The sequence below is a fragment of the Poecile atricapillus genome, chromosome 25 (genome assembly GCF_030490865.1).
Source record: "Poecile atricapillus isolate bPoeAtr1 chromosome 25, bPoeAtr1.hap1, whole genome shotgun sequence".
NCBI classification, from domain to species: domain Eukaryota; kingdom Metazoa; phylum Chordata; class Aves; order Passeriformes; family Paridae; genus Poecile; species Poecile atricapillus.
The window spans coordinates 6,794,720-7,036,295 of record NC_081273.1 but is presented as its reverse complement, the minus strand read 5'-3'; the positions used below and the strand labels follow the sequence as shown (position 1 = coordinate 7,036,295).

Genomic DNA, 241,576 nt, shown 5'->3' with positions numbered 1-241,576 from the left:
CCATTCTGCTCAGGCTGACACCCCGCGTGTCCTGCTCTCGAGCTTCACTGGGCCGGGGAGGTCCCACACCTGATCCCCTCTTTGCCGCATCGGAAGCCCACGCGGAAGCCTAGACTTCGATGATCCTTGTGGGTCACTTCCATTTCAGGATGTTTTGTAATTTCTACGCACAAGGCACAAGGACTGGGTCTAGCCCTTGAGATGAGCAGCATGCTATTTATCTTTACCAACAAGTTTTCCAGGCATTAAGTACCCTCCTGCCCTGAACAAGAGACTCCACAGACGGAAGCCGCACAGTGCACACGCATGCCAGGCTGTGGAGACAGCCTGCCCGCTCCTGGACGATGCCACCAGCATCCTAACCAGGACGTGTCACCTTCCTGCCTGCAGCGCACCAACCGCTCAAGAGTAGGGCTGGAGGGAGGGACCACTTGGCAGCATCCCCAGGTAACGTAGGGACAAGCAACCCAGCTCCACTGACGGGAGGCAGCGACCTCAGTTGAAAATTAACACAAGACGCGCCCTTCTGCTCACACCCGCAGCCCCCAAACCGGGGCGAAGGCGCCGGCCTGCCCCGGGAGCGGAGGCGGGAACGGCGGCGGTGGGGGACGGGGGTGCGGGACGGGGGTGCGGGACGGGGGTGCGGGCCGGGGGTGCGGGACGGGGGTGCGGGACGGGGGTGCGGGCCGGGGGTGCGGGTGTCAGCCCCCAAAACCGGGGGCGCGCGGCAGCGCCCCCTGCCGGGACGTGGGGAGATCTCCCGGTGGGGCGGGGCAGCGATCACCGGCACCGGCAGCAACGGGGCTCTGTTCCCCATGGGCAGGCGGGAGGGACTGGCGGCGAAACCCTGGACACCCCCATTCCCCACGGGCAGCAGAGGGGCATGCGGCGGAGCCCTCCCGTTCCCCACGGGCAGACGGTGCTGCAGCGAGGCCCAGCGAAGCGCGCCGAAGGAGGGAGGGAACGAGGGAGGGAGAAGCGCCGGCTGGTTCCAACCCCAACTGGAGGGACACGACATTAATTTTGCAGGCGCCTCTTTGGCAGCTGGCGCAGGGTGGCTTCACCCGTTTGCAGAAGTGCCTGTGGAAAACACCCGAGGCAGAAGCAGGCGGAAGGGGCGGGTTGCGCATGTTCTGGGTTGTAGCTCGGGGGGCGGCAATCTGCACGAGTGGGCAGGCACTAGGAATCCCTTTGCATCGAACATAGTTTGCTTACACTAACCACCCAAGGGAGATATAACCTCCACAGGGGTGCTGAGGCCATACATCTCCCTGCCCCTCTGATGAACTCCCAAGTGCCTCATCAGCAAGCAGTGACATATTTTCACACTTCCATCCCTCCCAGTAGCAGCACTGGGCTCATGTCCCTGCAGGCAGCATGCACAGGCACAGTGGGTTAAAAAAGGTGCCCACCCACCACTCTTTGGCATGACAGCCCAGTGCCAGAGGCAGACAGGCAGCTCCTTCCCTCCAGCCAGATGTGGTGCATAGGGGACACATGGAACCGCCTGTCTTCTGGGTCCTCTGGCTACCACTCTCTTCCCGTTCATTCCCTGCAACTTTCTGGGCTTTCTACATCACAGCCCTTCACATCTCTCCCAGCCTGTGCACATGAAAGTGGCAAAGTAAGACTGGGAAAGGTCAGCAAGAGGACCAGCCACTGCTGGTTCATCAGAGCCTGCTGGTTTCAGAGTTTCTACCTTTAACTAAGATCTGCCAGGCTAGCTACCCTCCCTGCACTTGATGATTACTCCCAGTCTCCCCTTTCCTCCTCTGTAATTATGCCCATGCTAGGAGAGACAAAATAGGGGAGGAGATAGTGAAGCAGATTTCTTAAAGCTCCTCAAAGCCTCTCTCTGCCAAAGCCACCACCACCATGGCAGCAGCTCATCCCAGGAGCTGCCTGGTACAGCAGCACCTTTGCAAGCCTCAGCCAAGATGCCCAGACTTGGCTGTTACCTGTTCCTCCCTTGCATGGGGTTTTCCTGCCTTTGGACCACAAAACTTACATACAACATACAAAACAGAAATGTCTCCCAAACTAGTTAGGGACCAAGAGGGAACCATCCATGACAGTGCCTCCACCCTTCCTTGAGAAGAATTGGGACTGACTACCCAAAAGCTCCTGACACATCCTACACCTCTGTGGGATGCAGAGAATACAGGGCTACAGGATCCCAAGGACTGGCCTTGTCATCTCATGTTTTGCCAACAAGGATGTGTGGAGTAGACAGAAACTGGTCCTAAGCTATGTCCAAGGCTCTGGGACTTGTTCATTCCCACTGACTCTCCAGAAAACCAGCCCTAAGCTCAGACCTTCACAAGACTGCTGTGGGCAAGGTCCTCATTATACTTATGAATATGATTAATTAGGTGCAAGTAACTGTGCTGGAATTAATTGAGACTCACATTTAGCTAGGGCTACCTCTTTGCAAAGCATTTCCCCAGTGGATCACTCCAGCAGATCCCCAGCAGAGGCCCCAGCAGAGATAGAAGAGTCCAGACAAATTGTGCTGAAGGAAACGAGTCTGGGGCTGTGAAATGCCTGTTTGGGAGCAGCTCTCTGTTTTGCTGATCCATGTAGCTATGGAGCAGGGAGCTGGTGGCAGTCTAGCATTAAATCCACAGACCTGACACAGAGACATCCTATATTCTCCCACAGAAAGGCAGTGGTCCAGCAAGAAGATGGAAGAGGCTACATTGCTACTGCTGAGGTAGACGCAGCCTAAAAACATATCTTCATCTCTTTCCATGCTGCTCTCAGTCCTGTCCATCCCTATGCAGACTCCTGGCCAGTGTCCTTTTCCTCTGCTCAGACACTAGTACAGTTTCTATCCCATAGTCTCAAAAGTCCCTGATGTGCCTCCCTTGTGATCTCCCTTGGACTGCATTGCAAGGTCCAATCCAACTTCTGTTTTGGTGGTACTACAAAGCCATTTCTCAGGGAAAAGGGGAAAAAAGCCAGCCTAGGAGACGCCCCAGGTCTGCACCCGACCCTGCAGTTAGCTGGGGAAGAATGGGTTACCTCATTTCGTGCTCACTGGAGTTTCAGCAGCAGGCCACTGCAAGGAGCCTGCACTACCTTTGCTACCTCTGCAGCTGCCTAGGCAGCTTGTGCCATTGTCTAGATGGACCTGGACAGAATCAGAAGTGCCCAGTTTGGTCTCTCCTTTTAAACAGGATTACCTTTCCTTATTAACTATCACATCTTCAGCAGACGACGACTGTTTGCCCACTGCAGTTGCAAGAAACTTGGAAGCTCAAAGACAGCACATGAAACAATGCAGCCAAGCCAGAGTCTCCTTTTCAGCATCCTTACGCTAGAGCTGAGCACTGGCCCCCTCCATATGCTGTGATTTTCCTTTGCTGCAGTCCTAAAGGCAAAGCACAGCCAGCGCTGAGGTACTGAGGGAGAATTTAATCAAACTGAGACATCCTCTTTTCAGATGAAAATACGCTGCTGCAGCTACAGCATGGCTGACAGACCATCATCTAGCAAAGAAAAACTCCTGACATGGATCCAGGATCACAATGACACCGAGACTCAGCATCCTCGATGCCTTGATGTTGCTCTGATGCCTGATTCATTCCCAATGCCTGTATGGGTGCAGGCAGGATGCAGCTCTTCAAGCCTTCTTCCCTTCTGTTACTCCTCTACATCCTGAATGCCAGCCTTATCCTTGCAACACCTTAGATGCTCACTGCAACCCTAGGGAAATCATCTCAGGTCCACATAGTCCTGATGTTGCTGGAATCCTGGCATGGAGTATGAGCTTCACTCCTACCACAGCTGACTAGCCTCAGATGGCCTTTGCTATCTGCTCTAGTTTATTTGGACTGCTCTACGTGGGGCTCGGCGTGGCTGTCCCTGGTCTTGGGACACTGCTGCTGTCCAGGGCAGGCCCTGCAAAGCAGCAAACCGAGAAAAGGCTGATGTTTACTGGCACCGGAGGTGCGAGGGAATCTAGGAGAGCCGGAGCCCACCGGGCAGTCTGCGGGGTCGGGCACCGCACCCGCTGCCGGCGCCTGCAGAGGGGGCGCGAAGGGTTAAAGCGTTTGGCGAGGCCACCAGCGCGATGAAAGCAGCCATCGGGGGAGCCAGCGCCTCCCACCGCCCCCGGGGTCGGACGGGCGGGTGGCGGCGGCGGCGGGGACTCTTATCCTGATACGGCGCCTTCCGCCGAGCGCGGCTCTGGAAATCCTGAGCGGCGGGACTGGCTCCGCGGCCGCGGCACTCGGCGGCACAAAGCACGCAGAGCCCTCGCTCAGCAACCAGGCGGGAGGCGGCGGGAGGCCGGGGGCAGCCGGGGTCTCGGCAGGGATGCGGGGCTTTCCGCTGCCGGCGGGACCTCCCATCCGAGGGCATCCCGGCCGGCCACAGAGGCAGAAGCAGCCTCCACACGGGCAGCGCGGGACCCCGCGCCTGCTGGAACAGGCCGGCGGCTCCCGGAGCTCCGCGGCCGCTGACTGGGGCTCTGCGCCGCCCCGGTCCCTGCCTGGCACGGCGGGACCCCCGGCACACACCGCGCTCACGTGCGCAGGCAAACGCACTCCGCAGACGGGCAAATCATCACGCAGATGTGTCCAGGATGGGTGTTGGCAACCGTGCCGGGGCAGACACACGTTCTGCAGGCACGCACGAGCATGTGCAACCACAAACAGCAGGAACAGAGCACGGCACATGGGCGCCAGCCCTACAAGCAGTCTGTGGTGTGCAGGGAATAATGAGATAGTCAAGGAAGGTGCAAGAACTACTTTTGCTGTCACTGCTACTACGGTCTTACAATAAAGCTGAACTAGAAACAGAGCAATCCCTCCCTTTGATTTATTTACTCAGTGCTTTTATCTCCAGAGGATTCCTGGAAGCCTGGTCACCACAAACGTGCAAGCCTGTGCCAACGAGTTGCAGAACAGAGATCAGGAGAGTTTTCAGAAAGGTCACAGGCCTGTCACAAATCCAATTTTATGTAATGTCTCTATTAGTATTCGGGGTCACTTGAAATCACCGCTCTGTAAACTGGGTCATAACAGGAAAAGTTAGCAGACTGCTGCCTTGTGCCATCTGCCAGCATGACAAGGACTTGTTTTGATGGTAGCTCTGGACTACCACTTGAGAGCCCAATTGTTCCCACATACAGTCTGTGTTCCAAAGACAGTCATGTGCATCTTGTTGTGTGCAATGCCTCAACCACACAAATCTCTAGCTTGGGGAAGAACCTCTCCCACAACATCTCAGGGGCGGACCTGTTTTTCAGGGAAACAGGGTGTATTCCCTGGCACAAAGGCCTAACACAGCCCCATTCACCTGCATCAACACTTAGCTGCCAGGCTAGGCCCATAAGCCCTGCTTGTTCCAGCAAGGATGACCATCTGAGTGAAGCCACAGGCTCTACCTGTGTGTTTCCTAGGTTTTCACCTGGTCCTGTTTCATCTGTACCTCTGTCTCCCAAAACATGCCTACATTTACACAGGTCTGATGGTACTCCCAGGCCAAAAGTGCTGAGCACCTTGTCCAAACGCTACAGGGACTATACAGAATTTGGGACAAGAAAAAGGTCCTTCTTGTCAATACCACCCCACCCTTGAGCAGCTACTTATTACTTGCATTTCTGTTCAGTGTCCTCTTGTACTCCAGCTATGTCCACCTTCTCTGACAACCTGCCATTTGCATGCAGCCCTGCAGACTGAGAGGAACTCTCAAACCCCTGCCTGCCCTTGCCACAGTGCCCAGCACGGTGAGCTCGGTCCTGAAGACTGGCTGCCTCTCCCCAAGCTCCTCCTGTCCAGTGTTAGGGTCATTGAACATTCGCGCGAGTACCTGCGGCCCTTACACAGAAGGGCGGCTGCTCCAACCTTGGGAGCATTGGTGCATCCCTCGCTGCGTGTGCACAGGGATGGAGAGGGCACGGGGGGGGATACAGGGAGGGCTCCCCGCCAAGGAAGGAGGCTGCTCTGGGCGCACCGCCCGCTTTCCGCCGCCGCCGGCCCGGGGGTCCCTCCCGGGGACACGCGGCCGGGGCCCAGTGGCGCCGCCTGGCGGGCCCGGGAGGCACCGCCGCTGCCGCGGGCTCCCCCGGCGGGCGGGGCAGGGCGGACACGACCCGGCCCTTCCGCGGGTCTCTGCGGGGCGGCTCTCGCCGCAGCCAGCCTGTCCCTCTACTCCTGATGCCGAGAGGCAGCACTAGAGCTGGGACACTAGAAAAAACGTTGCTTTCTTTTATTTTCCCCACTTCAGCCTCTGATGATATAAAGGAGATGCAGCCATCTCGGAGGCTGTGCATGACAGAAGAGCAGCGTGTGAACAGCAGAAGGGGGTGTTTCAATTAACATCAAAAGGAGAAACCATTGCACTGGCGACAAATGCCAAATGGGGCTTTAACACCCAGGTCTAGAAGCAAGGAAATGGATTTCCACAGGATGCAATATTATCTTTGTCTCTGCGCTAGAATACGAGGAGCTAAACAAACCCTCCAATCCCCGCTAGCAGCAGCAGCACACAGCTGGCCCTTCAATCACAGAATCAGCTGGGTTGGAAAAGACCTGAGATCACTGAGTCCAACCTAGGACCAAACACCACCATGTCAACTTGACCATGGCACTAAGTGCCATGTCCTTTCTTTTCTTAAACACCTTCAGGGGTGCTGACTCCACCACCCCCCTAGGCAGTCCATTCACCCTTTGAAGTCTAATCATCCTTTCTCTGAAGAAATTCTTCCTAACGTCCAATCTAAACCTCCCCTCGTGCAGCTTAAGACTACATCACTTAGACCGCTAGATGTTTCTTTCCTGCGTAGATGATCCTTCTTGAATACCTGTGTAACAGGTACCTTAACACACTTTACAACTGCCCTCTCTGAGTCATGGACACTAAGAGCCAAGTGATGTCTTTGGTGGGAAGCAATGCCAGAACTGCAAGAGGGCTGTGTGTCTGGCTACAGGTAGCAAGATCACCATCCACCCATTTGCATCACTGCTGCCTGGTTGGATTTTGGGGGACTTGAACCAGGATGCCTGATTGTTCCTTCCACATAAGACCACAGATGGTAATACACTTCAGTAGTAGACCCCTGATCATACTGCTGGCTAAATCATGCTCAAGACTTTGAGATGAACTAAGCCCTTCTGTATGCAGTCCTGTGTTGTACTGTTCAGTCCATTTCCTTTCTGCTCTTTGCATGTACTCCACACTTTCAGAGACTCTCAGACAGGACCCACTCTACACATTGCGCAACTCATACAAAATCTCAAACCTCACTCTCCTTTTGAATGGAGGAAGTTGTATTGAGTGCCTACAAAGCATCTATTACATAGTTTGTACCAAATGCAGTACGGTCTCCCATTAGATGTCTTTTCTGGTTCCAGTTGGATATTGTGCCTCTTTAGAAACCTGGGCTCCAGTTAATAATGACCATTTGGTTACTTCTCACATTTTGGAGCTGGTGCAACATTCTGACAGGATCTTAGGTACTGGGATGTCCTGGGGACTGGTAGGGCTGCCCTGCTATCCTCCACCAGCTCAAGCCAAGCTGCAGTTTTCCCTGCTGGGATATTGCATCCAGGTAAAGAATGGTAGGCATGTGCAGGAGCTGCTGGCACCACCTGTGGCTCATTGTACCACTGGCCTTGCAGAAAAAAAGTGGGTGGGCCTTTACCCCTGGGTCCAGCCTTTACCCCTAGGAGCCTTCTCTTCTCAGTGTACCTCCTGGGAGCTGGAGATGCTGACCTGGGGTCTGTTCTCCTTTGTCTCTTACAGCACAATGCAAATCCACATTTGCATCATGCTGCTGAAGCATCCTCTCCCCGTCATGAAATATTCATGCACACCTCCAAAAGGGTCCAGCACAGCAAATCCGTGTGTCCCTCTGCAGACAGGCAATCTGTGCTGCGGAGTATGGCCATGGGCTTTGCTGTGAGGTCAAGCCAGATCCAGACAGCTGATCCCCGTCTTTGAGGAAATAAAACAGAGGTGAAAAGAAGTAGCAAAACCCCAGGAGGTACTTTTGCGATTTAACCCTTTCCAGGCTGAAAAGCACTGGCAGGTAGTTTGCAGCAAGCAGCCTAAGCAGTGCAGGAGAGATGGGTCTAGAGAGTACCCCAAATGCTGAAGTCCTTTCTCAGGCTGGAAAAATTGTTCCCGAGCCATCAGAGATTGGCTTTGTCACACATGGTGGAAGCTTCTAGCAGCTTCTCATAGAAGCCACCCCTGTGGTTCCCCTCCCAAAAAAACAGGCTGTGTTAAACCGACACACTGAAAGGTTTCCTGCGGGAAAGCTGGTGCAGTGACTGCTGTGTGGTTGAGAGGCAGGCAGGAGATGCTGCTGTAGGCTCTCGACTGTCACCTTCTTGCTGTCTTTTTTTTTGTTCAGAAAATTTGTGCTTTGGGCCTCACAGATTAAGAGCATGCACAGAACGCTGCAAACAATTACAATGACATATTTTAATGAATTGTCATTTGTTCACTTCTTTGCTCCTTAAGTAATTGTGCCCTGGTGTTTTCCAGTGAAGCACATTTACTTAAATTGAACAAGAGGTTGCATTTGAAGGAGAAAAGGACAGTGGCAGAGGGGAGGAGCAAGATTTCAGCAAGGGAACCTGTGGAGGACTACCGCTCTGGAATATAATCAAAACTGCTACGGTTTTCTTGGATATGAATTGGAGTGGGAGGTGTTTGTTACTGCCAGTGCAGATTTCTTCATACCCAGTTCTTCCACACAAGGTTGAATCGTTAAGCGTTGACAGTGCATCTGTTAAGATTGGCTCTAGACACCAAATGTTCTTGAAAATAAAAGAAGCATGTGCTTGCCCTTCGTCTTCCTAGCCATTTAGTTCAGTTCCCAGTTCCATGGAGAAAAGCCACACGGAGCAGCCCACATGCACACAGATGGCCTAAGACTGGCCACGTAAAGGACTCTTCCATGTGAAAGGCGCAGCAGGCTGAGGAACAAGAAGTTCCCTGAGGATGATATCAGTCTTTCTTCTATTGACAATATAAGGCTTCAAGTTAAAGCCACAGAAGATCTCCAAGAAGAGCTCTTCCCAATATTTAATTTTCCTCTCCCAGTTTGTGTTTTCTTTTTACAACTGCATTTCTGTCCTACCGCCCATGGCAGCTACCTTGCGCTTAGAGCACACAGCCTGCTTCCTCAGAAAGATCCTGCACCCAGCAGAGAGCACCAGGATCACCACAGATTACAAGCACTAGGAGAGGACTTCCCACTATAGACAGGAGTACAATCTTCCTCCAAGGTCACAAACTCTGTTAGTCAAAGGAAGGAAAAAGAAACAGAAAGGCCAAGGCAGCCTTCCCACTTGACTCCCTTTAATTAGTAACCATCTGGTTTTGAGAAGAGCTGTCAGCCAATGTAGAGCATTTGGCAAGCTTCCTCAGCGGCTGCTGTCCTAACGTCAATTCTTCTTGGAAATGCTTTAAGCCCCAAGATGCCAAGAGGAAATGAAAAACAAAAGAGAGGGCACAAGAGTGAAAAGGAAGAACAAGGATGCAGTGTAGCCCAGCAGACAGAGTGAGACATTCCCCAGTTTTACTTCTAGATCAGGGAGCAAACTACAAACACTGCTGGCCATCCGATAGCTGGGAAACATTCCACCCAGCCAGCCACCTGGAAGGAACTGCAATACTTCAAGCACCATTCTCAAACAAACAATTACAAAACCCTCAACATTTTCCAGGAGTCTCACTGCTCAACTCAGTGTTCTGTCCAAACTCCAACTTTAACAGCGACCTTCTATCTTCCAGATTTCCTTGCCTCAGTTTAATTTCTTTGTCCCAGCTACTGTGCAATGGCACTGTGTATTTACATGTGCTGCTCCAGCAGGGCGTTCATCCACTAGCAGAGGCATGGGCAATTTTACAAATCAAATTCATCATGCTTAGCACTTTCTCAAATTTTGCCCTGATTCTCCCTGATGCCATGCTCTGCTCGAATAGAGGGGTGCTGCTGCTCTCGACCAAGAAACCCATGGGTGCAAAGGGAGCGCTCCACCTAACTTTGGATGGCATCAGTGTTGTGCACAAGTCCTCAGGCATAATCTGACAGCACGAGGTCTTTTGGTCTTTGCAGGGAAATATCCACACTGGTAGCAAAGCTAGGCGGCAGGAGCTGGGCTGCAGCATTCTTGTGAGTGCTGACTCCTTCATTAAGATGCTTTTAGATTACTCCTTCCTGACTCTAGGACATCATGTATGAGTTAGAGGCTTGCATACTTGTTCCTCCTGACCCTTGTGAGTCCCCAGCACATTGCAAATTACATTTTGAACAGTTCCCTTAAATTCTGTGTGCAGACAACCTTCTTCTCACTTCTGCAGAAAAGCAGAATTATTCTCTTCTCTCTTAAATAGCATCATACACACACAGACCACTACCTTCTTTCCTCACAGATGCATCCAAATTCTGCAGCATCCTCTTGTAAGCAGGTGCATCACGCTCACCTACACTCACAGCCCCTCTACTCATTCCCACCCCACCTCCCATACAGTGCCTGGGTTTCCCACAAGGCATGTGTAGTAGTCAGCCCCTTTCCACAGACTGTGGTAATGGGGTTCCGGGACAGTTGAAGGAGCAGAGGATCTCCCTGTTAAATACATTAGTGCCAAGCCACAGAGAGGAAACTTATTTCCATATGCATTTCTGCAGACCTTTTCCATGTGGCGAGTCAAAGACTCAAACATGGGAGGTCCTCCTGCCATACCTGCCCTGTCAGAGAAACAGAGCTGTAATTTCATAGGTTTCTGACCAGTAAGAGAAAAGCAAGCATAAAATTCCATATTAAAGCATGCAAAACCATCAGGCATCTGCACCTGATTAGCCATCTCACATGCTTCCAGAAGGGCAGATGAGTAGGTTTCAGCTGCCCTGATCTGCACGGAGCAGTGGGATATCCTCACTTGCTGTCCCAGGAGCTGCACTAGATTTGTTCTTGGCTAGAATGCCCACTGCTGATGGGGCAGCAGGAGTTCAAGAACGCTCTCACATCCACTTCTTGTCTGAGTGAGTGCCTAGGCAGGCCAGAGAGAAACACACATGGGTGATCAGACCTGGACTACCTGTTCTTGACACTGCCAGTTTACACCAAGAAACCAAATGTGTTGTGGATACTATTCCTCTTTTTCCCAGCCTTGGGAAGTTTCCTTGACACTTTGTGCTCTATTCAAAGCCTCTGCACAAACTTCCCTCTTGCATGCCTCTCCTCCAAAGCCTGTCTTCCTTGTTGATTAGCATTATGCAGAGTGCCCAACTGCCAATGTGACTTCAGGAAGAAATCTATCTATTTCTCCCCTTCAGCTCTTAATTAACATGTGAACTCTAATTACATTTCCCATTGCCATGACAAAATATGTCTCTATCCTCCACTTGCCCCTCCCTAAGATCATTATAAGAGCTCTTAATAATAATCACCATCATCTGTCTACTCTGAGAGCAAAGCACGGAGGCACCTGCTCCACCTTCCCAGGTTACCCTACCCACCTAGCCCTGGGTCACTCAGTCCTTGCAGAGCCACATGCTCTGGTCCTGTGCCAGTAGGGAGGGGTAGAAGCAGTGCTAACATGTTGGCACGACACATTGCCAGGGCTGGATAGCGCCTGAAGGCTTTGGCTGCAGTGAAAGACATTACAATTCAAAGATGGACACAGAAAACAAGTCAGTTTAGGGGGGTATGAGGGATTCCCTTGTTTTCAAAAGTAAGAATGGACCACCCTCCTGCTGAAGCTATATCCTCCCTGTCCATACAAAGCACAGCAAATGCTGCTAGGGAGCTTTGCAGTAACTCTCAGCTGGCTCATAGATCTAGGCAGTAAAAAAACAGGAAAACTTTCTAATAGACCTCCCAACTCTCATTGATTCAGCCACTAGAAAAGCAATCACCTTAGTAAATCACAAAGCATCCATTTTCTGGCAGAAAGTGAAAACTGAGGAGGAATCCCTATCCATCTTGATGGGAGCAGGCAAGAAGTGGATACAATGCACCCAAGAATGGACCTGGTGCAGTCAGGTTTTCAATAAACTTAGGCATTTGTCTGAAGGTAACTCAAACCACTACCACTCTTCTCACAAATATGGGAACCTCACTCAGATGCAGTCTGTCACAGTGGGGAGACTGAGTCCTACACTACATCAGCTTGTGTTTGCAAACTCAAAATCAGAACCAGCTCTCAGACTGGCTAATTTATCTGAATGTGCAAAATTCACCAGGCTGCTGGTGGCTTTGTCCACTTACAGAGATCTGGAAAATGATATTTTCTGTAGTTGTTACTTCACCACTCAGGCTTTCAGTGCTTCTTGATGAGACAATCTCTGTCCCTCCCAGAAGCAAACCGTAAGGTAATATGGAACTGAATACCAAGCTATGCAATGTTTGCAGACAGAAGACAGAGAGCTGCCCACCTCTTCCATTGCTGAGTTCTGAAGAAGTAGCAATACCTCACAGAGCAGACATGACATCCAGCTCTGGGGACAGACAGTAAGGACAGCACTGAGGTGACCGCAACACAAAAAGAATACATGAACAACTGTAAGTATGGCCCAGATACAGTCCACAAGGTAAAGACTACACAATCCAAATGTACAGCTAAGTACATCATGCATAACTTGAACAGAAAGAAGAGCTCCCTGCAGAGCTCTGTGCAAGGCCTTGGAAGCTCCAAGCATGCCATGAGTACAGACAGTGTGTCCACTCTTGCAGAAAACCTTATTCCTCCTCATAAGTGTGGCAGAAGGGAGACAATGTCCCTTTAAATGTGACTAAAGTGTTGTCAATGGATCTGCCATGGCAGAGGAGTTAATCCCCGCCCCCCCCCCAAGCCCCTCTCAGCCACTGTGATGGGATAATTAGATGCGAGGGCTCACCACAGATGATGCTCCAGTTGCTTAGCAACTAATGGTTTCCATAGAAACAGCAAAGCACAGCCTTCAGAGCAGCAAGTGAGCAGTGCAGCAGGGCAGGGAAAGATGCCTTAAACTCCTGCACTGATCCTTTCCTCTAGAATCATTCAGAGGCCTAGAGGTATTAGGGGAATGAGAAGGGGGTGCCTTAAAGATACAATATCCCCGTTTCAAGCAGAAGTGTTAAGAGAATGGTTTTTATCAGACTAAACCTTCACTGATATGATCCTCCTAATCTCAGTGACTCTCAGCTAGCATGATGAATAGGGTTGAATCACAGAGAATGGTTTTACACAGAGGTTTAAGCCCTGAGATGTGGGTCATCCTGTTGTAAGAAGCTGAGTATGATTCCAGCATCAATTCTTGCACCTGGGGTCTGAGAGGGAAACACACGAAAACACACACATAAATATATTTGCACTTTTAACACTGTCACAAAAGCATCCAGCCTGGCACTGAACCAGCAGGGAAAGGGGTTTTACTCTTGATTTTGCAGCTTCACAATACATATGAAAGTGACTATAAAGCCTGGAGAGCTTCCCCAGAATAACAGAGGTCAGATTAATTAACCTTTACTCAAGACTCTCATCTGGTACTTCCTTCAACATGACCAATTCCTATTGCTTTATTATCCTCCTGCTCCTTTCACTGAGTCAGCATACCATGGTTTCTGAACATCGCAGCCAAGTCCTGCAGCACCTGCACTAAATACCATGCATGTGCTGTGCAGCTGCACTGCTGCAAGGCGAGACCCTATCATCTTGTAAGCTGAGCAGAGACAAGCTCTGTTTGTATTTTGCTAAGAGAGCTCTGGGACACCGAGATGGGGGTGTAGATTCAGTACTACGTAGTCTGCACCAGGCCAGGGATGGGCTGCATCACTGCCTGCTTGCAAATGACAGCCATATGTGTTAAAGATTTGCAAACCTCTCCAGTCCTGATGGCACAGAAGGAAGTAAAGAAACTCATTGCAAAAACAAGCCCTGCTTTCTTCTCCTCTCCATCTAGCCTCACACTTGTGACACAATCCCTTTCAAAGAGGGCAAGTGGCCTGTGCCTTGTGCACTGGCTGAGGCACCCAAACTCACTGCTTTTCTCCTCCTTGCTTGGCAGGAGACTGACAGTATGCACTCCACTCTGCCATGTGCCATCTCTTCTTGGCAAAGAAATGGAGAACGGGGTGGACCCCTCTGTCCCCAGGGCAGTAGCTGTGGCAGAAGGTGGCATGTACTGCTGGCAATGGGCAGCCAGCCTGGACTCTGGAACCCCTGCATGCATTTGTCAAAGCCACTGAATCCCAGACGCTGTGTCTCCTTCCCCCTGTCACTGCAGTGTTACCTCACCCTACCCACAAACCTGGGGATGCCGGTTGCAACACCCAGGAGGGTGGAACATCCCATTGGCCAATTTAGGCACAAGCCAGGTCTCCTTCCTGGAGTCCTGTCCTGACCCACTCAGCACTTCAGGAAGGTACCAGAGAAGAGACACTAAAAAACTTGTGGGCCATGTCAGACTCTGTCCCCAGTGGCTTTCAAAGTAGGAAATCAAAGGGAAATGATGTGCTTTGTTCCACAGGGGAGCGGCAGGAAAGGTGAGCAGAAACGAGCCTGGCGGAACCGGTCGCTTCAGTCGTCTGCTAGCTCACCTTTGAAGTGATTTTTAAAATCACGGAGGAGGGGCAGATACGAGTTCAGCTCTTTTACTGCAACTTCACAGAATTTGAAGACATGGAGGGTAAGAGGCCACCTTTCCCCCACCAGAAAAATAGTGTATCCATTCAGAGAGAAGAGAATACAGCTAATAAAATAGGCTGCAATGCTCATCAAGTAGATCTGCAGTGTTCTCACATCCTGAGGGGGCTATGAACAGCTACAATGACAGCAGCATCTACCAGTGGAACCATCAAAGACATGTTAGTCATTTGCAGGAATAACTGGGCATCCTGACACAGCCCTGGGTCCTGTGCCAGTGGAGCAAGCATCTCTTACCAGTCAAAGCTTTCTCTCTGTCTCATGTTCCCCATCATTGAGCCTGCCCATACTTTCCCTGCTGCCTGTCTTTAACAGAAAGGATTGTTTCTAACTCCAGCCCACGCAAATCCTGGGAGCTCTGTTTCTATTACACAGCATCAGCTATTCACTGCAGCACAAGGAATTGAAGCAATGCCAACAGAACAGGAGTGGCCTGGTGTGATGATAACCCAGGCATCTACTGTACAACCTGTCCTAGGAAGAGGGGAAAAAGGAAGGAGGGAAAAAGGAAGAGGGGAAGAAGGACCACTTACTTAATTGGAAATTAATCTCAGTTCTGCTACAGGGGAAAAAATTGTATAAACCCCACAGTTGCTTGGCACGACCAGTGTCCTCAAGGGTCCCCACAAATCTACTGAGCTTGCTTCCAAACAAATGCCATGGCTGGGCAAAGTCCAAACAAGAGATAATACCCTTGATGCTCTCGTGTTACCACAGACAAGCAGATGTCACTTTTTACAAATTCAAGGCTTTCAGGGGCTGAGGAATGCCAGAGTCATCAAGCCAGACTCCTATAACAGCTCTGAATCAGCAGCCAAGTTATAGAGCTAGCCTATCTTCATGGGAGCTCGCACCTAACATTTTTCAAAAACAGGAGCAAATGCAGCATCTCTGGCTTGCTGAGAAGACCCCAAAGAGCACATTCACATGAAGCCATGGCTGAAGGCATATACCTACACCTGACACAAAAGTCAGACCTTGAGAAGCAATTGAGCACACTCACAGTGAAGACTCAAATCTGAAATGTTTTTTCTCATGATTTGCCAACAAGTTTTAATCTGAAGTGCCAGGAGACAGGAATCAGCAAAGAACAAGAACTGTCCTTAATCCCAACCTGCAGCCTTACAAAACTTCCCTGCAGTAACTGTGTTTACAAGTGTAGAGGAGTAGGCAAGACCTGTTTTCAGGATGGATGTTATCCCATCAATTGGTTTCTGTGCCAATAACACTAACCTGAAAAGAGCTAGCTTTGAAAAATCCAGATGTCCAACACATGCCCTAATACCACAACTAGACTATGGCATCGAGTGCAAATTGAGTCTTTTTTTAAACACATCCAAGTGCTTACAGACTCAGAGGTGACCTTAGCACTCTCTCCAACTCCCTGAAAGGTGGTTGTAGTCAGATGGGGGTCGGTCTCTTTCTCCAGGCAACAACTGACAGAACAAGAGTACACAGTCTCAAGCTGTGCCAAGGGAAATGTTAGTTGGATATTAGGAAAAAATTTTACAGAAAGGGTGATAAAGTACCAGAATGCTCTGCCCAGGGAGGTGGTGGTGTTTAAAAAAAAGACTGGATATGGCACTCGGTACCATAGTCTAGCTGAGGTGTTAGGGCTGGATTGGACTCTATGATCTTGAAGGTCTCTTCCAACCTAGTGATTCTGTGGCTTAAAATATATTTAGGCTTTAAGATGGAAATCAACATTTCTGTTTCCAGTTTTTCTAGCTTCATTGAACAGACAAGGCAGACCACAGGCTTCATTTCCCTTTTTTTACCTGTGTGTGTTATAGCAGCCCATCCAATCTCTACCAGCAAGAAGTAAACATTACCAAATGGAGGAATGCTTTCCATTACTGCAGCAGAAGCAGGAAATATTAGCAAAGTATTTTTACACCTTTTTTTTTTGTTTTGAGAATGGTCAATCAAAGTACAACTGTTCAGGGCTTCTCTTGGTGGAGCACAGTATCACATTACATCATATCTGATCTCTCCCCTTCCCCGATGTTACTTACCTCCTCCAAACACCAGTACAGCCTTCCCGGAGAATGCAGAAACCCAGGGAAAAATGGAAGAAAGAAAACTGATCATCTCCAACCTGTTTCTGCTACCAGCCCTAAAAGTTCTGCAGCTGTTTCTCACCTCCTTTATTGCTCTGTAATTAGCTTTTGCTGGAGAGCCTCCACCGAACTCTAGGGGTAGTGATTCCAAACAAGCTACAGGTGAATTCAGTTACTCCCTGCAAAATGCCAGCTCACACGGCCTCTGGTGGCCAAGCCATAGGTTCCAGTTATCCTCCTCCAGCACTGCCAGGCTGCTCTTCTCAGGGCAGCTCCTGGGAAACATCACAGAGAACTGTGTCTTCTCGTGGATAAGTGCATCATCCAAATATTCTCCTGTCTTTTATTCACACTGGTGCCTCACACATTGCCCCACGTCTTTCAAAAGCCATATCTGGCTGAAAAACAAGCAAGTCAAGAGACTTCATCTGCAAGCAAGGTCTACCTATTGCAGGACTTCTTCTACCCCCCAAAATACTCACATTGTTCTGAGATAATTAACATGACTGCATTTAGTCTAGCACTCTTGAGTTTATTTCTGAAGTACCAAAGTGGGTAGGTGAAGTGTCTGTGTGAAAGTGCACATAGATAATCATAGGCTCAGTGGGTTATCACGCCTCAGCTGATACACACACTACTGTGTGAGGGTTTGACTCTGGGAGGGAAGGGAAAAGCAACTTTGTGGTGTGACAGATCAACTGATATGTGGTAAATTATTAAACTATAATAGCCAGCTTGTTTGCAATACATCCGAAGTTAAATACCAAACTCCAGTCCGAGGAAAGGAAAAGAACTTTGATTGGAGCATGCATGGAGTTTTTGAGGAAAGCAGCCAACCAAATGGGTCCTGCTTGTACCTGAGGATCGTAACAGGGACAGTTAGTTTCTGCTACTGACTGAATTTTGTCACAAAAGGTGGAAAAATCATGTGACTGTAGTCTTTTACTCCTAGCAGAAGCAAAAATCATACTGATTGATATTTGTGGATTGCCTAACAAGAGCTAAGCAAATCTTGATACAGTAGAAACTACCACACTATTGAAGAGGCAAAATTGAGCATCCTAGATCCTCTGAGAAGGTTTTCTTTTCAAGAAAAGCTTGGTCTGGTGTAACTTATTTTTCAACATCTCATCTCAAAAAACACAAAGGGTGAGAATGGCAACTGCAAAAAGTACAGAAACATTTGGCCCCATGCTGGGCAGAGCAAACCTGCTGTGGGAAAGGCACCTTTATCTTTTCTTTCATCATATAGAAAAAAATCCCAAGTAAATCGAAGCCTAACCTTTGATGCAAGGGTCACAGAATTCACCCTTATGCTGAGATTCTCTCAACACCATGGCACTAAAATTATGGCATGATCTTTACCTACAATTGCCAAAAGCAGCCTCTTTCTGTTTGTCTCCTTGTTCAGACAAGCAACAACCCCCTGATGCACTCCTCCACTACAAACATAACCTCCATCCTCCTACAAAAATGCCTCAACATATGTAGAGTCTGAAATCTAGTTCCTGCTGGTACTAAGCCAAAGATTGGATTTTGGTTTCCATCCCCATTGCCTATCTCCCCTCTGCATGAGCAGAAGAGTGATGGCAAGTGGGTGAACAGGATGAGTATGTATTGCAAGCACCTACTCATAACACAAACCAAGCCAGTACAGTCACCAGGACACTGGGTCTAGGAGATGACACCATGTCATGTAGAGATACCTGCAACCAGCAGGGACAGGTCACCAGATCAGCCAAGAAACCCTTCTAATGAAACCAACCTAGTGAGACGAACAAGATAGGCTACACTAACCACAGAGCCGTCAACTCAGTGTCTCATTGCTCAGCAATATGATACCTGCAGCTTAACATGGATAATGACTGAGGCAGCAAGACCAGCGCCCAAGCAGTTGTTATGGCCCAAGTAAAAGTTGCAACCTTCTCTCCCTTTCTCTCTTCCTGTTTTGCATGGTGCAAGGCAGGTCTGTGTAGTTAATATGATCTCAGTCACTGTAGACACAGAATCAATTAAGTTGGGAAAGATCTCTGAGATCGAGTCCAACCTAGGACCAAAGATTACCATGTCAACTAGATCATGGCATGAAGTGCCATGCCCAGTCTTTCCTTAACAAAGGACTCCACCATCTCCCTGGGCAGCCCATGCCAGTATCTAATCACCCTTTTTCTGAATAAATTCTTCCTAATGTCCAGCCTAAACCATAACCCCTGAGCCTCCTTTTCTCCAGGCTAAATAATCCCAGCTCCCTCAGCCGCTCCTCGCAGGAAACACGCTCCAGACCCTGCACCAGCTTCGTTTCCCTTCTGCGGACACGAACCACCCATCAGAGACAGACAGCAGCCAGCCGCACACCCGCCCGCGCGGCCACGGCTCCGCCCGCGCGGCCACGGCTCCGCCCGCGCGGCCACGGCTCCGCCCGCGCGGCCACGGCTCCGCCCGCGCGGCCACGGCTCCGCCCGCGCGGCCACGGCTCCGCCCGCGCGGCCACGGCTCCGCCCGCGCGGCCACGGCTCCGCCCGCGCGGCCACGGCTCCGCCCGCGCGGCCACGGCTCCGCCCGCGCGGCCACGGCTCCGCCCGCGCGGCCACGGCTCCGCCCGCGCGGCCACGGCTCCGCCCGCGCGTTTGCGGGCGTGGCGGCGCTGGAGGCAGCGCCGGGGGCCGCGGATGCTCCGCTCGGAGGGGCTGGGTCTCGCCCCGCGCCTGCGCCCCGCGGCCCGGGCACTATGGCCGTTCACTACTGCGGGCTGTGCCGCCGCAGCGCCTTTACGGGCCGCCGGCACCTCTACAGCGTAGGGCATCGCCGGCGGCTGCAGGAAGCGCTGGCCCAGCTGCAGGAGGCGACGGCGGCGGCGCGGGCAGCGGCGGCCTTGGCCGATGGGGCTGCGGCCGTGCGGCGCTACGACCCAGCGGAGCACGACGGGCGCGTGTGGTGCCCGTGCTGCGGACGCGGCGTGCGGCGGGACGGGCGGCGCGGCGGGCTGGCGCTGCTGCAAGCTGGGCTGATGCGGCATTTGGCCGGGTGCGTAGGCAGGAACGGGCCGGGCTCTTGTGGCACTTGGCCGGGTGCGGGCGGTGCTGACGGTGTCACGGTATCCCGCAGGCCCGAGCACCGCCGGGAGACGGCGCGGTTCTGGCGGGAGAACCGGGCGGAGGCGGCGCTGCGGGAGCGGTGCCTGGTGCCGGCCGAGGAGTACGAGCGCTTCGCGCAGGCTCTAGAGCGGGCGCTGGCCGAACATCAGCGGCGGGAGGAGGAGCGCATCCTCCAGGTACCCTCGGTCACCTCCCCGCATCGACATCAGCCCGGCCGCCGCTGACCCCGCCTCGTCGCTCTCTCCCCGCAGATGGCGGCTGACATCCGGGAGGCCGAGCGCCGGCAGCGAGAGACGGTGCAAGCCGCGCTCCAGGTCGGTGAGCTGTATCCTGCCCTGGCTACACCCTGGAGGGGAGTGGGCACTGCACTACGCACCGGGTGCGCTCGGGAGGGGCTAGGGGCGGCTGGGTGGGGGGCTGCGCCCAGTACCACAAACATTGTTCATTTTTCCTGAATCACACTCAGCTTCAACCAGAGCCAGAACTTTGTGCAGGACCTTCTGTCTGCAGACCCTCCACAGGACCTGAATGGTGAGCACCACTTTCCTTAGCAGTGGCTGATGCATCCCTGCTCAAAGCATCCAGCACATGGGGAGTTTGATGCTGTCATTACCAGGACCATGCAAACCTTTTCAAACTTTTGTATGCACTACAGTAAGCACTGGCCTCTTATTTCAGGGACAGCACTTGTGCTGCAGAACAGCCTGGCCCGAGTGGAATGCAGACAGGAACTGATTTATCCTGGACGGAGTCAGGCATGGTTCTGACCTTCATTGGCCACCAGGTAGGGGTAACTGGCTAGCAAATGTGACTTTAACTGCAAGTCACCTACAGCACATGTCACAAAGCGGAACAAGGGGCGGTCTCCATCACAGAAAGAAACAGCTTTGTGGATTTGGGCAAGCAAAATTCTCCCAGTTTTGCCCTAAACTCTCCCAAATTTGCCCTAACGTAGGACACCCAGTTTCAGTTATCCAGGTTTAACTTTCACTAAGAAAACATTCTTTAATGTTTTAATGGGGAAAAAAAAGCCAAACCAAACTGTCTTTTAAAGAAGAGAAGAGCTTTCCTATGCCTTTTTCCAATAGAATTGGATTCTGGAAGGGAATGAAGACAATGCTCTTCTGTTCAGAGATACTCTTAAACATAAGATTCTCATAAGCATTTTATGTTCCTGTTAACAGGAGACAGAAGGGAAAGGAAATGTCCACACAGGTAAGTGCACCTGCATCATGACTCACTGGCCTGCTACCTCATGGCTTGCAAATGTCACAGAGATAAAGCAGTTTTGAAGCAGCTGCAGCGTAACTAGGAAATGGTCACTCTTTTGGCAATATTTGACATACTAGAGAAGAAAACACATCAGCATAGTAAAAACTGTTGATGCTGCTGCCGTGGGGAGTGTATGATTTGGGGTGTGACCTGCCATGGCCTTAGCTTAGGCCTCAGCTCATTTTTCTCAGAACATCTAGAGTTCACTTTGTCACTTGGCGCTTGGTAGCGAGCAGCAAACGGGGGAAAGAGGGGACACTTTTCTCCTGTCACAGTTTAGAATAACTTCAGTGGCTAGTTAAGTATTCCTTGTGACTTCAGGAGCAAAACCTCCGTGGCTAACAGAGGAAGAAGATGGAAGCAAACAACAAATTGGACCTTCCTACGAGGAATTTCTCAAACACAGTCAGTACACCTTTTAGTTAACTTTACAGTCACTTTACCATGCTAAAGAACCCAAAAGCAACTTGAAAAAGTTTTGCTGAACTAAGTGTTTGGGCTTTTGAGAAACCTGATCTAGGGGAAAGTGACCTCGTTCATGGTACATACAGGGGATTGCAGCAATGTGATCTTTAAATTCCCTTCCAACCCAAACCACGATACAATCCTATTTTATTTTTCAGAGGAGAAGCAGAAGCTGAAAAAGCTCCCAGTGGAACGTGTTGGTGCCAACTTTGACCATACCTCTCAGACAAGTGAGAGCTGGCTCCCTTCCTTTGGGCGTGTATGGAATCATGGCAGAAGGTGGCAGTCCCGGTGAGCTTCAGGGCAGCACAGATGGATGCCAGGGGGGAGAGTCTGTGGCTTCTGTCCATGGCTATTCATGGAGCAGACTCTGAGGTAGCAGCAAGCATGAGACCTCCTGCTGTACCAGTTATACTACACAGTGCTTAATCCAGGCAGCGTACCATTCTTGCCCTGGAGCAGCGCACACATGGCTTGCAAGGAAGTGTGCTCATGACTGTAAAGGGCTGCACACATGAAGGCATCTGCCTCATTTTGCTTGTCTCACCTTTCAGCCTCACATACTGTCCCACTGGGGCCTTTTAATGTGCCAGACCTCTGTCAGCTAGCTGGAGCTACCACTTATTGAGGTACCAAAATATTGAGGGAGCTTCCATGCTAGAACAGTAGGCACAGCACTTACTTTTTCAAGGGGAGTGTTCATTATCTCTGTCTAAAGGCTACTGCAGTCTGGCCTCTATGCTCTCTTTCAGGCATCAATTTAGAACTGAATCAGGGGAAAAGAAGAAAAAAAGGTGATCAGATGAAGATCAGACACCCAGCTCTGCTGTGGAAAGGCTGACTGTAGGTAGCTGCAGTTTTGTTGCTGACTGTCCTCTAGAGTCACATAGTGTCCATCTGAGCATCACATCTAAAGCCACACAAAGTCAGGTCCTGCCAGCAAGGACAGACTCCTGTGGATGCCGTATCTTCCCTATCAGAAAGCCTACTCTGTACAGCAAGTGATGCCAGCAGCCTATGCTGACATGAAACATCCTGCTAAAAAAAGAATTTTTGGAGAAATAAACTTTATTTTTTTAAATGCCTCTGTGTTTGTAGACCAACTGAAACTCATTTCAAATGCAGGGTCCACCCTGCAGGCAACTAATGCCAGGTGTTTGATATTTTCATTCAAATTTATATTGCTTCCCTTCATTCTAACATTCATCCATTACATTGTCTAACATCACTGACTGCTGTAGGTGATGCAGAAGTTTGTTCCCTTTCAGCAACACATTTGTAACACTAATAAAGACCAAAACTGGCTGTTACAGGACAACAGCCATGACCTCTATCAGAATCTACTGTAAATAATACATCAGTAATGAAACATACACATTCTTGAAAAAGCAAGAAAAATTATAATCAGTAATTTTATTGTATGCATCTACATATGACACATTGTTGATGAAGTCACTGGAGAACCTGTAAAACAAGAAGTCCCCAGTCAGGAAACCAGGTCAAAACAAGCTAGCACAAAGCAAACAGTTTGACAGTTCTATTCCAGCAGGAACACTTGGCCATGGTGGCCTGTGAGAGCAGGGAGGACAAGTGCCTATTTGCCCTGCAGCCCACAGAGAGTGGAACAAATGATGCTTTCCCCAACCAATGAGCACAGGGACAAAATCAGAAATCACTCTTTAATTCTGGAGAACCGATGTTTCCAGTAACATTCCCCCAGGAAGTTGCTTAGGATGTGAGCAAAATATTCTCAAGCATTTGGAAGAACAGCCCACCACAGCCATATGGAAGTTGCCCATTACACATTGCATAGCAGTCCATTAGCTCCTGACACCACGACTCAGCTCCTCAGCACCCGGCCTCACCTCCTTACGCGTCCTCCCCTGCAGCAGGTGCATCTCCACCTTTCGTGTTTCGGGTATAGATCACTTGGGCTCGGTGCTTGGACACCAGTTTGATTAATCCTATGAAAAAACAAAAATGTGTCAGTGTGCATGTACTGATGGATGCCAGGGATGCTGAGGTCCTTCCCAGAGAGGCAAGGCAATGTATAAGAGAAAATAATAGCGGGTAGCAGCTTATGCAAGTCTTTTGTTCCCATCTGGCTGCAGTTACATCACAACCCATCCTTCTGGCAACATTTTTTCCTACTACAGCAATGCCTCTATGGAGCAGAACTGCTGCTCCATACTTTGGAGCACTTGCATGAAATGCAAGCTAAAGCAGTGTCTCTCCAGAAACAATTTACACATGGAGCACTTTAGATGCTTGCAGGCAAGCAAGGAAAACCAAACAGCCAATTCAAGCAGCTTTCTGGCTTTTTTTCTATTTTTGAGTGCTCACCTTTGCTGAGCAGTTCCTGGAGGGCAGCCCGAGCCAGGGAGCCTCGAATCTTCAGCCTTTCAGAGACAACTGCAGGTGTGATGAGCTTGTAGTTGGGCACTTCTTTGCACAGTTTGTCATAAGTGGCCTTATCAAACAGGACAAGGTTGTTCAACTTGTCTCTCACTTTCCCCTTGGACCACTTCTACTTGAAAAGAGAGAAAAAAACAACACTCCCATAGCCATCTTGTAAGCAAGAACAAAAAAAGGAACTAAATGACACCCCGAGAATAGCCCCATCAAATGTTTCCGTATCACATCCCAAACTAAAGGAATGGTGAGAGGCACAAAATTGCCTTTGTAAGTGCATGTGTTGCAGATAATACCTGCGGTATAAAAATAAGAGGACTAAAGTCTTCTGTTACTCGCGTTTAACACTACTATGTAGGACCTGCTGGCAGATGAAGAGCGAGCTCCTCTAACAAGATGCCCGTCCCCGCCCTCACGCCGCTCCCGGGGCCCGGCCACGCTGCACACGCGCCAGGCCTGGGGATCCCGCCGCGCCCCGAGCCCTCAGGCCCGCCGGCTCCCACCTTCTTCTTCGCTTTGCCGCCGGACTTGTTCACCGGGTCCTTGTCCTTCTTGGCGGACTTGCCCGCGTCCTTCTTTTTCTTATCGTCTTTGGGCGGCTGCGAGAGGATGAGAAGGATGGGGGGTGAGCGGCGAGTCGCGGGGTCGCCCCGCCGGGCACCTCGCAGCAGCTCCCGCTCCGCTCAAGGGAGCCGCCGGCGTCTCTCGGGGGCTCGGCCCGGCCCGCCGCCCGCCCCCCCGGCCCAGCCCCGCTCACCATGCTGCGGCCGCGGCTGCTCCGCAAGATGTCGGCGAGAAAGGAAGAGCCTGGCGTGGGGCGGGGGCGGGCCCCGCGGGCATGGCGTCACTGCCGGGGCGGAGAGGGTGACGCTGCCGCGGCGGGCGGTGCCTCTGCCGGGGCGCTGCGCCATGGCCATTTTCAGCGTCTACGTGGTCAACAAGGCTGGCGGCCTCATCTACCAGCTGGACCACTACGCGCCCCGCTCCGACACCGAGAAGACGTTCAGCTTTCCTCTCGATCTCGTCCTGCGCCCGCACGACGAGCGCGTCGTCGTCGCCTTCGGGCAGCGGGACGGCATTCGCGGTGCGGCGGGTGGGAAGGGCCGGGTGGAAAGGGCCGGGCCGGGCGAGGCCGGGCTTACTTGACTGACTGTGAGTGACAGACTGACTGTGAGTGACAGACTGACTGTGAGTGACAGACTGACTGGTGCCGCCGCGCTGTCCCCACAGTGGGCCACGCCGTGCTCGCCATCAACGGCGCCGAGGTCAACGGTCGCTTCACGGCGGACGGGAAGGACGTGCTGGAATTCCTGGGGAACCCTGCCAACTACCCAGTGTCCATCCGCTTTGGCCGCCACCGGCTCTCCTCCAACGAGAAGCTTATGCTGGCGTCCATGTTCCACTCGTGAGTCAGGGTGGGCCGTGACGGGACGGGGGTGGCGCGGGCAGGGGTGGTGAGGGGCGCTGAGTGGCCTGTCCCCACAGGCTGTTCGCCATCGGGTCACAGCTGTCACCTGAAGTTGGGAGCTCTGGGATCGAGATGCTGGAGACCGACACCTTCAAGTTGCACTGCTTCCAGACACTGACAGGTACCATCGGGCCCTAGGCACCCAGCACCGCTCTGCTTTGTCAGGGCTGTTGCTGTGCTTGGCCTTCCTTATGCTCCTGGCATTACGGCTCCAGGGATCAAATTCATGGTTCTCGCTGACCCAAGGCAGACAGGGATAGATGCTCTTCTCCGCAAAATCTATGAGATTTACTCAGACTTCGCTCTGAAGAATCCTTTCTACTCTCTGGAGATGCCAATAAGGTAAGGAAAAGCCCACTTTTAGTAACCTGGCTGCAACCTCTCATTGCTTTCTGCCTATACAGTAGGAAATGGCAGACAGTCCTTAAGTAGCAAAACTGGCTGAGGGAAGGGGAAGGAAGCCATAGCACACTGCTGTGGAGAGAGACCTGAGCTCTCTCCAGTGCTGGCTCTGCTGGGGAGGTGGGAGGTGCACTTCCTTGACACAAACTCTGCTGTCCTACTGTATATTCAGGCCTATACAAGCTTTAATCTTAACTAAGGACCAAGTCAGACTTCAACAGCAGTCATGTTGCTGTGTCATAACTTCCTGAATCTCTCCTCAAAGGATGCAGAGCCAAAGGATGTGGAGATCCTTTGTTAGCTTTGTTAACTCACTTCCATAGGTAAAAGTCATCCTTTTTGCTTTTCTGATGGTTTCAGGTGCGAGTTGTTTGATCAGAACTTGAAGCTTGCTCTGGAAGTGGCAGAGAAAGCTGGACCCTTTGGACCTGGATCATAGAGAAAGCCTCACCTGTTGTACAGATCCATCTGAAGAGTGGGGCCTCTCTCTTCCCTGGCTGGCCTCTCACAAAGCTCCCCTCTTCACAGCAGAAACTGCATATCCCCAAAACATGCTTTAGTATCTCCCAAAATACTGGTTCATCCCCTTTGTTGTGAAATGTACCTTAAACAGATTCCTTAGCACTGTTGACATTGGGCCACAGGGCCTTATTTTGCTGTTGCAGCTGTGCTGCACTTGGGTGACAGAGAAAGCGCAGGTCTGCAGCCTTACCACAGTCAGTGTTTTTCTTTCCTGTCATAAATGTACATATGTATTCTTCCTGTATAACTCTAACTTATGGTCTTGCAGAGGGTTTCTGTACAGAAGTAATAAGTGTTTATTAACGAGGCAAATGGCTGTTTGCTTTCTGTTGGCAAGGGTATTTGTGCCAGTGGTACCTCAAGAGGATAGGTGGGTTTGGGTGGTTTTGCTTGCACCACTCTCCATAAGACAACCAGGGCCCTTGTGACACTGCTCTATTTTTATTTCACATACAGAAGATCATCATGTAATTAAGTACAAAATGTAACCCGGTTCCATTTTTTAAATTAAGGCTAGCTAACTACTCTTGCAACGAAGGTATTCAGCAAAGTACCTACATGCAGGTTCTTTACGAGTTGAACTTGCCTCTTTCAGGACCCTAAAACAGTAAATCCTTTTGGGGAAAAACAAGAATACTCAACAAACTCCTGGTTAAATACCTGAGTGTACTTACTGCAGGGTGCTGGACCTGACTGCTAAGGCTGTCAATGATGGCTCCACTAAGGCTGACTCAAAGGCAGCCCAAGCCCCTGCCTGCAGTAGTGAGAGATGCAACTCTTGACCAAAACCATCCCAGTCTTCACACCTTGTAGTGAAAAAATACAAGCCAATGCTAGAAATGTGGGCTATCATGAAACCCAGCTGCAGAAATTGTGGGTTGGTGGTGGCTGCTGTTGCAATTCCTGCTGCTGGGATAGTTCTGGCTGATTTGCAGAGCACTGTCTACGAGCTGCCTTGGCGGCAGCTGCCTCCCTTGCAAATCATTAACACTGTATGCAGACATTGCACCAGGTGGGGTCAGTTCACTTAGAAGGACCTTCTCTAAATGCTATGAATTCCCTGGAAACATGCCTATTTCTAAATGCTGTGGAAAGCCCTGCTGCAGCACGTCCCGCTGTTCCACAGCAACACACTCCTCACTCCTAGCAACTAATCTCACATACAGCTAAAGCCTTGCTGCCGTCAAAGCAGGCTGGGCTGCAGTCGTTGCCATTCCCTGGTCTGCTGCTGTCATGTGGCTGAGCACACACAGAGCTCATGCTGAAGTGACCTGGGACAGCTGTGCTTATGCAGTAGGATGGGACAGAGGCAGGCAGCAAAGGCTCGGTTCAGGGGCCCTGAGCGGTGAAACTGATTAATGTCTCTGTTAATGGCTGAGACAAACAATAATGACAAAACTACAGGTAAGTGCACCTGAAGCCAGTCATTTCAGAACACTTGTAGTGGGGAAGCTTGGGCTGCAGAGCCTGCTTGCTTCACTAACAGTGCTGTGAGGAAGAGGTACAGTAAAATCATTGCAAATGTAAACTAGGTGAATTATCACATCTTGAGGGAAAAGGTGATCAGTAGCAGGAACCTTGTGCCCTCTGGCACCTGACACTGGATGAAAAGTTGAGACATTTTTATCTAGATTGCAGCAATAGGTAAATTCACTCCTAGGCCAGTTAAACAAAAACGAGCATCATTCACGTCAGTGTGGGAACATCCTTTCCACCAAGCAGCTTATCCTCAGTCAGCCTTCCTGGAAATCCGGCCCATCTTGGTGCGGATGTTTCGGAGGAAGAAGAAAGCCACTGTGCTAACGATACAGGTGACTTCAGCTACCCAGAAGGCTGTGGCCCAGCTGTAGTGCTTGGCAATTGTACTGAAAGGCAGTCCAGCCAGGAAACCCCCAACTGTAAAGAAAAACAAACAGAAAGATAACAACACTTGTGCGCTCCCATATTATCTATCAATACCTGCTTTTGCGTATGTAACAATTCCCCAGGCTTGGTTTGAACTTAAAGCACAATGCAAAACCTGTCAGGCACAGCAAGAAAGCATCCCTGAGGCTTCCAGCTCCATTATCTCTCCCTCCTTAGGTGCCTTCCCATGATCAGTAGCTTGGCACCCAGGGACGTGCATGGGGTTTTTTTTGTTTTTTGGGGAAACGGGTTATTACTTACCATTGGCCATGAGGGCTACTATGGCATGGGAGGTGCCGCACAGGTTGGCAGGGGCACTTTCGTTGGCTATGACCCCAAACAGGGCAATCGGCCCATACGAGGAGAACCCAAACACAGCTCCCAGAGTTAGAATCCACAGCTGTCAAAGCAAGTTTAAATCAGAAACAGGATCTGTGAACCTCACCACTGTCAGTTAGCAACTGTTAACAATTTTCAGATTCAATACACAGTACCAGGGAGCTCTGACATTTTCAGGCTGACACCAGCTCCCCAGCCTGCAGCCAGAAGAGATACAGCCAGAAGCCTGTAGAGACCCCCAAATCCATAAAGACCAGCTGCATCTCCACCACTCCATCTTGCTGGCCAGTGCAAGCTCTCCTCCCTCCCACAGTTCTGCCCCCCACAGCATATAACACATCCTGTGCTGATTTCCAAGAAACAGAACATTGAAGAGAAGACGACAATGAGCCCATGAAATCATGGGAAAGAACTGTGAATCAGGTTGCTTTCATAAACAATCCTGGAGCTACCAACTGAAAGCTTTTCTCAGTTTAGATGAATGGGACTGATCAGAGCATGTTTAGTTGTGAGACACCTCTTTCTGATAACCTCTATGTTACTAAACTGAGAAACCAAAAAAAAAAAACCAAAACCCCACAAAAAACCCCAACAATCTGAACTTCAATGATAGCTTATGCTCTAAGAAACCTATCTGGGCCAAAATTATCAGTCTCTTGTTTGCACAACGAACGATAAGTAACACCTCCACATAACAACATGCTTTTAGAATTGCAAGCACCATTTCAAAAAGCCCAGAAAGAAGTAAGTGCCATCTTGTTTTACAGATGTGAAACAGAAAGGAGTTAGGAAAACACTTGCCAGAAACTAAGTAAGAATGCATCTGCCAGAGCAGAATCATTCTTTCTGACCTCACCCACAAGATCCCTTAGCTGGCTCTATTTTACCTGATGAACAGAAGTCCTTAGAGCCTTCTGTATAAAACTTAGAAGTTACATAGTTAGACTTTTTAAAGTCAGTTAGTGTACTCAAATTATTATAAGAAAACATTTCTTTTACCAAACTTACAGTAATCTCTTCTCAATGCCCTGGTTCTAAGTTCTGAGGTGCTAACCAGCCTCTCAGGAAAGGAGTAAGGCAGACCAGGGAAAGAAGAAACAGGCAGAGGGAGAAAAAATGCAAGCAGAAACCTCATGTTCTTTTAGGCCTGTAAGATCAGCTAGAGGTTGCAAGGCTAGAGTCCAGAAGTGGTCTTCCTGAAGAAGAAGAAAAAAATGAAAGGAGAGAAGAAGTTTTATTTACTTAGCAATCATAAGGGCAGATGCAAGTCACATCTTACGCAAAGCCTGGAAGGCAGGCTGCCTGCAGGAGCACCCCAAGCCAGGTTAAGCCAGTGCTTCTCTATAGTGCAAACAAACCCTTGGGAATGGGGAAAAAACCAATCATGCTCCCTGTCATCAAACCTCTCTGTTCTAGGGCTACCCTAAACCAGGACACCCCTATAAGCGATGGCCAGCTGCTGCATGTGAATTACCTTGGGAGAGTCACCTGTGACTGTGATCCGAAAGAGAAACATGGACACGCACATCCCAGCCATCATGGAAAGCAGCAGTGCATGCCGAGGATTCCCATAGTTTGACAGGCCCACCTGTGACACAAGGAAGGAAAACTGAGAGTCAGAAACTGGAGGGACTTCCTTTTATACTTGTAGTGACTAACGCCATCCACAGCCCAGTCAGAAACACGGATGGCACATCAACAGCACATCAGTTGGCACGCCTTGTTAGTGTGTATTAAGGGCTGCACACAGTCAAACTGTGCTAAACAAAAGCTCTTAGTAATGAACAATACTTCAGTTATCAATCAGTTCCATCCTGAATCTGCCTCTAGATCCCATCACTGGATTTTAACGTGGAAGTTTTTTCTAGACAGAAGACAACTATCAGCAAACAGTTATTTAACATGAAAATCTGGAGACCACAGTAAAGCAAACAAATTAAACAGATTAAACACCTCAAATCTGACAGGCATACTGCAACTCCTAACATCAGCAGAGCTACTCCCCAGTGCCTTCTGGAGTGTTTGGCAGCTGTGCCCATGCACATGGAAGAAGTGAGTGTGGGCTGGTTTCTCTGCTGTGCTCACAGGGACAGCACCCTGCCTGAGCAGCTTAGTGAAGCAGCTCAGATTGCTGCTGTGTTCCCTGCCCAGCATGCCCGAGGGTGCACATGACTTACTTTTGCCACTGCTCTATCAGAAAGGTATCCAGCAGCAATGCTTCCCACCAGGCCCCCAATCTCCAAGGCACTCATGTAGGAACTGCCTAGAACACAGATGAAGCAAAGAATGGTCCATCAGATTTGGTCAAAACAGAAAAGCTGCTGTGGGCTCCAGACCAGTCCCACTGCTGTAAGCTCACAGAGGACTTGAGCAGCTCTGCTGGATACAACCATCTGGCTCATCCCTGTTCAGGAATGCCTGTCTGCCAGTCCCAGAAAGGCACCCTGGCACTGGGGTGCTTGGGGCATGCAGTAACTCCATCACTGAGTTATTTCAAAACCTGTGTGTATCAAAGCAGACAACTAGGAGGTAAGCAAACAAGTCCCTCAGGTGGAAGGGCCTCTACCCAGGCAAACTCTGGGCAACACCTCCCAGACTGCAGCCCCAGAGCTTAATAATGCAGTTTTGCATCTTACCCACAAGCATGGACTGTCCCCTCTCCTGGATGAGAAAAAGCTGTCCCCAATCAGTACAGCAGGTTTTCACTCCAAAAACGACCAGGTAGCCTGTTGAGAGCACCCAAAGGTATGGTGAGAGCAGCAGCTCTGTCAAGGTGCTGTTGTCGCTGGAGGAACCTGTAGGAAGGTCAGGAGGAATGTTACTGCAGCTCAAGCCACACCAACCAGCAGCCCAGCAGACAGTTCTGCAAGCAGGATCCACGCATGAGAACATCGCCACACAGGGAGGTATTCACAGCTGCTGAACGGTAGTAAATGGCTCTACCTCCCCCTTGTCTTGGTGTTTTCAGAATCTCTTCTGTCATTTTATCCCACATTCATTAAAGATTTGAAAAGAATAATCAAAACACTACTTCCAGAAATTTTCTCTATTGCGAGTAAACCCTTCACTAAGGTTGTTAGAAAAATTACCTCTAGATTCTTTGGGAGTGTTTTTAAGCTGTGCCTGTGAAAGACACTGCAAAGATCCAAACAAAGATGCTTTCAGACGCTACTTTCATTTTTGAATCAGTCTTCCAGGAACACCAACAAACTTGCTCTCCACAGAGAATGCTCTGGGGAAACAATATTCTTTTCTTATGCAAAGAGGTCAAGTCTGGCAGCACAGGCATGGAACAGAAGCTGAGTTTCCACTGGCCTTTAAAATCCTACTGAAAACCTGTGTTGCAATTCTCATCCACAGGTTCTGCTGTCAGAGAAGCACTACACTCAGTGGTCTGAATAAACATTTACTAACTAGATGTCCTAGGTTAGGACAGAAACACTGAGCAGAGTCCATCGTGAGCCAGGGGTCAAGAGAGCCTAAGGTGGGGTGAGGGGAGAACTGCCTGTCCAGTGCCAAAGCAGAGGAACAGAAGGTCAGATGTAAGGAAGCATTCCCTGCTGTTGTTTTTCTCTCTCCACTGCCCCATCAAAACTGCATTCACAATCTGAGCACACAAGGCTCCAAGAAAACAGGGATGCTGGTGGCAGGAAGACTTGGCATATATGGGGAGAGCTAGCCCTGAGCATCTCAGCAACACATAAGGTGTCTGCTGGCAGGCTAAAGAGCAAGGCTAACAGAGGGCTAACAGCAGGCTTTTCCCCTGCTCTGTCACAGTCTCAGGAATCCCTACACCAGTCCCTTCCCACAAGATCACAGTGGGCCTTGGTTTATACCATTTCTAACCTCAATTATCACAATAAAGCTGCTACAATCAACCCATTATCGCATGCCTGGCAAACTGTGACTTCAGAAACTGGGGATGATAGGGGTGTCGGTATGCTGAGAGGACACATCTCTGGACACATCTCTGGACACATGTACCAGAATACAGACAGAAGGCACTGCCTGTTTGCATTGAAGTCACATGCTCACCTTTCTTCCCTTTCTTGGCTCCTGGTTCAATGTTGGGCAGCCCAACATCTGACGGCTCATTTTTAATCAGGACAAGGCAAACAAAAGAGACAACCATGCAGGTGAAGCCAGAGAAGGACAAAGTCTTGCGCCAATCGTAGTTCATAGACACAAGAGCAGCCACAATGGGGCCTAAGCCTCCAGCCAAGTTCATGCTTGTAGACAGGATTGCCCACCAAGTCCCAAACTGGGAAGGCTCAAACCACTGTGCAACAAGAAAAACAGCATGAGGTGTAAAAGAGTGACAGCATACCTGAAAACCCTCCCTTGAGGCCCACGATGTGGGGTTGGGGAAATTCAGACACAGAACTCCAAAAACAGGCAGAGGGATCACCCACACCTCACTACTTTAGTCATGCAGGGAGTTCCAAATATTACTCAAGTGCCAGCCATAAGAGCTTGACAGGTGCTCACACTGTGAGCCAGCTCAGGGTTATTTCCATTTACAGACCATGAAACTGAGACGTGGGGCAGGAGAAGCAAGTTTAAGAGCACATGGTTTTTGTACTCACTTGCTAGGAACAGCGTCCTCCTGGAGAGGTCTGCTGGCTCAGAAACTTGGATGGATATGCAGAGAGTCATAGGGTAGGTAACTTTAGGACTCGCTGCTGCATTAAGTATCAGACATGATGGGCTCTGCATTACAAGGAGCACTCGGAGCCAGAACCACTTGGGTGGTTCTTGTCAGCAGGAAAATGTCTGAGATCTACATTCATGAACATCTTCAGAAAACAGCATGGCTGCTATTTCTGTTATTTGGGCCCTTCTTTTCTGTGCATTCAACTGTCCTGGGCAGCCCTCTCCTCATCAGTTAGGGGAGGCTAGGTGCTCCACAGAAGGGCAATGAAGTTGTTTATCTCTTCCCCACCCCACCAGTACATGCGGTACATTGATTCTTGGATTTTAAATCTTCTGTGAGGGATCAGCATAAAGCTAACCAATTTCCTTTCCGTCTGTCCTAGGGAGAAAACAATCTGGTCTTTTTAGGTTGTCACAAACCCCAAGTACATACAGCTTAGGGACTCATCTCATGCTGTTCCTCCATCTTATCCAGTTTTCTGCCTGAACCACCTGTGATTTGAAATTCCCAAGTTGCCCAAGCGTGCAGACAGAACCATGCTCACTGCCCCTGACTCACAGCAAACCCTGACTTGCAGCAGCAGAGACAAGAAGTCCTGTGTGTCCACGCCTAAAATACTTCATTCCAACAAAGCCTGTCTCTACGGGACAGAACTCTAGGCACATAGGGGCAAGGGCTACAACTGAATCTTTGCTAGAAGAAGCAGATCTCCATGCACTGAAACTTGTTGCACAGGCTGCAGAATGCAGAGTGTTCTAGACCTCCTTGGCTGGAAGGGACTGAGAAGTCCCTCTGGACTCTGAGCAAGGACGATCTGCATAGCCCTGGTGCCAGAACAGATCAAGAGAGCAGTGGCGAGTTCCCCCACCTTTCTCAGCACTCACCTTCCGCAGCACCTTCCCGCAGGGTGGCCAGCCCAGCCCCTGAGCCAGGCCGTTGAGGAACCAGAGCCCGGCGAAGGCCAGGACGGTGGAGCTCCAGGAGAAGACCACGTTGACCAAGCCCACCATGAGGAGGCCGGAGGAGAAGAGCCAGCGGGCGCTCATCTGGTCCGAAAGGACGCCGCTGATGAACTTGCTGATGGCGTAGGCTGCAGACTGGCTGCTGGTGATAAGACCTGCGGCGGGCAGAGCCCGGGGGTGCTTCAGCCCGCAGCACGGCCACCTCCGGGCCGACGGGGCGGAGGGGCCCGGGACCCACACTCACCCAGGTCGTCCTTCCCCAGCGGCACCTCGGCCATGACGGCGGGCATGACGAACGAGAAGGTTTTGCGGTTGAAGTAATATAGCGTGTACCCCACGAACATGGCCGCGAAGATCACAGCCCGGTACCGCCCGTAGCCGCCGGCCGCCATCGCTCCCCGCGGGCTGCAGCGCTCCGGAGCGCCCGGACGGACGGACGGACGGACACGGCCCCGCCCCGCGGAAGTTCCGCCCCGGCCCGCCCCAGCTCCCGGCACACACCGCACCGCTTTGCACCGCCTGACAAGGAAGTGTCGTTTTTATTTTTGGTTGAAGAGGCCAGAATGAAGAACAATGTCAGACGCACATTCGCAGCCGTCGGACCCCACTCGTGTGTGTGGCGGCAGCAGGGACGGTCCGTGGAGGCAGGAGGTCACGGCCAGGGACAGGAAGATCACACGATTAAGTCGGTCCAAGTGCACAAAATATCAAGGAAGGCAGTTGCCATTAGACTTTCCAGGTTTGGTTGTTTGATCCGTGTCACTGTCCTTGTGACTGACTACAGGATGTGCCAACACGGCCCATCTTTCCCCCTCCTCTGCATTCAATGTTGCCTTTTCTGAACTTTTAAAAGTATAAACAGAATCTTTTTGTCAAGTCTCACCCCATGGTTTTTAGACTCTGCTACAGAGCACAGACAGTTTTTACAAACAGCCTATGGAAAACAGACACAGCCATATCTCACAGCACAGATCATCTGCCTTCCCAATTTTGTTCCACCTTCCCACGAATCCAAATATTAATACACCTCCCACCAGCTGAAATCGCACATTTGCTCTAAGTCAGGGCCTCATATGCAAAGACAACAGCACTTCAGGTCTATATCCTTCTGTAATCATCTTCACAAGAGTTTATGTTCCAAGTTACTTCCTACACCTTAAGATGTTTCTTTACTGCTTTCTCCCCACAGGAAAGTCATTTTGGTGACTTCTGTACTGAAACAGAGACAATTCTTGGTGGGCAGTCTGCCACACATAACAGAAGAAAAACAAAAATCAATTCACTAAGTTAGTAGAGGCAAAATCTGCAGAAAGAACAAAAAAATAAATTTACATCTCTAGCCCATTGTGTTGTCAGACTCTTGTTGTGTTCCATTTACATCATGACTAACCAGGTCCATAAGAAAAACAAGAAAGTAACAAGGAAATAAATAGATGCTGGCACTCATGGGATTTCAGGGTGTTACAATTCATCATTTTTCCTGCTTTCTCCTCCAGCTTCTGCCTTCTCTTTTTTGGACCCTGTGTGATGAAGCAAACTCAGTTTCACACTGCAGTGGTTTTCACAGCATACAAAGCAGCACTGAGAGTCTCTAGCATTTGCAAAATCTGCCATAAAACTTGCAGTCCATGGTACAAAGGCTTTGGGGGCTGACGCTCAGCTCCATGGAGCTCCAGACATGAACTCTCTGCCTCTGTTAACAGTGCTGCCCTGGCAGTAGGAGCAGCACAGCAGCTCTCAAGCAGAGCCCGTCTCACAGCTGTGGGACTGGCTGCAGACTGCAGGGACAGGGGCACAAAGCAGCAGTGGTGCATAAGAATTCCACTCTGAACAACAAAAGCATAGGAACAGCAAGGAACCAAAATTTGTCTTCCTGTTTGCAGAAATGGATCAAGAATCAGGGGTTCTACCATCATACTACCTCTTACAGATAAAAATCTGCAAAGGAGACCCCAGACACCCTGCACTTGTAGCTCGCAAGTTCCAGATTGTTAGCAAAACATTTACCCACCAGAGTCTGATCCAGGCTTATCATCTATTGCTGCTTTCTCAGCTGTAGGAGGTTCCTTGGCTGGATCTATATCCTCCGGTTTGTCTATGTTTAAAGCAAAAAGAAACAAAAGTCAAGGGAGAACACACAGGAGACAAAGTGCAAAGATATTAGGTGAGTAAAAGTGAGGTTAAACCAGCCAGCTGTGGTGCCTCAGCAGGACTGTAATAATTCACTCTCACAGCAGATCACTCTACAACACTCAAGAGAAGCACCACAAAACTGCTCCATATTCCCCTCCGAGTGCCAGGCTTTATGTCCCCAGAAGCCCTGGAGATTAACTGGTTTCACAGGCAGATGACCTTTGGAGCTGTGACTATGAGCAGGAAACCTTGCTCAGACCAGAGGAACCAACAGAAATGCTGACAAACAGCACTCCAGATTTAAAAGGACCAGGGCACTTGGGACCTGAGGATCTTAGAAAGTTCAAAAAACTGTAAGTCCTAGTGCCCCAAGAGTTTTTGGGTTTTTTTTCCAAATGGCTTATCTTTCCTAGAAGTCAACAAGCCAGCAAGACAGGTACTGACTATCCTTGGAAATCTGAAAATAATTTCTACATAGATTTTCCCAGCTGTCTTTGAAAATTAAGAGCAAACTCAATCTCACAGTCAACTACTGTCCTCCCTTCTTTAGCTCCCATTCAATCAAGAGAAACACCACGTGTTACATGTGGTAATTATATAATAGGGAGTTACATACATGCTCCAAGTCTGCTACTTACCTTCTTGTTTCCCCTCCGTGGGAGGGATAGTATTCTCAGTCTCAGGGGCTGCTGTAGTATTCTTGCCTGAATCAGTTTTTGTGGCATTCTTCTCCCTTTTGGGTTTGGGTTTTGCAAACTTGGCTTTATTCAGAAGATACTGAACTTCTCTGTCCAGGGCTGCTATCTTGAACTCTATATCTTTAGAGAGCAGCACAGGTTTCTCAGTAGGGGGAAGCTTGTTCTGTTCAGCCAGTGTCTCATTTTTCCAAATCTGTGGGATGTGAGGGAAGAGGTGCTTTTGGAATGCTTCTGGGTTCTGGGAACTGCTGTATACCACAGTGTCTCAATGTCACTGCCCCTGACTATTCTGCTTTACTCAGGACAGCTCTCCTCCATGCTACATCTCCACCAACCTCTCAGTTACCCATGGGACAAAGAGAAACAAAACCCAGCGCCTGCCTTTAAAAATCGAGCGCAGTCAGATCACTGGGCTCGACCCCCACCTTGGAGACAATTCCACATGCAACACAGGAACCACAATTCCCCCGAGACACAATGGGGTCAGGCTGGGCATTAGGAAATACTGAAACACACAAATGACTTGCTGGTGGCACAAAACCAAAACATGCACATTCTACTCCATGACCTTGAATGAAAGTATAGGTCACAACCCAAACTGCCACGCCACCCTCCCCCAGCATCACTCCATCCTTCAGTACCGTTGTTTCATTGATGGCTTTTTCCAGTGTACTCAGTTCCACTTCTGTGAATATCTGGTCAGACTCCGGAATCATTCGGGCTCCCCTTGTAGATAAGAAAGCTTATTTTTGTTAAGCCAAGCAGACTGCACTTTGGCAACTCTGTGGTTACAGCTCCAGTAATATAAAAACATCACAACAACCACACTGGACCCTTCCTGCCCCCTATTTTGGGCAGAGCTCATGTGTGCCTGTTCACAGGTCCCACAGAACAGGACACCAGGGAGCAGGGTCCTGCTTGCCTTTTCTCAGAAAGGACCACTGACTTTCACATTCACTCTGGTCTCACTCTGCTGGCAGCTCCTACATGACCAGTTGCATGACATTCCTTCCCAAAAGCCTGCCCTTACCTGAGAAAGATGGTGGAGTGATTGAGCAGACTTTCTAGAGCAGCCAGGCGTTCTGGCCACTTTCTCCTTTCCTCAACACGGAAGAAAAGGTTCCTACACAGCTTTTTCAGCTCTGAAAGCTTGTCTTTCAGCTCCTGAAAATGGGGGAGAGGAGAAAGGAGAGATTTAGTTTGACCACTGTTTAACACTGCCAACTCAGGAAGTTATAACTGCATTTGTTTTTCACTCTATCAAATACACAATTTCAGTGCAGTAAAAAGAGCCACATGAATAAGCCATCAGTCAACAGGTTCCTGCTGAAGCTCTTGTAAAAACATCAATGGCTGGGACAGCTTCTTATTTTGTTCTGTGCATAATGCACTGATGAAGCAAGAAACTCTCAATAACCAGATTACAAAGCCTCTGTGGTCACTCCCATGCCAGTGACAGCTGACTGGTATCCTGACTGCACATAGCAATACCTTTGTTGCAGCTGCATAGCCCTCCTCCTCCATCCAACTGGAAGCCTCACTAAGCTTTTTGGAAATTTCTTCTCTCTGCTCCTCTGTTGAGACAAACTGATATTCCTCTTGGTAAAGCTTGTCCTACAAAAACAGAGCAAGCACTCTGGTCAAACACCACTGAACCTGGAAGCATGAAACAGCCAGAGCACTCACTTGCAACTAGGCTGGGGTGTTGCCTGCACCCTTCCAAATCTGAGCTCTGCTCCTAGCACTGCCAGGAGCACAATGGTAATAACACCAGGTGTAGATACACCCACATCCCATGATGGTAACACTGCAACAGTCATTATTTCACACACGCTTAACACTAGTTGCTTCTTCTACACAACAGTTCCTAAGAAGCTGTAGCTTCTTTACAGTCTGGGGGCAATTTTCAAAGTGTTAGACATGCTGAAGGGAAGCTTCGTTTTGTATTGAGGAAACATGGGCCTGGGAAGCCTAATAGCATTAGAAAAAGTGACTGAAAGACAAAACCTGGACTCTTCAAATCAGCTTCCCCCAGCTTAAACAATTTACTCAGATCAGCCAAAAGCTGTGCAAAACACTTCTGCTGCTTTTCTGGAATTCTCATTTCTTTATATCCCTCTCTTACCTGGGTCTCAAAGATGAATGACTCCAAGCTGTTGGCTGATTTTTCTCTTTCCTGTTTCTCTAGATCTCTGATCGTCAAGTCTTGGAGTCTAACAAGCAAAGAGAAGAGAAATGAAAGGTAGCAAGTGCCTTTGATTGAGCAGCACATCACACACACTGGCTTCTGAGGTCAGCAGTGCTCTATGAGAGCCATCACCATTCCAAAGCAATTTACCTCCTTTATCTAGAGTTCTAACTCAGCAGAGCCATTTCAACCTACTTTTTCATCGAGCTCTTCAGTTCATCTTCCTCCAGGTCAGGGACATCATTTACATCCAGCTCCATGGTGATCTCATGGACAAGCTTCTGCTTCTTGGGTGCTTTGATCTTCTCTTCCTCTGTTTTGGTAGCTGTGTTGTCACTGGAACTTTTGGACGGTTCTTCCTCTTTAGCAGTTTCTCTATTTTCTTTGGGACCCTGTAACACAAAGTATGTTCTCAAGCAAGGGAACATTTTCAGATTCTGCAACTCTTTTCAAAGGCAGGGCATTTCAGAGAAGGGAGAATTCCACTGTGGAAATGCCATTTCTTAGTTACTGAAACCAGTCCCATTCCTTTAATCTGATGCTCACCTGAGACTCTAGTTTCTCGCCTTCTTCCTTTCTCTGTGACTCTACTTTTGGAGAGGCAGTTTCTGCTTGATCTGAAGACTGCTCTCTCTCTTGTCCCTGCTCTTCACCAGCATCTACAGTATGGCTTTTCTGGTCTTGTTTGTCCCTCTGTTCTTCTTTAACTCCTTCAGCTAGGCTCTCTTCCTCTTCCTGGTCATCACAAGCAAGTAAAGTGAAAAGCAAAACAATGTTTAAAATGTGGAAATTCCACACAATGTTTCACAGAACAGGTAATTCTATGTAACTGCCACAGCAAGAGAAAAGGGCTTCCTTCCAGTAGCAGTCACCCTGGGGCTCACCTGAACTGACTCTGTCAGGTTCTCTCCGGTCTCCGGTGTAGGGCCACCACCCCCAAACAGGCTAGAGATAGTGTTTCCCAGTTCTGTTGATGGGAGACAAAAAATTCAAAACGTTACATATCCAGAGGAAGAAAGTCAGTCCTTCCCCTCACAACTGCAATGATCACCAAGGGGCTCCCTTGGTAGTGTAGGTGAGCTTCACACACTCCAGATTCATACTTCTCCAACCTCCCCTTGTGTGCACAGACAGCCACACATGCAGTCTGACTGTGTAACTTGCACACACCAAACCCAAAGAAACACAGTGCTTCTAGTTATTTCAGCATCTACAGGTAACAACAGTCAGTATGAGTATCGAAGTTCCGCATTTACTTGTCAGTGTTGACTCCTCCTCCAGCTTGTCTTCCACCAAGGTCTCAAACACTGATTCCACCTTGGAAATAGAAGCTCAGGATCAGTTTTAAGCAGGGACCAGAGAGAGGGATAGAACTGAAAAATACATCAGCTGACAACCATCCCAATGGGTTGTGCTTACCCGGTCAAGACTCAGTACACCACTCTCATCCATGTTGAAGTGTGCTTTGATGCCTTTGGATTCATAGTCCGAGTGCTTCTTGAAACTGTCCCCAACTCCCTTTAGCCTCACAGTAGTGAGATTGAGAGATCCAAAAACTCTGATGACACAGAGACAAAAGCAGAGAACTCAGAGGATAATAGTTGCATTGCCACAGAGCTGCTGGCTCGGGTGCTAGGCTTAACTCACCTCAGGTCATCCTGGCTCAGGAATGTCAGATCTCCATAGTTGACATAGAACTCAAAGTCATCTGTGTAGCGGTTGAAAGTGATTACTTTGCGCTGGGGATAGGGCGCCATGCGCTGGAACAAAATCCTCTTGTTATGCTTTAAACTCCTGGATTTATTATCCTCCTCAACTTCCCGAGTAAACTCCACCTGCATCACAAACAGAAAATAACACTCAGCAACTGCAAACTGTGGCATCTTACATCAGCAGTGTTCGGCTGCTCTGCGCCATGCAAAAGTCAGGGGGCAGGCAAATACTCCTCGACTGATATTTACATATGCCTGGCTCCTTGGATACTGCATTTCTATTGTAAAGACCTCCTTCTGCTTTCTTTATTAGATTGGCAGAAAGATCTCCAGAGCTTCTATACTCAAAGGAAGCCAAGAGGTTCCAACCTGGAATTGCTTCTCCCAGCACAGCCCCATAGCTTGCACAAGAGAAGGAAAACCAAAGGTTACCTGGATAGGAAACACAGCAGCATCCCGAACAATGAAGGGCTTCACCTTAAAGGCTTTGCTGAGAGCAGCTGCCTGGTAGACTGCACCCATAGCAGCAGCCTCATCGGCATTGATATTCTTGCCCAGCTCTTCTCTACGAAGTGAAAAGCAACAGACATGAAGTTTGCAGCCTCTACATAAACAGCAGCTTGTCAGTGGGAGACAGACTAGAAGGGGGCCTCACATACTCACTTGCCCACAGCTTTCAGCAAAACCTCCTGCACTTTGGGGACCCGTGTGGCACCGCCAACTAGAATCACCTGGTCAATTCCATCCTAGGGATTGGAAACAGTCACCTTGTCTTAAGAAAGCAATTTTGGAAAGCTAGGTCCAGGGCTTCCTTATGCTCCTTCCCCAGTCACCACGTGCTGACACGGTGCTCTAAGAACACCCGCACTACACCCTACTGTCCCCATGCAGGCCAGTGCCCAACAGATCTCAGATGAACATCAGCTGTACCAACAACGAGGCACGTGGGGTGAGGTCTGTCAAACGGTGACAACATGACCATGGCTTCAAGCCACTTGAAACATGGGGCTTGACTCAAAATTAGACAAACTATAGCTCAATGCCACAGGAGACAGTGACCCCAAGAGCCGGTTGGATCTGAACAGACAGAAATAGAGACTCAAAGAGGTAACTCAGTATCTTGCACTGAATATCAGAGCCCAAAGGTGATCAAGAGTTGCGGCACCCTGAAAAATAAGCATTTAACCTGCAGTGACTCCCTCCAAAGGACTGCCACAGGTTTGGTCCAACTGCAGCCCGCAACAGGGAGTGTGCAAAGGAGAAGCCCAAACACCTGTAATTCTGTTTCCAGACTCATTCAGTTAAAACTTCAGGAGTAAGACCAGAACCAATATCCAAGACAAAAAGGGGAAACATCATTACTTCAAACCTACAGCACAAGAGTAAAGTGTTTTAAGACAAAGAAGCCCCTCCTCCAAGTCCCTAATTTCTGGTAGATAGTGCAGGGGAAGTGTGACACACTCCTGCTTGACACTGCAGCAGGCAAACTCTCTGTAGCACCAACATCACTGTCACAATAGGAGGCATCTACCTCCTAACAGTCCTGATAAGACAACCACTGATGCCTCAATCATGATGTGGCAACAGCTCCACACACAGAAGCTTCAGGCTTGGTAATGAATTTTCTTAAACCCACCATGTTCATCTCTGCGCTACTCAGAGCCTGCTGCACGGGTCCTGGGACACGCTTGAACAAGTCAGAGCACAAATCCTCAAATTCTTGTCTTGAGACCTTGGCTTTGAAGTCTATGTCATCCAGCAGTCCCTCAATCTGTCCAGAAAAAAAACGGGCAGAATGAAATTAATTGTGGAGCATTTTCCAATCAAAGTCCTTGCCCAGTGTGCAAATAGTTCTGGCTTTTATAACACACAACAGACCTGACCACACTCATCTGAACCCTACCATTGCTAAAGTGATGAGAGCATGGAACATGGGTGTAACAGACAGCTTCTCTCAGTGAAAGTTTATTTAACATACTTGACACGAGTAACTCTTCTTCAATCCACTCAATCACCGGTGGTACCAAGCGGGCACAAGCTGAGAGGGACCACCAGGAGCGATGCTCCTCAGCAGACCTGTGCTGCAGAGGGACAGTGTTCCCTTACACCAGTCCTCAACCCACCCCACACTTAGCCCAAAAAAAAGCAGAAGCCCCCAGCAGAAGTTCAGACCTGTGCCATGTGGTCAGCATTCGCACTCAGCACAGTTTTCAGGCGGTTGGCCTCCTTCAGCAGTTTGGCCATGGCCCGAGGATTCTTCCGGACATCTTTTGAAGGGTGCTGCTCATTAAAGAGTTTTGCCAAGTAGTCCCGGAGGCGAAACTCCATCTCTAAACCTCCAAGAGTACGGTCAAACCTGAGAAAAAGAATGAACAGAGGTGTAATATCTGAAACAAAACTGAAATATAAATTTCATGTATTATTTCACAAATATGCAGAGCAGCAAGTGGTCAAAAGTAGCTGCCGTATTATCAGCTGTAATGACTGTGAAAGAACAAAGTTGTCCCCCCAAAATAACACACTATAATGAAAGAAAGAAAAACAGAAATAAGAGATTCATTACCACAGCAGCCTTTCAACAGGAAATTTCATAATATTTTAGGTAAATGCCTTATTGCCAAGAATGTCGAACAGCTGAGAAGCCAAAGGACAACTGTATCAGGTCCCAGGTATTTTCTTGAGAACAGCAATATAAATGTGTTAAAATTGCTGGGCTGGGTATGCACAGCATTCCCCTCTTTATCTGGGAATGCATTAAGTACACTGCATTTTCATTCCTCTCTAGAAGTGTATTCTTCCTTTTCCAACTGATACACTCTATAAAATTACATGAAATGGAATAGGCTCACAGGGCTTGAGGCTATCAAAGGCAAGCCTAAGTCAAACTAAGTACACTGGTTCCCTTCTAGGCTCCTGGAAGTTCTCAGTTAGCTCCTGCAAAAGACAGCAACACGAAAATTATTCCCAACTGGAGCCGTCTTGCTCCAAATGTTTCCCCTTCGGCTATCTAAATTACTGAAGCCTCACTGCAAAATTCTACATGATGAGAAGATTGTGGAACAAATGGTTTCTTTCCTGAGACCTGTGAAGTTTGTGCAACTTGCGTGGAATTCTTACCCAATGCCTTGGATCTGCAGCTGAGGTTGGGTTCCCGAGTCCTTAGTTTTCACTGTCTGATATGTAACAATAGTACAAACAGTGCTTCCTGCTCCCATGTCATAAAACATGATATTCTGAAAAGAAAAGCTGTGACAGTGAAGCAGAAACACCTGGATATACCCCACGAATAAGGAAAGAACCCTTTCAGTGTGATACAGGCCACAGCTATCCACTCCCTGGACTGACTTTATACCCTAAGGATAGGAGTCATATTTTGACCAAACACGGGCAGTGTTCAGGGTCATGTTTGACAGAAGGAGACAACAAAACTTCTAATCTATTTCACAGTTCAAAACCCAAAGTTTTGCTCTTTCTTCAGCCTCAAGAAAATCAAGTAATTCTGAGTCAATGTTCCAATACTTCAAGTAATCACTGCTGTTACTTTCTCCAGCTGATGGGCAAAGAACAAATATAGGTTTACAAAATGGGAACTCCCAGGATCTGCCCTCACTCCAGCAGCTTTCAGGCTTCACCACCCATGCACACAGGGCTTAATCTCTGTCTTGTTGATGAACAGATGAAAACAGAGGAGATTGCTTGATCAGCAGAGTCCACTGTAAGTTCTCTGGATTTTTTCTGCAGCACTTTCTTCCCTGAATGCAGGCAACCTGGCAGGACTCTCTGCATCTCCCAAATGCACTTACCTGCGCCGTGGCATTGATGTCTTTCCTCCTAAAAACTCCATAGTTCAACGCTACAGCCGTGTTGTCATTGATGAGCTGCAGCACCTTGAGGTCAGCCATGCGGGCAGCGTGCAGAACTGCTCTCCTCTCTGCTTGGTTGAAGTAGGCAGGAACTGTGATCACTGCGTCTTTGATGGACTGCTCTGAAACAGTTGCAGGGAACTCTGCATCAGTGTAGCTACATGCTAAGACTTCTTGAGACAGAGTGACAGCAGCAAACCCAGAGGAGGCAAGGTGAAGACTCACACAGGATGCAACCCTGCAGCAGCAGTCAGGGTCCCTAGGGATGAATCTCTCTGTATCCTACTGAAACCAAGCAGACTGGCATATTTCACAAAGCCACAAGTCTACTTGACCTCTCTTTCATGTGTCAGGATACTCTCAAATGCTCTGGGTAGCCTTCCATTTCAACAAATACTATCTTCATGGAGCCTAACGTTGTCACTGGATCATATTCACTCTCCAGCAAAAAGTCTTTGGACTGGCTGTAGTATCACTGAGCACATGACAAAGCCTCCTAGTGATTTATCCACTTTTCATTACTATAGTATTTCATTAGCAACACAGCATGAAACCTGCATGACAGCCTCTTCTCTGTTAGCAAGTTTCACAGCAAAGGGCTATTTTTGCTCTTTTAGTTCAGCTTCAACAGCAAGTTTCCATCCAGAACAGCTACAGCACAGCCTTCACAGAGCCACTTCCACTCTCCCCTGCAGCCACCTCCCATGTGCCTCCACTCTGATTACACACATGAGACAGAAAACATTTTTCTCCAAAGACTGCCTGTAAGACTCTTTCACTGCAGGGCTAGGTGGTAAATGGGGTGTCTGCCCCCAAGAGTAGGATTAAGATCCCAAACTTGCCCAATATTAGAAACAAATGATAACTGGATAGCTGCTAAGTCTTGCTTACAGCATACAGCTGGAGAGAACCAACATCCTGTTTCTAAAACCCCTGGGTTTCTGAACATTTTTGGTCTCTATTTGAATCCTATAGTGTACAAACACATACATATACAAACAAGAAAAAGCTAAATCCTTCCAACCTGCAAATTCCTCAGCCAGACCACGTGAATAGTTCAGGACCATCCCCAGCATCTCCTCGGGAGAATACTGTATCGTTCTACAGTGGGAAAGAAAATGATGGCATCAATAGTGAGTTGCAGAAGCCTAGCAGCTGAAATCCATCCCACAAAGAACCCAGAAGTAGCCACTTACGGGGACAACTTGAAGATAACAGTCTGTCTTGTCTCATCCTTCACCAGCTCATGCTCTGGGAATCGAGACTGGTACAGTGCCACGTGGGGATTATCGATCCGCTTACCCAGCAGATCCTGGAAGTATCGGAATGCCACCTTGGGTGTCCTTATGGACTGCAGAAAAAAAACCCACATCATCCACTTGCATTCCTTCAGTTACGCTGTTCTCAAACCAATCTCTCTCAGATTACGTGGGGAACAACTCTTGCTATGGGAGTATGAGCACACAGACATTACACAGAGCCAATAACACACCAAGGAGATGAGAAGTGCAGGACAACAATAAAACACTGTTTCAGACGTTTATCACAATGTGGAATACATGTATTCTGTGAACAGGTAATCTTACCATCCCCAGTGCACTATCACCAAAGAGACGCTCGCTCTCCTTCAAGGAAACAACCACGGGTGTTTTCCTTCGTGACTCCCTGAGACAGAAAGAGGAATAAACCAGTTGGAACAGGTGAACGTTCCGGTCTCCAGTGAAGAAGGATGTTGTTCCCATTCCAGGACTAAGGGGCTACCACAGAAGCTACCCCCTCCTTCAGTGCTTTTATTTAGACTATTTTGCTTTCCTCCACCCTCATTGTATCTATAACTGCTAAATTTCAGGGAATTGTGTGAGCAATCTCCTTGTTACCTCCAGACTCCCAGAAATCAAGGATGTACCTGATCATATGTTCTCTCTCACCTGCAGATTCTTCACTCGGTGGCTTGAGGATGGGCTGCAGCAGCAGCAGCTGAATGCAAGAGATTTGCCTGTGCTATAAGTGTGGGGTTTGAACAGCTGCAGCAAAAACAAACCTGGCTCTGTGGGGAACGACGAATCAGGGGACAGGTGGGAACTGGGTGCCCTTTTGGGTTTGCACCACAACCTGTCCTTAACCACGTGGGCTTTCGGCACTTGCTGGAAAGGTACCCAAAGCGCACCCAAACACCTTAAAGGTGAGTTAACAAACCGCCCTGGACGATGCCCCGCAGCTGCCTACCTGGGGCAAGACTGAGTCACAAGCCTGAGCGGGAGGATGGGAGCCTTCCTCTAGCAACACAGGAACAGGGATGACCGAGTCCCAGCCACCCTCACTTTCCGCCCGCTCCCGGGGCGGGTGGGGAGGCTACAGCCGCGGCAGGACACACCGGATCCCCCGGCGGGACACACCGGATCCCCCGGCGGGACACACCGGATCCCCCGGCGGGACACACCGGGTCCCCCGGCCGGACACACCGGGTCCCCCGGCCGGACACACCGGGTCCCCCGGCCCCTCGGCGGGACACACCGGATCCCCCGGCCCCGCTCCCGCGGCGCACTCGGCGCACCGGAACAGCCGCTCACTTGTTCAGGACGATCTCCATGGGCACCCCAGGCTTCACGATGGCGATCTTCATCGACTCACTGCCCACGTCCACCGACATCACCGCCACCGGCTCTGAAAACAATCCCTTGGTGAGAACCTGCTCCCGGTGTGGGCGGCCAAGACAAGGACGGCCCGGACAGGAGGCTGGGGTGGCACTTTAGCACCGGCCGCTCCTCCCCAACGGCCCCGCGCCGTCGGCGTCACGGCCCAGGCTGGGAGACCCGGGGAGCCGCCGCCTCCCCGCCCCGTCCCGCACGTACCTGCGGCGGGCAGGAAACTGAAGAGAAGCAGCCAGGGCAGCGCCCAGCTGGGCAACCGCGCCATGCTCGGCACCGCTCGGCTGGGCTCGGCACCGGCCGGCTACACTCGGCTGCACTCGGCCCGGCCCGGCGCGCGGAGCAGCCCCGCCGCGGCGGCCCCGCCGTCTGGCCCCGCCCCCGCCCGCACGCGGCAAGCGCCCATTGGCGCGGCTGGCGGCGCCGGCCCCGCGCGCCAATCCCGCAGCGCGCGCGCGTCCATTGGGCCACGTCGGGGGAAGCCGGAAGGAGTCACGACCGGGAGCCGCGGCCGCATTGGCCGAGGCCGCCGGGAGCGGGGCCGCGGGGATTGGCCCGAGCGGCGCGCGTGCCGGCCTCACACGTGAGCTCGCGCGCGCGCCTCACGGCAACTGAGCCACGTGCGATGCGCCTGCACCGTGTGCGCCCCCTGGCGGCCGAGAGGCGCCTCGCGGCCAGGCCCCCACCGAGCCACGCCTCCTTGTACGCCACGCCCCCAGAGCCCGCCCTGGCCCGGCTCGGTTCGCTCCCGGTTCTGGCTTAACTCAGGTTCGGCACGGCTCGCGTGGGCTCAGGCGGGTCCGGCACATCCCCAGCCCCTTCCCTCCTTCGCCCTCAGCCCGCCCCCCCCCATTGGCCTCTCCCCGTCCCGATGTTCCGGGCTCTTCTCGCTGGTGCCTCCTGCACCTTTCTGCGGTCCCCACAGTCTCTCGAGCACGATGCCGTGCCCTCCAGCCCGCTCCCGGTGAGCTCCTAGGGGCCCCTGCCCAGTGCCCCCTGTCCGTCCCTCCAGTGCATGGGCAGACTCCGGTGTGCCTGTGACGTGCTGCCAGTGCAGAGGCCACACAGAAGGGACAGCCTGGTTCACAAAATGCTGAAACCGGGCAGTCCATACCGCAATCCCCCATCTGGCCCCGGCCCAGGGGGGACAACGATCCGAAATTACAAAAGGTTTCCAAAGAGAGGTCTGAGCCTACCCCCGTGGGAGGTCCTGGCCGCACAGGGTCAGGGGGCTGCATGGCCTGGCCTCACGGTTTCCTTCCGTGGAACACTACAGCAGCAGCTACCAGCATCAGCTCCAAAACTAGCACCTCCCCAAGGTTCGGGCCCCAGCAGGTCTTTGGCAGCTTTTTACTTTTCAGCACTTTGACATTGTTCCAATAAAGTTTGTTTTTAAAAAATGAACATAAAAAAACCTTATTCCCTTGCCTGAACAGGCAACACTCAGTACTACCCAGCTGGGCCCAATGCAGGTCCACACAACCTTGGTGTGCACAGCCCTTGGCATGAGGCAGAGCAGGGACCATGGTCCCCTCAGGAGCTCCTCACTGCTTGGCATGCTCAGAAGTCCATCCAGGTGGTGGATCTGGGGTGCACAGCACCCCTCTCAGTTCATGAACTGGGTATAGCCCTCTGCCCCAGTGACAATGACATCCATCCAGATGCGCATGGCCTCGGCTGATGGTGCCACCATGTAGTAGAGTCGGTCATGGGTCTTCACACAGAAAGTGAGCGCAGGGTTTGGGCTCTGGAGGGGAGGATTAAATCAGCACTCTGTTCCCCTCTGAGCAGAAGTAATCCCCTCCTTTTCCCCCCACAAAGCCCAGCACTGGGGTCCTGCCCTTGGCGCCCTGAAGCTGGCACCATCAGGGGCCATGGACCATTCCAGGAGCATCCCTGGCACACACTGCCCTACTACCTCCTACCAGTGTGACAGAGGACAGTGCAGGAGAATGGGGATACCCACAGGGGCTCCCAGCAGACACCGGAGCAGTGGCAACACCCAGCTCTCACCTTTGCAGCACTGCGGAGGTGGTCATAGTAAACCTCTTCAATGGCTTGGAAGTAGATAACACCCTTCAGCTTTGTCTCATGTTTATCTGCCCAAGAGAGGGACCTGTTGTTGACTCTGAGTGATGCCATGGGTGGGGGGACGCCAGGCAGCATAGGGACTCACCCACGTAGTATGAAAGGGTGCGCTTCATGCGGTCAAAGACAAACCAGCGCTTCTTCCAAGATTTGATCTTCCCACCCATCTTGACCAGGTAGCCCTTGCACATCTTCTCTGTCAGGATTATGTGGTAGCAGGTGTCAACGTTGTGGCCTGAGGACTCGATGTGCAGCCGCAGGTTGAAATCCTCCTTACGGATGGGGAGGTACCGTGTCAGGGGACGAGCCTGGAAAAGCAACACAGCCCTGCAAAGCCCACCAATGGTGACAAGAGCCATGTCCCCCCTGCTGCAAGATGGGACATCAGTAGCAAGCTGGGTGTGCCTCACTGTCCAGGCTTGGAGAGGGGAATGGCAGCCTGTCTCACACCTGTGAGAAGTGCTTCTCCCGCAATTTGACTTCCTTCTCCACCAGCTTCTGCCGCCGCACAGTCTCATCCTGCAGACGGCGTTCCAGCTGCTCCCGGCGCCAGCGCTCATCCTCCAGCGCCTGTTGGCGCAGCTCCATTTCCCGCTCCTGCCAGCATGCACAGGCACTCAGCCCCAAAGACTGAAGACCTGCTTGCCATCCAGCCATGGTGCTGGTGCTGTCACTCACCCGGGACTCCATCAACCGCGACTTCTCCTCGTGTGCCTCCCTCAGCATCTTCTCCATCTCCTCAATCTTCCCTGTCTCCATCCCACTGGCACTGCAAAACAGCCACAGCTGCTGCCCCAGCAGGAAGGACCTTGACCCAGTAGCATCAGCAGAGCAGGCTGTCCCCCGGCCATATGAGCTGGCCCCAGGGTTACCTGGAGATGTCAGGTGAGCACACAGAGTTGTTGCCAATGGAGATGCTGGTCTCCATGCTGTCCGAGCTCTCCAGGCTGAGCGTGTCGTATGCATGGTCCAGCTCCTCAGCCCGGGGCCCGGCACCATGGGGACGGTGGTGGTGGAGGATGGAGTGGTGCACGAGCCGGGGGAAGGCAGTGGGGAAAGGCGGCTGCCCGTGCAGGGCTTCCCACTGGGACTGCGCCTCAGCAGCTGCTTTCTGCTTAAGCTCTGCGAGCCGCCGTTTCTGCTCCTCAATCACCTGCCGACCTGTGCCATGGGAAGATGACAACGTCAAGTTAAATGTGCCACAAACAGAGTCACATCATGTTGGGCAAAGGGATGGCATAGGCAGAAGACACTACAGGCACTGCTGGAGCCATGAGGGTACGGTAGGGGCAGAGGTGGGAGCTGCTGTCACAACTCTCTGGCAAGCACCACAATCTGTCTGGGCAGGAGCACGGGGGCACATGTGCCAGGCTGGCTGGAACAAGCTAGGCAAAGCATTAGCGGGTTAGGAATGCACAAGGTTGTGTCAAAGCAGATGCTGAGATGCACCTGGGGTCCTGGACTGATCATGCCCCTCTTATGTATGGCAGAAGGTGCCAGCAAACAGCCATGCTGCTGCCTCTGGGCTGCTCTAGGCAGTCCAAATCACCCCATGTCTCTACCTGGTAGATTGCCCGGCTGCAAGGGCTCTGCTGGGAGCAGCTTGGCTGGAGATGGGCATCAGGTGGAGGGGTCAGGAGGAAAGAGAAGGGGGAAAAGCAAGAGACCATGAGAGAGGCACCACATCCTGCCAGAGCACTGCTGCTATTGCCACCCTTGGCCAGGCTCCCCTCTCCATTGTCCAAGTGGCAGCAGGGATAGCATCTCCCGAAGTCCCACCTCCCCACAGAGTCAAGACACAGAGACAGAGCTCACCCTTCTGCTGCAGGGCCAGCTGGCGCTTGGTCTCAATGTCCTGCAGCGTGGCCACCAGGTTGCGGGACAGGCTGCCCGCCGGGCTTGGGGGGCCCTGGGCAGGACAGCAGGTGGTCAGCTGCAAGGATGGGGATGGGGGCTGGCACTAGACACATGTGAGCCATGGCCAGGGTGCCTGGGTCCCCCTGGCAGCCATACCTTGGGTGAGGGGCTGCGCTCCAGCACGGAGAGGTTGAGCTGTGAGGACGAAGGGGTCCCACTCTTCATCTGAGAGGTGAGGACACCAGCACCACCCTCTGTTTTTGCACGATAGACCTGAGCACAGAGACACAGATGTGAAAGAGACATGGGACAACTGCTAAAGTCCCCCTGGACAGATGGCTCCCCAGATCCTGCTCTGTGTCGGTGCCATCCTGGCAGGGATGCAGGCCAAGAGGAGGCAGAGATTGCCTATCGTAGGCCACAGGTCTACTCTGCCTTTGCCTGCTGTGGCAGCCAGGGCCCCGGCAGCACTCAGGGTACAGGGTCCATAGGAACATCCCCACATTGCCCCACTTTTGCCACAACCAGTGGCCCCAAAGCCTGAGCCTCGGCAGCAGGGAGCCAGGATTACCTGGAGAGCCTTGTGAGAGGAGTGAACTTTAGCTGGAAGTGGAGGAGGGGAAGAAGGAGGAGAGACAGAGGAAGAGGAGGTCTCAAAATCAGCCATAAGCTCCTGGTACCACTTCTCTAAATCAAGAGCCGGGAGACACACAGGGCCTCCCAACAGCTGCTGCTCCATCTGGAGAGAGAGGCTGAGTGAGAAAGGATGAAGGACAAATGCAGCAAGAGGGACAGATGCACAGAGAAGAGGTTGAAGCATCCCTGCCTGTGCCTCCACCATTCCCCCAGAATTTAATATGCCGACCCCTGGGGATCCTGTGCACTCCCCTGGCTAAGTCCCAGCAGCTGTAGGAGCCATTTGCTGTCCAAGAGAATGTGAGAACTGATCAAGCACAAAGAACCCCTGCCCTGGGGGCAGTGGAGCAGCAGGCAGGACAGCCAAGGGTGTGGGGACTGTCAAGACCCCGAGCTGCTGCTCAGTTCCATCTGCAGCTCATCCCTTCCGGTGCATCTCCATCACCTCCCAGGGAGAGTGCAAGGGGCCAAAGAGAAGGAAACAGGGCACCAACCTCTGCAGAGATGAAGGGAGAAGGGAGAGATGGAAGAGGAGGAAGAGGAAGAGCACAGCCTGAGGATGAAGGAGCCGGAGGGGTACAGCCCAGTGGGGAAGCAGCAGGGGTGTGGAGGCTGCCCAGGATACCCGAGAGTTGCTCAACGGTCACATACTGGGCAGAGAGAAGCAGATTAAACCAGGGTAAGAGCTAGGGCAAGCAGGCACAGAGGAACGAGCAGGCAGCTCCAACCCCCATAGGAAGGTGCCTTGTCCTGGGAGAAAAAGCTGTTGGTGCTGCAGCCACCCTGGTGCTGGGCACTGGGTCAGGCCTGCTCTGCATCCTTCTCACTTCAGACAAGTGACCAGGACTGCATCCAACAGACAGAGCGTCACCCCTTCCACTGCTGGACACCCACTGCTCCCAAACCCTGCCACTACATCCAGAGCAGGCAAGAAGTGCACCCCAGCAAGGAGACTGGGCAGTTTGAGCCTCTGTTCCCCAGTCAGCTGCAGCCAGAAAAGTGTCCTGACCCCAGACAGACGTGGCACACAGGGAGGCCACAGCTCCCTCCCTGCCTGGGATGCAGCGGGCAACCCAAGGGAGCAAACCCGAGCATGCTCTGGGGCAGGTACCTCATCGGCTGTGGGAGCTACAGCAAGCAAGAAAGAGCGCTGAGCGGCAGCAGGGGCAGCAGCAGAAGCTTTAGTGTCCAGGCTGGGGCCATGTGCATTACTGTAGAACCTGAAAACGTCAGACAGCCTCATGTACTCCTAGAAATCCATGGCAAGGGAGAAGGAGAAGAGTTAGACCCGTGTGCTGGCACCATGGCACTGACTGCATAGTGGGAGCAAACCTCCCTGTGCATTCATGCCCCAGCACTGCCTCCCCAGCCCTGCCCTGATGCCCATGGTGTCTCTAGGGTGCAGCACATGCACCAAGCTGGGCTGGGTATGCTGGCATCCATCTGGCTCCAGCCTTCAGTGTAGCTTTGCTGAGTGCCTCAACGGGCAGGGATGCCTCAGGCTGGCCACAAGTCCTCCCTAGTGCAGCAGCACTGGATGAGGCACCTCAAGCTGTGCTGAGCCAGCTTAAAATCCACTTCCTCGTCCTTTCTGAACCAACATGCTAAAGCTGAGGACTTGCTCTTATGGTGGGAAAGCCAGACTAGCAGGACCCTAAAGGATGATGTCAGGAGGTGCCCAGCCAGATGGCAGGCAGTGAGCAAGAGGGAAGCCTGTGCCTTACACCACTGCAGCAGGATTAAAACAGAGGGCAGCAGCAGGAACTGGGATGCCTGGTGGGCTCAGGAGAGCAACTGGACTCAAGGACAGTGTTAATGACCACAGCTGCCAGACAGCTATGTGATAAATGCTCCAGCCATGCTGCTGCGGGGCTGCCCTGCTGCCTAGGGGTGATATCAGTCCACAAAAGGGATCTTGGCCAAGGAGGGGTGAGCAAGCACATGCAGCTAGTTCCTCTAGTTAGTTACCTCTTGTGCCTTGGGGAAGGAGTAGGTGGCAGAAGCTAAGGAGGCAGCTGCTGCTGGCAGGGGACTCAGGGGCTTAGTTCCCTCCAACAGCTCATAAGGTTCTGAGATATGGAGGGTCTCCTGTTGAAGGGTAAAGATCATGTAGGCAAGGTGGGCAGAGATAGCAAGGTGGCAGTAGCAGGAGTCCCACTGCAGGCAGGCACAAGGGGACTCTGACATCTTGTGCCTCTTACCAGCAGCAGGTCAGGCAGCACCACAGCCCCTGAGGGCATCATGGTTCTGGTTCCCCACTCAAAACCACAAGTAGGGTAATAGGGCAACTCACTTCCACCTGTAAGTCCCCTGGACCAGCACCAAGACATCCCCATGCTTGCTCTCCAGCAAGGATGGGACCCTAGGCAGTCCTGTTCCATGAGCTGCTCTGTTGCATTTCCCTTCCTCCCTCCCAACCTCTGAAGCCATGGAGAGAATCTGAGCAGCTGAAAGCACCTGGTCAGAAGGTACTCAGGAACACAGGAAATGCTACAGAGCAAAGCTGGTGGAGCACAAGGCTTGCCTTCACTGGCATCAGCAGCTCAGGAGAGCAGCTCAAAGCACCACAGCCTCCTCTAGCCACTTACCTCTCGGAGAGCCGAGGACATTTTTGGGAAGCTCCTGCCACCTGTGACGAGCTGGTATCTCCTCTCCAGAGACACGAGCTTCTCCTTCTCCTGCACATGGGGTCACAGGTCAGAGGCAGCTGATAGTTACTGGCACCCCTTGGCCAGTCACTGCCCAAGCTCACCCTGCCTGCCAGAAACCTGCCAAGAGCTGGCATGATCTTGTCCCCTGCCTCGAGCACCCTCAGGAGCACACAACCATGGCATTACCTTCTGCAGGAGCTGCAGGACGCTGCTCCGCTCTCTGGCCAGGCGCTCAGCCTCCTGGGCACTCTGAAGCCGAATCTGGGCAGCCTGGGCATCCAGGGCAGCCACCCGCTCCTGGGGAGCAGGCAGCAGAGATGAGCTGGCTGCTGCTGAGCCACGGGATGCAGCCTGGCCATGCCAGACCCACGGGGCACAGCCCAGCCACAACTGCTCCTCCATCCCTACCTTCCTGCGGGCAATGTTACGGTGGCACTCAGCCCGGCTCTGCAGGAGCTGCTGGCCTCGTGCCTCACGCTCCTCTTCGAGGTGGCTCTCTCGCTCCAGCTGCTGGAACTCCAGGTCCTCAAACAGCTTGGCCTCCGTCTCTAGTGCCTCTGCCTCCTTTGAATACACAAGAGCACTGTGAGTGGATCAGTCTGCATCCTACAGGCAGGTCTCCCAGAGCAAAACCTCCTGCCATGCCTCCACATCCTACTGGTGCTGGCCAGGAACCAGAGCTGGTAGCCAAGCCTGTCCCCTGTGCCTGATGTGGGCAGACAGGCAGTTTCGCCTTCTGCTGGGCACCAGAAACACAAGAGATACTGACAGGAGTGTCTGCCATCAGAAGAAGGCAATAGAGGCACCCAGGACAGAGAAGTCACCCCCACGAAATGAGCTTGCCACAGCCAGGGGCTTCACCAGCCCTCAGAGACCAGCTGCCCCTGCTGAACCACATGTGGGCTAAAGCCATGCCCTGATAGGTAGCAAAACAGGTGTAACCACCAACACACAACACTGTGTCACCAAGCCTACAGGCCGCAAAGCACCCACAGACAAGCACCGTGCTGGACAGACTCCTGCATGTCCTTCCAGCCTTCATGCACCGACAGCACGTGGCAGCACCCCACAGGGATCTGTTTCACCCTGCTCCATGAGATGGACAGGCAGTGACACAGCACTGATGTGCCGGCTCCTGAGGGCTCCCACACACAGAGACCACTCCATGGCCCCCCTGCCCGCTATGCACCAGCCCCTCATCCAGAACGTGAGTGCCTGGCTGGAGTAGGCTGTGGCAATGTGAGTTTATCTGGGCAGGCACTAGCCATGGGCTGGGGGAAGTCAACCACTTCCAGAAAATACCAGGTAATAGGAAAAAATGCTGAGGACAAGCAGTAACATAGATCAACATCACTGTGTAAATGAACATTCTCAGGAAATAGCTGGAGGCAGCCAGATGAAGTTGCAGCAGCCCCCAGGGCTCCCCAGCCTGCCCTCCCCTGCAGGGTGGGGTCCATGCCTGTGCCTTGCCCGGTCCCGAAGAGCTCTGCCCAGCCAGTCTCATGCCCCGGGCCTGGGCGAGCGGCAAGCTTACCAGGACGATGGTGCCCGCTGCCAGCCAGCTCCAGCCTGGGTGCGATGTTCCCAGCGCAGCCCCGGCTGGCAGGGAAGAGCTGGCCTAAGCTGGAGCGGAGGGAGGTGGGCCATGGTCCGGGAGGGGTGGGGGGAGACACTGACCCTTCGCATCTGCTCCTGCAATTGCTCCCGCATTGACTCAGGGCACTTATCAAGGTGGCTCTTCGACTCATGGTAAAGCGCCTGGAGTTGCTCTAGCTCCTTCCTTTCAGCATCAACCTTTGCCCTTTCCTGAATCAGGGGAGAACAAGACAAGACAAAACAAAAAAAAAAAAAAGAGAGGGGGAAAGAAAGAAGAAAGAAAACACACTTCTCAAATGGGCGCCATGCAGAAGCTGTGAGTTAGAGAGAGGCTCAGCTGGAGACAGAGTAGCTCAGGAGATGGAGCATCATGGCAGCTACAGGGAGATCAAGAGACACAGGAGCTGGGGCCAAGCAGTGTTAGAGGGGTTACAGCCAACCCTTGACCTCTGCTTTGTGTTTCCAGAAACAAACTTGCAGGCAGCAAAAAGATCAATGCTGACAGCATGGTTCAAGTCATCCCAATCCCGCACACAGCTGCATCACAATAAACACAAACTGGTTTTGTTAACTGCTGCCAGTTAGGAACTGCAGGTCCTGAATGCAGACTGAGGGCATGGACCACCCTCATCCATTAGAAGGAGAAGGTTGCTCATGGGGCAGCTGTGAAAACAGGAGGATGTGGTCCAGCAAGAGGTACTCAGGCTATGATGAGTCAACAGCAGAGCTGACCCTTGAGCCAAGATGAGGGGCCCAGGCACAAGAGAAGTAAAATGGGGCCAGCAACATGGGACTGGCATAGGAGAACCATCTCTCACACATCTGACACTACCATATGGGGGCTTGGCATTAAGAAATGCTTGCTGCAAGGAACCTTGTGCTCCATACAGCGATGGGACATCATGAAAAGGGCTGTAAGGGGACATGCTGGCAGGGAGGCAAGGCTGCTACAGGCAAGTGCCCCAGGAGAGGAGCTGTGGATTGCCTGGGGACTCCTGGACATGCAGAGATGTCAGAGGGGATGACAGAGTTCAGAGCAGGCACTGTTAGTGCAAGTAGTGCAGATGGGTTAGGAAAGGGGCAGTTAGGTCATCAGAGAGGCTGGGAGAGGGCTTTCCCTGCACTCCTCTCCTGGCTCTGCACGAGGCTGTCCTTGGCTACAGAAGATGCCTACAAAGGGCTGGAAGACCAAAACCAGAACAAAACCCTCAAATGCTGTAGGAGCACTGCTGGCAGGCAGCAATGGCCACTCTGTGAGGCCACAGGCACCCCAACAGCCCTGGCACCTACAGTCATGGGGCTGGCCAGACCCCAAGGGACGCTGATGCCACATCACGGTGGCACAGAGCTGCTGGTGGGACCTTGGCATAGGCTGCATAGAGACAATGGCCTCAGGCAGCCAGGAACTGGATCCCAGCAGCTATCCCAACAACAAGGCCATGCCACACTGCCTGCAAGGCTGTGGGATAGCCAGCAACTAACAGCTGGGACAAACCTTCCACACATGCAGCATCAGGCAGTAACTGTACCACAGGCAACATCAGGGGGAAGGGGGCCAGGACCCCCTCCTAAAGCCACCAAGTTGAACACCTGTAGTGGTTTCCCAGCCAACTCCAGCAAGAAAACTACAGCAACAGCTGGATCACACATGAAGGTGCAGCGTAGTGATGTGACTTGCTGCAACATCCAGTTCCCTAGCAAGGGCAGGTAATGAGGAGTGGCAAGGCCTCTGCTTCAGCACTGCCCACCACAGGCAGCAGCCAACTGGAAAGCCTCACACCACAGTCTCCCTGTCAGAGCAACAGGCAGCAGCCAAAATGCTTCCTGAGCATTGGCTGTGTTCTCCTCCAACAGGGCTGTTTGACCAACCCAGACAGACAGACAGATTCCCCCACAACACAAACCACAGGGGCTATTCCCCTAAGCTTCTGCAGAGCCCAGGCTCTGGAGAACACATCCGCAGTGGAACGCAGCAGCATGAGGCATTGCAGCACTGGCTGTCAGTGTCAGGGAGGGTATGGCACAGCAAATGGGAACCTGCCACTGGGCCCACCTTGTCCCGCTCCTTGCGGATGCTGGCGTCCAGGCTGGAGAGCTTCTCCTGCACCTGCTGCGCTGCTTCCTGCTCCTGCCGCAGCCGCAGCACCTCCGATTCCCGCTCACCCTGCAGTAGCGCCCGCTCCATCTCTGCCTGAACAAGCAAAGGGATGTCAGGACTGCTGCTCTAGCTGGATCTAGCTCATACCCTTAGGATTTAGTGCTGCAAACAGCAGGGGACTCAGCAGTGTCCCCTGACCCCTCACCTCTCGTGATGTCTCCTGCAGCTGCTGCTCCAGCTCCTTGACACGGCCCTTCAGCTGGTCCAGGTGTCCGAGAACAGCGGCACGCTCCTCCTCCAGTCGCTGCGCCTCCTTGGCCCGGGGGCCTGTCAGCTTCTCATGCTGTGGAGAGGGCTGATTGGCATGGCACTGTGCAGAATAGCATGGTAACAGAATGGCACAGCTGTTCCCTTACCTCGTGGTGGGTACTCTCAGTGCTGCTGCACTCCTCCTTCAGGTTCTCCTCATCTGATCTCTCCAGGCTCTCCCTCTGCTGCAGCTCTTCAACAGCATGGCCCAGAGCCATGGCACCCCTGGGGACCCACTGGCCAGCATCCGTGTCACCAGCCAGGAGCCTGTGCACATCACCTGGCTCAGTGCCACCTGTCTTGGTGTACTCAGCACAGAGGTTCAGGATGGTCTCCAGGCGCTGCCGCTCCTGTGAGGAAGAACGGTTCCCATCCAGCATGTGCTGTGGCAAGAGCAGAATACAGGCCCGCACGCTGGGATGGGCAGGCAACATTTCAAAGCACAATGCAGCCAGCTCAACCCCACAGCAGAGCCAGGCACGCGATGTGCTGGGAGCTTGAGACAGACTAATTACAGGCGGCAGTGCCGGCTGCCGAGCGCCTCCGCTATTTCCAGGCAGTGACTCAGGCTGCCTGCGCCAGGGGTGAGTCAGGGCTGAGCAAACATGGCCCTGGCGGCTCGGCCTGCAGGACTGGCAGAGACATGGCAAACCTCATCCAAGCAGATGCCAATTCCATAAAAACTCCATCAGCCCTAAATATAGATGCAATGTCCACAGAGCCATGGCACCACCAGCAGATGCGCCCTGGCAGGGATGGACAAGATGTGGAGATGGCAAGGGCACCACCATTTGGCCAGTAGCCCTGGGGCCATGCCAGCCCCACCAGCTTCCACAGGCTACTGTGACTTGGGGGCTTTGTATTCCCAGAGAGCTGCTGAGCACCGATGGCTGCTCCTGGCCATAATCCTCCTGGATCAGCTGGCAGCCTGGCAGCTGTGGCAAATCCCCAAGAGGCAAAGGTTCAGGTTTCAAAGCAGCAAAGGATAACAGGTATTTGCAAAGAGAGTCCCACACTCAAATGTGTCCCCCCCCAGCCCCAAGGCTCACCAGGCGTTCCATCTCCTGCTCCCGAACTCGCTCCTGCCGCTGCCGCCGATGGTACTCCAGCAACTCATCCTCATTGTCACTGATCTCAGTGATGCTGTTCTTGCGCTCCCGTGACCCTGCTGGCAGCCGTGAGTCCCCTAAAGGCTTCCTGGGGGTGCGGGGGCTCTGCCGGGGCGAGGGCACAGCTGGAGAGCCCAGCCCGTACGTTGGGCTCAGGCAAGTAGTGAAACTGGGACGGCGTGTGGGGTTCTCTGCCAGCAATGGGGGTGAGGGACTCCCAGCACCTTTCGATTCCTCTGGGCCCTTGCGCCTGGTACGGGGACTGCCAGGCACTTCCCTGCCCAGCCGGGGCTGTGAGGACGGGGTGTCAGGGGCCACCCGGGGGCTGGCAGCCCGGCGTGACAAGGAGGGACTCAGGGGAGGCAGCTCCCGCATGCTCTCAGTGTTCCTCCGGGCCACCCGTGGGCTCTCAGGGGGCTGCAGCCGGGCCTCTGGGACTGCCCTGCTGCTGGGCTGGCGGCTGGGGGCCAGAGAGTCCCGTGGCTCCCGGAAGGGACTAGGGGGCCGCTCCTGCAGGGCCACCCGCGGCCGTGGCACCATCCTGGGCGTCAGCCGGGGGCTGCCCACCCGGTGGTCCCCGAGCCTCTCAGCTGGCCAGGGCTCACTAGAAGCCCCGCTAGGCAGAGTGGGTGGTTGGACAGTGTGGTTGTAGCTGGAGGAGCGAAGTGGGAGAGGGGGCGGCACAGCTGGGCCCTGCTCTTGGCTGCTGAGTGAGGGGCTGGTGTAGCTACTGCTGCTGGCTGGAGAGGAGAGGGGAGAGAAGTTCTCATAGCTTGAGCCCCCTGAGGCGGCCCCAGGGCTAGGTGGAGGGGACAGGAGGCAGCGCCCACCCCCATTCACCACAGGGGAGAGGGGGGATCGGCCACAGGCAGACGGCTTCTGAATGCTGCGGGATGCCGACTCCTCCAGCACCAGCGAGTCCATGATGTCCTGCAGGTCCTTCTCAATGGAGCTGACAAGGGAGCTGTGGCTCTGACACTCACGCTCTGACAGCTGGTGGCCACCATTCACCAGGGCCTCAGATTCTGCAGGGAAACAAAGGAGCAGGCATCAGTGTGGTGTGACTCCACTGCAGCCCTTGCCCGCGCTGGGGGCTACAGGGCAGCCTAGCATCATTCTTCCATGCAGACTTAGGGCTGGGTCACAGCCCCTGAGCTGCCTGCACCCTGCTGCCACCCTTTCCCATTCCAGCTGGGGAGCTGGGACAAGGAGGAGGCTGGAATCCCGCTAGCCCCATCACCCAGGAGACAGAAACCTGAGAAGACAGCCAAGCCACCCTCCCTGCGCCGCAGCTCCCTACTCCACTCCCTGGAGAGCAGCTGCCCGAACCACCCACCAGCACCCACCACTTGCCCCCTGCACACTCTGGCTTCCCAGCAAGAGGCCAGAGATGCAATAGCCAAAAGCTGCTGACCTGCAGCGCGTCCGGACCCACCACCACATTGCCCGCAGCCTCCCCACACCCCAGCCAGGGTGCTCCTGCCTGGGTTGCCCTGTCCTCCCTGCGCAGCACCGATGTGCCTGTCACTCAGGGGACTAGCGAATCGCAGCAGGCATGGAGTCCAGCCAGGGCAGCGTGCCACCCAGGCTGCGTCACCCCTGGCACCCAGCAGCTCCCCCACGGCAGCTGGCGCTGCCTTAGTGCCTGAGAGATGCACCGCAGCCCTGGCAGTGTGATCCCAGCCAGTCTCGCGTGGCACAGAGCAACCATGCAAGGCCCACACGGGATGCTGCGTGGTTGCGTGACGCTCCTCGGCCACAGCACCTCCCTGTGTCCCTCCTCCCGTCCCCCAGCTGCAGGCATGCTGCCTTCCCAACACACACGTGGCACGGGAAGGCAGCCAAGCTCCTCTCCCCGTGCCAGGGTGTGCTGGTTGGGGCAGGGATACGGGCTACCAGCCCAAGAGATTTGGACATTCCCAGGAACTGGGCATGGTACTGGCACCTGGCCCACTGCCCCACAGAGAGGCAGACGCAGCAAGATAAGCTCATGAGATGAAGGACAGCAGCCAGAAGAATGGCCTTCACAGTCCCAGCACATAAACACCCGCTTTCAGGAAATGGGGGGCTCCAATGGACAATGGCTCTGCCATGGCCAGGCTGGGCAGAAGTGAAAGCCATGCCTCAGTGCCCCCACAGTCAACCTCTTCGAGCTGATATTAATCATTAACAAATACCAGTGCAGCTGCCCTACCATGCTGAGCTGATGAATGGCACACCACAGCCGGGTGTGAGCCCCCATCCTGAGTGCAACACGACAGGGCTGGGAGAACACTGGGCACTGGGAAGGCTGATGGCATGGGTCAGGGACCACCTCAGCATTTGCCCTGCCCCACCTGGGACAAGGGGGAGATCACCTACTTGCTGGTAGCCCATAGAGAGCCGATGGACTTCTGCCCCCCGCTGGGATCATGCTCTTAATCCACTTGGCCTCAGCAGGATGGTTGAAGCGGAGGAAGGTGGCCTGGCCCAGGCAGATGGTACACCCTTGGGAGAGAGGAGAGAGGGTTCAGCTGCTAGCTGGCAGTATCAGTGGTGCTGGAGAGTGCAGGGAGGCAGTCGGGCATTGCTGGCTCTAAGATGTGCCCTCGGGAAGAGAGCAGGCTCCTGCTGTCAGCAGAGGCTTAGGGGGAGGCTGAAATCCAGGTCACTCTGGCAGCTGCCGGCAGCGCATCTCAGGCGCAGGCACAGCTGGGGTCCCCGCCGGGGGCTGCGGGGGAGTTGGCTGCACTCCAGGGCTTGCGTGGCTGCCAGCTGCAGACAAGACAGATCCTGTCCCTGCTTGCAAAGCGTCTCTTCTTGGCCCAAAGCAGCAGCCCTCTTGGGGCAAGACTGCTGAGCAGCCCTGAGAAGGAAGGCAGCTCAGGAAGGGGAGTGGAGCCGTGGGCGCTCGCTGTCGTTCACCTGCTGCCCCTGCTGCTGGGGAGGCATGTGCTGGCAGCGGGGAGCATCAGGCGGCTTGAAGGCGGGTTGCTGCTGACACACCCCACTTTGAAGCGCCTGCCAGGGCTCTGGGAAGAGGCTCGCTCCGTACCAACAGCCGCTGCTGAAAATCCCTCGCCGGAGGGGACGAGTTTTTTGGAGCACCCGTCAGCCCAGCTCGCAGCAAGACGAGCGAGAGACAGTACAGACTGACTGCCATCGCCGTCGCGGGGGCCTGGCTCCCCTGTCTGAGCACCAGGGCAGGACGGAGGGCTGCTCACCCATCCTGCTGCCGGGCAGAGCCGACGCCCAGTCAGTCTCCCGGAGAGACACATCATTGCCCTGTGCCTTCGCCACTGCCAGCACCAGTGGAGCCACAGGTTGCCCCAGCAAAGCGAGTCATCACCAAACTGCACCACAAACTCACAGCCACGCAGTTCATCCCGCTGCGGCGTTGCGCAGATGCTGTCCCTGCCTGCCCCTGGGGACAGGAGGACGGGCAACCCGGCTGACCCCCGCCCGCACCCCGCAGCCCACCATGGCCCTCGCTGCCCTCTGTGGGACTGGCAGGACCTGGCAGGCTCCGGGGGCCGGAGCCTCCTCCCGCGGCCACGTGGCTCCCATTGTCCCCCGCGGGGACGCCGCGGGTGGGACCCTCCTTCCCGGGAGGGACGGGGCAGGTGCGGGGGCCGCAGCGCCTGCGGGGGCATCATGGCTCTGTGGGGAAAGGGAGCGAACCCCCCCGCCCGGCGCGGACACGCGTGGTCCGCAGCCCCGCACTCACCTCGCCCTCGCCGCCGCCGCCGCCGCCCGGGCAGCGCCGCACCGCCCCCGGGAGGGGCGGGGGCCGGGCCTCACCCGCCCCGCCCGAGGGTCCTCCCCGGGAAGCGAGACACGAGCTCTGGCGGGGCGGGGATCGCGTGGGAAGGGCCTGAGGCTTTGTCCACGCTCCCTGGGAGCGGTCATGGGGGGGCCGGCCGGGTCCGAGCCCTGTGGCCACGCAGGCAGACCAGCCATGTCCCGGCAGCCGTCCGTCGGGAGGACACCCAAGGTGTTTTCCTCTATCATCTCCCTTCCCAAAGTTGGCTCATCATCTCCGCTGTTCTTCAAAGCCTCCCCGGGTCTCTCCCTTCCCACCCCACAGCAAAGCCAGCTCTCAAACTGTGCCAGGACCTGACAGGTTCCCACCGCAGAGCACAGAGGCCGGGAGTATGCCAGCTAGGATATGCAGTTACTGCATGTCTCCTCAAACACCCAAATACTCAACAGGACAACTCCACAGGCAAAGGCACCAGTGAAGCACAGCCTGTTCCTACCTTGGGTGAGGTGCATGGGCTGCTGGAGTGGCACGCCATCGATGGCACAGGCGTTGCCACAGGGGTGCAGGGTGAGCATCCCTCGCACATTCTCGATGTAGCAGTGCTGGGGCACCAGCCCGGGGCCCTGCAGGACGATGTCTGTCGCAGCCGTGCCAATGGTGGTCCTCCCTGCCAGCAGAGAGGGCGTCTCAGTGTCTCTGCCACCAGCGTACCCGTGGAGACCCCTTGGCACTCACCTTCCTCCAGGGGCAGGAGTGTGATGGCAGTGCTGAGCCGACCGCTGCCCAGGCTCACCAAATGTGGCTTCTCCGTCTGGACTTTGAGCCCCTTGCCCATGTCGATCAGGTCCAGGGGGCTGTTCTGTAGAACAGGGAGGGATGCTCACAGCTCCTGCAGCTGCAGCCCACTCCTCTGCATTGCCCACCTGGCTGAGCTGCTCCAAAATGGCCACATAGCCAGGGTCAATGCCCAGGCACAGCTACATGGCAGCAGGGCTGTCCAGCAGCATGAGAAGGAGAGGAGGGCCCTTCTGCCTGTGCTACCTATCCTGAGAAGCAGAGGCAAGCTGCCCCAGGAGCTGGAGATCCGTGGGGTTTGGGCTGCATCTAAGAGGATCTGAGCTGCCAGCCGCTTAGCTCAATGGGCTTTGCTGAGGATCCCGTAAATAGGATTGGCTGAGACTGAGGAGAGGCTGGAGGGCAGCGCCAGTGCTGGTGGTAGGGTGGGCTGCAGAGGAGGACTCCTAGCCAGATTCCCCTGTTCCCACAAAGCAGAGGTCCTGTGATCCTGTGTGCTCACCTGGATGATAGTCTGGACTCTGTGGGTTGGGCTGGTGGGGGTCCTCCCTGACGCCTCCATGGTGCCTTCTTGGAGATGTTGGACGGTACTGGACACGGGCTGCAAGAAGAAACAGAATGGCAGTACAAGTGACCGCACTGGGCACGGCCTTTATGTGTTTTTCCTGCACATCCTGGACAGCAGCCTCATAGTGCACAAGCCCAGATGAGTCTTTCGTATCCTGGCCCATGTGCCTTACAGGCCTGCGGCCGGCAGGCAGGGCCACCACCCATGGAACAGCCATGCTGCCACACATTCTCTATGTGAGTGGGAGGCAACTCGAGGAGGAACAATTTCCATCACCCAGCACTCACGCCATGTCAGGATGCTCCGGGGATCTAAATTTACCGTCTGCTGTTCCCCACGTCCCTCCCTTCCGCCCTGGACTAGCTGACTGGGGCTTAACCCTTCCCGGGCAGCGTAGATAGGAAGTGCTCCATCCCCGTTAGATGCCGGTCCTGGGGCCGCCAGGAGGAACGTTCTCGCCAGCATTTCCCACTGTCCCGCCAGCCCCCAGAGGAACCCCCGCCTCGGCCAGCACTGGGCTCAGCTGCGGGGGCGAGTGAGCGGCTATTACACACTGTGGAAAAAATGAAATGCTGGAAAGCACCAGTCGTGGGATCCAGGACTGGGATCTGGGCTTCTCCTGCAACATCAGGACTGGTCGCACCACAGCAAGGGCTCCATGGGGACCACAGCCACAACACCGATGGGGACAGCTCAGCTGGGGCAAGGGGGGTGTAGAGAAAAGGTACCCTAAGAGCAGTTCATGGGTGCTCACCAGCTGCTGAGGCAGGATCCTGGCTCTGTCTTACCTGCCGCCTGGTCCTGGTGCCGAGCGGGACCCTCCATGGCAGGGTGCCCATGTTCCCCACGCACTTCCCAGCGTCTGGAGACCCCGCAGCCCAGCCAAGCCCCTGCCCCTCACTTACACCTACATCCCGTCACAATGTGCAGGAAGAAGGAAAAGCCAGGAGGGGCCAGGCTGCTCTATAGGAAGGGAGCGGGGCCAGGGTGGGATCTTGCGCTGCTGTTAACTCACTCCTTCCCAGCACGGCTGTACTGGTGAGACCTGGTGAGAACCATGGAGGACCCCCATCCTGGCCACTTGGGGGATTGTCTCTGATTCTGCCCGAACTATCCACCCAACACTCCCCACTTCAACAAGCAGCCCTACCTGCCCATGACCTGGAGGGTGACCCTGGCATCCCACTACTTCCCAATGTCCCCAGTCCCGCAGCACTGCCCTCAAACAGAGCCCCTCACCTGTCTCATCAACACGCAGGGAACGCCTGCCGTCAGCCCCTCTCCAGCCGGCTCTAGTGCAGGAATGCGGGGCGGGAGCGTGGCCGCCCCAGCCGGCGCCCCACTGCTAGGACAGACAAGGCAGCCTTTCTTCTCCCGCCGCCGCCTGCAGAACGCGCCGCTTGTTCCCGCCGTGGGAAGCGGTGAAGGCAGAAAATGCCAAAGGGTCGGGCTCGGTTACCACCGAGCAGCCCACGGTCCTCGTGCACCCCGCGCAGGGCTGCCTACTCAGCCCTGGCTTCCTGGAAGACAAAAGCGCCTTTCTTTACCTGGCACAGCCAAAAGCCTCACCTGGGAAGATGCCCAGCTCCACCGGTGCAGGGGCCCTACTAATGCAGCTCAGGCTGCACACGGACGTGCTGCCCCACCGTGCTCCTGGGAAGCCCCTGTGTGGCACTGCCCACAGTCTGCAATCGGCCTGCATACCCCAAGCCCATACGGGCAGAGGTGCTCTGCGGGTCCACCCCTGCCTGACCTGCTGTTGCCCACCCAGACCCAATCTGGGCACAGCACATTCTGACTCACCCCACATCAGGTATGAGCAGACTCCAGAGCTGCATTCTGTGCCGCTGGCCAGGACATGGTCAGGGCATGGGCATTCAGCCCGTGCTCGTGAAGGAGCACAGACTGGCAGGCCATGCCATGCAGTATCAGGCTTGCTGGGATGAAGCAAGAGCACAGCAGAGGCGGGTGCATGGCACCCCCTCGCACGGCCTCTCATCCCCACTTGTGGCTGGCTGGATGAGTCACGGAAGGAAGCCTGAGTGGCCGAGCTAACGGGTGCACACACAGCGGAGCATCGCAGCCTCCAGCCAACTTGGCTGCCTGTTTGCTCCCCATCTGCTAATGCACTTCGGGTGTGCTCACTCCTTCCCACACCCTCTACCCTGGTAAACAACTGGCTCTTCCGCCGGGCCGCTGGGAAGGGGGAGCCTGTCTCCTGCACAAAGCCAGAGGCAAGTGAGGAGACTGCTCCTCGCTGCTGCCTCCAGGCCTGGGGCTAACAACTGTATGGGGGAGACCCAGCCAGCCCCATCCCACCCAGGCGAGGGATGGTGGGGGCTGCATTGTGGTTGCTGAGGCAACGCCATGATCCTGGCAATAACACCATCATAAATCAGCCACCAGACAGCTCCGGCGGGAGCCGAGGAATCCTGGCCACACCCGCTGATTTCATCCTCCGGCAAAATGCTCCTGCACCCCCCTGCAGCCCAGCTGTGCTCCGGCAGAGGCCCTGCCGGCATCACGCTTCGGGGGTCTCCACAGACCGATGGATGCTCAGCATGTGCTCAGGTCAGGGAGGGTGTGCAGCCACTCCTACTGCACCCAACCCAGCCCGAGGTGAGCCAGCACCAAGGGCCGGTGAGACACAACCACTGCTGCAGCTCAAGCACTGACCCCAGCACCTGCAAGTGCCCCTGGACACCACAGCACAGACACAAGGATCCAGACCCCTTACAAGACTGCACAATGGAGAGCTCCTCTTCAAAATGCTCTCATATCAAAACAACAATTTCTTACCTGCAGGCCAGAGGTTTGGCTCAACAAAGAGTATCTGCAGCTCCCGTTGATGACATCTTGGGGACCGTGACACAGGAGGGGTTTGGTAGGTCTTGAATCCAACCCCTGGCATGAACCCATCACCCAGCCCTTTGCTGGGAGAGCAGTAGGTGAATCTCCAAATCAGGAATTGATCACTCTCCTCTTTCTCGCTGCCAGCAAGGATCCCTTGCCATGGAATCCTGTAGTTCCATCTCCCTGCATGGCACCCTGCCCCTGCTGCCCCACATGTACCAACCTACAGCATCACACAGCAGCAAGTGTAACAAGGCACGGAGAAGTTACCAAAAGGTACCTGGCTGTGCTGCCTTGCTACTGCCTGTGGTGCTCAGCCTAGTGCTGGCTAGTGCTCAGAGAGGGCTGAGGGCTTGCAGCGCAGCTGGAAGAGGGGGAGAGTTAGTGGCCCCTCAGCAGAGCAGCTGGACCTTCTGGGACTGCCAGATTCCTCTGGCTGACAGCAGCTGAAGGAACTGTGGCAGGAGTCGGGCAGGAAGCTGGAGTAAACAAGGTCCAGCCATGGAGCAGAATCCAGCCAGGCCAGTACGGTTCCCAGGCTCCCCAAGACGTGTCAGAGACAGCAGTGGTGGCCATGGGCCAAGAAATAACATAGCCCTCCTGTGACTACCCATGAGCTTCAAGATTTGGGGATGGGAAAACCTTGTCTGGCTGCCTTCCAACACCGACTTGCTCTCGAGGCTACCACACAAGCAAAGCCATCACTGACCCTGACCACTGGATCCTGGAACCAGCTCCCAGCCCACCCACACACCACCAAAACATTGTGCAATAATTGGTTTTATGGCTGATCACGTTTTTCCTACTTCCCTGTCTGCAGCTCCTTCCTCACACCCCTCCTGGGGCACCCCAGCGACCAGGAAGCCCCAGCATGTCCCACACCTGGCCCCAACATGGGCCAAGGCAACTTTCTCTTGCCCCCACCACATCCCAGAGCTGCCTCTGAAGCACTAGAGAGTCCTTGCCTCACAGGATGTGGCCCCAGCCCCACAGGCTTCCCAACGGCAGTGGTTGTCTGGGGCACAAAGTGGGAGGGGGTCCTACCCCATGCCAGCGGTCCCACCCCATTCCAGAGTCTCTCACCTTCACCGCCCTGGTCCGACAGCTCTTCCCGGGCTCCTCCGCCGCTCCTCTGTCCACCACCGAGTGCCTCGGCGTGTCCCCGCCCCAGGCGGTGTCGCCACGTCCCGCCCCCGCCTGGCCGGGGCTGACCGGCTCCGGAAGGACCTCACGACCCCCAGCCAGCTCCTTTAACAGTACTTTATTTGATTAAAGACTCAGAATTCTCTGTGTACACTGGAATGTGCTCTATTCCCTAGGCCAGGATCATACAGGGTTACAAAAAGTGGGGACCTCGGCTCGGTTTAAATATCACCCTCCAATGAATGTAAGAAAAAAAAAAACCTCCTGGGATGCTTGAACTAACTTTGACTCCATTTTAAAAATCATACAGACAAGCAGCTCTGGAACAGGACTGGGTTAATGGGATTCATTGACTACTTTGCTAGTGGAGAGGGCTTACCCTCTCAGGACAGGACCAGGGTTGATTTCCTCTCAGGTGCTGCCAACAGAGGAGAGACCACAAACTTCTTTGGCAGAGGACCCCAGGGGCCCATGACAGGCTGGCTGTCTCTCACAGAGCACAGTACACGCACTTTTAGGGCCACTGCCTTTCACCTGCACTTGGGCCCTCTAGCTGCAGAGGTGAGGTGAGCGCCCAGGGGCAGGTGACACTCACCACAGGCCCCAGCCAAGCAGGTGAGATGAGTTGTGAGGGGAGCACAGGTCTCTTGAGATGAGGCAAATAATGCTAGTGAGGCTGTCGTAGGAGAAATGGCTCGGATCAGCCCCCACATTAGCTGGTAACCAGCATTTCCTTCTCCCACACCTGCCAGTGCTGAACCAATACTGGTTTGAGACATGCACACCAAGTCAACCAGGCTCCACAGCTCCTTTCACCCAGGCAGGAAAAGCCCTCAGCCTCCCCAGACACTAAAACAGCCTTGCAAAGCATATACAGCTGGTTCTAACCTAACTAAACTTCCTCCAAAGCCTGGCCTGAGAAGAGCTGCGGAAGACAGAGGACACAGTGCCCCTTTGGACGCTCTCCCTGCTGCAGCAGGAACCAGACCACCTGGAGCTGGGCCACTGCCACACACAGCAGAGTTGGAGGAACTGCAGGAACTGTGTGGGGCCAAAGGACTGAACCCCTGGGTCCCTCTTCCCCACCCCATTCCCCCGCCATGACCCACCCCCACACCTCTGAGGCCAAGGTCAGCTTGCTCAGCTTCCACCAGATGGAAGGGTCAGGACCAGAAGGTGGCCCCACACAGGAGAACCAGAGGCCAAGGAGAAATTAAAATGGCAGCACCAACAACGGAACAGCACATGATGCTTCAGGAGAGAAGAGAATGATGTCTGGTCAGCTCTGGGCTGAGCTCCGAGCATCTCGGGGGGAGGAGGGAGGGCAGCATGTCAAAGTCAGGCTCTTTGCGGAGATCTCGCTTTTCTGCCAGTTGGTAAAAATCTGCCAAAGAAATTAGTGGCCTTTCTCCCCACGAGCACGTCACTTCTCTGCAAAAAATGTCTGTGACCCAGGAACGCTGTAGATGGCAGACAGAGCCACATGTCTTAGCAGAGGGGGCTGTGGCGTTCCCAACATTCAGAATAAACGTCGGCCTCGTGTTTTTTTAATTTAAAAATTTCTTCCATTGCGCGTCACCACGTCTAGCATTACAGGATTTCGTACTTGTCCACCAGGAAGGTGGTTTCAGTGGAAAACCTTACAGGGCTGTTCCCATCTACCTGGGTCACTTTGGTAACCTGTGGAGACAACAGGCAGTGTTAGCTCAGCATTGAAGAGCACTCCCTTACTGCAGCAATGCCATGCTTCCCAACACCACGATGGCCACGGCAGCACAACCGATCTGCTGCTTTTAAACCACAACTCAGCCCTGAAACAGAGGTCTTTGCTCCCAGGAAACCTGAAAGAGGAGAGTGATTTTCTGTGGTAACTGTGTCTCCACTGAGGACCAAAGTGGCAGCCACTGGCTACACCTCAGAGGAGACAGACAGCTGTGTGCCAAGCAGTGTTTTTCCTACAAGGCCAATGGATTTTCCAACAAAGTCTGAGGGGAATTAATGATTACTCAGAGACTTCAAGACACAACTGAAACTTCAGGCAAACTCCATGAAGTGTCAGGTGCCAGTGCTGTCTGCTTCTGAAGCCAGCTGTTTCAGAGGCAGGTTAATGCCAACCCTTTAGCCATGGCCAGTGGGACAGCATGGTGCAGCTGCAGCATGGCCAGTGTTAGCCAGCCGGGAACTGAAGCAAAGGCAACATCCCACCTGTGGAGCATCAGCAGTGACCATACCTGTATGTTGCAATAGTTCTTTTTGGAGATGAAGGAGACGTGCACTGGGAAGAAGTCATTTGGCTGCCCTGCTATGCTGAACTCCAGGCTACCACTCTTGTTTTTGGCATCTATCACCGGCAGGCACCACTCAAGGAGGTTTCTCCGGCTGTCGTGGCGATATTCACCATCAATCTCCCCAATCACTGGGGCACCAACACCAGACCTAGAGCAGGCAATGACAAGTGACAATAACTTCCCTGCACAGAGCTAAGGAAACGCCTCTAACACCCGTTGGCTTGGCCAGATCCATAAAACAGGGAGTGGAAGGAGGTGATGTCACTTAGTGCTGCATGGATAAGGAGTATTACTTACGGCAAGGGGATGGTGATGATCACATCATTCAGCTCTAGGCTCTCCTCTTGCAACTCATATTCAATGTTAACATCGCAACTGTTCCCACTCTCTGATGGCCAGCAGTTAACTGAAGAAACAGAGACAGTATGTGAACCATGCAGGCCTTTCATGTGGAATAGGCTTTCACAAGATGATGCACTTCAAAACAAAGTCACCCTCAAGCTGACTTTAATAGCTCTCCATTTTCCTTGAGGTGTTACAGAAAATACACACTGCCAAGGACAAGCACTATCCAATGGATACACATAGTATCTCCAAGGTCTCACAACATGGCAGGCTCCAGGCAGCACAGCTGCTGCAAGGTGGCTACCACCAGCTCATGGACAACAACCAGCTTCTCCTGCCCAAGCCCCCAGACTTGCACTCACTTGTCAATGGAATGAAGGACTCTTCTGTAGTCTGCAACCTCCACTTCAGCACGCCCACGTCGCTGTTAATAGGGAATGACTTCTCTGGGTTCTTCAAACCAATCTGTGACTCTGTAGTGAAGAGCTTCTTGTCCACATTTGGGTGAGTCTGAAAGAGGAATATGTGCCCAGACTGTAGGTCTAAGCCCAAGGACAGAACCATAGGTAATGCAGGTTCTACTAAGACAGGCCTACACATTCCAGTGTTTGCTTTGACAAATCACACATCAGGTTTCCTCCTGGCTCAGAAGCCCATCTGGAGCACAAGTGCTTATCAACCTGGGACTCCTTCCAGGAAATGCTAATCTGATAAGAAGTATCCTCACCATTGTCTTTCTTATGTGCACCTGCACTAGAGACTCAAGTGATGCAGGCTGATATCTAAAGAACAACTAAAATCAAAGACCATCCTGAATGTTTACAGCAGGCATTTCAAGAAAAAAATCTAATGCTGTTGGGAAAAGCACCATAACACTACTGTCTCCCCTCAGCAATCTTAATGCACGTTATGTGTCAGTGGCCAAACTCCATTTAAACACACTCCTCACAACCTCAAGTGTGAGCAGCTTTTTAGAAGCAGAGGATTTTTGCAAGTCACTGTTCAAGTTACTCTAGAAAGACAGGAATCAGCAAAGGGTTTGGTCTCATCTTCCACCTGAAGCACTACCTGTGGGAAGGCTGCTGGCAGTTCACTCATGGGATGTCCTGGAAGGAAGTGGACTTGGAGATAGAAACGATGTACAGATGAGTCCCTAGTGAGGAGTGAGCCAGAGTGTGTCTAAGCAGCACCACCTCCAGGGATCAGTAAGGTCACATTAAGAGGGAGAAAGGGAAGGAGAGATCTCCCAAGAACCTTTTGAGCTGCAACTGCTGACTACCATCAAAGTGCTCCAGCAATCATCCCAGGTAGAGCAGTGACAGGACAAGCAACCTCAGAAAGAAACAGCTTCAAAGACAATAAATTCATTCCCCATTGGTGCAGGAAGTTTGTTATCCCATTTCCACTCCACAGCTGCAGCTGACATCAAACAAAAGGCACTGAGCAACACACCAGGCTGCTGCAAAGTCCAAGTGAGGTCACCTGGCACACCAAGGTGCACTGCTTGGCAGATCAGGCTCCGAGGGCAGAATGGCGACCAAGATTACATTTCTCCAGTGAACTTCAATCCCTTGAGCATGACTGGCCCTGCACTTCTGCTAATACCTGCACTGACTACTCCCATTTCCAATGCATTTGTTGAGAAGGTTTGGGTGAGAACACAGGACAGCAACATACTTGAGCAGTTCCACTATTTTGCCCCTGGAAAGCAGCAAAAACATGTTCAACAGCATGGGACTCCAAACAGTCTTTACCTGTAGCTGCACTCCCCTCTTGTCTTCATTTTCTACATGCAGGCGAATACGTGCAAACTTTTCATCAGAGATGTGCAGCATGATCATGCCATGAAGCTCCATGTTCTGCAACCCTCCATCACGGCCACAAGTCAAGGAGATTTTCTCCTCTATTTTCATGTGCACGCTAGACAGATAGAGGAAAAAGCTCAAGTCCTACACTCAGTATCACCCAGACAGCAAAGAGATCATTGCTCAGTAAAGACAGGCTGTATGTACTGAGCAGGGGCTCCCAAACAACAGCACGGCTACTACAGTGAGGGCTAATACTGCTCTGACAGTGACCTCAGGGGCAGGAGGATCCATGCATATGGGTCTGCAAGGGATGGGAGCCCAGTTAAATGGCAGTGATGCAGCATCTTGACACCCTGGTCATAAAATCGCGACTGACAGACTGCAGCCCAGCTCAGGACACTAAAAGGTTCTGAATTGCTGCATGCAAAATGAACCGTGAGCTCTGCTATACTGAGCAGCAACAAGGCTGGGAAACAGGGAAAATGGTGCAGGGGGAAAAAAGCACAGGAAAATTCCCAAGCTCAGCTCAACAATGGATGGACAGCCCATTTTAGTTAAGAGGATGCCTAACCAAATTAGCTATCTGCTTTTTTGCTGACATGCTTTCCCAGATTCTGTCCAACTTTTATAATTAAAAGGTAAGAAAACACAGGAAAAAACTGAAGAAGGGCAGGGAAGCTCGCTCCCAAGACCACACACAGGGAGAGCTGTGAGAAGACTGCTTCCAAAGCAAGGGCAGCACTCACCTCTCCATATTAATGGGAGGAGTGAGAACTTTGGCTGCTTCTGCAGAGCGCTTGCCTACAGAAGTAATGATATTTTCTCCTTCTGATTTCAGCTTGTCCACGAAGTTGTCCACTTCCTTCCCTTTAGCACCGAGTTTCAAGGCTTTACTGGGACCTGAAGGCCTAAATAAAACATGTAATAATCTCAAGGTCAGCTGACAGCAATGGGTTCCCCCTTCCTGGATTATTATCTTCAAATGCTGTAACTTGACCAACCCAACACCACAGCATTCAACTTGGCAGCCTTTTTGGGGGAGAACACATGTGAAACTGATCACCTCGTGTAAGGCACCAAGTTATAATTTAGATTTGGGTATGGTTCCATGTATTACGAGGAACTGGGACCTCTTTTTCTCACACAAAATGAAAGCCCATTGTTCATCCAAGAATTCAAAGAGACAATGGGGTGCTACTGTGGTATGTGGCACAAATGGTCCTCAATATTTACACAGCTGAGGAACTCCTGTTAGACCCTTGGGGCACATGGTTTGAGCCAACATTGACTCCAACATCTGCCACCTGCTGTACCCCCTACCTGGCTGGCGCTGGTGCCACTTTGGGCTTCTCAGTCTCAATGATGGTCTCTGTGATCATTGCTGTCACACCTCCAGACACAGCTGAGCTTCCAAAGCCCCCAAACCCTGGTGCCTTCTTGCCATGTCTCTCTGCATCCCTCCTGGCCTGCTGCAACTCCTTCGCTTTACGGCGCATCTCGGCTTTTGCTTCACGTTCCTGTGTCTGAAGGAAAAGATAAGAGGCTGATGGAGCTTTGCAAACTCAGCCCTGTCCTGCACAGGAACTAAGTGCAGCTGCCCAAAAACCCCTGGCCAAGAAAAAAATAAACAAGTCATGGGCATTTAGCCCTCAGAAAAGCTAAATAATTGCACAGCCCCACCAAACTGGAGGAAAACCTCTGTATAGCAAAGGTGGTGTTTCCCAGACAGGGCACCTTGTGTCAAGATTGCAGGTGTCCCTGCTCACCTCTCTGACTGCCCGAAACACCTTTTCCTCATGTGAGTCCATCTCTGTGAAGGTCCGAATTTGTGCCAGATTTACATTCTCGCGGTAGCCCAGGGCGACAATTTCATCAAAGGCAAAGATTAGGTCAAAGCAGTGCTCTGAGATCTCATTCTCTTCCAGAGCTCGACAATATTCAGGGATCTAGAAGGGGAGAACATTTTAAAGGAGTACCCACAAACAGTACTGTGCAAACACTTTATTCCTACCATCCCAGAGGTCACAACTGTGCCAGACCCTCCCAAGCCCAGCACACCTTTGCACTGCTCTTCGTACCATTACACTGTCAATAAACAAGATGAAGTTTTGCCACTTAATTTCTCTACACTAAAATCCTTATAGAACCTCTCAGCTTCCTCAAAACACTAACTCGAAGGACTGCATACTGGGGCCAGTGAATTTCCTGAAAATCCTTTGGTTGTGTGAAGGCACAAACCCTGCAAGATCCCTGCATAGCAGCGCTGCACTTGTAACAACCACACACTGTACAAAGAATACCTAATGCTAAATTACAGTCAGCCCTTTGGTCTCACCAGGTAAAGTATGACTAATGATTTTTTTATGTGGAGTTCAAAACTACCACCAAAAGCTCAGAGCTTTCTATCCAGTCAGGAAGGGAAACTCTGGAACACAGACCAACCAAGTGGAGGCATGCAGTGCTCCTGCACCAGTTCAGAAACAGATCTCTCACAACAGCACTGTTCTGGGCTATAGGCATGTTACTGAGGGATGAGTCCTTACCACTCTAGAGAAGAGTCGGAGTGTTTCCAGGTCTTCCAGGATGTTGCTGTTTTTGGTGGTAATCAGCACCATGTAGAGCTTCTCCATGGGCTGGTAGACGTACCGCACGCTCTCTGTCTCCACAAATGTGTGCTGCTTCCCTGTGTTCATCAGTTTTGGGAATGCTGCCAGCAGCCCCTCGATGCGGGTGCGAGTCATCTCCACAAACTGCCGGGACACGATGGCCTTCCCTGCCTTCGTGCACACGGCGGCTGCCAACAGCACCTGGAGGAGAGCAGCACATGAGCAGGGCCTCCCGCTGCGTGCTCACGGAAAACATCTCTTCCCACCACACTCCACCTGCACACCCTTCCTCTAACAAGATCCTAAGTCTTCCTCTGTGATGAGGAAAGGAACTACGTCCACATCAGAGACATCTCTGCTTTTGCTCTCTCTCTCTCTCTGTTTCACATTCTGTCCCATCATAATCCTGAGAGGTCTCCCTGCTTCTGTCAGGCAAACATCATTCCCGATTTCACACAGGCCAAGGTGTAACAACCCCTGGGAGCATCAGGGGAGACTCCAGGTCATCGACTTTTCTATCAGGCTGCCCCAGCTAACAGCTACACACAGGAACGCTGCGAAGCAGAACATCTCTCTCCAGTGCCACACGCACAGCACAGCCAGGTTAACGAAGCCCTGCTTATCACTCACAGTCCTTGGATGACGCCCGGACAGCTCGCAGGCGTTATCACAGCGACAAGGCAGCAAGGCGCTCACCAGCTGCACTTTCTCCATCTCCTAGTGTACCCAGACTTCCTCCCTGTAATTCTCTCTCAAAGACGTTAATTACCTTTATCAGGATAATTTTGTTCTGCACTTCAGATCTTCAAAAATCTGCAACTGCTATTATGGACAGAAAGTATCCAAAACCCTCGAACGTGGCAGCGCTGATCCCTGCCGCACCTCGGCCACAGTTTAGCTCTGACGGAGCCGTGTGCGGGTCTGCACTGACCCAAACACCGCCGAGACGGACAAAAGGAGCCGGAGCAGCCCTGAGACGGAGTCGCACGGGGGAGCGGGCAGGCACCACTCGCCCGGCTACACCTGAGCCCCCGAATGCTCTTCAGAGCAGGCGTAAGGCCGTGCTGAGGCGCCACCGTGCTTCCAGAGAAAAAGTCCCCGCCGCCCCCAAGGCCCCGGCCCGACCCGAGGAGGCAGCGCCGCGCTCCGTCCCACCAGGCCGCGGGCTCCAGCACCGGCCTGCGCACAGGCCGGGCGGGTGTGGCGGGCCGAAGGGCTGCCCCGAGGCCTGCCCCGAGCCCCGCGCTACCCGCAGCGGATACGTCCTTCCCTTACCATAGCAGCGGCGGCGGCGGCGGGATCCGCACTCGGGCCCTCCGCTCTCTCCGGTTCCCGGGCGGCCCCACAAGATGGCGGCGACGCGCCACGTCCGCACCCGGAAATACCGTCACGGCGGGGCGGGGCCGGCGGGGCGGGGCCGGGTGGGCGGGGCGGGGCGGGAGGTGGCACCTCCCAGCCGCCAGGGGGCGTGCGAAGCCGGGCCGCTCGGGCGGGGTCGCCATGGCGACGGGGATGGCGGCGGCGGCGCGGCGGGAAGCGGGGCGGGCGGAGGTGGGCCACAGGGGATGCGGCGGGACAGAAAGGGACACGGGGGGCGCGGGCGGAGGCCGGGCACGGGACACAGCGCGGCAGGACGCGGCGGGCGGGCGGTGGATGTGGGCGCCGGGCCGTTCCGGGCCGCGCCGCCCCTGACGTTACCTCTCGGCGCAGCCCCGCCCGGTGGAGAACCAGCCGTACGACGAGAGCCTGGAGCTGCCCGAGACCGACCCCGGAGCCCGCTCGCCTCGGGCGGGGGGCGCGGGCCGCCTGCGGAACTCCCGTCGGGCCGGGCTGTCGGCCGGAGCGGCCGAGCGCGGGAGCGGCGATCGGGGCAGCGGAGGGAAGGTACGAGCGCAGCGGGAGCGGGGAGCGGCCCGCTGGGAGTCGGTGATGTGCCGTGAGACCCGGTTCTCTCGTCCAGGAGGAGACAGCGGCACACCTCCCCGGCCCAGCCACCTTCAGCGAGGATGACGACGAGGACGATGAGGACTCGGAGGAAGATTCCTCGGAGAGCGACTCGGAGGAGGACTCGGAGGAGCAGGGGGCCCCGTTGGAGGGGTGAGCGGTGTTCCTGGCCAGCGGGGCAGGTGCCTTTCGGGCCCTGTCGGCTCCACTGGTTTCCCCTGGACCCACGAGGGTGAGCAGAGTCGTGGGCATCGGGACAGGCAGCTCCTGTCTCCTCGTCCCTGATGCTCCAGGGTGGTGGCTCCTCCGGGGGGTGAACCAGTCCCGGGCTGGTTTGCTGTGCCCCGGAGAGGTACAGCGGGAACGATCCGAAGTTTAAGCCAGTCCTGGCTGGCAGAAGTCCAGAAAAGGGAAGGGCCATCTCCAACATGTCACTCAGATCCTCATAATTCTTCTCCATAGTTTTGAACTTCAAAGCTATTGCTGACCCCCTAATTGCTGTTCTATTGCTGCCTCTGTGCAGAGAACTTAGCCCCCTTTTGACAGCCCTGTGTGGGACTGAATGATCTCAGATGTCCACCACTCAGGTGCTTTTCTTGGTGAGCAGATCCAAAGCAAAACGGGGCCAAATAATGCTTTCCTTGTGCAAGAAGTGTTTTCCAGAGAGGGTTTACTGCCTGGTGGTTCAGCTTCCCACATTTGTCTGCCCCAACTGGGGCCTGGTTTCTGTTGTACAGAACTTGCCACAAGTTAATCTTTTCCCTCTATTCTCTTCCTTTTTTTAGTGACTTCAATCCAGCAGATTTTGACTACCTGCAAGTGTCTTCTGAAATCAGAGATCTCTTTGAATACATCAAGAGGTGAATGGAAGAATCTTAGCCTCTTTTGTGTCAATTATTGCAGCACAGTTTCTAGTCACCCATGCTGTGGTGGTGTTTTTTTCCAGGTACACTCCCAAAACAATAGAGATTGAGCACAAGCTGCAGCCTTTTATTCCAGACTTTATTCCTGCTGTTGGAGACATTGATGCATTCCTAAAGGTACAGTTTCTTCAGGTTCCTCTCTCTGTTCTGCCCCACAGACTGAGACGGAACGCAGGGTCAGAGCACCTAGGCAGCCAGGCCGTACAGCCCGGGGTCTGGTCTGTCCCTGCTCTGTCAGACATGATGGCTGGAGAGCTGGAAAACTACACTGATGGTTTGGTCACCTCTCAAACAGCTCTTGGGTAACTTGGGGCAAAGCCTGGATTTCTCCTTCTCCAACACTGCTTTTCAGGCAGCACCACACTTAGAATGCACATCTGAGAGAGCCCACGGGAAGGCACTGTACAAACCTGCCCTGGACTCCAGAGAGAAAAGGGCTCTGTTCTCCTGCAGGTTCCTCGTCCCGATGGCAAGCCTGACAACCTTGGCCTGCTGGTCCTGGATGAGCCCTCAACCAAGCAGTCAGATCCCACCGTGCTTTCCCTTTGGCTGACAGAGAACTCCAAGCAGCACAACATCACGGTGAGTCAGGGAGAGGGAGGTCACTTGTTACACACTATAGTAAAACCATAGCAGAGCAGTCTTACAACTGAGAACTTGACTTTAAAAGCAGCAAAACCAGACCTTTTGCTTTAATCCATAGTTTTAAACTGCAGTGGATCTGAGCCTTGCTTCAGTCAAATCTTGATACAAACTCTGGGTTTGTTCACTTCAGGTGATGCTTTATTTCCTTTTGATTGTTCATACCCAGTTTTAGTTGGCATTTTGCCTGCAGAAATCTGTTGGTGAAGCGTAGCTGGGAAAGAGAAGGCCTGGTTCACCAGGAGTGGATGTAGCTTTCCCAAAAAGCCCCAAAACATGATGAAACACTTCCAGGTTTATATTTATGTTTTTAGCAGCAGATAAAAGTGAAGAGTTTGGAGAATGCAGAAAAGAACCCCAAAGCCATTGAGAGCTGGATTGAAAGTATTACTGAACTGCATCGCTGCAAACCTCCTGCCACAGTCCATTACTCCAGGTGAGCCCTGATGTTGGCAGTGGAAGGTTGTGTGTGATCCTGAAGCTGATGTTCTTCTCTTCCCTGGCAGGCCAATGCCTGACATCGAGACCCTGATGCAGGAATGGTCACCAGAATTTGAGGAGCTCCTGGGAAAGGTATATTGTACCAACTGGGTGACCAGTTGTTAGCTCAGTGCATGGTCTTAGAAACCATCTGCCATGAAAGCTGTGTGCCTGCTCCATCTCACAGCCCAGTCCTCTTGGGCTTGTTCCTCCTCACGACTCTGCCCTTGGCAGAAGTTGAGGAGCAGCCCAACACTGGAATTCCCAGTTGCTGTCCCAGTGGCTTCTGTATGCTCCGAGGCTCCTGTGGTCTGGGAGCAGATCTGACAGCCCTGTTTGTTCCAGGTGGGTCTTCCGACCGCAGAGATGAGCTGTGACCTTGCCGAATACATTGACATGATCTGTGGTGAGTTGGGGAGGCTGTGCTGCTGACTCAATGTGATGCTGGCCTGGCACTCTCACTGAGACAGTTTTAGCTGCAGGCTCAGCCCTGAACAGTCAGGATCATTCCCTGCTGCTTCAGTGGGAGGTGGGCTCTTGTACTGCAGGGGTCTGCAGTCTTTGGTGCGTGGAGCCCCAGGTGATGGTGGGCAGTGGGGAGCTCAGCCCTTTGCGACAATGCTCTGTGTGGGGCAGTGCAGACCAGGTGCCCTCACATGCTCTGATCTCACCCGCAGCCATTCTGGACATCCCTGTGTACAAGAGCCGGATCCACCCTCTGCATGTCCTCTTCTCCCTGTTCTTGGAGTTCAAGAACTCACAGGTATGTGGCTCCACCCAGGTGCTGCTTGTCCAGCTAACAGCACTACACAGAATGTGGTCCCTTCACATTCGGCTTTGTGGTGACAATGGGAGTGTGCAAAGGGCTGGTGGGCCCCAGAGAACACGTTCTTAGCTGTTCTTCTCCCTGGTGCCTCTGCCTGACACAGGGAGCTAGGCTGCGCTCTGGGCTGAGGTGCCATGTTGTTCAACAGGCCAGTGCAAGCCAGAATGCATCTTCTTGGGCTGACTGCTGAGCACACAACTCAGAGCCAGTGTGGCCAGCACGTTCAGATTCATGTGTGTGCTCTGAGCAGTGGGAGTCAAATCTTTGCATGAGCATGTTCTTTTCCCTGCAGCACTTCAAGCCCCTGGCTGATGGGCAGAAGGGCAGGAGCCCACCATCCAACCCACCCTCACAAGCAGCAGAGGCAGAGGTGTTGAGCTTTAATTGATGCTTCACATTAAAGCCTCATCTCCTGGATCACCATCTGCTGCTGGACACTGACATGGACCCAGAGCAGGTTGGGAGATACCACACAGCAAATCAGAAGCCCCTCTGGTCTTAGAGACATTGCTGGACTGTTCTGTGTTAGGGAGTAGGACTTGGCTCACCATATTTGTTGCAGAAGCTACATAATGGCTCAATTTTTGACTTGTTCCCAAGGAGTTCAGCATTAAACCAGCTTTTCCCTGTGTCAGACTTTCTGTGCCACAGGTGCTGCAGAGCAGAGGCTCCTCGCGCACATGCTACAAGGGCTGGAGCAACAGGAATAAATTCCACACTCAGACACAACACTCAGATCTGCTCAGGGTGTTGCAAGCTCTGACCTGGAGATCTTGAACCTCCTCTGCTCCTTATTATTGAATCCCCTTTCCTGTTGAGAACAGTCCCTTAGCTCCTGCCAGTCAGAAATAACCTGTGCGGCACCACACAGATGCTTGAATTCAGTTTATTGCTGTTGGGACGGCTCTCCCCAGCCCCTGCTCTGCTGACCTCCCACCCGTCTGCCACAGCAGCAGGGACAGGAGCAAAGAGGATCATGCAGCATGTCACAAACCTGCTAAAGCAAAGCTGGTGCTTGGCTTTACCCCAGGAGGAATGGTAGTGCTAGAGCCTGGCTATTAACAGCTTTGATGCATTTGGATTGTAACGGAATATTGATAAAGTTCACGGACTACATAAAACCATGCCTTGTCTGACAGCACAGCTCCCAAGCCCTGCATCACATACCACAGCACAGAGCTGGGGCTGGTTAGCTCCTGCTTCCCATCATGGCCTTGCTGGCACCCTCAGCTGCTCGGCTCCAGGGGCTGGTACGTACCTGGTGCCAGGCAGCCCTGGCTCACTGGCACCACACTGCAGCTCACAGCCAGATCTCATCACTGCTCATGCTGGGCACTTTGTAGATGCGCCCAGACATTGGGAGCTGGACAAAACCTGCAGGACAAAGAACTCATCGCCTGTTAGGGCAGCCACAGATCTCCATGTCTCACAACACATCTTTTGGGGTTCTTTGCCCACCTGCTCCCCTTACCAAGCTTGCTGAGGACCAGGGAGTTTTCCAGTCCCAGCAGGGCGCTCTCTTCCCCCCTAGCACCAGCTCTTCCATCCCTGGGGGAAGCTGCAGGGAAGCAAAGGGATGAGAGCCAGGACATCTGTCCCTCACCCAGGCAGGACCTGGGGCCCCACGTGTCTTGCTGCACTGGCACATCAGGGTTTTACCTTCATCCTGTGCAAGGTCACTGAGGCGCAGGTTGGGTGGCAGGGACCGTGTTTGGCGGGGCAGATGTATACCCTGGGGCTGCGGGGCCTCAGAGCTGCTGCAATGGGAGCGTTGGCTGGGTGGACTGTTCCCTTCTGCTTGCCCCGGACCTCTCACATGCTTGGGCAAGTGGCATGCCAGGCAGGCAGCACAGGAGCCCAGGCTGAGCAGGGCAGCTAGGGCCAGGGCTGCTCCAATGGCAACACCCAGGACAGGCAGCTCCACACGGGCATCCAGCAGACCTGCACGGTCAGCACAGACCCCTCAGCATCCTTCCACGGGGCCATTGCACCATGCTTATCCCTCAACAGTTACCTGTGGGCAGGAGAGAGGCAGTGGTGATGCCCACACTGTCGGCTGCACTGACGGAGAGGTTTCCAGCGGTGCAGCTGAGATGGATGTGGAGAGAGTGGTTGGCCAGCCCTGGGTAGCTTGTGGCACCCAGGAGGAGAAACTTGGAGGTGTTGGCCATCACATGCCCATCCTGGTTCACCCAGGTGACGCTGGCAGGTGGGTTGGCTTGCACCAGCACAAAGAGTAGCAGAAGGCCAGCACCCCTGACCTGCTGGTAGTGGGTGCCTTCCTGCAGGATTTCTGGCTTATCTAGGTAAAAAACAGGCAGTGAGATGGGCAGGAGGGATGGGGGAGCAACACAGCTAGGAGCAGGATTTGTCTCGCCTGGGTCCAGGAGCACTTGTCTACCTCATTTGCACAAGACTGACAAGGTGCCCTGCTATGGCTGTGATGGATGGAGGTTATGGTCCTGCCCGAGCTGGATGGGAGCCCCACACACCCTCCCCACATCCCAGTCTGGAGCAGGCCAGCACCGCAGACCTTACACTGCACATTGAGAAGGATGGAGGTGTTGTAGGTCTCACTGGAGGTCGGGTTGGTCAGGGAGCAGTTGAGCTGGTGGTCAGGTCGCTGGCCGGTGAGGGTGAGGATGCTGGCAGTGTCCGCAGTCGAGAGGTTGACTTCCTGTTTCTGACCGCTGAGGTACCAGGCCAGTGTGGCACCCGGGACTGGCCGGGGAACCCAGCAGGTGAAGGTACGACTCTCGCCCTCCTGCAGGGTGCACACTGCTCGCGGCTGCCCGGCAGTGGTGGGGTCCACTTCCTCCAGTGCTGCCAGAGAGCCCACGGCACATCAGAGGGGGGTACACAGCCAGGGGTCCTGCTCCCGGAGTCACGCACCAGAACCCACCACAGCCTCACCTGCCAAGCAGAGCGCCAGGAGGCTGAGCAGCAGGAGCAGCAGGAGGGAGAGGGCAGCCCCCGGCCAGCCCCTGGCACACCCCATGTTGTATCAGCCGTGCTCAGCGCTAGGAGAGAGGCAGCTAGAGCAGGGACATGAGGGCGTCCACCACGCTGGGCCCCAGCGTTCCAGTACACAGCAGGGTCGGAGGATGTGGCCCAGCTGCACCTTACCTCCAGCACTGCTGCCGCCGTGTCCAGCCCAGTCTGCAGTGCGGCTCTGAGCCTGGGTCCCGGCCCGCAGGGCAGCGCATGCGGCGCAGGGGCGGGCCCCAGCCCGGCTGCGAGCGCTCATCCCTCTGGCCGGGCCCCCGTCCCCGCCTTCCCCGGGCGGGATTGCTGCGCGCAGCCGCGGCGCCGCTCCGAGAGCGGCCGGGGGCTGTCCGGCCGGGACAGGCTGTGCGAGCTCCCCTGCCTCTAGGCTCCCCTCTTCAAGGAAAAGGGCCCAAACTTGCACCCACCGGGCCACCATCTCACCGGGGCTGTGCACGCTTGGGAATCACACCACAATGCCTGCAATGTCACAAGCGGAGCCCAGGTGCCGGGAACAGAGGGAGATTTATTCGGGGTGGAGAAGAGCGGGACAAACACAGCAAGCGGCTTTGGTACTTTCCAGTCCCTGGCTGTTAGCCAGGAGGAGGAACAGAAGCTCTGGCACCTGACGTGGACCTTTTCTGGTCATGTCTGCCTGGGCCAGCTCAGGAGCGCGGCTCTACCCAGCCCACTCGCTGCCCGGCCCGTCTCCTGCCCGTCTCAGTCGCTTCCAGTGCCATCGGGGTTGCGCAGCCGACCGAGCATCTCGGAGAGCATCTGGTTGCAGAGCGCAGAGTAGGGGTTGAGCAGAACGAGCTGCTGGCGGGCGAAGGCGCTGCCCAAGCGCGCTGCGCGCTCCAAGTCCCGCCGGGCATCCTCGTCCCGCGCCTGCAGGCGGTGGATGAGGCCGCGCTGCACGAAGCTCTGGCAGGCAGCGCGCCCGCGCCCGCGGCTCAGGCGTATGGCAGCGTCCAGGTCCTGCAGGGCGCCTGGCAACGAGGAGAGGCATCGGTGCGGGCTGGGGGTACCGGGAGACCACCCGGACCGCGCTGCTCACCTGCCACGTCCCCGCGGAGGCGTAGGGCTTGGGCCCGGTTATTGTAGCCCGAGGCGCGCTCGGGCAGCAGGCGAATGGCCTCGCTGAACCGCTCCAGGGCCGTGCTTATGTCTCCTGACTCAGCCGCAGAAACCCCCTGCAGCTCCAGCTCCCGGACTTGATCCAGCAGCTCCAATGGAAAAGCTTCCACTATTGCAATATAAATGGGAGACCTTGACTGGAAGGGGAGGCACCAGGACGACCCACGGGGCCCAGTCCCACTGCCTCCTACTCTCCCTGTCCAGGAAGGGAACAGACACGGGGTAGAGTGCTCATGTCCAGCCTCAAGCAGGCACTGCTCCCAGCCTGAAGAGCCTCCTTCTCTGCCCGCCTGCTTGCCCCATGGGGACCCCGCTGGCAATTCCAGCAGGAACCTGGTCCAGCATCACTCACCTTCATCCTGGACATCTTCCTCTTCCTCATCCAACCCTGGGATATCCCCAAAAGGGGTGCTGGGGTTGAAGATGGTCTGCAGGACGGCCCTGTCGTTTGCCGTGGCCATGCTGCTGCCACTGAGGCCTGTGACAAGGCTGCGGGCACAAGCAGGCTGCCACAGCCCAGTTAATGTTCACACTGCCGGCCCCACTTCACCCTGTCTCGCCCTATCGCAGCCTGGCTGTGAGGCCCCACCACCTGGCCAGTGCCCCCAGAGCAGCCAAGGTCACCCACACACACTGGAGCTAAGGGTTCCTCACTCAAAACCCCGCTCCCATGCCTTGTGAGTGTCCTGGAGAAGTGGCAGCTCCTTAGTTCTCAAGAAGAAATGGAGAGAGCCCTCTGCAGCAATAAACTTGACATGTTTATTAATTAAACTATCACTTAAATAAAAAAAAGTGCATAGAAAATAAACATGTTTAAAAACTCCTTTTTTTGTTTTTTTTTTTTACAACTATGTACACTTTTTATTTTTACATTCAGTCTTTTGCAGAGCTTTCAGCATTTTTTTTAACTATTAAAGTATTTCCTTCTTCCCTGTGGCAGGGAGTTAACACTGATGTACTTCAGACACGTTTCCTCTTTAAAAAAAACAAAAACAAAAAAACCCAAAAAAACAGAACCAAAAAACCAAACAACCAGTAGACTGGAAGAACACAAGAAAAAAAAAGTTGTTATACATGATAAGTTGTCAAGAAATGTATTTCTAGAACATAACCTTGTCTTTGCACAGCTTTTTTTTTTTTTTGCTTTTTTTTTTTTTTTTGCTTTTTTTTTTAAACAATTATTCACCTATCTGTAGTTACTAAAGAGACTGTAAGTTCAATAAAAGAAACACCACAAGTATAGTTCTCGGCTGATAGACGAAGCTACTGTACCTTGTTAAAAAGATACCAGGAAAGCACAGAGCACATTTTTCCCTATATGTAGGTGGTACCCCAACATTCATAACCAAAACGAGGAAGGAAAGGAAGAAACCAAGTTGTACAAGTACTGACTGTAACAAGAAGGGCCAGGAAAGGCAGAGCCACCCGCTCCCAGCTTCCGGCCCTGGCTGCCGGTGGGGAATGAGCAGCAAGGCTTTCCCAGAGCCGTGAGCAACTGTAACACAATCCTTATCTATAGTGTTAAAGAGAATTAAAAGCCATGAACCGATACTGAACTAGGCTTCATTACACGGTGCATTACTATATTAGTTCCTATATATACTGTATTTATAGTTATAAAAAAATTTGCAAGTGTTGAGAGTGGACCAGTGTATGGGTGAATGGCATGATTCTGCACAAACCGTCCTGCTGAAGAACTTGATATTGCTTTGAAATGAAAGAAAACCAGAAAGAAAAGATACCCAGCCCTTTGCAATGACCCGCTTCTCCTTTAAAAAAAACATGTCGGTTTGTAAAAAAAAAAAAAACACAAAACAAAAACGCCCTAAGGTTCCTTTTTTAATATTTTCAGATACCATGATCTGTGTCAGTCCTTATAAAATATACATTCATACACGGGGAGCTGGGTGCTCCTGGCCAGCCCGGGCTGAGGGTGGGTGGGCTCAGCTGCCCTGGTTGCCCCAGGCCTGCTGCCACTTGCCCCACGGGCCCGGGCTGGCCACAGCGGGTGCAGCTCCCTGGGGGTACAGACAGTTTCACTGGCCACAGCGGCTCCTGCCGAAGCAGCCGCAACGGGAATAGCAGCAAAGCGGGCAGCCCGCTGGCTCGGCTGGTCCCGGTGGGAGGAGGTTGCCTGGCACTTGGATCTTGGGGGACTCCTGAGGCACAGCGCTCCCCTCGACCCTCCTTCCCACTTCTCCCCATGTGGCGTGGCTCTGGGCAGTGCTTCCCAGTGGAACGTCCTCCTCCTCCAGGAAATCGGGAGGCAGCAGCAGCGCAGGGGGTGAGAAAGTGTAGCTGAGCTCTGGGATAAATTCAGGGGCTTTGCCATGGCGAGGGCTATGCCCCCGCCCCGTGTCAGAAACGGAAGGAAAAGGGCCAAGAGCAGCTGTGCCCGGGGCCACGGGGCCCAGATCCCCTGGGTGGGCACTCTCTGGGCTCCTCAAAGTATGTGCGTTCCCAAACTGTCAGTGCATCAAATCATCTCAGTAACAAATGCAGCGTCAATGTGACTTTGCTTTCAACAGTTACCAACAAATTATCCTCACACAGTGCAATAACAAAAGGAAATAGGCAAGTTCCAAACCTCCAAGCGCTGCTTTTCCTTCTCAGGGCAGAGGAAGAAGCCTCAAGACCAGAGAGGTGTGGATGGGGGATGCCCCTTTGAGAGACCTGGGGAGTCAGCAGGCACTCCTGGTCCCTTCCCCACCATCTGCCAGTGCCGGTTCAGAGTAGCCCTCGGATACATCAGCTCCAGGAAGAGTAGCTCCTGTAACGACTGCAACCTAACCACCATGAAAGCTTGCAAAAGCGAGGGCGCTTTCTGCTTTCCCGTCTGTGCAGAAAAACCCATCTGCCTTCGAAGGACAGACTGTGGCAGGAGGTGTGTGTCTCAGAGTGGCCACCCAGCAAAGGGGGAGGCCAATCCAGAGTCAGGTCTCATCCTGTCTTGCTCTTCCTTTTTAAACCCATGCAGGATACCAGGGCAGGCAAGGCAGTATCAAACCTTCTGCACAAGTCACACACTGTCCTCCCACAGAGCCAAACTCATACTGTGCTGGGCAGCTCTCCCTACTGCCCCTGTCCTTATGGGCAAATACAGTTTAAGGTCCAGTCAACCCTCCCGGAGACAGTTACTGAAGTCAAAAAGGCAGAACAAGAGTAGAAAACAAAACTAAAGCAACCCCCCCACTGGAGAAAGGCTCAGACTGTTTCCAGCCAGGTATTTCCTAGAACCGTCCTATGAAAATAAAAAAATCATTAAAAAGAGATTCTCTTAAATTAGGATAATACCACTGTAAAAAGCCTTGTCATAAGTGCTTTCCCCTATGAAGTGCTTCTCATAGAAAAATATACAAAATATATTTACATTTATAAAACCTTAAATACTAAACTGTAAACAGAACAGAGCAGAATCCAATGTTGTCACTGTCAGGCTTGGGTCTCTCATTTGTCTCTCTGGTTTTGCTCTGAGGCACAGACCCCATGGGGAGGAGGACTCAGACTGCTCCAACCAGGATAGTAGTGTCCCTCAACTTGGTCAGATCTGGCCTGGCTCCTCATCCACTGTGTCAATGCCTCCTGCGTTTCCTATGCGTTTCGGGATGCTGCGTGGACGAGGCCGGCTGGCGCTTGGCCTTGCCTTTGCAAAGAACTTTGGCTCCGTTTTTGCCCTTGCTGTGTCTTCTGGGGAACACAACATGACTACACCCAGACAACTGACCATGACAGGCACCTGGCTGCAGGGTCACTCTCCTGCCTGCCTCCCACAGGCCTGGGCCACTGTGGCACAGTGGAGAGAAGGTGTCCCCACAGCAGTCCTTCCTAGCTCCTGCTCTACAACAGTGTGCAGCCAAGGCCGGGACTGGCTTGCACTCCCCTTCTCTCTCTAGAGACCTCTGTCCAGCTCCTTGAGACACTGCTGGCTGGCTGTGCCAGGAGCTTGCTGGACAGAGGAGGAAGCCAGCTGCTGGAGACAGGACCCAGAGGACCACTTCCCTCCCACATGGCTGCAGAGGGAGAGTGTTGGTGAACGGGAGCCTTTGTTGGCAAAGATTTACAGTGCCCCAACTGTTGGCACAAGCCCTCTTTGCCAAAGAATGCCAGGAGTTCCCCTGCTCTCAGGCAGGGATTTCAGAGCAAGATGTCAGCCAAACTCTTCTTGTGTCTAGTTGTGGGCTGCTCTGTTCTGCTCTCCTCATGAGCAGCCGAGCCAGCCCCCCGTGCCACAGAGCAGGCAGCGCACCTACTCCCACTCACACATAGTGTTTTGCAGACGTGCAGTCCCCAGGGGCCACTGGTGAGGCACAGCCCTTCTCCCCAGGAGGCAGGCTCAAACACTGCGCTACCCAACCACTGACTCACCCCTAGGAAGGAGAGCTCTGGCCAGGAGACAGAGACAGGGACACGATCCATGACTGCTGCCCTGTGCCTAAGCCTGGGGTGACCTCCCCTCTCCTCTCCCACTCATTAGCCCCACGCTGAGAAACGAATATGGAGGCGGGGGGAAATGAGAATAGCAAAAACATAACCATGCTGAGGATCTTCTCCAGCTGCCCATGTCTCTCACAAGGGTGAGTGTGCACATGCGAGACATGAAGATGTGGACTCGGACAAACACAGCTGCCAGTCTCAGGTCCCTGAGCCCAGTCCATCTTCACTCCTGCTTCTGGCCTCTCTGTCCCATCTGAGTGGCCGGGGAGGGCCTCGCTCACTCAAAGCTTTGGTTCACCCCAGGCCCTGCAGGGCTCACTTGCATCTCATGGAAGTTCTAGTTTAAAAACTTCCTGCACTTCTTGGCACCGCAGTTACAGGGCAGTTTGTTGCTGGCGTCTTCAATGGGGAACTTATAGTCATAGGTGAGCTCTTCCCCTCGGTAGATTTTGCGCATGGCAAAGATGACGATGTGTTTCTGGCCATCGATGTTGATGACCCGGGAGTAGCAGTTGGGCTCACAGGAGTGGTTGATGAAGCGAGCCGCGTTCCCGTGCATGGTGGCATCCACCACCTCGGAGTCATCAATGCGGAACATGTAGCACCCAATGCCCTGTGCAGGGAGAAGAGGGGAGGATTAGTGCAGGCAGGGAGGTAAAACCACCCCAGCACACAGCCCAGCTCTGAGGCTAGCTCGGAGGGAGTGTCTGTAGCCTCTCTCCACTGGGCCTCACACACTCCTGCCTGAATCATTTCATTCCCACATTCACTGAGACTAATCTGAGACCTTGTTCAGATCACAGAAGGGAATGAAGTGCCTCTAAAGCTCCAGCAAGAATGAAAATAACCCAAGAAGTCAGTAAATACAATTTGAGATGTTTCCAACAGAATTTTCATATAGACCTGTCCTACCTTCACAGCCACTTTCTAGCTCTCCCAAACTCTTTAAGAACAGCCACAAAAACGCAAAACTCACCTTACTGTCGTAGTATTTCTCTCGTTTGTCAGTGAGGATGGAGCGAATGACATTGCCTGAATATTCGATCACCATCTCACCTGCATCGATGTTCCTTTTGCAGAACAGACCCCGGCCATGGATAGGAGACCTAAAATGCAACAAGAAAAGAGAATTATTTCAAACAAGACAAGCAAAGTTCAGGAACATCAGATTGCAAAGGCTGCAGAAGACAGGCTGTTTGTGACAAGGACCACAGTGGTACTGTTAAGCATTCTCTAAGGGAACACTAACAAGAACACCACCAGGTCACTCTGCCCACATCTGAGCTGTTGCCAAAGCAAAGCCAGCAAGGAGCAAGTGCTCTGTGCTGAGGATTACTTTTCAAATACATAACTTGGGCAGGGAGAAGGAAGAGGGGAAAATCCCCAGGCCTGCTTTTCCCCTCAATTTTGCAGTCTGGCTTCACAGGAGGTTTCCAGTTTCCAGCCTCCCCTCTCCTATGGGCAATGGTACGAGAGCAAAACCATACCTGTAGACACCAACTGCCTCCTTGGAGGTCTTCTTCAAGTGCCGGAAGCGCATGGGCATTGGCAGATCCATACTGGTGGCCCTCCTAGAACAAAGGGGCACTGCTAAGTGATGACCTGTATTTGAGACTCTGTGCCATGTTATCTGTGCCAGATAATCTGGGGCACTTTCCAAGATAGAGAGATTTATAGATTGTGATACTGCAGCCTACAGAGAACACAATCAAAATGAATGCAGTGTTTTAATATATATAGATGTAAAAGATCATTTCGTCCCTTTCCTCTTCAAATTCCCATCAGATTGTTTTACATTAGCAAGGAAAAGAAGCATTTGAAGGCAGACCAGGCTGGTGGTTACCTTCAGCTGTCATTTCTCTTGTTTTTGCAGAAGTCACCTCTAGTCTGGCAGTGCTTAGCAGCTTTCAATGTTTAAATACCCCTCAAAGCACACAACCCTTAATTAAGCTAAATCTGCTAATTTTAACACCCTGACACTGTTTTCCCCTTGGAACCTTTAAGCTCTGCTGCATACCGGGCTGATTTCAGCTGCACTTCTTCCTCTTCCTCATCATTTGGGTTGTATTCTGGTGGCTGTCGGTGTTTAGACGCCAAGAAATTAAACATATCAAATGCAGATTTCCTGCAATTTAAAGAGACCAAAGGGAGTTTGTTTTACTGACTTAAAATAAACATGGTGGCCACAACAGTCTGACATGTTTACTGCCTCACACCTCCCCTTCTCTGCCCTCTCTTAAAGCCCTGTGCACTGGGGTAGACACAGCAGGTTCTGAGAACCTCCAGTAACAGCCTCAGCCAGGAAAGCTTTGGTAAACCAAGGAAAGGGCCACAAAGTGGCACAGGAAAATGTGCAGAATTTGAAGATGCTGAAGAGTTGATTTTCATGTGCCAGTTGTTAACACTTCATGGAACTTCAATGCTGCAGAGATTTGTTGCTCCTGCCCTGCCACAGCATTAGTTCTGGAGCCAAAGGGCCATTAACCCCAATGCTGACAAGGCTCACACTTGCCTCAGGTGGACTTCAGCCCGAGCAGAGCCATGTGGGTTTAAAGGAGGTTCATTGGCCTCCTCTGGCTTGTGAAATCTGAACTTGTAATTGTGGCAGTGCTTCGCTCCGTACAGTTGCTCTATCAGGAACACAACAGTATCATGGATAATCCCCAACATCCTCAGACCATTCACACCTGGAACAAGAAATAGAGCACAACAAACACTAATTACGAGTGCACTTAGAGCGGGAAGATACAGGAGCTTGTCACAAAGAGCTGGGACACCACACAGCTGTCACAGCAGCACTGTATTAGCTACTGCATTCTATGTGAGAGCTTCTAATCCTTCCACTGGGAAGAAATTACCCTCCATAAAGCCAGCAGCAGGTTAACTGGAACTATTAAGACTCTAAGACCCTCATGAAAGATCTGTTTGCTCTCCCGTGCTCAGCACAGGCTGTTACCTGCAAAGGACAGCTGCTTCAGGCGGGCATTCGAACGGGCCTCTTGCACCTTGTCAGTCAGCGACTTCCAGGCATCTGCAGCACACACACAGGTGACAAATGGTGACAGGGTACCCAAGTGCTGGCATACTCATATTGAAATAAACTAATTGGAGAATATGAAGTTTCCAACTTTCCATAGGCCATAAATTAAGATTATTGGATCCAATTGCTTTCATCCTCTTAAAAATTCACATTGGCATAAGGCAGGGTGTTCAGCAATAGGTCTGGAGGGAAAGTCTGGACACCCAATACTACTCTGGGTGATCCACACAGACTGTTTCTTGACAAACTAGGGTTCAATACCATTGGTCAACTGATAAAAAAAAGTGTCAGTGATATATATATATATATTATGGGTTACAGAATCTATTATGTTGCAAAATAAAAAGCAAAATTATAGAATACAGACATTATCAGGAACTAGGATTGTTCTAGGGCTGTAAACCAAGAGATTTCGCTTTCTTTTTTTTTACATCTATAAATAAAGCAAGTAAGAGGTCCTCAGAAGTAATAATTTTACTTCTAGTAAGGACAGCTAAAACCAGCACAACCAACACTGTGCAGTTCTTACCTTCAATGCTTTCTGCGCAGATCTGAAAGCCATCATCACTAGAGATCTCAAAAACCAAACCTTTTTTCGGTTTCTTCTCACCAAGACACTCTTTCCTCTTCTGTTCTTGCTGAAGCCAAAACATAAGAGGGGAGCTGAAAGTGCTCTCTTCTTCCTCGAGAGCTTTTGAGCCTAGAAAAGATGGGAATTGGAAAGAACAATTATTTTTACACCTGGTGTTCCACAATTGAAAATAACTTACTGACTTGCCTTTTCACCAGCAAATCCAGCCAAGAAAAAAATTCTGGAGAGTGTTGCAGTAAGAGTGTGAAATCTCAAGTGCAGAAATTTTCACAAACTAAAAACAGAGACAAAACTATTTGTCCAAGACCTACAAATAGCAAACAAACCTCTCCTTCCCTTATAGCAAGGATAACACAAGCTAATAGCTCTGACCCTTTTCCTGACAGAATGACAAACATAAAAATCAAATCTTCAAATATCACTTTCCCAGTCCTGGAGAATTCTGAGACTAGGTATTTTTTAAGAAGTAACATACCTGCATTTTCTTGCTCATTTATTGAGTTCTGCGTTGATTGAGGTTCTGGGACCACAGCCAGTTGCCTTGGGAGGGAAGGAGGAGAACATGGAGAAAACCATGGAGAAAAATAGCTAACAACCTGCCTCATTTCCTCACCAACCCTGAGCAGCAGTCTTAGATACAAGGCCCTTTTTCCAGATCAAATGTTCTAACATCAATTCAGTTGGAAATGAACAAACAAAAATATTCTACTCAGTAGCATTTTTGTTTGCAGCCTCTAACAGTCTGTGGGCAGCAGCCTAATTTCACACAGCCTGTGGCCCACTTTCCGTGTCAGCCCCACTCAGGAATAAGGTGTAGGCCAACACACAATCAGACACTGCTGAATGAGCATCTCCTCAGCAGGCACTGAGCCTCTCAGAACTACACTCAGCTTAATGCAAAATGGTTCCATATTGCATCTAAATGTGATTGTACATTCCCTACTGAAAGCTCCACAGGCATTTTAACTAGGAATGCCAGACTTCCTCCATTCTCCACACAAATGCAGTTCAGCTCAAGCAAGCAGAATCATATAGAAAGGTCAGTTCATCCCTTACCCTGCAGACTGCCCATGTGGATTTTGCAATGGCTGATCAACACTGGTTGCATCCTGTGCATCTGCCTTCACAGCAGGAGTCCTGGAAGAAAAAGATTTGGGAACATTCAAAATGTCTGCCAACTTACATGTGCCATAAATGAGACTGGAAGGCAGGAATGGATCCACTGGGAGTTGCCACGATTGATTTGGCAGTTCTGCAGAACTACACAAGCAGCAACAACAGCTCCTAAGCTGCAGAGAATCAGATCATGCCTCTAGTACCATATCAATCAAAAGTTGCACTTCGCAATTTGCCTTGACTTGAACAATTTGCTGGAGAAACTAGTGCAAGCTTCTCTCATACTGTTACAAAACCTCAAGGATGAGCAAAACCAAACTCTCCTCTTACCCTGTAGCCAAGACCTGGGGTACAGCAACAGTCCCTTTTTCGGGAACGTGAGCTTCAGAAGAACCAGCCCATGCGTGAGAAGTTTTGTGCTTCTTTCCATTCCCTTTGTCTAACAGTGGCTGGATGCGTTTGACTTTTGGCTTCATTTTCGTGGCACCCAGCACAGAGCTACTTGCAGACTGCTGACCAGGTGACGGGGAGCCTCCTGGAGATGCTGAACTGGCATGCATCACTGACGAGGAAGCCTTGCTCTGTTCGAGTCCGGTATTGTTTGGAACATCGACCAGCTGTGGAAAGCTTGACAACTGTGTCGTTGCCGAAACTGTGCTAAGGTCCAGCTGGGAGGATGCAACCCCGGGTTTGTTGGCTAAAAGCTGTGTCATGTGCTGAAGCTGGTACGAGCCTTCTGGGTCAGCAGACGATGGAGCGACTGTCATGCCCATTGTCTGTGCTGAGGGTAGAACACATATGCTCGAGGCAGCTGTCATGGCTGCCGTAGACGGAGTCTGAGATGCTCCCAGTTGAGAAAACATCCCAGAACTTGGTGGTAAAGTCATGTGCTGCTCCTGAAGACCAAGGCTGTGCTGACTAGCTTTGATCAGGAGGTTGCTTATCGAACCAAGGTCCCCCAATAATCCAGGGCTTGTTAACGTTACAGAACTTTGTCCCAAAACGTGACCAGGAACTGACCCACCAGTGCTAGGGGCTGCTGTGGCCTGCATGGATACGACGTTCAGCACCGAGGAACTCGATGTTAGGCCTGATACAGGCCCTGCTGGGAGGTGACTGGCATCTGCACCAATAATGCTGGGAGATGTGCTGACTGCAGTAGTGGTCCCACCTTGCGGGAGCAAAGATGCTTGCTCAAAATACATGACCCCAGACTTTGATCTTTTGATAATATTAGGAACGGTTCTATGGGATGTTGAATTTGCAATGGTTCCCAAATCCAATGGGTGGTTAGAAATCTGGGAAGGAGCAAAATTAATTAAGGTCATGTTGGAGACCATATCAGAAGGAGCTATAGCAGAAGGGGTTCCAGAAGGAGCCAGCTTCTTGTTCTTCCGTGACTGCAGACGAGATATGGGCCGTTTCTTGCCCAGGGCAGCAGCTGGTGTAGAAGCAGCAGTACCTAGGTCTGTCCTCTGACTAGCTTCAGACACTAAGAGCTGAGGATCAGTGGGTGGCTGCACCCCGATTAGAAGACCTGGTGAAGGACTGCTGATGTTTGGTGGGAAGCCTGTCTGAGCAGGTGTGGAGAAGGGATGTATATGCTGGTGATGCGACATGGGCAGTAGACCCTTGCTCGTGGGAGGGAATAACGACTGCGATGGAGGCAAGCTCGGATTCAACCCTGTGGTCAGCGTGAGCCCGCTCCCCATGGGCCCCAACACTGAAGTGTTGGTTTCCATCACACTCTGTGCAGAACTAACAGAAGGCGTTAACTGTATCTTTTGGGTGACACCATTGGGAAGAGTTTGGAGGACGTACAGGGGCTGCATGTTTTGGTTAACTACCAGAAGTTTTTCTGCAGCTGGCTTGAGGTGGGGTGGTGTTGTCTGCACTGCAGCATTGGAGATTTGAGAGGGGCCAGGACTGTCAGTGGAGTTTGGCACATACTTCTGGCCCTGGAGGGGAACAGTAGGTGATACCGGCACCTGGATACCTGGAGTCCCGCTGTTTCTTGTTAAATCTTGGTTGCTGCCATGCCCTTGCTCGACAGGGCCACAGGCTGGGCTGGCTATATGCTCTGCATCTATGTGACCCTGGATGAAGTGATCAGGAGTCATGTGTCCTTCGGGGCTTGGGTCTACTCCTGGACTCAGGAGAGCCGCATCACCTTCCCCAGAGGCAGATTTTTCTGTGACTGTCACTCTCTTCTCCCCAGACTCTGTGGAAGGCAAGGCAAGCATTGACCTCTCTCCTGAGGAGGAAAGTGAAGACTCCGAAATGACAGCAAGCCTGTTGTGATTTTGGCTGGGCACTGTAGGGCTGCGAGTGGTCAGAACAGAGAGATCGGAAGGAAGCTCCAGTGGCAATTCAAACTGCTCTTCTGCTGATATGGAGGAAGAGACACTGCTGTCCACTGGTTCAGTGGTGGGCAGCTGCTGAGAGAACACCTCAAACAAACCCATATCCTTTCCACGGTTGCTGTCAAGACCTAAACCTTCTCCCAGGGTCAGGAGTTCAGATGATGAGGACTCCGGACTTTCTCCCAAGGCCTGCATAGACGGTGTGTTCTTCAGCACGAAGTCCATGATGTCTGAAGGGAGTATGTTCCCACAGTCATCACTGTTGTTATTGTCCGAGTCGGATTTCAGAAGTTCTGTGTTGAAAGTGTCCAGCAGGTTCTTGTCGGCAGGTGTACTTGCATGAGCCCTGCGGCCTGTTTCCAACGAGCTCAGCTGCACTTCCAGAGAGTCCTGACCCTGAGCTTTAACCCTGCTCACAGGGTGGCAGTTATCAATCTTGGGGTCAGTTTTGTGGATGGTGGCGCTCTTGGTGACTTGCACTTTCTCACCAGCTTCTTCAGCTCTATCCAGCTTTAAGTTCTCTGTCCCATTCTCTTTGCCACTCCTTTTAGTTACCTGGCTGACTTTTCTGGTTGTTGCTGTGACACTTGTATCACTTTCAGTTCCATCATCCACACCGTCTAGCTGTGAGATTTTTGGAAGATCACACTGCTGCTCCTCCTCCCTGAACAAGCTATGGGACGTGAGCCTCTCCTCCGTGTTTGAGGAAACCACCGTCCTTGTGAAATTGTAGTAGTACAAGTCGTCTTCATCTGATGTGCTCAAGTCATCTGCTCCATCCACTTGTCCTTCTGCAGACCGCTTCCCTCGCTTCTTGCCAGCTGAGTTACTGTAGAAGGGAATGTCTTCCTCTCCATAGGACCTCACACCATACAGAGGAGTCAGTCCAAAGAACATATTGGATCTGGCCCGAGCACTTCTCCTTGGATACCTCCGCTTGTATGAGCCTTCTTCTTGAGCTTTAGCGCCATCCTGAAGCATCAAGCTGTTATCCTGAATGGCCAAATTTTCATATGTGTTATTTTGAGATTCCTGTGTTGGTGCTTCATTTGGACTTCCCTGAATTGCAGGGTTCTCTTCTGGGCCTTCTGAAGCTGAGGAGGGCTCTGCCAAAGCAGCCAGGTCTGCCCCTGCAGACTGAGTTTCAGCATCACTTTCCTGTTGTGCATTTTTAGACTGGTTTTCGCTTTCCATCTTGAGAGGAGTCAAAGTGACTTTAACAGTTCGTTTCCTGGGTGCCTGTGATTCCTTAGGGGCTGCTTCAACCTGCACTGCAGACCCTCTGGATGGCCCTTGTGCAGATGGAGACTTCTCACCAGCTTTTTCAGCAGGAATATTATTACATAACCTCTGGGTAATTTGTTCAGTTGCCAAACCCTGATTGCCGAAGTCTGGTTTCAGTTCATCACTGCCTACTGCTTGACTTGTCTCTGTAAGAGATTTCAGGGAATGCTTCTCTTTAAAACTGTCTTTCATTAACTTTTTGCCTTTCTGACGTTTATCTCTGGGGGCAGCAACTACCTGCTCACTTGCTGCAGGAGATCTGTTGTTTACTCCAGCAGCCTTCAAGGTTTTTGCATCCATCTCATCAACCACAGTTGTTTTCTCTGGCTGTAAAGGTTCTATGTGCTGATCTCTGTCTTTCCTTGGGCCTCTCTGATGCAAAGGTGGAAAGGGTATTGCTTCTTTGGAAGAAAATGATCCTGAACACTCTTGAAAGGTTCCTATTTTACTCATTTCTGTGCCTGATGAACTGGTTGGCTGAGTGGACACTTTGGAATTTCCTCCAGAAACAAAAGTATGAGACGAATAATCTGGGTCCTTTGAGGTTTTCATTTTCTCTCCCTTAGAAGGTGCACCTTTGGCTATTAAATCTGAACTGCTGGAATGTTTCCCTTCTGTAGACTGAGATGCATCCAGCTGGTAAGTTTTATTTCCAGTTGCAGCCACTGTTTTCTGTGAGCCTGAACTGGCAGAGCAACTTTGAAGTGGAGCACTTGGAGGAGCTGTGCTCACTGACCCCACAAAGCGGTCAGTACTTTTGACAGTTGGTTCATGTTCTGAAGAGGCTCCCATGCTGGAAACTGAAGACACATTGTGCCTCGAGTAAGTGTTCCCAGCTCGTGTAGGGGAAATCATCCGGAGTTTTGATTGTTGCTGTGACAAAGAAGAGGTGCTGTGTCTCCGAGAACCAATGCTCTTAAGTCCTGAGGATAGCAAAGGATCTCCTACTGTCACTATTTCATGGGTCACTGGGGTAGGACTTCCTGAGAAACAAAAGCATGAAATACTGTCAGGTGATCTTAAACCTTCACAGTGAATGCACATCCAATTCCTTCACACAAAACACAAGAAATTAAAACCCAGCAAAACCTTTCAGCTAAACAACACCAACACATGGTATTGATACTTTAGATAGGTGTTAAAAACCTGATACCATCACCCAGGATTCAGCAAGTTTGTATCTCAGGGTTTGGTACCTCAACTTTAGATGTGAATTTTCACCATCAGTTTCAAAGAAAACATTAGTCAGAAATAACTGCTGAATTACAATACCAGATTTTTGAGTCTCTCTGGAAAAAATACTGAGATATTAAGTCCCTAACTGATATCACAGTGCTTTTGGCTCACAACTACTATATGGCACAAATCCTGCCTCTTCCTTGTCCCAAGGGACTGCTTGTTTTAGTTGTTCATTTCCCTGCAGGCCATCTCTACTGTGTATTGTTAGAACTTTCCTCTCCTCAACCTATTGCCATTTCACTACTTTCTCTAGAAATAGTAACTAAACACATTCTGAAAGAAGCCAAGAAAGACAGGAACTAAACCAAAAATATTTCCAAAATAAAGCTTAATCAAAATCAATAGTACTAGAAATACCTGCGGAGGGTAATGGCCTTGAGCCAGGAGACCTCTGTGCGGATGGGTAACTTGGTGCCCTGATCCTGGGACCCTTGGAGACCACTGGATAGTAACACGAACTAGAGGTCTGAGAATGCAAGGGACGATCTGGTGATGGTGGGTTTACAATTTCAGGTGTATTTCGGGTGTCTTTTGGTAGAATTTCTGTTGTCGTATAAAAGAGAAAAAACAACAGTATAAGTCATCACTGAGCCCTGAAAGCTACAACCTGATCAAGTATATACTTCTATCACATTCCACTTGGAGAATCAGGGTATTCGTTAAATAAACACAAAGTCAAAGATCTGACACGAGATAATGTCTGATTCTTTCTTATAAGAACGTTTTCAAATACTTGTAGCAATTGCTCATCTTACACATGAAATTCCACTATATATTTATAGAGTTTGAGATCCTATGCTAACAATGACAATGACTATAAATATTTTAAAAATCTTTCACAGCTTTACCCTTGGATACAAGGAAGCAATTTGGAAATACAGAAGCACAATATAACCGTTCAACATTGTATTGAACAGCCCCCTTACTACAGACTAACCAACATTTCAAACACAGTTCAAAGTTTTAGATCACTAGAAAATTCTCTGAGTTGTAGACTATAAACTATCCCTGCAGCAGTGTTTGTTTGGCTCAGGTTTTCAAAATTAGCAGTACATCCAGGAGTTTAAAGTCCTAAGGTGCTGTAACATGGAAGTCTGAATTGGATTCTTGTCCAAATTTAAGAGATTTGGTTTAGGAAATGCACTATGGCAAAACCATACAGAGAATATACTTTTACAAAGTCCTTAAAAGATTACCTGTAAGGGGAACTGGGCTATGGGCAATTGTTCGATTATCATCATGCTCTACAGTGCTGTTGATGTCAGGTTCTACGACCGGAGGTCGGCACTCCATGATCTTGCAGGTATACACACAGCGCTTCCTGGCATCTGTTGTGCTCCAGTACACCCTGGAGCACCTGGAAGATAATTCAAACAAACCAATTTACTCAACAGTTGAGTAAACCTTGGTTTTGTTTTAAATTTTCCATTTCTCAAAACTACATTGGCAAAAGCCCTCCTGGGAGAACACACTGCACACCCAGCTTAATCTGAGATTCCTCAACAGTGTAGGAAAAACTACAGTCAATTTTCCCATATGTTACTTCAGTGCTTGTTTGACATGAAATATACTGAAAGACATCAAATCTTGAAACAAGAAATGAAAGCTTATACTCACTGATAGCCAATGGGAAACAACTTATCTTCACAGTCTGAGAGGTCATTCAGAATTCCTAAGCAGTCTATTGTCATTGAACCTGAGCGGAGAGAAGGAACAGTTCTGTGAACCAGATTCCAGCACCAAAGGTGGATCAAGTTTCCAGAGACTAGATCATACCAATCATCATGTGGATGTTCTCTGGTTCCAAGCCACTAAGAAATTTTCTTCTCAAACTGATCCCTTCGAAGTCCACAAAAACTCTCCTAAGAACTTCAAACCCATTCTCAGGAACCACCTGGACCAAGAACCAACAAAACCACTTGTTAATTAAAGGAACCACCACATGTATGCTATGCAGTTTGTCCTACTTGATCCTCAGTTTGGTCTTTTGGTTTTTGAATTAGCACAGAGCACCACTTGCCAAACTTCCCCAGGCTAGTTATATTACTGACTTCTTTATAAGAGCAATGCAGTCCAGCCCTTGTTAGCAAGAAACACGTTGAACATAAACTTCTAAAAAGTGCTCATAGTTACAGGCTAACTCCACCTTAACAGAGTGAGGCAGAGAGTGAAAGAAGAATCTTACCTCTCCTTTGATCAAGTCACGATGCCTCTGGCAATAAACTTTCTTATCATCCAGAAAGACACAGTTCTTGACTCGTGAGCACATGAAATGATAGTTACTGGTACAGGAAGTGAGGCAGCAGCCTACTGTGGCACCTGACTTCTGGCAGAACTCACACCTCTGCAAGAGCAAAAAGAAAAAAAAAATTAATCTCTTCTAAAACCATTGCTGTTATCAGCTGGAGTTTTTTTTGCAGACACAAGTTCAGAGTAATGCTTGATCTCATGCTTCATTGCTGCTCCATTTCACTACAGTAACTCACACACACAAGTGAGAGACATGGAGGAGGAGGTGAAAGGAAGAAGAATCCCTCACATGGAACAACTTTTCATTTGTGGACTGGTTCTTCCAGGCCTTTCCCAGACTTTTCTGCCTGTGCTTCATATCCAATCCTCACATTTGCAAGCTTCACTTAGTCTCCACAATATTTCTGAACTGAGCAAGGATAAAATAACTTTCCAAATACCTTTAGTCAGTTCTACTATACCTAGTGTTAAAAAATACTGCAAGGAAAGGAGAGAGAAGAACAAATGCACACAAGGCATCTTTTACCTCGGCTCCCACCTTGTGATTCTAAATCAGCATTAAGTTTAACGAAATGTTCTTTGCTTGTACCCACCAGCTGCTTTCCCCGGATCACAGCCATGTGCACATTTTTCAGAGAACCATCATCATCTTCAAACACTTCTGCTGACCACAAAGCACAGTTCACATGTGTCCATTCGTTTTGGCCAATATAGAGAAGACGTCCAGCATCCTAAAAATGGAAGGAAATGGTCTTTTCAGATGTTCTAGAGAACACAACAATGCACGAAACCCATATCCACAGTGCCAAATCCACAGCACTGCTTAAGTGGGCTCCTACAGAAAGGGAAATGGGGCAGATACTCACATTAGCACTGTCATCACCGTATTTCAGGCACAATGCACACTGCCTGTTGTCTTCCACATCCGGAGGTGGGTTCAGTTCAGGACTATCCTCTCTGCTTCTGTCAGAGCCTTAGAGTTAAAAGAGAGAATAATATTTATTCTTGAAATTCAGGGTGGCAAAAAATCATCTGGAGAGACTGTCAGTAAGTGAACACAGTAGAAGACTTTTCAATAGCCAGCTTGGAAAGCAAAGCACATGGCTCTGCAAAACCTTAATTCTGGGGAAAAGAGATGGGTGCAAAAGCATTCTTGGGTCCAAGCCTGGCTCAGAAACATCACATACGTTACTGCCTCTGAATGAGTTCAGGTCACAGAGGCCTCAAAGACAGCTGCATTTTTTGGGTTTGGGATTGGCAATCCTGACATTGGCTCTCTTACCAGAGATGGGAGGTGTAGGAGGATGTAGAGGAGTTGGTGAATCTGGCTCTCCAGGCCCTTTGAGTTTTGGAGCTGGAATGATTTTCTTCATCAGAGGGGGCTGTTCAGTGCGGTTGTTCTCTTCACGCTCCTGCCACTGCGCATAATTATGGTCGAGCGATGGGGGCAGCACCGCATTCGGCAACATACCGCTGCTGAGATGAAGCAAAGAGTCAGTGTCACACATGGCTGCACCAGAGGTCCTTGTGCCCTGCCTACCAGGGTCTGCCTTCCTGACATCCACCCCCCAAGCAACAACTCCATTAATTACCTACAGCCCTAACATGTTCCCCACCAGTCACATTTTAAGGTTTGTGATATGGCTGTCCGCTTCTTCGAAGGGTAACAGATGCAGGAGGGCTACCCCAAATGGGGGTGTGAGAAGAAGGAGAAGGAAAGAAAGTGAGGACTGACAAGCCACCACACACAGTACACCTAGTTCTAATTAAGAATTCTGGTTACTCTGCTTAAAACAAGGAAGCATGTACAAAACATGGGAATGGGATTACTGTGTAACTTCTTAGGGAAAAAACCCCAGAAATTCCAACCCTGCAAACAGGCTCTTTCAATACGTTTTGCTCAGCCAGCTGGCAAACGGCAGGGTGTCGCAGCTGGATACAGAACAATTACTTACTTGCTTGTTACTTTATTTGGCTCCCAAAATCTGGACTTTTTTACACTGAACCATGGAAAAACACGCTCCATTTGCTAAAGGAAAACAACACCCCATTAGAAAAGTTAGACAACATACCAAAAAATTCTAAGACGTTCAGCTGTCTGAACGTACAGCATGTACTGTAAATGCACAACTAGTAACATTTCATTAACATTAACAACTCTGACAATGTACTATTTTATTCCTGGAAAGACCCAAGCAGGGCTAAATGTGGTGGCCCTTTGGACTCCAACATCAATAAGCAGTGGTAGGATACCAAGCAGATTTCAAAGTAACTGTAGGCCAGCTCACCCGAATAAAGAAGGACTTGACCATGCTGTTTGCTTTCTTAATCTCTGGCTGCCCACCATCAGCATTAATGGCTGCTTGAATTATCTTCACGACGTCATCACTAAAATCCAACTGTAAGAAATCCACAAAGCTTCACATTAACACAATTGTCTTTTGCACAGCTGTACCACCCACTAATTTTTTAGGGCATCAAGTGAACATTCAGATCCAGTAAGACTGAACAAGAGCATCAACTTAAAAGCAGAAAGGAATTTGGCTGTGAAGAAGCAAGCAGCCCTCTAGATTTGCAAACTGGCTGGCAGAGCTGCTACACCCACAACCATTCACTTCAGCTGATTGCTGACTGGTCTTAAATCTGCAAGACTAACTATCTCAGAAGGATTTGGTCAAAATCTGGCACCACAACATTTGCCAAGCACTTTGCAATATACAGTGTTCCTCAAGATTACGAATTCTCTAGGAAAAAAAGAGAAAAAGGCTGCTCTGTGCAAAGAGAACTGATTTGGTCAACACTAGCCTTTTCTGTAAATGACCTCTGAAGAGATCAACCCTCCACCCATGAATCCTTAGTTTCCAGGTAACTAACTGCAGCAGGGCTATTTGGCCAACCTTCAGTCAGAATTTGCATGGTCAGGACAACCTGAACATTTATCTATATAAATGTCTGACTAAGAGCAAATGGGGTCTAACCAAGTACCACTGCTGGCTACAGAGAGCCTCACAAAAGTGTCAATTACTTGTGTCCGGACCAATATTAACCAGCACCAGCCAGAACTATTTTCAGCAGCATGATAACCTGCTTCCCTCTTCCTAAAGAAAAGGCTTATGCTGCTCAGTTATGAAGACCATATGGAATAAAGCATTTCACAGTGTCTATTAACAGAGTGGAACATGACAACTTGACATACCACAGAAGTGTAACTTCCTTGATCCATTTTTCTTTTCACTCCTTCCAGATCAAGAGGCTGCTGTTCCTCCTGTTTACTGACTTCTGTTAGGACAGGAGGATCGGGACCCTCAGGAGAGCTTCTGGATGGGATACTCTCTTCTGTCTCAGGATTTAAATCAGGTGGTTTTGCTGCCTGTGAACATCAGCAACGAGACAGAGGGATGTTAACTACTGAAATGCAGCTGCTCCTGAAGATACACTCCCAAGCTCATTTACTGGTCCAAGGATTCTCGATAATGTGAAGGAAAGGAGACCCAAGCTCCAAATTTCTGTCCAAAATGTAGGAGAAACAAAGAAGAGCTCTTAACCAGCTTTCTGCTGAGACCTCTAAGGTGCACAGCAGGACAGAGCCATCAGGCATAAGGATCACACTCATTGCTCAGAACTCTTATTTCTGAGTGCATATTTCAAGACAAAGATCCTGTTCTCCTGTCAGAAGAGCACCTTCATAATGACAGAGCTAAATTCTCCCATTCCTTGAAGAACTTCACCCTATTTTTCTTTCAGCTTCACAAGCTGTATGACAGATACCCATTTCCCTGCGTCCAAAGAATCAACAAAAGAAAGAAAAACATAAATAAATCACAGTGCATGTTGTTCCAAGTGCGATGAAGACACTTCTGCAGTATGAGGCACAGCAACACCTCAACAACTCAACTGAATGCCATGTACACTTGAAGCCAGAGAAACACCAGCAGGGCACAGCTTACCTGTCGATACCGCAGTAAGTGGCTGGTAGTTCTGGAATTCAACAGGGCTGTTAAAACCTGCTTCAAGGAAATCTGCAGCTCCTTTTCCAGTGCCAGACGCCATTCTGCAGGATGCTGCTCTGTACAGTTAATGCAGGTGTATGCAACGCTCTCGGGCAAGTTGGAGAGTATCTCATACATTTCATCTGGAGACAAAAGAAGACAAGGTAACCATCTGAACTGCTTTACTGAAGGATACAGGGAAAAATCCTTGCCCTGCACTTACTGCCTACGTGACACTTTTTATTTAACAAAAAAGCCCCTTGTACCTTGTGCAGCTAATTGAGGAACACAGCCTTTGAGGAAAGCTTTCAGGATGTCATTAGTATTAGCACTGGTTTATCTGCTGCCACTCTACAGGCATTTTTCAGGTAGGTCACAAGTGAGCATGTTAAAGTAACACTCTAGTAGAAAGGTCCAAGACTTGATTGCTTTGGTCTAATCACCATCCCATGCTCTCAAGGGGATGAAGGACTTCCTTACCAGAAAGGTTTTCACATTTGGAGTGGACCCAGCGGTCACATTTCCCACACTGCATCATCTTGCTCTCATAGTCGTCATCATCATAACATTTGTCACAGAGAGGACAAAAATTTCCTGCAAACAAAAGGGGATCTTATCGGAAGTTTGGATGCCAAACACACCTTTAAAGGTTGTGTGGTTACTTACTGGTGTGCTAAGAAAGCAGCTACAAACACCCCCCCAGGTAGACTGCCAGCACAGTCGTCTCTACTGTTAACAAGGCTACAAAAAATACCTTTGGAAGACCACCAACTACTTTAGAATTCCATGGCTGGACAGACATTTTATGGGCGTGGTGAAACTAACAAAATACTACATGCAAGAGCAAAATGAAAGGACGAGGAAGACACATAGGCAAGAAATTATATGGAACATTCAAGACTTTCTATCCTAAGATTCTTCCTCAGAATGCCCTCTGAGGTTCAAAGGCATCATGTACAGCAAATAACAAAAGGAATAACTACTATAGAATATAAACTTTGCTTTTAAATTGCTTTTAAGTCAGAAGTATCTTAAAATGTCTTTTCCTCAACTGCTATTTGAAACCCTGGGCCAACAGGTGTGCAATAATTACTTTATATGGCAGAGTCTTTACATGCTGAAAGCCCCAAACTCTGACAATAAAGCAGTGGTGACTTTGGTGAGCCACTGCACAACCTGAGATCCTGGCTTTAACATTTAACTGTTATGTGCACTTTCAGGCTCGACCACAACCAGCCTGCACTGCTGCCTGGACTGTGCCAAGCTTGGGTGCCACGCTAGCCTTCTGCCCACTCACACTGGCTGATTCAAACCCAAGCAGCTAAAGAAGCTCCTGCTGTAAAGAATAACAACTTTACATACCTTTAGCAAAGAGTTTGGCACAATCATGACACAGGGAGAAGTCATGAGACCACTGTGCATCCCACCCTTTGCCCGGTGTTGTTGATCCACAGCTCTTGCAGCGAACACATTTGGTACATATCTGGAAAAATAATTAATGAAAGGAATTCATGTGCTTTCAACACATTTCATAATTTTTATTATTTCATGAGTGCAGAGATGTTACCCAACAGAACAAGGAGTTTTAAATGCTGAAACTTTCACTGAAAAGAACCAAGCTCACTTCCTTCAAGGTAAGATGGTGATAATGCAACAAGAAAAAACACGAAACCAAATCACAGTATCATTTTTTGTCCTTCATATTTATACTGAAGAAAATATCACCTTTCCCTCACATAAAACACATGCAGCTTGGCATTTCTTCTGATCTAAAATATAGAGTCCTATTTTAATATTTTTTAAACTCTGTACATTGTAGAACGAAACATGTACACAAAGTCTTAGTAAGAAATACACCACAGGCACTTGTTTAGAACAAAAGCTTTAAAGACACAAATTAGCAAACTAATCCAAATTGTCTCTCAATACCAGTACCAATGGGTTTGTTAACAAAGTAAGCACTTCTATTTTAAAGACCTTCTTCCATGTTATGGGACTACAACCAAAAAACTTACTATGATCTTATGACCTACTATAACTGAAAAAAGAGGTAGTATCTTTAAAAATTTTGCTTTCTCAGAACATCTTATCAAACAACCATCTCACTATCTATTTCCAAATGTATTGTCTTTCACAATAGGCACCCTGCCTTGAAGAGATGAGGAACTGCATCAGAGCAAATCACCTACAGAGCTCTGCTCCATGGCATTACCGTCAATTAATTACCCAAAGAAAGAAATTAATATCCCTCACCCAAACTTTCTTTTTCTTGGTGGGTTTTGTTGGGTAGTTTGGGCCCAGGCACTCCGGGTGATAGCTGTTTCGGCACTTGTTACACTCCAGCAATTGCTACAGGAATAAGGGAGAAAAGCATTGGTACTGACACCCTGCAAAGGGATACAAAATTCTGGACTTCTTTATTTTTATACTGGATCCCCCATTCAGGTTATGAGAAAGAAGCTGCAATGGAGCAACTCAAGAGGCCTCCTCCCCAGCACACAGAGTCTCTGCTCCTGGCACATGCTTGCTGGCCAGCCTCTGAAGCCAGAGGCACCCTGGGAGCAGTGGGGGTGCTGCTGGGTCTCCCAGTGGTTTTGGGGTACCTTGGTGGCCTGGTGCTGTCTCCCACAGACGTGGCAGAACTTGCAGCGACGGCAGCACCAGTTCTCCAGCTGGTCTTCCTGGGGTCGCTCACTTTCCTCCAGGCAGAACTTGTGGAAGGGCTCACAGCAGACCTGGCAATATACAAACTGCAAGGGGGGAGAGGCAGGTTTTAGCAAAGCAGAAACTGCTCCAAGTTCCCAAACCAGCCCCCTTGTGCTCTGAACTATTTTGAATTCTGCTTTACAACTGATAGAACAAGATTTTAGGAGGGAAACTCTGTATTTCAGGTAACCTAAATACCAACTGGATACCTCACAGCCACCAGGATTCTGGTACACGTTATCTAAGTGCTTTGAGCATTGATAAAGGCCTATAGGGCTCTTCAGGATCTCCCTCCCTCACTTCCTCCCTGTATTACAAGCCAACTGCACCAGAAGACACACTTGGTGCATGAAGTAGGGACATGCAAAGAGTCTCTCCCTCTGTTAGCCCACCTTGCCATTACAAAGAAGAAACTCTTTTAGTTTCTCTGTATCCTGTACAAGGATGGTCGTATGAGAAAAACAATCACCCTCAGAGCACACACACTGCAGGTTCACAGGGGACATGGGAATCATTTGTCCCCTGGGGGGCCCTGACTAAGAAGGGGATGGCTCCATGCCCCACAGGGCCTGTGGACCTCAAGTGCACTGATGTCCACATCCAGAACTTAACCCCCTTTTCCCCTGTCCGCTCATCAGAACCCAGGCCCTCCTAGAGCAATAGCATCCAGGTCAGCTGGTCTGAAGATGCTGAGAAGGCACCTATCTAAACCTGGAAATGCATTTAAGACATCTCAATCCAGCTCTTGAGGCAGCGCCAGAACCTTTCCAGTCATGTAACAGTCTGCAGCTCTTGGCAGGTACAGACACACTTGGAAAAATCAAGGCTGCCTAAAAAAATCTTTAGCACCACTGGGCAGTCTTTCTTATTTCAGGTTTAAAGAGAGCAAAGCTCCTGCTTTACATCAGATGTGAGTTCCAAAATTTAGAGACATGGGTGCTTTCAAAGTTCCTCACAACACACCTCCAAAAAAGTACCGTTGAAGTTTCCAAACTGATTTTAAATACATTGCACTTTAGCATCTTGGGACAAATTCTAGCAAGGACAGATTTACAGGTATTATTTTAATTTCTTCTGGATTAAGGTGAATATAATTTTTATTTATTTGTTTTTGTAACAATACAGTGCTGTAATTAAGTCATCAACAGCAGAACACAATGCTTTACCTCCACATGTCCACTGCTGGCACAGAGAAAACACACCACCCTGGGAGTAATAGGTACCGAGGTGACGATGCCTAACCCACCCATCTCCCAAACATTCTCCACTTCACAGTCCTCCTGAAAGTACAAAAGGACACATCACCATGCAGAACAAGGCAATACAACATCAGTACAAAATGCTCACGCCACTGCTCAGTTCTGGGCCTGTGATTAAGACGCCTCAAACTGAAATAATTTCAACATCTACCTCAGTCTACTTTACAGTGTATTCTGGGAGAGTCACAGCTCGGCGCTGTTCCTGCTGAGAGCACTCAATGGCATGCTAGAGCCTTCCTTCTAGGGAAAGCAAATCTAAGGAACAGGACAAGGCTTTTCACAATTGCACAAGTATTACTAGAAGTGAAATTTCAAAAGAATTATACTTTATTAAAGCTCCATAGTTGTATAAAACACTTATGAGATCTCACTATGATCTCCAGTATCAACATTTATAGATGGACTGAAAAATTATTAGGAAAATATTTTATTATTATTTCAACACTGTTGTTCAAAAATGTACATGATTTATCATTAAAACCCCAGATATACCCCAAACGTTGTGAATTACAAGTTACTAACATTTTCCCCAAATCTTGTTGGCTCAAGTTGTGGTAAGGTTTTAAAGTTCCATCTTAATGGAATAATTCTTCATAAACCTCAAATTCTTGCTCATCCTCACACATTGACAGTTAAGGTTTTAAAGCTTTAAGTGTCTCTTCATCCAGTACTCTAATTATAAGAAAAAAAAGGCATAACAAGCTTTTAAAAATCAACCAAGTGACTTGTCATGAGGCTCCTGTTTTGCAGCTTCCTCTGAAAGGTACCAGACACACAAACTCAGCAGTTACTGCCAGCACTTTCAGGGGACTCTAGTTCCAGTGTTTAGAGCCAGGGGACATTCAAATACTTAAAACATTTTGTCCTCTACCTTGAAATCCACCCGGATTCTGTGGACTCCATCTGTAGGTGGCTTTTGCTTGGAACTGCTGCCGTTAGTCAGAGTGCTGAGCAAGTTCAGTGTGCTGCTCTCTGGCTTGCTTAGAGGAGGGGGCTTTTCCTGGTCAAGCAAAGGAGCCTGCATTAATCCCAACTCTGGATGTTAGAACTCAACCAGCAGTTCCATCCAATATTATAAATAATTCACAGACAAACCCCCAAAACACCACAAAATTAATGAGTGTTACAAAGCTGCAGGGAAGTGACCATTCTACAAACCATTCCCTAAGAGCATTCCATATGCAATTACAGTCCTAATTCCATGTACTCTACCATTGTTCTTTCATCAAAGCATGGGCTGGCATTTGGATGCAGTGGGGCAACTCTAGGTATAAACAGTATCTATTTACTTCTCCCTCAGGTTTACATTATGTCACCCTGAAAATTAAGCCTTCTGATAATGTTCATAGTTTTAGTTACTTTCCCATGAAAGTCCTGTAAACATAAGTTGTTTATCACATTCCTTCTAAGAAATGTCTTTTGATGGACATTTCTCATGACCAGTGTGCTTGGGAAGCTGGTAACTTAATTATCCAATCCCTGGTCATTGTCGAGAATCTGGAGTCAGAGAATAAAGTCACGGGTTTTTGTTCTGACACTGAGAATGGTCGTGTGAATCATTTTGTGTCCTTTAGTGACAACATAAGACAATTTTTTTTTTCCATGATCAAGCTATTTCTGACAAAGGTAGCTGCATTTTTTATGGAAAAGCTAGCCTCCAACCCTCCAACACACAAATCTTAGATATCAAAGTAACATCTGAACTGAATCTTAGGCATAGGCCACAGTTTTTGCTACCCATATAGTGCCATGAGGGAAAACCTAACACTGTTAAGAACTGAATAAAAAAATCTGCAGAGGCTTAAGCAATATGGTTCTACTTCCTAGACAGAAGTTCCAGGTGCTTGAAATTTTACTGACTATATAAAAAACAGTATTCACCTTTTCTTTTGGTTTCTGTTTCACAGGGAAAGTTGGACGGGGAGCAATTTTTTTCTGTTTGCTTTGTTCTGTGCCTAGGAAGGGGGGGAAAAATTATGAGTATTTCAAGAAACTAACAGCCACCTGTAGAGAAGAAAAGGGAAAAATATCAGCTGGGTAATGTGCGATGAGGTTTAGACTAGAACTTTTCCACCCTCTTCTGTGGCTGCGCCTCCCCAGCTATGAGCAGTTTCTTTGAAGCAACACTAGAAGAAGAGTTTGCTCTGCTCACAATCTGGAGCATTGTGGGTGCAAAGCCACAGAAATCCCAGAGCTGCCTGGCTGGTGACTGTTCACACTGCTCTGCACTAAATACAATAGTGGACTACACTTCTGTAGTAAAAGATTACATCCTTCTGGTTTCACATTCAGAATGGGAAGTTGACAGACTTAACAATACTGCAAATACACTTCAAGACTGCCACAAAACTATATGACTCAAGAGTCCCAACCAGGATAGCCGTCTTTCACCCTGCCCTAACACACACTGTGGCTCAATAAAAAGGAAGCCAGCTCTAAGCAAAATTTCCAAAATAATCTCATGAGATTTCAACACACCATAAAGCATTCATCAGATTTAAAATGCACCAGCTTTTAGCAATATTGTTACTTAACATGACTCAAACATATCGAGGATAAATAGTCCCATTTACCTATTTCTGGCTGGGGAGTCTGCTTTTTCTTGGGCTCAGAAGTGCTAAGTTTAGGTGCTTCTTTTTTCAAAGGTCCTGAGCTTGATGGCTGAGAAGGAGGGAGTTGGACTGGCTGGGAAATCTGCTTGCCAGTCTTTCTGGTACCAGATGCAGGGACCTGTTTGGGCTCTGACACAGGAACGGAGGAATTCCCATCCTCATGCTTTTCCTCAACAGGCTTACGGGCAGGCTCATTGCTCTTCTTCCCAGAATTGTCTTCTCTTGGTACAACAGCCTGAGGAGTTTGTTTCTGTCCAGAGTCCAACTGGTTTTTTCCAGAATGGCTTTCTTTTTTCTCATTTGTCTTGGATTTCTTCTCTTTCTTTTTTGCAGCTAAGAAAAAAAAGCATAGATAAAGCAACACAAACAAAATGGTGTGACTTACAATTACTTGCTGCTCTTTTGAAACAAGGATACACACACTTTGATTCAGAACTTTGTCATTCTGTCATACGAAAGAAAAAACTGTACTCAGAAAATAAATTTGGCTTGTACTTCAATCCATGTTCTCTCACACCTTGGGCCCCTATTTGCAACAGCAAGAAGCAACACCCTCCTGCAGTAACACAGATTCAGAGCTGAGAGCAGACTTTGTGAGGAAGGAAAAGGAAGGAAACAAGCCAGTCCAGTCAGCACTAGTACAGTTCTGAGAGACACTGGCGTGTCCAATGTCTGTCAGTACTCACATCTCTCCTGCCCCTTGCACCTGCCACCAACAGTGCAGGTAGGTTGGCTGCCAGCAGAATAACCTTTATAAGCTTAGTGTAGCTAAAACAACAGCACACAGAGCAAAACCTATGAAAACTTCTCTCTTGTCCTATACTGAAGGCAAGTCTTTTAGCCTACCTTTAGCTTGCTTCTGGAGATAAGCTTTTGAAGGCATCCACTGTAGATTCTGACATTTCCTCATTCTAAAAAAAAAAAAAAGAGAATATGTCATGATATCAGAACAAAGATGCAGGCATTAAGAGGGCAGTCTGTGAACACTCAGCCTCAAAAACTGAAAATAACATTATTAATACACACGTTACTTTTGTTCAGACAAAACCAAGTACTCTTGGAGTGGGACTGGATTAGGTGACCAAGCCTTTTGCTAACTTTATTCCCAATCTGTCTTATGCTTGGCATATAATGTTTTCTGTAGACTGGGCCAGGCTTTGTTTCTGCCTCCATTCTTGTAGCAGGGCTCATGGCTCTGGCTCATGCTCATGGCTCAAAGCCTGGGCAAAGCTGCTGAGTTTCAGACTCCTTCCAGTCTGCAGAGTGTTCTCACACAGCAATTCTCATAGCAAGGCTTTATAAGTAGCTCTTATACCACAACAATCTACTGGTGCCACTTTAGCTGCTGCCTTTTCAGACAGTTTATCTAGTCTGGTAAAATAATGCAGCAATTTAAAAAAGAAAAAGGTTCAGTCTAAGTGATATGTATGAAAAATGACAGAAGAAATCATGGAAGAGTGGTATTTCCTAATGATATCCAGAGACACCTTTGACATATGAAGTGTATATAAGCTAAATAAACACCAGCTTGAAAACATAAGCTCTCCACAAATGCAATTTGGGAGAATAAGAGATAAATATTTATGTGCATATTGCCTTCCTTGCAAAATCTTGTACTGCCTAACAAAAGCCACAGAACTTACACTGAAGAATCCTCAATACTCTGCCACTTCCATCAAACTGAGGAGAATAAACTAGAAGTGAACTCCAGAGAAAGAGCTCATAACTACTGCACCTTGAACTGTGGTCCTGACTCTCAAACTGTTTACAGTCCCTTCCTTTGATCAAGCCTCAGCCCAGGTCAAGCTCAGTCCAAGCCCATGACACAGGGTAAATCTGCTATTCCTGGCCCAGAGTGTGGGTACACTTATCCCACTCAGAGCAGGGATTAGCTCAACAGCTTCTCAGACACACTTACTTGCAGCACTGCTTCTTTATATTGCGCCCACCAAATTTGGGTTTGTCTAGACAGTTAGTGCAGACACCACAGTCCTCTGGAACCTGGCAGCCCGAACACTGCCCGCAGCGCCTGGAGCGCCGGCCCTTCTTCACTGGAGGTTCTTGCTGTGCCTTGTTTCTGGTGACCGGCTTAACAGGCTTGATAGGTGGAGCAAGGGGTTCAGCCTCTTCTGAGCCAGCTATCGATGACTTATCTACCAAAAGAACATTTCTAATGTGAATTTTCTGATGTCAAAAAAGTTTCAGGAGTGTCTAATTTAGCTCATGAAGCCTAAGTTCATGTGCAGAGCCACACAAATGTATGTGATTGCATGGATGCACAAGTGTACACGTGTATATGCACACATGTCCTTGGGCAGAACACAGGTTTGGTGCAGAAGACACATATTTAACACCATTCCTAATAGCTTAAAGGATTAACCCTGTTTGAGTGTCACTGTAACAGAGAGCCCAGAGCTCTTTAACATACTTTCCCTTGTTAATCACTTGAAGTCCTCATTTTAAGCAGTCAACAGAAGCTGACTTTGTATGGACCCACGAATGAAAACTAGAAATCCTAACTCACCATCATTCCCCATGGAAGACAGTATCTTCTCCCGCTCTTCCCACGGTAAGGCACTCAGAGTGGGCATGTCATCAGGAAACACTGCTCGCTTGCGGCCCAGCGCAACAGCTGCTCTCCTGCAAACATGTTTTATTCGTGGTCCTCGGACTGACGTTTCTGATGAATCACTCTCTTGCCCCTACATTTCAGAACATGAGAGCAGATAGTATTCCTAAGAAAGTTACCAAAATGAGGCTGAGAAACACATAATAGAGATTTCTAAGCAAATTATATCTTAGCTTGCAGTTTGTAAGAATCGGGATAAAAACAGACTCGGCCTGATAAGCCTCAGTTACCCAAGAAAGGATAAATGCAAGAGAACAAGAGTTTTGACTCAACTGGAATTACAAGGTAAGTCGCCGTCCACTACTGGAAAGCCTACTTGCTCATGAAGCCGTATTATCAAGGTGCTGACATTAAAAAAAGTCAGAGTCCACTAAAATTGGAGCAGTGCTTGGTGCTGACTGATCCAGCAGAAGCCAGTAGTAGATGAGGCTGTTTGAGAACTTTGCAGCTGCTCATGTTTCAGATGAGGGGCTCGGGTTTACTAGGGCTAAACAAATGGAGCACTTTAGTGCAATTTTCCATGTTTTGGTAAGATTCTGGAATATCTTCCACTGAAAAAACTATCCCAAATAAACAGCTGTGAGAATCTGGGCTTCTGCTATATCAGGCCTGTCATACAGATGCATGGGCATCTTAATTTCAGAGACAAACAGCTGAAGGCTTCTCTACTTGAAATATGTACTAGTGATTTTGAACTAGTGATCGATGCTGTTACGAAGAGTAAAAGTTTAAATAAAAACTATTCCCTGAAAATGTGTCTCACCTCCTTTTCTGGCAGGTAAAGAGGACTGCAGAAAAGGATGGTTTTGGGGTGGGGAAGAGGGAAAAGAGGAAAGTGGTAGGAAGCAGTTCCCCAAATGAGATGCAAAATTCCAATGGATCTTCCTCCCTCCTATAAGTGAGAGATCACTGCATAAAGTTAAAAACTAGAAAGATCAAGAAACAACTTTCCTTCAGAAGCCAAGTTTACACTCCAGGTGGGCCCCCAAGAAACCTCAAGGCCAAGACAGACACTACAATTTGCTGGAACCACACTTTTCAGAGCAAGCACTACTCTAGATAATTGCTTTCCTTAGATTTATTCAGAGAAACCCAATAAGCAGCTATGCTGTACTGGTCTCCAAAGTGCATGCAGCTCCCCTCTGAGCTGACTACACAGCAGCTCCCTCTTCCCCTCAGCTTCTGCCCAGGGCTTCTTGTTTTTGGGTCGTTTGCCATCTGTTGCACTAACAGCTGCTTAGCTTGGCACATTAATTCTTCACGCTTAGTATACAAAAGCTACTCATGACTTTCAGGACAAGTTCAAAGTAAGATGCATTCTAGCAAAAAAACCCAGCTTGGAAAAAGGAATACCTGTGCTTTTGGCTGATCTGCTTGTTTGAGGGACTTGCTCTTCTCAATCTTGTACAGCTGAGCTTTTGCCTTTTTCAGAAGACTGGCTACCCTCTTGTCAGTCATTGGCAGTTTGTCTGCTTGAGCCAACATAGAACTGATGGAGGAAGCAGAATGTTTAACAGTGCTTGATGAAGGAGCAGAAAGACGCAGAGCTTTTTCCTTCTCCAAAGACGGGACAGTGGGGCTGAGTTCCAGGTCTGATTTGTCCAGCCCCCCTCTACCTTTCTTGGATGTTTTGGTTTTGACAGTTGTATCTACCAGAGCAGCAGTGGAAGCATCTGCTGTGGGATCTACTGCTGTAGACTTCTTCCGCCCTGCAGTTTTTTTGGCAGACGATGATGCTGCAGTGTCTTCGCTGACTTTTTCTTTGGGCATTTTACCTACAGGAAACAAAGCAGTGCTACTCTGTATTTCTGACCCTTTTCTCCTTTTCTCTTTCCTTGACTCCCGTTTGTTCTCCTTTTCTCTCTCTCTGTCTTTCTCTCTGCCCTTGTCCTTCTCCAGGCCTTTGTCAGCTTCTTTATCTTTGGAGAGTTCTTCTGCTGCTCTGTCCTTGTTTTTGCCTCTCTCTGTCTGGGGACTTGATGTGAACCAGGGGAAGAGAGGAGTAGGGCTACCAGATGAGAAAGGTTCTGCTGGAGCATTCGTCTGCTTCCTTGGTCTCTGGCTTCTTTCTGCTGATTCCCCAGACTGTGATAGGGAATGGGAGGGAAAAGTGAAAGTTGAATTTAAGGCACTAGTGGCAAGAGAACTAACTGAAATACTAGTTAATGAGGAAGAGACAGAAGACTGTGGGGTGAGAGTTGTCAGGTCAGAGGTACTAAGCCTTCCGCTCCTCGTCCTCATGGAGTGCGAAGGAGATCTGGGTTCTGATCGGATGGGGCTGAATGCTTTCCTCTTCCGTCTCCGAGAGGACGTGCTGGTGGCAGAGGTCCCTGTAGTGGCGCGACCAACTGAAGAGGGCAAAGTTACAGACTCGAAGATCCGGGAGTGGGCCTCACTTGGTGTGAATCGTGGCGCTCGCAGCAGAGGACTCCTCTTGTGCATATCAAACCTGGCTCCAGAGTGAAGTGAAAAGAGACGTGTGGGTGCTGTCGCACCTGGTGTTGAGAAGCCAGATGCAAAGCCAACGTCCTCTGGTGTTAGTGGCGGGGGTCTGAAGTTATCAAATATCGGTTTGCGAATAAGACCCTCTTTGGCATACTTTGCTGATGAGAAGTACTGTGGCTCTGACCTAGAATGTTTCAGGGAGGTCCACCTAAATGTTGGCTCTCGCAGAATTGACTTTCGTTTCTCTTGCATTGGCGCAGCAGAAGCAGGAAGAAAGGGTGAGGCTAACGGTATGGTTGGAGGCATAAGCCAAGGGGTATGGTCTGAGATGCTTGAAGCAGGCTGCAGCGGTGGCGGGGGAGTGAGCAAAGGGGGAGGAGGAGAGGAGGAAGACTGCTGCTGTGGCACACTTGGTAAGGCTGACAGCTTTTTTGCAGTCCTCTGGCCAAAACTTCTTTCTGTTATCGAAAACCTTCTATTTCTCCTATCACTGTTATCATTTTCAGGGGACTGAGAAACAGGCAGGGGAGTGTGAACTTCTGGAGTATTGCTTCGCTCCTCAGAAAGCATCTGCATCTCCTCAGAAGCCTGGGAGTCTGTAGATGTATCCACGCTGGGGCTGCTGGACCGTGAGGAATCTGAAGACATCTGAGAGGAATGCTGAGAAGCAGCACTGGACTTTTCACTGGAGCCACAAGATGTAGTGCTGAACCTGCTGTTTGGTGTGGATTCTAGTCTGGATATTTTAATAGGAGGATCGTAGTCTTCATCCTCAATAAACCGTTTGGGTGTTTTGATAATCCGTGAAGAGATTGCACTCACAACCGGCATGATGAACTGCCGAATATTTTTGAGCTGGGTTCTCCCCTTCCTGCCCTGCAGTTTGGCTGCTTCTTTCTCAATCTTTTTTTGTGCTCCCTTTTTAGCCCTCTGCAAGAGTTGCTTAGCAATTGCAGCATCTGTCCTTTTGGTGGAAGGTATAATCCTAACAGGTTTAATCCTGCGTGGACTCTGTCTGACAGCAGCCTTATCTTCCTTTGTGAGAGGCGGTGTGCCATCCTTTTCTTTGCGAATCCTCTGGGGCTTCTCCAGCTGTGAGTTTATGACTAAAGTTGAGGAAGTCTTTAAACGTTCAGAGGACGGTGGCCTGCCTCTCCTGCGCACAATCTGAACACTCTTCCTCCCAATCTGAAGTTTTGCTCCAGGTTTAAATTTCGATTTCAGCGGGGAGAGCTTACTAGTTCTTAATTTCTTGATTTTAGTTGCTTGCTGAAATGTAGTGGATGGTGATCTTTTTATTTTTTTCAGACTCTCTTTTTCTTCTTTGCTGCCCTTCTGAATGTCCGATGTGTCCTTCTCCTGTGACAATTTGAACTTCACACTTGGAAGTGTTGGAGGTCTTCCTCGTCTTTTTTCCCCACTCTTTGATTCTTTCTTCTTTACTTTCTCCATGGATGTGGTTTCAGACTTGCTTGAAGGGGAACACACTGATGACGAGTCTGACAGTACAGCTGAACTTCGGTCAGAACTGCTCCGGGGCCTCCCACGAGGTTTCCGTGGACTAGATTTAACTGAGAGGGAAGTAGAGAATGCAGGGAACATATTAAATTTCTCCAAGTATGGGATAACCCTAACCCAGCTCACACAAGTATTTACTCAGTATCAGTCATGCTGCCCATACATTGCCAAAACATTTCAGATAATCAACAAATAAAAATAGTTTTATCACTGCATGTAGAGAGTATCTTCCCAACACACCTCTTTTCCCACATAAAATACCACATAGATAACTTGTTTAAAAATGCAAGCTAGTCTTTTCCCAACAATTACATATGCAATTGCACAAGACCAGTACCAGCTTCACGCTGGGAGGGAGCAATAATTCTCAAAGGCACATGCCACCTTTTGAACACATTTTGGTGGGTTTTTTTTAAGCAGATCATAGCCAGTTGAAAAAAAAAACCAATCCTTTCTGAGTGCGATCCATCTGCACTGCTAAGGGAGAGGTCAAGAGAGCAAGAACAACCTACATGAGGCCGATACAAGACAATTTACTAAAAACTGGTTTTAGCTTTGAAGCACAGTTAAAACTCTGCACTGACTTGGAGCCATCAAGCACAATACTTGATTACCCATCTTGACCAATGCATTTCACTGCACCCTCACCAAGCCCAGCTATTTCAGTTCTGGGTCTTCCCTTGTACCACCACAGTTTGCTGTTGAAGCCAAGCTGAGCAGATGATTATGATGGAAGAGTAGAGTGTTCTGGTGAGAGTATTTATTGACAACACAGGCAGTAAGGAGTCTACTGAAAGATACTGAAATAGTCAAACCAGTTTCAGACCCTTACACTTTAAATAGCTGCCTCTGACATGAGGTTTCAAATAGTGGTTTCATCAGTATAATGTCTTTATTAAAAGTCTCCCTGTTCCTTTACAGATCAGTCATAGAGAATCCAGAATTAACTGCACTGAATCTAAAGGCTGGTGTGGTTTCTATGGTGGATGAGATTTGGTGGAACAAACAGGAGAGGCACAGCAAAACCATCCCAAAAGAAAACAGAAAGTCAATACCCAATCCTGTAACTTGAACTTACCTGTGGGGGACCTGGTGGGACTTCGTACTTTGACTTCTTCATCTGAACCAAAACCTAAAAACTGTTCATCCTGCAACGAGAAGAGGTTGGAAGTTTGAGGACATGGATATTAATGTTGAAATGAACTCCCCTGTGATTGAAGCACAAAAGGATTCTAGAGGATTTTCTTTCTCTAAAAAAGATACTGGCATTTGTTCTTCTAACAAAGAATTGCTAAAAAGGAAATACAATGTTTATATACACATACACAGCAACTACAGTTTATACCTATGGAACAATCAAAAAGAGTTACAGGAAAACAAAGGACAAATATATACTGAAACAAGCCCTTAATGCATAAAATCTGCTGCTCATATCAAACAACAAAGCTTTCCTCCTGTAAGCTACTATTCAAACCACCCTAAAGACACACTCCAGCAAAATAAGTGTTTGCATGTAATTCTAGTATAAATGTGGCCCAACTTCCTGCAAACTTATGTAAATCCTCTCTTTTTAATTCCCTTCAGACTTGCTCTTAAGGAGAGATGAAAACCTGACCTCTGCTGTGAAACTCTTCCCCCTGAAAGAGGCATGAGGTTAAAGGCTTGCTGTCCACATTGAGGCAGGTCAGGAGTCTGCAGGTGTCAATCCAATTCATCTGGCACCCAAATGTGTGGGTGACATCTTATTGTTTATGTCATTCCATCTTTCCTAATCCATTTTCACCTCAAGTATTTAGTTGGCCAGTCTTAACTTCCCTATGAACTTTGGAAACAGAGATGCACTTGTTGTTTTTCCTTTCAAAGCACTGTGCAATGTGGCCGCTAAGTTTTAAGAAAGGGCAGGCACTGCAAGAACAGTATCCTGCAAGTGAAAAGGGACAAAACTGTGAAAGAAGGTGAACTCCACAAAGAAGTAACACCATTTATTTGTGTTTTGCCTCTTCCTTCTTACATGGAATTCCTACTTCATCTACTTACAGGGAAGATCAGAAAGAGCATCTCGGCTAGTGACATCATAGTCTGATAGATGGAAAGGAGCAACACTTCAGACCAAAGTATTTCTCAAAACTTTCTGCCTGGTTTGTGTCTGATGAGCCCCATCTAACAGTTGAGTAAACAACTCAAACACAGTATGCTCTGACCAGGCTGACATCCAGGTTCTCAATGCAGATTGAGAACTGGCTCTGGCCAGTTAAATATAACACGTACCACTTTGGGCTGCAGTTAACTGCTGTAAGCCATCACCAGCACATACACCTGCTGGAGCAGGGGATGGCCCTGCTACTCCTCACATCCCTGCTGCCTCTCTGCTCCTCGCACTTGCAGCAGAGATAACAAGAAAACCAGAAAAAGTAATGATAAAGCAACATGAAAGAAATAAAATTATGCCAGAAGACACTGCTTCTGCCTGAGACACCTTGCATCACACAGAACCCCTGAAGGCTGTTCCCAGAAAGGGGGAAGCTACTGCTTCTGAACTTCAGTCCTGCTGCAGTGCAACCGGAGCAAGAGCAGCTGCGGGAGCGCCCAGCTGCCCGCTCCTCGGCTCAAGGACCTGCCTGCACTCCAGAGCACGTGGGCTACAGCAGGATGTAAACATCGCTGTGCAGTGCAGCACTGCCTTGGTGGGCGTGGGCACGGAAAGGGTGCCCAGCCCTGACAGAGGGAGAAGCTGTCAGCGGAAACAGATGTGGGCTGAAACCCAGAGAAGGCATAGAGAAATAAGGGGTACCTAAGAACAGTCAGGTTTAGAAATGCTAAGGGATCAGCTGCTCACCCTGTGTGATTTCCTGACTTGCACTGGCCTCCAAGCTCCAGTGGCTGCTACAGAGCTTTTCTTCATTTTGTTATTCTGGGTCCTAAAGTCATCATTATTTTATCTCTGGCTGCTAAATCAGTACTTGCCATATTTTTGACAATCACCTGTCAATCCACGATTAGAACTTGCATTATTTTCAAACTGAGCTCTGTTATCTTACTTCTCCAATGGGATACATTAATAATGGCTTTGGCCCAATACGCTGGGAATGATCATTTTTTCCACTCCTTACCAAGCAGTCACCAGAACCGTCTACAGCAAAGAGGCTCCTTCCACAAAACAATCACTTTCGCTTCATTTACAACCACAAGTAGTATGACCAATATGTCACTTGTGTGACATACATATTGTTTGCGTTCAGTGACATTCCTGAGTGTACTGGTGACCTCAGAATGGTCACTATCACTACCAGAGAAGGCAGCCCTGTGACCTATCAGAGAAGATCAAGAAAACCACTAAGTATCACTCAGCATTTGCCAGACTAAACCATTCAGTTGACCATCACATGCCAAAATGCAGCTTTGAGGCAAACTAGGCAGGAACAGCCTCCCTCCAGTTTTTCAGAAATGTCATGACATTTGGATGGAGAGTGATTAAAAACCATAAAGATTTTTAACATGACCTAATTTACCTGAAAAAGATTAATGCAATGCAAAAAAAGGCCACTCAAGACTATAAATTAAAAGGTGAGGGAGGGCTTGCCTCGTGCCAGACATGAAGACTAACCAAGCAGGCATGGGACGATCTCTCTGTGTGCAGCAGAGCTTCCACGTACATTTCCCATTCAAATATTACAGTGTCCCAACTGGGTTCAACCTCAGAGTTGTGTGCAGATGAAGAATGGCTTTTCCTGAAGTAACCCAGCTACTAAAGAACAGAGAAGTTGCAAGTAAATGTCTATCACAATGCTCTTGAGCAGTATTACTTTTCAAATAATTTCCAGTTAAAGATCTCAGAGGAAAATCCACCTTCAAAGGAGAAACTATCCTGCAGGCACTAACTGATGTTCTGATCTCTGTCTGAGCAATAGCAGTATTAAACCATACCACTATGGATGTGTTCAGTTGCATGGGGCTCTCAACAGCAATAAACCAGCAATGCAGCTGCTCCAATCAGCACCTGAAAAACTTTATTTTACAGTAGAGTCACCTGCCCAGTGCTGTACTTCCCACTCCCCATCTTGGGTTTGGCCCCAGTTAGCACCTCACTTTCTTGGAAAGGAATAAGCTATTTTTAGAAGCTCATTCAAATGCCTGCTTAGTGACTGAAGCACAACATCTACCAGACTCCTCTGCTTTCAGCAGAGTAAACACCCTTGGAGGTTGGCAGGTAGTAACCCTGAGACAAACACTGGGTGTTGGGAGCAGAGCAGAGTCCACTGGGAGTTCAGGGAGTTGTTTCCCAAACCATTACTTGTGATGCAACTTCAATAATAAACAGCTGAGCACTTGGGGTGACCATTATGCACCAACTCAGGATGAGGGGACATGAGTCCTTCCACTGTATAATTCAACAAAAGCTTTGACCAGGAGCAACACAAAGACTTTACCAGGGCTTCACCTCAGAGCAGCACTGACCTACAGAGAATGTCTTGAGATCACAGAACAGCTCCTGGCCTGGTCACCTCCACATGACAACCCCCAAATTACACCGCTGCAGCTGTACCCTCAGGCATCACTCATGGCAATACAATGGTGATTAGGGCTGCAGCTTCCAGAGTCCAGTTTTTTTTAGAATTAGAAAGAATATATTTACTCTTATTACTTATATTACATACTCTTTATGGGGCAGAGGCTCAGCGTGGGTCTGTTACAGCTGTGTTACTGGGCATACAGATCTGCTTTGCCAGAGTCCTGGTTCCAACCTGGATGAGAAATTCTGATTTATGCTTTCCAATCTGAATACAGAGGAATGCTTATTAGAACACCTGAAATACTCTCATTCTAGTCACAACAAGCCTTCAATAATATCACTTCCAAGAAAGATGGTCAGTCAAACCACTACCTAGAAATATACAGCTTGCAGATGGTGAGAGAAAAGCTCCAGAGTTGCTGTATGAATGCATTAAAAAAATCTTTGGTGGTGGTAAACTCATCTTTCATTCCTAAATGTATACTCTTAAAGAAACAGTACTAAAGTCAAACTATGCTCTGTAGCTCAGCTTGGGGGGAACAGCTAACCCCACTCTGGGAATTTTGTGGCATCCCTGAGAAGCGATGAACCACTGACTTGAGGAGTTACCCGCTTCCTCCAACACAGTGCTATGAAACCTGCAGTTCAGCACCTGGGTGCCAATACAGAAATGCATGGCAAAGCACTCTTGCAATGACATCTTAGGAAAAAAAAAACAGAAGAAAAGAAACAAAGCAACTTGCCTCCCCCAACATGAAAAACCTCCTGGGTTATCAACTCTGTGGTCAGCTTGGTTAGCCAGATCTCAGTCACTTCTATCCCTGAACTACCACTAGTGAGATATTAACTGCTTCCTAGAGTGCTCCATGAATTCCATCAAGCCACATCTGCTGCAAACAACAACAAAGACAAGCATCCCAAAGTGCAGCCCCTGAGAAGGTGGTGTTAATGAGAGCATTGCGACTCACACCCTAAAGTCTGCACAGGTGAGGGTAGGAGTGTCCCCAGGCTCACCTCTGTACATGCAAACACAGCCCCATTCCTCCAGGACTGAGGCCCACGGGAGCTGCCACTCTACAGGCAAGAAATTCCTCCAGCTCAGCCATGAGAGAAGAGCTCCACTTCATGGCATCCGATAGAAAATGCCAAAACCAGGCCAGAAAGACACAAGAAAACTGTATTTTCATGTGTGTTTTGATGCACTCTGCTACGGCCAGTGACGGGAAAGGAAAAGCACTGCTCTTTCTAGATAGAAAATAAAAAGATACGTTCACCCAGCCTACAGCTGACAACCTGCCTGGAGAAGAGGAGACAGAACTGGCCCTTCAAAAATCAGTAAAGCCCTCCTGATACAAAACACCTGGGGAATTCTCTTGCCGGTGTAAGGATGCCGCTAAGGAGCGATGCAAAACAACTGGGGGAAAAGAACGCTGCAGCTCGTAGTAACACACCCCCATCATGTCTTCCCTGTTCTGTCAATAGGTGGGTTGTTGTCGCACTCCCACTCCGGCTGCCTTAGAAAGGCTTAAAAAAAAAAAAAAAAATGAAGGGAAGAAGAAGAGGAACTCAAAAAAAGGGTAAAAAAATAAAAAAGAAAAAAAGGAGCGCCAGCGCTCCGAGTACCGGGAACGGCCCCTCGCAACGGGCCCGCTGCCCCAACCTCCGCTTGGGGCATCCACAGCGGCGAAAGGGAGGAAGAGGAGGAGGAGAAGGGGGAGGGCCGGTGCGCGACACCCACCGCCGGGCCCGCAGGAGGGGCCGGCAGCCCAGCCCTCTCGAGCCCCCGCGCCCGGGGGAGGACGCGTCACCCCGCCGAGCATCCTCGGCAGCGGGGCGCACCGGGAGGCCCCCGGCCCCATCCATCCTACCTCGCTCCCGGCGGCGGGGTGTGCGCAGCGCATCCCGCCCCGCCGCGGGCGCGGCGGGAGGCGGATAATGGAGGCGGCGGTAGGGAGGACGCACCGGCGGCAAGTCGCGTGCGCGGGGAGGGACCGCGAGGGCGGCCGGACCAGGACCGGCACCGGGTCCCGCCCGCCGACTCCCGCCACCCCCCCACAGCCCCCCCCCGCCGGGCGCGCCCTTTGTGCGGGGCGCGGGAGGTGTGTCCGGCGACGGGCGGACTGTGCGGTCAGGGGTGGGTGGGTGCGCCCGGGTGTGTTCGGGCCGCCGCCGCCGGCGAGTCGGGGATGCTGCGCCCGGGACCCCCCCGCCTGCTGCGCCCCCCCGCCCCCGCCCCGCCGCGCCTCTCACCTCTCCGCTGCCCGCCTCGGTGCCGCAGGCCGCGCGGAACCGCCGCAGGTTGATGCCGATGGTGGCCGAGACCTGGAGCGCCGCGTCGAAGCCGGGACCGGCCGCGGCCGCGGGGCCGCCGGGGCCCGGCGCTGCCCCGCCTCCGCCGCTTCCCGCCGCCCCGCCAGAGCACGGGCCGCCGCGCTCGCCCTCGCCCGCCGTCGCCGGCGCCGCCGCAGGTTCGGCGGGCCGCAGGCTGTGCACGGCCGGCACCCGTAGGCGGGACCCCCCCGGGCCCCGGCGGCCCCAGCCGCCGCTGCCGGGCCGGGCGGGGAAGCGCCACCGACCGCTGTGCGCCATCTTTACTGAGAGGCGACGAGCCAGAGAGCGGGGCCGGGCCGCACCCCGCGCCCTGCATAGCGCTTCGCCGGCCCGCGGAGGCGCTGCATAACAACGGGTGCCATGCAGGTTGTGGGGTTCCGCCATCCCGCCGCCCCGGCACATGAATAAGCCATGCTCGATCAGTGCTAGCCCGGCATAACGCTGGGCGATATGCAGGGTCCCAGGCCCGAGCCCCAGTGCAGCCCCCCGTCCTGGATAGCGCAGCCTCGGGCCGCCGCGGCCCCTCATAGCTCGCAGTACCATGCAGGCGCGGGGCTCGTCGCGAGCCGGCCCCGGAACCTGCCTGGCGTATAACGGGGCTGCAAGCAACCCGCATAACCCCGACGGCGATGCCGAGCGGGAGCACGAGCCGCCGGCGCCCAGGACCGCGCATACGGCATAGGCAGTGCTGCCGACCCCCTGCATAGCGCCGGGCCGTATGCGGGGCGCGGGGCGCGGCCCCGGGCCCGGCATGGTAGAGCCCGCAGTCCCCCCGAGGAGCTCTCGCCGCCGAGACCCTCCGGTGCGCGGCCCGGGACGAGCCGCTCCCCGAGGGGGGACCGCGACCCCGAGCTGCGGTACCGAGGGCGGGCGGCTTTGCCCTACCCTCCCGGCCCCGGCCGTGTCCTGCCTGCGGCCCCGCGCCCCGCCGGTGCCGCGTCCCGCTGGGTGCTACCCCCGGGAGGAAGGTGACGGCGACAGCACCGAGCTGGCAACCTCGCCGTGTACAGCACAGCGAGAACAGGGTTAACATCCAACAAGTGCCCAGCGTATTCTCTGAGAACAGCGCTGCAAACACACTGATAAGATGTAAATCCCTCTGCTTGCGGACATAAAATACCCATTTTTCTCCCAAGTTGACCAGCAGGGAAGGGAAGGAGGGAGGGGCGGGGGTGAGGCTGTTTATCCCCGAGAGAGGCAGGCAGACACTGTTCCGGCTTTAGAGAGGACCAACAAGCTGCTGGAGCCTTTTGGGGTCACAGGTACTGCTTCTGCCTGGGGTTCTGTGGGAGCAGGGCTGTGGGGGACTTCTCCTGAGGACTTCCAAGGAGAACTAAAATTAGTTTCTTCCTCTCTAGGGACAGGAGGATTTTTGAGCTCTCCCATGTTTTACTAGTGAAGCTTAGTCCCATCCTTCCACCAAAGCTTTTGCCAGGTGTGAGCTGTGAATGCCCACCAGAACTTGCTTTGAGAGGGGCACGTGCAGACAAGAACAAGTCAGAGAGGAGAGGCAGGTCTTGGAGCCAGATCAGACAGCCTTGCTCTCAATCAGGTTCTCTTGGGTTCAGAACCCTCCTTCCAGTCAAGCTCACACATTACATCCCATATGTAATCTCCCTCTCCTTGAGGAACACATGCTGCAGAATCTCACAACAGGCCTGGCCCATTCCCTCACTGGTCTCTCTACCTGCTGGGTGAAGGGTTTGTGATGACAGGAGCAAAAAGCTATTTTATAAAGGCTATTATTCACCACTGCTCAGCCAGACCATTTGGCTGCAGCCCTGGTCGGGTTTGCTGGGGCTGAGCAATCACTAAACCCTCCCCAGCACCGGGAGGAGGGCTATGCGAGGCAGTCATGGTGTCCTGGCCAGGCTGGTGGGAGAAGCAAGCACAGGACACAGGCTGGGCATGGGGCTGGTAGCACAGATTCAGTGGCTGCTCCTGTTGCAGACTCCCTGGCAGAAGCTGGGGAGTTTATTGAATCTCAGTTTTCCCATCTGTGGCATGGAAGTGACCTGTGACCAGTTGTGACCCAGAGCTGCTGGGGCAGGAACCCTTCTTTTTAACAAGAAAAAAGGAAAGGTTTCCATCCATACCATGAACAACCTACTGGTTACCATGTCTGGAGTGTGTGAGCTCACCTGCACTCCCTGTTAGAAGCACACAAGGCCTCTTGCTGGGATGATGTGCTGAGAACGTCAGTTCTTCTGCAGGGAAAAGAGCAAATTATGTGCCACTGGCACAGTCACCCCAGAGACGTCGCGGTCATTGAGGGGTAGGGGCCTGTAGAGTCACTGGCGTGCACAACACCCAGAAGAGCAAAGGAGCAGCCAAGATAACAGCATCAACAAGGAGCAATGCTGACTAAAACCATCTTCTAAGACAGTAAAAGCAGGCTGCTAGCTTCAGAGAACTCCTACAAATTATTTTCTGAACATGTCAGAGCACAGGTCACTCATCAGGTTTTGTAGAAAATCCTGCAAGAGCTGGCTGACAATGAGCAAGGTGGCAAGACCCTAGACAGCTCAACCTTTGGCCGGTTGACACATGCAGCAAAGCTCTGCTTACTTACACAGGCTTCCACTGCAGCAGTCAGACACCAAACCAGAAGAGCTGCCTGTAACCATGCTACATTCTTTTTGGAATAAGCCATGGAGATTGCTTTTGATAATGTAAAAAGTACTGGAATTTGGTTTTGGTTCCCACTAGCTGATGGGAATTGCATTCAGGAACAAATGGAATGTTTCCCCTTTGCAGCCTCTGATTCTGGGGCTCTCAAACCTCCCCTGGAGCCACAGCTGGGGCACAGTGAGTGTCCCAGAGCAGAGAGAATTTGGGTAACCAAAAGTGGTGTCACTAAAGCAGCTCTGGCACCCTTGGGACTGGCCCTTAGATCCCCCATGATCCCTGCCAGCATTGCCCCTAGGACAGGCTGGCACCTGTCAGAGTGGCAGACAAGGATGACAACAGCTCGATATGGGCTCCTAGTTTTATTGTCACAGACCCCATTACAGACCCAGCACCGTGGCACCGCTGGCATTGCTGAAGTGAGTGTTCACACATTGTAGCCGATGATGCCGCCCTTGCCGATGATCTCCCCAATGTAAAACCACATCAGCACCTCCGTGGCCACCAGGCCATTCCTCACTGCGTCCTGAAAGGAAAAAGCCACTGGTTAGACCCCCATTCCCACATCCATGCCGGCCACCAATTCCCAAGGCAAAAAAAACCCCAGAAGTGCAGCAGAGTGTTTGGGTGCTCGGCCACCTCTCAACACGCCCCATCACAGAGATGTTCTACAACATTAACTACACTGACAGCTGTTGTTCGTGGCTTTTGACAGCCCTTTCAAGGATAATTTCTTAGCCCACACACGGGAAACACACTAATTTCAAGGCCAACCGATGACACAGCCGATCCAGAGGGCTGGGCTCATTCAGCCACCTACGGATAGTCACTTCCCTGTGACAGAAAACGATCGGGTCAGAGGGGAACAATCACTGCCTGCTCCAGGCAGGGAATAATTAAAGCAAAGCCGTTGAAATAAAACATTTTGAACTCCGGGGGCCCTGAATTTCCTGCACTTCATACGGCGTTGACTACAGTTCCCACTGCTTCCCAGTTCCCAAGGGCAGGAGCAGAGCAGGTCCTAGCTGGCCAGGAGCTGTCCCTGGGCACCGTCGCATCCCGTCCCGACCGGTACCTTGACGGTGAGCTGTGCCAGACGGCCGCTCTGGAAGGCCCTGACCAGGCCCTTCATGCTGTCGATGGCCCGGGGAATCTCGGCGGGGGTCGGCGGGGCCAGCTCCACCTTGGCGTAGTACCAGAACGTGGCCAAGCGCGGCTTCGAGTACGTCACGGCGGCTGCGGGGAGGGGGACCGGAGCGGACGGTGATTTCCCAACGGCGGGAGCTCGCGAGGCCTCCCCGGGCCCAGCCCCGCTGTCCTCAGCCCTGTTCCCCGTCCCCTCCGCTCCCGCCGGCCTATTCTCGCTCCCCGCAGCTCAGCCCATCCCATTCCGACCCCGCTCCCTCCAGCCCGTCCCCGTTCCCTGCCCTCACCCCCGATCAGCTCCGGCCCGCGCTGCACGAGCCGCTGCACGAGCCCCTGTGCGGCCTTGGCCATCGCTGCGCGCGCTCAATGTCACCGCCGGTCACCGCAGCCGGCGTTCGCCGCGGGCAGCCCGCAGCGAGGACCCCGGGCCGCATGCGCGGGGCGGGGCGGGGCGGGGCCGGGTCCCCGGGTTCGAGACCCGCGCGGTGCCGAGACCGCGCCTGTCTGGACCAAGCCCAAAGAGGCTCCTCTACAGCTCCCGGCACTGCCAGACCTCCATCACCAGCTGTAAGATGATCTCTGCGTTTAATTTCCAACGCCCACCGTTCTCAACACTCATTGGGGAAGTAAACCCTGCTACACCCCTGGCACATACAAGTTGGCAAAACGTCCCCCTCCTGTTGATCCCCCCTCCATTCCACTCTGGGAATGGATGGAGGCATTGCTTTCACCAAGTGAAAGATGGTTACAGTTTAAACACGGAACAGAAGGAGGCTTTTGGTGTTGCTGGAAAAGAACGTGGCCAACACAAAGAGCAGGTAAATAGAGGGCCAGGGAACCACATCATGAGAAGGCTGTGTTCTTCTCCCAAGGCTGAGGCTCAAAGCTGTAGTGCAGTGGGAAGTCTTAGTATTAAAGAGAGAGTCTTGAAAGGAAAAGAGAGAACAAGGGCTGTCAGGGAAGGTCTGAGGAGAGACTCCAAAGGTGGTGACAATGCAGTAAATGTGGCCATCATTAGGGTGGCAGCTCCAGCCACTACCCCTGCATGGCTGTGATCTTGCCCCGGACTGGAGGTTTCAAGATGAGATCTTGTTTTTCAGTTCAGCGTGTCCTCCAGCTCCTCCTCCTTCTGCTTTTTCCTCTCTGCAAGCCATTGCTGGATCTTCTCTTTTAGTTCTGTGTTTGGTCTGATCTGGTCCATAGTGAGGGGACTCCGATTGAAAGGATCTGTCTGATCACTGAAAAATAAAACATCGAGGAGATTACTTGGACACTCCCGGTGCTAGAGATAAAAAAAAAAAGAGGCCAGGAAGAGTCATTGGGTATGTGAAATAGATCCCCAAAAGTATCTAAGTATGAGGGCTGTGCTGCACACCTGAGGAGGTGTCGGGCTATTGTCGATCGGTCCACGGTGACACGGGAGGAGGGCAGGATCACGGGGTCTGACATCAGAGTGCTCATGATTGGATCCAGGAATTCGTCACAGGCATCTGCATATGTCTCCTCTTCCTGCTGCTGCCGGTCTGCAAGAGACTAGGGAGCACAGGTGGCTTTGAGGATTCAGACTCTGCTATTTTAAAACCAGGGAGCATTCACAGGTCTGTGCAGGCAGGGCACCTTCCAAGCTGCCCCCACCTGGACAAAGCTCCACTCCCAGAAATCCAGCTGCACAGCAAAGATGCAGCAATACACAGAGGGAAAAGGACAAAGGGAATCAGCTCTTTTTTTGTATGTTAAATTCCCTGCAGTGCTCACCTTGATCCTCTCAGCCAGGTTACTAAAAGACACTATCATATTTCCAGGCTTGTTAATCTTCTTCAGAACCCGCACGGTCTGGGCAAAGAGCGTCGGTGAATAGGAGCGGCCATCCTTGGGGACTGTGGCACAGAAGTTTTCTTCATCCCTGCACCACAGGTTACGTGAGAGAAAGGTATAAGAATCCCCATTTGCCAAGGCTGCAAACAGTCCCCACAGCAGCCACATTCCCATAGCAAAGAAGTCAAGGCTAAAGAAAAGCTTGAGTGTGACTAAGCATTTTCCCCCCAGTATCACCAGGATGGCTCCTGCCACCAACAGGCTCACTCCCCTCATCACCTACCCAAGGTTTAGGTAGATGGTGCAGATGTCAGACACAAGCTGCTGTGGCTTGAAATCGAACTCACTGAAATCCTTCACCTTCAAAGCTCCCATTTTAGGCCCAACCAGGTGTTGCAGGAAGTAGTTGAGCATGGAGATGATGCGCTCGGCAAGGAAAGGATGCACAAACAGGGACTTGATTTCTGGAAAGGAAAACAACAGTTTGCAGATTCACAGCAATTCTATCCTGATCTGGCCACACTGAAACCAATTTCCTGCCTGTTTATTCCCTGGCAGGGCTCTTCTCTAGGTCCTGGCAGGCAAGAGGGGCCATTTTCCCTACCTGAAGTCAGGAAAGCCAGAGTGCCAATGGTTTCATTGGACATGATGTTGTGGAAACGCGCCAGCTGACCAAACATCTGCAGGCTGGACTCCTTCTCGCGGCGAGCCTCCGGGGACAGGCTGTCCCACTCACCTCGGTCCTTCTCAATCTGCTGAACTTTGATCTTGCTGAGGTACTGCAAGACAGAAAACATGGAGTGTGTGGGTGGCTGTCGACAGCAAGGAGGCCCAGAAATGCTCAAAACCAGTCAGGCAACATCCATATCATCCATCTTATCTGCTGGCCTTCCAGCAATCACTTCTCTGGCAGGTAATAGCTCCCCAGAAAAAGCCCCTTCTAGCAGCAACACCAGCTCTGAAAGGAGTGGAGATATTCAACACAGACCAGGGACATGAGGGCACCTGGAATTCCCTTGTAATCCCAAAGGAGAACTGCCTGGAGAAAAAAGGCCTTTATTAGGATAAAACACTTGAAGAAAGGCCAAGGGGATTTGAGAATCAAAGCCCACAGTGATTGTTTAAAGCCTGAGTGTGTCCAGATTAACAATAGGCAGATTTCCCAGCGCGCCTTCTTTTGGATCTGAAAAAGCCCTTTTGCTCCTCTTGGTTCTGAGCTGCCTCCCAAACTGAAAGGAAGGAAGGGTTACCCACAGACAGGGCCCCAGACCCTTCCTCCTGCCTTCACCCCTTCTCCTAGGGCATTGGCCACACCATCTTGGGATTGCTTCCTGCACAGTACCTACTGCAGAGACTCACCAGGCAGGGGCCAGGTAAGCTGGCCCTGTTCTGAAGGTTTGTATTGCATCAAGGAAATGAGAACTTGTTTATATGATGCTGATGGAACACGAGTTCAACCCTACCTGTATGGCTTCATCCAACAGGAAAATGGCATCGTTCATAAGCAGGTTAAGGAAGCGCAAGAAGAGAGGGGGATTCATTGCCTCCAGGTTCTCTGAGGCATAATCAGCCAGAGCCTAAAAGGAAAGGGAGAACAGCGAATTCTGCAGCACAGCCCCAGTGGCAGGACATGGAGCCACGTGCCCCTCCGTGTGAGCTGCACACTCACATGGCACACTCGGACATGCACCTCTCGCCTCACCTTGATGCTGTCCCTGTAGGAATCCGTGTCCCACATGTACCGCAGGATGGGATACATGGGACGGCGGTAGTTGAACTTCTGTTCAAACTGGTGTGGGTCACCTGGGCACAAGCCAAAGAACCTTTCAAATGGACAGTCCCCCACAAGTGCTACACAGGGAACACAGCACTTCCCATTCTGCGCTTACCCGTGAACTCAATATCCACAAAGACTTTGATGAGTGCTTCGGCCAGGTGGGCAGCATGTTGGTAAGAGCAAAACACTCGCTTGCGATGAAACACACTCGAGACGAGTGGGTTCTGAGCCTGATCCAAGTGAGGCATCACAGCTTCCAACACTTCAGCCAGCTTGGCTCGCAGGTGAGGATTTTTCATCCTGCAACAGAAAACAAAGCAAATCCAGGATGGCACAGCCATGGTGCAGAATGGAGCCATTCAGGAATCACTCCAGGAGCTGTGCTCATCCATGCTTGAGTGCCTGATTGCTGCAGACCTGTCTGTAAAGCCAGCCCTGGATCGGCACTCACTTGCACAGACTCCATGCCACAGAGGAATCTCAGGTAGAGGCCAGAGGGTGTGGGAATAACCAAGATGCTGCTCTCACCCCTCCCACAGCAGTTCTCCCACTCACAGCCCAATGCCTGCTTCTCAGCTGGAGCTCCCAAGCAAACCCCACCAGCCATCCTACCTGTTTTCCTACTGCTCATAGACCTGCTTCCTTTTTACCCTGCAAATCCAGGTGCTTTGCCTGCTGCATCTGCTGTCCATCACCAAGCACTGAGGTCAGAGTATACCTCTCAGTATACCTCTCCTGCACCTGTAGGGCAGAAGCCAAACCACCTGCCCCACGTGATGCTGTAGGGGACTTCCAGGAAGAACTACAGCCTCCATCTCCCAAGGACAGCAGGAACAATGAGAGCTGCCTACCACAGGAAATGTCCATCTGCTGCTGCCAGGAGCTCACTGCATTTACACACAAGTGTAAATGAATGAACAGCAGAAATGCAGAAAGCAGGGTGATATCTTATCAGGAAGATTAATAAAACTACTCAATTCTGTTCAGTGGACGTCATAGAGATGCTCCCAACAGATCAATCAATCAAAGGGATCAGGAGCTCCCTTTAACAAGTACAAAATGGCTGTAAGCTGATGAAGTTTCTGCATCATACAACCAATATTTAAGTGCCAAATCCCATTTGAACCTTGCATGAAGCCTGTGGCATCCAGGCAGGCCTTTATTCCCTTTGTGCCTCCTGCAGGCAGAATTCAGCTGTTCCAAAAAGATCAACCTGCTTGCAGCTGCACAAACCAAGCCTCAAGACAGCTCTGCAATTTCTTGGTCACTGCGGGTGTTCTGCAACAGGGCTGCACCTACCTCTCCACATCACCCATGAAAACAGTAACGAAGTGAAGGATGTGCTCCAGGGAATCAGCAGAAGTCTCCAAGATGTCATCAGCAAAACGCCGCAGGAAAATGAAGAAGTCGCCCAAATTATCGGCAAAGAACTCTGCAAACAGAGATTGTAGCTGAGCTTCTCCCCAAGCAGCTCACCTTGCCCTTTTCCAGCCTCCCATGCACTCTCCCCTCATCACCCTGATGCTGATTAAGTATTGGTAATTAACAAGCTGCATTAGAAGCTGCCGTGGAGAAGGATGCCCAGCCTGATGGCTTGAGTAACACCTGGGATTCACTTCCCCTCTGACCCCAGAAATCAGGTCACTTATGGGGTGAATCCAGCATCTGTCTGCTGATGACACTCTTACACAACCCCCAAGGGAAGAATCCTGAAGCAGGTCCCAGAAGAAAGAGTTTACACATAGAGAAAATACTAAATCAATGTAGAACTTGCCACTTCCCAATGAGTAAGACTTCTTAAAGGTCAGCAGTTTCACTACCCTAAGTATGGCCCCTCAAACAGCCCCAAATTCTCTGAGAGTGATCCTTTTCGGAGAGAATATTATGCACAATGTCAGTGGTAGCACCGTGTCCTGCCCTGGACAGGGAAGCACTTGCTCAGGCAGCTCTTCCAGTGCCCATCTATGGCAGGTGTTGGCACAGACCCCCAGCAGGACCCGTGGCTTCACCTGGCACGTAGGCCAGTGCGCTGTGCTCCACCTCCGGCAGCGGGAAGGTCAGCTCCAGTGGCTCTGTCCCACAGTTCCCCACAGCCAGCTGCACCAGCAGCACTGCCATGGACACCTGCAGGTTCAGGCAGTTCTGCAGCATTTGCGGTTCCGTCATCGCCGTCTTGGTGGAGAGATAGATGGTCATCAGGCGCTCAAACTGCTCCCTGAGGCTGTCAGCAGCGGGGCTGGAGCTCTGCTGAGCTTCTCGCCATGCCACTTGCAGGCGGTGAAGGCTTTGGTTTATCTTTACCATCTGGTCGTGCAACCTGCCCGGGAAAGGAGGCAAGGAGGAGCTGAGACAGACAACAGACAGACATCCTGCCTCACCAATGCAGAAGCTGGTGGGAGACTGTTCTGTGCTGGGAGGTTCAGATAACTTCCTGCGGGTACCCTGTCCCTGGCTCTGGCAGTGGGACACCTTGGGGAAAGCCCGGGCAGGACCTGGCAGGGTACGAGACCCTGTGAGGGACCATGGCACCTGCAGAGTGGCCTGGGGACATGGCAGGACCCTCTGCAGCACCGAGCTCCCTTGGGTCACTGAGGCCAGCGATGCAACGCGGCCTAGACGCCTGCAAAGTGACACTTCGGTTTCCCAGCAACAAGCCACTTGCATAGTGACTTTTTTGTCAAAGTCTATATTTAGAGAATAAACCAGAAGGGGACTCTGCTTGGATCAGCCATGACCTCACAGTATCTAGGCAACGATTTGCAGAGGGAAGGCGTGCAAAACAGAGCGTTTTGGTGTCCAGAGAATCCTCTCCTAGAAGCTGACAGCTACCTCACATTGCTGTTTGACATACAGCCCAGCTATCAGGGTGTTTAGGTCACTCCCAGTGGGCAGCTGCTCTGCCACCTGGATGCTCTCTAGTAGTGAAGAGAGGTGCCAGCGCTCCTCTCCTGCCCCAGTGAGAGGGGGAATGGAACCTACAGATACCCAGCACTTGGCTATTGGTGCCTGTAAATAACATGGAACCTGTAAGACTCCTTTATTAGGATAAAACACTTGCAGAAAGGCCAAGGGGATTTGAGACCCAAAACCCACAAAGATTGTTTAAAGCCTGAGTGTATCCTAATTAGTAAAAATGTGAGCAAAATTTCTTCCTGCAGTCAGACAGGCTGAAGTTCAAGCAGCAGCTCAGCTAGCTACCCTGTGTTCAGAGTATTTTAGCTGCACATGGGTGGAAAACAGCCCCAACTGAAAGCAAGTACCTGTGAAACCCCAAGTGCAGGGTGTACTGCGTGAGCACCAGGTTTTCCGTCACGAGGTTGTAACTGTTTGCAAACTGCGGCTCTTGCTCACTCAGAGCAGGGATCAAACATGTTTCTTTTTCCAAACCTGTAAGGAAAAGCATCTCTGCATCAGGTCCTACCCAGCAGTGCTGGTAAGGAGAGGGCTTGAGAGGGTCCCTCCTAAGGACACAAAAGGGCTCCTGGTGATGCTGGCAGTGTTCTATTTGTATTCAGCTCTCTTCTTGCACCTCTCTAGTCACACTTCTAATTCTCCCCTAATGCTAATGGCACCCAAGAGGGCACTACTGGGTGAAGTGGGGACCTGAGGAGGTCCCCTTTCCCATTCCCTTATGTTTAGGTGTCCAATTCCTGTATATTTAGTCCACAATGTTTAGGTGTACCTTTCATGTGTACATTCTTGCTCCTCCTCTCCTCTTCGTTCAACTCCTTCAGAGCACAGTAGGTAGGGTTGAAGGTTAGCAGCTTTGGAGATCTGGGTTTGCAGAAGGGCTGGCACAGCTTCAGGAGGGCAGCCCCCAAGTTGAGGAAGAAGGCATCTGAGGCGTACATCTGGAAGAAAATCTCCGGCATCTGGTTAGCCCAAATTTTGGTGCGGCCTGCATTCGCATGGAGGCAGTTTCCCAGCCAGGAGAGAATCCTGTGCTTTGTCTCTGGTGACAGCTGCAACAGGTTCCTCAGCATCTGGTAGATCTTCTCATGGAACTGGGCCATGAACTGTTAGAGGAAACAACACAGATGAATGAATCCTTGGGGGTTTTTCTTTTGCCTCTCTGATATTACAGCTATCAGACCCTTTCTGGCTCCAGACCATGTCCTGCTCCTCAGGACACCCCATAAATCACATATCACACACAGGTGTTACAAGCAGGTCAAATCCTGGGACTAGCAGCAAACAACAGTTAGGGATGTCCTCAAATGCACAGCGGAGACAATTTATTCTCATATGGAGTAAATCCAAAATTCTTAGCCTGTTTTTGACAGCCTGAAAGAACTCCTAAGTGGGAAAGCCCCTCTCAGGGATGACCTCTACACCCCAGTTCACTCCTGTATTTACATCCTGCATCCTCATGCTTCACTCCTGACCTACTGGAACATTCCTAGTGGTATTCCTCTGTGGAAGAAATTTACTTGCATAATGAGAGAGAATGTTGCCTGTCACTTTCTCAAATGGGGAATCAATTAGTGTTTTAATTACAGGTACTGAAAACTACTCCCCAGTGATTACTACACCAGGTAGATAATCTCCAGGTATCACCTCAAGTTATGTCTGTTCCACAAGGACCACACACCCTTTTTCCAAAAGCTGAAGAAACTTTGATAAGACACAAAGACTTGGGTTAAAACCACCCAAGGCAGCTGGGAAAACTGTTTCCATGCTCCAGCTGGAGAATTCAAAGCAGTTTTGGGATGTGCCTAGTTGCAAGGCAGGCTATTCCTGAAGCAGTGATGGAACTCGAGCCCCATATCATGTCTTGAACCCTCAGGCAATGAGAGGCCACTAACACCACAGGAAACAGAACTGCCCTGCTTCTCCCACCTGATGGATGTTGGATTCCTGCACTTTAATCTCCTGTGGGCTGGATCGGGATGGATTCAGAAAGTAGCCATGGTTCTCCACCACGCCAGGGGTCTTCAACAAGCAGGAGATATTTAAAACAGCACCAAGCAAAGTCTTCTGGTACATCTGTCCATTGCTGGGATCCTTGGGCTGGATGTAGCCTGCAAAAACCTGGGAAACACATCAGGACATGCTGACAGTTGTCCAAGATCCCAGTAAAAAACCACAACAAACTGATGGGTTTGTGACAGGCTATGACAAAGGAGGGGAGGGGTATGAGTACACACATCAGATGTTGTTACACCACACTCCTGGTTTGGCCTCTGCAGGTCAGGTCTTGTAAATGTTCCCCTGCAAAAAGCTCCTGCCTAAGCCAAGGTACCCACCTTTGCTATGTCCTTCTGCTTTGTGAAGTAGAGGAGCACATCAAGGTACGTGTACAGCAGGATCTGGCAGAGGTCCAGGTCCTTGATTCTCCCCAACAGAATGTCAAACACGGGAACCATGACCTCCCCAAATGTCCGCACCTCCTCCTCCATCGTTAAGGCTTCTATGACCTCCTCAAGGAACTTGGTCATGTCTTCAAACTCTGGCAAGAGATACAAGGCTGTTACTCAGTGCTCCAACAGCAAAACTGACCCAAACACACCCCGCTCTTTTGGCAGCGAGGGGAGCCAAAGCTTCACCCAACTCCATGATGCTCCAGGGCAGCTTTGCAGCGCTGAGGCAGCGGCACAACCCGGCCGCACTTACGTGCCCCTCTTAGTGTCTCCAGCATCAGGTCCAGCAGCTGCTCGTACACGTTCTGGTTGACGTAGATCTCCGGGGTGAGCAGGACAGTACGCGTGTTGGACACCGTCAGGTTGCGGCAGCGCACTGCGAAGGGCAGGAGATTCTCCGGGACCTTGGTTATCTGAGCAAGGAGAACAAGGCAGCGCTGGGGCCCCGGTCATTGCAACTTTAACTCGGTCACTCCAGAGCTGGGTGACAGAGCTGCCTTCCTCCTCGGCAGCCTGTGCCCACCTCTTCCCGTGCCCTGCGGAAGCAGGCATAGAGGTAGCGCAGGATCTGCCTCTCCCCGGCGTCGCGGTCGGCCGAGAGGTTCTGGGTGCTGGCAGAGGTCATGTGGATCAGATGGCTCCCGGGCTCCGGCAGCAGCAGGCGGGTGAACAGGGCCTGGGCAGCAGCAGAGATGGGCTACAGTGACACAGCCCCAGCACACAGCTGATCCTCCAGAGGAGGAAGCTCCTCACCACACAGGCCAATTGATTCCTGCTAGGAAGAGCTCTCGCTTTCCCTCATCAAGTAATGGAGTGCTGGAGTGAGAACCCTCAGCTACTTCTGGCCTAAGCAAATCCTCCAGTCCCCAGTGGAATAACAGTACCCCCAAGAGAAACCATTTCCACTGAAATCCTCAGCAGAAACGACCGATACAGCTGCAAATTTAGATGAGTGTGTGCGTGGACACTGTTGACTGAGTTCTCTGGTGTTTCTTCCCTTTCCCTCCCACACAGACATGCAGGACAGCAAACTCCTCCAGCCTCCAGCAGGAAGGGCTGGATTCCCCAAATTTTACACTTTTCTCAGCATCATATCCCAAAAATCTCATGGATGTTTCCAGCAAAACAATGAGTGGCAGCTTCATGCCATGTTTTGGAAAAGGATTTGGGATACATCATATGAACATTCTGAGAAAACAAACTCAATCTGTGGCCAAAGTCTGCAGATGGCCCCAGGCAGGCATCCCTACCTGCTCCACATTGTCCATGTCTAGCCAGTCCTGGTCATCCAGGTCTGCGGCCATTTCCTCCAGGAAGACACAGCGTGCCGGGATCCCATTCCCACTCTTCATGCTGGGGTCACCTGGGAAGGGCAGAGGGACCTGTTCCACCTCCATGGACGGGGAACCTGCAGGCAGGACCTGCCCCTAACACAGCCCCAGCTGCTGCACCTGGCACCGTCCCCTCCCGTGTCAGAGAAACCCGGCACGCAGAGCTGCCCCAGCCTGTACCGCACCCCCCACAAAACCAGGGATTTCCGGGCTCACTGTTGTCCAAGGTGATGAGGAAAATCCTCTGGATCATGTGGTTGATGTTGAGCTGCTCGCAGAGCTCTCGCTGCGAGCGGAATGAACGGCTGATCTCTGCCACCGAGTAGTCGCAGTCATCCAGGCTCTCGGAGACACTGTTGTCGGAGTCATCCTGGCTGATGGACGTCTCCTCGCCTGCAGGACAGCGCCCTCAGCGTCGCGGGGGCGAGCCCTGCCCAAGTGGACCCCTCGCCCCCTCCCCAGGGCCGACCCCTGCCCCAGGGCCGGCCTCCACCTCCCACCTGTCAGCTGCCGCAGCTGCTGCTGCTTCTGGATGGCGGCGAAGTGCTTGGCGGCAGCGACGGAGCCGAAGAGGGCGGCGAAGGGGTTGCTGGAGATGCTGTTGTTGTTCTCCTGGTCGGTCATCTCCCCTCAGGGCCGCGCCATACGGGTGAGCCAGGGCAAGGCTGCGGGAAGGGCCGCCGTCAGGGCCCGAGCCCGTTCCCCCGGGCGCGGCGGACTTGTCCCGCTCGGTGCGGGGCCTCCGGTCCCAACCCGCTCCCGTTCCGCTCCCGTTCCGCTCCCGTTCCGCTCCCGCTCCGCTCCCACCTCGGCCGCCACCGGAGCGCTCTGCGCGTCACCGCGTCGCACAACAATTGACGTCACTGCGACGCGCCGGAAGTGGAGCAAAAGAGGCGGAACTCAGGGAGCGCGGCGGGGAGCGGTGGCAGCGCCGTCTGGCGACCGGGAGGGGGAACGACACCTGCGGGGACCGGGACCGGGACAGGGATGGGACAGGGACACGGGACAGGGACACGGGACAGGGACACGGGACACGGGACAGGGACAGGGATGGGACAGGGACACGGGACAGGGACACGGGACAGGGACACGGGACACGGGACAGGGACAGGGATGGGACAGGGACACGGGACAGGGACACGGGACAGGGACAGGGACACGGGACAGGGACAGGGATGGGACAGGGACAGGGACACGGGACAGGGACAGGGATGGGACAGGGACAGGGGCAGGGATGGGACAGGGACAGGGACGGGACAGGGACACGGGACAGGGACACGGGACAGGGACAGGGATGGGACAGGGATGGGACAGGGACAGGGATGGGACAGGGATGGGACAGGGACAGGGACGGGGACAGGGACAGGGACGGGGACAGGGATGGGACAGGGGTAGGGACAGGGGCAGGGGCAGGGGCAGGGACAGGGACATGAATCCAGCCCGGCTGGGTGGGACCCAAGTGTGTCCCGTGCTGTGAAACGCGACCGTCTGTGCAATAACCAAGTTTGTGTTTGTTACTCACCACAGTGCCCCGCATTTGAATATTAATGATATGTAAATAAAGTGCTTAATAGGCAAATCACGATTTTATATCAAATCAATGCGCATCTTGACCCTTATTAACTTCACACCTACAAACACTTGTTTGCAGCTTTTTTTTTTCTTTTTTTACTACTACACCGTGTAGTGTCCAACCGTGTCCAACCTCTCGCAGCACCCTGCTGGAGGAGTCCTTGGGCACCATGTCAGGCAGGGAGGGGGGACAGTCTGGGCTGTTGGGGGCACATGGGGCTATGTCAGGGTCTGTGAGGTGGTGCAGGACCAAGCCCAAGGCACTGGGGGGCTCTGGGCTCTGCCTCTTCTTTGAGCAGACCCCCCCAAAGGTTCCTCCAGAACAAACATGGCTGATGCTTGGCTGGTTTTGTCATGAACAGCCTTTACTTGCCCACTAGTTACGCCTTGTATTCCTTGTTACAAAAGAACAGCTTAACAAAAATAATGCCCTTTGGCTGCAGCCGGGGGAACACGTGGGGCGAGGGCACGAGGGCTCAGCCCCACAAAGGCTCAGCCCCACAAAGGCTCAGCCCCACGAGGGTTCAGCCCCACGAGGGCTCAGCCCCACAAAAGGCTCAGCCCCACAAAGGCTCAGCCCCACGAGGGCTCAGCCCCACGAGGGCTCAGCCCCACAAGGGCTCAGCCCCACAAAGGGCTCAGCCCCACGAGGGCTCAGCCCCACAAAGGCTCAGCCCCACAAAGGCTCAGCCCCACGAGGGCTCAGCCCCACAAAGGGCTATGGCACTGTTGGCGTGGGGCACCCACGGGCACCAGCCGGGCCAGGGCACGGCCACATGGCGCATGCCATGGTCCCCGGAGCAGCTCAGGCAGGGAATTCTCGCTCTGGTGGCTCATCCCGGATGCCCTCAGCCACGCTGCCAGGGACACTCATCCCCACCAGCGCGTCCTCGCTGGGTCCCGGCAGCGCGCAGGGCTGCAGGAGGTGGTCCCAGTAGAGGCTGAGTGTGGAGTGTTCCTGCTGCTCCAGCTCCTTCAGCTCGTGCAGCTCCTTGGCGCTGGCTGCTGGTGTCTGCACCTCAAAGGTCATCTCAAAGCGGCTGTAGTCCACCTGGAAGGCGCCTTTCTCCAGGGACATGCAGGGCTCGAAGCGGTATCCCCAGAGGATCTCGTCCTCCGTGTAGGAGGTGCGGGCTTGGCACGTCATTCCTGCAGCAAGACAACGGCTGAGCTGTGCTGGTTCCACAAGGAACCCCCTGCTGCCTAACAAGGGGCTTCCAGCCCCGCATCACCCATGAGCCACCGGAGACAGTTTTGACCCCGAGCATCTCTTGTCACTCCACATCATGCCACTCCTGGGCCCAGCTTTGCCCAGCATCTCCAAGACCCCAGGGGAGCCACCCCCCTCCACCCTGACCCCCCCCAGACCACTTGCCTGTGGCTTCCACGATGCCCTCGAGGATGATGATGATTTCAAACTGCTCCCGGCGCAGTGACTCGGCTGACATGTCCCAGAAAGGGCTGTGATGGTTGATGACGTGGCAGATGATCTGGGGCTCCACCAGGAATAGACGGTCCTCCCCTGTGTCATAGCCCAGGTTCAGTTCTGACTGCTCCAGGGGGATGAACTCCCCCTCGGCCGTCTGACGGGATTTGATCAGCTTTGCCCGGATCTTGGCATCCACCATGTGGCTTTCCCGCAGGTCCCCCACACGAAACATCAGGCAGAGCTTCTCGTCCCGGCGGGAGATGACGCAGTTCTTGCTGAAGATGAGGGTCTGGGCACGCTTCTTGGGCCGGGAGATCTTCACGAACATGCAGCCAACCATCATGGCATCGATCATGGAACCGACGATGGACTGTGCTATCAAGAGGATGACGCCCTCGGCACAGTTGGCTGTCACCATCCGAGTGCCATAGCCAATGGTCCGCTGGCTTTCCACTGAGAGGAGCAAGGCAGAGACGAAGCCATCCACGTTCTCGATGCACGCCTCCCACTCGGGATCACCCTGGTGCCCAATGTCACCCCGCACCCAGGCGTCCAAGAAGTAGATGAAGCCAAAGACCACCCAGGTGATGATGTAGCACATCATGAAGACAAAGAGGAACCACCGGTACTTGAGGTCTACAATGGTGGTGAAGATATCTGAGAGGAACCTCTTCTTGTCCTGGATGTTGCCCAGATTCACCTGGCACTTGCCCACTTTTGTCACATAGCGCTGCCGCTGCCGCTTGCCGGCCTGGACCGTGGGGCTGTCCTCCTCCAGGAGCTTGCAGCGCCGGCTCTGCAGCCCCTCTGGGGTGGGAATGGTGGAGCTGCGGGCGGAGGTCTTGCTGCGTGACGAGTTGGGGATGTTGGCCACGCTCAGCGCGTGCAGTGGGTACAAGCGGGCGCCTGGCTCTTGCGGGGCAGGCGGTGGGCACCAGGACGGCCGGCCACGGTGGTGCTGGGTGGTCAGGCTCCCGCGGCTCGGCGGCAGGGATGGCTCACCGGGGACAAAGCCACTGTGCCGGGGCGCAGATGGGTAGTTTGGCATCGGAGTGCCTCTCTTGGCACTGGTGGCGGCGGCCTGCTTCCCGCCGTCCTCCACCAGAGCCCCGGGGGCGGCCGGGAGGTCGGGCTGCGGGGGGAGAAAGGAGCCCGTCGGTGAGAGATCGCCTCCGACAACAACCGCGAGCAGCCGGGGGCACCGTGCGCCGAGGATGCCCCAGAGCCCGGGCGCAGGCCATACCTTCTGGGGGAAGGTGCCGTAGCGGCTGGTGTCGGTGGGCGGCCGGGGCAGGTAGGCCAGCATGTGCTTGGCCGTGGGGGTCTGTGCCGGGGGGATGGAGTTGCTGCGGCCGCGGGGCTCCTCGGGGGGCAGCCAGCCGCCGGCGCCGCCGCTGCTGCGGGCGCAGGGCAGCACCATGGCGGCGCCGGGGCGGGCGCTCAGCCCCGTGCTGGGCGCTCGGTCCTGCCGTGGGGGAGACAAAGCGGGGAGTTATTTCGGACTCGGAAAGCAGCTCGGGGCTCCGGCCGCTCTCCGCAGCCCCAGGGGCCGGGGTCTGGAGGGGGGCCCCCCTTGCCCAGCAAAGCATGTCCCAGCTCCCGAGCTGTGCCGGGGTGCTTGCGGACCGGCTCCAGATGGCTAAGCCCATTAGGGGCCATAATTGCATTGCAGGGCCGGGGAAGGAGGCATTCGTCTCCGGTGGGAAGCAGCCCCGGCGGCCGGCAAGCTCCGGGGGAGCGCCTAAGGCACCGTTCCACAGTTGCTCCGGGCCGTGGCGGCAGCTGCCGGCTCTCTAAGACGCTCCGAGCAGAAATGGATGGCCCCTAGGTGCGGAGGAAGGACAGCCTGTGAAAGAGATGCAGACCCCAGAGCCGGGATCCTCGGGACAGGCTGAATCCAGCCGGTGCCCGTGGGGAGGCGTGATGGGAGCTCATGGTCCTAGAAACGCAACCCGGAGCGCAGCGACCTGCGGGGATAGGGGTAGGGATGGGGTGGGAGTATTGGCGCTCTGCCTCCGCCGAGCATTCTCTGCCACTGCAGAGCAGCGGGACCAGCGGTCCTCAGTGCGACCATGGAGGATGTCACTATCCGGACCAGCCTCCCGGCTCCCCAGACCCCTGGGCGCAGGAGACACCCACCTCATGTCCAGGCAGAGCGGCTGCCGGCCCGGCCGACGTCGTTCTGGGCTTGTGGCTCCCGCTGCGCCCCGGCCACTGCCGGGCATCTTCCCACCGGTTCTGGATGGGAATCCTCTGCCGGGCTGTGCCACCGTGGCCGGTGGGAGGGAAAGAAGGACTGGGAGCTCGGCGTCGGCCGCCAATCCTGCTCCAGCGGCAGAAGGTCACCCGTTAATCTGTCTCAATGACAGGCACAATTACCTTGAGACGATTTAATCGGAAGGAGCAGGTGCCCCAATGCCTGGGGGAAGGAGCAGGAGGGGTTTCCCAGTGGATTTCCCTGCTCATGCCCTTGAGATGATGCTCTCTGTCTGCTCTTAGGAACGGGATGGTCAGCAAGGGCTGGAAAACATCCCCTTTCTCCTGCCTGGTCTGTGCTTCCACGTTGAACGCGGTCCGTGCTCCCTCGCTCCCTCCTTGCGGGAGCCCCCTGCAAAGATCCTCCTGACACTCACCAGAGCTGGACCCCGGGGCCAGCAGGACTCAGTAATTTCCAGTCTGGCTCCCGATACAGATAAGAAAGACGGCGGATGAAGGAGAGATTAGTCGTTAATCTCCCAGGGAAGATGAATCTGCAAGCTGGACCCTGCGGAGGGAACACACGCGGGGGAGGATGGGAGCCGAGTGCCAGCACAAACTTAGGATTTTCCTGACGCTTATTTTCATCATTTTCATAGAATCCCAGGATAGTTTGGGTTGGAAAGGGCCTTAAAGATCAGTCCAGCTCCAACCCCCTGCCACAGGAGCACCTTCCACCAGACCAAGCTGATGTACATGGGTTTTCCCCAGCTTTATGTTGGCATCAGTGTGTCTCCTATCAGGACAACAGTTTTCTCGCACACAGCTTCCTCACAGAAGCACCACGAGTCGCGTCTGCTGGTGAAGTGCTGGGTGTAGGACAGGGTGATCAGTGCCCATCTGCTTCCTCTCTCGGACATCCCCATTCTCAACGCAGCTCTCAAAGGCTCTTTTGCATATTTAATTAATGACCGAATTAGGATCAAGGACCCCATCCGAGGCACCGACTCCTGAGAACAGCCTGATGCCGGCTCTCTGCTGCCCGCATCTTGTGCTGGGGTGCCAGCCGTGTCCCACCGAGGCTGGAGCTGCTGCTGCCGCCGTCAATTTCTTTTCCCTGCCAAGGCTCTCGCTGCGGGGTGACCGAGGCTCGGAGGGTTCGCGTGCTTTGGTTTAACCCTCCCGGGCACGGTGAGGCACCGGCGGGACACAGCCCGGAGTTACCGCCGGGATGCGCCCGGCTTTTCCTGCTGAGCCGGGCTCTCCTTTTAGCGTGGAAAAACCAACAACAGCTGAAAAACGACCGTGGCCACACCCCGGCGTTGGAGGAGCAGGCTTGAATTCGCCGCCCCGGGCGGCAGACGCGGCCGGCGGCCGGGCGGACGCTGCTCCACAAGCGCTGATGCCCGCGGCCGCCGCTCGGGGCGGCTGATCCGGGCCCGGAGCTCAGCGGGGCGGCGGCGGCATGGCCGGGGGCTGGTGGGCTAAGGCGCAGGGCGGGGGGATGCTGCTGACTCTCCTCGGATGGATCAGCTCCTGCGTCACCACCTTCGTGCCACTCTGGAAGAACCTCAATCTGGACCTGAACGAGCTGGAGGTCTGGAACATGGGGCTCTGGCAGGTCTGCATCACTCAGGAGGAGGGGGTGGTTGAATGCCAAGCCCACGGCTCCTTCCTGGCGCTGCCCCCCGAGCTGCGCATCTCTCGCCTCCTGATGTGCCTCTCCAACGGGCTGGGGCTGCTGGGCTGTCTCCTCGCTGCCCTGGGGCTGGAGGGCTGGAGAACCTGTGAGGACAAACCTGGGCGAAAGCGGCGGCTCCTGCTTGGCGGGGGAGTGACGCTTGGCATAGCAGGGATCACCACCCTGGTGCCAGTCTCCTGGGTCGCCTACAACACCGTCCTCGACTTCTGGGACGAGACTGTCCCCGACATCGTCCCCAGGTGGGAATTTGGGGAGGCCACCTTCCTGGGGTGGTTTGCCGGAGCCTTCCTCGCCGCTGGCGGGCTGCTCCTCGCCTGCAGCGCCCGCTCCACGAGGACCAGAGCGCCGCTGGCCTCCGCCTGCAGCCGGGTCCCCGCCGAGCCAGGTCTGGCTGGGAGCCAGCACCTGCACCCCAAAAATGCAGACTTGGTCATCTAGAGCCTCAGGGTGCTGTGCCCTTTGCACCTGGTGGCTCTTCCCCTGGCAGGGAGGGCTCCTGCTTGTTTCACAGGATGATTTGCTAATTGCTACGCAGCTCTGCAGGTTTCTCTCCTTCCTCTGCGTGTCTGCTTCACTTTTCTCTGTTAAGGAGCAGCAGATTTCCCCGCAGCACTCACCAAACAAGCGTGGGAAGGCAACAAGCAGCGGGCAGCACCTTGTCCTGATGGTGACACTGTGTTGGCATCCCTGGCGAGTGCCCTGTAGCCAAGTCTCTCGTGCCTAATGCTGCGCCCCAGTGCAGCAGCTCTTTCCTTGCACGTCTGTGTCGCTCTGATGTATTTGCAATAAATTATCATGTCCATCGGCAGTGTGTCTGTGCTCTGAACATGCAGCTGTATCTTGCAGAAGGGGGATGCAGGGTGGGAGTTGCAAGGGGCAGCACTGCTGCTGCAGCTATGGTTTGGTCTCTCCAGAAAAGATTGGAGGAAAAGAGAAGGGAAATGGAAAACAAGGGGGAAGGGAGAAAATGTGAGACAAGGCAGCACCAAGTTCTGCTCTTGCTGCAAAGGTGGGATGGCAGTGACCGCGTGCCCCGCAGGACCTTCATCTTCTCATGGCTAAGATGATAAAGCTGATAAGTGCCACAGACCTTTGTGTCAAAAGTTCCTCGACTGCATCATTTACCTGTGCACAAGAGGCAAGAAAAGGTTTTTGCAGGTCTCAACTGTTCCTTCCACATTTTCCTGATTCAGCTGTAAAAATAAAGGCTGATTACACACCTCTGTGAGCAAGAGCATGGACCATCAGGCTGGATTAGCACCCGGAGTCCTGACAGGGGCCTGCCCGCTGCCACGGCACTGGTTGAAAACGGAGTTCACCGCTGGTTTAATCCCTGCAGGCTCAAAGCTGTGGGCGCGTGACCCATCTCAAGGAAGGCCCGGCCGACAGCGGCATTCCTGGGGGAAGCAAAGTCCGCTCCCTCTAAGTCCCATTTTGAAACCTGCACTTTGCTCAGCTGGAGGAGAGGAAGGAGCGGGTGGGCAAGGAAAGGGAACAGTGATGATCCCCGGGAGTTCTGATGCTGCAGGGCTGGGGACAGAGCTGGTAGTGCTGAGAGTGGAGTAGGAGAGGCAGGTTGCTCAGTCCTTCTGACAAAGAATCAAACAAGGCAGAACCGGGGGGAGGGCAGTGTTCCTGGCCATCACCTTTCCAAGGAGCTGCACCCCCTGACAGCTGCCCTTGGGAGCAGAGAGGCTGTTTTGGCTGTAACTCCCTTGGGAAATGGGAGGACAGGACAGTGAGCAAGGGCTTCCAGCCTGGGAACAATCCTCCTGTGCAGCCCAGTACAAATACCATGACATCCCTGGCACCACTCTGAACTCCTGCCAAAGCAGCAGGCTGGCACTGCAGCACCTGGTCCCTGAGGAGGCATGGGTTGCTGCTGGGACACTGGCAGCCAGAGTGGATAATGGCAGCTCTACTTCACCATAAAGTCACTGGGAGAGTGCAAGATTCTCCCACAGGAGCAGTTTATTCTTAAGTACTGGGGAAACACCCCCTGACAGGATGGTGGGACCAGCCTAAGGCAGCTCTGCTAAGGACAACACATTTTGTACAGGAGGAAACTTCAGGCAGAACCCTAGAGTGAAATAAAGACATGGAAGGAGCTTTTTCATTCTAACATAGAACAAATGCTTTTATTGCACTGTTAGAAAACTCTGCATAGTTCCAAAAAACAGGATCCCCCTCCACTGACTCAGAACTTCTGGCTTACAACCGCTGCAGCTCAAATGCAAGCACAGGGTGACCGCAGAAGGAAACGCCAACAGGGCACTTTTTAAACAAAGTCAACACAAACACCCACCACCAACACAACGAGCTGATCTGAGCCCTCAATGTTGTCATTGACACTAATCCAGCCCTGACCCACCACCCAAAGGGAGAAGGAAGTTTGCCTTTCGGCCATGAGGAGAATATCCTTTGGGGTGATGTGATTGCCCTGAGCCAGTGAGCTCCTGCCAGGCACAAACCCACAGCCCCGTCCTGGCTCCTCACTGCCAGGATTTGCCTGTGCCTCTCTAAGGAAGGCTCCTGTGTGATTTCTGGTGCCAGCTGGAATACAAAAGGCAAAAGCCTGCTTGACTTGACCAGAACACGCAGCTGTGTGCATGACTGCCCACGCGACAGAGCGTGAGCCACTGCTCCTTGCTGCCTCCTCCTCACTCAGCCCAGGCTCCCATGAGCAGGAGTCTGGCTGGATTGGAGCCCGCAGCCTCTGGCAGAGACCATTCAGGGAGCTGTGAGAGTGCCCGACAGCCCAGCCACAGTGCACAGTGCTGAGAGAGTTGGGCTCCTGTGCCATCACGGGCCCAGGGGCTGCATCTAGAAGGCTGCCATGACAGAAGAACCTCTGGAGCCTGGTTGGGCCCCATGGTGCTGCCAGGGCCTGCGCCTTGCACTGTAACAGTGGTCCAGGTCCTTTGTGTTACTGCCTTACGTTCTGCCTCACAAGTGCAATACTGCTTTTTATCTGCTCATATTTACAAAGAACACAGCTTGGAATCCAAAGCACCCCCTCTCCTCCCCCACTCCAGCACCAGGCGGCGGAGGCCCCGGGCAGGCCGGCAGAGGCACATGGTGAGCAGCCCGGGGCTACTTCACCGCCACGGCCGAGGCCCCGTGAATGGACTCCATCACGGCCGCAAAGCGGCTGCACAGGTCGTAAGGGGAGTTGGGTCGGATCTTCGGGGGCTCTTTCAGCACAATGACCTCAGTGGAGCCGTCGAGAAGCCGGGGCAGCAGCTCACCCAGCTTCATCTGCAGCTTTGCTGTGAAGAGGGAAAGGAGGAAACAGTCAGTGCAGCATATGGCAGAGTGCTCCAGGCCCTGAGTCAAGGAGTTGTGATGCTTTCTGCAGACTCCTCTCCCTGTGTGAGAGCCACCCAGCCCCATCACCAGGGCTAAACAGAGGCTGTGGACAAAGAGGAGGCCTCGAGCCAGCTGCTGCCAGCTCGAGTCCTGCCCATCTGCCCAGGGCTATGTGGGGGAAGCTCCAATGCCACCTGGCCCCCTGAGACATGCTGCTTTCCCAGGAAAGCTATACGGTGAAGAATAACTGCATGCTTCAGGGTGATGCTCAAATATTGACTGTGCAATTGAGGGGAACAGAGCCTTCACATCCCCTCAGACAGGCCAGTTCAGCCCATGCTGAGCTGGTACCATCTGCTCCTGGTGCCCATGTGCACGGCACAGCACAGCCACTACGGGGTGAAGAAGAGCAGGCAACACCTGAGCCAGCTCATGTTACCCAGGAGGGGCAAGCACTCAGCTTCTGGTGCTTTAAAACCTTCTGCGAAAGCAAAGGCTGTCACATCCAGTCCAGGAACTGGGATAAATCTATCCATATGAATTTTTACAACTGTATTTTGAGAACAAACCTCTGTGTTCTTGCATAATTTTCTTTCATCAAGTTAACCCTCTGTTAGTGATAAAAACTCTGCAGGGACTCTCCCAGACCTTCATGCACAGGTCAAGACCAATTTGTCTGAAGGTAAATGACCTGGAGTCACAGAGGCTGACTCCAGAAGAAAATTCAGAACAAGAACAGCTGCCCAGAACCAACATTCAGCTTTACAATGACAAACTCCCCTTCAGAAGGCAGAGATGCCCCAAATCTGCTCCCCCATTCCATCTTCCATAACCCTGGCCTCTGATAACACCTGCTCTCCTCCTTCCTGAAGAGGAGCATACAACACCACCAAGCATGTCTGCATTCACCTGCCATTCCTGGGTACCTCCAGTCAGGGAGAAACCCTAACAGAAGACCCAAACCCCTCAAGGGAACTCTAAGCCTTTCCTGGGACATCAGCCATCCCATTTTAGGAATGAGGGACCCTTCTGCAGCTTGTTTTAGTGCAAAAGATTAATTTCTTCTGTAACAGGATTTAATGGGTGATTCAAATGCATTTTTCCTCCCACAATTAGAAGGGCCTTGTTGAGCTGCAGTGTAGACACCAGGAATTTAATTTAGATGGTCCTTCTTTCCCAGTTCAGATCCAGATACTACCCTGCCCATGAACAGCAGCCATTTCCTACCATCCATGTCTTCTCGTCCCAAATAGGAGCACCAGCGGTTTCTCATGATCTCAATGGCATCCAGGTCCTCTTTGGAGATCTCAAAGTTGTTCATGAGATGCATGCAGGGGATGATCAGCTCATTCAGGATGCTCACACCCTCTGACACATGAGCTTCTTCACAGCTGACAAAAAGAGAAGCTGCCACCTCATTCAGCTTCTGGGGGTGGAAGGAGAATTGGGGACAGACTTGTAAAGAACAAGCATGGACTGTGGATAGCTATCCAGTAAAGGCCCAGCTTGGGCCCTGCACTGGCAGCCATGCAGAGAATAAGGACTAACAGCACCAGGTTCTGATGGAACAGCCACTTTCAGTCATGGGAAACATACCATAGAAAACAAACTTGAAAATATACATATTCATACACATACATACAATTTTCTGTATCTGTATACAGAGAGCATACAGCTTATTTACAATTCTGGTTTGAAGATGGCAAGATACAGATCTGCCTTTGCTTAGATTCCCTGAAACCTATGTGGCATGTTCTTTAATTGAATTATGATTATTATTTGCTTTCCATATTGCTGCTGGTACTCAGCAAGGAGCAGAATCATGTCAATAGACACAACAGAAAGAGTCACACTGGTCTTGGCTACCATGGTGCCCTGGCTGCTCCCTCCCCTCCCCTCCAAAAGTGAGTGCTGAGCTCCTCAATACAAACCAGGAGACACTTCCTTCTGTACAAGGCAATCAGCGACTCGCTCACGCCTCGGTTGGTTCCCTTCAGCAGCAGTTTGGTGTTGCTTTGGTAGGCGTAGACCAGGTAGGTGAGTGACTCTTGGTATCTGGAAGAAGAGGGTCAGCTCTGCAGGCCTCAGGCTCTGCCAGGGCCCATGACTACAGCCAGTCCTTGGCTCAGTTCAGGAAACCTTTCCTGCTGGGCCTGGATGGAACAGCATCAGGCCCAAAGGAAAAAACTGTATTTCCTTGGGAAAGCACACATGAACAGATGCTCCATGTCAAGCCATTCCTGCTCCTTTTTGCCCAGAATGCCAGATAAGTGTCTGGGCAGAGCCCCTTAAAACCAAGTTCATGTGCAATGTGTTTGCTCTGTGTTCATTTTCTGTACTGCTCCAGGAACTGCACTATGAGAGCACACCCCAAGAAGGGCAGGAGGTTTTGTTTTTGAGATCCTCATACATTTCAAGCTTCAGGTGAGAAAACAGAACTGTTGACAGGCATTAGGTCAATTTGGGGGAATTCTAAGCTGCTCTTGTCATGCCTCATGTTGATTTTCCCACCTGAATTTGGTGGCTCATCACTGCAAACCACCTTGGAATTCAGTTCTGTTTCCATCCAGGAATAATTTCTGAAAGCCTGCACCATTTATGGAAAATACAGGTTCTAGAATGGTAAGGGGGAAACCAAGGCTTTAAACCTAGAGGACTCCAAAGTATGTGTTTACACAAAGCATAACATCCATTTTGAGGCAGTTTCATTTAAGTACAGGAGTCCAAGGCGAAAAATCCCAAAGTGATGGCAATCATTCCTGCAAACCCGTCTCTGGCAAACAGAATATAAAGCTCTACTTCCCAAAGGGCAATCTTAAGGGAAACTCTCAGAAACTATCAGGCAGGCAGCCAGCAGCTCAGCTTTATAATTTTTAAACTGTTAACCAGCTCAATTGTGGATTCAAGAAGAGCTATTAGCAGATCAAAAAACCACCCACTGGCCTCAAACACAGACCATTGTGGTTCAGAAAGAAAAGTTTTTGTCCAAGTGGTCTTTACTTTTAGCTACAGCTTATCTTGTCCAAACACAATTAGAGGAACTTACTTTCTATTCTGGTAGAGTTCCAACCCTGTCAGCAGGTAAATGGACACCTTGCGAAAAAGGCTGTAGTCTTCGTGCCATCTCTGTGAGGAGAAGGAGGGAAGCAGAGCATCAGTCTCACCTGGAACACTCACAGCCATAGTTTGGGGTCCCTGATTCTACCCTTTGAAGTCTTTAAATGTCTCTCATAACTGACACATAAATGAATTTAGCCATCTGCAGACACTCCTCCAAGCTCAGATTTCCATTGTATTCCTTCTCCCTCAGCACTCTCCTGCAGACACCTGCTGCCAACAGGCATGCAGTGACCACTGTGCTGGCCACACAGCTCCATGCCGTGCCCCACATTCCCCAGTTTGGACAGATCCAGCTAGGACAGCGTCAAAGATCAGAAGCAGCTCTCTGGTCCCTTACCTTGTACTCCTCCATGTCAACATCGTCAGGACCGATTTCGCTCAGCTTTGCCCGTGCCACCTTCATGATGCTGATGGACCTGCTCCATGTAAGCAGAAAGGAGAAAATCAGAACAGTGGGCCCAGCCACATCCAGGTGGGAAAAGCCTACCCTGGAATCCCAGGCAGTCACCGTTCATCATAGCTGAGGTTTTTGTCTGCAAACTGCTCAAGGAGGGTCCGTTCCACCACCTGCTGCGGAGCGTTGTTCTGCAGGAAGTAGATGAGCACGTGCTGCAAGCGGGCGTCGTTCTGGGGGGTTGGGGTCTCTTTGGAAAGCAGGTACAGCCGGGAGTACTCCTCATGGAATGCCTGCCAACAGAACACACGGACTGATGGATCCACTCACCTGCTCGTGGGAATGCCACAGCTGCCAACAGGAGCTCAGACCTGTCCTGTTCCAAGGGACTCCTATGGTGACACCAAGCCTCCTCTGCTAGTGATATTCCAGGGGTGGATGGAAGCCCATCAACACCTCAACTCTAAACCAATGGCCCCCACAGCCAGGCAAACCCCAGGCATCAAGCGTGAACTTCCAAATGTGCCAGGGTGTGCAAATGCCTTTGAGAAAGGGGGTACAGCTGCCTTAGATGGATTTCAACAAGTGCTCAGGCTGCCAAAATCCACTGGGACACACTTGTACATGCAGGAGGTGCAAGAGTATCTTGGGATTTATATTCCCATAGAGTATCAACAGGGATGATTCTTTCCATGCGGTATTTTTAGTTAAATCTACCTGCCTGTAAAATCTAACACCAGCTTCAGCATCTGGCACTGGTTATGCTTTTAAACCCCTGTGCACACAGACATTTCTTGAGGACATCTTTGACAACAGAGGTCACAGTAAGCAAGTATGTTCAAGACCAAAAAACCAAATTTTACAGTACTAAAAGAACAAGCAGAAAAAAGGAAAGTTGCTGTTTGTCTTGGGAGGAAGGTGTTCTCTTACAAGCTCTAAAAACTGTTTTGAACCCATGGATATCTTGTCACTGTAACTGAAATGCGGGGCAAAGGCCATTAAGTAGAAGAAAAACTGCACAAATCGTTCCCTTTACATTCCTGATCTGTCAATATGGCACATACTCTCTATTCTGGGAAAACAGATATCCATACTATTTGATTTAGCAAACAAATCAATACCTTAACAAGCCCTGCTTCAGACCCATCACGATCAAAGGTCTGGCGGGCTTTTGCAATAGCCAGGATGACACCTTGCATGGCTGGACTCAGCATCACCTACCATGAAAGCAGGAGAACAGACACAAACAGGAACAAGGAAAACAGTAACGGACAGGGAAAGAAGAGACGGCATAGTGAAGAATGGAAGAAAATTTCAAAAGGTAAGGTTTAAAGGAAATTGTATGAGTACAGGTGTGATAACTGGGGCTGTGAGTTACTTGCATGCTACTGACTCTATCCATCACATGCATTTTTACATGCAGGGCTTTTGTTTAGGCATTTAAAGATCTCAAGGCTGGTCACTCCAAACCCTTGAATTTTTAAATTCAACAAGTGAGAAGGTAAAGGATGCTGGCCATGTCCCCATGTCCCACTCAGTTTTCCTAATTCATGTAAAATGAATGCAGAACCTGTGGTGCAGCAGTTCCTCAAGCCAACATCACACAAGAACACATCAAACCTACTCAAGGAGTGACAACCCCAGTGTTGGTGTGAAATCCAACTTGTGAGAGAACTTCCAACACACTGCTTGAGCATGTTTGAGAATGGTTAAAATCAGACCCCCAAACAATCAGTGGGTGGGGTACGTAAATTATGCTGCTGGGATTAAGGTCTTTGACTAGGGGACAAAACAGTAACTGAAGCCAGAAAAGAGATGTGTAAATAAATTACCACAGGTAGGATCAATTTTGGTACAGTTGTGTGAGAAAGAGGACTTATGACCAACATGCAGATTGACAAACTGAGTGCTCTTACAGAGCTCCTTTTCTGATGGCATTTAAAAATGGAATTATGAAACTCTGTGGTCCCCCTTCCCCTCCACAGTGGGAAAACTAACTTTGTACAGGGCGTTGTTCCTATGACAGACACTGTCACACCCACCCTTAGGGCAGCTCAAAGCCAGCTAACTACAAAGCTACAGGTTAACAAGCAGCAGTAATTAACCCCTGCACTGGGATCTGTACCTCCTCATTATATCCATCTGCATCGGATCTAACGGGAATCTTCCCCACACTGGGGATTTCCACTTCAGAGACCTGTGAGCTAGTTTGGGCAGCAGCCTCTGCTTCCTGAGTGTCCTGGGGCTGCTCTGCCTGAACTGTGGGGGATGTTTCTCCTGGATGGGCCTTCAGCGGCTCTACCTCCTTGCGCTGTGGCCAAGAAGAAAAAGAAGAAAGAGAGTAAGAAAATCCAAAGCAGAATACAGGAAAGCCAAAGGGGACTGAGCTAAATGTGGTACAGCTACAGAACTTCACAGAAATGGGAAAAGCAAAGGTCTACTAAGAAGACTAATATGGAGACAAGAAGGGGAAACTTCTTGGGCCAAGGCTCAGCTCCTACCTCGCACAGAGCTGCCTCGACACCATTCTTCTCATAGGCATCGGCAGTGTTGGCAATGGCCTTGGCAGTCTGCTCCTTGGCAATCCTGGCATGCTCCGAGGACAGGGAGCGCACACTCTGCTCACAGAGTGATGATTGCTCTGTCAGGACAGATGTGTGGTACTAGTGAGAAAGAGCTGCAAGATTTTTTCTGTCTTTTTCTAAAATGTTTTACAGCTTGTCCATGCAGTTTTACACAGCTGCCACCTTCATCCCAGAGGTGAAGGCACTTCATGCGAGCGTGCGCGTACCCCTTTCCAGTGGGAATGGCACATGTCATCAGGGATTGCCAAGAAACGTTTCCCACTCCAGCCAACAGCATTTGTCCACTCGACATTTATGAAAAAAGAAAAAGCTGGAAATGAACTGATATTAGCCCATGATGATTAAATGAATGGGAAACAGCATTTCTGGGGACAGGCTTGGAAGGATGCACATGCAAAACCAGCAGAACAGCCTTTTGCACTGTCAGGGCAGAGCCTCCAGCACTGCCTTTGCTGCCTCATTCACACCTGTTCCTGCATTCTGACACATTTGTGCAAGGCTTCAGCACAGTGGTACTGGTGACCAGCTGGCTGTTCCTGGTTCCAACACGGTTTGCAAATTCAGAGTGAGATTACCTGGTCCTGACTCAGAGGAGAGGTCCTGCAATTCAGAAGTAGGCGAAGGCTCCATCTGAGGAATCTTGCAAGATTGCTCCTCGTCCCACTCCTCTGCCTCCTGCTCCAGGCGCCAGTTGTCCTCCTGGATGTAGTGTCTCAGTTCTGGGGACAAAGCTTCCACTTCCTTCTGGAACTGTCCAGCCTCTGGGCCCTCATCCCCATCTGGAGGAAACGCAAGGCTGGCATAAGGGAACACACTGTGGCAGGGCACCACCCTTAGGGACTAAGCACACACACAATATCATGGGCAGCCAGGAGGAAATTGGCTGAAGGATAAAAGGAGAAAGAAGCCACATTTTCTACTGGCTCTGTAATTTAAGGTGATCCAGAAGCAAAGGTGCAAAAATAAAGACAAATCTACAGACAAATCTATCTAGAGCAAACCCCCGTTTTGTTCCACTATGGGACAGCATTTACACAGAGCAATTCCAGAACCAGTGCCTGCTGATGCAGGTCAGACACATCCTGATCCAAGGGCTCCAGCTGTACAAGGAACTGCACTGAACTGCCAACACCTGGAAAGCTCACAGCTCAGCTAGAGATGACACACCTTCGTCACTGTTCAGCAGGTAAAGGTAAGGGCTGCATGGGTTCTACAGCATGAGTGTCATGCTGATATTTCTTAATGCTTTTTACATCTACTTCAGTAAACACTTTTAAAATAGCACAAAACCCAAGCAACATCAGCTTCAGACAAGCCCTAAAATTTATCAAAAGCAAATGGCAACTTTCTACAGCAGGTATTTTTATGCACCTGTTGCAAAATGCTTTAAAAAACAACAAAAAATCGCATTAAATAGGAGAAAAAAACCACTCCATGGGTTCGTTTCAGAACTGCCATAAGAAAACAAAGAACAACCTCCAGATCCTCATCAGCCACATTTAGCAATGAACAGAATGTCAGCTTTCCATTGTTTCTTTCCACTTATTACATCAAAATGAGCCATGCGTGAAATTATGGGGTCCTTGTACAGCTGTTTGCCATGTCTAGAGCCACGTGCACAGCAATTTCTCCACAAAACTATTTATACACTGGCACTGCAAACACACTAAGTTTGAGCCACTCAGATACCAAAACGTCTCAGGGAAAGGCTGCACAAAAAAAAGAGCCCATTTAGATTCAGTGTAACAGAATCATCAAAGACCAAGCAAACAAGTCAGGAAGTGTGATAAAAATGGGAGAGATAAAGTCCGAGGCATTTCACATGCCCTGAGGAAACAAATGCTGCCATAAGAACACTACAAAAAGTCAAGATGAAGAACACTAGCACTAGATGCATGTTAAATGTGGCAAAAGGGCAGTGTGAGTCTGTACACACATAATTCAGGCATGAGGTGCTGTTTCCAGTCTCACCTGGATGCTGCTCCTGGAAGTTTTCAGCCCTATCAAGGATTTAGAAATTAATCGAGCACAAAGCAGACTAATTCAATCCTGTCTGGGCTGAAGTTTTGTGCTTTGTCAGAAGACAGCTGTGCTGGGGAAGCCGAGGAACATAATGATCATGCAGGCTAAAGAGACACACCAGCACACACACATCTCATTAATGAGCAGCTGTGGCTCCGTACCTGCACCTCCACGGGACACCTGGTCACTGATGTACATCAGGCAGTAGGCACTGGCATTCCTCAAGCCTCCAAAGGACTCTCGCTCCAGCTCTTCCCACGATGACTCTGTCACTGAGATGTCATTGTATTTGAGCCATCTCCTCCGAGCCTGGTCATATATGAAGGCCCAGTAGTGCCCAGCATTTGCTTGCCCCTCATGGACCAGGACTGCATGCAAATGATAGGGAACCTGCAAAGTGACATGGACATCATTCAGATGTGCACTTAGGGACTGCTTCTGCCTCACCTTCGTACACAAACACTGGGAGTGTTTGTAGGTGTAGTATGGCACAAGAGCCAAGCAATCTGATAAATTCCTTACTATGTGAAAAATTACTTTTAAGGAAAGAAGAAAAAAGATTTTTATAAGTAAATCTTTCTTTGCTTCATCACTGGAAATTTAAATATAGAGTTAAGAGGGCAATTTAAACCAAGATCTACTAAACAAAAATGAAGATCAGCAATACTAGTTTAATATTTATGTACTGAAGCTGCATTTCCTACCTGCTGGAGGAGAGGGTCACGGTACATTTGTTCAATGGATAGGTTGATTCCAGCAATAGACTCCTTCAGATCTGCCAAGAACATCAACAATGAGAGAAATGCATAAAAATTAATGACTACTGATGAGGCTATGCTAGCTCCTTTCACTTCAAAGACTTTGAAGCCATGCAGAGACTATCAGATAAACTCAAGACCAGAGCTCTGGACAGGGACAAAATTATTTGTAGTTCAGGCTGTATCCAGCAAAGCTACAGAGGGGAAGCCAGGCGAGGCATTCAGAAGGAAAATCACTAGAAATGCATTTGGGGCCAACCTTGCACGTCCTGTTCGATCTCATTTCTCCATCGTTGCAGACATGTCTGAACCAGGTTCAGCTCTTCCTCAGAGACCACGTGAGGAGCTGGATGTTCAGACAGTTCTGCTGGTGAAACAGGAGGCTGGAGCTCCATATTGGAGTTTTGCTGTGGTGAAGAATTTGCCACAAAGAAAGCTTCATCTTCAGTCCTAGTATCAGTCCCTTCTTTTATGCTGTGGAGCAAAATCCAAGAGTAGTGGGCAGGTTTTTTCATCTTTCTCTAGTTTTTAGTTTTTGGAAAAGAATGTGAAATAAGCCAAACAAAAACTACTCCAGAGCTGGAACAGGATTTCCTTTCCAGAGTGGTATAAAATGTAGAGGGAACAAGTACATTGAAATGTACTTCTGCCTTCATAGACCAAACTAAAATATTAAAAAAATACTAAGGAAAGTTCTCATAGAACTCTCTAAGCACAGATCCACAACAAGCAATGCTCAAAATTCCTTCCATTACTACTAAGAAAGTTTACTCAGCTTAATTTAGAGTGTTAAACCAACCATGCTGGCCAGGGTTATAATAATCCAATACTGCTGTAATTTACGGGTCAATGAAGCAAAAAAATGAGTAGCCTAACCAAAAAGAACATGAAATTTAGTTCTTAACTGCTGCTTGGCCAAGGAATATAGGGATGCTTTTGGACAAGGAGAAAGAACTGACCAAGATGCAGTGTTCTATTTACACCAACAGAACCAAACAACCAGACCAGTGACCCACTACTTGCACAAGCATTTGCACATTACAGCATCGTGTTCACCAGTGCCCAGATAAATAACACAGTTTTGGAATGACACTCAGGACCATTTAGTTGGGAGGTGAAGTGTTCTCATGTGCATCCTTTTTATTTCTGTTTACTGACCTGTTTGGCTGTGAAAGCACGTCCAAAACACGAGGCTTGGCTTGGGAGTGCAGGAGTGTTGTTTGAGAGCTCTGAGCACAGGAAACAGCCACAGTTGGCTTTGTAGCAATGAACTCAAGCACATACTGCAGCATGTCAGGCAGTGGGAAACGGGCTGGGCCAGAGCCATATTCCATGTACCTATGGAAAAATGCAAGGTGTTGTATGAATGAAGAAATGAGATGGGTTTAAACCTCATGCCACAAAAGAACAAGTTCTTCTGTAATGTGCTACTGGGCTTCCTCACCTCCATTGCCAGTGCAGCTGACAGTGTCAACTCTGCTCCTTACAGAATTTATTCCTGTAACAGTATCAGTAAAATTTAGAAACCATTGAAGAGACAGGTTTGTTTTTGAAAATACACTTCCTTCTTCCAGGTTTCAGAACAAACATGTTGCTGTTTCTCCTTCCCCTAAAAGTTTCTGTGCTATTGGAAAGCTCATTTAAAAGGCAACACTCACACTCCTCCAGAGGGCATAAAAATAAAACTGAAAGCTGACTACTCACCTTTCCAGTTTCTGCTGCAGAGTCACCATTTTCTCCTTCAATCTCTTCATTTCCTCTCTTTTCATCTGAATAAGATCTTTATTGCAGTAGAGGTATCTAAACGGAAATACAGATCCCCGTTTGCCAGGTGAGATTTGTTTACTTCTAACATCCACAATCTTCTGTAAATATTTTAGAATCTTTCCTTGCTCACCCAAACAACCTTCTTAGTTTCTTTATTTATAACAAAGCAACAGCTTTAAACATACCATACAACAGGACAACTCACCTGTCCATATACATAGTCTGGGGGAACTCTAGCTTGGTGTGAATTTTCTCTGGCTGTCCTAGTGACTGATTGAACTCAAATCGGGAGAGTTCAAAGGTCAGAACTGGTGGGAGTTTTGTAAACCAGCGCTGTAACAAAAGCAGAAATGCCCCCAAAGGGACTTGTTTTAAGATGACTGCTAATGGCACATTTTAGACTGATGCTAAATGATTTCAGACTGATTTTAAATCTGCTATATGATTCAGACTGTATTTAAGCACTAAATTAGGTTTTGTTTGCAGAGTGACTAGTCAGAAAGCCAAATTTTACAAGTTAGAAATTTATGCTTCCATTTTACATTTTTACTGTGAAAAAGCCTCGTAATTGCTCTCTACATTACTTGTCATTGCCTGATGCATCCAGCATGATGGATTATTAACAAGTTCAGCACTGAATTTCACAAATTAGCAGAGGCTACACACAATCTGCACATCATCTAAGAGCCCCCAAGAGAGTTCTTTCCTAAGACAGATCATATGCAGTGATGAACTAACCAGGAGTCCTCCTGCAGCACCAGAATCCTTATTCTCTCTCAGTCTACTTGCAAACTACTTGATTTAGGGGATTCAGAGAAGACTCACAGCTAATTTCTGTAGCTTCATACGCTATTTTAGAGTTAGGCTGAAAGAAAAATTCTCAGTTGAATTTACACTTCCTCTCGCTCTTCCTGGATTCACAACAACTTCCAGAATCCACTGCCAGAAACTTCCTTCACCTATCTTAGCTTGGCACCACCCACTTCATGCTCCCGTCTGGATTCAGGATGAGCACACCAAGCTCATATTCCTTTGTGGAATTCATGTCAGATATGCTGTGACAACAAAACTCCTGCACACCAGAGCTTTCTACAGAGCAGCCCATAACCACAAAGAAGGAATGATTTCTGCTCCCATAGTCTGGGAGAAGTTTCTGTTAATTCCACTGCTGCTTTGACTTTCAGTGCACTTGCCTAGGTGCTCAAAAGACAAAATCCCCCTATTCCCTATGTCCCCTATCATGCTACCCTTTACCCACCACATCCTAGGAAGTGAAACTAAGATGCACAATTTTCCCAGTAGGACTTCTCAGAAATTAAGGCAGAGCCTTTTCCTCCTATCTGTGCAGACAAAAGAATTTAAACAGCTCCATGATCAGTCAAATTTCCCTTAATTTTGGGACAGAATTTTGAGGAACTAAAAAGCTTGGATTGAAACCAACCTGCCTGATGAGCTCCAATGTGCCTTTGTCTCCAGTGCCAGCCAACACCAGCTTCACCCACATCATGCCTGTAAAGGCACCTGAACTGCTTCAGGCAGAAACCAGGAAAACCCAGAACATTTGAGTCCAGAGTCAGAAGAGGGCTCCCCTGCTCAATACTTAGTTTCTCCTTTGCTAGTTTAAACCACAGCAACACAATTTTCAGACATTCTCATAGAACTGAAACACTCTTCCCTGCTCTGCCTACACCAGATACCCTTGCCAATGTTGTTTCCTAGCCTTTCTTCAAGCTAACTTTTGCTGCACTTACACACAGAGGATGCTGAATGCAATGGTGCTTCTTCCCCCTGCTGCAACTAAATTTTTTATGATTGGTTTTTGATTAGTGAGATTAAAAAAAGAAATAAAATCATCAGTCAGAACGTAAGAGTGAAATCAAGAAGAAAACCCCCAAACTGTACACAATATAACAGGGAGAAAGAGACAAATTCCAAATGGCATACCATGGAGTTAAGCACTGTACTTTTACCCTCCGAAAATATGGAGGCAGTAGGTCTCCCCCTACTCAGGTACAGGTAGGCTTCAACAGAAAGAGAGAGACTTGATCACACTTGATTCAGAGGCAGACGTTGACCTTTGCAATTTAAAATAAAGTTTTTGAACTGGTTACATAGGACAACACATCTTTATAAATCAGCGAAGACTTAGTGTCTAATCACACTTAGTGTCTGACCACCTAACACTAACAGACATTTAAATGAGATTCCAGGTATCCAGAAAATGTTTTGTATTCAATTCTTAGAGAACACCCACAGTTGCCATTTAAAGTTCTCAGATTACCCCTGCACTGTGTGTGCTGCACTCTTCTGCTGCAGGAAACCAAAGGCTTGACAAAAAAGGTCAAACTAACCTCCTGTCCATACTTCACTGACTGAGATGCTGCTGCCTCATCCATCTCTCCCTCCACCATGGCTCCTTCCAAGCACTCATTCAGGTTCCGGTAACCATTTACCTGAAGGGGATACTGACCAAAGGTCTCAATCTTGGAAAAACTGTTGCCTGCATGATGGAAACCATACAGAAACCATGAGCTAACTCAAGAGAACAAAAAATCCTCGTTAATTCCAAAACACTCAAAGGAGTTAAAAAGTTGAATCTACCAAAACCTTAACTCACCCTCATGGACACCCTCAGTCAGGAAAGTCCCGTAGAAGAGCTGCACCATTGGGTTTTCAGATTTGTCCCCAGGGCTCCTGTTTCACAGAGCAAAAGCACACTTTCATTTGCAGCTGGAGGCTGCAAAAAAACCCCAAGTCATTATCTAAGCCTCTGCTTGTGGGCCTACAGTCAAAAGTACATTTTTCTATCCAATCAATAAATTAAGAGGAAGCTTCTCATTAATTTCCATATTCCAAAGCACATTATAACACACTGGCAAGAGTGGAAAAAAAAGTTAAGATGACAGCTTCTGAAAGGAAGTTTCAAACTATCAGAGTTTTTCTTTTCATCAGGGCTGCTGAGCTCCCTCAAAAGCTCATTTACTCTGCAGGCCATATCAGCGCTGAGTGAAGTCCCACACTCACCAACAGTAGATGCAGACACAACATTTCAAGCTTACTAAGCCTCATCCACAGGAAACAAAGAACACTCATTTGCTCAAAATTTTCACATAAAGTCCTCTCATTTATTAAAACTCTCCTTAGGTCAAAGTCCCGAGAGCACAGAGAACTCACGTGACATTCACAGTGAGCTGGAATGCGTCCTCCAGCCAGTCCAGTAGTTTGTGCGTAAATTCACTCACATCTTGCTAGAGGAGAGACCAAAGTGGAGAGTCAATTGTGACACCCACCAGAAAGTGTTCCCCCAGCCTGCTGGTGTCACAGGCCCACTGAACACAACCTGACTGGTGCTGCTGGACCCACTCAGCTGAGCTATGTGAGACTGGAGTGCTGTGCTGATTTGGACTGATAATGAACTCTGCTCATCTCAACACTAGATCAGAGGAAATTATCGTGATCGCTCCCCAGCTACGCAGATGGCACCGGGTAGTGCCATGCTACGCTGGCTGCTTAATTAGCACGCATGTACATTCTGCTCTAATGACACAGGGACAGCTGCTTGTTGGCTGGGAAAAGGCCTCTGAAAATACCAGCACGATGAGGCAAAATGGGGTTGCCGTAGCTGTGACTGCTGGTTTGAACAGAGCAAAAGGCTTTTCAACGTGGTTTTACCTGGGGTTGCTCAGCTGATCTAAACACATCCCTCAAGAGTTCCAGTGCTGCAGAAGGGTCTACGAACTTACGCCACGTCCCCAGCATTAATGCAAACAGACACTGAAGTTCTTGCATGAATGCAATATTTCTTTTTCCCTGCATTGCAAAAAAAAGAAAAATCAAAGCCTTCCTGCAGCTCTAAAATGCATCACCTCAAAACTTAGTGCTACTGAACACCACATACACATATCATAAAAGGTACCCAACCAGCTGCACACTGGCTCAAACACCAGTTTTTCTACCATGCATGCAAACCAATGAGTAATCTGGAGCTGCCAAAGAAGTTTTATGGGAAAAAACATTTCCCCACACAGCAGTTAAAGGCTCTAGAAGACAGGGGTACAAGAAGCAGCTCTTTTTTTTGCTGTCTTGATTCTGTCTTTGAGAATTTCCTAAATTTATCTTAAAGGTAGCCAAATGATATTAAAGCTACAGGTCTCAGATGGCCCCAAATTAAATCTGGTTAGAGAAAGAGCAGAATGCTACATCACAAAAGAGGGAAACTTGACAGTGTTACTGAAACAAAACTTACAGTGTGACTATGACAACTTTCAAGCACATTCTGTGGGAGGGAGTACCCAAGGACCAGCCTCCGGAATTCTGGCAGCTGAAACAGAGACTGAAAGGAGAGGAGAGGTAAAGCTTGGTCAGCACCTGCAAGGATTGGACTCACTGCAATCTGATGCCCTGTTTTCATTCTGACTTGACAGGTTTCTTTTGCAAACTTCCCATTCCCCATGGTCTCATGTCACATATTTACAATGTGAGCAGCCCCCGTGCTGCACCAGCACAGAATCAGGATTATAGACTTCACTAGGCTGGAATAGACTTTTGAGATCAGCAGCACATTTGTACCCACCCAAGGACAAAATCTCATCCTGCCATTTCTAGGATATATATAAACTAGGAAAATCACTCTATTCTGCACAGGCAGGCTCAGAAAAGCACCCAAAAAGCCATGGTGAGAAGAACCCATTTTTAGCTTTCTTCCTTCCTCTCAGAGCTGAAGACAAATGATTAACATCTTTCTGCTGATGTGAAATGGTTAGAAGAGACAAATCTGCTCAGTTCCACTTACTATTGTCTCTTCTTCAGATCATTACTAATAATATATGCTGCCTAGCTGTTTATTTGTCCAAGCATCTATGTCAGTGTATTCCATTAACTGAAATATGATACACCATGTGTTATTGAGCCAACAATAACTGCAGTAAAATTAAATTATCAGTTCACTTTGCCAGGCAAGCTTCTATCATTTCAGCAGGCACTTGGCCATTGCTGCAGAACTCCCTGCATATAGACACACAGATCCTCTGTATCTGTAGCTATTTTTAAGCAAAGCCTATTTAACCACTCTTTGGCTCTTTCTGTACAGGCCCAGAACACAGCCCAGTCACATCACATAAACCCAGAAGTTTCTGTGTTTGGGCAGGGTCACATTCTGCATACAATGACTCCCTCACAAAACTGCTGCATGTTTACTTCTAACTGAGAAACATTCTGACTCCAAGACCCCAGCAAGTTTGATATTAGAAAAAGAGAACTTTTTTGCAGATTACCTGTATAACAGCACTAAACCAACATGTATTTCCAATATTTTTCATTCCAACAGGCCAGTCATCCGCTCTTCTCCAGTCATTCTGTTTGGGGTTCTCTCCCCAGACTTCACAGCGTTTCCTTTTGGAGCGGTTTTTGTTTTCAGCGGAATGGGCGTCCTGTGGTCTGTCACAAGAGATAAACACTGGGCTGTGAAACACCTCCCAAAGATTCACGAGAGCTACAGGGATCAAACTCCCCTCCAGCCAGTAGGTGTCCACCTGGCAGGTGATCCATGTTAGTTCTACAGTTACCAGCTTCAGAACCCATTTATGATATCTGGGAAAACCAAAGCGTGGGGCCTTACAGTTCCACTCACCTTTCCGCTGCATCCCTTTCCGCAGCCGGAGCTTTCGGTGATTCCAGTGGTCTGACAGTGTCTGTGCAGAGGTTGTCTTGGTTGTGAGGGGCAGGTACAGCACTAACATCTAGAAGTGGAGACGGCATTCTGATCAGTTTTCCAACAGAAGCAGCAAACGTTGTATATAAGAGGAAATTCTAGAAAACATCCCACTTCACAAATATGGGTCTTCAATCAATACAAGCAAAATTTTATAGCTCAGGTTTTAAACAGAAATCCCTGTTCAGATCATGCCAAGCAACCTAAGAGCCACTAAGTGAGCTGGATGAGGAGAACAGGGCAGAGCATGCAGCTGTGCCACTACCCAGATTTCCTTACAGACAAATTCAGAGCTTAAGAAAACAGTTCAGAGCTCTTGAAATAACGAGACAGGAACATCAGCTTTTTAACTGTGATGTGTCACCTCCAAACATTATTAAAACACTACTAAGTGATCAGTAGTGGCAAAATATGCACCAGAACAGAAGCTGGAGGGATGTACTACTGGCAGAAACAGGGAGGATGAGAATCTCCCCTCTGAGTTCACACAAGCACGTGAAGCCGTAGGGGTGAGCAGAGGTGAAGCTTACCCTGTGGGAGCTTGCCCACCACGCTCCCTTCCCAGGCGGATGGCTCTGCAGCAGCTGAGCTCTGCACTGGCTCTGGAGTGGGGTCCTCCGTCAGGAAGGTGACTGCTTCCATGAGATCTCCATCAGCAGCCTGGTAGAATCATCGGGGAAAGCAAAGCACCAGTGAGGAGCACAACAGCGAAGGATTTACCCTTTGCCTCTCATGCATCCTGGCTGATCCTGGATTGGTCTCACAGGCCATTCTAACAAGGCCCAGCTCACCATCAGCTGACAAACGCACCAGCAAACACCTGTGTGCTATACTGGGTGGGAGCCTGAACTTGCCTGAGGTTTTGGACAAAATCAGAGCTCCCTTTCCCCAAAACAACAGCAATATACACAAACCTTTAGAGCGGCAAGCAGGAATGCTGAATCCTGAATTCCTGTGATCTCTTTCATCTGGTTTAAGAGCACCTGGCAATCCTATGTACAAGAAATAAAGAAAGCTCGTGTGAAAAGGTGACCAGGATGGACATCAAGCTGTTTCTGCAAGGCTTGCTGAGGGCACAGCAGAGCACTGCTTCTTTCCTTCCTTTCTGCTGCCAGACTGACACACAAGCCCAGTCACACTTGCTTAATGCAAATACCAACATCAGCTTGAACATTGCACTTAGGTTTTTTCCCTGCTAACTTCACAGACTAACATTCAACACTTCATATCCTCAGGAGAATGCAGGCAGGCCTGGGAGGGCAGGCCACCCTCACTGTCAGCTGTGGGATGTGCAGCACTTGTGGTGGGAAGGGGCTTCCCCACCCCCCGAGGCAGCAGCATGTGCAGCAGGACATATAAGGCGGCCGCCTGCTCCCAGGGCACTGTCAGGAGCTATTTTCAGTGTGGTGGCACATGCCACTTGTGCATGTCACTTCTTACTGACAATAAGGTGTCAGAGCAAGGGCCCAGGCGCCTTGATTGCTCCTCCTTCCCACTCCACACCAATCACTTGAGGTCTGGTGAGACACAAGCTGCTCAAGGCCCCATGCTATGGCTCACAGCCTTTGGCCAATTCAGCCACTTAGCCTCACTGAGTGACTACTAGGAGAAGCAGCTCCCCACAAGGAGCCTCCCAGCACTGGGGGTCCCACCACCCTGTTCACAGCCGCAGTTCAGCTGATGCTGCTGCCAACAGCCCGGTCTGGGTGACAACTGAGATGCAGCTCCATAATGCTGGCATTGCATGTGGTATGGGGAGGACATTACAGCAAGAACAACTGCTGGGTCTGTGTCGTGTATCCTGATTTACAGAGGCTGCTGAGGATCCTGCAGTCAGCACAGACCAATCAATCCCTGTTCCCTGAGATCACACTGTTAATTAATCTTAACCAGCAAAGCTGCAGGCAAATGAACTCAAGATTCTACTTTCACCACTGAGAGAAAACTCAAAAAGCTTCCAGGCCACTGGAGCACAAGTTCCACCCGGTGAGTTATGAATCAACTACTTTTTTGAGGCCCCCACCCATACCAGTGATGGATGCTACTCCACACACAAACACAGCATGCACCTGTGTCAGCTGTTAAAACAAAAAACCTCCAGATTATTTTTGGTGGCAATTCTCTTGTCAAGTTATCCATGGTAGTCCCATTTAAAATACTATTGCTCAACTTTCACAAGAAAGAGCACATATGTGTGTGCAAACGCCCTCAGCTCATCCCACATTCTTTTTATCCTGAGAAAAGCCAAGATGCACTGGGACACCTGAGCACCCCCAGGAGGAGCTGCCCGATGAGGAGCCAAGGCTGAGAGGCTGGGGGCAGGCATACTCTCACAAAGGCAAACCACTTGAATCATGTTGCTAATTTTGCTGCCTTAGCGCGTGCTGTGCATGTCGGCTGACCCCACCTTACGCCGCAGGGCAGATTTTTCCAGTGGAGAAAAAAAACCCACAAACAGCCTTACTAATACACTTCATTATAATAATGAAACCCGAGGCAGGACAGGGCACGATTTTCTGGGGTTCTTCTGTTCCAGCAAAGAAAGAACTCACAAAGGCTGTTGTAAGCATTAAAGCCAATTACTGATCCTCTGTTTTAAATTGCCATTTAATATTTCAATGATTTCTGCGTGCTTTTATTCAGCCTTTGAGGAAAGGTTTGTGCTAACAGCAGAGAGCTTATTCCATACCACTTTTAAGAGGGTTATGGCTGCCTGGCAGCCCACAAAAGCCACTAGGAACCACTCTCAATTCGTTAAGATTTTGGGGAGTGCGCATGGTTTTGTTGCCATAACTAGTCTGGTTATTGCTCTCTGAGGTTGTGCACCGTGGGGCTATAAAACAAGTTCTGTAGCTGCTAATTAACACCAGTGTGATGCCTCTGCTAATACACCCTGCACTTGCAAACCCAAACTGAACCAAAGCCCTATCTGCTGGAAAAATAACAACCCAAACCCAAATCCTATTAGTATTAAATTACAGCAACAAGAGATGAGTACAAAACCAAGAGGCTGAGAGGAAGGAGGGTACTATAGATAAAATTACAAGGTCAGCCAAGAATGATGGGAACAGAAAGGTTTTGCTGTTTTCCCTGCTCTGAGGTGACTCACCACCCTTAGAAGTTTGTTTTGATGAGAAACTGTGAACAGGGAAAGGAGCAAATGCAGAGCAGGAGTTCAAGGGGGTTCCAGAAATAGCTGCACACAAGGAGGAGGAAGGCTGCAGCACAGAAAAGGCATGCAGAGCCTTGGCCTTCAGCCTCTGCACCTCAGCCATGCTTTTTATCGTGGGGATAAATGGATACGGAGAGGGCTGGAAACGCACAGGCGATGGCAGGAACAAAGCCCACGTTCCTAGCCAAGGCTTTCGCAAACCAATATCCATCACAAGAAGAAGCAGCAGGCAGCAACCTTGTCCTGCAGTAATGTGCACAAGATGCACACAGTGGGCACCGTCTGGTCACTGTCCCCACAAGACCGGGGCATGGCACCAATGCCACTTCAAACGCACAGCCAAAGGCCTGACACCCTCGTCCCATCCCACCCTGTAACTCTGACCTCTCTGAAACGCATCTCTCGGGTCCTAAGAGCACAGAGATGCTACAGAACCGTGCAGACCCCTGTGTCAATTCGGGATGGTGTGGGCTGCAGTCCCCTGAGCAGTGACACAGCCTCGCGTCCGGCTCCGGGTCCCTTCAGAGACAATGTACGCAGAATCCTGAAGTTTGGGAGCAGCGCTTTTCGTTAAGTTTCCCCAGGAGATGCTGCTCGGCGGCGGGAGCACGCGTTTCTGCTCCCGGCAGAGGAGGGGTGTCCGAGCCCGCTCCCGTGGTACCGGCGCACCGCGCGGAGCGGAGCCCGTTATTCCCAACGAAAGGCGCGCGGCCGGCCCCGCCGCCCGCCGGCCCGGGGCAGCGAGAGCGCGCACGGCACAGCGGGGAAGCGCTGCGGGCCGGCCCCGAGCGGCCGCGGGCCGCCGGCTCGGGGAGCAGCGGGGCCGCGGCCGTGCGAGGGTCGCTCCGGCGGCCGCCCCGGCCCCGCGCGGGGATCGCCGCCCGCCGCCCTCCTCGCGGCCCCGCCTTGCCGCGGTCCCGCCCCGGCACCCCCCGCCGGCCCCGCACTCTCCTCCCGCCGCCCCGGCCGGCCCCGCTCTCTCACCTCGCCGCCGCCCCGGGCCCGCAGCTCGGCCGTCATGGGGCCGCCGGCAACGGCGCCGTCCTCGCACAGCGCGCACGCGCGGCCGCTCCGGTTCCGGCCGCGCCGCCCGCCGGGGCCGTGCGCGTCCGTGTGTCCGTCCGTGTGTCCGTCCGTGTGTCCGTCTGTCCCGCCGTGTGGACGGCAGTGTTCACCCCCGACAAGCCCCCGACCATCGCCCCGGCCGCCGAGCCCGTTCTCCCCCGTCCCCACCCCGACAGCCGGGAACACCGGCCCCAGCCGGCGCTCTGCCCTGGCTGCGCCCTTCTATATTGATAAAAGTGAATTATTTTCTGTGAATTACAGCAATAATAACACCCTGTTTTGGTCCTGCGGCTGACAGCTGTCCGCCTGTGCTGGCCCGGTGCTGCCCGGCGGGAGATGCGAGCAGGACGCCAAACGGAGGATGCACGAGGGGACAGGGATGCTCCAGGGCTGGATGCGCCCCAGGGCAAAACCTCGAGGAAAAGGCTCAAAACACAGAGGGGCCGGCACCTGCGTTCGGCTCCACTCCAACCCGTGCTTTGTAGGGCCTGGGTAAATCATCAAGAAATAGGCATTTTTCAGATTTGCTGAGCCAAAGGGCTCCGTGTTCTCTGCACAGCCCGGATTGTATCTTTCTCTTAATAAAATGATACCGAAATGGAGACTGAAATGCCCCTCCCAGCGAGGGGCAGGCGGGGGCTGTGCAGGATGCAGGTGTGTCTGTGCAGACCCCACCGCCGCGGATGAGATGTGGCTCAGGCACCTGGGCAACCCGGCTCGACCTGACGAGCCAGCGAAGCTCAACTAGAAACTGGTGAAAAACTGTCCTGCATCATCAGGGATGTGTCAGTCGCAATCGCCAGCCTGGGTTTGTCCCCACCGAGCACTGGAGCTCCTGTGACACTGATGGCATTGGCATTTGCCACGGAGCTGTAGCACTGCAGGAGGAAGGGGACAGTAGGGTCAGACGGTGCCACTGCCAATCCCTGGTTGCCAATTCTTCTGCTAAAATGCCCTTTCACAGCTCGGTGGTCATCTCCCACACTTGGATTTGTCCTGGGCAGTCACAGGCTGTCCCTTACCTTTTGTATTGGAAGAGGTGTGGGGACCTCAGTGTGGGCTGTTCCGAGATTGTCTCGGTTCCCTGGTTCTCACAGGTACTCCAGATGAGAAAATCGGGAGGCAAGAGGGAGGAGGTAGCAGTGTAGATAAGGTAGAACTGAGGAAGCCAGTGTCAGCCAATTTCCCTGCTGTGCAAAGGAAAAGACAACCAGTGAAGCTTAATTGCAACAAAGTAAGAAATTCCACTCATTTTGGGAGCGTGCCAGGCTATTAATAGTGAGAGATGGGGAGGTAGTGCTGGGCACTGTGATTTTCATTCTGGGGCCCTCATGCACTGCGGAGGGAATGGTGCTCTACCCAAACTTCATTGCTCAGATAAGGGTCCTCAGGATTTTCCCACTTTAAAAAAAATATTAACCATAAAAAATCTGAATGTCCCTGTCACAAAGATAAACTCAGACCTGTGTTTTTAGCTCCAGGTTTGTCCAGGCTGTGTTTAATGTTTAGCAGCCTGATTAAGGCTGTGATAATTAACTAGGGTGTAGAACAATTTGTTTGCAGCATTAAGTGCAGTCACAGCACTGTTACATCCAAGATAATTTACTATGGGGGAGATTGTACACCATCAGACAAAGAAAGCAGCAGACATGCCCTTTCCTCCCACGTCCTGAGAGCCTTCCATACAGCCTTGACTTAGCAAAAGGAAGCAATAAGTGCTTGAAAAACATAAAAGCCCCCCAAACCTGAGTGGACTGTCTCTTGTCCCTGTCCCCTCCAGGGCTGTTTCCACACACTACAGCATGTCTGATCTCTCCAGCACTGCCACAGTCCTCCATGGATTGAATTTCAACAGAAACAAGAGGCAGAAGACTTTTCTGCAAGACTTTTTCAAGCACAAGGCTTTTACATCGAGGCGGTCATCACGTGCACAATCCCTGCTGCAAACCTGCCTTGGGGAGGGGGACTCTTCCAAGGTGGCAGCACATGGTCACAACAGCTCTGGAGCCCACTGTCTCTCACTGCCCAGTGAGCCTCTAGCACAGGTCTCCTTCAAAAATAAAAGGAAAAAGGAAAAGACAAAACAGCTGGGTCTGCTCTCAGCAAGGCAATTCTTGCCTGATCTTGGATGGTGCTCAGCCTGTGACGCATTGCTGCTGTCCCACTCAGTATCAGCCAGACCTCCATTAACAGCAATGGGCTCCAAATACCTTCCATACTTATTACTACCTGGCTTTAGTGGTAGTGAGACAATGGTAGAATACTGCAAGCACCTGAAGGGTGTCTGATGAAAGAGAGGGCTTGAAAGGAAGGTGTTCCCATCTCTTCTCTGGGGGATGTAAAAGCATAGGGCTCCTTCACTGGGGTGAGCACAGGCTTGGTACCTGGAATGGGCAATTTTTGGCTTCTCCAAGGACCATGAAGTTTGCACACATGGGACAAAGCTAGCAGCTTCCCTAAATTAAATTAAATTAACCAAGGGCATCACACTGAGCAACTGTTCACGCCACTTGGTGTGTGCTTTGGTCTTGGAGCTGCACAAGGTGAGTGCCAGAGGGGATATCCTGTGTGTCCCCCTGGCCCTCTGCAGGGACCAAAGAATGCAAGCAAGCCCAAGCATCCCAGAGGATCACTGTCCCTGGTGCAGGGTCCCATGGGAGCAGGGGCTGCTGTGATCCCGGTCGTGCCCATGCCGGCAGCCCTGCCTGTGGTGTTTATTTCATGTCTCACAGCGTTAAATCATAGCAGACATGCAATTCGGGGAGTGTGAGGCTCCGTAATGGGCGGCCTCGGGCTCGTGATGGGGCCGGGGCCATCAGGCAGCTGTGCTGCCAGGGCTCCTTGCTGATGCTTTATTGTTTTTGACGCTCCAAACGCGCTCTGAAAGGCGAGCACTGGCAGCCTGAAGGAGAGCTGTTTCCCTCTCCTGCCCACTCTATACCGGCAAGCACCACAATTGAGGCCTCCCTCCCTGTTCCCACTGTGGTCCCCAGCCTGGCTACAACACCCCCACCTGTGCAGAGCCCAGCCATGCTCCTGCCACAGCTCAACAGCCCCCAGCACGTTCCATGGCATGGGGTGGCAGCTGCTGAAGGAATATAGTGCATGATGCTGAGCACCCAGGACTTGTGATGAGGTCAGATTGGGGTGAGGAGGGAATGCAGAGCATCACTTCTGCCATCACACGTTGGGGACCTTGTGCTTGTGTCCCTGTGCTCTCCCCAGCCTCTGAGATTTCTGCTCTGGGCTAAATACCTGCTTGCCCAGCCAGGGAACCTGCTTGCAGCGTGGCTACTCCAGGAGCAAGGCCTGGGTGCCCACCCATCCTGGTGCAGAGATGCTGCCGTGCCTGGCTGCAGCGGAGCCTGGACAGGACGCAGGGCTGAGCTGTGGGAAGCCCCAGGCACTGAGCACTTCGATTCCCAGAAAAGCAATTACCGTGCAGCAGATTACAGGGCTAATAAAATCCCATTATGCTATTTTGGAAAGTAAATCTGATCTGGGTGCTGCCGATTGATATCAGCCGTCCCACAAAGTGTCCCGCAAGAGCCCCCTGCGTGCGCGCAGAACACGAGGCTACAGTAGATCACGCTAATTAGATATCCAATAACAGGAGGGCTGATAGGAACTACATTAAAATCTCTTTAAGATGAAGATGTAAAACCCAAGGGAGAAAATTCAGAGTTAATGATGCTGCAGCAGAGGCTCCAGTGGAGCAGCCCACACCCCCTTGGCCTCATCCTGCCGGCTGCAGCTGCAGGAGGCTGGAGGAGAGGGGGCAGAGCGGGGCAAAGTCCCCAGCACCACGGTGGCGCTGCCCGTGATTTTCATTACCCAGATTCAATAAGGGGAGAGTGCTATGAGCTGCTGGCGCTCCCTGGGAGGTGACTTGCCAGCCACTAACGGAGCTGAGAAATCAAATTAGCCCCAGCTCTGCTCTCGCTCTCTTCCTGACACCGCTGTTGGCAGCCAAGGGGGAGTTCATCAGGGCCCCGCACTAATTCTTATCTCGTTTAAGTGACTCCATGCCGGCATCTGATGCAATTTGCTCTACGCCACTGCCGCAGGCTTTGGTCCCTGCCCACCGCTTCCCCAGGATTTCCAGCACCTGGCAGCTTTGTGGGGGCATAGACACCTGCAACACACACAAGCACAGTGTAGACATACAGGAATACAGAAGATTATAGTGGCTTAGGGTCGAGGGGAAGCTCCCCTGCCAGGCAGAGGGTCACTGCCCAGCCCAAGGCTATGATGCTGTGACATGGAGGGATGAATGTGCATCCTGAGCAGGGCACTCACGCATGGGTGGACACCGAGGGCCTTTTGACTCTCGATAATACCTGACCAGGCTTTGCTTCTAGTCTTGTTTGCCCCAAGGCTTTAAATATTTTGGGAAACCGAAACCAGGAGGAAGCACTTTGTTTGCTGAAATTTACAGCAAATGTAAATTTCTGCGGTGCAAACGGACCCCAGTGTGCAGATCGGAGGGGTCGGGGGAAAGCTGCTGCCCCAGGCAGGGGTGCCAAAGGCTGGCTGCACATGCTGCCCCCGCCTGCGACTGTCAGAGCTGCTGTCAGTGGGACAGACCCACCCGCCGCAGGGTGTGAAGGGGAGCCCGGTACGTGCAGAGCTCCCCTCTCCCTTGCTGATGGGAACCCACCCTGTGTCAGTACCACATCCCTGGACAGCCTCCTCTCCCCTGCCTCTCAGAGGGTTTTGCCGTCTTTCCAGCTGCTGAGGATCTCCTGGAGCAGCCCTGGCACCTGCAGGACCCCCTGCCCCCATCGTGCCCCCCACTGCACATGGGCACGATGCTCGTACCCCGAAACCCGCTTTGCCACAAGCAGGCACCCGGGCAGAGGACGGGGAAGCTCTTTGGAAGCTGGGCGGGGGTGGGGGGATAGCTGGGTGGGCCCCACTCGCATCCTCCCAGCCTGAAACTTGATGCAGCGGGAGAGGCTGATCGCCAGATTAATTGGGCGTTCTCAAAAACCCGACGGCGGGGGGAAAGCCACACAAGTGCCGCCTGCCTCCCTGCTCCGCTCAGTGCTCCGCCGAGCCGGCGGATCCATGGTGCCCACGGCTCTCGGGGTGCTCCTGGCCCTGCTGCCGCTGGCCGCGACGCTACAGAGCCCAGGTAAGGTGAGGGACCCACGGGCAGGGCTGGGGAGCTGAGGCAGAGCGGGGTGCTCCTGGCACGGAACAGCACCTTCCTAGAACCTGAGCCATGCTGCGTGGCAGGCAAAGGCTGCTCTTCAGGGAAACCTTCATTCCCCATTCGGAAGTGACATACCTGGGAGAGCTCCGGTGTAGAGCCTGGAGGCGCATCCTGCCCGGGTAACATCGGCAGAAAGGCAAAGTAGCCTTAGAACCCAGCTCTGCTCTGTGGGTTCATAACTTCAGGATCTTGAGGTGCTCGAGCTGTGCCAAGAGCCAGCCCTGAGGACAGAGAAAGACATGGGGGTCTCCTGCCAGCGCTCCACTGCCTGAGAGATGCTGCCTGAGCCCCCTGCCCGATGAAGGGCTTTCTCCAATATAATGTTTAGTCCCTCATAACCTAGAGCTGGGTTTTGGCACGATGCTGTGCCTGTCGTTTGTAACTGCAACTCTGCGCAGTGCAAAATTGATGGCCAACATATTTCCTTGTTATTTCATTATTATTTTCTCTTCTAACATTCCTGGGAAATAGCACAAAAATCCTTGAGCTGCTTTGCACCAGCCCAGCTGGAAGTGTTCAGCGGGCTAGTGACTCAAATGTCTGGATAGGTCATGTAGCTCCTGTCACCCAACTCCCAAACCTTCTCCCACCATTAGCACATCACAGGTGGCAGAAAAGGAGCGGGAACAGTGATACTCTCACCCTAGCAATGCTGACCAGGAGTCAGGAAGGGCTGTGCAGACAGATCCCCCTGTGTTAGGGCTGTGCCAGGGTTGTCCTGAATTGCATGAGGTGAGTTGTCGGCACAACCAAAAAGCATCTGAGGTGAACCCAGCCCAGTCCTCCCTCTGCAAAGCCATTTCCCTGCTGCCAAAGCATCCTGATGCAGATATGGGTGGCGTGGATGTGAGGAGAAGAAGGAGCAAGGAGGAGCGCAAGCGTGAGCCAGCTGCCACCAGCTGCAGCCGGAAAGGCCACTTGGCCCAAGCCGTGGTGATGGCAGCCCCTGTATTTCCTTCCCTCACCCTAATTGTTGCCTCTCCCCCATCTCACTGCCTCTGTTAGTTCATGCCTGCCTGGGCAAGCATCATGCACCTGGCTGGCTCCCCAGTATTACCACTCATGAGCAATGTCAGAGGGGCTGAGGCTGCTGCTTTTTATTTTTTTACCTTATAATACAGATTAAAATTCCCTTCCAGCAGCTTTTCCCAAGTTCCCATAGATCTATTCCAATTAGTCTCTTCCATTATGTTGGAATCGGACTCTGAGGCTGGGTGTGCTGCAGAGCACAGCCACAAGCGTAGCAATGCTGTCCTGGCCCAGCTGTGGTGTTCCAGCTGCCTGGCAGTGAGGACACGGTGCTGAAAGCAATTTGCCCTTGGTTGATGCTGCTGGCACCAGTGAAGGGAGTGTTTTCACAGGAAGCAAACACCAAGATACCTAATAAATGAATCCTGGTTAATCTCCAGCCTTCATCACCTCCACCTGCTGAGCAAAGAAATGCCCCTGTAGGGAGTGCATGGCATGAAACTTACCCAGGGGCAGTGTGTCCCTTGTGGCTCCCTGCTGCTGCTGACCTGGCACTTGTCCAGAGAGGTGAGGGCTGGCAGCTGTGCCCTCTGAGGCTGGGGAAGATCACAGCGCTGACAACCTGCACAGCACAGGATGTCAGTAACATATTAGGTGATAGTTCTGGTGTCCAGGCTTGTTCTCCATCAGGATGGTCCTATTTAGGTTGGATGGGAAACCCCAACTGGTAAGTGAGAGCAGGCAGCTGGCAGCATCCTGCAGCACATGGCACACCCCAGGGTGATGGCAGCCGCTGCCCCAGTGCGAGCAGCCTCCATCATTCCCTCCCTTTCTCCCTCTGCTGAGCAGGTACCCAGCGTGGGGGATGGATGCCAGAGCCCTCCGAGCCCGCCCTGCAACGCCTGGCCCAATATCTCCTGGCCCACTACCAGAAAGGCACCCGGCCTGTGCGGGACTGGCGAACGACCACTAACGTGGCCATCGACCTCATGGTCTATGCCATCCTCAGTGTGGTGAGTCCTCTGCTCCCATTCCGTGTGTGTCCGCAGGGAGGGGAATGGTACCTGGCCTGCAACATCCTCCCAGCATGCTCTGCCCATCTTCCCGACTGTCAATGCCCCTGTTCTGACCCCATCCTCATCCTCCTACAGGATGAGAAGAACCAGGTGCTGACCACCTACATCTGGTACAGGCAGGTGAGTAGCCATGAAACCTTGCCTCTTCCTTGCTGGCCCCCCTAGGGGTCAAGCACCCCCAAACCCCCATGTTTTCCTGTGAGAGAAGTGTGCAGTCCTGAAGGAGAGCAGTGAGAGGGGAAGCACGTTCTGGGGGCTGGCAAAACCTCTGTAGCGCATGAACTTTAAGGCTCAGCTTTCACACTCCCTGTTCTGCACTGTTGGGTGTTGTGCAAGCTGAAGGATAAGTCTTTCCTCCCTCCCATGGGGAGCTTGCTTGCTGCTAGCCTGGGGTCTGTGTGCTGGCAGAGTGGAAGGACTTCACCCACCGAGTCCCCTCTCCATTGTCCCCAGCACTGGACAGACGAGTTCCTCAAGTGGGACCCAGCTCGCTTCGACAACCTGACGCAGATCTCCCTCCCCGTAGAGAGCATCTGGGTGCCCGACATCCTCATCAACGAGTTGTGAGTGCAGCTAAAGTCTCAAGGGAGATAGACCGGGACTGGGACTCCCTCACCTACCATGGTCACGTACTGTCCCATGCTTTGTATTCCTGGCACAGAGCTGGCAGCCTCCCCACATCGGGGAGCTGCAGATGGGGATTGGCTCAGCAGCTGGGCCATTTCCAATGCTGGCTAACCACAACCGTCAGTAATTACCCTCACTGTGCTGGGGGTGAGATCCAGATATCAGGGGAAAGGCTTTGTGAAGACAGTACAATGCAAGGGCAGCTGCAGAGCTGCTGGCCCTTTCCATGGAGCTCTCTGGTGTCCTTCCCACTCTGTGGGGATTTAAGGTGTTCCCAGTGCCTCCAGAGGGCTCTGGGACAATGACATAGACACTTCTCAGGCTGGGAGAAGGCAGCAGTCGGGGCAGTGCAGAGGTGATGTGAGGCAGAAATGCCTGCAAGGGTGTTGCCAGAAAAGCAGAACAGGGGGAAAATCCCTGGCTCTCGGGCAGTTCCCCCCTGAAATGCCACCTGGCAGAAGGAACCCCTGCCCAGAGTTCTCTCCAGCCCACATCTCTGTCCCTCATGTCCCTCAGTGTGGATGTTGGAAAGTCCCCACATGTTCCCTACGTTTACGTCAGCCATCACGGGGAGGTGCAGAACCTCAAACCCATCCAGGTGATGACTGCCTGCAGCCTGGACATCTACAACTTCCCCTTCGACGTCCAGAACTGCTCTCTCACCTTCACCAGCTGGCTGCACCACAGTGAGTGGCGGGACGCCCGTGGGGAGGGGGCTCGGGGGAGCGGGCAGGACCTCTGCTGGGCCGGAGCTCCGTGCAGAGGGCAGCTCGTCCCTCTAGATGGCCCCAGCGGATCGGGGAAGCGTGCAGGGAGGGCAGGCACGCAGCCTGGTGTGGAGGCGCCGACAGCTGCCGGGCTTTGGGCAGGGTACCCCTGGTTCTCACCTCTCCTCTGCCCCCCAGTTCGTGATATCAACCTCTCGCTGTGGCGTCAGCCAGAGCTCGTCAAGTTCGACCGAAGTGTCTTCATGAACCAGGGCGAGTGGGAGCTGCTCTACGTCCTCAGCCACTTCCAGGAGTTCAGTGTCAAGAGCAGTGACAGCTATGCTGAAATGAAGTTCTATGTAAGAGCCTTTGGCCACCGTGTTTCTTGGGGATGTGGCTCGAGGGAAGGGACTTGCCCCATCCCTGTCTCTGCTCTGTGCTGCAGCTCCTGCCTGCAGGTGGGAGGCTCCCGCTAGTGAGCCCCTCCTCTGGCTCACCTTAGTGCCCCCATCATCCTCACCTGCCTTGGCAAAGAGCCACACCAGCTGAAGGCATCGTTTCAACCCTTCACCCTTGTCTGTCTCTGTCCTGCAGGTAGTCATCCGGAGACGCCCCCTCTTCTACACCGTCAGCCTGCTGCTCCCCAGCATATTCCTGATGGTTATGGACATTGTGGGCTTCTACCTACCTCCCCACAGTGGTGAGAGGGTCTCTTTCAAGATCACTCTCCTGCTGGGCTACTCGGTTTTCCTCATTATTGTATCGGACACATTGCCAGCTACTGCTGTCGGCACCCCGTTGATAGGTATGGTGATTCTGCCATGGCAGTCATGGGCAGAGACCACAGGGCCCTGAGATTTGAGTAGGAAGGATTTGCTTGGGCCCGTGCTCTGGGCACGAGCTTTTGCAGGTCACTCACCTCACTGATGTCTCTGCAGGCATCTACTTTGTGGTGTGCATGGCACTGCTCGTCATCAGCCTGACAGAGACCATCCTGATTGTGCGCCTGGTGCACAAGCAAGACCTGCAACCCCACGTCCCTGAGTGGGTGAAACACCTGCTGCTGGAAAGAGCCACCATCCTGCTCTGTATCCGGGACAGGAAGACATTCAGCCAAAGCAGGACGCAAAGCTTGGACACTTCCAGGCAGGTGGAGAACAATGACAGCACAGGTAAGAGTTGCACAGAGAGGGTCTGTGGGAGCTGAAGGAGTCTAGATGTTCCTACACTTACATAACAATTCTTTGTATGGTGGACTGGGTGCCTAGTTCACCCTCACAAATCCCAGTTCCCCATCTAAGCAGGTTTTTCACATTTGCTTCTCTTGATCTCTCAGCCAAGCCGACTCCCTATGTCTGTGAGGACCCCCGGGAGTGCGGGGCACTGGGGGGCACGAGGTCTGCACTGGCCTTTAGTGGCCGGCCAGAGGGCTCGGGAGCGCTGCAGGAGGTCCTGCACGAGACCACGGCTATCCGCCAGCTCCTGGAAAAACGGGAGGAATTCCGTGATGTCGCCCGTGAGTGGCTGCAAGTGGGCTACGTGTTGGATGTCCTGCTGTTCCGGGTGTACTTGGCAGCCGTCCTGGCTTACAGCATCACTCTGGGCACCCTCTGGTCGGTGTGGAGGGATGCCTGAGCAGTGCCCATTATTCAGGGCGGGAGACGGGGGACCTCGCTCTGGCGGCTTCTCCCTGGCTCTGGGATTCGCCAGTGTCTGTCCACCCAGACGGGCGCATCCCTCACGTCCCTCAGCTCCGCAGCGGGAAGGCGGAGCTGAGCAGGAGCCCCCCGGACCCCATGACCCTGCCCAAACCTCTCTCCACGCTTCCCCTGCCAACCCCGGGAGAGCCCACAGCTCGGCCCGGCCACGGCCGCGGCTTCAGCACCGCGGACAGCGGCCCCTCCGCCCGGCCCGGCCGCCTCCCGGCGCCGGGGGATCCCCAGCGCCCCAGGGGGATCGCTGTCCTCGGCTCCCCTGCCCCTCACCCCGCCTGCTGCCTTTATTCCCTACCCCGGCCCCCTGCACACCTGCCCAGCAGATCCCTACCACGCTTGTGCTCAGGAGTTTTAGCAAAGTGGGAGAGATGCAGTGTCCGGCCGCGGCCAGACGGGATGTCACCGGGACTGATCCGGTGAGCACGGTACCCGCAGAGATGCGCGGGGCAGGGCTGCCATCACACCTGCAGTAGGTGCCCAGCTCTCGCTGTCCATCTGCCCCCGCCAGGACAGAAGCACAAAGCGAAGAGGAGAGGAAAGTGCTACAGATGCCATAAGAGCCCATCCCATGCTCTAGGAGCATCTTTACATATGGGCCTGTGATGGAGGACAGGTGGGTCGACACCACCTGGATCTCAAACATTTGCCCTCAAACCCACCAGCCCCAGAGCAAGACTCCCACTCACCATCCCAGAGCCATCACCTGCAGGAAAACTTACCTCTGAGTGACGGCCTGAGGATGGGTGGAGTGGGCTCCTGCCAGTGCTGGCCCGCACTAATGCGCTGATGGTCTGTAAGTGGCTGCCTATTGATGAGGTGTCCAGTTAAAGAGTTCGTGAGACACTAAATCAGCCCATTGATCCTGCTGAGATCGATGGTGCTACAGACCTGATCAGTGCAGCGGGCAATTAACACCCTCTGGAATGAGCTGCCTTCATGTAACATCAAACGCTCCAACAGACAAATCCAATGGGGCCATTGACCCGGGTGTGCGATGCCACCCAACCCATGTGTTTGATGAGGGTACTGGGCAGCAAGACTCCTGAGCCAGCCTTGCCATCCCTGTCTCACCCACCGCCACCGCGATGTCCCCCAGGGCTGCACTGCAAGATGCTCACCTGTGCTGCTGTATCCCATGGAATGTTTTGGTCCTTATCCTTGTCCTCCCTGTGCTAGGAAGCCATTGTGCACCCAACCTAACCCCCTCAAGCACCTCAGCAGTTCTTTTCCCTGGAAGGACAGGCTGCCCATGCTGGAGGAAAGATAGATTCTCCCTTTGCCCTCTTGCTACTTTGGGAAGTGCTGCATGTGGGAAAAAGTTCCAGGCATCTGAGAGAAGCCTGGATTTTCCTCTTAAAAAAAAAATAAAAAAAAATCAATAAATCTGAATCTAATCTCCTAATAAAGGTTTAATGAGGACATAATGTTGATGGAACAGAACATTGTTGCGGCATAATCGCTCCCAGCTGCTGTGCGAGCGTGCACACAAAGGCCCGGTCCTACCGCGATTTCCCCGTTATTATAACAACGCCTTTGTGCCAGGCTGAACGCTGGAGAGGGGCTTTGCCCCCCTTTTCCCGGGGTGCTGCAGCCCGCAGGTTGCTCACAGCAGGACCACCTCTGCTTGCCTGAACCTGGATCAAAGTTCCCCACTACTTGCCCAAAGCCTTCCTGGGAGGCTGTGCTGGGGAGACTGGGGGAGGCAGGACTACCATCAGGACCTTGGAATGGACACAGCCCCTCAAACCTGCTGGGAAATACTGGGGCAGGGCATGAGCCTGGCCTTGACACTGGCACATGCCATCCACCCCTGGGAAAAACGAAACGCTGCTCTGCACTTGGCGACTCCAGCTGTGCTGTAACAAATGTCTAACACGAGGCCAAGGCGGGCGGTGGGCACGCGTTGGGCACAGGCACGGCTGGGTGGTGCTGGCAGCACCCGCTTGGCCCAGCTGCAGCCTGCGGTGCTGTGCGCTTTGCCACAGCACAAAAGGAGAGCAGGCGCTGCCGTTAATGTAGTCAGTAAATAAATAAAGGAGGGCTTAAGCTTAGTGTACAGCAATCAGTCGGGAACTACAGGATAATTAACACAGCGGGGGGCCGGACGGCTCTGCAGGCAGGTTTAAATGAACGAGTTCACTTTCATTGAGGCAAACTTGCTCTGCTCCCTGGTGAGCCACATGGGCAGGCGGCAGCACGGGCAGTGTGCTGTGGATGCTCCCTGCCCATGGGAACACTGACATTTCAGGGAGACCCCCCCGCCCCCTGGGCTTGGTTTAGGGATAGGACCTCCTCAACTTCTCCCTCAAAGTAGGCACCCCCAAACTCACCACTCGGCTCACCCCAAGCTGGTGCATCCTTCCTCCACCTCCTCCTCTTCCTCCTCCTCCTCTTGACTGGCACAGGAATGGGAGACAGCAGGCTGAGACAACAGAATTAACTTTATTGGTTGTTTTTTTGTTTTCTAACTGCAGATTCAAGGTATACAACTGAACATTGCTATTTTCCTTATGAGACTTATAAATAAAAATACAAAAAATGTTCACTACAAAAAAATCTACCGTTAGTAGGATGTAAAAAATATTCTCTTTGCTATAGAAGGCACGAACTTCACTTAGTGACACATGGAGAGAAAAAAACCTGCAGCAGTATATTCTTCTTTTTTTTTTTTTGTCTTTTTTTTTTTCCTCTGTCAGAAACACTGAAGTCTTACAAAGAAATGCATCTGAATCTACACAGAACGAAGGCAGATGCAGAGAGCTGCAACTAGGAGACACCACAACTGGGTTTTTTTTTTTTTTCTTTTTCTTTATTTTTCAGGAAACTTTTAGCTAACGGCATCTGTGGCTAGAGGACAGAAAGAGGACTCGCAAGCAGAACCGCAGGGGAGCAAACGGTGAGACAGGAAAAGTCGTACAAAAAATAGGAGCCGATAGATACTCTGAGAAAACCAAAGGGGAACTTGGGCACCTTCTGCGCCCGGGCTCAGAGAGGTGCTGAGGTAGACGGAACGAGGACAGCGACGGACCCGAACCACGAGCGGCAACACAGAGCAACGGGACGGGCAGGCGGGCGCTCACAACACTGACAACAAGCCAGGGGAGAGGGAGCCCGGGACCACGGGGCCCCGTGCGGCGCTTGGTCCTCACTGCTATGATACACATATATATACTTATATATATATATATGGAGGGGTGGCGGGGCTGCGCCACAGCCAACAGTGCGGGGACGCGCGCCCGGGATACAGCAGCATCACTCCAACGCTGACCCCAACACTGTTGCAGTGGGGGCTGTGTCTCTGAGGGAGAGGGATGGTGAGATGGAAGGGGAGGTTAAAGCAAAAAAAAAAAAAAAAGCCACATGAGCTCGGCCACGTGCTCCGTGGCACCCGTGTCTGGCAGTGCCAGGACACCACGGGGACCTGCCGTGCACACGCCAAAAATTGCAGCAACTTTCTGTGTGAAAGAACTGTTTTCTTTTTTTAATGTTTTTCTGTTTTTTTCTTAGGCACAACAATTAAACGAGCCGTTCTCCACAGTCACATCCCAGATTGTACAGCAGCGGTGTCCACCCTGCGCAGAGCAGCAACGCTCCCATGCGCAGAGGCACACACACGTGCAAAGCCGGACTGGGGCGCGAGGGAGGATGCTGCTCCCACAGCCGTATCCCTGCTTGGCACCAGGAGAGGTGGGAAGAGCACCCCAAACCCAGAGGGGCCATCAGTGTCCCTCCAAACTGTATCCAGACACTGTTCCCCCCCCCTCCCCAGCCCCTTTCCCCCCCCTTTCACCCAAACGCAGCAAAATGACAAAAAAAGAGCCACGGGATGGAACCACCAAACCCGCGGCTGCGCAGGAGAAACACAACAGAAACAAACACAAGAGGTAGCTTCAGAACAAACACCCCCAGCCCCATGGGGCCAGGCAAAAAATACCAGTTTTGGTAAGGATAATGCACAACAGGAGGCTGGCAGGGACACCACTGTCCCACCACCTCTCCACCACCAATGCTGGGCACGTGGCTGGTGCACCCCAGCCATGCCACCCCCTGTCCCTCCCAAATCAATAAAAGCTCATGAGGTCACAAAAAAACGAGGTAATTTCAAGTAAAATGTGCTAAACGCGGAAATATTCCAAAAGAAAGTTCAAAAAAACCCAAACAAAAAGCAAAAAAAGCGGCGAGCAAAGCCGCCTGCCACTGGGCACCCCTTACTTGTGGGCTCCTGCGGCTGAGGGCTGGGCAAAAAACCCACATTGGCACCTTCCAGGTGCCCCAAATCAGCAGAAGTAAAGAGGATCCCTGCATTCGGAGTGATGCCACACACTAACAGCTCCAATGCTGGCACTGACTGCACATCACCAAACCAACTGCATCTCCCCACGGGGGGCTTCACCCTTGCCTCAGGAAGGCAGGGAAGGAGGGAGAAATGCATAGAGAGGTCTTTGGTCATGGGGAGAGCAGCAGCTCCTGTGCCCCCTGAGCCCACCTGGACACCAGGCAGCACCTCAAGGCAGCCTGGCTCACAGCTGGCTCCCTGTCCCAAACACCTCCTCTGGCCAGGATGCCCTCAGGATGCTCTTGGCAAAGCACTTGTGGCTCACAGGGCACTGTCCTGTCCTGCCTGTGATGATGCAGCCTGGGAGCATGAGAACCTGCCAGAATAGGGCCCAAGCCCCACAGGGGAGCTCGGGTCCTCTGCAGGGCATCCATGGCCAGGTCTACACAGTGACAGAGGACACCAGGAATTAAAGCCTTCCCAGAGCACTAGCTGTACACACACTTTCAGGGAAGCGCCTCTTTCCTACATGGTCTTCCCAGCAGCACCAGTGGCCAATGCCAAGGGTGACAGAGAGCCTGGCTGGGGGCTGCAAAGGGTGAAATCTGCCCTGCAGCAAGGGTGAAAGGGCAGCAGGCGCATGAGCAGCTGGGACAGCAGTGTGGATGGGGCTGGGGAAGGGGCTGGTGCACCCCCTGCTCCGGCATGAGCTGCAGGATCCTTCCGGCGAGAAGAAACGAATGAGAACTGAAAACAAACAAGGCCATGGATGCTGCGGGTTTGGTGGGATTTTTTTGCCCAGTCATCTGCCACTTGGCCCTGCTGCCCCTCTGCCTCCTCCCTTAGACGTAGCAGAGGTAGAGATAGGTCTTCTCTATCCGCCAGTCGGTGGGGATCTCCTCTGGTTTGTGGCCCTTCATGTGCTTCTGCATGGCGGAGAGGCTGGGGCAGTACTCCAGGCAGATGGTGCACTGGTAGGGGGAAGCGCCATTGTGGGTCCGAAGGTGTTTGATCATGGCCGAGTAGTCCCGGGAGCGCTGGTGGCACAGCTTGCACTCGAAGGGCTTCTCGCCTGTGGGATATGGGGATACAGGGGTGTCAGCAGGGGCCCGGGGCCTCCGGGTGCAAATCAACTGCCCGGCATCGACGCTGCCGCAGTGGGCACAGCCGATAACCAAGTAATGAACAGCAGAACCGACGGGACTATTGATCCCCTATTTACAACAGTTACGTGCCGGCGCATCCGGGGTTGCGCTATCCCTGGCTGCTGCCCTGGTCCACATGCCAGCCTTTGTGCTGGGGGACCGCTCTGTCATTGCCAGCCTCACCACAGACACCCCAGCGTGTACCTGTGTGGACTCGGTAGTGGGTCTCCAGCTGGTGTTTGAGGCTGAACTTCTTCCCACAGCCGTTGCACTCATAGGGCTTCTCACCGGTGTGGATGCGCTTGTGGCCCTTCAGTGTGCTCTCGTCCCGGAAGCAGCTGCCGCAGAACTCACACTCGTAGGGGTGGTCGCCTGCAAGCACATGTGGGGGTCAGGGCTGCCGTGACTGCTGTGCCACACCAAAAACAGCTCCCCAGCCTTTTTACCCCGGGCAGCCATCCTGGGGACAGAGCATCCCAGTTTCCACAGTGCAGTGTGCTGTCCCTTCATGCCTGTACAGACGGAATGCTCAGGTCCATGGCATGGTAGAGAGACTGGAGCGTGCTGCAACCCTCCCTCACCAATTGCCAGGTTTTTCACCCAGCAGCACCAGCACAGACCCAGCCCTGGGTATCTCCCACACTCCAGACCAGGCAGCTGATAAATGAACTCTGGTTCGGCACCAAAGGCAGAATGATTTGAAGGAAAGGTGAGGGCTCCAGCTACTTATTTATTACAGCCGCGAAGGCAAGGACAATAAAGATAGATTGATCGTCCGAGACTTTGTTCATGAATATTTAAATATTACTGATTTGTCTTGTCACTGTAATTACAATTTCTCTGTGCCGCATATCCTACAAGCACAGTTTATGGTAAAGAATGGCGAACTGTATTTCACTTGTCCTGCTGCAGATGTGCGGAGCTGCCAAGCGTGTAATGTTCCCCGCATTTCATACATTTTCTTCAGCTGTGAAGGCTTAAGTCATCCACAATGACCTACGTTTTTTCATTATCCCCGTGTCAAACTGCACTCGTGCCTGGGCATAAATTGTCCTTCTCGTTATATACTCACATGCCTGTGCTTTCGCTTCCTCTTTGAAATGATATTTTACTCTCTCCCCATTTGCCGCAGCCCAGTGCTGCGGCCCCTCGCCCCCTCCCACAGCTGCTGCCTGGGCACCTGGGGGGAGGAGGATGCTGAAGATGCAGTTTGGAGCCCCCCTCCAAAGGCACTGCAGGCAGTGGGCTGTTGTTGACTTTCCCCTCCCCGTGCCCAGTTCCAAACTGCCACTTTGGCTTTTGATCCCACAGTCAAAGACAGCAATTTTTCAGCCAGAGGCAGCCAGTATTTCCAACTGCCCACTTTCCAGGGGAGCCTGAGCCCATGGAGCACCCTGGCCCTGGGACAAGAGGGAGCATCCTGCAGCTGTGCAGGATGGCACCACGTGGCACGATTAAATGCTCCTAAAGCACTGATGATCCAGTGTTTTTTCACAGCCGGGAGCTACTAAAGCGGCAGAGGTTGGGGTGGGACACGCGCAGCCCGACCCGCAGCCCAGGTCACCGGATTACTGGCTATAAATAGCTCCAGTGCTCAGCATTAACATGCTTATCATCGACACACGATTCCCATTTCCCACATCGGGAGCCCTAGCCCACGTGTGGGTCTGGCAGCTGCCAGCCACTGGCTGGACAGGGCAACCCTCCGTGACACCACCCACACAACCCCCAGCAGCCACCTTTACGTCCCTTTTGGAGATTGTGTGCATGGCCCCTGCCTGACAAGAAAAAGAAGGGACATCCCTGCTCAGAATATGTTTTGTTCCCTGTCACTAACAGCAGTGGTGGCAGTGAGGGTGCTCCCACCTGTGTGGGCAAAGGATGGGTGAGGAATGCTTCACCCAGGCAGCTGTGAAGATCTGTGGCACTGGCTGTGATCCTGCAGGCTCCTGCTCATCCCTCAAGAATCATCTCTTTCAGGGGTGTTTTGGGACTGGCTCTGAATGATGGTGCTGATTGTGTGGCCAGGACCACGGAGCTGCCCAGGGACGCTGTCGGAGGAGCTGAGGACACGGTGTGGGCTCTTTGAGGACACGGTGTAAGGCGGCCAAGCTGTGCTCTCCCGCTCAGCAATCCTGCAGCCAAGCCCTGCCCCAGCAGGGCCACGGCAGCACCAGCTACACGTAGCGCAGGTCGCCCTAATCCCATTAGGGCCGAGCACCAGCTGATTATGTGCATCTACCGCCGTAAGCTGATGAGGCGGATATGATCGCACACCCCCTAAGAAGGTCACGTGCCACCTCAGACCAGATCAACTTATTACACACAGCTTTTTCTTTTTTTTCTGTTTTGTTTTGCAAATCCAAGCCACCTAGTCACCTCCAAGCTTTTAATACAAATCACCTTTCTTCCCCCCATTTCTTTTTTATGCCTGGGGAAGGAGCATGTCCTGGCTGCCCCATCCCCGAGTCCCCACGGTGGTGCTGCCATACCTGTGTGGGAGCGCAGGTGTCTCTTGAGTGCGGTGTGGCTGGGGAAGGTGCGGTTGCACTCGCTGCAGATGTAGCTGCGCACCCCGGCGTGCACCTCCATGTGCTGCTGCAGGGCGCTCTGCGTCTGGAACCGCTTGCCACACAGCAGGCAGAAAACGGCCATGTCTGTACCTGTGGGAGAGGGAGACACCCTGCTTAGGTACTGCCTGGCACCCCAGCCCGCTGTCCCGTCACCCCACTGTCCGGGGGTCCCCTCTCCACCGTGTGCAGGGATGCTCTGGCAGCAGAAGGGACCCCAAGAGCTGCAGGGCTCTGGGTGTCATTGCAAGTCCCAGCAGCAGGACCCTGGCCACCCTAACCCTGCTGAGACTGGCCCTCTGAGGGGAACAGCTGAAGAGAAGTTGCTCTTATTGCATTGAAGGCAGTTGGGAGCCCTGGTGATGCTGAGGGATGCCCAAACACAAGGCAGTTGTTGGGTGATCACCACATCCCCACACGCCGGTGAGAGCTGCTGAGCTCAGACCTTGTGATGTCCCGGGGAAAGGGGACCCCAAGAAGCGCCCCAGGAAGCTGCCCTGGGGAGGAGGAGACAGGATGTGAGAGGGCAATGTGCCCACCCTTGTGCTGTGGGTGACCCCCAGCCCCAAGGCAGATCCAAGCTCCAGACTATCTCTCTTGGATACAAACCTGGCTGCAGCAACACGACAGGGACAAAACCCCAACCCAGGTGCTCGTACCCGTCCATAAACATCTCAGACCTCTGTGCCGTTAAACAGTTTGTTTTCGCTTATGCATAGCTGATTGTTCAGAACTGTGAGTCACTGCAAATTGTATTACGCAGGGAGATTAAGCAAATAAATGCTCGCTTTTTGGAGACATTAAAATGTGAGGACTATGGAAATAAAATTAGCTAGAAAATTGTATTAGCAATTCATTAGCAGCACAAGATGTTCAAGGTAACCAACAAATCCATGCAGCCTTCAGGAACAGCAGGGGCAGAGGGCTGCTTTCCACACTGCCAAAATCCAACCCCAGGGAGACCACCAGGACCACAGCACCATGGGGCAGGGACATGATGGGCAACAGCACTGCCAGCGCCATGGTCCTGCCTGGCGTGCAGGCAGGTGACAGGGAAGGATGGTCCTGGGCAGACCCACACCTCCAGACTGGGAACCATGCACAACAGGCATCCCCGAGAGCACCTCAGCTCACACTGTCACCTGCTCTGGCATTGTGCCATCACCCACCCAGGTGTGGTGGCACACCGCGGTCAGCTCTGCCCTGCTGGGGATGCAGGAGCTGCCTGGGGGGATGCTCAATCTCAGCTTTGCAACGAGCTACCCAAAAATGCTCCGAAATCAGAAAAAACCCCAGTGAAATGGGAATAAAAGCAGCAAGAGAGGTGGCCCCACACAGGAGCTGCCTTTCTCCCTCTGCAGGGATTTATCCCGGGGGGTTGCAGGCTCATGTGCCCCCCATGCAGCTGAGGACAAAACGCTCCCGAGAGAAAAAAAAAAAATTAAAAAAAAGGCAAAAAAAAAAAAAAAGCAGGCAGCCCCGAACGGGCAGCGCGAAGCAAATCCCAAGAGGTATGTGGCCCCGCGGCCCTCGGCGGCCCCGGCGGTGACAGCAGGACGGGTCAAAGGTCCCCGGGGCTGAGCCCCCAGCGCCGCGGCCAGCTGCGGAGCGGAGGCCCCGGCCGGCGGGACGCCGGCCCCGATAAATCTGCCGCCAGCAGCCCCCGCTGGGGCCGGGGACAATGGGCTCCCGTGGGGGCGGAGGGCAGGACAATGCTGCTGGGCCGGCGCGCGGGGCCGTAACAAATCCTCCCTGGCACCGTAGGGCCCTCATTTGTGAAACTAATTGGCCCCCGCTTGAAAAAAAAAAAAACCTGGGCTGACTCCAGCAGCCGCAGTGATGGGGACGAGCTGCCTCGTGCATGCACGGGGGGACAAGGCTGCTCGCCGGAGCCGGGCATCCCCCAGGTGCTGCTTCCTGAGACCTGCAAAGGGCCGCTTCTAATTTCTTTCTGTTTTTTTTTTCCTTCAAGTAATGTATCAGTAAATAAACGCCCCAGACTGGGAGGTAGCGGCCCTGGTGTGTGAAGGCGCACGGTTCCAGTTGTGCTCTGAGAGCAGAGCATCTGTGTCACACAAAGGCTGATAGCGGCGGGGCGCAGAGGTGGAGGATGTGGGAGATGGCCCTGCACCCCGGCATGGGGCCCAGCAGTGGGACACGGAGCCCAGGCAGCGCTTGTTCCCGGCCCTGAGGCTCCGCAGGTGACATTCTCCAGCAGCCACGGGGGCGCGGCACACCGGGGTCTGCTGGGTGCCATCCCACTGCCAGCCTTCAAGGTGCTCGATTTGTTTCTAGGCTACATGTCAACTATGTCACGCCTTTGGAGAAAGGACAGGAAGTGGGAAAAAATGGCAAAACACGTGTGAGGGTGCCACCCTGGGTACCACAGGACTCAGCCCTGTCTCCTGTCCTGAGTGCATTCCTGGGCTCCAGCCACAGAAGCCCCGAGCCAGCCCTCAGCCACTGGAAGAAAAATCACCCCTGATAAAGAAATGCTGCCGCCCCAAATCAGTGAGAGACGGATTTATTCATTTCCCTGACATTTTAATGGTTTCTCCCCTTTTTGCGGGAAGATGATTACAAATTAAGCAGCATTTAAACGCTTTTTACTGTCAACAATTAAAAGGGGTGAAGGCGGGCGAGCAATTCATTCCCCGGGAAACGCGCTGGCTCTCGGCGGGCGCCGGCGGCCCTTCCCTCTACTGTACACCGCACAATGGCCCCGAGCGCGCCATTAATTTTGCAGGACGTTCAAAAGCAAATTAAAATATAAAAAGCCCCTGGGCACAAAGATAGATACCAAGGGAGGGGGCAGCGTAGGTCAAGCTCGCTGAATTGAAGTCTTAGCAACTGGGGGCGTTTAAGCACAGCCCCGCACGCCGCATTCAGCTGCCACCTTCGCCCACTACCCCTGGTTTCTGTGTCCCTGCCAGACCCAGTGCTGTGCCAGCGGCTGAAAGCCCCTAGCGGGGCAGCTGCTAGCACTGCCACAGGGTTCCGAGGTGGAAGCTGGACTGATTTGGGTGTTAGGTGCTCTTTTGGTAAGCGTATTGGCCACATCTTGCAGGGTCTTGTTAAATACGAGGTGGTCCCAAAACTGATTTTTAGGGGAGGGATGCTTGATGGAGGGAGGGAAAACCCTATGGCTACAAGCCTGGAGATGCACATCCCTGTTCTCCAGCAGCTTCATCCCAAAGCAGCGCAGTCGGCAGGGACGTGATGACGAGCGAGATGCGGTGTGTGGCAGCGCGCCCCGTCCGAGTCACAGCGAGGGATGCTGCGGCACCGCCCCCCGCCCGCTGCCTCTGCCGGAGCAGGAATTAAACTAAAAACCGGCGTGGCGACGGGTGAGGGAGGCAGCGTGGGGTGGGTCTCCCTCGGCACTGCGCTCTGGTGAAGTTTATGGATGCGGGAGGTGCACCGCAGGAGAAAGGCGACACGTCCCCTTTAAAAGGAAATATAATTTACAGTGTGCAGCCAGGCGGGCCATAGTTTCAATCTCGTTTACTATAGAGAAAACTCTGCTAGCTGTTCTCTATCCCACAAATCCGATTTAATCAGACAAGCCAGCCAGCGTGGCTTGAAGTAAAAACGGATAATTAGTAAACAGAGAGCTACTTCAGTGCTTCATTGGCATTCGAGCCGGGCTAGTGTGTCGCATTTAAAATGCAGTCTGATGAAGTTTACAAAATCAAACCATTTGTTACTCCTATTGAAGAGGCTTCAGGCCACTTGCAATTAAATTGGAATTAGTGCTTAGAATGAGATACAGCAAATTCATACTAAAAAGGGATCTGACTTTCAGACATTTGACTTCAAGTTTTTCCCCCCATGCTAGAGCACGCGTGTGTGTTCTGGCCTGCCGGCCCCCCAGTGCCCCTGGCAGCACTGCCAAGCCAGACCTGCTGTGTGGCTGGGGAATGGGGTGACTCGGGGACGCTGTGGCAGCAGGGGAGGGGGGACAAAGGGAGCACTGCCACTATGCTGGGGAGGCAATCCCCGCTGAGTCCCAGCATGGTGGCAGCACGGGCTGGCAGTCCCCAGGCACGCGGTGCTGCGCAAACCAAACTGCCCCTCCCTGAGTTCTCTTCATAATGCTGCCATCTTTCCCTGCCTGTCCTCAGACCCATGCTATCAGACTTGAAAAATGAGCAGATCCACCCACCGTTCAAATAATCAGGAACACAGAACGAAAGGCTGTGGAGGGGCACACTAGGAAGGCTCCAGCATTATCACGGGCATGAGCATGCTCCCATCAAAGGATGCTGACAGAGCCTGTTGCTGCCTCATGCACACACCCTAAAACCCCCAAACCCTTGGCTCAAGTCCTGATAATTCAGGGTCTTCCACAAGGCTCCCTCCTTCACTCTTCATGTTTAACATCATCTCTTACATGGTGCATGTGCCAGAGGTGACCTGACACTGCTGCTGTCCTTACAACAAAGGTGAACGGTTCCAAAACATCCTGGCCATGCAAAGCAGGAGCCCAAAGGCTCTTGGCACTCCTGAGATGAGACTTCAGGGACATCTGATGATTTCTGTCAGCATGTCAAAGGCTCTCTACCAGCCTCTACCTCCCAGCCAACACTGCTGGCTGCTCCTGCAGGGGAAGCTGCAGGCAAGCGTGCAGGAACTGCAGCACTGGGGAGGAAGGTGCCATTGGCAATGATGGCCAGAGAGAGAACCCTCCCTTTCAGCCCTGTCTGCAGGAAGGCTGGGAGAGGCAACAGTGCTGGCAAGGGGCACATTGCCTGGAGCATCCCTGTCACAGCTCCAGCACCCAAGCTCAGGCACAGCTGGCCTGAAGGTGCCCAGCTCAGCTTGACACGAGGGACCCTGGGATTACTGAGCACATCCTGCTGTCATCGAGTTGGAAAGCGGGCACCAGCACAGGCCTGGGAACACTGGGTTCCCAGCACTGAGGCTGCATTTTGCTGCAGAATATTGGTGGATGCATGTGCCAGGTAAGAAAATCAATTCAGTTTGGGTGTCTGTTTTCAGGATTATTATGAAACCCAAAGTGGTGTTTTTGGTGGCAGCACTGAAGTGCACCCTCAGGCAGGTGCAAAGGAGCCCTCCCTGAATGCTGCTGTTGGGACACAACACCTGCAGATGCCTGCCTGGATGTAGGGGTGTTGTGCAGAGCCGTGTCGTGTGGTGCCGCCTGCTCCTGTACTACTGAGAGGTGATGGCATTCATTACTGTGCTGAGTCAAACAGCACAACCTTCACAGTTCAGTGGAGAAAGGGGGAAAACCCCCATAAGATAAACACAGGAAATGCATGCATTTTGTGCCAGAGTCACCAAATCATCCCAGTTTCAAAGGCTGCCTCTGGACTCCACAGCTTGGCTTCTGTGCTAATTAACATCTTAATGGAAGGCAACTTCTCCCAAGGGGGCATTTGTTTGATTCTTATTATTTACTTAGAGATAGCACAGCTTTCTTCCCAACTTTAACTGACTATGGAAAATTAATTCTTAAAAAGCAGCCGACGCCGCCTGCTCTCCTGCCCCTGCTGATTTCCTCCTGGGCTGGATGCGGACACTCTGGCTGCAACAGGAGGGCAGGGCAAGCTTCTGGCACTGCCTGCTGCCTCCGTGCCAGCTCACCCTTTTACAAACACCAAGGAAAACCCTGGCATTTCAGAGCAGTTGTACAACATTGACCTTGCAAGCATAGAGGATTAACAAACCCCCCAAAATAAATGCCTCAGTTTTTTGCTCCTGCAGTGATGCACAGGGCTGCTTCCCACCCAGCCACGCTGCCGCTCTCCCCATTTCCCAGGGCAGGATGCACATGGAGGATGTATGGGATGCTGGTGCCCGCAGCAGCCTGGGCAATGGGCGTCAGGCCCTGAGCTGCAGCTCTGGCACGGGCAGCTCATGCCTGCTGGGGGTGATTTATTCCAGGGGCCATCTGGACCTGGGGAACAAAGTGGTCCCGTATCCTCATGAACTGGCTCATTAGTCACACCCTCATAGCTTGACCTTTCTGTCTTCCTTTACGTATGGTGGGACAAGAGCATCCCCTTCTCAGCTCCCTTTTGGTGGCTCGTTGCTCCCCCATGCCCAGTTGGTGGCACCTTGTGCCTTCCCCACCACCCTCCATCTCCATCACTGTCACCATCGCCATCACCTTCCCTCACCGTGTTTGCTGCGACTGCTCAGGCAAAGCGATTACGAGGGCACGTGCGGGGAGGGAAGGAGCCAGGCGACGATTAGCGGCGGTGGCTTTATGGCAACAGGCACACAACTCATTCGTTTCATGTTTTGCAGAATATAAAAGCGCCGAAACATTTTAATTTTAAATTCTTATCATTGAATTTACTGCTTTTCTCTCGCAATGATTTGTGTTGCTTTTTAATTTTTACAGTCTCTACAGAAGCCAGATGCTACCGCCTAGGGCCAAAATAATAAAAACCCGCTGCAGTCGCGAGTTACAGAACAAAAAGGAAACGCGCGGCTGACAGAAGTTAATATCTCAATTTAACAGTGCTGCTCCGCTAATGATCCTTTGATATGTGTTTATTTAGAAAGGTCTGATCTTGACCTTGAAAGCAAACTAAACCGCAAAGTCTTTATGAGAGGAGAGAAAGACTTTATTTATAGACTGGCTTTGCGTCAATCACGGCAGCAGCTGGACCCGCGCTGGGTGAAGCTCCGCCGCTGCCTGTGGGCCCAAATGGGGCACTCAACAGGAAATGCATTTTTGGGAGGGTGTGGGATCAGCTGCCATGGGGGACCGCAATGTGTCCCCCATCTCCAGGGCAGGATGCTGAGCAAACCATGGAGGTGCAATCCAAGGGAGATGGGCAGTTCTGGGCCTGTGAGGGATGTCCTTGGGGGACAGCACTGGTCCAGACACACCCCTGTCCCCAGAACAAGCCACCCTGGAGTGCTGCATGCCTAACCCCTTCTTCCAGCACTGGAAAGCGCTGCCTCTGCTGCCCAGTCTGCTCCCTGAACATGGTTCCCAGGCTTTTGAAGGAAGGGATGTGTTGAGCATCACCCCAGTCCACACTGACAGAGCCTGAGCAGCCTTTCCTCTTCCTGAAGAAACCAAGTGCTATGCAAACCTGGCAGAGGGAGTTTTTAAGGGCCAATCCTTTTTATTGCATTTTCACCTCCTGACTGGGAGAGGTGGGAGGTTCTTGAGCTTTTAATGCTTCTAGCTTGGGATAGCACTGTGGACACTTCACACCTATGGTGTGCAGTGCTCTCCAGCACAATTTCCACTTTTTCAGGCCAAGCCCTTGTTTGAAGCCATTTGCAGTCCTGAAAGCCTGAAGCTGGAGGCACATCCTCTATGCAAAGTGGTTACCCCAAAGCCTTTTTTTTGTATGGAATATCTATCAAAATGTATCAACACATATTAAACCCATTCAGGCAGACTCACTCATGATCATCCTTGGCAAAAACCATCACTCAGCTGTTCCAGCCCTAAAGGTACCAATGGAAAACTGCCCCTCTTCCTGGCAAAACACATCACCTGGCCAAAATACAGCAATCCGGTATCTGAACATCTATGTGCAACACCTCCCTTCTGTGCTGCTTTCCTCTAAACTCAGACCATTCTGGAGGATGCCAGATTCACCCCTGCCATTCCCAAGGAAGCTGTGCATTGGGACACCTCTGCCCTTCCTGAAAACCAGTTTCTCTGGGGCAACCAGTGGCAAATCATGGTGGCATTTTTGGCCACTGGATCAGATGGGAAGCTGTCACACTTACTCGTCATCACTGCACCAGCTTCCCAGATACCCCAGTTGGAATTTGGGCTGAAATCAGCTGAAAAAACAGTGTGACTTTCTGCTGAAAACCCAGAGTATTTCCCCCACTGCTTCTGAACTGTTGTTCAACTGATGTGCTAGAAATTGATCCATCTCCCAAAAAAGAGCTCTGGTGAGGAGACCGATGGGTCTTGCCATGGGAGCCCAATATCACCATCATCACTGCCATCATCCCAGCCGGCAGAGAGCACCACCTGCCCATTGCCAATCTGTTCCTCTCATGCATCTCTCCTGTTTGGGGTGGCACCATTCTGGCATCCTCCAGTCCCCTGGAGCTGTCACGAAGCCCTGCTTCACACAAAATGACCTTTCTGGCACTGAGGCGGCTGCCTGGCAGAGCCTGGCCAGTGGAGCGACCGGCTGCCGTGAGGCACAAAGCCGGGACTCGCAGCATCTGCTTATTATTCCTGCACCCCCATCATTAAAAAAAGAGAAAAGATGAAAAGGCCCCCTCGGCAAAGCCGGGGAGATGTGGAGCGGCACTGAGCGCAGCCTGGCCCCCAGTTGTTGGGGGTTTTTGTACGGCGGGGAGACGCGAATCCTGGGGGACAAAAGTAACTGCTAAGGTAAGTTAAACCTTGTCGAGATGAACTTTCCTGCTACTTTTAATTAAAAGTTCTTTGGAATTAAAAAGGACACTATTCAGGAAAGGCTGAAAAAAAAAATTCATTGACACCAGCCCGCCCCCCTCCCCTTTTTCCCAAGGAAAAGAAAAAGCTGTTTTTGTGTGTCTGCTCACCCAGCCCGCACTGTACAAAAGGAAGCGGATTTGCAGCAAGACACATGAGATGACCCCCTGACCCCGAGCCGCTGAAAAGTCCTCAATGGCATAAATACCAGATAATCAATCACATACCAGGAGGGCCGGTCCCCCTGCCCTCGCCCCCGCCGCTGGGTTTATGAGAGATGCACTGTAAACGGACACCGGCTCCTGACGGGAGGCCCCTCTCGGCATTCCTCTGCTGGACCAGGAGACCCCGGCCGCCTCTCAGACCGTGTTTCATCCCTCTTTTATAAAGCCCAGCATGGAAATGCCGAGCATCCTCAAGCTTGTCATAGCTGATCTCTTGTGCTCCAGAGCAAAGGGGGACAGAGACATCTCTCTGTGCTCTGGAGAGATGGCCAAGCATCCTCCGTGCCACCACAGGCCAGCGCGTGGCCAGCGCTGAGCTGGGCATGCAGAAACCAGGGAGAAATCGGCCCCATTTACAAAAGGCTTTGCTTTTTGGGGGGCTGGCTTTGTGAAGCCTTCATGGGTTCTAGCAGTGACTACCATGTCATGCTGTGTTCCCTTATGGTGCTCTGACCAGCACCCTGGATGCCAGCAGAGGAAGACTACTGAGTCCCTCCTGTGCTCCAGGGCAACAATAGATGTTAAAGCTTTCAAGGGAGGGAAGGGAAAAAACTTGCAGTGATACTGCACTGGTTTGGTTAAATGGGGAGCCACTTGGCAACTAAATTTGATAATGCTTTTGTCCACGGGTCAGAGGTTAAATATGTTCACACTAATCCCCTTCATCTAGAATTAAAGGACAAGAAAGTTTTCTCCGTAGCTTAGCAAGAGGGCTTTTCCCATCGCGCTTTAAACAGTATTTGCACAGGAAAATTAAAGGTGGACCATTGGTCCCAGTGCCATCCTGGCTGTACAGCTCTGCCACGCTTCCATCTCCTTGCTTGTTTTGGTGAATCCACTAGCTTGCATGATGCCTGGCCTCATCACATTTCCCCATGTGTGCAGCAAGGAGCACAGGGAATTCTTGCTGCCATTTGCTGTCAAGGTGGCAGAAGCAGCCGTGGTTTGGGAGGCAGGGAGATTCCCAGCTGCAGGAATGCGCGCCAGGACTCAGATTTCAAGTGCTGTCACAGGACATTACTGTCAGACAAAGGGGCTCTGTGCTGCGCCCCTAGGACCCACTGCCCCCAGACCCTCTGTGAGCTGGGGCCAGCACCTGAGCATCCAGAATCCACTCTTGCACCCAACAGAAAATCTGCAAAGCATCGACTGTCCAGCACAGCCCAGCAGTGCCAGCGCTGCCTCCCCGCACCGGGACTGCGGAGCCGAGGCGAGCACGGGAGGGATAATTACCTCTAAGCATACTTAATACTACACTGCATTATCTCCAGCTATGGAGAAAAGCATGATCCAGAGGTATTTCCCCCTGAAGCCTCGTTGGGCTGCTCTCAGAAAACCCTCCTGAGTCCTGGGAAATGGTAACAGAAAGTCACAGGCAGCCCAGGAAGACGTCAGCTTGGTTTTGGTAAGGAAGTGTGCCAGCTGCTCTTGCATTGCTCTGATCAAACTGTAGAAGAGGATGCAGCAGGACAAGCCACAAACAGCATAAGCCACAAACAGCATCTCCCAAATCTGCTGCTGGAGCAGACTCATTGCAAATGGAGTTGGTGGCCAGTGGCACCACTGAGACAAGCCCCAGCCACCGGCAGAGTCATGCCAGTTTCCTAGTGGAGCTGGCCTGACCATTAATTATGGTGCCACACTGAGTGTGAGGCAAGCAGAATTTGTATTTCAGTGTGATTTATAGCTCACATCACCAAACTCACGTGTTATGTTCCACTTGCTCAAAATCTGTCATTTCCACACGGGAAGAAGCAGTGTGCCATACATCTGCAGCACCACCGCAAGGTTTTGGGCTGGAACCATTTTGAGGCAGAGAGAGCAAAGCCAATGCGAGGAGATAAGACAAATATGTAATAAATTGAACTCAATGTACGTTTGCCAAGAACAGGGGCGGTGTGTGCCCGTGTGACAGTGCAGCTCCGGTGCAATGCCCCCTCCACCTCCTCCAGGCTCCCACACACTCCTTGGCAAACCCAAGCCAGTAATGGGTTTGCTGGGATGCTCTTCGATGGAAAAACACCGAGAGCTCTGGCATATAACACAAAAATAATTTAATTTTTTTTAAAAATCCCCGTGCAGTCGTTGAGCAACACTTGCCACGGGACCCAGCGCGGGGGCATCCTGCCACCTCTGCTCCCGGGTTCCTGCTCTCACACACCAGACCTTTCTCCCTTTGTACCTCCACTTATACTGCACGACTGTTTTGAATCTCTAAAATAATGTGACAAGTTAATGATGGCACAATTATCTAAATGTTTAACAGACATGTTATCTAAGTGAATCGGATTGAGATTCCATCCCGCTGACAATAAACATCAATGGGAGAGCAGAAAGTGATAGGCAAATTATCGCCAACCCTGCAATTTCAATGCTATTAAATTTGGAGGAATAACAGCCCTGAGGCCTGTAAACTCTGAATAAAATAGACCCTTGTGTTTGGCCAACTATTAAATCAAAATGCTACCAACATCCCAGCAAAAGAAAGAAACGGGGGGGGAAGAAAGGGGGGAAGATATAGAGCTTTTCAATTTTCAGTTACATGTTGATTTTATTAATTCTTTTCTGCTGCTGGTGTCTCAGGGCAGAGGATACGAGGGATATGAGGGATGCTAGTATGGGATGTAGGAAGGAAATGCTCACAGGGGATGTGGGCAAGGGGGAGTGAAGGGTCCTGTGCCATCCTTGGTGGCGCGGCTGGGGGCACGCCAACCCCACAAATCAAAAAGCCAACTACTTGCCAGAAGCAAACATGCTCTATAGTAGGTGTCACTCATGCCCACGTGAAATTGGGTCAGGAGTAAATCTGTGCTGTCCCGCTGACTGACACCGGCTGCCGTGCGCTAACTGCCTTGGCACACGGGAGGAAACTCGAGACGAGTCACCTCTGATATTTATAAACGTCAGCACGAGCCCAAAACCCGTTAGCACGAACACCGCTCGTGTGCACATCCCGACTCCCAGCGGTGCTGCCTGGGGGTATTCAGGCTGTCATCTCAATGCATTCTGGTTTTTCCTCTACATTTGAGGAGATGGGTAAGGAATTTTCCATGCTCTCCTCCCCAGTACCAAGCCTGTGCTGCTGGAGGATGAGCCAAAACAGTTGCTGCTTTTCCTATTGCAGCGGGACGGGGGCCAAGGACAGTACACACCCGGAGAGGGCGTCTCGGCCCCGTGTCAATGGGGCTGCACACAGCTCTGCCAGCACCGTGCTTACAAGCAAGAAGTACTTTTTTGTATTTATTCTTGTTTTTTGCCTTGCCTCAGGAAGCGGGGTGTTAGTTTTTTGCTGTAGAGATGAGCAGTGCTTGATGCAGCACATGTACAACAGCCTAACTCTGTGTTACCGTCATTCAAAGCAGCAGGGAGGGCAGCGCGGAAAAGAAATAACATAAAGGGGGCTCTGGTTGCTGAGAGTCCACCTGAGAAATAGCTCCATATGCTGAAAGAAAACCCCAGAACCCTTAATCTACTGCACAAAGCTGTAGGTCATGTGGGGAAGCAGTGACTTTTGTGAAGAGGTCCCACGTCTCCCCTGAACACTGTTTTTGAGTAATGTGGGTAGATTTGGTCAGCCTGTACCAGACACGCTGCCAAGCTTTTGATGCCATCCCTGAAGGCCTCTACCTGCCCCTCTGCCTAAAAGGGTTATGCATTTCTTTTACCTGGAAATTTGGAAGGTCTTTTGCCAGCCAACCTGAAGCTAAGGGCAAACGGAGGACACCCAAAACAAATCTGTTCTGGAAGATGCTATTATTTGAGAAGGGGGTTAATTATAGCAAGGCAGGGGAGGGATGCTTTCCATGCCAGCAGAGGAGAGGAAATGATTCATTTTGGCTGCCCTGGCCACTCAGGCCCTCTCTGCCATGTTTACAGCTGGAGGCAGTAATGACAAGCTCCCCTTGGGTCAGTGTTCCCCTGCTCTGCTTGCCCGTTGCTGTTTGAGTTTTGGCACAGTCCAGCCCCAAGGATTCACCAGCCAAAGGGGGTTTAATCCCTACAGGAGTGTCAGGGTTGTTAGCCACACTGCTCTACATCTGCAGGATGGTTTTGGGTGCAGGCATCATTGAGCTCCAAGGCTGGGCTCCCACTTGTCATCCCAGAATGCACAACAGGTCTGGGAAATAGAAGGAAAAGGGGAACCAGCTGCAATTTACTTGGCCACTTTCAACCCCCTGCCTGGGCTTGGGTTGTTCAGCCCTGTGCAGCCAATCCCTCACCGTGCAGGCTGCCCCTTCACAGCCCTTCTCCTCAGCCTACAGCACACAGGGCTTCCAAACAGACCTGGCATGGCAAATCCCAGCTGTATGGGTATGGACAGGGAGGGCAAGTACTTCAGGATTTATGGACTGGTGCTTGGCCAGCACAGCTCCATAATGGGGTGGTGGCCGGAGCCATTCCTGCCTGGTGACACAGCACTTTGCATCGATCCTCGCACCCCCAGAGTGAAGTCAGCTGGATTCTCTGTGCCAGCACCAAGCACAAACTCACTGCCAGTGGCATTTATCAGGTCTTTCAACACTGAAAGACGAACCTGTGCTCAGTTAAACCGCTCCCGATATAGCACAGGAAGAGCAGGCGCTCTGTCCTGCTCCAGTCTAGATTTGGAGGGTGAAGGGCTCTACCTGGGACTACCCAGCTGTGAACTCCCCCAAACAAACCTTTCCTAGGCACGGCAGCTTTTGCAAGAGGCTTAAAGAGATCCTTGTGCTCCTGATGGTGGCATCTGGGAAGTGCCAGAGCAGAAACAAGCCAGAAACCAACTTTTGGGAGGTGTTTGGACAGGGACAAGTTTTGCGTGCAGAGGGGACAAATGACCTCACGTTTGCTCTGCCATTGTTTCCCACGTTAATGCTGAACAGTGGTGTAATAGCACTGCACCAGCTGGTGCCTAAATCTGTGCTTTAGTGTAAGAGGAACTGGGGCTGCCTGGGCAGCACAGAGGCAGGAACTGCAGAGGGTCCAGCTCTCTGCTGGGCAACGGGTGACAAAGGCAGCCCAAATGTTGAAACCTGTGCCTAAATGAAGAGTGGAAGGGGAGGGCCACGTACCGGTGTGTGTCTGCCGGTGCGTCTCCAGGGCATCTTCCTTCGAGAACTGGGCACCGCACTGATCGCAGACCAGGGCTTTGGCACCCGCTGGGAAGAGAAAAGGGAGAGGAGGATTATTCGAGGGACACAGAGACACACACCTGAACGTGCACATGGACACTGCTGCTGCCATTAACACTCCAGGACCAGAGCCATGCAGGGGTTTCACGTTTAATGTCCCCTGTGCAGCCAGCAAAAGCAGTGCCTTGTTCAGCCCTGTGTTCCTGTCCCTTGCACATCACAGCAAAATACAGAGCTGCTTGCCAGGAAAGGATTATTATTATTTTTAAAAATCATTAAATTTCAATGCATTTCATTAGCACTGCAATTTATCCAATTGCAATTTGCTTCCTGTCCCTTCCCATCGTAGCTGGTGCTGCTGGTACCCAAAGATGCACCTGATCAGGAATGTGGCTGGAATGGAACAACTGAGCAAGAAGCTCAGAGGCATCTCTGACTATTGGAAAGAGATGTGGGATTGGGGACAATTCTTAGAAAATTACTATCAACATGTGCTTCTGGTTTGGGTGAGGAAAAACCCAGGATACCCAGGAGCAGGTAAGTAACTTCCAGATGAAACCAGATTAATGGTGCACCATATCCAACAGCATTGAGGGACAAAGCCCCAGCCCCATTTCAAGATTTGATTTGTATGTTGTGAGGAGCTGAATGTTACAGAGCAGCATTCAAGGTGGGGGCAGTGCCACGCAGAATGCTCTGCTGCCCATTTCCAGGGGTCCACACTGCCTCTCTCCTCTCCTCCCCACCCCACCGAGCCCTCTGTCCCACACTTAGGGTGGGATTTGGGGAAAGGTGGGTGGAGAAGGCAACAGGGAGAGAGGTATCACAAGACGCATTGAAAAGAGAATTCCTTTGCCTTTAAATTGTCTCGGTAACGGCTGGCTCGCAGGCAGAAATATTTGGCAGCAGTGAAATTAAAAGTGATAAATTTTCTCGCCAAGAGCTGATCGATAATAGAGGTCTCATCTGTTAATCAATATGACAGTCTGCCTGTTTACTGTGCATATGTTGTTCCCCGCCGCCCTCGCTGCGATGTCAAGTTTGCATTCAAAACAACCTGAGTGCACCTGGGCACCTCGGCTGCTCCAGAGGGGCAAACGCACCCGAACTTTGGGGTGCTCCAGGGTGGCTCCCTCACAGCGGCCACCGGCCAGGGGAGCAGGGGCCCGGCAGCAGGGATGTGGGGATGCGGGTTCTGCCGGAGATCCCCTCTCCAGGCACAGCAGGAAGAGGCAGAGTGTCCGTGCAGGTGCCGGGATGGGGAGAAGCCGCCGGATCGACAGGGCAGAGCTCGGGCTGCCCTCAGCCCCGCACACGGGGCGGGCAATGCGCAGCCCGCAGTTGCCAAGGCAATGGCTCTCCATCGCCACTCAAAGCTCCGCCGGCCCCACCGCAGCAAGGTGTGATCCACGGGGACGTGGCAACCCATATCCCTGAGGATGCAACAACTGTGGCAGCAACAGGTTGTGGCCGGGCAGGGCGGCTGCCGGAGCGTGCCCGCTCCCTGCGCACCGCCGGACACCCTGCGCTCGGAGGGGCTGCTAAACACGGGCTTTGCTTTTACCTCCCCCATTTCCAGTGGGATTAGCGGGGAGCAGAGACGTGCCGGTGCCCTCCGCAAGCCGTGGCCGGAGGGAGGCACAGCCAGGCGAGGCAAAGGCAGCCAGCATCTGGCTGGGGGGCGGGCGGAGGGGGGGAGGAAAAATTCCTGGCGAGGCGAAAATAAACAGGGCGAACGCAGGGAGGAGCCGGGCGCACTGGCTTACATAAGGAAGCACAGTGTGTACCAAAACAGCGGACCCAAAAAAAGCCGGAGCTGTCAGAACAATGAGTACAGACGCGGGGCATTTACAGCAGGCGCTGCCGTACAGTTTTATTTACAGTACCTCTTATCAGCGCGGGAACAGCACGCCGCCTGCCAATTTCCAAAGGCCAGGACTGCGTGTTCTTTCCCTCAAGTAGATGTGTACTCCAGGCGGGGGGAGGTTTTTCTTTTTTTTTTTTTTTTTTTTTTTTTTTTTTCCTTTTCTCATCAGCAAAACAAAAACTGATACGGAGCCAGAATTCCTGTAATGTACACACGCCGGCGGGGAGGGGGAGGAGGAGGAGGAGGGCGGCGATTGAATATGTAAATAGTTCAAGGTTAATTTTACTATGTGAGTCACCGGGAAAATGTCATCCAACATCTGAGCTTATTATAACAGGGCTCAGAAAAAAAACCACCACGGCTTGCTGTTTGTTATGAAAGGGAGCAGGACACGTTGGAAAGCGGAGCTCATGGCAGGGCTCTCTTCTCCCCCCTTGCCTTTCTCCCCGCTTTAAACAGGAGCCATCAGCCTCTCTGAACGCACGCGCAGGTTGGGGCAGGGTATATTTAGCCAGCGCCTCGTATCGCCTACAACGCAGAGATATCTCCAGAAGATCTTATCGATGGCATGGGACGGGACTCCGCGTGCTGCCAAGTATCGGCCGTGTTTCGGCGCGGGCCTCGCTGCTGGCACCAGCCCCCCTGCCGTACATTTATATCCGCACAAGCAAATTTACAGCCCCTGCCTAATAAAGCTCCCTGGTGCAAACGGGTGAGGAGCCGCTGCTCGCTCCATCCTGCGCGATCTGCGCACTCAGGGCTGCCCCATGTGCCCCCCAAGCAAGGCTGGAGCTGCCCAGGTCTGCAGTGCCCCCAGCAAAGCCACAAGGAGGGGCAGAACTCAGGCTGGACTTCATGATCCTGGAGGTCTTTTTGAACCTTAATGGTTCTGTGATTCCATTATTTCATTTCCCCTCCAGGAAATGTGAGGGAGCGGGCTGTAGGGCAGCTCTGGGGAGTGGGATGCCCCACGGATCACGACACGGGCAGGGGCTGCAGCTCCCCCACAGCCAGCCAGGCTCAGCTCGGTGGGCTGGATGACAGAGCTCTTCTTGTTTCAGCCACCATCAGCCCAACAGTCCCTCCCAATGCCCATCATTTAATTACTTTATTGGGGAGGAGAAACTTCTGTGGGGCTATGGAAGTGGCACTGTGAGCTCTAGCTCAGGAAAAGAGAAGGAATAAAGGAAAAAGAAGGACTGCCAGCACACTCTGGAGGAGGAGGAAGATGGCTATGGGAGGAGGAAGATGGGAAATTGGTGAGGAGAGTGGTGGGGGAGGATCCAGCCTTCCCTGCTGCTGTTTCGGCACAATGGCCCCGTCAGTAGAATGTGACATCCCCTCCCTCATCAGAAGGGATTAATAAAAATTTGGGATTATATATTATTAACAGACTGTAATTGGTGAGAAGATGGAGATGTGGGGGGGCAAATATGGATTTTAAAAAAAAATTGGCAAGAAAATTTATGCGCTGCCGTTGCTTTACTACCTAATTAATTCAGTAATTTCAAAACCAATTTTATTTATGTTCCGTTTACCACATCAGAAGTGCAAAGAAAAAAGCACCAAACCACAGTGATGCTAAAATAATACCTCAAGGCATCTATTTTTAATCAGTGAAAAAAAAAAAAGGGAAAAAAAGAGAAGAGCCAGCCCAGCTTCTATACAATCTCTGCCGGGCAGACCACCAACTCGGGGAGCGCAGCAGCCGAGCCCTCTGCGAGTGCCTTCCTGGCTGCCGAAAACAGAGCTTGTCAAAAAAAAAAACAAATCCATAATGGCCTGAGGCTCCTCTCCAATCTATTTTCTGCTCAGCTGGTTTTAAATGAAGTTATTATGAGTCATTAAAACACCCGCAAGCCTGTGGAAGTCAGCCAATTACAATTTTAAATTTAGCCTGTTCTCTATCCCATTCTCTTGTTTTCTTCTTTTGCCCACATCAAGCCGCTTTTGGATTTTTATTATTGCCATTATTATTATTATTATTATTATTATTATTATTATTATTATTATTATTATTATTACTATTACTATTATTTCCCTTCTCCCCTGTTTCACCCAAGTGGAAGAGACAAGTCATGAAAATCTCTGTGCTAAAAAAATACAGTGGAGAAACCCAAGAAGGGCTGAAAAAAGACAGAAAAGACAGAGCTGCAGAGCAGGCCTGGAGAGTCAGCTTCAGCTCCTGCTTCCTAAAGTGCCATGGAAAGGTAATAATGAATATCAGAAAAAGCGAGGTGAGGGCATTACAGAGCGAGGAGGAACCTTGAGTTGGGGTGCTGCAAACTCGTGTGAGAAGGATGCTGTGGCAGCATCTCACGGGCTGCCCTGGAGAGCCTCGGGAAAGCACCTGGAGTGATGGAGCAGGGGTTTGGGGGTGGGTGAGGTGGTGGTCAGCGGCAACACCATCAGCCAACCTCGGCCAGGCAGTGCCACCAGCTCCTGCACCACACAGGGACCGCTGGAGCAGGGAGCATTTTCATTTAAAAATAATAATTAAAATTATTAATTATAATAATTAACTTGGGATCCCAAACCGGCAGGTTTTTGCACAAGCCCCTTTCCTGCTGCCCCTGCCAGTGCCGCTCTTTCCAGCAGCATCCTCTCCACAGGGAAAAAATGACAGACCCCATCCCTGGCAGCCCCGCACGGCGAGCGAGCACGGCGCGTACTGCACAGCCCATAAAACTCCAAACAGCCTCCAGACACTCCTGCAATCGTCCTCCATCAAAACACTTTGTCTTGCATACAGAAATGCGGCGGGGCGCCGCGCGGAATACCAAATCAGCCCGTGACGGTGCGGGGAGGCGGCTCCTTGGCAACCGGGGGGGCTTCGCCACCGCCGCCGCTCGACAGGAAACAAAATCTGTCAAGCCTGTTGGGCAAATGATAAACATTAGCGGTATTAAAAACAACACAAAAGCTGCGTAAATGGCTGGCGAGCGTGTGGGGAGGGGTGGGCAGGGATGAGGGGGCTCCTGCCCCACTTGCCCCCCAGCCCGAGTGAGGGGAGTCTCCAGCACCACAACCTTGGGGGAAGTTTGGGAAGCTTCCCCCCTCCAGCAGAAAGCGGGTGGGCAGCGATGGCCACGGACATTGTGAGGGAACAAGACGGACGGATGGACACCGGAGGCGTTGGGCACATGTGAGGGGTCCTGGTACCCCGCTCTGCACCCCACCTTCAACAGCATCAATAGCATCAATAATGTCAATAACGTCAATAACGAGGGGTGGCCAAACCAAGGGAGGGGTGAGAGACGGTGGGTGAAAAATAAACGCGTTTCATCAGGTGAGGGTGGGGAGAAGCAAGAATCTGGCTTCAGCCCAGCGGCCAGGTCCAGGAACCCGGCCAAAACAGGAGCTAAAAAGCAAACCATAATTTTCTGGTCTCAGTTCAGGCTCTTGAGGCAGAGAGGATGGGGAGGGGAGGGGTGGGGGCTAAGAGAAATGTATTTTTCATCAGCCAGTGTATAATTTATAAACAGCATTAAACAGTTTTTGTTTTCTTTCTTCCTCTCCCCCGTGAGCGCGGCTTGGCCGGCAGTCAAGCCTGCATTAATTTCTGCTGTGGGTACAGTGTGTTCTTGGATGCACATCTGCGGATGATCATAAACGCGGGAACGCTGGCAGAACATCCAGACCTGCCGGCAGGCCGCTGACATCAGCCGGGACCGAGCGCGGGACGCCGGCCAGGCGGGGCGGGGGGGCGGCGGCCCCGGGAGCCGCGGCGGTACCGGCCGGGCTCAGCCCGGCTCCGCCCCGCACATCCCACCGCCGGGGACCGCGGGCACCGCGATCAGCCCCCTCCTCTTCCACTGGGCAGAGGGAGGCGAGGGTGGGATGCGCCGTCCCTTTCTGTCTGAGGTGCCATCCCTAGCAGCACGCTGGTCCCTGCTCCTTGGGCAGCTCGGCCATCACTCAGCGGGACCCTGCGGCTTTTTTCTGCCTCTCCTGATGATGAAGGAGCATATTCGGGTGGGGAGGGAGGGTGTGAAGCAACACGGCAGGGGTCTGCTGGCTGTATGTTGCCCGTGCTGCCCATGAGCACCCCCGCATGCCACTGGCTATTCCCACCGCTCCCAGCCCAGAGTGGAGAAGGGCAGCACAGCCATCTCCACAGCAGCCATTTCTGCTGGATGGAGAGGCAAAACAAGCTGGGACAGGCAGAAACCCCCTATCCTCCCTGTCCTGGGGAACAAATCCAGATCACAGCAGGGGCTGAGTAACCAGCATCCCAGGCTGAGGATGAGCACCCACTGCATCAGTTCTGGCGAGGATGCAACTGAGGGAGCAGCAGTGCTGGGATCAACCCCTCTGGTCAAACCAATGGTGCTCTGAACCACAGAGCCAACAAGCTGGGTCTCCCACCTTGCCTTCCATGACAATTTGCTTTTCTGGGAGAAGGGCAACTCTCAATGTCAGCATTAGAGGTTTCTGAGAGTTTCTCTGCCAGCAGCATGGGCAACAGGTAGGGAAAGATTTTGCAGGGTATTAAAGGCTTTACATTTACACTTCATACTGAGAGTCAACATGGGGCTGAGTGTCTACCCTGCACCTGCATGGCTGTGGCACACCAATGCTGTGCCCAGCCCATCCTGCCACAGAGCACCACAGCCCCCCAGGGCTGCTCCCCAGCCAGGGCCTCCGTAGGAACCTTCACCGTAACCCATCAACACTTGGCTGGGGAAGCTGCAGATGTTAACCCCCTTAAACCCTTTGGCACTGGGGCAGGAGAAGGGTGCCGGGGGCACGAGCCATCCCACTGCAAACTCCTCGTTAAACACACGGTGTGGAGGCAAAGCTGCCTTCAGAGCTGAAAACAAGCCCTGCACCACTGCTCCAGCACACCCTCACTGCGTCCAGGACTGGTGGCAGGGGGGAGGCGAGGGAAGAGGTGCAAAGGTCTCCTGCTTTAATAAATAACAGCACTGGAATTCACAGCGGCTGTTTGCGAGCTGGAGGCAGAGCTCTCCCTGCCCCCCCCGTCCTCGCCGGATTTACAAAAAAAAAAAATAATAATTAATCCTGTGTGATGACAAGCTTGGCTCAGCGTTCACTGTACATACTGTACCCACAAAGCTGGCTGCCTGCCAGGGACAGGCTGTGAGCCAGCGCGACCATAACAAACACAAGCCGTGCATGCCAGTGCTGGGGAGAGCAGCATCCTTAACCCCAGTCCTGGGGGGGACCAGAATCCTCAACTCCAGCACTCAGGGGGACCAGCATCCCCAGGACCTCCCCCAGCAACCTACTACTGCAGGCACCCTGAGGAGCTGGTACCTGGCCCAAAAACTGGTGGGATGGAGATGGGGTCAGGGCTGGGTCTATTAACATCAGAAAGCAGCAAGTGGCCAGATGAAGCACCCCACTACCCCAGGGAAAAAAGACAGGGGGGAAAACAAAATGAAAACAGACAAAAAATAGATGAAAGTGTATAAAACCATATAAAATACAATACAGCTTTCCTGCCAAGCTACGTGCAGGGAGATCTGTGGCTACTGTACCTGCCACCCCCCAGAGATCTGTCCTCAGAGCAGGAGGACAAGGACTCCCGGTGGTGTCCAGGTCCAGGGGTCCTGTGGCTGTCTCCAGCTCCCCACATCAGACTCCCAGCTGTGCCAGGACTGTACCCCCAAGGGGAACATCAGCTGACATGGACTTCTAGAGCACAAGTCTTCCCTCCAATGCAGTGCTCTAGCCCTCCCCTATCTATTTAATTAAAGGCCCTGCAGCCTGTGAACCTGCTACTTGGATTCATTAGTCAGAGAACGCCTAATTCTGCAGTTTTGCTAACGAACCTGAGGCTGGGGCCTGAGGTGGAAACAATGCTCACGCTACAAGCAGGGCTGACCATGAGCAGCTGCGTGGCATGTAGAGTTTGTTATTCTGAGCTGCTTGGTCTGGAAAATATTTCCACAATTAAAGAACTGAAAACAAACTCCAAAAAAGAAAATTTAAATAAATCAAATTACTGGGCACCGGAGAACAAGTTTGCAACGTGCTGCCCGGGGAAGGGTGCAGCCGGCTCTGCACGTGTCTGCTGCAGGGGAGACGTGTGAGCTGGGCAGCCACAGCGTCCCTGGATGGACAGACAGAGCAACCCCCTATCCCCAGCCCAGCACCCCCTCCCAACGCACCTGAGTGAGCCAGTAAGTGCATTCGCAGCCGCAAGCTGTCCAGGAACCGCTTCCCGCACAGCTCACATCCGTATGTCTTCATCCCACTGTGCAGCTTCCTAGGGGAGAACAAAGAAGGGTGAGTCCTGAGATGGGGGGAAGTGACCCAGAACAACATCGAGAAACTGCCTGGTGCTTCCTGCAACCCACACTTTGCCCAAAGACACTGCTGGCTTGAGAAGCACTGCAGGGAGGGCACGGATAGGGGGTCCCATGTGACTCCCCAGGACTGAGGAGACAACCCTCTCCCCGTCAGTGTTTGTCATTGTTGCTATTGTTGGAGTCTTTTAATAAACCTGATAAATCTGCAATCTGGAGTTAAGGCAAAATCTATGCTGGCAAACTCCTTCCCCATGTTCTGAGTGTTTTTCAAAAAGGCACTGTAATCCAAAAAAAACCCTGACCACTTTAAGAGGTTGTTTGTGTGCATTTCTAACCAAATCCCAATTTCCATCCAAATTCAGCATGACACAAATCTCAAGCAACAAACACAACCACCAGCTCGCAAACAGGAAACATGCCACTCACCGTTTCCTGGCAGGTACACACTGAGCTACACCCAGGCAGCATTGCACAACCTCCAACTGCACCTCCCACCCCACAGTGCTGAGCATCCCCCACATCCTGCTCACCAGGAGGGGCCTTTCTGCCCAGGGCACTGCCCACAGGCACTGATCACACCAAGGGGTGTCAGGCTCGGCCACAGTGGCCAGACTCTGCATTATTGCCCATTCTGTGAAGACATTGATGCTCCATCTTTGGGTAACCGAGCTCTGGACTAAGTGGAATGACCTTTAACAGGCAGTGTTAAACGAGCACTGTCCAAGTCTAAAACTCTCAATGAACCCAACCCAATTCCATCTCCTTCCCAAGACATCACTGCTGCCCCTGGCAGCCCTCCAGACCCATTTCCCCTCCCCTTTGGGACCAGCCACTGCTCAGCCCCCACCACCCCACAGGGGAGCACTCTGAGGCTCGGTCCCCACAACAGCCTCTGCTGCTAAGGGCATGTGGAGGGACACTGTGCCAGGAACACGTGGAATGGGGACTTGGTGCTTTATTTCGCCACCTCCACCAGTGACAGACTCTTTGCAAAGCCACCTGGCTCTGTGCTGGACAGCCACGCTGACCAATGCCCCTGACCCCCAAATGCACGGACTGCTGCCCCAGCAGCCCTCGCTCACCACGAGCTACTCAGACCTGTGCTGGGAGGACTCAGGACAGCAGCACGTGCAAAGTTTCAACATCGGATGCTGTAAACAGAGAAGTATTTGTGTGTGTTGAGGAGTAACACAGCCCATAGCTGTGTGCTGACCTCTGATCGCAGCCACCATTTATCATCGCGCCGCAGCAGGACGAGAGTATTTCTATTGCCTTGTGGCCATAGACAAAACAGGAATGGTCCTGTCCAGGGCTGGATGTGGACCCTCTCGTGGGAGGGCTCAGCCCCAGCTGTGCAGGCTTGCGAGGACCATGTGCCTGTGAGCTCCTGCTGCACTTCCCCGGAGGTGTAAGTTCTACTGGTGCAAAGCAGCTGCTGCTCTGACTCCAGGCAGGATCGCCCCTCACCGCTGCAGAGAGCCCAGAGCCCCAAACCACCCCTGCCCCACGGGGCTCAGGGGCTTGTTCCCTGGCTGCCAGCCCCACATCCCACCTTGCAGGATACTGAATAGCGGCATGGGAAAAGTTGGAGCAGGAGAAGACCCCCTGATGTTCAGCAGTGAGTGAATGCTGCAGAGCAGAAGGGAGAAGGAAGGAGCAGGAGTTGGTTTCAACTCTCAACTTTGCTGTATAATGTAATTATTAATCAGGCTTGTCCTGAATTCACTGTGTCATAGCAGAGGATTAGGAGTCATGCACGAATTCAGGCCAAGAAGGTTTACAATCCAAAGGATTTATCTGCCTTGCAAAAATAAATAAAACACCAGCCTCCTGACAGGGCTCCGCTGCCAGCGAGCAGCTCAATAAGTGACAACCTTCTCATTTTGCATTTTTAATTTTGGACATGCCTGTCACACTCCCTGGCTCGGGCTGTGTTCACTCCTGCACTTAACACCGAGTTAAAACCACTTTGTTAGGAAGGCCCATATCATGCTCTGGGTCCTACTGCCTCTTCTGAGGCCAGAATGCCTTTTCCCTGAATCACAGTCTAACTGGTTAATTAGTTCAAGTAAAACATGGAGGTTTGGGGTTTTTTTAAGTGATTCTCAATAAACAGAAACAGAAGGACAAGTTTCCTACCCCTAAATCTCCCAAACCTATGGCTAGCACAACCTCTTCTCCCATCTCCCCAGCACAGAGTGGTGAAACAAGGAAATGAGGAGACCCCAACCGCACTGGTGTCATGGTGCCCTGGAAATCCACCAGCCACTGCCCAGGGCACTACGATGTCCCCAAGACACATCCTCTCTGCATTGTTTCAAGGGGGCACAGGGGTGCTCAAAGAGTAATTTAGTTGCAATATCTCTATCAACAAATTTCAGCTGCAACAAAAGTTTTCCGCTCGGCGCCTGCTTCTAGGACGTTCTTATCACTCGCCATCTTGCACGGTCCCTTTCAACAAGGTCTTAAAGCGCTTTATCTGCTCCATTTCCCGGTAGCGAAATATGATTGAAGCGTTCTATTTCTGCTCGCCGGATTAAGGAGATGTTGCAAAACTGCACAAAAACCTGGCAGATGTAAGCAAGGTATTACGGCTGCTTGGGCTGTTAAGATCTGAGGGGAAAGATCAATATGTGCTTCTGAAGTTGTGCCTCCAGAAAGAGGGGGCGGGGGAGAGAAGGGCGTTAAAATACATCCCAGCACTGCCCAAACTCTGCCAAAAGATAAACCATGCTTTATTATTCTGGTATGAGGCTGAAACTGTGCTCCTTTCTCCTGCAAAATCCCTACAAGCACAGCCAAGAAGGCGCCCATGGAACTGGGAGCAGAGGCAAAGTGGAAAAGTGCCTTTTTTGTAAAAAGAAGGTTTTCCTCTAATTCCCACTCAATGTCCCACTTAAAGAGCATGGAAACAAAGTCAGCCAAAGCCTCCAGGTCACGAGATATCAGTCGAGGATGCTCCTGCACAGACGATGGCCCAGGGCAATGAGGATGCCCATGGCACAGAGTCCCCGGCCCAGATCCAACCTTCCCAAGTGAGCCTCAGCACGGGGCTTTGGCAAGGGGCTCTCCAGGTGGAATGCAAAGCGAGCATTACCCCTCCCCGCCCAGCATCGGCAAACAAAAGCCGGGCGAGAGGCTGGCCCCTCGCAAGCTGCCGGTAATTAAAAAGGCCTGTAAATGCCCCACAAAAAGCACTTCAAAGGGACGGCGACTCCAGCGAGACTGCGTGGTGTAAAAATTATGAGTTTTCCCCACAGGGTGCTTTGTGTGAAAAGGCCGGGCTCGGTGGCAAACGCCGGTGACCACTGCTCGGGGATGCAGGGGCTCGGAAGAGCATCTCAGGGTGCAGGAGTTTGGTGGAGCACACCGGGGTGTGGGTACGGCTGGTACCTAAAGACCACTGCAAGTGTCCCACTGCCACCACAAGCAAATCTCTGCTCTGCATGCTCAAAACCCTGCCTAAAACAGCCTTTCGCTGTCTTTACTTGAGGAACTCTTGTATCCCAGCCCCTCCCTGCCACCCCTTTTGGGAAGCAGGAGGAGACCCCCTCCCCTCCCTCCACGCTCAGCAAGACACATGGCTCTTGGCCGTTTGATTACTTTTAAGTGTGTATTTTTCCCCTCAAACAGAGTGAATACAATGGTTAGGAAATTTGACAGAAAACTATTCCAAGCCATTTATTGCCTTAATGCGCACCTTTGTCCAACAGGCAGTTTTGACAGGAGCGATAAATTCCAAATTTATGTCAACAGAGCATATGTTGAACACCTCATTTCTGAGCTAAAGCGGCATGCTGCCCCATAAATCACCCTTCTGTTTGAAATGAAAGTAGATTACGGGCCCATGTTATTGAGCAGTTAGAGCCATAGTCATATAAATCAGAACTTTTAACTCCAGGCGATCCGTTCTGCAATTAACTAAAGGGCACTTTGTCATCTCCGGGCCAGGGCACAGCCTGGCAGGGTGGCCAGCTACCGAGGGAAGGCAAGAACCCCTCGCTGCCGAGGAAAGGCACCAGTGCAGCGAGGTTCTCTTGGTACCTGTTGGAGCAGCGAGCCCCAACACAAAGCCTGGAGCAGCGTGTGACTGGAACACAGCCTGGCATGGGAGAGCCACGGCTGCAGGGGCTTGCACATCCCTGCCCACATCCTGCTTGATCCATGTTTTGGACATGGAACACAGCGGGGGCATTGGGAGGCTGCATGATACAAGCAGAGTCCTGTCCAGTCCAAAGCCAGGCAAGAACATGCATGAGTGTGGTGCTCAGAGTTCTGCACCGACAGAAAGCTGTACTTGGGACTTCCACGGCGCTTTTGCTGCATCTCCCAACACCCGTGCACAGGTTGAGATCTTCAACCCGCTGATTTCCCACATCCATCCTGCTGCATTTCCCTGGTTTGCTCCTCTGCATCTCCCAGGAATGCCATGCCACAGGACAGGGGGTCCTGCGGGGATGTGGGGCTGGCAGATGCTGTGGGCAGTGGGACCAGAGGATGCTGTGGGGGCTCAGCCCCGTGAGTGCTGGCCAAGGGTGCGGGTGCAAGGGGCAACTCACACACATGGGAGTGTCACAGCTATAAAAAGATTCAGACACTAAGTATTTCCTTTCCTATAAAATATTCATTGCTGCACATGAGTACCAGGGAGTGCAAACCTCCAGTGGTTCTAACTTTGTGCTGCAGCAATAATGGAGTTTTATGGGAGCCTTCTGATTCTATTTACACTGGGCCATCACAGCAGTGCCCTGCCAGAGGGGCAGCCAGCAGCCAGCATAGCCCAAGCACGGCACTCGTGATACACTGAACACTAGGCAGCCAAAAGGGGACCAGTGCCACTCTGCATTCCCCAAAAATCTTCCCTGCCACCCTATTTCCACCAGTGACTCTTGCCTGGGTAGATCAATATGAAATTGATTCATCCCCAATCTATTTTATCAAGATCAAGGCAGTGGTTCTACATCTCGTTTCCAGGGGGCACAGAGCAGGAAGCCAAGGTCAGCAGACACAAACCCCACATTCTCCATCCTCTGACACCAGCCTCACACCTGAGCTGCCAAGAGGGTGATTTTTTCCCTGACGTGGCTATTTACAACACTTGGTGACTGATACCGGAGTGTGTGGGCCGTGGTCCTGGTGGCTCGGCTCCTGCAGTCACCGCTCTGCCCTCAGCTCCCAGCCCCGCGGATTAAAATAGCAGGGAGAGCTATTAAGGGCACAGGGAAGGGGGAAGGGAGCTGAGACCTTCCTTTCGCTTTAATAAATTAAGAAGAAGGAAAAAAAACAACCAAAAAACCTGCCCTCAAACCACCACTGCTGCTAAAATAAACAAATAAATAAATAAATCTTACAGGAGCTGCAAATAAAGATTTTACTATTTCTGAATGGTTTAATATAAAAAAACCCCAAACAACCAACAAGGGGGAGGGGACAGCTATCAATAGAGAGCACTGAAATTCCCTGCCTGTACAATATTTATACTTACCATGAACTAATTTATGAGTCCAAACCAGATGCTGCGGAGTGACATCATTCCAGATGATGCCAACACTTCCCCTTTGAAAAAAGCCAAGGAAAGAATTCCACTGTCCTGCCTTACCTGACGAGAATCAGGCCACAAACACCAAATGTACAATCCCAATCTTTTTTTAGAGACTGACCACAACAAATATGAACAATATTTTCCCTTTGCAGAGGGCAGTGACTCTCAGAATTCGCTGCTGGCCTGGGCCAAGCACGTGTGGAAGCATTTCCCATCCACTGCTCCCAGCATCCCACCAGCTCCACAGGTTGGGAAAAGACAAACTGCCTACAGCAAAAAGGCAGCATACAGATTTTTTTTTTACATATTCCAAGGCCCTGTTTTCAGATCTGTGTTCAATATTCGTTACTGAATGGAATTCCCCAGGAGAGAGCTTTATCCATGTGAATATCCCTTTGTGTGTCCCAGACCCCCAAGCAAGATTCAATGAGCTCGCATGAGGTGGGACAAGCAGGGATGGGAAACCATCAGCTGGCAGTGGGGAGCTGCCCATCACAGCAGGACCGTGGGGACACAGATGCTGCCCCGGGTCCAGGGCTGGCTGGATCTGCAGCTTTCAAAAGCGGAGTCAGGATGCACCCACTGCACAATTTACTCAAAGTCCACTGAGTGACGGTACCGGGTGTCAGCAGCATCTGCCAGCCCTGCTCCCCTGCGGCACCACCCGGGCACTGGAGACCGATGTGAACAGTTGTGTGATTCCGCACTGTCACAGCGGGGCTGCGGCGCCGAGCACCGAGGGGTTAACGCGTGGCGATGCACGCGGCCCTGCTCGGAATAACCGCGTCCAAAATCATCATCCCCATTCTTCGGGCATCTGGTGACAGTGACGTGCTGAGCACTGCGAGAGGAGCTCGCTGCCGTGCCGGGCAGCCTCGGCCCCGGGCATCGCGCTGAGCCGACGTGACACGGGTGTCAGAGGCATGGGGAGAGCACGGGGGGAGCTGCTTCCTTCAAACCACACGAGATCTCCACAAAACAGCAAAGTGACCTTCGCGCTGGGTACATCTGCCGCAGCAGCGGCGTGATTATGCAGATGTTTTGATTCCTAATTCAGAAATAATAAGCGGTTCACAGATTCCAAGTTTAAAAATATATTCATCATCTGGTTTCCGTAGCAGCACGTGTGCCAGTGGAGCACCAGCAAAGTGCTGGCCTCGGCCACTCCTTCCTGCCGACCTTCAGGATGCTTGGGACACCTGGCTCTGAGCAGCCTGGGCTAGTGGAAGATGTCCCTGTCCATGGCAGGGGCTTGGAGCTGGATGAGCTCCTCCAAGGGCTCTGCCAACCCAAACCTTTCTGGGATTCCATGACACAGGGAAAACATTCAGCATGATGCATCAGATGCTTTGCAGAGACGAGTCCTGGGATGGTCCAGGCAGCACCATCCTGCTGCTCCCCAGAGAAGGGGGAGCCTGTAGCTCCTGAAGCCCCAAGGAAACAGTAAAAGCCCCCAGGGAGCCAAAAGCAGGGAGATGGGAAAGTGGATATACTACTGGGGTACTGGACCACGGAGAAACTTAAATGAGGGGGAGAATTTTAGGGTGGAGGGAATTTTGTTTTAATTTCCACTCTCTTTGATGACCTGACCACAGGGCTAAGGCTGGACATGCATCAGGAACAGGGTGGTACCCCAGAGCTGCCCCAGGGATGAGCTGGGATGGGCCCAGGAGCTGCTTCCCTGCAGTAAGCTCTTCTTCAGGGAGTAGGAACAGCCCCCAGGTGCCAGATGGGATCAAACCACAGCTTGGCTGCTTTGTTCCACGAGGGAGACATGTGCTTCCCACCCCTCACCTCCCCATAGAGATGCTGCCAATGCTGATGCTCCTCCCTGGTGCATCCCTGGTTTCTGCCCCTGCTCACCTGGGAACTGCAGCCAGGAATGGGCACAAGCCACAGAGAAATGCTGCCGCTCCCATGAGCAGCCTAGGTCCTGAGGAGTTTTATAAGGTAATCAAATATGCAAGAGATTCAACAAACTAATTTCAAGCACACACCTGGGGTCCTCTGATAATGTCGGTTGTGCCTATACAGCGCAAGGATTAAAATTTCATAGAGTCATGATTTCATCAGTCGCTAAACTACAAAGGATTAATTAACAGCCAGGGAAGAGCTCATGGCTTGGAAATACAGTCTTAAGGAAAATATCTATCTTGGCTCTCCAGATGTCAGCACACAGATGAATAAAGCTTTGATGAAAACACTTTCTTATTATTAGCAACTCCAAAACATTGTGTTTTTGTAGCTAGAATTAAGGATGCCCAATTCCAACCTGCCACTGCCTGGATCTGTGCATTGTCACGTGCCTTTCTGGAGGGCTGGTTTGGGCTCCTGGGATGTGACTGTCTGGGACACACTGGGGTTTTATGCTCGTGTTTTGGGGATGGGCAGAGACACCTCTCTTGGAGAGGGGATGGGAGAACCCCAAGGATGCAGGAGTCCAGCTGTGAGTCCTGCCTTTGCTCTGTGCACACTGCCTGCCCCGTGCTCACTGGCTCCCAGAGACTCTCCCCAAGTATTCCTCATGCTGGCTGGGCTTCAAAAGTTTGGGAAGGAGAACAGGCGATGGCCTCGGCACTGGCAGTGCGAGTGGGGAGCAGCAGCGCATCTCCCTTCCCCGAGAAGATGAATTAGGGAGCTGTCAGCGAGGGACAGGCGCAGCAGCCGTGCTGCTGTACAGGGGCAGTGGAAGTGTCTTTGATTAATGAAACTGTAACGCTGGGCTGTTACACAGTCCTTCTCCGCCAGGAGAGATGCCCTCGGACAGGCTGGGAATGCCCTGCTCCACATGGATTCCCCAGACTCTTCTCCCAGCCCCGGACCGATCTCCTCCCGTCCTCCGCCGGCACCGCTGCCTTTGCCCAGGCCTGCGCCGCCTCCTCAGGAGTTCCCAGGGAGGACAAAGAACTAATTATTTCCAATTACAAGTTGGGAAGTGAACATTATGCACCTTGTCAAGGCAGCAAATTAATGCATCTGCACCGCACCGGGCTTTGGGGGAGCCCTAAGTGACCAGGGAGAGGAGGTGGCAGCAAGAGAAGCACCTCGGCAGCTCCGGCAAAATTCCCCTCGGAAATCAAATATTTTCGGGAGAGAGGACGGAAGTGGGAAGTGTCAAAGGAGCCCCTGAGCGGAGCGGTCGGCCCTGCACGATGCGGCTCTCGGGGCTGCCGCCAGCTGCGCTGCCAAAGCCCCGCCGCGCACCGGGAAAGAGAGGAGCTGCCCGGAGCGGCGCTGGGAGCTGCCAGCTCAGCCAGGGATGCACTGGCAGGGATGTAAGGCAGGGATGCACTGGCAGGGATGCACAGGCAGGGATGCAGTGGCAGGGATGCACAGGCAGGGCTGCAGGGCAGGGATGCAGTGGCAGGGATGCACAGGCAGGGATGCACGGCAGGGATGCAGTGGCAGGGATGCAGTGGCAGGGATGCACAGGCAGGGCTGCAGGGCAGGGATGCAGTGGCAGGGATGCACAGGCAGGGATGCGAGGCAGGGATGCGAGGCAGGGATGCACAGGCAGGGATGCGAGGCAGGGATGCAGTGGCAGGGATGCAGTGGCAGGGATGCACAGGCAGGGATGCGAGGCAGGGATGCGAGGCAGGGATGCACAGCCAGGGCTGCTCGCTGCTGCGGGGCCCGGCTCCGGCAATTTCCCCTGCAGCTTCACCCTCCCGCACCGCTCCCAGTGCCGGTGCACCAACAGGAAGACGATGCCTCAGCTCTCCATAATTAGTTTTGCTCAGTGTACAACATGTTTTGCTGAAAAATAAATAAATACCTTCCGGGCGAGCCAAGCTCTGAGCAGGACGCCAGCACTGACAACACGCTCCACTCCCCCTGGACCCGGCCAAAAGTACGCGGCGTCCCGAGCCCGGGCGTTGCTGAGCCATCCTGGCACCGTGGGACCTCCCTAAGGAGGCTTGCTCACGATTAATTCACTTATGAGCAGCCTCACCCCCTCCCCAACATGCACAACAGGTTCCATGCAAATTCGGGAGCTTTTAAATTATACCGTTAATGAAAGCAAATAAAGGCAGTTAAAAGGCAATTTGCTCAATTGGTGTTAATATTTAAGCACAGCATGTGCAAAAACGAGATCGCAGAATTTGGTCTTTCCATGAGAAAACTTTTGGTCCCGACTTTCCCGAAGAACGGATGGATCACTCCAGTGAGTGCTGTGCCCGGGATCAGGTCTGGAGCCCCCCTGGCAGCAGCCAGCCACTCTGTTTAAGGAAATGTCCCCCGTGTGCCCCAGCAGCTCCACAATCTCCACGACACTGGCAATTCCTTCTCTGTCAAGGGGTGCAAGTGGCACCCCCTTGCATGCTGGCATCCCCACAGCCCTAGTGCCTTCCTGCAAACCTTTCCTGAGGGCAGAACTACAAAACCACCCCCTGTGCCTGTGGGACTTGAGACACGTCTCAAGCGAGGCATGGGCAGACAGAGGTGTCACGGGTGTCACTCCCAGCACTGCAGCCCCAGTGCATCCCTGGCTCAGCACGTCACTGTCACAGATGTAAAACCTCAACACGCTGGGAAGGTGTGCCAGCAAACAGAGAGGACAAACCACCACACAGCACGAGCTGCCCTGGGATACCTGAGGCACAGCATCCCTGCCAGGCACACTCTGGTCACTGCTTCCCGCACCCAGAGTGTGATGTTGGTGTCATAGCAGTATTAAATTCTTAAATAAAACTGGAATCAGTGACCTGGCACAAAATTATCACAGGCAAAAGCAGCTGATGATGCCCCTCAGTGCAGCCCCACTCCTGGCCATGCTCTGGCTCAGGGGTTACGATGCTCTTGCATAAATTCGCTTTCAAAACAGGAGCTGCCAGTGAATGAGACCTCGATTTCTAATGGTTGGAAATATTTTGTACACTCTGCTGCTCCCTCTGTACCCCTTTGTCGGGGCTGAGGGCTGACGGCTAAAGCGGGTACCAAAAGACCATCTGTAGCTCCCGTCTTTACAGAGAAGTTTAAATAGGGGGATGAATGAGCACAGGAATTAATGAATGATAAAGCCGTATGGTCCCAGTCAGCCTCCTACGCCGGGATGTGGCATTCAAACCCTCCCAGCCTTCTGCCACAAAGAGAGGTTTCTAAGCTACAAAAAAAATGGGGGAAAAAAGGGGGGGGAGTGGTGCATGCAAGTTTTTAACAACAAATGCAGTGACTTGCCTCCAGGTTCCCACCCGATTTCCCTGCCCCAGGCTGGGGGAAAGGCATGCAGGAGGGGAAATCGGGGGGTTCCCAGAGCCACCTGCAACTCTCCCTGGTAGTGAGGGAAGGGAGAGGAGTTTGGGGCTCATCCATGTGCTGGGTGGGGGTTGCAGAGAGGGCACCTCACATCAGCAAGGGTGGGTAGATTTTGGATAAGCTGCCTGGACTGACCATGCTGCATCCACTTGGCCAGCCTGTGTAGCATCCCCCCACCTTATCCATTTGGGACAACTTAAAGATGCCTGGTAAAAACTAAGGAACCAGGGAAGGCTGAAGGGTGTTTCAGGTGAGGGGTCAAAGTGAGGGTGTGCACAGAAGCACATCCAGTAGAAACCAGCTCTACCAACAAAAGGTAAAAAAGATAAACCCAAGGCTTAAGGAACAGAAATGAAGCCTGCTTGCCAGTGCCAGAGAAAAGATGCTCCAGCTCACAGTACAGCTGGCTGGAGATTAACAGGTGACTCCCAGGGAGAGACATGGAGGACATGGAGGGAATTGCTGCCGCTGCTTACGGAGGGCTCCTGACAGCCCAGGCACACTGACAAGGCAAACTCAGGATCAAACACCCCAAATCAGTTCAAATCCTGTTCAAGAACTGGGGTCTGCTGGGAGGGAATGTCTGTTTCCAAAACAACCCAGAAGAGGCAGAGGGAGTGTGGCGCAGTACTGGAACACTACTTGTGTTTTAAAAGCTGTCATGTGTAAAGCATTAGTGGTTTTGAAATTGCACTCTCAAGTTAATTAAATGGACAATCTTTTGTACATAAAAAGTGAAAGCACACAATCAAAAGCTAGGAAGAGGACGTGTCTCTTTGGAGCAGGGTGCTGCCTCTCCTTGCCCACTCTCCTGATCCAGGTATCCCAAGGGAGCCTCTGTCCCGGTGTGCCAGCAGTGTCAGCGAGGCTGTTTGCTCTGCACTGAAGCATTCAGCAGCCCCAAACCCCATGTCTGGGCACTGCACTGAGCCATCCCACGAGTCCATTTTCCCACAGGAACCACACATGCTCCATTCAGGGATTTCCTCTGCACAGGGATGTTTTACTGGCTGATGGTGGTGTGAACACCCGTGGCAGTTATCTCCACTGCAGTAAAACACCGACCTTCAGTTTTAGGCAGGAGGTAATGTTCACCATTGATTGGATCCACCATAAGCTGTTGATAATTACCATTATCTCTGAGTTAATCTTGTGAGAGGTCAACAGTTTTATAAAAAACTTGCAAGCTGTATCTTTTACCTTCCAACTTCATATCTGGGTCAAAAGGTCAATTACTGCAGTTTGCTGAGCTGGGATTTCAGAAAAAAAATGCCTGCTCCCACCCCAAAGCCCCACTGGTGCTTGTGGAACGTGAGCAGGCACCCACCCTTGCACAGGCAATGCACCCAAACTCTTGGGCTGAGAAGTCCAGGGGAAGGGTTTTCTCAAGTCAGGGCTATCCCCGCTCGTGAGCTGAGCTGAGCTAGGGGTGGCTGCTCGCAGATGGAGGGGTTGGGGCCCACCCCAAGCACTGGGATGTGGCCAGTGGGTTCTCTGCACAGCTGGGGAATGCGGGGCCCCTGCGTGGCTCAGGGCACAGGGCTCTGGAGATGGCAGCTGCCTCCCTGCCCCTGGTGCACAAAATGTGTGTTTAAACTCCTGGGCTCCGCTGCCACACCTACCCATGGAGGTGGCAAATAGAAGCAGAGCACAAACCTTTGGAGGGGCTGGGAGAAGCCCCAAAAATGGATGAAGCTGTGACCCACACTCTGATCCCACCTGCCTCCCCGTGCTCTGCATCAGCAAAGATCATCGCTGCTGTTATTTTACCCTGCTGACAGGATGCTGCCAGGCAGCTCTGGCAATATCTCGCTCGGGGAGCAAGAAAATCCTTCGGTGCTGCTGCAGCCCCTCCCGTGAGTGCAGCCCGGGCCCGCCGAGCATTGCTCAACTGCTCGGCAGGCAGGTGTCATAAACAAGCAGGCACATGGCAAACATATCGATTTCCCAGAGCTTATCGCGCAGCAACCAGTGCTCAGTTACCAGGCTACTTTAATATGTAATTTACTGCGAGAAGGGAGAGTGGGGCTGAGGGTGGCTGGAATATTTACTGTGGGATGGCCAAGGAGGTGGAAGGTGTGAGCAGGAGGGAAGTACAGTGTCTCCTGCCTCCAGACATCGTTAGTATTTTCTAACTATTAAAAAAAAAACCCAGCCCCTCGCTGCTGCTTCGATGGAGTGTTTATACAGATGCCATTAATCTTCTTCTACAACTGTTTATGCTATGAAAATATGGTCTTAGCTGCCCAGGCTCTCCACCTCCTTCATTTAAATTCAAATGCTTAATTTCTGTCAAAACAGAGCCCACCAAAATTACCTCCATCCACTTCTGGTGCTCAACTTGCCTCATCATCTGAGAACTGCCTGTCAGAGTAGGGAGGGACCCCAGGTGAGAGCCTGGAAAAGTGGGAGAGAGGTGGCATTTCAAGGGCTCTTCCTCTCCAGCTTGGATGAGACCAGACATGAAAGCCAAGACCAAAGCCCAGCCTGAGATAATGCTCCCACCCTGCATCCAGTCACCCACGGGGAGCGGGGATGCTTGTCCTGCCTCAGCACCTTCACCTCCCAGGGAAGGTTTTGCCAGCAAGCTGTACCCCCAGACCAGCAGCAGGGTTTTGGTGGGGAAAGTACCATCCTGTCTCCCTCCTGGCCCTGCCCTGCCTCCCAAGGTATTTTGCAGATGTGACCCTCAGGAGAATCCTGGGATCCATGGGAGGTTGGTGTTTTCAGGGCACGATATTTTAAAAATCCTTCTTGTATGGTGCCTCTCGGTAGAACTTTCGGAATTTACAAGATAAATACTGGTAATTTGATTCTTATCTTCTTCAAATCCAATTCTAAGGCAATTCTGTGTAAAGGACACTAATTATAGCCCAAGGGGAAGGAAAAGGTAACCCATCAGTGAGAACACACTGGAAACGTTTAAAGGGGTAATGTTTAAAGGGGTACAGGGCACTGAAAAGTTAAACAGATTTCAAATTGGCTCTTGCAAGAACAAAAATATGTTGGGTGAAAATCAGCACCATTCCTGCTCCCCAGCTGGTCCTTCCCATGGGCAGCTCAGTGTGCTGGAATTGTCAGCAGCTGGGGCTGCATCCAGGCTGCTCTGCACATCCTTTTGGGACTGCCTGGCCACTCCAGAGCCGGGCTGGGAAGGGCAGTTGTGCAGAGACAGCCCCATCTCTGTGCCCAGACAATCATGATGCTTTTCACCCTCATTTCCCTGGCATTATTTACTAAGGAAAAGGCAAAGTTTATACACACAGGGGAATGTCACCAGCAACAGATGCTGAAAATGACAAAGCCATCACTCGTTAGTAGAAATATTATGGGTTTTCCAACAAACACCCCTAAACATGGGATATTCTGGCTGCAAAACATGTCTGGAGGCCGGGAGCCCCCACATGCTCCAGCCACCAAATGGTTCTCTGTTGACTGCTGAAGAGCACTCTGAAGAGTGCTCTAAACAAGGTGAGGAGGAGGAGGATGGTGGGGAGAGCACATCGACCACTGCCACGCAGAACAGCCCCAAACGTTACAGATCCTATAAAATAAAGTCCCAGCAGCAGGATACAGAGCCAGGATGAGGCAGAAGATAATGCAGGAAGAATCAAAGGGATTTGGCAATCCAAATGGAGTCTTGTTTAACGAGTGCTGCCACGGGCTGTCATTCCATAGGCATTAACATCCATCGTTACCATCCCTTCGAAGACGACACGGTTATTCCCTTTAACACGGTGACACTTGCAGCTAACTCATGTCTGACCCAGCCAGCCAGGGCAGACTCCGTGTGAGAGGTGACCGGAGGTAATTGAAAATACACTCGCTGCAGAGTGGAGCAGAAGGGCTGCCTCAGCAGCAACCCTCGGTGCAGCCCGTGACAGCGGTGGCACCTGGAGGTGACTGTCACAGGCCCACGGTAAAGCAGCACCTTGCTGAGGTGCCTGGAGCGTGTGGAGCAGCAGAGCCACGCTGCCTGCAGCACACTGTCCCTGGAGGACACTGCCAGGAGCACAAATACTGTCCCTGGAGCACACACACACTGCCAGGAGCACACACACTGTCCCTGGAGCACACACACACTCCCAGGATCACACTGCCAGGATCACACTGCCAGGATCACATTCCCAGGATCACACACACATTCCCAGGATCATACTGCCAGGATCACACTCCCCCAGGGCAGGAGGGCTGTGAGCATCCCGGCTCTGGCCCCTCGGTCCCTGTGGCTGCACTCCGCAGCACCGCACATGGTGGCGATGGAAGGTCCCCTCCTCGACACTCGGATCGCTGGCAGGAAGCTCGCCATGCACGGCCGCTTCCCTCACTTAGCAACAAAGGTGCTAATTAGGGAGCGAGCTGCTCTCCACCTCCAGCCAGAGGAGGATGCGGTGCAGCTGCCGGTGGCAGCCGAGCCTTGAGTGTCATCGGGAGATGCCCATCTCAGTCAGCCCCCCAGCACCATGGTCCCCTCTTCTGCCATCCTCTTCCCATCTTCTGGCCAGGCAGAGCTGGATGGGTCTCTCTCCAGTGCAAGGTCCAGTACAAGCTCTCCTGCCAGTGATGCCTGCATCCTTAGCACACAACTGGAGGCCCTGCTCCCACCACCCACGTGCTGGCTGGTCATGGCCCCTGCTCCAGGGCAGCCTGCCACAGATCCCACCCTGCTCAATAATGCACTGGGCCGTGCTCACTACTGCAAGGGAAGGATGATAAACATTTCTGCAATGCTTTGAGTTACATTTGGTTCAGCGCTGAGGGAAGAGCTGCCTCCAGCTAAAGGGTCAGAGAAGCCAGAAATCAATACAAGCGCTTGCCTCTGCATCCCGAGATGTCAGTGTTCCTCCCCAGATCCGTGGGCAGGACTGGGCTGGGGGAATCCCACAGGCAGGTCCGGGGGCATCCCCTGGCAGCCCCAGTGCTGCCCCACTCTCAGGTACTGCTGACTCAGCACCCTGCAGGCTGGGAGCTGCCAGTGACCCAGTTCCCACCACAACACCCTTTCCTACAGCCCTGCCCTACATGCAATCTTCCCCACAGCCCCAGAAATGCAAACCCCAAATTCCCCAAGAAATCCCCAACCAAATGCTGCCCTTCAGCTAGGGTGATGAGGAACTGAAAGGCCGGGGGAGGCATAGCAAAGTCAGGATAGCATTGCCCCATCCCTCACCCAAGGAGAAGACAGGAACCTGGGAAGCAAAACCAACTACTTTTCACTTTTCTTCCACTGGAAGGTTTTCATCCAAGTCAAAATGCTCCTAAGATGATTCCTGCTACAGGGAAGCAGGTTTTCTGCCAGTTTCATTGCACAAGCTGGTTCCCACCAAGGCAACACATGTGCAAGAGAAGGCAAAGGCAGTGTGGGCAGAGCCTGTGTGTCACCACGTGTGACAGGCGCCTCTGGTCACTGCTCTGATTTGCAGGAGTGCCCTGTGCTCTGCATTTGGGATCTTTTCTAAGAACAGGGGGAAGGAAGAAAGAGAAGAGGAAATCACCTAATTCCTGGTAAAAACAGCAGAACGCCCTGGAGGGGGGCAGGCGGGTGGGAGATCCAGAGGGTTTTGGTTCTGAGTGCCGTGCTGAGGGGCAGAGAGGGGCCACCCACCCCGACGCTGTGGCCCAGTGGCCAGCACGTGCTGCCAGGGGCTCGGTGTGCCGGTGCCAGCGAGGTGTGGGGTCCCAAAAAGCCGTCCCAAAAGCCTTGTGCTGCCATGCACATGCACTTTCAAGAAGGCCGGCTTGGTTTTGGTTGAGTTTTTTAAAAACACAGCCTGTGCTGTGGTGAAACTGGATTTCTTGGAGTCATAGCCTTCCCGGGTTTACTCTGTGCATGCCAAAATTAGTACAACCTGTCCCTAAATACCATAATAAAAAACACGTAGTAAGCGCTTTGCCTTTATTTATGTCAGTGGTGGTTTCAAGCAGGATGAATCATGCTTCCTCTTTAGCACTCCTTTCTAATATGATTTACTATAAATACTGCATGGCGATGAGAATGAGGGAAGGTGACCAAGGACAAAGCATGTGGAGTCCAGCACCATCCCCAGACTCAGTGGCAAAAGCATAAAAGCACATTCAGTAGTTATGATGGAGCAGAAAACCACATGAGGGTTGTAAATGCTGCAGTACCTGGTGTGGAAATCACAGATTATCCTGAACCCGAAAGGATCATCAACATTCAACTACGGGCACTGCACAGGACGGCCCCAAAAACCCCACCATGTGCCTGAGAGCATTGTCCAAACACTCCTTGAACTCTGGCAGGGTCGGTGTTTGGGAATCACAAAGGCTGGGAAAGATGTCTGAGGCATCGAGACCAACCGTTCTCCCAGCACTGCCAAACCCACCACTAAAACACGTTCCCACGTACCCCAACCGCGTCTTTTGAAGCCCGCCGCTGGCAATGGAAATGGGATGGTGCTTGGCACCATGGGTTTTTTGAGTTCCTCTTTGTTTTTATGCTCAGTTGACGTTTCCCTTCTTTACAGAGCACCTTCCTCCCCCCACAAGCCGCAGCTGGATGAAGGTGTATTTTCTCAAGCAGGGGGTGCGCAGGTTGCTGCTGGTGTGCGCGGCGCAGCATCGGCCGTGCCGGCAGCCAGAGCTGTCCCCGCTGCGGCGAGCCGGCCGCTCCTGGCTGAGCGCTGAGCAGAGCAGGGGTTATCAGCCCGGCTGATACACGCGATAACCAGCGCATCTCCCGCGCTGACACCGCAACAAAGCAGGGCGTTTAACGCTGATTTATGGCGGGCGGGCGGCTCTGGCCGGGCTTTGCGTGCCTTGCAGCGCTCGTGCCTACGTGGAGAAGCTTTTCCTCAATCACACATTGCCGGTTTGTTTGCTAAACAACGTGCCAATAAAACAGCAATGAGACTACGAAGGCCGATGGAAACCTGAACCAGCACAGCAGGGCGCGTATCCAACCATAATCTACTTAAAATCAGTTAAGAACACTACAGCGAAAATGATCCGGGCGGCCCTGGCCCCTGGCCAGCGTGTGAGCCTGGGCCACAAAGGCTCGCTCCCGCAACCCTGATTTTAGGGCAATGCTCCCTCCTTCAGATGCAGAGTGACCTCTTGCCAAATAGAGGAATCGACCTCCTTTGAGAATGACGTGGTCCAACAGCACCTGTACTCTTCCAAAGGTAGCTGCTGCTCTGCTGTCAGCACAGAAGTTACCCAGAGCACTGCCAACGCGAACCAGAGTGTTCCAAACCGAATCCAAGTTGTTCAGCCTGCATAAAGATTTTTCAGAGCAGACACACAGGTGATATTCTGAACACCCCACAGCAGGGCTCAGCAAGTGGGCTTCAGCCTGGGAACAAAAGGAGATGTCACAACTGCACTGGAAACTCATCAGCCCATGTTAAAAGGTGCCCAGCCACACGCAGACTCCCCTGCCATGTCTGCATTTATTCCAAAGGATGCAAGCACCTTTCTCTACTGCTCATATGATATCCTGTCTGAAATTCCCTTTGTGCCACCCTCCCTGTTTCAGCTGGTACCTGTCACACCACCAAACTCTACCAGGGCCAGGGTGAATGCCAAGCTCTGTCCGGGTCACCAGCTGCAGAGCAGGATGCAGATCCCTTCCAGCAAAGGAGGGAGTGATGCTCTGCAAAGGACTGATCCCACCATAAAGTGCTGAGCCAGGCAGGGGAGAAGAACCCCTCACCGGCAGAGTGACACAAGCCAGGACTGCTGGGTGAGGAGGAATGAATGGAATAGGCTAATTTACACAGGAAGTGAGCACTTACCAGACCCTTCATCCCAACACACAAAACCCTCTGCCATATCTGGAAGCAATTACACCCAGTTAACATGATCTGCCTGCCACTAAAATTAACTGCAAACAGAAATATTTTTCACTTTTGCAACAGGAGATGCCATGGCCCCGTGTTTGGCTGCCGGGAAATATTTAGTAATTACTCATTTAAAGCCTCTCTTGAAGCTGTCAAGGGGGGTAGGGGAAGAATAAAAGAAAAATCTTGCTAATTGCAGGCAAAAAGGAAAATGCAGATCATTTTACTCTATCCAAGGAAAACAGATTTACAGACTGGTGTAACTATAGAACCAACATCCCGCAGAAGCAGGGAACGCTGCGGGAATGCTCTGTCACCAACAGCCCAGGCTGCTCTGCACCACTCCCATGCTCCAGGGAAAGGAAGAAAGGGTGGACAGTCACCCCTGAACCAGCACAGGCTCTCTGAGAGGCCCTTTGTACAGCTGTAAAGGCATTTTAACCAACATCACTGTGTGAGGTGTAACGAGGACTGCGGATGCTCTGCAAATCTCATCGAGCTGTTGCAGCAACAGCCAGCTCTGGGGAAAAGCCACCCGAGTGTCCTCAATGCAACAGGTTTCATGCATTGGAGTCCCAGCCCTACAGCCAGTGGGGTCCTGGTCCCTGGGAACTGAACAGTGCTGGGGAAGGCAGAGAGCAGGCAATGACCCCATCACACCCCTGGATGTCCCTTTGCAAGGTGTCAGAAGCACCAGGCATCACGGCCAGCAGAAACCAGAGTTTCACTGGGCAGAGGGAAACAAACAAATAAACAAACAAATACACAGAAATAGGTGTTTTCTGATGGGAGCCTCAGAGCTTCAATTTCAAATGTAGTGCTTGCATAACTAAACTGATGCAGAATAATGGATGGAATAATGTGGAAGCCAAAGAGGGCTTTTCTCCCTCCACACTTAGAGCTGAGTATGGAAATGGTTAAGTCACCCACTGAATAAATCAAAAGTTCAAGGCTGCAACATACCACGTTGTATTCCCCCTCTGCCCATGACAAGAACCAGAGAGCCCCCGAAATCCCAAGCATCCTGCGCGGGGTCTCGGCCAGCGCTCACAGGTTACACGCTCGGGGTCAGCGCTGTGGACCTTAGCTGCAACATTCATTTCCTGAGCGGGGCACGTCCCCCTGCCCATAAAGCTAATAAGAGCTTCCTCGCCCGGCTGCCCTGCACCGCGGCCCGGCAGCCGGGAACGCTGGTTTCCATTAGCCCCTTATGATGCCAGGTGCCGCTAATAAGGCCCATCAGCAAGAAACAAGAGCTGCCAGGTCATCCTCCAACTCTGGAAGTAATCATGGGCAGAGTTTGGGGGGCTGCTGTCCCGGCCTTTCCTTCCCTCCCCACCCCGCTTTCCATTTTTCCTCCTTTTTTTTAAAGTTTAAATTGCAATGGAACATAAATTGACAAATGCTTAAAATAAAATAAAAACCAACTACTGTATTCGGCTACTGAAATTAACACTAATAACATCTCACAAAGCACTTGGGATCCGATTTATCACGTTTATTGCTTTAATGGTACACTGCATCTGTTTCTCACTGTGACATGCCGAGCAGTGCCAACGTGCCTAATGGCATTAGCAGTACAACGCTCAGCTAATCCAGGTGGAGAGAGGGGAGGTGAGGCTGCCAGAGGAAGAGCCAAAGGCTGGATCCAGATGGGAAACTGCAGTTTTCCCAAGCAGGAGCATTTCAGACTGATGGGAGCATCGGTGCCTGGCCCTGAACACTGGTACTGCTCATAGCAGAGAGACAGATCCACTACTTTTCTGACTTAAATGGGAAAAGAGGGCACAAATCTGGAGTTTGGGGTACAGTGGCTGGACAGCAGCCACTGGGGCAGAGTGAGCCTCCTTACCCCGTCCTTAAATCCTCCACTGGCACAAACACATCTTTAGCTGACAGCTCGGCCATGCAACCTCAAAACGCATAACAGACCTGACAGTTGGCGTGGAAGCTTTCCCCAAGGTACATCCCCCCATATGACAGTGAGGACAAGCACCCTGCACCCAAAATCGCCCCACGAGGAGCATTCACACACCACTGGCCTCCATCGGCCTCATGACACCATCACCATGAAAACACTTTTGCTTTCCAGACCAGCATCTCCATCTCGCACTGCCACACGTGCTGCCAGCAGCCGCATCGCTGTGGAGGGTGAATTCCCGGGCAGCATCGGCTTGGGATCCTCGACTGTGCCATAAATGAAGCGTATGGGATCACATCCCCACTGGCAGCCTTCCCAGTTGCTATCACTTTATAAAGACATGCTTTAATTTTTTTAAAGTTTTAAGTTATTTAACTTCCCGATGACAAATTATGCCAGGCTCAGTTGGCAGCTCAGCACAGCTCTTGCCTTGCAGCTTGGAGGTTTTCCTTCACAAAACAGCCCCCAAAAGGGCCGCTGAACTATGGCTTTTTTGTCTGCAATTAGAAGCGACGATCAATACTAACATTAGATTAAGTCTGAACTTTGCTGAACCCAGAAGGAAATCTTTTATAAAAAAAATTAAACACTCGACGACTCAATCTACACTCAATTAGTCAAAATCATAAGCTTGGTAAGGGAGAAAAAAAATGGATCATGCAGCAGCCGGTGGGTTCAGGGACCTGAAAACCCCGACCAGAAGCAGCGCCAAGGCTTGTGGCCACTTGGCCCCACAAAGGTCACAGCTCAGTGCCCCTGGGTATGACACGGCACAGACAATGCTGCCACGAGGCCACGGAGCCGTGTTACCACACTGGGCCAGGGCAGATGACTGTCCCTCGGGCACTGTCTGTCACCCAGGGCCAGTGGCCCCCCGTGCTTGCCGAGGCCAGGCCAACCCTCTGCTCTCCTTTTTCCTGCACGTGCTTCCCATACTAATGAAGACAGGAACAACACTCAGAAGACTCCAAGACTATAAACATATATGTTTACACTTCTATAGGCATGTGTGTGTAAACAAACAGCCCTGCCATATGCATGGGCTGCCTGTGCTCTGCAAACAGGCTCGGCACACGCTGGCTCACTGAGCTCCCCGCGGAACGAGCGGCATTGGTGCTGGGTTTGGGCTCTGTCCCCTGCTGGGGCTCGGCACGTGTAAGCTGTCACACTGGCAGCCAAATACCCATGGAACAGTGAGGTACCCCCACCCCTGCTCCCTGCCCCCCAGCTCACCACAGCTGGGAACGGCTCTGATTTGGCTTCTGCGCCTCGCATCAGGGTCGGAAAGCAAAACCACAGCAGCGAGTGCAGGCAGAAAGAGGTCAGCGAAAGTCAGCGAGTGACTCCGTGGTGCCCCTGGCACATCCTGCCCCCCCTGCAGCCGGTTGGGGAGGTGGTGCCCAGAGCCCAGCGCAGGGTGCACATCCCCAGGGCCCCTCAGCACCAGGCAGCGGAGTGAAGAGGAGCCCGGAGCCAGCACGGTGCAGCTGCCACCAGAGCTGCTCCGGCAGAGAGCTGCAGATCCCAACCCAGCGCAGATGCTGCTTAACAGCTCCATGAATACAATAGGATCCCACAAATCCTCCCCAAATGGTAATTCTCACAACGTATTAGAAAGCAAACACTATAAAAAAGCCACATGAGACCCTGTCTACACACGAACCGCCTGGGATTTAGACTATGGGGGCCGGGGAGTGAGTTCATTGGACTGTTACCCAATGCCTTTCAACATGGACGGTCCTACAGATCAGTTTAAACACGGCTCAAAGGATTTGGCTAACCCTGCAAAGTTTGCCAGGGCCAGGTAATTGGTCTGAAAGCAAGAAGAGGCAAACAGAGTTTGGTGCTGGCTTCAGCAACTGCCTTTAAGGCTCTGCTGGCAGGGGCGAGTGCTAAGCTCCGTGCTCCAGGCAGACTCCGAGCCCCGCGGAGCACGGCGTGTGCCCAGCCTCACCCTAAGGATCGTGAATAAGTGAGAAATAAGCTATGCCTGCAGCCGTGGCTGTCAAAACAAGCTGAGCCCGGGAAGGCGCTGTGAAAGAGGGGCTGCCGTGCTGGACAGCTGGGCCACGCTCCCTCATCTCAGGAGCACACGGGAAGGATGTGACCGGCTCTCCCTCGCCCTGGACAGATTCACGGCTGGCGACAGGAGCCTCCGGACAGCCCCGGCATCGCCCTCCACCGCGGCCACAGCAACTGCTGCTCTGGGCTTGCAGGGGCAAAGGGAGAGCCTTGAGACCGTGGCAGAAAGGCACGTTAAAATTCTCCCTGAGCCCTCACTGCAGCTCTCCCGGTGACGTTCGGTCTGCATCACCGCACGGCCGAGGCGGCTTCGGGGACGTAACCAACGCCAGCCCCAGCTCTCCCACTCGCGGGAGGGGGAAACAAAGCCCAAAGCGGCTGTGCACCCACACGGAGCCGAGGACCCTCAAGGGGTGAAGGCTGCTCCCCGCAGGGTCCGTGCGGCACAGCGAAGGGCGATGCTGGCAGCCCCGCAGGGCTGAGGATCCCGGCTCGGCAGCTGCCGCCCTGCACCCGGAGCGCTCGGGCTGAGCGTACGGGCAGCCACGGCTCCGGCAGCCGCCAGCAGCTATCCCTCCCCGCCGGCAGCAGCTATCCTGCCCCGCCGGCAGCAGCTATCCTGCCCCGCCGGCAGCAGCTATCCCTCCCCGCCGGCAGCAGCTATCCCTCCCTGCCGGCAGCAGCTATCCCTCCCCGCCGGCAGCAGCTATCCCTCCCCGCCGCCAGCTGCTATCCTGCCCCGCCGGCAGCAGCTATCCCTCCCTGCCGGCAGCAGCTATCCCTCCCCGCCGGCAGCAGCTATCCTGCCCCGCCGGCAGCAGCTATCCCTCCCTGCCGGCAGCAGCTATCCTGCCCCGCCGGCAGCAGCTATCCTGCCCCGCCGGCAGCAGCTATCCCTCCCCGCCGGCAGCAGCTATCCTGCCCCTCCGGCAGCAGCTATCCTGCCCCGCCGGCAGCAGCTATCCCTCCCCGCCGGCAGCAGCTATCCTGCCCCGCCGGAGGAGCCTGCCGGCACCGGCACCGGCCCTGCAGCGCCTGACGTGCATAAGCACTCATTAACCTGTTGATTCATTAAAAATCTGACAGGGTGCGCTGCCAGGGGAGGCAGGGAGAAGCTACGGCACCATGCCGGTGATGCCTTCCCTAGGCAGGACGCCGCTGTCCTGTCGCGGGGCTGCAGCCGCACCGGGGCCAGAGCAGCGCTCACCGAAGCACGTTCAGAGCCATGGGATTTAACTGGCGACGCCGATTTTGGTGTGGTAATTACCGTGGCTCCCTTCCCCAGCCAAATCAGGGAACAAGCCCCGGTCCCTGAGCCACGACCAGCGGGCAGTAAGCAGCGGAGCGCTGAGCTCACGTGTCAGCAGCCACCACCACGCTCCCAGGCAGCAGCGAGCCCCAGGCTGCGGGCTGGGACTGAGCACACACATCCCCCGGCCTGAGCAGGGGACCCCCGGAGCCGCAGCCGCAGCCCTTGGGGGTTCAGCCCTTGCCCTTCCCCGCACGGACAGACCCGCGGCTCTGCGGCACCCGAGCCCTCTGCGCTCGCCCCGGCGTTACCCAGCCTGACCCCCGCGCCACTTTGTGCCAAGTGTAAATGGTTCATAAACCGGGAAGCTGAGCAGCACAAACCCCCCCAGGCTGGCAGGTCACCACATGTTGCCACCACTGCCCGTGCTGGCGTGCCCCGGTACTGGCACAGGAGAGACCGGCTCTCAAGAGAGTGGGCGAGTGCTGCCTGTCCCCACCGCATCTCTCCACACGCAGATCCCTAAACTCAAAGGGCAGCAACTGTGAGCTGCTTGGTTGACGCCAGCCACGGAAACTGGTGGGGTTTATGCTCGCAGGAAACACCGACGGCCCCAGCTCATCCGGGCTGTCTCCAACCAGCACTCACTGGAAGGAACCTTCTGGCACAGTCGCCAGATCTGGGGGAGCTGCAACAGCCATCCCTCTGAGAATGCTACTCCACAAGTTTTGGGGCTCATGATGGAAACTTTGCACCAGAGCACACGATACTCAAACAGACAGCGAAACCCTCTGGCGAGATCCTGGCTGCCCGGTGCAGCACGGCCTCGGCACTCACCTGTGCTGCTCGAGGGTCTCGTTGTCCGGTAGCTCTGCCCCACACACGCTGCACTGCTCACCCAGGGCTCTGCTCTCTGTCTTCATGCCGGCTGCCAGCTCCCCCAGCTTGCTGAACAGCTCCCGCTGGATGAAGCCCTGGGGCAGCAGCCCGCCATAGGCGCTGAAGTCCATGGAGACAGCCAGGGCCGGCTGCACATGCAGGGCAGATGCCACCGTGGGCGGCACGCCGAGCACCGGCTCAGTCTTGTGGTTCGGCAGCAGTGAGTAGATGCCCAAGGGCTTCTCTCCCGGGGCAGCGGCGGACGGCTCCGGCCCCAGCGGCAGCCCCTGGCCGGGATCAGGGGGTGGCTCTGCACCCTCCTCACGGGTGTAGTGCAGTTCACGGGCACTGGTGATGACACTGCTGCGGGTCGGGGTGCCAGGTCCTTCCTTGCCCTTCTCGTCAGGCTTCTCCCCACTGGAGGCACCGGGCTCGGCTGTCCGGGGACTGTCATGACTGGAGGCCTCATCCACCTGCATAGCTTCAGTTTTGACTTCAGCGAGGCTGGAGGGGCGGCGGGTGGTGGCAGAGCGTGAGTCCTCGGGGACACTGGGTGGCAGGGCACCCTGCAGCAGTGACTGCCCGATGGTCATCAAGCTGTCCACCGCCGCCTTGGTGGGGCTCATGGAAGAGAGGGAGCAGTAGGATGCGGAGGCAGAGGGGCTCTGCTCCACTGTGGCTGCTGGCAGACTCTGGCTGGCCATGCCAGCATAGCCACCCTCCTCACCAGTGGGCTTGGAGATGAAGAGGCCCTTGATGTACCTCGACTTCCTCTCCTCCTCCTCCTCAGCGGTGGTGGTGGCACCTCCATCAGCCATGGCGACCTCGGTGTCATTGTCCTCAGAAGCCTGTATAGTCTCCAGGATCTTCAGGCACTGCTCCTCCAGGTACTCTATTTCCAGGATCTCAGCAGCATAGAGCAGGTCATCCAGGTCCTCGACCTTGGCTTGTAGGGTGGCGGTGTACGCGTACTCCAGGATCTGCTGGAATGTCTTTGGCGAGAGGAAGTCCAGGGTGTAGTGCTGGCTGTTGCGGTGGAAGAGGATCTCAAACATCTTGCTGGTGCAGGCCAGCACGGTCCGGTGCGCATGGAACTCCTGGCTGTCCACCATGATGACCACGTCGCACAGCGTCCCCGCCAGGCGCATCTGGTTGGCTTTGTGCAGCAGCCCGGTGGGGTGGCAGGGGTTCTGCAGCTGGATCAGCCCCATCTTAGTCAGATCCATGGCGCGCCCCAGGCTCGCACATCAGGGTGTCTCGCCGTCGCTCAAATCTGGGACCAGCTTTGTGTGCCGACTATCTGCGAAAACAAAAGGCGGAGGGGGAGAGGAGCAGAGTGGAGCGGGAAAGGGGGAGAGGGGAGGGAAGAGACGAAAGAGAGAGAAAAGGGGGAAAAAAGAGAAAAAAGGAGGGGGAGAAAGAAAAGCCGGGGAGAGAAAGGAGAGGAGAAGTGAGAAGGGAGCAGAGAGTAGAAGGGAGTGGGGAAGAGAAGGGATCGGGGAGAGGGAAGTTAGCCCGCAGCCCAGCAGCGACTCGCCCAAAAGTTTCCGCGCTGCGCGGCGGATCCGCGGCTGCCGGAGCCGCGTCCCCGCTACCGCCGGCCGGGAAAAGCGAGGGAGGGAAGGGAGAGGAAGGTGCGCATCCCCCGCCGCCGCCCGGCTCCTGCTCCGGCCGCCCCGTCCCGGGGGGGCAGCGCGGTCCCATCAGGTGCGCGGCGAAGCGGCGGAGCCCCGGCCCCACGGCGGTCCCGGGGCGGGGGTCGCGGGGGTCGCGGTGCCGCCCCCCCTCGCCCGCACTCACGGCGGCCGGCGGCTGCTCCGGCAGTTCGCACTGCCCGCTCTCATCGCCGCCGCCGCCGCTCGCCGCGCCGCGCAGCAAATCACGGCGGCGCCGGCCCACGGGCCGCCCCGCGGCCGCGTCAGGCCGCCCCCAGCGCCCACCGGCCCCGCCCGCCCCCGCCCGCCTGAGTGCGGGCGCCCCCGCCCGGCCCCGCCCGCGCAGCCCCGCACCTTGCGGGAGCGCAGCGGCGGCGGCTGGACAGCGCTGCCGACAACAAACATGGAGGAGCCGGAGGCGGCGGCGCCCCGGGAGCCCGGCACCCGGAAGCCCGGCGGTACCGGGAGCGGCACCGGGCGGCGGCGCGGCTGCCCCCGGCCCCGCTGCGAGCGCCCCGACGGGCTGCGCCCACCGGCCCGACGGGCTGCGCCGCCGCCGCGCCAGACAAAGCCGCCCCCCGCGCCGCGCCTGGGCGGACCCCCGGCCCCGGGGGTGGAGACGGTAAAATCCAGCCCCAGAGCCCAGTCTGGGGTCCGGTGGCGGATTCCGACCGGGAGCCGCGGTGCTTGTGACATGATGTGACACCGAGCACGTTGCCGCCCGAAGACGAAGCTGTTTTTTCTCTCCCCCCGCCCGGCGATAAAATACTGACGCCGTGACGGCACCGCTTGTATGCAGGGACGCGGCGGGTGCCCGCACCCCAGGACGGGCCGGGGGGCTCCGCCGCAAGGGTCGGCTTTGGGAAAGGAGCGAACCACGCGGGAAGGCGCCAGGCACACCGTGACACCGGCAGCTGGGCAGCGCCGTGTGCCCTGAGCATCCTCGACCGAGGATGTGCGTGTGCCTCAGCTCCTTGGCTGTGCGCCCGCTCAGCGCGCCCAGAGACCCGTGCAGTCCTCGGGGAGGGGCACACACAGCTCTCCCCTCTTCCCTCCCTGCTGCACCCGTGGCACAAGACAGCCAGCGCAGGGCCCGGGATCGTCAGCTAAAACAACAAACATGGACGGCATTAGTACAAAGATACCCTTGGGGTAAAGCAGCGCAAATGTAATCTAAGGAGAACGTTATGGGGAAGTGTGTTTATAATTATAATGGGATTTAATGTACTTTGGGACCAGATGATAGCAGTCATTTAACGAGAACAGCCTAATAACGGAGGCCTCACGATGCACGGCGGCGCTGCGCGGGTTATTAGACGCGTGTGATAACGCTGCGCTCGCTGTACTATAGCTAAGGGTAAGGCATCAGCTTACTCCTATTTTTTCGGGGGTTATAACTCTGCCGCTGTAATTGGCAGAGAGCGGGGACGCACCGCACAGGCAGCCAGCGTGCCTGCAGGATGGGGTTTTTAATTGTCTCAAACTGCTTGAGTTCCTCCCTCTTCCAGACTTTAAAATCCAAACAGCTGAGAGGGGGAAATAGTGAGACACTGTGGCTTCAGGTGTTTGTTTACCCTTCTCTAACTTTTAAAAGGCTTGATTTCGGGACTGAAATTTTGCAGGCAGTTAGAGGTATGTTTTTAGTGTAGCTCACATGAAATTAAGCTGCGTGAGTCCCATTAGCAATAATGGAAATCCCACGGCTAAATTCCCAGGCAGCATCCTGAAAATTAACCCCCCAGTCCTTCCTGTCAACTGGTGCGTTGCACTTTTTGTTGCTCCTCTAATACATATAGTAAAAGCTACTGAATTGTTTAAGACACCAACTTCCACAGCTGCTGTTTACCAAAGGCAGCGACCAGCTTGGTGACCCTGAGAAGGGGCACCCCACACACCCCAGCAGTGGGGCTGCCTCCAGCACCTGGAGCCCACAGGTGAGGCCCACAGAGATGCTTGGAAAGCTACAGCCACAGCATTCAGGGTCATTTCCCCATGTCCTGGCATGGGGAATCCCCCATCACTCCTCCCCAGTACCTTCCATTTCCCTCCCATCTCTCCCCATCAGTTTCCAATTTATTTACTTTTCTGATCTTAATCCCCACCTTGTAGTGTAACGTGTTTATTAGAAAGGCACCAGCAGCTAAATGAAGCCAAGCTGGGCTCCGTGTTAAGTAGCAGTCACGCCCAAGTGCCTCTCCATGTGCCATTACTCCGAGTGATTGAGGCAATTTCTTCCTCCGCCACGAGTTTCACTTGTAAATCTCTCAACCAGATACGGTGCAATGATGTGCTGCCTGGTGTGATTATTATTAACCTCCAGCATTAAACCCCTGAGTCGGTGGTTCCTCAGGAAGGGCTTTCTGTGTGAGGACCAGGTGAAGCATGGACATCCTTCCCAGGAAAATGAGGGATCCATTCAGATCCACTTCTAGCTCTCAGCCTGATCAGTTACTTGGACACAAACGTTTACCTCCTCAGTGAAATATCCTGGCCAGCAGCACTGGGTCTGTGAGAAGACAAGGACTAGGCAATGCAGCAGCCTATATTTTGAGGGATGATGACAAGGGCAGCCTTGGGATGCCTCTCCAAGAGGCAGCTAGTGTGGGGAGAGGAAAGTAAAACCAAGCAGTCTCCACGATTACAGTAAGAAAGGAAATTCCTTGTTCAGGATGCTTAGTCCAAAAAAAACATCCTGGAAGACAACTTCAACCAGAGGATGCCCCAGCATCACCCACCCTGTATGAATGGAAAGCGAAGAGGAGCAGCTCCTCTCCATCATGTCCAAAACAACAGCTTCTTCCACTCTCTGCAGACAAATGCCCTTTTCCGTCATGCACACTCCTCCAGTGCTATTAGCCACGTAATCCCCGTTTCACCCCAAGAGGCATGCAAGGACACAGCTCTGACTTCTCCAGCTTGCTAGGCCCTGACTTCAGCTGTGCCCACCCCAGCGCTCTCCCCTGGACCTGTTCTCCCTGCTCCTGCAGAGAACCAGTTGCCCCTACAGGGTGGGAGACAGGCACATTCCCATGTTTTCCTAGGACTAGCTGTGTTTTGCTTTTGATGCAGTTGGAGTTTTCCAGTATACTGAGTTTTCCAGCGCTGCTGAAATTGAATTAGGAAACACTGAAGCAAAGATGCTGTGCAAAATAAGATCTGTTTCAAATTCAGTGAAAAATCCATGACTTTCAAAAACCGATTTTTGATCTCACCCCAGACCCCGAGGAAAGTTCACAGCTCCTGATCCCCTGTGTGTACGCTACCAGGAGCGGGATTTCTCCAGGCATATTTGCTTTGCTGGGAGCAGGGGCAGAGCGCGCTGCTCTGCTTTGGCGCACGGCAAGCTGACAGCTTATGAAAAGATGATTAAATGTGTTAGACTTTATTTAAAAAAATAAAAAAAAAGCCTAAATGCACAAAGCTGTTTGCAAGGGGGAGGGCGGAAGCCCCGGGAAAGCTGCTCAGTGTGCAGCCACGGTGCATTAAGCTTCCTCTGAACCCCACTGATTAGCACCAGGCTGCGTCCGAGCGTGCGGACACCGGACCCGTGTGTGCTGCGGCAGCCTGGGGGAGTGGAGGGGCCAGGAACAGGCCCCTCATTGTGCCCTGCATGCTGCACAAGGGGAACCTGAGAGTCACACCGAGGACACAGCTGGATCGGGGCAGTGGCATGGGCTGGTGGGATATGGGTTATCCACATTGCAGTTGATCCCAAAGTAAGTTAGTGCTGGGGAGCTGCACAGGAGCTGCCCCATAGCTCGGATGGAGCTGACCAGACACATGTGGACTGTCTCACTGCAGAAACCCTTGTCTGCCCTTCCCCACGTGCCCACCCATCCACCTCCTGGCCCTGCTGGATGTGGGATGCCATCCGGCCATGCTCGAGCACGCCAGAGGCAGCGGTGACGAGGATCATCGTGTCAGCGCCACGTGAGCCAGCAGCCAGCGTGCTCCAAGCCAGGCTGCTGCACACCAGGGCCTGTGCACAAAAATCCTGCCTGCCTGTGAGCACTGCTCCAAGTTGCAACTTCACTCGTATATAGGCACGATGGAATCGATGCCAGCCCACGGCAGGAGCGGATCAGTATCCCTCTGGGACCGCTGAGAGGTGGGCTGTGACGCACAGAACACAAGAGCCAGGAGATACGTGCAGCTCATGGGTTTCCAGGAGCTTTGTCCCTCCATCCTCCCCCCTCCCCGTGCCAGGTTATGGATGCTGCAGTCCTAAGACAATGAGGCTAATTAGTGGCTTAGGGCCCTGAGCCTGCCAGGGCTGGAGGATGAGCTGAGTGGTGACTCAGGAGGGCGGCAGCCCGGGCCAGCCTTCCCACATTCCTCCCCTAAATCCCCCACACAAAGGGGAATTTAGCCACAGTGACTCAGCGAAGGAGCACAAACTTTACAGCCGGGCTTCGTGTTTATGTATTCCCCCCCAGCAACACACCGCTGGGCTTGTAATTAAATAAAAATGTCTCCCTCTAGCAGGCTGTGACCCAAGCATCAGTACAGGACCTATTTTTAGTGTTACCCTTGGTATATATTCGAGAGAGAGGTAGCAGCTTTTGAAGCCCTAATAAGTGGGAGGGGGTTGGCCTTGTTTAATTTACTGTGTAATTATTTTTCCTCTTTTTCTCTTCCCTTAACCTGACATACTTGATGTCTTGCATGGGACAAGGAAAGAGATGTGCCGAGGCATTAAATGTCAGCCCCAACTTTATGGTGCTGTGGAGGCTGCATGTGTGTTCAGTAAAGTTCATCCCAGAAAAAAGTCCTTTAAATAGAGCAGAATTTACACCAGGACCTCAACAAAGTGCTTCTGGGGACTTGTTCTGCCTCCCAAAACAGGGGATACTCTAGTGAAGGATTGTGTTCCAATTTCATCCTGCTTTTCCTGCCTCCCTTTGGTTTTGACCCTCCTCAGGGTGGACACAGCACTGGGGAAGGAGATGTTCTTAGCCTGTCCAGACACCATTCATGCTGGTTGGTCCCCTCAGGAGTGG

The 241,576-nt window shown here is 52.2% G+C and overlaps 18 protein-coding genes across 51 annotated transcripts; 5 read left to right on the top strand and 13 right to left on the bottom strand.

Moving 5' to 3' along the window:
- The first annotated feature begins 19,302 nt into the window (after nt 1–19,302).
- Nucleotides 19,303–22,626, top strand: CENATAC (centrosomal AT-AC splicing factor). Of its 2 annotated transcripts, none has more exons than XM_058856929.1 (9): nt 19,303–19,733; nt 19,815–19,980; nt 20,056–20,118; nt 20,271–20,335; nt 20,483–20,588; nt 20,989–21,019; nt 21,398–21,481; nt 21,700–21,771; nt 22,294–22,626. In XM_058856929.1, the coding sequence occupies exons 1-9, from the start codon at nt 19,438–19,440 to the stop codon at nt 22,380–22,382; spliced, it is 972 nt and encodes a 323-aa protein (XP_058712912.1). In that variant the 5' UTR covers nt 19,303–19,437; the 3' UTR covers nt 22,383–22,626. The 2 variants fall into 2 exon arrangements, with proteins under 2 accessions (XP_058712912.1, XP_058712911.1); XM_058856928.1 differs by having other exon boundaries at nt 19,306–19,733; nt 21,700–21,832.
- Nucleotides 22,627–22,939: 313 nt separating this feature from the next.
- RPS25 (ribosomal protein S25) lies at nt 22,940–24,852 on the bottom strand. Its single transcript, XM_058856931.1, has 5 exons — nt 24,711–24,852; nt 24,457–24,552; nt 23,885–24,068; nt 23,407–23,505; nt 22,940–23,005 (listed from the first exon to the last, which is right to left on the bottom strand). The coding sequence occupies exons 1-4, from the start codon at nt 24,711–24,713 to the stop codon at nt 23,411–23,413; spliced, it is 378 nt and encodes a 125-aa protein (XP_058712914.1). The 5' UTR covers nt 24,714–24,852; the 3' UTR covers nt 22,940–23,005; nt 23,407–23,410.
- Nucleotides 24,835–26,657, top strand: TRAPPC4 (trafficking protein particle complex subunit 4). Its single transcript, XM_058856930.1, has 5 exons — nt 24,835–25,037; nt 25,184–25,358; nt 25,439–25,542; nt 25,637–25,763; nt 26,184–26,657. Exons 1-5 carry the CDS (start codon nt 24,863–24,865, stop codon nt 26,260–26,262), a joined length of 660 nt encoding a protein of 219 aa, XP_058712913.1. The 5' UTR covers nt 24,835–24,862; the 3' UTR covers nt 26,263–26,657.
- A 108-nt stretch (nt 26,658–26,765) lies between these two features.
- On the bottom strand, nt 26,766–34,670 carry SLC37A4 (solute carrier family 37 member 4). Of its 2 annotated transcripts, XM_058856926.1 has the most exons (9): nt 34,450–34,670; nt 34,128–34,360; nt 32,625–32,868; nt 31,226–31,384; nt 30,767–30,852; nt 30,064–30,177; nt 29,720–29,785; nt 28,512–28,650; nt 26,766–28,241 (listed from the first exon to the last, which is right to left on the bottom strand). In XM_058856926.1, exons 1-9 carry the CDS (start codon nt 34,595–34,597, stop codon nt 28,075–28,077), a joined length of 1,356 nt encoding a protein of 451 aa, XP_058712909.1. In that variant the 5' UTR covers nt 34,598–34,670; the 3' UTR covers nt 26,766–28,074. The 2 variants fall into 2 exon arrangements, with proteins under 2 accessions (XP_058712909.1, XP_058712910.1); XM_058856927.1 differs by lacking the exon at nt 29,720–29,785 and having other exon boundaries at nt 34,450–34,667.
- A 55-nt stretch (nt 34,671–34,725) lies between these two features.
- HYOU1 (hypoxia up-regulated 1) lies at nt 34,726–47,805 on the bottom strand. The gene is made up of 24 exons (XM_058856923.1): nt 47,652–47,805; nt 47,370–47,463; nt 46,386–46,464; nt 45,996–46,150; nt 45,824–45,900; nt 44,740–44,921; nt 44,054–44,169; nt 43,109–43,292; nt 42,573–42,707; nt 41,600–41,682; nt 41,369–41,501; nt 40,872–41,059; nt 40,644–40,782; nt 40,481–40,541; nt 40,109–40,191; nt 39,771–39,959; nt 39,420–39,616; nt 39,162–39,249; nt 38,528–38,650; nt 38,067–38,200; nt 37,678–37,762; nt 36,977–37,229; nt 36,217–36,300; nt 34,726–35,725 (listed from the first exon to the last, which is right to left on the bottom strand). Exons 1-24 carry the CDS (start codon nt 47,713–47,715, stop codon nt 35,667–35,669), a joined length of 2,985 nt encoding a protein of 994 aa, XP_058712906.1. The 5' UTR covers nt 47,716–47,805; the 3' UTR covers nt 34,726–35,666.
- A 978-nt stretch (nt 47,806–48,783) lies between these two features.
- Nucleotides 48,784–68,965, bottom strand: PHLDB1 (pleckstrin homology like domain family B member 1). 21 transcript variants are annotated; one of them, XM_058856904.1, is made up of 27 exons: nt 68,833–68,965; nt 66,136–66,416; nt 64,831–64,929; nt 64,269–64,392; nt 64,030–64,200; nt 62,153–62,278; nt 59,732–60,816; nt 58,790–59,032; nt 58,579–58,716; nt 58,329–58,466; nt 56,357–56,485; nt 55,088–55,243; nt 54,866–54,976; nt 54,617–54,706; nt 53,997–54,116; nt 53,140–53,277; nt 52,523–52,678; nt 51,964–52,131; nt 51,549–51,665; nt 51,351–51,468; nt 51,098–51,142; nt 50,408–50,696; nt 50,214–50,304; nt 49,986–50,132; nt 49,624–49,843; nt 49,461–49,546; nt 48,784–49,194 (listed from the first exon to the last, which is right to left on the bottom strand). In XM_058856904.1, exons 2-27 carry the CDS (start codon nt 66,142–66,144, stop codon nt 49,054–49,056), a joined length of 4,455 nt encoding a protein of 1,484 aa, XP_058712887.1. In that variant the 5' UTR covers nt 66,145–66,416; nt 68,833–68,965; the 3' UTR covers nt 48,784–49,053. The 21 variants fall into 21 exon arrangements, with proteins under 21 accessions (XP_058712887.1, XP_058712886.1, XP_058712890.1 ...); XM_058856903.1 differs by lacking the exon at nt 68,833–68,965 and adding an exon at nt 66,700–68,805; XM_058856907.1 differs by lacking the exon at nt 66,136–66,416 and having other exon boundaries at nt 68,833–68,925.
- Nucleotides 68,966–68,995: 30 nt separating this feature from the next.
- On the bottom strand, nt 68,996–77,332 carry ARCN1 (archain 1). The gene is made up of 10 exons (XM_058856925.1): nt 77,215–77,332; nt 75,877–76,140; nt 75,100–75,279; nt 74,654–74,856; nt 74,080–74,241; nt 73,280–73,445; nt 71,888–72,035; nt 71,478–71,586; nt 71,124–71,328; nt 68,996–70,572 (listed from the first exon to the last, which is right to left on the bottom strand). Exons 1-10 carry the CDS (start codon nt 77,215–77,217, stop codon nt 70,483–70,485), a joined length of 1,530 nt encoding a protein of 509 aa, XP_058712908.1. The 5' UTR covers nt 77,218–77,332; the 3' UTR covers nt 68,996–70,482.
- Nucleotides 77,333–77,400: 68 nt separating this feature from the next.
- IFT46 (intraflagellar transport 46) lies at nt 77,401–81,472 on the top strand. Of its 2 annotated transcripts, none has more exons than XM_058857275.1 (11): nt 77,401–77,490; nt 77,650–77,823; nt 77,900–78,036; nt 78,669–78,743; nt 78,830–78,923; nt 79,260–79,388; nt 79,766–79,884; nt 79,955–80,021; nt 80,274–80,334; nt 80,606–80,691; nt 81,047–81,472. In XM_058857275.1, the coding sequence occupies exons 1-11, from the start codon at nt 77,440–77,442 to the stop codon at nt 81,140–81,142; spliced, it is 1,089 nt and encodes a 362-aa protein (XP_058713258.1). In that variant the 5' UTR covers nt 77,401–77,439; the 3' UTR covers nt 81,143–81,472. The 2 variants fall into 2 exon arrangements, with proteins under 2 accessions (XP_058713258.1, XP_058713257.1); XM_058857274.1 differs by having other exon boundaries at nt 79,763–79,884.
- Nucleotides 81,473–81,673: 201 nt separating this feature from the next.
- TMEM25 (transmembrane protein 25) lies at nt 81,674–84,021 on the bottom strand. Its single transcript, XM_058857273.1, is given in 6 exon segments — nt 81,674–82,128; nt 82,226–82,372; nt 82,375–82,695; nt 82,769–83,056; nt 83,293–83,577; nt 83,668–84,021. Coding segments are annotated over 6 exon segments (1,200 nt in total). The 5' UTR covers nt 83,753–84,021; the 3' UTR covers nt 81,674–82,054.
- Nucleotides 84,022–84,245: 224 nt separating this feature from the next.
- Nucleotides 84,246–85,389, bottom strand: TTC36 (tetratricopeptide repeat domain 36). The gene is made up of 3 exons (XM_058857276.1): nt 85,229–85,389; nt 84,797–84,985; nt 84,246–84,728 (listed from the first exon to the last, which is right to left on the bottom strand). The coding sequence occupies exons 1-3, from the start codon at nt 85,335–85,337 to the stop codon at nt 84,460–84,462; spliced, it is 567 nt and encodes a 188-aa protein (XP_058713259.1). The 5' UTR covers nt 85,338–85,389; the 3' UTR covers nt 84,246–84,459.
- A 128-nt stretch (nt 85,390–85,517) lies between these two features.
- Nucleotides 85,518–125,533, bottom strand: KMT2A (lysine methyltransferase 2A). 2 transcript variants are annotated; one of them, XM_058857271.1, is made up of 36 exons: nt 125,113–125,533; nt 119,431–119,500; nt 115,743–118,405; nt 114,285–114,462; nt 113,679–113,913; nt 112,607–112,671; nt 111,722–112,093; nt 111,030–111,103; nt 110,020–110,148; nt 109,056–109,169; nt 107,787–107,933; nt 107,437–107,532; nt 106,546–106,666; nt 105,664–105,777; nt 105,142–105,326; nt 104,391–104,564; nt 103,483–103,593; nt 103,150–103,223; nt 102,477–102,670; nt 102,061–102,167; nt 101,788–101,925; nt 101,130–101,288; nt 100,721–100,838; nt 100,562–100,640; nt 100,141–100,301; nt 99,302–99,487; nt 94,389–98,688; nt 93,999–94,079; nt 93,418–93,482; nt 92,880–93,050; nt 92,267–92,341; nt 91,823–91,997; nt 91,328–91,435; nt 90,798–90,881; nt 90,287–90,416; nt 85,518–89,923 (listed from the first exon to the last, which is right to left on the bottom strand). In XM_058857271.1, the coding sequence occupies exons 1-36, from the start codon at nt 125,449–125,451 to the stop codon at nt 89,648–89,650; spliced, it is 11,868 nt and encodes a 3,955-aa protein (XP_058713254.1). In that variant the 5' UTR covers nt 125,452–125,533; the 3' UTR covers nt 85,518–89,647. The 2 variants fall into 2 exon arrangements, with proteins under 2 accessions (XP_058713254.1, XP_058713255.1); XM_058857272.1 differs by having other exon boundaries at nt 102,477–102,667.
- Nucleotides 125,534–128,164: 2,631 nt separating this feature from the next.
- ATP5MG (ATP synthase membrane subunit g) lies at nt 128,165–129,416 on the bottom strand. Its single transcript, XM_058856943.1, has 3 exons — nt 129,255–129,416; nt 128,897–129,057; nt 128,165–128,347 (listed from the first exon to the last, which is right to left on the bottom strand). The coding sequence occupies exons 1-3, from the start codon at nt 129,316–129,318 to the stop codon at nt 128,249–128,251; spliced, it is 324 nt and encodes a 107-aa protein (XP_058712926.1). The 5' UTR covers nt 129,319–129,416; the 3' UTR covers nt 128,165–128,248.
- A 119-nt stretch (nt 129,417–129,535) lies between these two features.
- On the bottom strand, nt 129,536–140,174 carry UBE4A (ubiquitination factor E4A). 2 transcript variants are annotated; one of them, XM_058856942.1, is made up of 20 exons: nt 140,058–140,174; nt 139,751–139,915; nt 139,467–139,643; nt 139,170–139,282; nt 138,443–138,595; nt 138,173–138,332; nt 137,806–138,008; nt 137,399–137,590; nt 136,242–136,575; nt 135,820–135,946; nt 134,569–134,876; nt 133,859–133,991; nt 132,672–132,859; nt 132,485–132,585; nt 132,246–132,359; nt 131,387–131,561; nt 131,066–131,246; nt 130,723–130,870; nt 130,343–130,500; nt 129,536–130,205 (listed from the first exon to the last, which is right to left on the bottom strand). In XM_058856942.1, exons 2-20 carry the CDS (start codon nt 139,872–139,874, stop codon nt 130,064–130,066), a joined length of 3,231 nt encoding a protein of 1,076 aa, XP_058712925.1. In that variant the 5' UTR covers nt 139,875–139,915; nt 140,058–140,174; the 3' UTR covers nt 129,536–130,063. The 2 variants fall into 2 exon arrangements, with proteins under 2 accessions (XP_058712925.1, XP_058712924.1); XM_058856941.1 differs by lacking the exon at nt 140,058–140,174 and having other exon boundaries at nt 139,751–140,049.
- A 1,453-nt stretch (nt 140,175–141,627) lies between these two features.
- LOC131588208 (uncharacterized) lies at nt 141,628–145,373 on the bottom strand. Its single transcript, XM_058856853.1, has 6 exons — nt 145,272–145,373; nt 144,885–145,015; nt 144,391–144,574; nt 143,495–143,716; nt 142,198–143,383; nt 141,628–141,971 (listed from the first exon to the last, which is right to left on the bottom strand). The coding sequence occupies exons 1-6, from the start codon at nt 145,371–145,373 to the stop codon at nt 141,628–141,630; spliced, it is 2,169 nt and encodes a 722-aa protein (XP_058712836.1).
- A 204-nt stretch (nt 145,374–145,577) lies between these two features.
- CLDN25 (claudin 25) lies at nt 145,578–146,946 on the top strand. The gene has a single exon (XM_058856994.1). It carries the CDS (start codon nt 145,913–145,915, stop codon nt 146,585–146,587), a length of 675 nt encoding a protein of 224 aa, XP_058712977.1. The 5' UTR covers nt 145,578–145,912; the 3' UTR covers nt 146,588–146,946.
- A 1,317-nt stretch (nt 146,947–148,263) lies between these two features.
- Nucleotides 148,264–170,259, bottom strand: USP28 (ubiquitin specific peptidase 28). 4 transcript variants are annotated; one of them, XM_058856934.1, is made up of 26 exons: nt 169,971–170,259; nt 166,729–166,806; nt 166,345–166,474; nt 165,734–165,842; nt 165,378–165,540; nt 164,351–164,437; nt 163,777–163,914; nt 163,279–163,352; nt 162,722–162,798; nt 162,456–162,604; nt 160,310–160,437; nt 160,042–160,137; nt 159,496–159,675; nt 158,597–158,811; nt 158,284–158,354; nt 157,741–157,969; nt 156,133–156,336; nt 155,474–155,613; nt 155,098–155,283; nt 154,094–154,189; nt 153,087–153,265; nt 152,916–152,994; nt 152,505–152,584; nt 151,390–151,513; nt 150,686–150,884; nt 148,264–149,418 (listed from the first exon to the last, which is right to left on the bottom strand). In XM_058856934.1, the coding sequence occupies exons 1-26, from the start codon at nt 170,004–170,006 to the stop codon at nt 149,243–149,245; spliced, it is 3,423 nt and encodes a 1,140-aa protein (XP_058712917.1). In that variant the 5' UTR covers nt 170,007–170,259; the 3' UTR covers nt 148,264–149,242. The 4 variants fall into 4 exon arrangements, with proteins under 4 accessions (XP_058712917.1, XP_058712916.1, XP_058712915.1 ...); XM_058856932.1 differs by lacking the exon at nt 169,971–170,259 and adding an exon at nt 169,371–169,707 and having other exon boundaries at nt 148,265–149,418; XM_058856933.1 differs by lacking the exons at nt 154,094–154,189; nt 155,098–155,283 and having other exon boundaries at nt 169,971–170,110.
- A 5,999-nt stretch (nt 170,260–176,258) lies between these two features.
- LOC131588317 (5-hydroxytryptamine receptor 3A-like) lies at nt 176,259–183,062 on the top strand. Its single transcript, XM_058857103.1, is given in 7 exon segments — nt 176,259–177,251; nt 177,390–177,434; nt 177,768–177,877; nt 178,458–179,007; nt 179,243–179,458; nt 179,496–179,840; nt 180,023–183,062. Coding segments are annotated over 7 exon segments (1,671 nt in total). The 5' UTR covers nt 176,259–177,107; the 3' UTR covers nt 180,284–183,062.
- ZBTB16 (zinc finger and BTB domain containing 16) lies at nt 182,787–237,084 on the bottom strand. Of its 6 annotated transcripts, none has more exons than XM_058857096.1 (7): nt 236,931–237,080; nt 234,880–236,221; nt 210,110–210,207; nt 202,046–202,132; nt 188,277–188,447; nt 185,989–186,156; nt 182,787–185,711 (listed from the first exon to the last, which is right to left on the bottom strand). In XM_058857096.1, exons 2-7 carry the CDS (start codon nt 236,145–236,147, stop codon nt 185,482–185,484), a joined length of 2,022 nt encoding a protein of 673 aa, XP_058713079.1. In that variant the 5' UTR covers nt 236,148–236,221; nt 236,931–237,080; the 3' UTR covers nt 182,787–185,481. The 6 variants fall into 6 exon arrangements, with proteins under 6 accessions (XP_058713079.1, XP_058713082.1, XP_058713080.1 ...); XM_058857099.1 differs by having other exon boundaries at nt 234,880–236,217; nt 236,931–237,076; XM_058857097.1 differs by lacking the exon at nt 236,931–237,080 and adding an exon at nt 236,722–236,859 and having other exon boundaries at nt 234,880–236,217.
- Nucleotides 237,085–241,576: the final 4,492 nt, after the last annotated feature.

Coding starts and splice junctions, on each gene's coding strand:
- CENATAC (XM_058856928.1), top strand. CDS start 19,438: ATGGCCGTTCACTACTGCGGGCTGTGCCGCCGCAGCGCCTTTACGGGC. Junction 20,589..20,988: donor TGACCTTCATTGGCCACCAG/GTAGGGGTAACT, acceptor TCCTGTTAACAG/GAGACAGAAGGGAAAGGAAA. Junction 21,020..21,397: donor GAAAGGAAATGTCCACACAG/GTAAGTGCACCT, acceptor TTGTGACTTCAG/GAGCAAAACCTCCGTGGCTA.
- RPS25 (XM_058856931.1), bottom strand. Junction 24,069..24,456: donor GCGGCAAAGCGAAGAAGAAG/GTGGGAGCCGGC, acceptor CTTTTCAAGTAG/AAGTGGTCCAAGGGGAAAGT. Junction 23,506..23,884: donor CCAGGAACTGCTCAGCAAAG/GTGAGCACTCAA, acceptor GTTTTTTCATAG/GATTAATCAAACTGGTGTCC.
- TRAPPC4 (XM_058856930.1), top strand. CDS start 24,863: ATGGCCATTTTCAGCGTCTACGTGGTCAACAAGGCTGGCGGCCTCATC. Junction 25,359..25,438: donor CTGGCGTCCATGTTCCACTC/GTGAGTCAGGGT, acceptor CTGTCCCCACAG/GCTGTTCGCCATCGGGTCAC. Junction 25,543..25,636: donor CTGCTTCCAGACACTGACAG/GTACCATCGGGC, acceptor TTACGGCTCCAG/GGATCAAATTCATGGTTCTC.
- SLC37A4 (XM_058856926.1), bottom strand. CDS start 34,597: ATGGCGGCCGGCGGCTACGGGCGGTACCGGGCTGTGATCTTCGCGGCC. Junction 31,385..32,624: donor AGCCAAGAAAGGGAAGAAAG/GTGAGCATGTGA, acceptor ACCTTCCTACAG/GTTCCTCCAGCGACAACAGC. Junction 30,178..30,766: donor CTGATAGAGCAGTGGCAAAA/GTAAGTCATGTG, acceptor CTTGTGTCACAG/GTGGGCCTGTCAAACTATGG.
- HYOU1 (XM_058856923.1), bottom strand. CDS start 47,715: ATGGCGCGGTTGCCCAGCTGGGCGCTGCCCTGGCTGCTTCTCTTCAGT. Junction 40,783..40,871: donor CTGAGCCAGGATGACCTGAG/GTGAGTTAAGCC, acceptor CTGTGTCATCAG/AGTTTTTGGATCTCTCAATC. Junction 39,617..39,770: donor GCGAGAAACTAGAGTCTCAG/GTGAGCATCAGA, acceptor TTTGTGTTACAG/GGTCCCAAAGAAAATAGAGA.
- PHLDB1 (XM_058856901.1), bottom strand. CDS start 65,735: ATGGGCACCCTGCCATGGAGGGTCCCGCTCGGCACCAGGACCAGGCGG. Junction 51,469..51,548: donor AGCGCAGCCCCTCACCCAAG/GTATGGCTGCCA, acceptor CCATCCTTGCAG/CTGACCACCTGCTGTCCTGC. Junction 50,133..50,213: donor CGCGGTTGATGGAGTCCCGG/GTGAGTGACAGC, acceptor GCATGCTGGCAG/GAGCGGGAAATGGAGCTGCG.
- ARCN1 (XM_058856925.1), bottom strand. Junction 72,036..73,279: donor AGAGGGGAGTGCAGCTACAG/GTAAAGACTGTT, acceptor TTCCTCTTTCAG/ACTCACCCAAATGTGGACAA. Junction 71,587..71,887: donor GTCCTTCATTCCATTGACAA/GTGAGTGCAAGT, acceptor CTGTTTCTTCAG/TTAACTGCTGGCCATCAGAG.
- IFT46 (XM_058857274.1), top strand. CDS start 77,440: ATGGCGACGGGGATGGCGGCGGCGGCGCGGCGGGAAGCGGGGCGGGCG. Junction 79,389..79,762: donor CCAAGCAGCACAACATCACG/GTGAGTCAGGGA, acceptor TTATGTTTTTAG/CAGCAGATAAAAGTGAAGAG. Junction 80,022..80,273: donor TTGAGGAGCTCCTGGGAAAG/GTATATTGTACC, acceptor TGTTTGTTCCAG/GTGGGTCTTCCGACCGCAGA.
- TTC36 (XM_058857276.1), bottom strand. CDS start 85,337: ATGGCCACGGCAAACGACAGGGCCGTCCTGCAGACCATCTTCAACCCC. Junction 84,986..85,228: donor GGAAGATGTCCAGGATGAAG/GTGAGTGATGCT, acceptor ATATTGCAATAG/TGGAAGCTTTTCCATTGGAG. Junction 84,729..84,796: donor CCTCCGCGGGGACGTGGCAG/GTGAGCAGCGCG, acceptor CCTCGTTGCCAG/GCGCCCTGCAGGACCTGGAC.
- KMT2A (XM_058857271.1), bottom strand. CDS start 125,451: ATGGCGCACAGCGGTCGGTGGCGCTTCCCCGCCCGGCCCGGCAGCGGC. Junction 98,689..99,301: donor AAGGCCATTACCCTCCGCAG/GTATTTCTAGTA, acceptor TTTGTTTCTCAG/GAAGTCCTACCCCAGTGACC. Junction 94,080..94,388: donor CCCCAGGTCTTGGCTACAGG/GTAAGAGGAGAG, acceptor TTTTTCTTCCAG/GACTCCTGCTGTGAAGGCAG.
- ATP5MG (XM_058856943.1), bottom strand. CDS start 129,318: ATGGCCAAGGCCGCACAGGGGCTCGTGCAGCGGCTCGTGCAGCGCGGG. Junction 129,058..129,254: donor CGGGCCGGAGCTGATCGGGG/GTGAGGGCAGGG, acceptor CCCTCCCCGCAG/CCGCCGTGACGTACTCGAAG. Junction 128,348..128,896: donor TGGCACAGCTCACCGTCAAG/GTACCGGTCGGG, acceptor TTTTCCTTTCAG/GACGCAGTGAGGAATGGCCT.
- UBE4A (XM_058856942.1), bottom strand. CDS start 139,874: ATGACCGACCAGGAGAACAACAACAGCATCTCCAGCAACCCCTTCGCC. Junction 134,877..135,819: donor CTGCACTTGGGGTTTCACAG/GTACTTGCTTTC, acceptor TTTCCCGGGCAG/GTTGCACGACCAGATGGTAA. Junction 130,871..131,065: donor ACCATCTACCTAAACCTTGG/GTAGGTGATGAG, acceptor CCTGTGGTGCAG/GGATGAAGAAAACTTCTGTG.
- LOC131588208 (XM_058856853.1), bottom strand. CDS start 145,373: ATGGGGATGTCCGAGAGAGGAAGCAGATGGGCACTGATCACCCTGTCC. Junction 143,384..143,494: donor ACGGCACCTTCCCCCAGAAG/GTATGGCCTGCG, acceptor CTCCCCCCGCAG/CCCGACCTCCCGGCCGCCCC. Junction 141,972..142,197: donor GGGCATCGTGGAAGCCACAG/GCAAGTGGTCTG, acceptor GTCTTGCTGCAG/GAATGACGTGCCAAGCCCGC.
- CLDN25 (XM_058856994.1), top strand. CDS start 145,913: ATGGCCGGGGGCTGGTGGGCTAAGGCGCAGGGCGGGGGGATGCTGCTG.
- USP28 (XM_058856934.1), bottom strand. CDS start 170,006: ATGACGGCCGAGCTGCGGGCCCGGGGCGGCGGCGAG. Junction 165,541..165,733: donor GAAAGGGATGCAGCGGAAAG/GTGAGTGGAACT, acceptor CTCTTGTGACAG/ACCACAGGACGCCCATTCCG. Junction 152,995..153,086: donor AACCTCAGCTATGATGAACG/GTGACTGCCTGG, acceptor TACATGGAGCAG/GTCCATCAGCATCATGAAGG.
- ZBTB16 (XM_058857096.1), bottom strand. CDS start 236,147: ATGGATCTGACTAAGATGGGGCTGATCCAGCTGCAGAACCCCTGCCAC. Junction 188,448..202,045: donor GCACCGGCAGACACACACCG/GTACGTGGCCCT, acceptor CCTCTCCCACAG/GTACAGACATGGCCGTTTTC. Junction 186,157..188,276: donor ACACCTGCGCTCCCACACAG/GTATGGCAGCAC, acceptor ATGTGCTTGCAG/GCGACCACCCCTACGAGTGT.